This window comes from Rhea pennata, chromosome 4 (assembly GCF_028389875.1).
Source record: "Rhea pennata isolate bPtePen1 chromosome 4, bPtePen1.pri, whole genome shotgun sequence".
Taxonomy (NCBI): domain Eukaryota; kingdom Metazoa; phylum Chordata; class Aves; order Rheiformes; family Rheidae; genus Rhea; species Rhea pennata.
The window spans coordinates 6,667,397-6,952,641 of NC_084666.1; the positions used below are offsets into that span (position 1 = coordinate 6,667,397).

The 285,245-nt window shown below is 43.1% G+C and overlaps 6 protein-coding genes and 1 non-coding gene across 19 annotated transcripts; 4 read left to right on the top strand and 3 right to left on the bottom strand.

The window, feature by feature from the left end:
- Positions 1–11,714: 11,714 nt before the first annotated feature.
- REEP1 (receptor accessory protein 1) lies at positions 11,715–77,324 on the top strand. Of its 6 annotated transcripts, XM_062575163.1 has the most exons (9): positions 11,715–11,830; positions 36,727–36,799; positions 39,078–39,154; positions 40,974–41,094; positions 42,686–42,799; positions 50,184–50,234; positions 56,375–56,543; positions 72,009–72,148; positions 74,832–77,324. In XM_062575163.1, exons 1-9 carry the CDS (start codon positions 11,799–11,801, stop codon positions 74,901–74,903), a joined length of 849 nt encoding a protein of 282 aa, XP_062431147.1. In that variant the 5' UTR covers positions 11,715–11,798; the 3' UTR covers positions 74,904–77,324. The 6 variants fall into 6 exon arrangements, with proteins under 6 accessions (XP_062431147.1, XP_062431145.1, XP_062431149.1 ...); XM_062575161.1 differs by lacking the exons at positions 72,009–72,148; positions 74,832–77,324 and adding an exon at positions 63,658–64,012; XM_062575165.1 differs by lacking the exons at positions 72,009–72,148; positions 74,832–77,324 and adding an exon at positions 62,097–62,676.
- A 2,275-nt stretch (positions 77,325–79,599) lies between these two features.
- MRPL35 (mitochondrial ribosomal protein L35) lies at positions 79,600–81,515 on the bottom strand. 2 transcript variants are annotated; one of them, XM_062575168.1, is made up of 4 exons: positions 81,470–81,515; positions 81,155–81,323; positions 80,214–80,358; positions 79,600–79,968 (listed from the first exon to the last, which is right to left on the bottom strand). In XM_062575168.1, the coding sequence occupies exons 1-4, from the start codon at positions 81,498–81,500 to the stop codon at positions 79,780–79,782; spliced, it is 534 nt and encodes a 177-aa protein (XP_062431152.1). In that variant the 5' UTR covers positions 81,501–81,515; the 3' UTR covers positions 79,600–79,779. The 2 variants fall into 2 exon arrangements, with proteins under 2 accessions (XP_062431152.1, XP_062431151.1); XM_062575167.1 differs by lacking the exon at positions 81,470–81,515 and having other exon boundaries at positions 81,155–81,434.
- Positions 81,516–81,817: 302 nt separating this feature from the next.
- On the top strand, positions 81,818–102,475 carry IMMT (inner membrane mitochondrial protein). 2 transcript variants are annotated; one of them, XM_062575159.1, is made up of 15 exons: positions 81,818–81,960; positions 86,077–86,153; positions 86,562–86,751; positions 88,334–88,454; positions 89,148–89,228; positions 90,319–90,420; positions 92,698–92,834; positions 93,744–93,847; positions 94,227–94,362; positions 94,797–94,926; positions 97,845–97,859; positions 99,341–99,564; positions 100,506–100,637; positions 101,029–101,158; positions 101,523–102,475. In XM_062575159.1, the coding sequence occupies exons 1-15, from the start codon at positions 81,916–81,918 to the stop codon at positions 102,128–102,130; spliced, it is 2,232 nt and encodes a 743-aa protein (XP_062431143.1). In that variant the 5' UTR covers positions 81,818–81,915; the 3' UTR covers positions 102,131–102,475. The 2 variants fall into 2 exon arrangements, with proteins under 2 accessions (XP_062431143.1, XP_062431144.1); XM_062575160.1 differs by lacking the exon at positions 97,845–97,859.
- A 913-nt stretch (positions 102,476–103,388) lies between these two features.
- PTCD3 (pentatricopeptide repeat domain 3) lies at positions 103,389–127,199 on the bottom strand. The gene is made up of 24 exons (XM_062575170.1): positions 127,081–127,199; positions 125,809–125,858; positions 124,306–124,345; positions 122,814–122,859; positions 121,413–121,481; positions 119,959–120,063; positions 119,452–119,575; positions 118,075–118,193; positions 117,267–117,340; positions 116,707–116,794; positions 116,553–116,613; positions 116,178–116,260; positions 115,474–115,618; positions 114,353–114,403; positions 113,380–113,463; positions 111,174–111,202; positions 110,541–110,644; positions 109,189–109,267; positions 109,005–109,095; positions 108,411–108,496; positions 107,486–107,634; positions 106,572–106,613; positions 104,987–105,145; positions 103,389–104,233 (listed from the first exon to the last, which is right to left on the bottom strand). Exons 1-24 carry the CDS (start codon positions 127,182–127,184, stop codon positions 104,164–104,166), a joined length of 2,052 nt encoding a protein of 683 aa, XP_062431154.1. The 5' UTR covers positions 127,185–127,199; the 3' UTR covers positions 103,389–104,163.
- On the bottom strand, positions 116,327–116,469 carry LOC134140506 (small nucleolar RNA SNORD94). The gene has a single exon (XR_009958418.1). It is a non-coding gene; the product is annotated as a small nucleolar RNA SNORD94 (small nucleolar RNA).
- A 116-nt stretch (positions 127,200–127,315) lies between the features above and the next one.
- On the top strand, positions 127,316–165,175 carry POLR1A (RNA polymerase I subunit A). Its single transcript, XM_062575172.1, has 34 exons — positions 127,316–127,467; positions 127,836–128,040; positions 129,557–129,706; positions 129,831–129,938; positions 130,850–130,935; positions 131,040–131,149; positions 132,173–132,259; positions 132,932–133,034; positions 133,479–133,641; positions 135,547–135,720; positions 135,924–136,046; positions 136,876–137,103; positions 141,161–141,415; positions 142,069–142,260; positions 142,972–143,121; positions 143,622–143,805; positions 146,302–146,384; positions 146,493–146,651; positions 147,066–147,164; positions 148,080–148,232; positions 148,422–148,504; positions 149,053–149,218; positions 149,745–149,966; positions 151,451–151,665; positions 152,949–153,116; positions 154,178–154,313; positions 155,325–155,482; positions 155,921–156,035; positions 156,760–156,876; positions 157,716–157,997; positions 159,134–159,334; positions 160,068–160,185; positions 161,409–161,573; positions 164,255–165,175. The coding sequence occupies exons 1-34, from the start codon at positions 127,391–127,393 to the stop codon at positions 164,353–164,355; spliced, it is 5,136 nt and encodes a 1,711-aa protein (XP_062431156.1). The 5' UTR covers positions 127,316–127,390; the 3' UTR covers positions 164,356–165,175.
- Positions 165,176–198,958: 33,783 nt separating this feature from the next.
- Positions 198,959–228,749, top strand: ST3GAL5 (ST3 beta-galactoside alpha-2,3-sialyltransferase 5). 6 transcript variants are annotated; one of them, XM_062575192.1, is made up of 7 exons: positions 198,959–199,049; positions 215,755–215,866; positions 217,599–217,713; positions 220,022–220,365; positions 221,784–221,970; positions 224,569–224,727; positions 226,046–228,749. In XM_062575192.1, the coding sequence occupies exons 2-7, from the start codon at positions 215,757–215,759 to the stop codon at positions 226,307–226,309; spliced, it is 1,179 nt and encodes a 392-aa protein (XP_062431176.1). In that variant the 5' UTR covers positions 198,959–199,049; positions 215,755–215,756; the 3' UTR covers positions 226,310–228,749. The 6 variants fall into 6 exon arrangements, with proteins under 6 accessions (XP_062431176.1, XP_062431178.1, XP_062431177.1 ...); XM_062575194.1 differs by lacking the exon at positions 198,959–199,049 and adding an exon at positions 199,967–200,023; XM_062575193.1 differs by lacking the exon at positions 198,959–199,049 and adding an exon at positions 200,430–200,486.
- Positions 228,750–285,245: the final 56,496 nt, after the last annotated feature.

A 285,245-nucleotide genomic window follows, 5' to 3' on the forward strand; every position in this document is an offset into this window, starting at 1 on the left:
GGAAATCCGTCTGCTCCCCAAAAGATAATGCTGGCCTCTTGGCTATAGTTCTTTTGTCCTGCCACTTGCTAGCTCTCCTTTGAATTGGAGCAATGGGTATTTAGTGGAGAGCATTAGGTGTTTTACACACTAATATAGTGACTCAGATTCTAATAAGAAAATATGTAATCATTCAATGTCAAGAGTCAGATGAGTGGGGTTTTTTTTTTTTTGTTTTTTTTTTGTTTTTTTTTTTAATCTGCATGTGGTACCTTATACAATGTTAGTAACACTAGAGTAATGTAGTAGAGTAGCTTTGGTATCACTAAAAAAAGAAAAGAAGGGAAAAAGGTTAAAATCCTGGATATTGGTGAGTACAAATTTTGGTGATTTTGGTGAATACAGAAGAATTGGGAATATTTTAAAATTGTATGTTGCTAAATGTGACCTGGTTGGTATAGCCCAGAACTGGGAAACAGATCTGGAATCTAACACTAAGAGCGTCATTAGGGATATAATTTAATTCACCTCATTCTCTGTAAGATGGGGATAACTATAATCATTATGAATTGCTTTGTGTTGTGCACCTGAAAGATGATGAGTATTCTAGCTACTAATTAAACATTATTTTAATCCTCAAATTTCCTTTTCCTTTTAAATTTTAGCAAATGTGTATACTCTCAGAAGCTAAGGGGGTAAAAAGCATGACTGTGAAGTGGCTGCTAAGAATTTTTCTCAGAAGATATTTAATATTAAATTGGGATTAAATGAGTCACCTAATACAGAAATAGGGACAATGCAAGAAAAATGTATAAGCAAGAGCAGAGATTTTGAGTAAAATATGTTCAAAGCAAAATCAAAGTAGCTGACAAAATCAAAGAAGCTGTCTTTCAGACTAGCTTCTGTCTTTCCCATACTCTTAATCCAGAGGTACTGGGATTTCTCAGCAGCTTATCTAGGGAGAGTGAGAAGCGATGGTGTTGTTTTAAAAAGTAGGTACAGCTATTAGTTAGAGAATTGTTACTCATGCTCTTTCAGTTTCATCTCTTTTGCCTCTTCCTCATCACCGTCAGCCCAGCACAGGGAAGAATGGACAACCCTAAGCCACTGGGACCACAGTGAGTTCCAAAGCAGAGCCCACAGTGCAGATGGCAATTGATTCTGGAGCTGGCAATTGTAATGTGCTTCACTGTATGTATCAGTACAAAACCCAGGAGTAATTTCCTACTCTTCTGTGTTAAGCTCTCCTATTCAACTACGTGCCGGCTAAACTAAGTGTCTTTTCCCTAAATGCCCCTCTTCGCAATTGTTCTCCTTACCCTAGACTTTGGCAGTAGAGATTTGTGCCTAAAATTAGAACAGTAGTTTTAAAGCAAATTCCTGATTCCAGTGAAATCAGAAATTTTGCCCACTGATTTTTTAAGAGATCATATGTTAAGCCTGTCTTTTGATAAAAGGAGGAATGCAAGATACCTTGTCTCTCATATCTTCTGAAAAGCGTTGGTAGGCACTCACTTCCCAGGATCTAATGCCCTAATAACACAATTATCTGAGTTCTCCAAAAAAGGAAACTACATTTCCGAGTTTCCTTTGCAGAGGAATGTAAGGTTGTGGCATAGATTTCTAGTGCTGCTTCTTGCTTTTACTTCCTATGGAGAAAGCATCACAGAAAAGTAAAATTTACAGCTGTAGTTTTCTATTGAGCACATAAGAGACACCTTCAGTTGCTCCAGGCTGTCCTCTATTCTGCCTCACGCTTGGACAGTTAAAGAGTAAAGGGAAACTTAAAACTTGTATGTCTACCTTGGGGCAACTTGAGAAGAATTTATCTCAGAAACGAGTAGGAAAATATTTTAGGTGATTGAAGATAACTGATAAACCTAAAGGGAATTTTATACATGAAATACTGGAAAAACAGAACTGAATAGATCATTGTAGGACTTTGAATTTTAGAGGGTATGATTATATATTACGTCAGATGTTACTTTTTCTGACATGCACGACTGAGATGATTAGCAGTTACACATCTGGTTGCAGCAGGGGTAGGATATGTCTTACTTTGTTAAAACATATAGGTCACAAGCTGCCATTACAAATAACATATATTTAATGAATTTCACCTACTAGCAGGCAGCTAGTTGTCTAGGCTTACTCTGTAGGGAATGAAGAGAAACACCTCGAGAAGGAGATTGATACTAAAATAAGCATCTGGAGTAAGTGGGGCAAATTGTCCCTTAGAGATGTCTGTTTCTCTCTGTTTGCTGTAGATGCCCGTGATTATTGACTTAAACTCAGCCCTTGAACTCTTAGAGTTAAAGCTGACCTTGATACCAACGTAAGATGGGATGAATTCTGTACTTACACTTTGATCTAGACATTATTGTCCAAATTAAGTGTATCTTGAAACAATTTTTTTCTTAAGTGAAAGCTACTGCAAGTGAATGTTAATATGAAGCACTAATAAACTACTAAGCAACACAGTGTATGTTCAGCTTTCACAGTTTTTCAGTGGTATAAAAGGCCTTATGAATTTTAGGATAATAATCTATAAAGACAGGACACCCAAGCATCTGTTGTGGCCATAAGGATCATCTGAGAAGGAAAAAGAAAGAGAAAGCTTTACTTCTGAAATTCATTGTTTTGTTAGAATACTTTAAACATATCTGTTGTTTGTACATAAAGAATGCAAAATAATCCATTATGAACACAAACTATAAAAGACATCAAATAATTTATAGATGGATTAGAATACTTGCATCTGATTATTCTCTAGCACAGTGTATTAGACATGATACAGCACAAAGGAAAGGATGATCGCTTTTCTGGGTTTACTATCTTAACATATATGTGTGTTCCCCAGATCTACTTTGTAGACTCTTTCAGAATTAACAAAAGTGAATAGTGAAAACAGTAGTTTAACCAGCAATATAAATCTTGCTTTATAAGCAGATTGTTAACGTAATAAACCAGGATGTGCTATAAATTATTATGAATTTATGAGCAGGTCCTATCACCTGGTGGCTTAGGAAATGTTGTGCTGGAGCATGAGGCTAAGAATATTGACGCTGGTTCATTGTGTGGAACTGGCTATATTACTTAACCTCTTTGCACTTAAATTTCCCTCTCTCAGAATAACAAATATTTACCCACCTTTAAAAAGTACCTACTGTTCTTCAGAGAAGTGCTGAATAAATAGAGTAGTATTACCATCAGCAGCAGGTAATCCTGTTAATCTAACATGCACCCTATGGGTGTGTTGAGTATGTTACATACCACTTGTTCATTGTAGCTAGATTAACAAAGGTTATTACAGGGATTAACTCTTAAGTAATGGCTGCAGCTGCCCACCACGCGTATTTCCTACAGTCCTAAAGCAGGGCTTGAAAAATCCTCGTGCACATAGTGAGCAGAAGGAATGTACTTGACTTCTGCAGAACCAGCTTTTTATTCACAAGAGCAATGTGCTTAGCAGTAAGAGGTTTGCAACACAAAATGATGCACAGCTGCCTGATAGCTGCTATTCTGCTGGCACCAAGGAGGACAACTTCAGTGCTGAAGCAGCTTTTGGTCTCCAGCTACCACACCAGTCCTGCAGAGCTATTGTATGGTGAAAAGCTCAGCCTCTGCTGTGCTGTAACATCACCTGCCCACTCCTAAATGCAGCTCCCCAATTCATGTCTAGACTATTGTATAAAATATTAGCTGGAGAAAAGACCCTCCCCAGCATAATGTTACTTCAAAGCTGGCCATGCTTTGAGCAAAGGGTTGAACCAAATGACCTCCAGAGGCTTCTTGCCACCTAAATTATTCCATGATCCTATAAACTTAGGTGTAGTTTTAGCAGCCTGGAACTCAGGAGCAATTGAAAATCCTTCCTTGGATACTGAGGACATATTTGTGTAGCTATCTCACAGTAAGGTCTGTGTTGCTACAGCAACACCTTTATCAGTGCCCAAACTGGTTTCAGGGTAGTTCTGGTAAGACACTGTGAGCTGCTGGCACACTTCTGCTGGAATACAGATCTACTCTCAGAATCCTACTGTCAGCAGTGCAGTTCACTAGCTTTATTATGTCCCTGTCGTTTCAAAGATATTTTGAGAATCTCTGAGCTGTAGTAGACAGTGGCAGTGTTTTTGACAGAGGAGGGCTGGAATAGAGTCTGAAGGAGAAGAGGGTATAGAAAACACTCTATTGCCTACATAAGTTGCAATTAGGAATCTCTTGCTGGAGAGGGAAGAGAGGGAGGGTGAGAGCATATACTTGTAAATGCTTCTCTTAGCAGCTAGAGAGGTTGGAAAGCTCGAGCATGACTGGAGACTGATATAAAAATTGACGTCTAGCACAAAGGCTTCCCCCCCATCTCTCTTTTGTGTTTTTTTTTTTGTTGTTTTTTTTTTGTTTGGTTTGGTTTAGCAGTTAGGTGTTGGCTTTTTTTCTCTTCATTACTGTTACATGGAAGTTTGTTGTATTGAAATAGACTTCTAGGAGTCCAAATTTGCATTTTCAACTGTAGCCTTTTCAAATCATGTGCTAAGCAGTCAGACTGGATCATTATTTGTGTGGGAAAACTGCTGCCTCTTTCTTCAGTCAGACATACATTGTTTAGGGATGTCCGAGACTATTACCACTTCCCAATACCAAAATGTTGGGAGTGCTTTCTATGCTATTCTCATACCATACACTGACCTTTGTGAGTCATAAGTAAATGCTAACCAAGGAACTATTATCTGGTCTTACAAATAGCAACATTAAAGAGAAGTATTATAAGTCTTTAGGAAGGAGTAAAGTCTGTGGAGATGGGGTCCTCTATAAAAAGGCTGTAGAAGGTAACCCTCATCTCAGTGGTTATATTTTTCCTTTTTCTGAAGCCTCTAAATTGTTTGTTTGAATCGTACTTTTGTTCCATTTCAGGTTTGCAACTCAGCCTTTTTAGTCCCTGGGAAGACTAAATTCTTGATCTTGCTCCCATGTGATGAGAGAGAAGCAGGATGATACTGCAAATTTTTCTCCTACCCTGATTGTGGAGAAAAAATACAGTTATGTAACATGTCCGTATAAAGAGACATATTTTCCCTGACATCCTTTTTACTGTTTCTAGAATTAAGTAGAACTAGTTGTTTTTAGTGTGTTGGAATTTCATGCCTATACATGACAAGAGAGTTAGCACCTTTCGTATGACCTATGCTTTGACACTCAGCATTTCTCTTTGCATTTATACCAGAGTACAAACTGAGGAGAAAACAGGTATAAAGCAGTGCATGGTTTACACACCTGGAGAGGAAAAGAAATAAGATGTAAACAAGCAAGGTAGGCACATTGTGGTGTATGAGAAGAGGAAGAAAGCCCTCGTAGAAGTATGGGAAAACCCCTGGAGAGGTGAGATTACTGCTCACCTGGCAGTACTCCTGAATAGCTCCTATGGGAAGGCACATTTGCCAGGTGTGCAAGTGCAGCCAGCCTCCTTCTGCCTCCCCTGGGGCAATTTGCACAAAACTGAAATCTACAGTTGCCATATCCAAATTTCTGCTAGGATTTAAATTGATCCTGGGGTCAAGAGTAGTTCTTTATTAAAATTTGCAGTGAAGTAGCATTTATACAATTATTAAAGCATGTTTTTACAGAGCCACATTGGTTTACTAATTGCTAAGTACAGGATACTGCTAAAGAGAGCGTTCTCGGAGATCTCCCATTGGTTGGTTAAGGGCAGTTCAGCAAGGGATGGTGAGGAACCCCACTTGCTTCTCTTACTACCTTGAATTTTTTTATTACATCATTCCATGAAGACAGCCTGTCTCTAGAAAGTGCTGAGACCAGCCTGTAACTGTCCCTTAGCTTCTGCCTAACATATTTTGGGCTGTCTATAGCCTCCTCCACATTTATTCTTTGTTTTCTTGAAGGAAACCTTGTCTCTTCTGCCCATGAGAGAGGCCCCTTTCACTCATTATTTACAGCTTCTTGTTATCTTTAACATTCTCATCTGCATGGCGCCTCAGTGAGACCTCAAGGCCATACACTGATCATATTTCCCTCAACATCCCTTTTTAAAGCATTTAGTGTTCACACTAGCACTTAATTACCTTTCTCCTTTTCTCACTGCTTTAATGGCAGGAACATAATCAAGTCATCCTCCAGTGTATTTACTGTTTTTATTGTAGTCATATATAAACAGTCACAAAATTCAAATAAAATTGCAGCCTTCCGGTGTAAGAATATAAGAATTGACATACTGGACCAGAACAAACTCTGTCTATCTTAGTATCTCCTCTCTGCCAGTGGCTAATAATGAGGTCTTAGAGAGGCATATATGAGCAAATTTAAAGAATAACTTTCCCTTGGTCTTAAATCAGTATGCATCAGACACGGCAGTTTGCCCAGGAAGTGGTCCTTTTCCCTTCCTTTTCCAGAATGATCAAATGTCCTTTAAAAAAGCAGAACAGGGTAGATCTCGCTGCTGGTTTCCAGTCTTGAGGAATACATTTTATAATAGAAGTTCCTCTTGCAGTTCTCCTTTCAGTAGTGTCCCTTCCTTCACACAGGGAACGTCTCTCTCTATGCTTGCCTTCTCTCTTTACTCCAACAGACATGCAGAGTGTTCACAAAGAAGAAGAGCCGCAAGAGGAAGATTATGAGGATTTGGACATACTGTGGGAAAATCCCAAGCTGACATTCTCCAAGCATCCAACCAAAACAGTAGATGGAGGTGAGAGATACTTGTCACATCTCCAATGCTGCAGGAAACTGAGACATGAAGAATCATTTCAGAAAACGCTAGCAAAAAACCTAGCACCCACTTATCAAGTCCTCTGAGGGAGAACTGCTGTCCATTCCCTTCTGTCTCTTTATCCCTCATGCAATGTTACCAAGTGCCGTTGGTCACAGTCTTCTTCATGCATGTCAGTCATGGCATCATGGCCCCTTTTTTTCTTTCTGGGGAATCAGGCAAGGTATTTAAGGAGCACATCTTGCTCTCTCTGCAAACTTATCAAATATGTGAGTACATTCTTGACTGGCAGGGACTGGCGAATAAAGGCCTCATAAAAACCTAAGGGAGTTGCATGTCACATCCCTAAGAAATTGTAGTGTTATTTTTACCTGCTGTAGAAGGAAGATATGCAGTCTGACCCACATGTACCTTCCAGCAGTCTGTGTTCTTCTCCTTTTATGCTTGTGCTGTAAGCTGTCCACAGCAGGGCGTTTTAGGAGTGACAGAGACACAGATCATTTGGAGACATGGAACAGAACCGATAGTTGTGCATGACTGGTTTGAGGTGAAAGCAGAGTAGTATGTAACCAGAAGAAGAGACCTCATATGAGTGTCAGAAGTACTGTAATAATAGCAGTAATTTATTGATGTCTTTATTAAAATTCAAGGCTGAAAGAGTAAGTTCCAGTCTAAGATAAGATCCCTTTTTCATCAATTTATAAAATTCTGTAATCCAAGTATTTTGTTCATTCTGAAATGATAGAATGGAAAAGATGCAGACCATGAATTTGGCTTATTTCCTTTGGACTTGGAGAGTTTGCGGATGCCTCTCAGTTGTTAATGAGTTAATCCAAGACACATGGATTTATTCCAAGGGAGAGACATCCTGGTAACCCATGCCTTATAGAAGGCAATATGAGAAAGCAAAGAACAAACTTTGCCAAAGATAGTTTTGATGCAAAAGTTGAGGTATTCAGAGTTTGATATTTGGAGGTACTGAGTACAGTTGACTAATGTTTGTGCTGTAGAATTTTGTATTAGAATATTTGGGGTCAAGCTCTCTCGTGTTGCTTACCCAAAGCCAAACAATAAATTCAGATGTTCTGGTTTCCATGCATTTCCCAAGCTGTTGTAATGAGTCATTAAGAATGAGGAGAGGTTCTTAGCAATTCCCAGACCAGACCACACCACACCACTTTTGAGTCAAATAGGCATTTCTTAATCTCTCTTTGCTAATGGCTGTAGCTCTGAAGCAAGTAATTCAATAATAAAACTGGAAATGGCAGCCAAGAAATACTGACTGTCTCCACATGCTTTAACAATACCTCCATAGACTGTTATTAACCTTTTCATATCTGGTCCACATCTGTTTGTGAATCTGCACTTTTAGAAATAAACATTTTTTCATTAGTGCCTTCAGGAGTTACATTCTTCTTGCATTTTTGCTGTAAATGTCTGGAGTTTTTTACCTTTTTTCCCCCTTTTCTTTTTCTTCTTTACCTCTCAAGTAGAAGTTAGGGGGTAAATCCAAGAGACTGTTCTGAGCAGAAAACATTTCTCCTCAAGAGGTTGTGCCTATGTATGTATAATCCTTGATTATACAGCAGAATACCTGTTTATTAATCGTAGCTTGCTTCTACCTTTTCGGTACTGTAACCCTACAATCCAGTGTATGTACCCACAGATGGTGTTACACGTATATTTAATTTATTTATATATTCATTTTGTTACTTTCTATTTTCTTCACATGACCTTCAACACCTAAATATCAACACAGGTTTCCTCCGTGATACTTTTCTCTGTACCTGGTTTCCTAGCTAGGCTTTCTGATCTTCTCAGACTATTCATTTCAGAATGAAATGCCTAGAGACATTTCAGCCTCCAGGACTGTATAACCCTAATCCTGTATAGGCTTGGTGCGTTGGAGGACGTGCCTTCTTGATAAGTATTAGCTCAGTCCCTGCACTGGCCACCTCTTGGCCTTTTCTGGATTTGGTTACCAACATAGTGTGCTGTGTGTGTATATCAGTCATTCTTCTTGCTCTAAGAAGTCTTGAGCTTGGCAGTTGGTGTTCAGCTGTGAGGCTGACCTCCTTCCAGGGCCAAAGAGGAATGAGACTGATTATGATAATACTGTTGGGGATCTGAGTTCTCTGTGGCAGTGAAGGCCACAAGAAAAATAGTTGCTAGGAGAAGGCTACATAGTATTTAGGACAAGGGTGGAGGCTCTCCTTTCCCTAAAAAAGTTGCTTTCCTTTGCTCTTTTATTTAGGAGATAGAGATTAAACCATCCAATGGCGCAATCTGCCTAGGATTTTCTGTGGCCTGACTTTCTTCCATTGCCAAAGCTGTTCCAAAATGTCCCATTAGCATCAAGGGGCATCTCCACTCAGCTGGCTGTGTAAATTAATTCATGTCTGTCCCTACATCTTTAATTCTTCTTGTATCTCTTTCTACTATTTCCTTATAGCCTGAGTCAGACAGTTTAATAAAGAAAAGGCTTTCCTTGAGCAAAGCTTCATCTTGAGGATGCTTGGGATGTCGTATGCACAGCTGATGGTCACAGGGTTATAACGCTGTTGTCCTGAGACAGAACCATGTAGGCAGGAGGCATTGTCACCCTTCCACTAGTGACTGAGGATAGCTGAATTTCTCCCTTCCAACCTTTATTTACTAATTAGCTATATAAAGAAAGCTGCCTGGCTTCCCATTGACAGACTCATTAGTCTTTCAGTCACCAGCTCTACTTTGCTACCCATCTCTATGTGTTTGTTGAGGTCTAAGATTAGTCGACAATCATCAGGGAGTGATAGTGTCAGCTGTGTACCAAAGGGCAACACAGGAGTCTTCACTTACTTCCATGTCCTGCTTACCCTTATCACAGAGAGCTGCCAATCAGAGGAAAATACCTTCAAGCCTTTCTGACTTGCTGCCCAGAAAAGAGAGCTGCAAGGCAGCAGTTGCAGAGGTTGGACAGAGTTGCACAAAAAATTATGGGCTGGAAGATGCTTACAAGAAAAGCTGGAAGGAGCCAAGAGGGCATGAGGGTCAGAGTTACGTTTTGCGCACTGAAATGTTTTTGCTGCAGCTTTAGGTGTTGTCCTCTTTGTCATACCCCTTTATGATCTTGTATCTTCTTGTGTGGGTCCATTTTTTTATGCTTCAAATATACTGCCAGCACTTAGAGGGAAGTAGTGTGTACTGTGCTGGTTACAGGAATATTTGTGCAGAGGTCTGTGCCATATACTTAATAATATCACATCATTGACTGTAATAATGCTGTGGAGTGTTTGTCAATGTACAATCTAAAACCTCCTCACTAAATAATCCTGATACATGACAAACCTTTGATAACAGATTTTAAAATCTGTAGTTTCATTGTTGCCACTCCAAGTGCCTATCTGGCCATAGTATACAAGTAAAGCATCCGCAGGATAATTAACTGGCTTAGAGTTTGGGCTAGGTAGCCTAATGGCTCCTTTGGAGAGAAGGTAGTTCTTCAGGAGAGCAGTGTTGTCTGCAGAAAATGACTAATTTACACTTGGTTTTAGCAACAGATCACCCAATCCTGTCTTTGCAATGCTTGTACAGTAATCAAAATACCTTCACCAGCAGTGCTGCCATTGTAGACCCCTATTATCCTGGAGGCAGGAATGTTTGGTGGTGGCCCTGAATCCCCAGCTGTGGTCCACAGCCTGTCCGTAACCAGAAAATATTGCTGTTTGTAGTGGAAATGCAGCTGGAAACCCAGTGAGTGGGTCATAACTTGTTACAGGTCACAAAGTGAAGTGGAAGTTCCCTCTGGTGGAGGAACAGACCCACTACAGGGGAAGAGCAATGTGCTGATGTAGGTGCATGGTTCTCTTTGAAGATGGTTTTCATGGGTGCTGAAGTTTAACTACGTGTGTATCCTTACCTGCAGCTTCAGCTGAAGGTTATGGGCAATACAGATATTGTGGCAATCTGGTCCAGAGAGCCTACAAAGTAACAGATTGGACACTCGTTGTGTAGGGCTTTGAGCTGAGCTGAAGAAAGGTGCTGAGTAAGGGCTGGATATTGTTCTAAAATGAACATCCCCTCGTGGAAATGGAGAGAGGTGTGAGCAAGGCAGTGGCCTCGGACTGAGGAGGCCTGTGATGAGCTCCAAGCTCTGCTACCTCCCGTTGGAAACGCTCGGTCTCACCGCTGAACTGTTCCTCACAGGCTGCTAATGAAACATGGGGGAATTTCAGTCGCATTCAGCTATGTTGTTCAGAATGATGGGGTCAATTTGCTGCAGGCATGAAGTCCTAGGAAAGAGCGAGGCCTGGAGGCAGAGATCCTGCCATGCAGCGGGGGTTGTTGGACCCTTGGTCCGAGTGCCTGAAACTGGGCTAACTGCTCCGAGGAGCATCCTGAGGAGAAGTGAAGCCTGCAGCTGATTTCTTGGTGGCAAGCTTGAGCTCCAAGGCTCGCCGCAGGACTGTGAAACACCCTGCGAATTCCTGTGGGCGTGGGTGTGCTTCTGGGAGAGGAGAACCCCAAAATGGTGGAAGATGCTTTCTGACAGCCTAATTCCATTTGAAACAAGCCGTGCCAGCACGGTGCGGGTGAAGAAAGGAAACCTCGGGAAGAGCAACCTGCGGGTCAAGCCAGCACCCGCTGTTTGGTGTGCGGGCAAAGGGAAATCAGGCCCAACAGCCGTCTGAGGTCCCCTAATGAAAATTAACGCGGAGGGGAGGGTGCCGGCTGCCACCCGCGGGTGGCGGGTGCTCCTCGCTCCGCGGCGAGCTTCGCCCTGGCCGCGGCAGCTCAGCGCTTGCCGTGGCGGCTCAGTGGGGCGAAGGGCCCCCCGTGCCGAGCCGAGCCGAGCCGAGCCGTGCCGTGCCGGCCGCCCCGCCCGCGCAGCGCGCAGCGCCGAGCCCCGCGGAGGGGCGGCGCGGCGCGGCCGCGGGCGCTGCCCAATCTGCGCGGCGGGCGCCGGCTCCGCGTTGGCTGCCGGCGGCGGCGCCGCCAGTGAGGCTGCGCTGAGGCTGCGGGGCCGGATGGCCGAGCCGCCCGCCCCGCTCACTCGGGCGGCGGCCGGCGGCGGGCGAGGAGCCGCGCAGAGCCCCCCTGCGCGCCGGCACGCAGCGCCATGGTCTCGTGGATCATCTCCCGGCTCGTGGTGTGAGTAGCCGCCGCCGCCCCGCGCGGCCGCGTTCAGCGGGCGCTTGCTGCGGACCGTGCGCGGAAAAAAAAAAAAAAAAAAAAAAAAAAAAAAAAAAACGGCGGCGGGAGTGGGTGGGTGTGTGGGGGGGAAATACACGGACCAAGCGGTATTTTCCAGCGTGGGAAAATTACCGAGGCGGGAGCAAAACGCTCCGGGGCTCCGCGGCGCAAGGTGCCGCCGAGGGGGATCGCGTAAGGCGGCCGCGCGGGCTGCGGGCGGGGAAGGGGAAGGGGCCTCGCGGGTCGGAGCCGGGGCCGGGGGCTCCGGCAGCGGCGCTTTGTTAGCGGGGAGCGGCGCGGCCGGGCGGCGCTCGCGAGGGGGCCGGGGGGGGGGGCGCCCCGCCGGGCCCCCCCCAACCCGCCGCCCCGTATCCTCCGTGGAAAGGAGTACCGAGTGTTGCCTCCTTACTGCCTCTCGGAAGACCTGCCGGGTTCCTTCTGAGCCCGGGAGGCGTGGGGCGCTCGTCCGGGAGCCCTTCCGCGCCCGGGAACGCGCCTCGACATTCACTGGAAACGCTTCCCGGGCAACAGGGCAAACCGGAGCGGCTCGAGCTGTGTATTCACCCGCCCCCCTCATAGGAAGAGATTCGGTGGGGAAAGGGCATTTTTGGCACGGCCGGAGAAATATCTCGGGGGAGTTCAGGCTCGAGGTGGGGCAGCAGGATGGCCGAGCTGTCACTTGGGCTCCCTCCGGGGAACGTGGCCCGTCGGGGTTAGCACGCTGAAGCAGGTGGATCGCTGGCGGCTTTTCTCTGGCCGTTGCGTACAGCTGCTGACTCAGGAGAGCATCTGCCGAGCTCCTGAGCCGCCGAGGCTCTGTAGAGGCCTTGCCACTTTCTTTGTCTGGGAGAAGCGTGCCATGAGGTTGCACTATCAGCGCCGTTCCCGAAAGGCGTTGTCAAGGTCTCCCTTTGCCGTATGAAGCGAAGCCTAGGAAGACTCCGCTTGATCCTAGCTGTCTCTCTGTATCATTAAGACATTGGGTGCCTGTCAGATACGAAACGTTTTGGGGTTTCCAGAGTTGCATTTAGCCCCCCCGAGTTACATGATCTGGCTGCAGCTGTTGCTAGCCATTATTGGGTTTGCACCTCGTTCTGGGAAAGCATGTTAAACATTTAAATGATTTAATATGAACAGTATAACTGCAGATGCCACTGACAACAATGTGGGATGTAGCATGCGTTGTTCAAGGCTGCCTTCCTGGCCTCTCTGCTAGGCTGATGCTCAGTTTTAAAAAGCTGTTACCACGTAACCCACATAATCCTCAAGAACAAAGAGAATCGAAAAAGAAATGACAGTTCAACTTATTTGACTTGACATACACACGGTGCATATACCCAGGTGATTTCGTGCAAGACCCATGGACTGGGTAAAAATTTGATAGGGGCAAGGCATAACAGCGGTTGACATCTGCAGTCAGGTAATTAATGTATAAACCTTCATGTTCTCTTCAGCTTCATCTAAGTAGCATGGTACAATATCAAATTACCTGTGTAGAAGGTTGTACCACTGATTTGTTATACTTCAATAGAAAAATAATAATTTGAATACATAGTTTAAATACTAATTATTTAGTAATCGTAGCAGTAAGTAATAATTTTGCAAGGAAACCAGGTGCAAGCTAAGCTTGATTCCCACTTTCTTTGCACAGCTACTTAGCTTAAATACATATCCATCCTTTAAGATCTAATCTGATTTCCCCATCTCATTATGAATTACCAAGTCACCCATCAGTACAGATAGCCATGCCCTAAATAGAGTGGCCACCTGGTTAGGCTTTTTTTTTTATTATTATTATTTTGTCTTACTAGTTAGTAATGTCATGGTGTGGTTTAAGCGTATTAAGAATCTTGCTTTGTGCTCTTAGCACTTCTGCTGATCTCGGTGGGGGTTATGTCTGATATGACTCAGCTAATAGGGAGGGCTCTAAACCCCAAAGCAGGTCTTTGCTTTGGCTCTCGAGTGCTGTGTCACTTCCAGCGTCCCTGTTGTTTATCTGCGCTCTGTTTTGTTTAGTTAGCAGGTACGTGTTTTGGTGTCTTTTTTTCATTTGGGGCTTAGACATGCATTCACTCAGCACAGGGCTGTGGCACTTTCAAACATCGCTTCGTGTGGTTTTGTTGTAACTACCTGCATCTTTGAGGATTTACTTCCAAAACAGTGCTGAAGGAGAGGAGTCTATGAGCACTTCTCACTCACGTCAGCATGTGCTCAGGCGGCTTAGCAAAAACCCTCTCCTGCATCCCTTCAGCCCGAGCTTGGAGTTTGCACCAACGCTGACCGAGAGTGCTCGCTTGCTCTGGCTGCCCAAGGAACTGCGTGCTGGTAACCTGTAGCCAAGAAATGGCAGAAACCGTAGAACAGCATCTTGCACAGCCGTGGCTGTGTGCTAAGGCGGCAATGTGCAAGACGTTATGGTTGTCGGACCCTGTACTGGGTGCTGTACAAACGCCAAACAAGAAGATAATCCTGTCCCCAGATATCTTATTCTTTTAGAAGCCTAATATTCATCCCGCTGGAGTCCAGGTGGTTTTTTTACTTGCCTCAGTGAGAACAAAATCAAAATGTTCTTTTTCTCATGATAGTGGGCTATAGGTGATTTTGTTACCAAAGGATGTCTAGGATCCCTATAATCAATGGTTGCATCCTGGAGTTTTTTGTTACCTTGTCTCTCAACGGTAACTGGAATGGGATAGCACCCTTATCTGTGGATTAATTGCAACCCCTTATTCATCATCTCTGAGTAGAAAAGACATCCTGGAAAGCCCGCATTTCAGTTTCCTCATCTGTCTTCACAGATGAGGAAGTGTAATGAACTGTGCTGAATTTATCTTCTTTGAGACAGACCAGAAGGGATCAGTGGCATGTCCTAGCATCTATGGTTTATCACTATTAATTTTAAAGGAGATTCTCTTTTGTTTGAAGTGATACCAATAAATGCAACCTATTGTATTATTGTAGAAAACTTTTTTTTTTTTTTTTTTTTTTTTTCCCGTAGAAACATCTAAGTTGTGCTTTGGATCACGCAGAACAGAAACACAGGTTTCCGGTTTTGGAAGTTAGCTTTTTCACATTGCCTGTTGAAAACCTTTCAGTCTGGAACATGTGGCAGAGGAAGGAGGTATCAGTAGAAATCAGGCTAGACCAGATAGGTCATTGATAGTTTTGATGATGCAGTATGACTTGGGCATTTGATTTTGTGTTGTAAGAAGCTTAAAGTACTTTACAAATAATTATAAAATGGTTAAGTATGTTCTTTATGATGAGTAAACGCAGCCTTAGTAGTTTATTTTCTTGTATTTTTTTAAAAAAACAAACTGTCAGTAATAGCCTGATCTTTTATGGTTTGATGTGAAATGAGGTGGCAGCCCCGCATGTGTTCACTGGGAATTTCCAGCCCTATGGAGAAGTAACAGGGATTTTGGAATTTATCGGACACATCCTTTCCTCCAGCTGTCACTGGAACTATGTGAATACGAACAAAACTGAAGAGGAAGCAGAGAATTCATTAAACTGATGATTGAGACTTCCTTCCCTGTCACAGTTTCTCAGCTTTCCCTTTCTGGGTTAGTGTGATGCCATTTTAGCTTGGGTAGGTGAGCTGCGGGTGTAAATCCAAGTGCTACTGAATCAGCCACTGATTTAATCAGCAGACACTGCTTACATCAGTTATGAATTTCCATTACAGAAGAACCTAACAGGACCTTCCTCCACCTGTTTTTCATGCATATGGAAGGCTTGAAGAGATTTATGAATAAAAAACCAGAAGTCTTATGATAGGGATTATATGAGTGTAGAAGATGGTTACTTGTGTCCTCTTTACCGTAGGTGGGCAGAGACAGGGATTGCTGGAGCGGGGGCATCATCTCCGCTGATGTACAGCACATACGTGAAGATCGTTCTGCACAGTCCACATGTCGTTTACTCTTTGTTGGCAGATGATAGGAAAGACTATGGCGTTTGTTACTCTGAACGGGCTTCAACACCAGCGAGGCTGTGTGAAAAGACAGCGATGGGCTTAGCATGGTTTGAGGTCTTGGCTATGGCTACGGGCTGCGTTTTTACACGCTCTGAAGCTGAGAAGTGGGACGGGCAGCCCCCCCACCCCCGCCACGCAATGAGTGTGCAGAATTTACTAAGAAATGTTGTCTGTGGATAACGGCAGGGTGATCCTGCTGACACGATCCTCACTGTTTCGCACTGCTGCTCTCGCTAGCATGAACAGCAAGCGGGTTTTGTGGCTGCCGGCTCGGGCCTGCGCGTGCCACGTGCGACTGTGCTGCGGTGTTTACGGCTTTGCCGAGGGGGCCGAACCTGTTTGGTGACAGTAACTGACAGAGGAGCGTCCAGCGCAGGTGCGACATTTGCTTTGCCCTTCATGCGATACGCGACGGCGCTGATCAGCTGCCTGCTGCTTTGTCAGCCCTGACCCAGATTTTCCTGCCCGAGCACAGATGTGCGGGGAACGCTGGGAAAGACTTTTTTGCATAAGCACGAACACAATATTTGCAGAAGTTGCTGGTCCTGGTTTGGTAAGGGAAAGACATTTTACTAAATTAGAAGCTGTGGAATATAGCTACAGGGCTTTGCCTTTGCAGCTCTCTTAGCACAGGTATTTTACCTTAATGGAGCCCTTTCCATTTCATTGCATTAAAGCACTTCAGGCATTAATTTAGTCTTACATCATCAGAATGATGTTTACTGCCGTTTTACTGGAAAGGACATTTGAAGCACAGAGAGATCAAGTGATGTGTCCAGTATTCCACAGAAAACCCACAGTAACTCACCTTTCCTCCAGGCTTCTTGGTCAATAAAGTAAGGAAAGGGGATCTCGTTAATGCTTGAGCAGGGGGGTTGGACTAGCTGATCTCCAGAGGTCCCTTCCAACCTCAACCATTCTGTGATTCTCTGAATCAGGGGCTGGGCTTTGTATTATTTATTTATGGGGATGGGGAAGATCTGAATTTAAAGGAGGGGAGGGGGGGTAGAAGAAAAATACAGACTTAAATAGATACTACTTGAAACAGTCAAACCACCAAAGGCTTAAACATTCTAAATACAATATATTTTCTCTTCCTCAATGCTGTCATTAGTGTCATAGACAGAAGACAATAGCCAAATTGCCTAATTTAGGCTACTAAGTCAGGCATCACACTACCTAAAATTGGTTGCTTAGTCCCAGCAAGGGGATTTAAATCCAAGTTACTCAACCAGTGGTCCACAGATGGCTGATGGTCCATAAAATACCAGACAGTCTGTGAAAAGATTGCAGATCTGAAACAGAACCCCACATGCATTTGCACTCTTAGGCAGTTGTCTGTTATGTACCAGCTAATTTAGTCATATAAATCATATTAAAATGATTAATGAGTAATGATTTTACATATAAATCATATTAACAGACTCCTGTCTGTTAATATGATTTATATGTATATTTTTTTAAATTCTGAATTTTGTAATTATAGTGACTAAATTACAGTTTTGTAAAATGTTAACATTTCAACACTTTACCAATTCCATGTGACTGACTGACTTATCATCTATCCTTAAGGAACATTACAACCCATATGTTATATATGTTATATAAATGAGTTACAAAATGTTTCAGAAAGGTCAGCTGGTCCAGTAATTAGAAAGGGTTGAGAAATACTACTCCATGCTCTTTCTAACAGCTAATGGAGGGAGGCAGACATCTCCAAGGCGTTTCCATTAAAGGTTCTGTGTTAAACAGAAAGCTGTCTGGTCTAGAGGAAATGTTCAGTACAGGGAGGACTAAGAAGGCATATAATCAAGCCTCCTACTTCTTGAGCAATTGCTTCTAGGTACTAAGCAGTGCATTTGCCTTCCTGCTCTCCTGCTTTTCAGATACCTTGAGGTGGTATCTTGGAAACTTTCGGTCTAATCACAGAGGCAGGTGAGGAGTTGAGTGCCGCAGAAGAATTGGCCAGTTTGGATTGCTATCTGAACAAAGTATGTCAAAATTTCTTCTATGTCTTCATTAGGCAGCTAGGGTCTGAGCCAAGTTTCACTTTATCTGACTCTGCACTTGAGTACAACAACAAGTCAGGGCCACTAACAACTTTGGAGATGGGTCTTGTGAGATCAAATGGCTCAGTTATGAATGGTATCTGTGCAGTCAGGCCCCTTAAAAACAAGACAATTAGATGGCAAAATCTCACTTAAATCACCTGTGTGAGCTTAACACCGCGTTTGAAGAGGAGGGTGTCACATCCTATTTTATCACTCATGTGCTATTTAAATTGTAAACTCTTTGAGGCAGGAACTCTCATTTAGCATTTTTGATCATACAGCACCCAAGACATTCGGGTTTTAGTCCCTAATTGGTTCTCCTAAGTTCTGCAGCAATACAGAAATAAATATATGAATAAATGCAACTCTGCCTTCCAGCATCCAGCTCCAGAATCATTTATGAGACTGATGCTGTGCTCCTGATGTATTACTCATGGTTTCTTTGTGGCACTACTATTGTTAGGGTGTTCACAGCCTATTCTGGCATTTTACATAGATACAGTAAGAAAATGTTCTTGCTCTGAGGAGCTCTTGATTCAAACTGATGAAATACAGGCAAAACAGACAGTGAGCACACTGAAGAGAAGGAACTAGAAGAAGCAACAAAGTGAAACATGGGTTTTGTCTCTCCGTGACTTGTGAGCTCCTGAAGAGAAGGGATAAGATGACAGAGTGTGCCTGCTCATTCTGCAGGCAGGATCAAGGAGGGCACTCCAGATGGGGAGCAGCCTGCCAGGACTAGAAAAATGGATGATATTTTCTCAAGCTCCATATACTTGCAAGCAGATCCCCATACTGGGATACCCTACCTTTTGTGTCTTGTAAGGAAAGGCAGATACATTTTGTAGGACCTATAAGGTGAGGACAACAGATTTTTATTGGATCTGGGGAGTAAAGCAGGAAACTGCAGACTAATCAGAGCTGCCAGGTAGCAGAAGAAAGGCAAAGATGGTACTGAGGAAGAAGAAAAGTTGTAGTATAATAAGTAGAAATGAAGCGCAAGAGTTATGTTTTATGAGGGGCATTTGCTTATACAGAGGTAGAGGGTTAGGTGTAAAGTTGGAGGTTGACTCTTGGGAATGACTAGGAGACAGCTGAGAAAACTGGCTTTGTGCCATGCATGGTAAAGGTTTATTTCTTGAAATGCTGACTACTTCCTTGCCATGTCCCTTACTGTTAATATGACAATTATTAATAATTTAATAATCAGCCAATTCCAAGGAAAGGATCAATCAACCAATTAATAAAATTGTATTCTCTCTTTTCCCCTCCTCTCCAATGGAGACAACAGTAATCTCTTGCTTTGCAAAATGACATATTTTACTGAACAAACAGCAGTAAAGAATCCTCTTTGTGAGGAGCTGGAAAGAATGCCCCTTACATCTGGAATTTTGTACGTTTTTTGGGACAGATCCCAGTGGTGCTAGGGCAACATGAGTAGCCTGTCTTTGAGACTACCGAGCAGTTCAATACTACCAGCCTCAGTAAACGGTTGCAACTCCTGCTCAAGAAGCTCTCTTGTTCTGTTGAGCTCATATTGTTGCTTCATTTCATTTGGCTCAGTTGACTTCATTTATTCTGTTTCTCGGTTCCAGCCTCTAAATAAGTATTTTTTAGAGAAAGAATTGATGGAAATTTCTTGCTTCATGTTTTGAAGGATGGCTTATGAGCAATAACCTATCTCATATGAGAGTGGAGGGGAGGACTTACGCTATAGATATTGTACAGGAATACTAAGAGAGTGGATTCAGCAGAGCTGCAAGCTTTCTGTTTGATGAGGGCAGGTTATTTTTCCCTCTTTCAATTCTGCATCCGTAAAGGGCTCGGTCATAACTTACGTACCACTAAGTTACCAGTTCTAGCTTATGTGTGATGTACTCTGCTGTGGGCATGAGGAGCACTGCCTGGGGTAGAATTGGAGGGGCAAAGCAAATATTAATTTTAGGCTGAAATTTTCCAAGCCAAGTGGTCAAAAGTTCAGAAATGCTCTGGGATGTTTTGTGGAGACTCTCCTCTTCTCTGGCAGAGCTCTTCTGGCTCTGTCAGTCCTCGAGAAGCAGTGAAGGAGAAGTACAAGCCAGGCTTAGGTAGCATTTCATGAAGCAAGAGGACTAGCCTCCTAGGAAGGGCAGGCAGGAAGTGTCCAATCAGGATTAAGAGCACAGCAGTGACAGCAAGAACTTCTCATCATCACAGACTTTCATGACTGCTTTTCTCGGTGTGTTTTCTGGACAACCGCCCAATGCTTGCCACGTGTGTGTGAGGAGAGCAGCTTACCCAGGCTGTCTTATCACTGAGGCTGTGTAACCCAACTTGCAACCTGGGGCAAAAATTCCCATAGGACTTCTCTAGACCGTGCTGCTCCTTGGCCTCCTTTGGTGGAGGAAGAGTTTGTGGCTTGCAAGCTGTATCCCTTTTGTGGAAGGTTCTGCTTCTCCTGCTGCCTCTTCCACCGTGGATTTGGAGGGGATGGCAGGGTGGCGCGTGAAGCCCAGGAGCTGAACTGTGGCGTGTCCATGTCTGAACTGAGACCCACCACTACTACGTGGCCCGTGAGAAGCTATTTATCTGATCATCCTGAATAATGCCATCTGGCTCATAAAATCCATCTTCACAGTTTGTAGTGAGACTGGAAGGGGAAAGATGGCAGCTGGCACTGCTCTTAGGCAAAAAGCATTTGCGTTCAGTGATAGAGTCCATGGGAAAAGATTGAGTGTTTCACTGGGCTTGGATGGCTGGAGAACGCGCACGAGACTGGCAGCTGTAGGAGACTGAACTGATAGTCACTGTTCAGATTCCACCGAACCGCTACTTCGGCACTGAAACCACTGTGCTAGCTGGTGTTTTCGCTGGAAATCACAGCAGAGAGGCCGGGGACGTAAAGGACACAAGGACTGAATGAAACTTTCTGCCTGCCAGCTGATCCATATAGGTCTGGGCTGAAGCACATTGGCAGGGCAGCTTGGGGGCTGCTGGTATTTTCCCTGGCTTAACTGCACCTGTTTTGCAGCTGAACAAAGGATTGCGCTTTCCCCATTTATCTTTTTGACTCTGCTTGTAAGGTTTTCAGTCAAAACAGAAAGATGATGCTATTTAGAAAGAACATTAATAATTAAATCAAGATACACAGGAGAATATACTCAGCAAAACTGGATTTGTTGAATTTAAGTAGATCGTAATAATTTCCATGGCAACATACTCCACTGTCCTACATACAGACTTTTTTTTTTCTTTTTGTAGGATCAAACACCTTAAGAACACCGATGAAATAACAGAATATTATTTTCCTGCCTAAATGTGGTTGGAATTTTATCATACTTGTTTTATTGTGCTAACCCCTTTTTATAGCTGTCATACTGCAACCAAACCAATCCCCTGCTGACTCTAGGAGAGTCATTCAGGGAGAACTGATGATCTTAGTGATTGTTTCTTAGGATATCACCCTGCCTCAGTTATATCCTTATCTGTAGATGTTGACAGTTATAGCTGTCGTATATCTATATCACCGTCTACCTGCGTCTACCTTGTGTAACCTTGAACATGTCAACTAGAGTTTCTGCTTTGCTCTCCGTGCTTGCTGTGTCAGTAGCTTCCCAACTCAGCATTAGATAAACCTGGTTTCCCATGGTCGGAGTTGTAAACACTTGTGAAAAGTGGTCGGCCAAGCAACAGTACGAAGAGGTGGAATTTAACAGAAAAGTTTCTCAGTGTCTTGTAACCTCCTAGCACAAGAAACCTGTTAGATGAGGTAAGAGGAGGTAAGAAGGACAGTTCACCTCTGCTTGCAGCTCTTGTGTTTTGTCAATGGAAGTTCGCTAAGTGATGCACTGCCAGATTTTAACAAGAACTGCCACAAAAATTCCCAGTCCTAGCCTGCGGTAAACCCGAAGGATCAAGGGTGGATTTGCTGCAGACAGAGGGAGTAAAAAGCTGGAAAATTCTGTTTCAAGGCAAACCTCAGTAATTTTCTCATCCCTAAGGCAACAGCAGGTCCTCAACTTGTATGAACTGGTGCAATCCAGCTGAGCTCAATGAGTAATATAAGTCTACCCAAGTCAGACTCCCAAGATCATGTCTGTGGCCCAGAGTGGGGAAAACCTTGTAAAAGATGCCAAATGGATCCTAGAAAACTGAGCATTATAAGATGGAGACTGGCCAGTCTAACACAATGTTCCTTGTGAGCCCCAAGTCAAATTGTGTCTCTGAGGGGTGACTGACTGAGCAGAGAGGGCTCCCAGAGATGTAGTTCCCTGAGGACGGTTATTCTGTCCTTTCTTTCAGTCTAGTGTTGGGAATGTCATGACTAAACTGCCATATGCCTTTGCTTGTACTTCAGCAACCAAAGCCAAGCAAATGGACCAGCCTGTAATCAGGGTATTTCTGAACCTCCTCTCCGTGAATACATAAATATGTAAGTTCTGTGCCAGATCTACATGGTACTGTAATGTGTAAGAGTCTGCTTTCCTTGTGGTTTGTGTATGATTCATAGTTAATCTCATGTAAATCTAATCTTATAAAACATCTCAATTTTTTTTTTGAAGATTTTCTTATAGATCAGATCGTTTTCCTCTCTTTTGCTGTAGTGTGCCCTGAGATTTTGTGCTCAGATGTACTGTACGGCCACCGGAATAGCTCAGCATTCCTTTTCAATTATTATTCTGCTGAGGTTTGCAGATACTTGGCTGTAACTAATCAGATCCCTATTCAAAACTATTGTGTTTTAGGTACATTCTTGAAACAAAGAAACCTCATTCCTGACAGTCAATCCAGGAATAGCTGAAGAAGTCTGTTAAAATCTAGTTTTCAAGGCATCTTTTTTTTTTTTTTACAGCTGAATTTGAAACAATTCACCATTTCACTTCAGAATAGCGATGCTTTGTTTCAGGAGAGAGATACTTGCAACACTCTACTCCTTCCATGTGAATCTCCTTGTTTGGGAAGGAGAATAAACACTCACTGGACTGTGGCATTTTAACAAGCAGTATTGCAATCAGTAAGAAGTGGTGGAAAAAACACGCGAAAAATAGCAGGCAGTGTGGGTGTTCCTGCAAAAAGTACAGGCTGCCTTCTCAAGCAGCTGCTTGCTGCGAAATCTCTGTGATGGACTTGGAAGCATTGGCTCCCTTTCTCCGTGCTTTCCTCTAAAGTGATCTCTGTGAAATCTCCATCTGGCTCCTAAGCCTAAGTTTATATATCACGTTGTGTTTTGAGTAGCTGCAAACTGCAATGTGTATGTGTGTGAGAGAAGGTGAGAAGGGATTAAAAAAAAAAAAAAAAAAAGAGCGAAGTCACTAAGCCAAAAGAAAAAGCAGAGGAAAAACCTTTACGTTTCTAAATTGTGCTATGCACTGCCTTTTTATCCCAGCCCCAAACAGAGAGGTATTCCTCACAGTGCAAGAACGGAGCTGTCACAGGCCGTGGTCTAAACTCGCCGTTGTTTGAGGTTATCCAGAACACAGCAGAATGGCATGGCTAGTCCCTTTTACTCCCTAATGCTTTCAGCTAAAGCTTGAAATTTAGAAAGAGATAAAAAGTCTGGGATAGGTCAAAACTGAATGCAAATGGGAAAATGACATCTTTTTTTTTCCCAAAACAAATACTGATATGTAGGTGGCAATATTGCTATCCAAAAGCATTAAAAGAAAAGGAGTCAAAACTCTTCACTCCCCTCCAAATCATGCAACTAGATTTAAAATTCTGACTTTTATAAATGTATATGCACATATATCTGTACCTCAGGCCCTTTGATATGCACTCCGAGCCTGCAAGATTTTTTGCAGGCTCTTTTTTCAGAAACCATGAAGTTTTGAGACTTTATTTTAAAGTGAGATTTTCCTATAATCATGTCACTCTAGTTTAGGCTTTAAAGAAATCACTTGATGAGATTAAATGACAAATGTGAGAATTAACAGTATTGAGGTACTAAGCTGGCCTCACAGAGTGAGATCATCTAAATGTAATGATGGAGGAGACAAAGGTCAGCACAGAACATAGCTTGGAAGTCAAGCCCTATATTTCTAGCTCTTGCATGGACTCTACCTGGACAGTGACTAAGCTGCTGATTTCCAGTGCTGAAAAGCATCAATATTTCCAGCAAAATCAATGGACACTACAGATACTTATCATCTCTGAAAACTGTTCTTTATGTCAGCATACTCTGACTGGGAATCTTTATCTAAAATGTTTGAACTCCAGGTGATAAAGTGAAGTTCTTAGTATGAAGTGATGTATCATGAGATGCCTCCATAGGTACCTGTCATTGCTGTGTTAAGTCTTTCCTGCAATCTCTGTAACAAATGGTTGTTAAACTTAAAAACTCTGGTGCAAGTTAATAGTAGCAATGCTATGAAAATTGGAGGAAGCTAAAAGAAACCCTTTCCTTTGGCTTATCTTTATGGAAAGACCCAATGTTAACTTACTGCACTGCAGAGACTGAAATCTAGTGTCCTTGGTGTAATAGAACTGTTTAACTGTTGAGAGTCAGGGAGAGACTGAGGTAGAGTAGGATGACACCAGAAATGAAACAAGGGAATCGAATATTGGTAAAGAAATATGAGACTTGGATATGCTCACTAAGACTGAATGATTTGGGAAAGAAAAACAGTCATTTTGTAGAGGCAGCAGAACAGTCATTTGTAGGATTGGTCATGAAGTAGGGAAGTTAAATAGAAATGAAAAGATTCCAAGGTTCAGAAGAGAAGCCTTGAATTTTAAGAAACATCCCAGAGAGCTGAAGAAATGTGTCTAAATTCCAGTATTTCTGTCTTCAAGTATATGATTGTTGTACTACTGAGCAAGGTGCAGAGATGTTTTAGAATCTTGTGCAAACTGCCTGTGTTAAATCTGTCACACGCTCCCATAAAGTGAACCGTAAATCAGAAATCTTCAACCTTCGGTGCGGTTCTGGGCCGTATGCTGGTGTGCTCCAGACCAGAAGCAGTGACTATACTCAGCCCTAGCAAGTCACAGGCACAACAGATGCAACGTTTAGATACTGTCACTGTAACCTGATGAATGTCCAACCAGGGGAAAACCCGGCTGGGCCTTTGAGAAACTAATGTGTAAAATAGGAAGAAAAGTACATATTTCCCAAAGTCTTGCAGAGAGCTAATTGAGGGTGGTAAGACACTTAGAGAGACACTGATATTTCTGTCCCTAGGGTGCACCTCTGTAGTCCTGAAAAGCTTCTTAGAATTAGTAGGTCAGAGAAATTAAATCTCATTGAATACTGGGGTATATGTTTGTCCTGCTGCTAACATAGATGAACCTTTGAAAATGCTGAATATAAATATTCTTAGAATCAATTTCATTTAACTTTTTATTTAACCTGGAAAATACAGTGATTCTTCAACCTTTTAAAGGCTGGATTTGTATATTAGGGTGAAGATTGTCATTTAGGGAAGCCTTTAAGATCAACTTTCTGCTCGAACAAGGCTTCACTGGAGGTTGTTGCCTCTGATGCTTTTGAAAATTATCATATTGTGGCTACTAGCCATGTGTATGAATAATTCACTTTCTCCATGAGATATGCAGCTCTAGCAAAATAAAAGATGTGTCATCATATCTCCAGATACATGCCACGGGCAACAGTGTTTGTCATAGAAGTAAATAAGCTGATAATGACCTTCTCATTGCTAGTCGTTATATATAAGAGTGCACCAGTATTACCATAAAAACGTTACATCTCTCAGTGGTACTGCACAGTGAAATGACACAAAGACTTAGACTGTAACTATGTGGCTGTAGAGGGAAGGCGAAATCTAGCTACTCTTCTAGATTATAAAAACAGCTAAGCAGGATAATCAAAGTAAGAGGTGTCTGTGAATATTCATTTCATCTTCCCCATCTGCTCTTTTTAAGTTTGAAGCTAACTGCAACCTAGATTAACAGCAGAGGTAAGACAATGTGGTACCGTTTTTCAGGTGCTTTCCTTTGCGGGCAAGTTCTTTGTTTTACAGGAAACTCAGTGAAGTTTGTGCTCCTACAACAGGTCATTTGGAACAGAATAAAAGAAACATTTTCCAAGCCTCCCTGCCATGGGGCATCCATTACTGTCGTAGCATGACCCCTGCTTAGCTGCGCAGGGCGAGCTCTGCTTGCAGAGTGCAGAGGTGTGGTGGGGCTGAGCGAGAAAGTTCTCCAAACTCAGCAAGGAAAAATCTCCTAAATGTATTCAGCTGAAGGAACTCTTAATTCAAGGAGTAGGTTCCTGTCTGTTCAGCTCCACTGAAGAAGGGAAGAGTGCAGAGGTGTTCTCCAAATCCACATACCGGATTGGTTTAGTAAGGGAGTTCGCCAGCAGGTTGAGGGAAGCGATTGTTCCCCTCTGTTTGGCAGTGGTGGGACAGTGTCTGGAGTAGTGCGTCCATTGGCAAGCCGGAGTGAGTGCAGCGGAGGGACTCAAGGCGAATGGGGGGCTGGAGCCCACGGCATACCAGGAGAAATGAGGGGGCAGAGTGTGCTCAGTCTGAAGGAGAGAAGACAAAGGGGAAACTTATTCCTGTCTTCAATGATGTGATGGCTTGTTGCAGAGAAGGTAGAGCCAGGCTCTTCTTGGAGGGGCACAGTGAAAAGATGAAAGGTAACAGACAAAAGTTACAGCAAATGAAATTCAATTTAGAAATAAAGGAAAAAAAATCTTCAAAGTGAGGGTAATCAAAGACTGGAACAGGGGCCCAGAGATGGCGAAATCTTCGTTCTTGGAGACTACTCAATCCGACAAGGCTCTGAGAAATCTGATGTAACCTCAAAGATGGTCCTATTTTGGGTTAACGATCTGCAGAAATCTCTTCCAACCTAAATTATTCCGTGGTTCTATCCTAAAGGAAACATTTCTGTTTCTTATATTGCTCTCCCCATGCTTTCACTTGATCACTTTCCAAAATTATAAATTATATCTTTAAATTATATCTGTCACATGAGTTTTGCTCTTTCTCCTCTTCCCTGAAGGGAGAGTGTGTAGGGAAGAAGTATGTTTACAATTATTTGGTTTACAGTGGTTTGGTTTGGTGTTGACTGAGGCCTTGTTTTTTTAAATCTAAGCTGTTCTTTGTTGATATGGGAGAAAATGGGCTAAAGAGGTGCATCACCATAGGGAATCTGTGCTGGTCCTTAGGTGCACCGGCTAGGCCAGCTGGATGTTCGCTAGTAATCACGCAGCGATACACGTACCGTCACCTGCACCAGCTGCTGACACCACAGACTCAGGCCCGTGTGACCCACGGTCCGACTCCAGTTGCTGGCTCGTAGAAGCAGGTGCACACAGAAAAGTGAATCCTCACCCAGGGAATGAGAGCACGGGACAAACTGTACTACCAGGTGCGGGCCATGGCCAGGCAAGCGGCTTGTTTACAGGCGACTGGCCCCTTTTGACTCCTTATCCCTCTGTTTTCCCATGCTTGTTCCCCTCCAAATCATCTTAATGTCTCTCTGCCTTTGGTTCCTAAGCATCTCATAATAAGTCTTGTGCAACCCCCAAATGCTCTTTCCCCTGCGTCCCGTCGTGATCCCATTTTCCCGGAGGAGGTAACCCCTTCAGACTCCCTCCCACTGAGTCGTGGTGAAGGGTGGCATCCCCGGCCCGTGGGGCTGGCGGCTCTCCTGCGGCAGCCCTGGCAGGAGCTGGGACAGGGTAGTATCTGGGTTCCCCCAGCTGCCGTCGTGCCTTTGTGCTCCTCTGCATGCGCTGAAACCAGCTTTTTATCACATAACCTAACCTTGAGGATTATCCATTAAAAGGTCATTTTTCTCTTAATTTGTTGAAATTAGAGCTGAATAATTTTACTGAACTCAGAGGTGTAGCCAGGAGCTCTGACTGACTGTGCATTAGTGATCCATGGCTCCAGAACAGTCTTGTTTCCTTCTGATTTCCTTTCCTTTATGTGCAAGTTAGACTAGAGGCTGCTCTGTATCAGTTTAGCTCCAGCTGGGGATCTGCCCCTCCGTGTTTATCTCTCCTGTACCATGTCTTTCGTTAAGATGCTGTTATTATCTGTCTAAAATGGAGGGATTAAAAAGGATGAATGAAATGAGAAAAGACCCTTGAGGAAGGAACTCTATTAAATTCATAGAAATTCTTGTAAAATGCGTATGAGAAAAAAACTAGGGCTCTGTCTTTTTCAAGCTATGTGGCAGAGTCTCGTTTGTCTTTCTTTCTTTCAATTTTGCAGGTTCTAGTAAAAACAGGTCTCGGCACCTCCCTAAAAGGTTGTTTTAGCACCCCAGAAAAATACCAGTTTATTGCTGTGGGCTGTAAAGTGAAATTGGTTTGCATGGCCAGTGAACTCCCTGCAATGTCACAGATGTTATATATAGCATGTGGCAGTCTGATACCAGTGCACACTAGAGGATTAGGATGGTCTGAGTACTATGAAATTACATGTACAATCATCTTGCCTTGGTTTTCCTGCAGTCCTGCTTTAAAATAGGAGTTACGGGTACTTTTTGTGTCTCCTGTATAATCTCAGGAGAGTCCCAATTCACTCATCAAAGGAAAAAAGAAAGTGACTGAAATGGAAATAATGAGAAATTAATGAAAATGAAATCCGCTTGACCACTGAGACTGATGATTTTATATACATATCTATCTATCTATCTATCTATATATATATATGTATAACACTTTGAAATCCTTCTTTGAAATATGTTACCAAAGTGTTGTTTTCAGTTAACTAGAACTGAGATACCCAGCTCTGGAACATCATACTTGCAGCTGAGACAGGTCCCATGTGCTTTCCATGCGGCTGGTCCCTCCAAATAAATATTTGTCCCTTTAGTTTTTCAAATTAATGTTGTAGTGTCACCAGGGATGTGAGAAGTTAAGGCAGTTACTGTTGAAGGAATTTTGCTGTTTATTGTTCATTTGCCACTTATTACTGTCTGGACATTTTTGTGAATAATAGTATTTTCTTCTTGGGTTGTTTTGCACTGTGCTGACCTGTTCCTACATCAAACTAGTGTAAGGGTCTAGCTAGGGCTTCTGGTTCTCCTCCAAGAATTTATGGAGTTATTTTTGATTCATACAGCATCAGTTAAAATAATGCTAAAATAATACTTATAGCATGATTTTTTTTTAGATGCTAGTAATGCAGAGCTGCTTTCTTGATATGTAATCTACATTGGCTATATGCTTTTTAGCCTAAAAATTAGGTTAGGTTGTATATTTCTTTCTTTCCCTTTTGTATCACAAAACAGTAGGCTAACTCACAATACAGATTTTAAACCATCTGTCGTCTATAGAATATAATGTCAATGCCTTGAAAAAAGCCTTTTTCCACCTTAACATCCCACTCTCCACAGTTAGGAAAACAGCCCTTCCCGTCTAAAACATGCTATTTGGGTTTTCAAAATGCCATTTATTTGGCTTGGAAAAAGACAGAGCTCTCAGGGCAGGAACTATAGAGTCGACATTGGATGGGGAGAACGGGTGGGTGCAGCAGATGCTGAGCGCTGCCTTTCCAGGGTCGTGAAGCTTGGTGTCTCTGATCTGCACCAGTCACATAGGAAAGGATGTTTCCTTCTTAAAAAGACCCTGATTTTATTCCCCTCAGTATCACGCTTTGAATTATTTCTTCTCCCCTAAAAGAGTCTGGATGAAGTGGTGGGTTTTACCAACTTTGGGACTTGGACTGTTTTTATTTTTCTGGGCCTGCTGAGCTGGAAGCACAGAGAGGAGAGTGCAGGGAGGAGTAGCGATGGGACAAATGCCTCCGATGAGGCCCGTGAAACGTTATCTCTCGCTGGCAGCTGCTCAGAGCCTCCCGACGCGTGCCAGGCACAGCGTTCCTATCAGCCTGCAGCTCCCCACCTCACGCAACGGGTCAGCAGCACCACTGCAGCACTACGCGCTCCCCACGCAGACCCTTCCTGCAAAGCATCGCCTTGGCAGCAAACCAGTTCCCCTTGCTCACCAGCAGCCCATCTTCACTGGGCCAAGCAGCTCTACTGAAAGCAATGCAAAGCAGAACAGACCAGTTCACTAAGCCATCTACCTGCAATCAATTCGCTTCCTAAAATAGCTGCAGAGTCTTGAACGGTTTTTTTTTTAGCAGCTGCACTTGTCTTTTCTGTTCCGAAAGACTGTAAAGAAAAATGTGAAGTGTTAACTTGTATGTAAACTGGTGCAATTCTGCCTGAGTTTGAAGATAGCCTGAAACAGTAGCTCTGGAAAGAGTGAGTGAATTACCTGCTTAATCTCAGTTGGGCTTTAGTATGAAGCTCAAGGGTGGCAGTATAAATACCAACACTGTGAGCCACTTCAGTGCTGGTAGTTTTAGTAGAAACAGTCTTCAGGTGCATTCTCTTACAATCCCAATATTTTGAAATGCTCTCTTTATTGCTCTTTCAGTATTTCTGTCTGTAATAAGAAGTGGGAAGTGGGGAAAGGGAAAATCACATTTTCTTTCTTGACATAAGTCATGGTGTGGGATCTCAAAGTGGGCAAATGTCACAGTTGCATGATAAAATTGGTCATGATTGGAGCATCCCTGATTCAACAGTCCCATCTTCTCTGCAGGCAAGGTGTCTCTAACTGTTTTTTCTTACTGCAGGAGAGACTCTCAGCTCCTAGAGTTGGGCTCACATTCTCTGGGTCCTCTGAAATGAGTCAGTGGGCCTGCTGTGGCCCGTGAATGTCTGTGTCAAGTTAAAAGGCAGCAGATGCTCAATCAATGGTCAAAATGTAGAAGACTCGGTGGAGACTGGGAGGGCGTAAAATGACTGCCGTCAAGCACTGGGGGAGCAACTGCCTTCCAGTTAGTAATTTTCTTGGGTAGCTTGGCTTGCGTATTGCAAAGGAAGCTGGGATTTAATCCAGGGGGAGTTAGGCACTGAAAAAGGATGTCACTGCATTGCTCGCAGCCAAAAAAGCAGACTAGTTTCCTTGTGCTCACTACAGTTGGAGGAACTGCTCCCCCCCTGCTTGTCAGGGACCTTGCAAGCACTCCGGGCTAGCCAAGGCCACTTCCTCCACCAGTCTCCCTCACTCACGTCTCTTCACCTGTTCCTGCCTGGCTCTCCTCCAGCCTGTCTGTGAGGAGTGCCCTGGCCATGGGAAAAAAAAAAAAAAAAGTGGCGTCAACCGGAGAGAAGAATGTTCTGCTTTGAGAGGATCGAGACTGCTTAAATTGGAACCATCAAGGACAGGCCTTGCTCCAGCTATTCCTACTGTGAGGACAGTTGGGTGTCCCTTTACTCTGCAGTTTCACTGAAAGGAGTGATTAGGTTTCACCAGCCGTTAGGTTACAGTAGCCAAGTTGAGGTTTGTGATTTGCTTCTGTCATAGCTTGGCCGAGGGGACCTCCATAGTGCAACATAGTGAGAGAAGTCGGGAGTGAATCCACATGGGGAGGGGGATGTGTTTGTGTAAAATGCTGAGTTGTCTCGGGCCTGCTGTTTGTTTCCTCGGTGCTGTGGGTGTGCGTGATGCTTCAGAAGCAGTTGGGAAGACAAGATCTCAGCAGCCCCAGGTCATCAGCCGAGGCGGTGGGAAGCGATGCCTCACAACGCAGAGAGACTTGCTGGGTGAATGAGGGGGCTACGCCTCGGCAGTACCCATGGAGACGATACATGGTTCTTGCCAAGTGACACAGATATATTTGATTCTAGTTTCAAATGTAGTTTGAAGTGGCCCTGATCTGTCTTGGGAGGTATCATGGCCCACCACTTTCCTCAGGGGACTGTTTTTCACTGAGACATAGTGCACCCTTGGCATTCCTGGTGCATATCAGCGTGCCAGTCTGGTGTTGTTGGGTATCTGCATCTCCTGAGGTGAAGGTGGTGGACACAATGTCACCCATAAAGGTGAAGGGCCACATTCCTGGCCGCCTGGGAGCCACTTTGCAGTATCTATTCTGCCGCAAAGTGACCGTGAAGAGTCTGTCTGAACCATCTCCCAGGGGATACCAGCCTGGAGCCTCTGCTCCTCTGCAGCTGGTGTTTCCTTCATCCCAGTCACTTCTTGGGTATCAGGCGTTTGGCCTGTAAAGTGACTCACATTAACCCTTTCCCTGACCTTATGCTCTGCTTATTTTCACATTCACAGCTGTTGGATTTAAACTGGGAACTTTTGGTGCAAAGACAGTGCCGTTTATTTTTAATCTGTGGCACCGTGTGAACATTAATTAGGACTGATAATAAAGAACACAAGCCTATTGGCAGCCTTCTTGGCAGTCCCAGCTAAGAATCCTGGCGTGGTGACAGCTCAGCTGCTGCTCAGTGCATAAGAAGTACATACTAGCCAGTGAACATGCTGAGAAGACCAAAATATTTCAGCAATTCCTAAATGTATCCATCCATGCATTTGAGCAGAAGTTTGTCATCTTGCTGCTGTGTGCCGATGATACGGAAACATGAGTTATTTATGGGGAAAATAAAGGCTGTTCTGTTTGTTTTGTAGTACCGCAGTGCTCTCAGTGGCTGTGCAGCCCAAGCATCCTGGGGCTCTGAGGGTATGGCAGCTAGGTAAGCAAAACTCCAATGGCTTGGGATATGAACACGGTTATAACACTGATTCCCATCCAGAAAATACCTACGTGGTTAAAAATGCTCACGAGAATGGGTGTGCGGGTATTTCTGGAGGTTACTTTTGAGACCTGGCCAGTGCACCTGGGAATCACTGAGAGTCTCTCCATTCATTTCAGTGGCTGCTGTACTGAATGCAAGAGTTAATTTTATGTGTAAATGGACGCAGGACCAGGGCTCTCGGGAGGAAAATAGCATCACCAAAACATCAGAACTCAAGATGTCACATGAAGCCTCCTAATTTCTGGTGCCAGCTCTGATGCTTGTCCCCAGGCTATGAACTGTATCCTGTTAAGGGTATTGCTGCATCCTGGTTGTCCAGGCTCTGTGATGGTCAGATCACTGTACCTGCAGTTCCACTGAAGGAACAGAAAGGACGTAATGTCTGGGGCTAGCTGTGGCTGTATGGGTAAACAGAGACAGAAAGTGGTTTGGTGATGGTGCAGCAGCCCCCTGTAGTATCACAGAGACCACTAAAGAGAAGCCGACAGTGCAGTTGCTTTGATCGTCCTCTGATAATCAGGAAACCCCATAGTACAGGAAGCTTCAACCTTTCCTAGATCATTTAGTGGTTAACTTGAATAATGCAAGCAAAAAACAACGCCCAAATCCAAATAATATAATTATATAATTAAATGCATGTAGTCAGCTCCGTGACATACCTTGAGGCAATGAGTAGCACAGATTAACTCTTTGTGATAGATTTTTTTTCCTTCTTTATGATTTTGCAGTAGGTGTAGCTGCACTGTTTTTTGTGTACTATTTGGATATTTTGGTGCCTCCCAGTTCTAACCTTAATTATTTGTCTTTGCTGTGAAAGAAACAACTGCACTATTTACAGATGCTCTTACGGATCTCTTCCAGTGTCTCTCCACACACTTTAATTACCCTTCTCCTTCCTCCTTTCTGCTTTCTGCTGTGTCCCTCTAGACAAAGAATGACCAGAAGTGCACATAACAGTCCAGACTGGGGAATGCTGCTGAGGAGTGTAATAGGATTATAAGATTTTCAGTATTAATCCTTATCCCATTCTTTAGTCAGACTAACCTTTTGCTTAGACTTTTGCCTCCTGTTGCACAATTAGCTGACTCTTCACTGATTTCTTTACAGCAGCTCTTTTGCCCTTTTTTCAAGGCAGCTACAATTGATGCAGACCTCCAGCGTGGAGCAGGGTAGGAATTGCTAATTGTGGTTATTTGTTTAGTGCTGCGAGTGAACTAGTCCTAACTAACCAATGGACATCACTAGCTCCTTGCCTTTCCCTGTCTGCTGAGGGCCCAGACTGTAGAGACACATCTCTAAAGCTTTGAATGTAGCAACTACTACCTCAAGCTTTGGGAGTCCCTGTTTGTTGACCAAGATGTCTGCTTTTGCTTTTGCATGGATGGTAAAAGAGCTAAGGCTTCCCAGGGCACATAGATCACTCAAAAGGAGATTTGACAGCTGGAAATGGGTGGGATGGGTGTGGAGAGGGGCTTGACACTGTATTTAGCCTGAGGAAATGAGGCTTAAGCAGTCTGTCTTTCCTCTTCTTAAAACTTTTGAATCCACGGAGCAGTTTCAGCCAAACTAGATGGGTCAGAGGAGTCTCAAATACTGAGTTTCTATACTGCCAAGTAAAAGCTGCAGTGTAAACTCCATAGATAGTTCATCAATTTGGCTTTCCAGCTGACAGGCACCAGACAGGCAGCCAATGTGTGTGTCATACAAAAAATCATGGCATGTGTGGTTTCCAGTTCAGTGTCTTGTCCGGGAGGGATACGGCAGCGGTTTGGGTGTAGGATGGAGGACAGCAGGAATCAAAGATAACCTTAATTACACAGGAAACTTAAATGAAGGAAAAGTTAGAGGTATTGCCTTCAGCAGGGAAAAGGAATGGAAGGAAGAGATGCAGAGTTGTTGTGTACTTAGAAGTTGAATCAGCTCTACTCCTTAAGCCTGGTCCAAAGCCCAGTGAAGAAAGTAACCTCAACAGACTTTGGGACGTACCCATGTGCAGGTGTTTGTCTCTATAACTTTGAACATGCTTTCCAGAAATGCATAAATGGCTTTATCTTCATTTTGTAGGGTATACTGAGAGGTTAAGTGACTCTAAACCACTCCACTAAGTTACAGCAGTGTCAAGGCTAGGACCCAACAACCCTTGAACCACTTTTCAATCTGTTAAACCATAATAAATAACATAAATAATTGTCCATTTATGCAGACAACACATTAAAAGGCAAAATCAGCGAAACTCTCCAGCTCCAATCTGGGCAGAGCCCATCACCTTAGTAACTGTCCTTGGCTCTGCACATGCGAATGTATTGTAGGATTTCCTTCCCTCGCAGGAATTCTTTTTAAGTGTTTACTGTCCATCATTAACTCCGTCTTAGTGATCCTGTAAACTTGTTTGCATCTTCAGAATCGAGCTACTTTCTGTTACCAGCATAAACTGAGGAAGTGAGTATCAATCATCCAGTGATTACTTGCAGGAAATAAAAGTATGAGATAGCAGCCTGCCTGGGCTGAGGAGGAAGGACAGAAATGTGGTACTTTTTATAAGCAGAACCAAAAATATTATTCACTTGCCTGGTTGTTTTGCTGAATAGTGTGGAGCTTTCTGTCTTTTGTGAGCATTATCTTCTTTGGATTAAGTCCTGCTGCTATTGAACTCGAGGGGAATATTTGTTATTAGCTTCATAGAGAACAGGATCAAACCGCTGTCTGTGGTTTTTTTTCCTGCCTTAAACAGTGTTGCTGTTTGCTAAGACATTGCAAGGGAGAACAAAGTGTTTGGTTTCCCAGACTCTTCTTTCTGAGCATTTGTGTCTGATCCTTGCATATAGCCCAGCCCCAGTGGGTGAAATGGGTTCAGCGCTGACTGTTTCCAGTAAAGCTTTTTGAAGCCAGTGTGTAGCCTCTGTAAAATACTGAATCTGCTCGCTCAGTAGCTGCTTTTCTGAAATCATTGTGCTTCAGGTTTTGCTAAGCTATGCTACAATAAGCATGATGAATAGAGGGCAAATCGTCTTCGGTCACTGCTTTGAAATCAAGATGTGTGCTGGCTCATTCCATTCTTTTGCAGAACCTTCCTGAGCTAAGAGAAGTACAATAGTGCACCATATCCCAGAATGTAAATTTTTAATGTCTTATGCACATAATGGACTCAACTGCAATTATGAGTCTTATGGCACACAAACACTGTGGGCGGAATAGAAAAGGCAACTGCTGGTCCATGTGGCTCCACAGTTAAGGACTGAAATATTGATCGTTTCCATTCCCAAGAGCAATGGAAACAGCTTTATGAATTTAAAGCAAAAACTCCAATGGAAAGAGGGATATTTGCAAGTCAATAAACCTTCCTCTGCAACATTTTAAGTTCAGGCTTTGCAGCATCATCCTACTGCGTTGAATGAAACTGGCTGAAACCTGTGCACAGCAAAGTGGTTTTGACAAGCCCATACCGATGTCCAAAATAACTGCACTGAACAAGCAGCTAGGCAGCGATGCAGGGAGGTGCTGTTATAAAAAAATTGTCAACTTTTTCTTTTTCTCTGTGGTGCTGTTTTCATCATCTGGATCCTTATTTGTTTTTCTGTATGAAATCTTGAACCTGACAGCATCCTTTGCAGACCTGAAGCTGAAAGGAAGCTGTCTGAAAGAACAGTAGGAGATTTGGGATTTTTAGGGCGAATCCCGTTGCTATGTCTGGGTGGGCAAATTCCTCCCTCAGTGGAAAGCCCAAATGGACTTTACAGAACAGCTCTTCCCTTTGGCAGGTTTAATGTAGGGTAAGGGCTGGCATTCAGACCAAGGGCCAGTATAACCTGGGTGCTGTTTTGCCTTCTAACAGCTTTTCCAGCATTTTGAACAGAGATGGAAGGAATTTCAGATAATGGTTCTCATTTTGCCCTGTCTCTGAAAGCGAAACTCCTGTATTCTTGGTGTCACCGTAGATTATTTTAAAATCAGATTTTTAATTTCCTTTAAAACATGGTGGTCTTATTTTTGTGTGTTATGTGACAGCCATCTAAGGTCAATATTTATTAAATGCGATGTGGCCTTGTAAATCAGATCTATGGAAACCATTCTGAAAGGGAAAGATAGTTTGGACGGCTGCTCTTCATTCGTCTCAGTAGCAACAATTTCTTTGAATTCAGTGATGCAAAAGCAGTCATATACTGTACTTAGTGCACTAAAGCTTAAATCAAATCTTAACATTTTTTACTAATACAAGAGACATGTTTAACAGAAGGGGAAAAAATCTTCGTCTGTGACAGGAAATCAATTTAATCCATTTGTCTTTTTTGTTTCTTTTTCAGGCTGATATTTGGCACTCTTTACCCTGCATATTATTCTTACAAAGCTGTGAAATCAAAGGACATCAAAGAATATGTGAGTAATGAAGTCTGTGTCTGTGCCGCGGGATTTGTTTTCCGAGATTGCTCCTCGCCACATTGTAAAGACACCACCTGTATTCTGGGAAGGCTCATAAACCAGGGCAAGGGAAGTCTGGCCTGAAGGCTTGACTGGTTGACTGCTAGGCAGAAGGCTTAAACTGGGAGACTTGGGTTTCTGCTCCTGGCTCTCCTATGGAATTGATGTGCTCTTTGACAAATGCATGCTATTTCTCTGATAGTGCAAGCCACAGGCAGCCGACTTAAAAGGTGTTTGCTATCCAGAGCTTTGAGTGTTTTTCCTTTGTTTCTGAAAGTGGCATAAATCAAAGCCTCTTCCAGAAGCCCTGAAGCTTTAGCTAAACGTTCAAAAGAAGACTCAGAAGAAGCAACTTGAAGCATATGTGACTGAATCCTGACACACAAGTATCTCTCCGTGTGGAGTGACCTATTTACAGATGGGTCTGGTAACTGGGTGTGCTGTCTTGTCCTTCTGAAAAATCTTTCCTTGGCCCTGAAGGCAGATGTGCCATTAGGGAAAGTGAAAGGTGGGAGAATCAATACTACTTGGACCCCGTTGGGGTCCTGTAGGATTTGCAATGCCCTTCAGAATCTGAGCTCTTTGTTAACTTTGCTGAACCTGGCTCAGCCTCCAGATCCTGTCTCTTCAATCCTCTCAAGATCTCAGGGATAATGAGCCTATTTTCTCCTCTGGGTAACAGCTTAGATGACTATCCCATTAAGTCCTTAGTGCAAACTCAAACTGTGACTCAGAGTGGCTGTTAAGATTTTTCCAGTCTATCATTCCTCTCTTTCAGATTATGGTTTTGGATATTTTAAGAATTGTGTTACCCAACACACCAGATACTTGAGGAAAAATGTCCCTGCAGCGCTTGCACAAGCTGTACTTCTCCGGATTGGTGCATCCCCTCTTGGAAGTGCTGATGCTAATGCTAACATCCCCAAGCAGTGTCTACTGCTGATACTGTATGCTGATTTCATAGTCCCTTTCTGCAAAATTTTCCATTGAAGAGTCTACTTCCTGTTGGAAATTCGATTGCAGAAGAGTAACTTCCATCAAATTTATGGGGTCAGGACCCTAATTTGGGAGTAGCAGATCAAAGACCTTGTCTGTACCTGAAATTGCTTTTCAGTTTGACACATCAATTTTGGAGATCCATCAGCTAGAAGTCTGATTTTAAAAAAATAATAATAATAACATGACACAGTACAAACCTTCATGTAGGTATACCTGTACTAGTCTAAACTTGTATCACTGTAGTTTATATTTATTATGTTTGATAATAGTCAGTTGGATAGGCTGTGTTAGTCACAGTGTTTTAGGCAGTGGAAATCTGTGCTGAAGGGGGGCTCACAGGGACCAGCCAAAGGTTTCTTGGTAACATTTTTCAGGATCAGAGCACAAAAATGCCAATAATGAGATTCTATTCCTTATATTTAGATGCTCAGTGGTTGCCCTTTCAGTAAGGCTCCTTCCAAGCTAGTTGAAACTGGTGAGATAATAGTCAGTGTTTTAGGCTGATCTAAGCCCTTCCACACTAAATTTGGGGTTATGTTTAAAAGTTTTGCTGGCAGTAGTATCTGACAGCTGTGCTGACAGTGAGACTTTAAATGAGTCAGTTATGTAAAAGGTCTGGCAGAAGCTGCCCTGAGAAGACATTTTTTCCAGGCATCAGGCAGTGTAACTGCTGTAACCCAATATAAAAGTCAGGAGAGTGAATATATAGCTGGGTAACAGGTGCTCGGGGAAGAATTGCAGTATTTGTCAGAAGGAGAGACAATACGGGTACTATCTCCACCGCTGTCATCAGGAGAGATGCTGGAGCAAGAGCTGGTGAGATCCAAACATTATATTTTGCCTTAATTGAAGTTTGGCCCACACCCTGATACTAGCCTTTGGTAATATTAAGATGAGCCAAATGAGATTTTTAATGACCTGTTACAGAGTTGTATCCATCAGCTGGCCAGTAAAGGTTCTTACATAGGATCAGCAAGTCAGAATGATATGTCTTTTTGTGAGAGCAATCCTAAGGGACAAATTCTTGCTTCCCAAGAGCTTGTGTGGAAATCTGGTGTGTCTCTTGTACTGAGATGGGAGAAGCACTGGCATTGTATTCAAGTCCTTAGTAACTATAAATATGTAGAGGGGAAAAATGACCCTCTTCTCTGTGAGGGTTACCCTCTGCATTTGTACGTGTAACAGATGTTTTGAGATCCTCTGGAAAAATGTCATAACTACTGCTTTCTTTTGCCAGGTCAAATGGATGATGTACTGGATCATATTTGCACTCTTTACGACAGCAGAGACGTTCACGGATATCTTTCTTTGCTGGTGAGTATCAGATCGGAGACGGTCTTTGGAGTGAGATGGAAAGAAAATGAAAATGTTTTTAAGGAAAAGAGGGGTACAGGGGTGCATTGCATTTTGAACACAGACTGAACAGCTTCAGGTGCATAGAATTATTTTGTCTGGAAGATTCATACTTCCTTTCTTAGTGTTGTCATATGAAAAGGAAGGAAGAAGATGGAACAACTCAGAGATTCTTGAGAAATCATTACAAGAGGCTCTGTCCCCTACCTGTAGGAAATAGGACTCTGTCAGAGGCACAGCTGATAACTGAGTTGGATGCTTCTGGAGATCATCACAGAAAAAAACAGTAGCTTTAGCTACAGGCACAGATCTGGGCTTACCTAATTGTATCCTACAACAAATACACAGAATCTGTGAATCAGGCAGAAAGAGCACTGCAGCACAAGCTTTGTCTCTAGGTTGCTGCATGGGTTGTTGTTGTTCCTGAGATGTTTTCCATGTCCTTTCTTGGGTAAACTGAATTGATGGATTGATGGAAGTGGAAATCTGTGCTGAAGGGGGGCTCACAGGGACCAGCCAAAGGTTTCTTGGTAACATTTTTCAGGATCAGAGCACAAAAATGCCAATAATGAGATTCTATTCCTTATATTTAGATGCTCAGTGGTTGCCCTTTCAGTAAGGCTCCTTCCAAGCTAGTTGAAACTGGTGAGATAATAGGTTTCAGGTTTTGGGTCAGCGGATTTTAACTGTAGTGCCTGTCCCTCACCTGAAGCCTGTCCCTGCACAACACTGAGTACCTGTAGTGACTCCTCGAAACAAAGGGAATCGGGGGTATTGGCACCATGTCAAATCTGGTGCAAAAGGAGATAGTGGGCAGTATTGTCTCTTTATCTAGTTTGCACTCAGACCTACCTCCCCTGTGATCCTCTGGGGCTTTTGTCTGGAGGAAGCATTGTGTGGGTCACTCTGGAGGAATGGCAGAGGGCTTGTCCAGCCTGTGAAGTACTGTGCTGTAGAGATCTTTGGTCAAATAGAAGCCCAAACTAGCAAACCAATGCTCCGAGCAGAGCCGCAGAGGCCCGTTGGGTCAGGTATGGCCTCACAGGCTCGATGGCAGTGCTGCGTTAGCACAGTCCGGCTGGGCTGGTGTGCATCCATCGCAGGGTCTCTGTGCTGCTCGCCCTCATCCCTGCCTTCAAAGGGTACCAGCATTGTGCTTAGGCTTTGTCCTCCAGAAGGGACCTAAATAATCTAATCTCAGGAAGACCCTGACCTGTTGTTAACCTAACCTGTTAGAGTTAGTGCCTTGCTTATTTTGCCGCACTACCTGAAAGCCTCCTTGTGAATTTGCACCTTTATAATGCAGGTTGCTTGGACGACAAAGGGATTTTGCATTTCCATTTCAGTCAGGTTAGTGTTATCGTAAATGCAGAAAGCTAGAGGGATGAAAGGTGCCTAAATAAATTGATGGAATACTCATTCCTGGGTTAGTTTTTGCTGCCTCACGATGACTGAGGCAGAGTATGAAGGCAACATCTGTGCTCTCTGCCTGGAGACTGCTCTGCTTATCACACAGCAGAGTCTCTTCCAGCCCATTAACTAATGGCCCTAATACCTGAGTACAGGGAAGATTTACCCACATGCCTAGATGAGATGTGTACAGAGGTGACTGAATGTGTATTGGTTCTTGGAGTCTCTGGTAAGCAAAACCTGCCCTAAGCTATGAACTAGCTAGTTTCTTCCTGTGTTGAGCATCTCTAATCAAAACAGTGGTGCTTTTGGGATTGGGCATTAACAGCTCCTTTTTTTTTTTTTTTTTTTTTTTTTTCCCCTCTCCTAGGTTTCCATTCTACTATGAACTCAAAATAGCTTTTGTAGCTTGGCTGCTCTCTCCATATACAAAAGGTTCCAGCCTCTTGTACAGAAAATTTGTTCACCCAACACTGTCTTCAAAAGAAAAGGTAATCACGGGTGCCCAAGCCCTCTCTGGGTGAAGCAGATCTGCAGTGTGTTTGCTCCAGTCTCTGTATCACTCATTTTCATTGAAGGACTGGGAGTTGCTGATTCTCTTCCTCTGCCATTTTACCATCTCTTTTTTGTTGGTGTTTTTGTTCTTTGTCTGTGGCAGTTATGTTTATAAATACTGGCATCTGTTCAGCTCACTCATAAGTATCAGCTCATCTCTGTGCACTTGAAAAGTTAGGAGGGAGGAAAGTAAAAATACCTCCTGAGTGGCTTTCCACATAGTTGTTGAAATAGAAGTGCTGTGTTGTGGCTGGTTATGATTAGAGCAAGAATCTCTCATCCAGGGCTTTTAACTTTGTACCCAGCTCTTCATAGTGCGTATTGTGCAGGTATGAGACTAGTCTATCCTGTCTGTGAAAGGGGCTTAGGAAGCGCTTGCGTGGCTGGGTGAGGTATAGCACCTCACGTAAGGCTTGTGAAGCAGGTTGAGGTCCTGGTTTGAGAAATGTCTCGCTGTTAGCTTCAGAGGGAACGTTGCAGCTTGGATCGTTTGCCTGCCTCAGGGACTACAGTGGCTGTGAATGGGACATTGTCAGGCAGATCCATCTGGCTCTTCTGAACGCACGGGCCAAGAACAACTATTAGCCAAGTATCAACATGCAAACTAATACGAAGCAAGTAACTGTTTCCTGCAGTGGCAACTGTGGAAGTGAAAGAGTTCTGTTTAGCCACAGACAGTCAATGAACAGTTGTGTCTCAGTCTTGTCCCAGAAGGACAATGGGGATCAGTCCCCTGTCTCTCGACTTCCTGGGAACTTCTGCTTAGGCTCCTCGCAAACAGTGCTCATGCATTTTGGGGAGGAAAGGAATCACTAAACAGCCAGCAGCTTCTTGCAGCTTCCGGTCACTACTAACCCAGCACATTCAGTAGTTGAACTCTGGAAATCTCTGTCATCCATTATCATCCAGGCCCCTGTGTCTTGGGAGAGAAAGAGTGAGGGCAGGGACTTTCATAACCATTTCATTCTGTGTTGAGCAGCATCTGAGACCAGCACCACAGGACCTACAATGGGCATGTTGAAGCCAGACAGTGCGGTACTATGCAGAGATATCTCAGATACTTCTGAGACCACCGGTTCTGGGCATAGGGCAGTAGAGCTGCAGCTGCACAGAACCATGCTGCATTTTTTTTAATTAGAGAAAAGATCTAATTTGTCTTTAGACCCCATAGATTGCAAATACCTCTTGATACATCTTGGGCCATTCTGCCCAGGTGGATGTGGCTTTAATACTTCCAGGACCTCTTCGTGGTGTTGCACTGCGCAAGTGTATCCCTACTTTGAGGACCCAGTCATCCAGAATAAAGAACTCTCAAAGGCTGCAATGGGAGCTACTGCTCTCCTGAAAACTTCTCCTCTTACAAACACTGGCTATGAACTTCTCTCCGGTCAAAGTGGGAAAATGGAGGGAGATGTCTGTCTCCGTGAGAGATGATCTGACTCTGCCAAAAGAGCGAGGCTGGGAGCGCTCTGAACTTGTCCTTCTTGTGCTTCTTTTTTTGTTTGTTTTTTTTGTCTGCTGTGACAGGAGATTGATGACTGCCTTGTCCAGGCAAAAGATCGGAGCTACGATGCCCTTGTGCACTTCGGGAAGCGGGGGCTGAACGTCGCGGCCACAGCAGCTGTCATGGCAGCTTCCAAGGTAACGATGTGGGTCAGCAGGGTGACATTAGCATCTGGTCTGCATCCATTGCCAACAGCAGCCACACTGTGGAGGGGGAGAGAGAATGGGGGTAAAGATTCTCTCACTACTTACGATCATGCCTCCCAATCTCCCATTCATCAGCCACATAGGTGCCTCTTGGGATGAATACTGTAGAGAAGGCAGTAAGTGTGGTAGCAAGAGAACTCGGTGAGATAGTAAATGCTGGATTAAGCCTAGGGTCTGCCTCAGACCTCTGTTGGAATTTATATATCCTATGAATCCTGCGTATATATCCCATGAAGAAGATGCTGATTAACGTTAGGCAAACACAGTTAACCCCCTGGCTGATGCGTGTTTTTCTGAGGTGAGGGGTTGGCCATCCATACTGCAGCTTGTTACAGCTATGCTGAATTGTTGAGAATTCTAGAAGCTCTGGTGACTTCTGATTTGGGTCCTAACAGAACGCAAATGGGATCTAGAGATGTTCCTGGAGGTTAGAAGTTCAGCTGCAAGGTTAACACATACATACCTAGCATATACTTTACTGGAGGCACATGTATACACAAGTGAGTGGGAAATGGCATTAGTTGCCTTTGAAGAATGACGAGATGTTGGAGGGATGATCTCATCAGAGGAGGTATGTCCTGTATTCTGTTCCTAGCTTAGAGCCAGAACCAGAAAACAGTTGGTATCTCTATTCTTCGTTTGCAAAAAAGCTGCGTAGACTTGATAACTGCACTCTGTGGTCCTTCTCCCAGACAGTGGATTACCATGGTTGAGGTTAGATACGCATAGTGGCCATACTCTTGTGCTTTGGGGGAAAGAACTTGTAGAGAAGATAACACTTTCATGCAAATACACTGTCTTTTGCAAATGCAAAAGAATAGTAGGAACATATGGGCGAGATAGGTGCTGGTATTAGGAAAAGCATATGAATGGGAATTTAAAGAATTGATTACTCTGCCGCACACTTCTGAAATAACCTCAGGCACATCATTTAATCTCTCCTGCCCTTAGCTTCTATAAAAATGAGTTACACAGCCTTAGATAGCCAAATATGTTAAGGCCTATAAAGCATGTTGAATGGAAGATATTATGGAAATGAGGAGTCCCTGGGATGTGCCAGGTGGAATGAAAGACTTGTATGACGTTCTCAAGAGAAGTGAAGAATTTCCTCCCTTTCCCTGCCAAGCATTGTACAGATTGTGGCTCTCAGGCATAGCTGAGGCCTTGGGCAGTTCAAATTCTGCTCTTAAACTGTTACTTTTTCAGTGGGGAGGCTCTGCTAACCCAGGGACTGACAGCTAACCCAAATCTGAAGTGAAACCTGGGACAAATGTGGAGCGAAAGCAAAGCTGTGTATTATATGCCCAGAGACTCAGCATTTGTGTGATACTTTTGCAACACCGAGGCTTTCACTGCTGCTCTGGAAGCGTGAAGAAGTCACACCATGGTCATAAATCAGGCTTTGAGAATGCCCGTTTGCAGCATTCCCTTTTCTCCTAATCCCTTCCTACAGTGCACTGCAGGTTCTCTATGCTAGAGCCATTTATAGGACACAGGGAGAAACTGTGTGTAAATCCTGAAGAAATTCTGATTCTCATTTGGGTGGCTCTGGAATATGAGAAGCCTGCAATGGCCCTGGCCCACAGTGCCCGCTTGTTCATCTGGAGACTGGAATAGGGTCTTTATCAGCTCTTTAGCCTGAATGAACAGCCAGCACCACTGTTTTTCTTCCTACCTTTCTGCTTTTCCAGTGTATTTCTGAAGAATCCCACTCCCTTGAAATGCAGGTGCAGTGATAGCAGGAAGCTGGACAGAAGGGAGGAGTCTTCAGGGTACAAGAAGGATACTGTGGCGCTTGATTTAATGAAGCTCCCCATTCAGTGCTGGAAGAAAGCAATCCATGCTGTGACTTCTGCAGTATTGTTGTATGGTGCATTTGCAGGCCTAACCTTAGAGGCAGCAGTTAAAATAATGCTACTTGTAATGGACCAGATGAGTGTTCCTGCATGCTACTTTAAGGAGGGGAGAATGATCTGTTGATAGTATTAAGAGGGAGTTATTGGATTGATTGATGGATTTTTACAGCAAAGCAAGGACTATTCTTGTCTTTGCTTCAACTCTGAGATTAAATTTATTACTGAAGGGAAAAACAGGACTCCTGACTTCCCTCACTACTTCAGCTTGTGGCAAGTTGCTTGCTTCTCTGTGCCTCAGGGTGCAGATCCAAAAGATAGGGCAAGCTGATATAACAACTCTCTTCCTCCAGAATGGGTACTTCCCATGGGTACGCTATGCACCAGGTCTTTGGACCTCTTCAGATTATCTCTAATCTATCAGAAAACCCAGAAAGAGAAAGAAAGGGAATACTATTTCTGTTAGCAAGTAAAAAAGCTCACAGACGTGTTTCAGGAGTGTCTGAGCCAGCACAAGGGAAGGGACAGAACTGCATGGTGAGTATGAGCAGGGGGAAGCAAAGCGCGATCTCTTCTGGTAGTGAGGAGCCATCAGATTAGATCTGCTGTTCACAAGACCACACCTGTAACAGATTTGCACCCTTCATGGTGTATTAGTCTGGAATGATTGAAGTGCTTTCTGGCCCTCCCCTTCTTTCACTGAATTTACCATCTTTTTAGCAGAGAGAGTTGAATGGCTGAGACTTACAGCCTAATGTGTTGTGGTACAGAAGTGCTGAGTGGGATTACTCCAGCATCCCAGGATGTCAAGTGTGGACATGTACCCATTTAGCTGCCCTTGCTGCGGAGGGAGCCATTTCCAAGAGAAGGGTGATACAGGCAGGTAGGGGTGGTAATAACAGCTTTTGTTGCCCTACTTTTCAACTGCTGTTAAATGTTTGTCAACACCCTTACACGCTCACTTGAGAAAGAGGTATAACAGGACTAGATTATCCCGCATGAGATACATTTAAATGACTAATTATCTGTAAAACACTTTGAGCTGACAGATGCTAAGCAAGACTGCTTTCTGGGGGCAGGAGGAGAGCACTCTTTGTAAGGTTTATTCTGGCTTTCTGAATGGAAAGGTTTAAAAGTGTCTAGCTAGCATATGATAAGCCTTGAGCATAGATGAGAAAGTGAGCCCTGAACAGATTCATTGGGTTATAGCGTTTAACTGGTCAGGTTAAAATTGGAACCTGTAGAAGTGACCATGTATTCAGGAGTATTGAGCACCAGCAGCTGCCATGGAAAACGTGGCTTTCACCAGCAAGAGGAAGTGAGGATCTGTCTTACTTCACTTGGATTAATGGGCGAGGAAAAGGTGCTTTTGCTGTGAAGAACTGGAACCCCAGACTTTGCAAATCAGTAGCTTCTGCTGGCAAATACCCAGTGAGATGCTGGCCTGAAAGTATATTCCTAACAGTCCTGTTTTCAGAAATGAACTTAGATCTGCAGGCTCTTGTACTTGGAGACATGCCTCGACTTGCATAGCCCTGTCCTCTCCCATTTCTCTAAGTTGTTGTAACTGATTTTGTATTCCCACAGTGGTCTGGATCCATCGTAGTCTTTTGCCTTTGGCAATAAGATCTTTGGGTAAAGCCCATGTTTTCGTTCTGTTTATAGATCACTCGGCACAACGAGGCTGGCTCTCAGATTAGAGTTTCTCTGTGACGCTACTTATGTATTTATCACAAGCTAAGTTGCTGCAAACTGAGCTCAGACACAGGTACCTTCGTTATCTCTGATCCCCTGGCCGTTTCCCCTTTCTGTTTTAAATAGCCTGTATTTTTAGCTAGCCAAGTGCAAGCTTCTCTTTCCTGTTCCCTTCCTCTTGCTCCCCTCCCCTGTTGTGTTTTCTTTTGAAGCCACAGTTGTGCTAACACTGGCACAAACCTGTGCCAAATCATTTCACAGGCTGAGGAGCTGTCAGTGTCCCAAGTACCCCGGGCCTGCCCAGCTGGCTCACTTGGGTGTTTTCTCTCTCTCTCAGGAGAGTCTATTTTTGATGATCTCCAAGTGGAGACAGAAAGTCAGACATCTGCTTTTATTACCCCTGCTAGGTACTCAGGATGGGTCTGCCCCAGCAGCCTGCATTCCCCTCCTGGTAGCGTAATCTCATTTGGGGCTCTGTAATCCTGTCCTCAGTACTTGGTCATCCTGTCACACGCTGTGACTTCAAGTGGGTCAGTGCTAAATGGTGAGATTAGATGACCAGGCAGTAAATCCTGCTGTTCTTTGCTTGTTTTCAATTAGTTCCAGCTAGTTCAGCCATCCCTGCTTCTGAGGGGTCCTAAGTGCTGATCACCTTCTTCCAGCTCTCCTCAGAGAAGGAGAGGAGAAGCAGAAAAAGCCTTTGGGCATCTCTCCTTCCCTCTGCTCTAGGAGAAGTGGAGCAGCAGCAAGGGTGTTACAGCCCCAGGTGTGGGGCTCTGATGGGGATGGTGCAAGGCCCAGATCGGGCAGCAGAGCCATCAGACGGCTGATCTGCAGGTCCGGTTGCTGAGTGAACAGCTAGGAGAAGTGTATGGCTGCAGTGAGGAGAAGCACCGGTTGTTGAGAAGCATCGCCAGCCTCCTCCCGACCCACCTGTGTGTGCTTCTTCGCTGGCACCGCACACCAGCGCTTGCTGTTCTGGCTGCCTCATCCTCCGCCACTCCGTCTGTCACCCTGAGCCTCCCGCTGCCTTGCTGTCCCACATCCTCAGCTCTTCTTCTGCCTCCTTCCCTTTCCCAGACACTGTCATTCCCTCCTTCTGTCTCTACAGTGCTCCCATCATTGTTTTTTTGGTCTCCCCAGCTCTTTGGCCTCTCCCCCTCTCTGACCCTCCCCATCAAGTTTCTGGGTTTCCTAGATCCGGTTCACGTGTTTCCTTGTTCATCATCCTAGATAAACTGTTTCTGCCAAATAGCTCAATGCCCTTTTCCCCCAGGAAATGCTTCTCCCATCTATTCAACCACCCCCAAAGTGCCACTTCAACTGTTTGAAGGGAGAGCTGCAGAAAACATCTTGCAGCCAACAGATTGTCAGTACCCAGATGTTTCTGGTATTTTCCTCTGCCTTGCATGGGACAGGGCCTGTTTGCCCAGCAGCTGGTGCTACGGCCCCTTGTGTGCTCCCTTGGTACAGCCCATCTTCAGAAAAGAGGAGCGGGGCACAGAAAGCTGCTGGCAGTGGGCACGGTGCCTTGACAGGAGATGGTGAATGGGGTGGAGGGAGCAGGCACGCCTGACTGGTGTCGATGAAAAGCCCATTTGTGCCTAGTAGGTCTGAGAATCAGTCCAGGAGCCTTTCATGCGTGGGGAGACATGACTCGTGGTGCCGCCAAAGTTGGGAGTCACTCTGGTTATCTGTTAAAAGGGGCAGGCATGCGAATGAGGGCGGGAGGATTTCAGTATGCTCGTCCACCTCCTTAACTCTCAGGAGCGGCAGCATCAGCGGTTCCTGAACTGCTTCAGCTCACAACCACTTCTCTGGTCTAGCGACCTCACTTCCATTTTCACCTCTGGGCTCACATCCCTGTGTCTGGTTGCAGCACCACTGGTTTAGGTTTCCTTGGCCCAATAAATTTCTTGGGATGTCTCACAGTGCATTTGTTCTTTTTTTTACATTAGGACACGGGAAGAGAAATACTGCTGATGATTTAGATTTCATCTTCTGTAGGCAAACAGTGTTTCTTCATTTCTAATATCTGGTTGGTATGACCAGTGCAACTGCCTGAAAGTCAGAGGTTTTTAGCTCCTTAATTTTCCATGAGAATCGAGACCTGTTTACTCTGGGAGTTCGGAGTCCAAGGTCACAGGGGAAATGCTGCCTTTTGTGATGTGTCAATAGAGAAATGTGCTTTTACTTGGATCGGGAAAGAGAGAGGCAGGAACTAGAAAGGATCCTAAAGATCTTAAAGAAATCCTAAGGATCTTAAAGAGACTGAATAAAGCTTCTCTTAATGATGAGATCCCACTGTTTGGGGGCAGATTGTTTCTTTGCCTACCAAATATTTTAGAAGACAGTTCTGTCCATGCTGTCTAGTACCATATGTGTAGTGACCACGCTGTATGTATGCCCTGGTCTGTATGGCCAACAGTTTCGGAAAGCAGGAGTGATTAAGGGTACTCTGTTTGAGAAACCTTTGGACACCTGTTATCTCAGATGGGCTGAGAACCCTCTATATGAAAGTAGCTTACTTTAGGGGATCTCCATTTGGGATCCAAAATTATGATCACTTGGGAGCTATATTATACCAGTAAATAAAAATAAGCATTATTTTCTTGAAATGTATGGTAGTATGCCAGTGATTACAGTGTTTCATGGATTATTGCTCTGTCATGGTACGATTTATCTTTCATTCTGACATCTCCTAGAAACCATTTTTACCAAATCAATGAAAACTTAATGCTGTTTCAGAACTAGCTGCTTTAGTTTTTCCCTTTTGTTGGCTTTCACTGATGTCTCCAAGAAGCAGACAATAGTCAGTGAATGCACAGGCAGAACAAAACAATAAAATTATATGGAGAGTCTGGACTGGGAGAGACAATAACAGACAGTTCCCAGGAGAGGAAATGAACTACACAAACAAAAAGGGTGGATGGAATTGGTTTCCACCATTGCATTAACGTCAGCTGGTTTCCCTTTGAGTTTTTAGTATTGTCTGACATCTCCAAACTGTATAGCTGTTCCAGGCTTGGCACACAGGCCCTAGTCATAAGGGCATTTCTCACAGGATATTTATCTCCACGCAGTTTGATAATGGCAGACACAATTGCCCCCTTCCCTCAGGCCTGTGCTCAGAGCATGAAGTCACTGGTTCGGCTCTCTGCAGGGCCTTCCTGCAGCCAAATGTGATACATTTCTGCGTGCAAACTCCCACTCATTGCCGTGAGCAATTCCCCAATGTTAACCTACTTCTCACAATAGCTCTCAGTCACTGGCATGAAAGTGGCTGTTGAACACTGCCGACTGTCACATGTCCCTCCCCTAATCCTGTGCCTTAATTGGTAGTAAATCCACTCTGTGCTTAGTGATCCTAAATCTGGGTTACAAAAGTGGCCAGACACCAGGAGTTTCTCCAGTGGGAAGCACCAATCAAGTGCAGAGAGTGGAGTGGTAACCCTTTGTGTTTATATTTGCTTAATTCTTTAAACATACTTGCTAGGTAACACCCTATCAGCTGGGGTTATGGTGTGTTTTCTCCATCTCGCTGGGAAAACTGAGGAAGGGAGAAGCTATATTCAATAGTGTAACCTACAGGTGTCCCTACTGCTTCTCCCAGATTCTAGTGTCATCGCTGATATGTATGTGAATCCCTGTACAGCAGTACCCGATGTCATGCTCATATCTCACCTCGGTTATTTATGCTTCAGATAGACTTTCTTCTCAAAACTTCTATGTGTGTTGCCACATTGGCTCTCTTTTTCCCTTGCTAGGTCTCTCAGTTACTTCATTTACACTTGTATTTGGACCAGAAAGAAGGGCAGGTAACCAGCAGAATGCTTTCACTAACCCCAAACTAACATCTACCTCCCCATAAGGCTAGTTTGAGCTGTTTTCAGCTGAGGTTGGTCTGAGGCCAGATGCTGTCTGCTCAGCTTCCAGTGGGTAGATCCCGCTTGCGGAGCTCTGAAGGCATCTCTCTGATCTTATGAGCAAAATGCCTTCCAAGTCCTCTGCTGGCAAGAGGAAAGACTCCAGCAGCCAGGCAGGGAATTTTGTACATGGAAAAAACCAACTAACTCTGGTTGTTGCTACTGTGCTGGCCAAGCTGCTGTGTTTGCTTTTGTTTTCTCACTAATGTATAAAGGGAGGCTCTCCGGTACTGCTGTGATTCCATTAGGATGGATGGGCTTGCAATGGAGCTAGGGAGGCCAGAACTTGGCTCAGAGATGAAGACACAGCTCTGCAAGCATTTACCGGTAGCCTGGCAGCTGGAGTAGTCGAGGAAGTTTTGCTGACCCTGGAGTAATTACTGCTATCCTACGAATATGCACTCCAGCTTGTAGTGCATATGTGCAGGAGAGAGGCTGTAACACGCATGCAGACATGCCCGTTACTGTGGAGGAGAACTGCTAACCAACGTTGCAGCAAAAAGAGAGGAGAACATTAACAGGTTTAGTATTGTGCTAAGTGTGGTAAGCGCAACTTAGTGTTCCCTTGCCTGTCAATTAACGACTGATCCTAAGTTGCAAAAGACCAGAAGGTGCCAACTTGTTTGAACATTCACCATATTAAAAGCTCCTTTTCTATGATGTGTTTTTTTTTTTTTTTTTTTTTTTTTGTTGCTGGTTTGTGTCGCTTCACCATGCTGTGTTACAGTTTCTACAGCTGCAAAAGGGAGTTTCTCTAGGTATCAGAGATTTTTTTGGAGCCTAGATAATGTCTACAAAATTCTTTTGAATTTTCAGACTGAAGGTGTGGTACTATCACTGTTATTTGTATATAGTTAGGCCACATTTAGTTGGACTTTTCATATAAATTGCAGACTGCTTAAATTGTTTGCCTAATTTTACTTATGTAGGACCTATGTAAAGCCACCTGAATATGTGGATTTCTTTTTCCCGTGAGTAATCCACATGGATTTAAATCCAGTTTTCCAGATTCCTGAATCGTTCTTCCTCTATAAAGTTTTAATTCAAATATGAGTATAAGATTAACTATAGAGAAGCAAAGTGATGAAGAAAATTCTAGCAATTTCTGATGAAGGGCTTTTTATAGGGCCTGTCACACTACTGACTTCAGATTTTGAAAAAGATCAAGAGTTCTGATCCTTACAGGCAAATACTGATCGGGTCAGTGTTTGCACCCTAGGCTCACAGAGGTTAATGTTAATTTCTAGAGATGACAGTGTCTGCAACATTTAGCGGAAGGTAGCATGCAGGTTAGCTGACTTTAAAATCTGAATATTTTAAGATATTTAAATATCACAAATATTTAAATATGTAAATATTTAAAATAGCTGACTATTTTGATACTTTTTTTTAACCACAAAAAGGTGGAGAGAGAATTTACCAGCTGTGGGGAACTAAGGTATGCCTAAACTATAGCTGGAGTTATGACTGAAGCAGGTAGAGACATACCTAAATTAGTTTTAGATTAACTAGTATGCCACATGGATGGGAGCTTAAATTGCCAAAAAAAACCTTAGAATCATAGAAAACCTTGTGCAGCTTAAATGTCCATGCTTTGATGGGTGATTGCACCATTGGTAGTGTCATGAATCTAAATTAATTTGATAGCAATTGATAGCACAGTTACTGGGAGATGGTAATACCATGTAATTTGTGATATTAGTCTTTTGTTCCATCTAGTGCACGCGGAGACCCGTCCCAGCCTGGTCCTTCCATGCTCTGTATGGAGAAGAACTGCCCCATCTATGGGCCTAGTGAGGTTGGTGGGTCCTGGGAGAGGAACAGGTCAAGGAAGCTTTTGTGCTGAGATACAGATCTTTATCAGTGGGGTGGGAAGGGCTCTGCTTTCAGCTTGTATGGTGCTTTCACCATGGGGTGAACTTCCCTAGAGGCAGAAACATCAGATTAATTTGAGAGTAGCTACTAGTGAGAAGGAGGACAGAGAGATGTCTGCTCCCACTTGTTGCCACCAAAAGCCGCCCTATCTAGCAAAATACTGTATCAGAGGTGCCATGCATTTCAGGACAGTCTGTCCTAGGCGAGAAGTGGATGAGGTGGGAGTTGAGTCTGGACAGGCAGTCTTGTGCCTAAGGAGAGTAAAGAGAAGACCCAGTGTCCCAGCGTTACTGTATGCTTGTGTCCTTTCCTCGAGGATGGTGTCCCCAAGGGACAGGTCCTGCAGTGCCAGCAAGATCAGCCTGACAGGGCCCCTGGGGATTGAGGGGAATGAGACTGAGGTGCTGTCATCCACAGCCCGACAGGCCTTCTAGTCCCCTACTCAAAAAATTACTCAGTACCACTATGCTATTTTGCTGTTGACACAGTGAAATGCTATTCCCCATGGCCACACTCATGCTGCTACTGCAGCCAAGCTCACTAGGATAAAACTAGCCCAGGTCCATGTGGACATGCTGCAGACAGCTCTGGCCTGCGGTGTAGGCATAAACTTTGAAACTGTCCCAATTCTGTTGTAATTTCTGTCATGTTTCTATTGGGACTCAGGTAGAAATGTTGTGGTGACTAGGAAGGAATTGTGGGCAAAGTGTTATGTTGTGTCCTAGGAAACCTGAAAAGTCAGATCTATTCCTACAAAGATGGAAGATCTTTGTAGAAAGGCAAAAATTTGGAAGATAAGAAAAATGGAAGGAAGGTCAGCAAGCTCCTTCCCACGCTATTTGTCACCACTCAGCTTAAGCCTTTTCTATTCCTGCCCTTTATGAGATTTGAACGAACCATTTCATGGAATGGCAATAACAATAGTATTTTGCTATTATGTATATAATGAGCAACCCTTGCTGTAATAATCTTGGGTTGCAATGTATCGAGGCTTGTTAATGAATTATAGTATTTTTCTTTGTGTTTTTAAAAGTCTTTAATTTTTTTTTCTGGAGAACATCAAAGTTATTTAGCACAGCTGCCATGGTATCAATGTATTTAGGGCATGCACATTATATACTATGTAATGGACAACAGATGACAGACAGATCTTTTTGTTTTAAAGCTCTCTGGGGCATTTGATCCTTATATACCACTATATCACCGGTTGCAATGCAATATTAGCACAACATCTTCATTTTCACTGCAAAAAGTGCACCGGTGTCATCTTTCTTGCCAGGCTCATCTGATGTGTGAATCTTGTTTCTAATCGGTCTCATGTCCACAGTCACAAATGACAAGCTTGGGTGGAGTGGTGCGTCAGACCTGGGTTAGCTGGTTGAGCGGAGGGGCTGGAGGGAGGTTACGGGTTTGGGCACCACTGACGCTTGAGCTGCCGGAGGGAATCCAGCGTTCACATTACAGCAGCTCATCAACTGCTAACCCTCTGGCTTTGCTGATGCAGTCAGTCTGCAGCCCCAGTGTGTTATTTAGTGATCTGGTTGCTCTCAACTGGCTCTCACTAAGGATCTGCCTGTTGTAGTCAGGCTGCAGGGTAGGGATGGCTTGTGTTAGTTTTAAGCTAGCTACTGAGAATAATATTGCAGTGCAGGAATTTGAGGCAAGCTAGAAAACCCCTCCAGAACTATACTGCTCTGGGTGGCTGTGACCCTGTTGAGATCACCCCCAACTAAGCAGCCCTGCGAGCAAATTTCAGTATATCAAATTTAATATATTAGTGACAGTTGCAGTCTGTTACTGCAGAGTAAATGTACCTTAGACTGGCCTAAAAGGAATAGATCGAGCTGCCTGTTAAGAGTAAGAACATGTCCCAAGAGTGACTTAGCCACTGTCAGGAAAGTAGCCAAAATTCAAGCATCAACTCTTGTGGCAGTTTGGAGACTGCAATAGGAGCAAAAAAATCAGCAAAGTAACTCAGTGTTCAAGGAATAAAGCCTCGTACAATTGAAATGCTTTAAAACTAGAACAGGCCAACAGGAAAGAACATAATAAAGTCTGCAGGAAGAGCTTGGTGGGTGTGCGAACACTTCTCTGTAGCAGTCTGCAGAAAAGCTAAATGCAAAATGCTGCCAAACACAGCACAGCACACAGAGAGAGACCTTAAGAAAGCAAAGGTTCAGTTAAAAAAAAAAAAAAAAAGGATAAAAATCCTAGTGCAGCTTCCGGGCTAGCTCCACCATGTGACTCTATTCTAGAAAGAACAGTTCAATTTTGTTTCTCTTAGATGATATTTCTACTGATGGTACTTCGGGGCAGCACTGAAGAAGTCCTCATCATGTGGTATTTGCTTCTTGCTGATGTAGAAAAGTGCTGCAGCCCAGAACGTGCAACCTGGCTGTGCTCCAATTGATGTGCTGTGGAGTTGAGAAGGAAGCTGGAACCTGGAGAGGATTTTTCTTGCATGAAAAGCTTCAGGCTGACAAGTTGAGAGATTACTGACCTAGCAATTTTCTCAAAGATAGAACCTGCAAGCTGTCCCAGTGACCGTAGTTCTAAGCACTTGATGCCTGGTCTGTTTTCCGTCCCTAGAAGTAACAATTTTCAAGGAAATTTTTTTTGGGGGTAGCGGCACTAGTTTTCCACTTATCTGTGTGTGAAATTTCTGAAGTAATGTTGGGAAACTGGTACCTCTAAGTTAGTTAATGCATTGCCACCCCCATCCCATCAATGACAGTACGTTAGGGGATGGGCAGAGTTGGGAGGAATGTGCTAGGATTTGTTCGTAGCTGCTCAGGATGTGTCCACTCTCCAGATCAAGCCAGCACTGGAGCATACTCCTCACTGGCCCATCGCCTGCACCCTGACTTTGGGGACAGGAAACTCAAATCCCTGGGCCAGAAGGGAGCGATGGCCTGTTGTGGTCCAGTCCCAAAGCAGAGCCCTGAGGAACATTTCAGCCGACATTTCCCCTTACGTAGTGCTTTGACAAGAACAAGTCGGAGTGAAGATGGTGTGTGGATTGCTACAATGTGCCTTATTTAGCCATTTTTACATCATTTCCCCACTTTCTATTTTGTATTAAATAAGCAGAGCAAGATTTCTGATTGTTTTTACCTCCTTCTGACTTCACCTCAGCATAAGCAGATTTGCTCCTGTTGAATTTCTTCTAATTTACACTAGCAGAAATAATTTGAAATCAAGCCTTGTCTGTCTATTTCAGTATTTTTTTTCAAGACTATTTGTTATGAAATGTCCTTCAGCAGAAAAAAGAAAAATAATAACATCTAAATACACTTTCCATCAATTATGCTATTTATTTTTGTTATGAATGGCTACTTAATGTAGCTAAATAGAGAAGGATAGATAAATTTTTTATCAATTTCTCTGCAATTTCTAGCATTCTTTTTGTAGGACTGTCATGTAGAATGTGGGTTACAGAACTCAAGAAGATATATAATTATCTTTTTTGATGAGACGTAGTTTTAATGAAAGATACCCCTTTAACAACCCATCGTTTATGAAGAACAATTATATTCCTTTCAGCAGGGACTATGTTTGTTGTTGCTTGGATGAGAGCTAATCTTAAAGAAGAATAGTGTGAAAGTTTGTTTATTTCTTCTTAAGCTGCATGAAAAAGAACCAGCTTATTTCTTTGGTTTTAAGAATAACTTTTTATTACCTTAAAAATTCAAATTTTCTGTGCTCTGGAAATTCTCTGTATGACTGAGAACTGCTGAGTGAATGTCATCATAGATGATTATCTTTAAGAAGGAATTATTTTCATGCAGAACATTTACTTGTGTTTCTGAGGACAAGCACCCGTTTAACACAGGTATCAGTGAAGGAACGTAGCTGTTAGACAGATTCAGTATCCTGCTCCTCCAGAAAGAACCAAGAGCGCTCTGAGCTCAAATGATTGCACGGAAGAATCAGAGATGCTATTCATCAAAAATGTGAATGGTCAGACCTCATTCATAGTACTACTCCAACAGGAAAAGTGAGGAGAGGGAGATTAAGCTGTTAACTCATTTGTATCCTCTGTAGGTTGCTGAACAAATTTTTTCTCTCCCTGTTGTCCTGATGGAGGGAGGAGAAAGCTCAAAACAAACTGTGGAATCTGACTTCTGTGTGTGTCATCTGCTTGCTTGTTTAACCAGGGACAAGGGGCTCTGTCTGAGAGACTAAGGAGCTTTAGCATGCAGGACCTCTCGACGATTCGCGGAGACAGCAGCAGCACTGTTCCTCCTTCAGTCACTGTACGAACAAGTAGCAAACAGAGCCAGCCAAAAACATCCAGAAGTGCATCGGAAGGCACTGGCAGCTCAGGTAAGTGCCAGCGTTATCTTCGGTGTTGTGTTTTCTGGAATATCATGCAGCTGAATGAAGTCACGCAGCTGGCAGGAATATATAGAAACAGATATTGCGGGTAACACGTACTAGAACTTGCAGGATGCAGACACACTGTTGGGTCTCTTGGCGCTTAGGAGAGAGAACAGTATCATTGTTTGATAGTTACTGTTCCTGGCTGGTACCAAAGACTAGACTCAAGCAGTCAAGGGAGACAGCCACAGTCCTTGCAATTTGAGCAGAAAAGCAAGGCCCTGGATTTGGGGCTTCAGTGACTGAGTTTTCAATGAGAGAGGCTGATGGAACTGCAAAAAAAGGGGAGTATGAATGCACAGGAGAGGGCAAGAGTCGTTATTATCATCAAAACCCCCATACCATGATACATGCTATGTCTCTTACGTCATCTAAACATGGAAGAGAGTTCTAATGTGTGCCTGTAGGCCCACTCCTGCTTTTTCTGAATTGTACAGTAGCTGTTATAATGCTTGACAGCTGTATTTTAAGAACTACATCACTGATGAAACCTACTCAGAAAGCAAACTCATATAAAGCACTCCTGGAAGTAGAGACGAGGATCTGACAGCTATTTATGATACGAAGGATGATTGTGTAAGCACTGGTGTGGAAAGCAAGCAAAGGCAATGGTTTGGCTTCAGATTCTGAAAAGACAAAGGGGAAAACAGCTACATGGTTACACAAATTCTTTTAAAGCTTGATTCAAGAAATCTTTGTGGGCCCAGATCCAGAACGTGTAATCTGAGATACCTTTGCAGTTTCTTCTTCGTTTTCCTGAAAGGCTGAGCCAGGAAGGGTGTTCCCAAGCAGGGGGCTCCAGATCGCTTCTGTGGTTCCAGGGCAACACCACAGATCATGGAAATCTGCTACTCCATCGAGAAGCCACAGGAGGTTGCAGGTGTGCTGCACTCACTAGCTTGTGAAACATACTCCAGCAAGCTTGAAATTCAGCAGTTGCAGCTTGTGTATGTTGAGGTCTGTGGAATCAGTTTTTCAGCATCTGTAGATTGCTACCTCATCTAGTTTCCGTTTAGTTTTGGGTTTTTTTAGAGGTGTCTGTCTCTTCCTTCGTAAAGGGTATCTTCAAGCCCTTCACACATTCTGAGAGTTAGAGCTCTTTACTATAATTTATATTTTAACATGCTCTGTTGAATAATTTCTCTCTATAGGTAAACTGAAATAGCTAATACCCAATGGTTGTTATTCTGGTGTTTGTATAAGAACTCTTTTGTATACAATATTAGAATATTATCATTTGAAGTAATCAATCTGAAGGTAAAGAGTTCATACATAGAATAGAAAACCTTCACTCAAAAAAAACTGCGTATCATTTATACCAAAATAACTAATGGCACAAGCCTAATTTAATCATCTTAATTTTGTGCAGAGCAGCCTTTGTTTTGCTCTGAAGGCAGCGAGTTCAGCTCACCTGGCCACAAAACGCTGCCTTAATACACCCAAATTGTTGATTTTGATCTGGTTTCATATCAATACTGTACAAAGATCTCTCAAAATGGATCTCTGAAATACTGAACCATTTCTAAACTTTTTGAACTGAGTCTAGAATGTATTACCAATTTTTGGATCTAGATGATTTGGGGATTTGGTTTTAATATTTCCTTTAATGAAACCTACAGACATCTACAAAGTCTCCTGAGAGCTCTCTCTGTCCCACCTCACTTAGGTATTTCTTTGGCATCTCTAGTGGAGTAGCCTGCTTGTTGTAGGCCCCCTCTCTCACCAGAGCCAGTACAGAGAGGCATCTCCGGAAGGTAATTTCATTCACCGGTGGTCGAGTCATCCTGTATGGAAGATTGATGGCCACAGTTCTGCCGTCACTTTTAATCAGATTAAGTGAAAGAAATTGTCACAGTATCTCCAGTCGCTGTGCTGCTTTGTATGGGCACAAGTGTGTTTATAGCCACTGACCAGAGGGGTGAATTGATCAGAGTAAGGTCATATATATATGGGAACGTGTTCATGGACACTAACTACAGAGCAGCTTACACAGCTCTTTTTCCTGTGTCAGAGCCCTCAGATTACACAAATGTCCATGTCAGCGGTCCCCACTGTGCCACAGAAACATTCGACTTCTGTTTCTGTGGCTGGTTTAGAGATAATGGGACTTTGTCTGACATCAGAGGGAGTCAGCAAAAATACCTGTGACTTTATGTTTGACATGAGCATAACTCAGCTGAAGAGCTCTGCTTTCTTGTAAAGGGTCTTGGAAGCTGCTGGCTGTTAGGAAGCATATCAGCAGTAGCTGGGATACATGAGACAGCTTTAAGAGCGTTTAAGGATGGGGCTGCAGGCAATGTACACTTGGTCTGAGTAGAAATCCTGCTTTATGTAGACTTTTAGGGAAGGTTTAAGGAACAAGTCTTGCATTTGCAAGAGAGGCAGTGTCATGATTAGGAAGCAAGACTGAATGCAGACCCTGCTTTATTGCAAAATACTGGTGTGACCAAGAGCATATTTTTATTCCTCAGTATGTTGGTAAAGCAGAACAAACTGCACTTTCCATGCATAGTTCTTGAAAGCAGTATATGATAGACTAGAATATGCTGGTGTATTTTATGGTCAGTGCCCTGAAAAAATCTCTTACATAGCTTTTCTGTTCAATGATCATAACATGTAAACTATCTGATCAGTGAAAAAGGCCTGTGTGTGTATTGATCCCAGTTTTACAGGAGGGTTTCTCTGTTGATAGTAACAGTGCTCTGTCTTGCCATTACCTCTGAGACACTTCTGGCCAACTAAGATATCCATTTTTATGTTTACCCTTCTTTTAGGCTGTCTGCTCAGAGAGGCTGTTTGAATTGACAGATGATCAGTAACTGCAGCGCTCGTGTCTGTCTGCATTGCCATAGGTAGACTTTTTATCTTCAGCCTTAGCAGATGCTCTACCAGCTCCTCAGCAAGCAATTGCAGATAAAACGCTGGCTGTGCGCAGGAGCCACCATTGCAGATGTTACCGTCCAGTCTGGTCTGGAAACTGCAGCCAGGACAGGAACCTGAAGCATTATTTTGACTGGATGAGTTGAGAAGTGCTGATGTACCTGGGGCTTGTGTGAGGAAGGCGGCATTGCTAGGCCAGTAACGCCTTAGCCAGCCTGACGGACAGGAAAGCCAGGCGCTGCTGTAGTGCTTGCAAGTCTGTTTGCTCCTGGACTGGCATCCATGCGCCTGGGAGCGTGCGCGAGCATCACTCAGCTCTACGGAGCTTGCGGGCTTTGACAAAGGAGTACATAGAGAGATTGCTGAAGGATGTGCTTTTACGGGGTTACTGAAAGCTTTCTTTATTCCTCTCATATGGCTGTCAAAGATGCACAAAAACTGAAGAATTTGTTTTCCATCTAGCACAGGCTCTGTCTCAGTGGGAGACATCATTGCCATATCAAGGAGAGAGCAGTAGCTTTAGGATAACAAGATGTCAGGTGCTAGCCTTAGGCCATGGAACAGGTTAGCTGTGGTCATTCAAGCTGTCCCATTAGTAAAGATCTGTGAATTTAGGAAGAACTTCAGAAAATGGTGTAGCTGTGCTCCTACAGCAGTAAACCTACCTTGGGAAAATCGGGAGTTATTTTCTCGTGCTGTCAAGTACCTTCTCTTACAGCAAAGCCTGCTGGTTTATGGAGAGCTGCCCTGCTGCTCGTGGTCTGAGATTGTGACAGTCCCTAAGCTGGGAGTCAGTGGAAGCTGGGAGGGCATCCTGGGGAAGCCCTGCTGGTGCCTGCCCTGTTATTACTCTGCCTCTGCAATTGCTGCCAGCCGCTGTCAGTGGCAGGTGACAGATCTGACTAGACCTTTGATCTGACCTGGCTCTGCTGTTCTTTATTTCTTCAGTATGCTCAAGAATATTCTCTCTCTATTCAGAAGGCCGTATTTTTTCCTGATGGCTGAGTCAGTTTAAGGGGGACCTGCAGTAAGTTGGATCAGTGAATGATTCAGATTAAAAATACTTTCTCTTTTTTACTGTTTTTGTGAGATTATTTTTAGCTTGGATCAATTTGCTGATCGGCTTTACTGTAGGACCTCAAAAATAACTGTGTTATCAGACCTGTAGAGAGAAGTGGTATGGGAACAAGTGGTCAGGAACTGGAAACTCCTCAAACCAGTCTTGCTACTGAAAGAAAGTTCGATGGAAGCACAGCCTCACTTACAGCAGAGTAGCAAAGACAAGAGATGGTGCTTTAGATCGAAGGAAGTACAGATGGATCCCATTCCCTGAGCAACGAGAACACAGCCAGATCTGGGGTGAAACTTGGTGTTATTCAGATACTGTATCTAAAAGAAACCGCTCTGGAAAGATGGGGGATAGAAAGAGATCTGTTGTCTTCTCTGGCTAGACGGGACTGTTGGAACTCACATTGGTGAGCACCAGGAGTGGTTTGGGTTTTAGTTCTACCTCTCAAGCCTTCCAACACAGTGGAAAAACTCTTCTGACACCGGTGGGCTTTGGCTCTGCCCAAACCTGCCTACAAGACGATGCTGTCCTCAGGCTGCTTTAAACAACTGCTCAGCTTGTGTCCTTTCTGTTGTTGTTACTTTTAAAATGTGACTGATGCTAGTTAGATCGATTTGTGACTCCCTGAGTCCCCTATTCACACAAGCACTGTGTGAAGAGGTTGGCATTTAGATGTAATGACCACATGCAGACTCAGCAAAAGTTTATTTTTGCCTGCTGAAGAGTGTCTTATGAGGCCAAGAAACAGAATATTCAGAGAGCAGCCTTTGAGACAGCGGGAATCACCCCTTCTTTTCCTTCCCCTTCTGCTGCTCGTTCCAGAGCTACCACAACCCCGCACAGCTGTGCTATTGCTTGAGCAATGGTGGAGTCGCTCGAGCAGCTCCAGCTCTCTTGGCTGCCTATAAAAGGGGCCCTCTATATGCCAAGCAGCTCTGCTCGTACGGATAGCTGCGCTGGAGAGCGGACACCCAGTGTCTTCACCATGAGCCCCACAAAAAGGCCCTTGTCCTCCTCTTCCCCACACCCAGAAGCCCCATACAGGCAACCCCGGGGACAGAGCTGCTTTCGCTGTGACTTGCGCGTGGCTGCGGATCCCCCCACCCAGCACGCGACGTGAGGCGGGCATAGGCGCTGCGCGGCCGCAGCGCGGGCACACCTCCCTCGGGCGCGCGCGGCGGAAACCCGATGCTCGCTCTTCCTGCGTGCGGCCGGCCGACCACCTGTCCCCTGTCTGATCTCCCACTTTGCTCTTAGTTCAGCGTTTCTCAATTTAGCTTCCTGGCAACCTCTGTGGTATTTTAGCTTTGATGCATGTCCTGACCTGTGCTTCTCGCACAGGCAGAACTGCCCCGTTCTTCTGGGAGCTGTAAATGCCTGCTGTGCTACTCGTAGTTACAGAGAACTGGAAGCTCCAGAGCAGTATTCCCAAACACTTTTCAGGGCCCTCCTGTTGCTCTGGTGAATGCCCAGTAACAATCTATGTGCAGATGAGTTTGTATTAACAGTGGGCTTTGGCACCTCTTAACCTCACATTATTGCCTTAAAAGCATCCTGGACAGTGCCAGCAGAAACTTGTTCCCTTCTGATGGCTCATGAATGACAGACGTGATTTGAGGAACGAGATGTTGGCCCACCGTGTCTGCCACGAAGCTCAGTGCTGTAGTTGATACAAACGCATGTTATGGTTGCTGCTGTCAGCTAAAACCTCTAGTGTTGGTTGCACGCGGAGACCAGGCTTGCTTCGCGTGGGTCAGTGGGACGTACTTCAGCAGGAAGAGATTTGCACTGCGTCACGGGAGGCCGGTGTCCAGAGCTGACGCTGTCCGGGCAGCAGCGGCACCTGCTGCGAAGGCCCCCGCTGTAGTGAGCGCTGAGTCTGCTTAACCTGACTCCAGGCGGAGATCGTTCTCGGACAGAACGGTTTCGAAGCAGAAATGTGCAGTGTGCTTTCTGTGACACTCCCCTCCTCTGTGCAGGAGAGCATCGAGGCTGATCCTGCGTTTTGTTTTTTGAACTTAGACTCTGAAGGCTTTGCAAAACAGAACAAAGATGAGGGGATATCAGCAGTCAGCGTACGTCTGGAGAGCGGTGTCCCTGCCAGCCAGAAACATTCTGGGAAGATGTATGGGAACAGCTCATACTCATGTGTTGTATGAGCTTGCAGAGAATAAAAATTTAAAAAACGGCGATCAGCAATGGAAATCCCCCTTTGTCCCTCTGTCCTTCACTCCACCTGCTGTTTTGTTTTGTGCTACACTCCTGAAATGGAAAAGTGGAATTGAGCACTTGGGCTGGATTATGGTCTTCTTTTTGTATAGTTTTCTTTGGGTTTGTCACTGTGTCCCATCACCTGGAATATCTGAGCACCTTCTATGTGAGGCAACAGCTAAACCCACAGCAGGCCTCTTGGGCTGGCCAAGACTCCTCGCTTTTATACAGAGGCTGTATAAAAAACATTGCAAGGATCAAACTGGAAATGTTTTTTTAGGCTGTTTTCTGAGACACAAACCATCTGCAAGGTGAAGCTCTTAAGGCCACAAATTTTATGAACACCTGTGAATCACCTGTGTTTGCACTGAAGGGTGCTTGGTTCCTTTCATCTTTCTAGTAATTCCACTAAAATATAATCCCCACAAAACTCCTCAGTATGTTCCTAATTTAAGAAGATCACAGATCTATGAATAATATTCCTTCAGAAGCCATGCAAATGGCTGTGTCAGTGCTCGTAATAAATTCCTCTCTGAATCTACTGAAAAAATCCGGGCCCCAGTATTGCACCGTATGTTTATTCTCATTCAGTTTTTGTGCTTATCCATGTTCCCAGGCCCCCTTAGTTAGAAGTTGTGTCTGTTTAGTGGTCTGAAAATAGAGCTAGGGAGCTGTATGTAATCCCAGCCTTAATACCCTTAGGCACGTAGCCTTGGGTGAGTCGCTTTGCGTTCCTGGCTCTGTAGTCCTTGCTGGTGAATAGAGAGAGTTGTTTCTTTACCACACATAAGGGCCATAAAGTCTGCTTCCTAACTGTTCAGTGGAGGAAGCAATGTTCAGAGTTTTCTAAGACACACTAGTTTGGCACGATGAGATCTTGACGCTCAGCTCCTCTTTCAGCGTGCACGTGTTGTGCAGTATGCCGACTCCTCAGAGGTGAGTGCTGGATTTCCTGTGCAGTGATATCCATGCATCCCTTCGAGCATGGCTGCGTTCCCCAGCCTGGCTTGCTCCTGCCGCTCTTACTCACCGGGTTTCCTAACACAGCAGGAGCAAGCAAGGGGAAGGACGGGCTACGAGTGAGTTTGCAACTGCGTGTGTGTGCTGACAGCAAGTATTGCAGTGCTTTTTGCCATACTGACCTGCGTTACCAAGGCTGGGCAGTATTTCTCCGGAGGAAACCTCAGTCCTTTCTGTTCTAGAGGATGCACCACTGTCATTGCTGCACCAGTTTAATTCCTTTTCCCTGTATACCCAGGACTAGTGTAAATCTAGCACTCAGAACTCGGCAAAAGCAAGCCTCCTTCGGCCCTATTTTGCACCGTCCCCTGCAGTAGGGATTGGCACAAGCTTCTGTATTGCCGATTCTACCACATGGAAGGGGCATTTGTGTTTGGGGTGGGCAGGATAAATGGGAAAACTTGGCAGCAGAACCTGGTAGGTAAATACCAGTATGGACAGACTCTCCCTGCTTTGGTGCATGCGGTTTTGTAAAACGTCCCACTGTCCCTAGCACTGTTCGTGTTTACAGCCTTAGGAGTGCAGTGAAGAGCTTGGCTGCTGATGGTCTTTCCGACGCTGTGCCAATTAACTTGGTTGCCGAGAGCGAGCCCTGTCACTTCTTCTGCGTTTTGTCACAGCGGGAGATGAAAGCGGAGGAAAGCCTCTGATTTGGGCCTGCCAGGAAAAGAGGATGGGATTGCCAAGCAGGTTGGCTAGGGAGAAAGGAGAAAAAATCCTGACCTGCAGCATCTCGCATTGGTAGAAGCAAAAGACTTTCCTAACTCGCTCCTTTACTACTCGTGTTGCGTGCTTTGCGTTTATTTTGCATGCTGCGGCCCCTTTGAGACGCGGCACCGTCGCTGCGCTGGAAACGCGGCCGGCTCCCGTCGCTTCCGGAGGAGCAGGGTCTGCGTTTCCACCGCCTCGCCCCCGACGCACCCTCCAGCGCTGTGCAGCACTAATGCTCACAGCCGGATCCCCGTCTCCTTTTGCAGTGAGAGGTGGCAAACCAGCCCTCACGAGAGGTTTGTCACCCTCCCTTTTGATCCTTTTCTGGATCTTTGGCACTAGCACAAGTTGCAGCGAGTGTGCCACAGGGCAGGAAAGTGAAGACTCTTTAAAGTGGTATCGGTTCAAGCAGTCATTAAACACTTGTGTTCACAGAACATGTTATCAGCACCCTTCTAATCTCAGCCTAAACTTATTTTTTTCAGATTTTAATCCAAAGTGTTATTTATAAAAAGAATCACTTGAGTCCTTAAGTGCTTGATAGTCATAAGTTAATCTTAGGGAAGTCATTTAATGATGCGACAGCAGTAATCAGTCCAATGTGTTTTCAAGTTGGGCCCAAAGCTGGGTTGGTCGGCATTAAATTGCGTATGCTGTCTTTCGGATTGGCTTTTCTTACTGATTGCTTTTTTTCCAACGCAACCAAGTCACTCAGCTCATGTCAATAAGAACTCGGCGAGGCTTTGTCTCACAGTGGGTTCATTCTGCCTCCACGGGCCACCCTTTCTCCGTCTCCAAGGCAATAGATGCTTCAAGGCGCTCTTGGACCCTGCCATTTAACACGTTCCTTTGTAAGCGCAGCTTTGGTAGCTCGGAGAACTGGTCCCTGACTACGTAATGTCAATATATTTTCTCAACTCTGCAAAAAGCAGAGAGAAGAAAGAAGTTCATTTAGCTAGGACTAAGCTGTTCTAAACTATCGTTGCCAGTCTTTCTTTGCTATGAACTTCTGTGTAGCTGGTTTCAGAATGCGAACAAAAATACTCCTTGCCTCATTCCCAAAGAGTTTATAATCTAAGTGGGCAAATAGTCAAGCCTTACCTCCAACTGGAATATTAAAGGCTGTTTTAGAGCCACGATGCAGCCTTTTTGGCAGGCGCAGTTGCCTTAACGCTCTTGCAGGTGAAACTCAATTATTTCTCTTGCTGGCTGACTCATAAAAACCCACACAGCTCTCCTAAGTGCACAGTCTGGTAGGAACAAAAATGTGCTGCCCTTGTTCCCTACGTAATGTCATGAGAGAGGCCCTGGACAAGGAAACATTTTGACCCAAATCATGGTGGCTTCATAAGAACGTGGCCTGCGGGTGTCAAGGAATATGTATCTCTGCAGAGACTGAAGACCAAGCTAAGTGCGCCGTGGGATCACCCCATGCAGGAGAAGGTCTGTTACTGTCCAGCGGCGGTGGACTCCTCTACCGCTGACGTTGTTTGCTTCACAGAAGAGCTTTTTCTGCACTGCCGGCTTGCTCCGCTGGCCTCACTGCGCGCACGTGACAGGGCACCGAAACGGTTCAGGACATTCCTCCCCCGTCGCGCCAGGCAGCTTCACTAAATGCAGGCACGATCCGCTGTGTGCACTGAAATGTGTCATCTTGACAGCTTCTGTGTCAGCTCTCCTTGCTTTTGTTCAGTGGTTCGCCTTTCCGGGCAAGACTCCTTCCAGGGTCTTTACAAAAGTTCTTCACTGATTTTTTTTTCTGTGTTCAAACCCCGTGGAAAATCAGGCTGCAGCATTAAGGAGCAGTAATACAACTACACAAGAACTTTTTTTTCCCCTTCAGGAAGGATGGAATGAAAATCTCCAGCGATAGCTGTTTGTCTTTTGACGGTGCCCAAATAAATGCTTAAATACTGCTCAGTGTTAAACAAGCTTGACAGGCACTTGCATTTAAGAAAAAACAAGCTTTACATTCAGTGGTGTTATCTCCATTAACATCTCTCAGATGCTGTTGTAAAGATGCTCTGTGGCACGAGTGAGAGGGAGGCCCCGCTTTAATCTCGGAAGAGAGTAAATATATCTAGGAGGTATTTAAGAAGCAGTGGTATATCAGGAGAATGTTACGGCGGCAGATATCAGAGGGATACATTTAATACTAAAATGTATATATGAATAAAGTACTACAGTGTACGAAACGTGCAAGGACGTTAGCGATGAGTGGGACTGTTTTGTGAGGGAGCATTGCGGGACTGTGCTCCGTATCGGCGGCTGATGCAGTAACATGCACCTTTAGAGCTACAGCTCAGCGCTCGCCGACTGCCAGCCTGGACAGCACGCTCAGTTTAAAAAAAACTGGTTGACTTTTCATCACAGGGGTGGTTCACAGGTCTCTGAATTAAAACAATTACATGACCTTTGGTTTCACTTTTGTTCTTAGTTAATTTTGCTTTCAGCTCTTGTGCTGGAGATTTGCAGATTTTTTCACCTTTTTTCACCGAAAAGAAAAAGAATCACTTCACTAAAGAAAAGCTGACAACTTCCTGTTGCTCCAGGTATTTTGTTCTGTAAAGCTTCCCCTTTTTAAATGTTGAATCAAAATTTTTCATGGATAATTTGCAACACCAACCCTCTGAATGACAATTCGGGAGTTTCTCTGGGTATTTAAAAACATTTTAATATTTATCTTTATTAATTCAGGGAAGGACAAATTTTCATTTGCATTTTAGCAACAGAAAGTTAAAACACACATTGCTGTTCAGTGAACTGCAGTTCAACCACAGATGTTATGAATAGCAAACATGAAGATTTCTGTTCTCTGAAGCAGTATTCCTTTCTCCTCTATGCCAAAATGTTTTCCCCTAACAGTTTATTCTTTCCTTTTTTCTATGTAAATATTATGGGACTCTGATGTAAGTGTTACAGATTGCATGAGTTTTCATCTGAGATGTTTAGAATAGCACTTAACAACTTAATCATTTATGGGATGTATTTTCATTAACTGATGACTTTGTTGATGATGTGATTAGACGTGTTTGCTTTGGTTGCACGTGACTTCAGCTTTGAAAAGGTGAATCCTGCCTCCCTCTGTTTTGTGGCTACTGGGCAGTGTGTGCTGGTGGAGTTGGCTGCTCCTAACTTCCTGGTTTGGCAGTGAAAACTTTGGGGAAAGTACATGACTCACGTCAGTGGCTTCTGGAAATGATTGCAAATTTGTCTTTGTTGCAGGGAAAAGAAGCTGCTCACCATCGTAGAATAAATATCTGCTCTCTTTAAGGGGCGTGCAAACCTCCTTACCTGAAGGAGAGCTTAGCTTTGCAGTGACTATGTTTTCCATTACAGTAATACAGTACTTAACTCCTTGGCCTGTATAATATGTGACCATGCTCTGTCCCATTGCCCCTGAGGAATTAAACTGAGGTGGCCAAGAAGTATTCACTGGCAAAATAAAGGGGGGGGTCTAGCTCCTCTCAGAAGTATTGGGGTGCCTGGTTCTGGCTGAAAATGCATTCAAGTCCAAATATTTCAGAAGACCTAGGTCAACATTCTTTGCTCATTCGTAATTTGACTGGACCAGGTCCTGACCGTTGTTATACTGGTGTAAATCCAGAGTCACTCTGGATTTGCACAACAGTATAAATCAGAGCCTAATCAGTAACAAACACCTTCTGAGAAAACAGCCTGCTACAAAATCCCATTTGTTATTGTAAAGAGAGTTTCACAAGCGAGACTGCTTAGCCTGTACAGAATCACAGAGATTAAAGATGACAAAGATCTGGCTCTCCGTTTTCTTGTCAGGACTGGGTTGTTCCCTCTGGTGCATTTAGTGGTTTAGATCCAACTCTGCAAAGCACTTCAATGTCTCCTTTCAGCAGGAATACGTGCTGCTTCGAGGCTTCCCACACAACGTGTTGGTTATATTGGTTCCCTCTGAAGGAATTAGGATAGGATCAGAGGAGCTGGAATTAAGGGGTCTCGTTCTAAACAGTTGGAGTCTGTCTTGCCTTAGTGAAGAGAGGAGTCTAATCTGGCTTGGATCCACCCCTGCGTGCAAAGATGCGGGGCTGTAAGTGTAACAGGCGGACACCCCGAAGCACACCCTGCTCTGACCTGCGGAGTGAGAGTATCCGACAGGCAAGAGAGCATCTCGGGTACGTCCCGTGCTTTTACACAGCCACCTCCTGGCTGTGAGGCAGTCCCAGCGGCTGGCAGCTGCTGCTCGGAGCCACGCGCACTGCTAGCTCTGCCACTTCTGCGACGTCTGAGAGCTGCCTGAGGCCCCGAGGCCTCGGATCCTAGAGAGGGCTCCTAGAAACACACAGGAGGCCACTCACAGCCAAGCACGGCCCTCAAGAAGCCTGTGCCAGCCCTATCAGAGTGCTTTGCTCCTCAGCCTGCCTCTTGCCGAGAATCAAATCTTGCTGTCCCAGAACTTAACCATTTACTGTAAGCCTTCATCCCTTTCCCCACTAATTTCTCACGTGTGTGCTTGTTGTTCTGATGAATTCCCTGCTTTACACCTATTTTCTGCGACAGAGGACCCACTCTCCTGATGCAGGAAAGTGTTGAGTTTGATTTTTATCCAGTAAGGCCCTGTTCATAGAGAACCAGCCTCAGAGTTGGCGCTAACTCATCGGCAGTCCTTCTGAGATAGGTTTGCTCCAGTCCCACCACAGTATAACATTGTAGGCTCCACAAATGTAAGACAAAGTCTGGCACCCCAACTCAGTATGAGGATGGGATTGCCCACGATATGGGTGTCCTCTCTGAGTATGCAGGGGAGGGGAGTCTTCCCTTCTCACTGATAGTCTTAAAATAAGGGCCTGTGTGTTCAGGATCTGCTCTGGTCCGTGGTCAGAGATGTAGTGGAAAGGTCTGAGATAGACCTTCTTCTCCCTGTCCCAGTTCAGTAAGGTTGAAGCAAACCTGGTTTCCACTTCGCTGGGTTTTGGTGCCTCATCCGGAATGAGATGAAGTAGGGAATAAAAGGATCTCAGCCTTATTTCCAACGGACATTAAAAACCCTCTGCGACAAGGGTCAAAGCAGTGTGCAGGCGGCTTGGTGACTGATCCCTCCTCTTGGTCCTCAAGGGAGTAACTCCCGGACAGGGATATGATGCTAGCTTGATGGGAATTGTAGAAAAGCCTGGAGCAGGTCATGTCTGTCCTGGAGACATGGATGTCAGGGCCGTCTGGATAGCTTTTCTGCCCAGCAACCCTTCAATGAAGAGAATAAGGAAGAAAGCGACGTACACTGCGAAAGCGTTGGATTCCTGGAAGCGTTGTCAGGGCTGACAGTTCCTTCTGTCCCCTTTTGCAGCGGAGCTGCTGGCTGGGGGATGAAGGGAATGGGGCATATCTGCCTGATCCTATATGTTCTCAGCTTCAGTTGCCTGTATCTCCACAGTCTAATTACTGATCCTGCTGGATGCTCTGTCTAACACTGGTTGTTCAACATCCTCTACTACTACTCCTTTTAAATGTCCCTTTTTTCCCTAGGGAAAGCCCTTGTCTGCTTAGAAGGGCACATGCCTGGGGATGTGCTGTTGGGCTTGTTGAAGCCCCACTGCAGTCCCCTAAAGAGATTACAACCACTTCCGTTGCTGGTTGATGTTCATCCAGTGAAGAAATGTATTTTCCCCTGCTTTCAAACTGGTTCTAATGATGCTGAATTGGGGCTAAAAAATAGTCTGTACCATTATGGAAACCTTGAGTGAGGCAGTTTAAAGGCCCTGACCCATTTTTTACTGATCTGGAAGCAGTCAAACTGGCCAAATTCAAGCCCCTCAACCTGATCACCCAGCAGGGCAGGCCATGGACTCTGCTGGCAGGAGAAGGCCTGGTGTAGTGACCTGGCCCCTACTGCTTGACTGTGCTTGCATTGTATGTGTGCTAGGATTGATCTGTGCATTTTCAAGAGGCCCAGATGTTTATAGCAGGTGAGCTACCCATCCAGCTTGCAGTCCATGCCTGAGGCATCTCTGGGAAAGAGAGCAGCTTGGAGCAGTCATATGAATTGGCATTTAGGGTTGCATTTGGCCTACAGGCTGCAGATTTGGGCATCCTTGGTCTAGGCTGTGTTCAGTGTCTGAACAAACCACATCTAAAGCCAACTTGATTCCATTTTTCTTGGCTCAGAGAGGTCCTCAGGACCAACTCCTCCATCTCAGGACCAAGGCTGAGCTAGGCTGGGCTTTCCCTGGATATCTCACTTCCCAAGTGAAAGGGGAAAGTAAAATGTCCCTGCACTGATTTGCCATGTGGTCTAAAGAATATCTAATATTCTCCCCACAGTCTAGTATTAGCAATGCAGTCTCATATAGAAAACCCACAAATCAGCAATTATCCCTGGCCTCTCTGCAATGTGAGTATCAGCATTTTCAGTAAAACTAGGAAAAAGCCAACTTCCTGCTCTTCCTGAAAACCTGTGGTGGTATATTCCAAACTAGCCATGCAAATGATGACAAAGGCGTAGAAACACAGGGTCAGTGGCCAGAGGATAGTGTGCACTGCTCTCTGGAGTAGCAGCTACATCCCGAGAGCATTCAGCTGTTGACTTCAATTTGGCACTGGAGAGAGCCGCAGTGACCTACCCTTGACTTGCAACATTGCTGTAGGCAAATCACTTCCCCTTTCTCTCTCCGATATCCAATTAAAGGAGCAGTTTGAGAATTCAGCACTTTTGTGCTTTGAAGATCTAAATGGAGTAATGGTTATTAGGCATTTAAGAATATTCTTACTATAGTGTTCAGTCCAGTAGAGACTTATCGTCAGTCTGAGACAGGAAGTATGAAGCACTATTTTTTTATGTGTACTTACAGAACAGTCTTAAGTAGCCCAAAATTGTGCTTAATGCCATCTGAACAGCAAAACTTGCACTCTTTAGATGTTTCAGAAATGAAGATGCCTAATTGTTAATTTAACTAAGGAAACCTCAGCCCTGCTGATAAGAAACTGTCTGCAGAGGTGCAGGAAGCTTCATCTGGTTAACTTCAATGGGTCTTAAATTGGACATTTGGCTTAAATTCACTCAGCTTCAGGTGGGTTCATGCTGCTGTGCTTAGCTCTGCATATTTCCACATCCAAGGCAGCCATCTACCTACTGTCCACAGAGCTTCAGCTCTCATTTGGTGTCTTCTGGAGAACACTCCTTCTGGAAGCCGTAGATGCAGGAACTATGGATGAGATGACTGGCAATTCAGGAGATCTCATTTATCCCTGAGCCAAACATAAAAAAAATCTGCTAAGGGAGTCAGAAGACGGAACATCAGAGGTGGTGAATTTAATCTAAATTTATGTAAAATAATCCAAATAGAGCTTGCAGTAGATTCAAAACTAGGGCCTTTTGATTTCTAACCCCACAACTGCTATTACTAGTGTGTGATGTGTGAACTTTCTATTAATCCCCGGAAGATGCATGGCTTTGCAGTGAGATGGAGTTTGGTGGAATGTGAATCGAACTATTGCTGACCTTCCTCATCCTTTGTCTTCACATTTAGACTGTAAATGGCCATGTTAATTAGATGTGGACAATAAGTATGAAAAGCCACGTGAGGCAAACTGTGAAGCAAAAAGCTTTGTGTTCTCAGACGATGAAGAGAACAATTTATTGGATTGTGCGTCCACGAACAAAAAGCCCAAAAAGAAGGATCAGCCTCTGGAGGTACTTCCGTAGAGTCAAGACTGTCTTCTGTGAGGTTCCTTGAATGTCCAACTGAATTCTTTGGCGTAGAAACCCTGACTCTAAGCAATGTACTTCTAGTCTTCCAGGGGTGGGTCTTGCTATGGGTACGCTTGTTTTTCCACATGAGTGGGTTCTCTGATCAAAGTTGGAATTCCGTGCCTGTGGAGATAATAGTTACAGAGGGTCTCGGAGATGGATTTGAATTGCAAAATTTGGATCTAGCTGAAAACCACATGCTAATGCAGAGGTATTTCAGCAAGAAGATTTGGATACCAACCACTAGGTGGTTTTTCATTTCCATAGAGGGAAATATATTCTCATCCCTGAGGCAGGAAAATTATGGTGAGAACAGCCAGAAGCCACAGCCAGAGAGCTCATAATTCAGAGCCTGGTCCCTCTCACTTCAGTACACACCTAGCCAAACCCCACTGAAATCAGGAGTTTTGCCAGTGACTTCAGTAGGTTTTTGAATCAGGGACGTGTTAGCAAGTGCAGTTTAATTTGCTACAAAGATACAAAAAGAGCTGAAGGAGAGCAGATCTCATATTTTGGCTTTCCAAAAAGAATTTTAGCGTCGTTCTGTTATGGAGGAGATACAACCTCTGTGAGAGGTGCCATAAGTGAAGAATCCTTCCAAATCTGGGTGGTGGTGGAAGTGGAGTCACTGCTGTCAGCCCAAATGTAACTCGCAGACTCAAGAGGGAGATGTCCACCATGGGAAAGCGGGATTGCTCCACCTTCCCCTGGCTCAGTGTGAGAGTGGGGGAATGGTGTGGTTCAGTTAGCAATTCTGTGTTGTTCTAACGGGTTTTTATCTCTGCTACTTGCAACCTCTGAGATCACCAGTGTAAAAGGAGTATTGAAATCCTTACGTGTCCCACAGTTACCCTCCTTATTTATACCCAGCACTGCTTTTGACAGCCTCAGTCCTGCTATAGGGGCAGGGTGTAGATGCCCCAACAGGGTCCCCACCTGGCCAAGGGTTCCTGCTCTGATGGCTGTCACCAAATGCTGGACTGATTTGTTGTTAGCATGAAAAGGTGGCACCTCCGTAGCTACTCTCAGCGCTATCGAGTGGCCTCCCAGAGGAGACAGAGCTATTCGTTCCCAGTGTAGAAGCTAGCATGTAGTTAATGGCTGCTTTGCTGTAAGGGTGGACTGGCTGCCCAAGGAGCAGCCTTCTCCTAAGCCACGGGATGTACCAGTCCAGTGCTCAAGCCGTGTCCCAGGGCTCCTGGTTTGCTGGTGGTAACTCGGAGCCAGCAGTTACGGAGCCTGGTGGTGCAGGATCATTGACTGCCGTGCACAGGAGCTTTCTTCCTCAGCCGTTGGGCCTTTCCGGATGGAGCCACCCACCCTGGCATGTTGCACTCTTTGGTGATTCACAGTGGGGACCCGGGTAAAAATTCAGGCTTGGAAGCTGGCTGGATCCCCGCTCTGCCAACAACTTCTTTTGTTTATGGGCAAGCCAGCTGGAGTCTAAACAAAACTTCACTGTGCTGCAGTTCCTTATTTGTATGAATATTTATGCCTGGCTACTTCACAAGAATGTGGACAAACTGCAGCCTGATCTTGGATTGGAAAGTCCTCTAAAATAGAAATAATTAAGTCTTCATTTATGAATGGCAAGACACTGCCATAGTCTCACAGGTAAATAAGTTTATGCTGTTAATGAAAACAAAGCTTTGGATATTTATGTAAATGAAGCAGAACCGCTTACCAGGTCTTCTGGTGTTATATGATGTGATGACAGGCATCTCCGTTCAGAATTTATGTTGCTCTCTAACGTCCAATAACAACTTTTTTGTGAATCTCACAAGACATAATGCTGTGCCAAAGCTTTTCTGAGAGCTGGTACATGCTGCTGCTAAGGGCTTCTCTGTTTGCTACACTAGCTAATTTCTGTCTCTCACTGTACAGTCTGGGGTTAATCAGAGTAAACCAGTTTCAAGGAGTTGGTCTAGTTTCTTCTCTTGGGCGTTCACTGACTCTCCTTAGATTGGCCTGCAAGTCATGCTGTGAACTGCCTGTCTGCTAGTGTGCAGCAGCTCACGGCAAGGCAAAATTGCAATAGCTTGCTTTATAAAAAATTTCAGATGAGTGTCTGGCCTTTCTGCCTGGTGGGGAAGCTGTGTTGGCCATTTGGCGGGCAATTGCAGGCATCACTGGGTTATGTAAGACTGAGATGATCTTTCAAAAGTGTTCTGCCTTGTGAAAATTCGGGCCCAGGTTGTTCCACCTTAGGGATCCCTTCTGGTTTGTAGTATCCCGATAAGCTGTACCCTCAGAGATGTTGGAGATGCTCTGCACATCCTAGGGAGGCCTGGGAAACACTAGAGCTGGCTTTCTACCACCAGTTTGCTCTCTTGATCCAAGAGCTGCTGTAGATTGCACCAACTTGTCCTGGCTCCTAAGCCCGTTGCACAATTAGCAACCTTTAGCCATGCCTTTTTCCAAGGTGGTGGTGGTGTAACCTGGATAAAGGCCTACACCAATTTTCTTAAAAGGGGTAATCCTCAGCTGGATTTATTAATGATCTTTAGGGCTAAGGATCTGCTTCTCTCTTTCTTCACACCTGAAACAGGATAATTAGCAGAGGCACCATGTGAAGAACAAACTTTTTCCTGCTACGCTAATGAAGTTTTCTCTTCCTTTTCTGCAGGCACCGCCTAGAACCCTTAGACCTCGCTTCAGGAAGAAAAGTACCTCGTCCTCCGCCACTGAAACAATGTGAGTGCAATGAGCCAATAGCACCAAGATCCACAGAATGTCTCTCTTCTGCCTTAAAGAGCTACGTGTTCATAATGTAGAAAACAGCAGTGGGATGGATGTGCTTCGATGTACAGCATTGTAGACATGGCCTTTCTCTCTCCTCTCTCTGTAGCCTTCTGTTAAACGCTTCTACACGCATTTGTCCGCAACGTGGTTAGGGCAATCTGACAGATCCCTGCAGAGTACGAGTCCTTGTTTCATACGCAGAATATACACCCGCTCACGCTACTCCTGTAGGGCTGTACATTTATAATTCTTATTTGTGTCTGCATAGCTCTAGCTCTGTGAATGCACAGTAAAAACAAAACTAATCAATTGCTCACAATGATACATTAACAGTGTATTTACTTATGGCTTTATCATTAATGAAGTGCATTTGCAGAAGCCATGGATTTCTCTTCCCTCTCTTCCTCCTCAAGAATGTGAATGATGATAGAGCAAATGTTGAATTATTTTGACTGTACAAAATGTCCACGATTCATTAGTGAAAGCTGAACTGCAACTCCATTTCTCTTTCTGCAAATCAATCACGTGTTCTGAGAAAATGATTGTGCTAAAAATGTAGAGACAGACCCACTTAGAGAGGATGAGGAAGAGATGCTCAAGAGAAAATTAATGGTTTCAGCAACGTAATGAAGGAGGAGTCTTAATTTTGATCAGTCTGAGCCAAGAGAGTATTGTGTGGAAAATGATGGAGGCTAGAAGAACTAAATCGTATTGCTTGTTGCAAATGTTCTACTGCCAGTTTTAAAGTATGAGTAAGCCAGGCTCGTAATAGCTGCAGCAACAGAAGTTAGAATGATTTTAGTGACTTATTTCCAGGGGAAAAAAAATGCACCTTTCTCCCCAACATGTAACAACTTCAGCTCCAGTGTTCTGCTTTCCTGGTGTGGTGCTGGAGTTTTACTTACACCAGCAGAGCGGGGCATTGAGTCTGAGCTACCTTTTGAGTCCTGCAGTTTTGCCTGTAGCATGGAGTTTGGTTAGAATCACAAGAACCAGATTGAATGGTGTATTTGTATCCATATATAAATGAGAAATATAAAAGAAGAGGAAGACGTTGTAGGATTTGTGTATTTGTGCTTCAAGTTGGTGTCTCTTGTAAGTGTTGAGCATGTGAAATTCACACATAAGTTAACTACGTGACTCTTTGTGTTTGCTCTCAGACCTGTCTCATAGACTAGAAAAACATTTAGCATTACGCAGAAGTGCCATCACTAATGGCTCAATACACGGACGTGATTAGGAATAGCACTGTTGATCTCATGCAGGTGCAGCAGTCCAGGATGCCAGTAGCCGGTTGGAGTGTATCAGGCTCAGAAGTAAATCTGAAGTGGCCTTTAAAAACTTTTCTCTGCCGGATATGCGTCCGTATCCCAGTTTTCCCTTTCTAATGCATCCTCGAGGTTTTCCTCAGAGCTTCCAGGGTATGTGGGGAAGAGAGGAATAAACTATGCGCACACACAAATGTTTATCTGACCTGGCTAGGAAGCGGAGAAAACAAGCAGGTATTTCCTGCGTTTGCCACAGTATTTGGCTCCATTACCTGAGAATTTTATTTCTTTTACTTATGCTAATTCAATCATATTTTGAAATTGATAAGAAGGAAAAAGTTTTCAGAAGGTAAACTGAAAACAAAATCTGTCTAAATAGCAATTGCAAAAAGTCAATCCTTAGAAGATACACAGTAAAAGCTTTGAGGAGCTAACCTTGTGTGTTTTATTTTTAAGCAGCTTTAGAGTTTATTTGATTTCTTTTGGCGTTTATTTGATTTCCTTTGGCGAACATTTAAAGAAAGAAAAAAACTGCTTGCAGTGTTAGCAGAAAATAAAATCCTGTTGCAGGCAAGCTATGTTTCCCTGCTATGCAATAGGCTGCCATAAAATAAAAAAGCTGACAAGTTTGCACTCAATTATGCCAAAAAATTAAAAACATCAAGCTACATAACATCTGACAAATTCTATTCTCAGACACGCTGTATTAACATTGATTCTCACTAAAATTATTAAATGTGCGTCTAATCTGCTGTTTTACTGTAAACTTGACTGTTTAGATTTTCTTAAGTGCTGAGGTGAAATTGTTGACAAGGGAGTTGCCTTATATCTCTCAAAACATTCACTGTATAAATGAGAAAAAAACTTTTCATATCTCTGGCAAAAATATATTAATTTATCAGCTGAGCTGTATATTTGTGTATAGACAGACAGGAAATGTGAATGCCTAAACACTTGCACTTAGTGCTGTAGTGTTCTGTATACAGAATAGTGGTCATTTGCTTTTAATTCCTCATATTCCACACACAGGTTGTTTACAGATGTTGCCCCAACTTTGTCATTTTACTGCTTTGCTATTGCATTTATTCAGAATAAACACCAGCCATGAAGTTTTTGTTCCAGTTTTTCTCTTCAAGTCTCTGCCAAGGAACAAGCCTGATTCAGCAGCGAGTCGTGTTCCTACTCTGCTGCTGACCCCTCGTGGCAAACCAGAGTTTGCCAAGCTCAATCAGACAGAGGATTCACAGGTGGCCGGATCCTTAGACATCGTGTCACAGGACAGCAGCGCTTAGCTTCCTCCCACGTCCGGCTACGGGGGTTAGCTCTGCACCTTGCAGATTGCTCACTCCTCCTTAGCTATACCTAGAATAGCTACAGATCGGGGATTCCCGGGGTTAAGTAAGAAAAGCCTGTTAACAGAGGCCATCGGGCAGCTGGCCTCCGCAGTCATTCCTATAGAGCAGGCACCACCTTCTGACTTCTCAGCAGATGGCCTGGAGCACATAACCCTAAGAGTTATAGGCCAGCCCTGGAAAAGACAACCTTAGATCAGGATAAAGGTGCTCTCACATGAAACGTTCATTATTGCGTGCAAGTAAAATTGAGGCTCTGAAGATAGGGAAACTTCAGCTGAAGATGTTCTGTGGTAAGCAGACCTGTGAGTTACCATAAATTCACCTCGATTATAAACAGAATAACTGTGGAGCAGCTCAGTGCAATCTTCCATACTGCCATTCTCCTCTTGGGGCCAGCATCAGTGCAGTTGCAGTGGCTGCCAACTGCTGAATCAGGGTCATGCCAAATACAGACAAGATTTCATGCCTAATCACTGCAACTTTGATATAATCCCACATCAATCTAAATTGTATAAGTGCAAACCCAGCACAAAAGGAAAAGAAAATCAGGTTATTTGTTCCTAATGAGAGGGGAGAAAGCTGCTTAGAGAGATATAATGCTCCTTAGCCTCATGTAAACAAACTGCTGCCTCTGACTGCTCTCTGAAATACGTGTTCTCCTGTCGTAATGAAATCTATGTACTTGTGACTGAATGCTTGTTATTCACGGTCTCCCTTTTGCTGTTTGTTCTGGGTACCAGTTTTGCATCTAGCACCATATCTGAAGTAGCAGAGAACACTCTGTTGGGATTTGCATTTATACAAACTATTTAAGAATCCTAACTGTGCACTTCATGTGATTTTTTTCCTGTGATCAGTAGAAGAGATCTGTGATGAAATAGTATACTTAATGCCTCACCAGGATGGACATTACAACAGTATTCCAAAGGTTGATGTTTTGCTGGTTTTGTTATACTGCTCGATATACATCTTGAATAAAGTCTTAATCTTTTCTTTTAAAAAATAAAGGAGAAAACATCTTTGTTCTGTTCAATGTATCTGGCAGGCCAGAATAATTACTTTTGCTGCTGTATTATTTTTATTTCAATTCTGGCTAACTGTATATAGATGTATTCAGGAAGTGCTGCATGTCCTTCAGAACTTTTCTCTGTATGATGAACTGGAAAAAATACAGCTACTGAACACTCTGAGTAACCAGTGAATTCATTGAAACACTAGTCTTGTACAGCAAACCATCTCAACAGGTGGCTCTGGAGCCCATAACCAGAAACTATCTGCCTAAAATTATTAGTGAATATTTTGAAGCTGCTGCTAGAGCAACTGCTTTTCACTCACTCGCTGCAGTTATCAACGCTATAGAGAATGCGCCCATGATCTAGCCTTTACCAAAACCAGAAACTAGTCAAATCTCACACTGCAAAAGGACTCTGCATATCTCTGATCCCATGTATGTGTGGAAGGATTTATTACAATATGCAGTGCAAGGTATAATTAGAGTAGGTTAGAAAATATTCAGAATTGACTCCTTGAGGATGTGGAATAGGACCCAAAGAATCTATTCCACCATTCAAAAATAGCTCAAATAATAAACTTTAAGTCCTGTAAAGAAGTTCTGTAATTAAATTTGGCTAACATTAAAGAATTCAGTTAACAAAACTGCACGTAACCATGTAATGCCTGCTTTTCTGTGCTCCCCAGCATAGGAGACATGACAGCAATCTATCCAGTACCCTAACAGGCAGCAGTGCTAAAATGGGACCCTCCTCTCCTTTCCTCCCCTTCCCCAAGGAAACTCCATTCAGGGAGCTACCAACAGGTATGGACATAGCAAAAAAAATCTTGAGGTTATCTAAATAGGTTTCTTTAGAAAATTTTAAGGTTAAGTATGTTTAATTTTTCACTGTCTTTCGGTGATGCTTAAACTGTGTTCAACCACATACTAGCTACACTCAAGAATTCCAGCCAAGAGACTTCACAACATGTAGGTGACCTGACGTCTGCCAAGTAAAATACAAGTTACTGCTCAGAATATTCTTGAACATTCCTTTATTTTGGCCATTGAGACTCATAATTTTGTCCAGATAATATAGGTATATTTATTCCTAAAATAAGCAGGCATTACTGATTTATCTTTGGAAATAGATAAAGGAGACATATTCCATATAACATCACCTGTTTCCTAGAGGTATGCTAAAATGAAACAAGATTTCTACAAACGAAGATTTGTGCGATCATGGTACTTCTGATAGGGATCATCAACGTACCAATTTCTTCTCTTCCAAAAAGAAGTGGTCATTTTATCTAGGAGTTTACATTGCGTTTTGTTGCACAACACCAGCTCTCTCAAGCGCTTTTTCTGGGCAGCTGACTTTTTCCACAATTTTTTCTTGTAACCAGCCTGCCAGAAGAAAATACATGAAAGAATTTTAAGGCAGATTGCTGCATATACAAATATAGTAATACTGACGAGCAAGCCAAAACAAATCATTCTGCTTTCAGGAAGTCAAGAGTCTACGTTTTTTAATTATTTTTTAAACCTCCATACTAGCTACATTCTTCTATCAGAAAGGAGGACAATTAGCTCACTGTCTGTAAAGAACAAACACTTCACAAGAACGTAAAGAACATTGAAAAAAGCCTTACCTTTCGCCTTACCCAAAGGCCATTGTGCAGTCGGAGAAACCTATCGATTACAGCTTTCACGGATTTCCTCTTTCCCTTCCGTAAGCTACAGTATGTGAGAGTCCTCACTGGCTGCTGAAGTATACTTGGAAGTAGAGGTGTGACACTATAGAGAGAAAAAAGGGGGGGGGAATATACAGGGATAAAATATCTTTTTCCTAAAATTAAATTGCTGTATTTTTCTCATAATGAGAAACCAGAAGCAGTTCTGACTTGTCTGAAAAAGCTTAAGAGCAGATCTAACATCACAATACACTAATTATTCAGCAAACAGGCAGTTTGCTGAATTCTAGCTAAAATTAATCCCGAAGTCATTGTTCCATAAACAAAAGTTTATTAAAAAAGTGATTAAGAACTCAAAGACAAACACAGAAGTATTAAATTTTCAGAATGTTAAGATTCTAACAAGCAAGAGTCTCTTGCCAATTATAACAAGCCTAATTGCAAAGCAAAGTGTATGTATGCAAAGCATATTCTGTTTTACATCCTTTCCCAAGCACTATGCTTTAACAGAAGGAGGAGACTTTGGATTAAAATATAGTCCTGTTTGCCACAGCAAAAAGCAGCACAAGAAGTTTTTCAAACAAAGAGGAAACTTGCTTTGCGTCGGTGTCAGAGATAAGATGGAGTCTGGTCAAAATTTGGATTTAATACTAAAGCGCTTTTCCTCGCGACCTTGCCTTGTATTAATAGCTCTCTGCTGGTTTCCTCCTGCTGATTCAGCGCTAGCTCAAGCCGTTTTGACACGGATCGGATCGAAATTAAAACGTCGGCCGAGGGGGCAGCCCACCGGCAGAGCTGCCCCAACCCCACCGGACGCTGCGAAGCGCCACGGGAGAGAGCGAGCGCAGCGCGGCCGCCGCCGCCCACCTCCTCGGCTCCGCCCCGCGCCCACGCCGTACCTGCCGAGCAGGGAGCGGGCCCCGCCGCCGCGCGGCACCAGACTCTTCACAGAGGCCGCTGCCGGCGCCCGCGCTCCTCCGACGCGCGGCGCGGAGAGGCCCGACGCGCAGCGGGCGCGGCCGAGCGCCAGCGCCAGCGCGGCCCCGGCCCGCAGCGGCCGCAGCAGCCCTGCGGAGAGGAGAGCATGAGGGGAAGCGGCGGCGGCGGCCCCGCCCCGCGCTGCCATTTCCAGAGCCCGGCGCCCCCCGCCAACATGGCGGCTCCGCTCCGCTCCCCTCAGCGGCGCGCGCAGCCCCCGCCCAACCGCCACCCACCCGCCAGGGCGCCCCGCGCCACCGCCGCCATGGGCCCGCGCCTCCCGGCTACGGCGGCCGCCGAAGGACACGGGGCGGGGCAGAGCCCGGCAGCTGCGTAGAGCCACTGCGCCTGCGCCAACGATGACTGCGGATACGAGCGCACTGAGCCGCGCAGCGAGCTCTGCCGGGGCGGGGCCCTGAGCTACCGGAGCGAGGGCACCCCGGCACCGCCCCGCGCATGCGCCACCGCGGCGGGCTCCGCGCCAGCGCTCATTTGCATACTGCCCCTTCCTGGCGCTCTGATTGGGCGCGCGGCTCTGCCGCACCCTCCCCGCCTGGCGGTTGCCGCGCACGCGCACCGGGCGCTGCCCGCGAGCGGGGGGCGGAGCCTAAAGCGGCGCTGGGAGTTACCGCGCACGGCGCCTTCCCGCAACCTCCCCCCGGCCGCGACCGGCGCCGAGGCGATGCTGCGTGCGTGTCACCGAGCGGGGGTCACAGTGGCCGCGCAGGTGAGCGAGGCGGGAGGAAGGGAGCCGCGCAGCCGCGGCGGAGCGCCGTGACTCATCCTCGCCGTCGCCTGACCTCCGCCCGCGGCCGGCGAGGCCGCACTGCCCGCCTCGCGGCGCCGCGGGGAGCGGGCTGGGCCGCTCCGCTCCGCGGACGGGAGGAAATCGAGGCCGTGTGGGGGAAAGGAGACGGCGCGGGGGGGGGGTAATATGAGGCACAGCGCGTCCTCTAATAGCGGCTCACCCCTCTCTGAATGACTCCGTGAGCGCGGGGCGCGATTGGCTGCTCCGCCGCTGAGCGACGGCGGTGAACGCCAATGAGGCCCCTCTGCGGGCGGGCGCTGCTCGTTGGTTGGTCGAATGTACTGCAAGGCCCGGGGTGTACCGCGCCGGCCCGGACTGTGGGCAGGGCCGCCCGCAAGGCATGCCGGTCCTTGTAGTCTCCTAGTGGCGGCTTTGCGGGTGTCCGCGGGGCATGCCGGGATTTCCCGCCGGGAACTGCGGGGGGGGGGGAGGCGTACTGGACCTGCGCGGCGCGGTGCACGCTGGGAGCTGTAGGCCGCGCTGGGGGGGTCCTGTTAGTGACAGGCCTTAATAAGGGACAAATCGCTGCAATTTTTTAAAGAACAGAATTAAGCTTTTAATTATATGGTGTATGATGACTGACACTGGGGCAATCTGCTTCTGTGTTGTGACGTTAAGATAATCCTTTGCAGGTCAAAAATCCAGTCATCGGCAGAGCTGAAACCGGTTGGGACTGTGAGGCGGCAGGTCCTCGAGGGCGTCCTCGAGCAGAGCGTAGCTGTCTGCGCCGCTACTAAAGCTACTGCCCTTCGCTAGAGAGAGCAGAGCAGCATGAGGGTCTGGCTATAGGGAATCCTCATGGTAGAGAGCTAGTGGTAGAGACTGGTTTAGGTTTTAACCTTCCTTCTTATCAGTGAGCTCTGTGAGTGGGAGAATCAGCAATTTTGTTAATGAGTAAGTTAAACTTGTGTGTCCAGGTGGGTTTTGAGCATCTCTGAGGAAGTGGGTCTTCGTTGTGACAATTTCATAGAGGTTTTCAAGTACATGTGCAGTGCTGCGGAGAAACTCTTCTTGCCTCATTTGGAATACTTAGAGTTTTCTTTGAAAATAAACACAAGCTTCTTTTAGAAGGTATGATATTGGTGGCAGAACTCTTGAATGATGGCAAAAAGACTTTTAGTTCTGTAGTCTGATATCCTTGTTATGCATAACCTCTATCAAAGCCAAGGCCAGTTTCCTCTAAAGTTTCTGTTCTGCTCTTTCTGTTTAAATACACAATACAGCGTTGCAGGAAACTACATGTTTTACAGGCTTCGTTCTATGTGGACACTTGAGCTTTGTCATTAGAAGACTGAGGTTTTATCCAGGGCTGAATGAGTGCAGAGGATGGTGTATCCTCTGCCCTGTGTCTGACTGCTCAAAGTTATACACAAAGTATGAACCTGTGAGACAGGTGTTTGGTTTGTTTTTCAAATGTTTGGCTGTGCTGTGCTCTATCTGTCCTGAGGGCTTTGCTGGAGCCAGCTCATATGAATAACCTCAAATGCCGGATTCACTGGAGTTTTATTATATCAACTGGAGTGCAAGTATGGTGTGCCTTGCAAAAGGATTCTTACAGTAATGTAATAGCAGATAATGAATGTAAAACAATAAGCATTTAAGATGTTGGATGAAACAAATAGCACATAGAAGCATTGGAGTAGGAGGTAGAAGTGGTGACAACTGCTCTCCCGTGTCCTTGCCCCCAGGGATCTGCACTGTCAGCTTGATTCCTTATCAAAAGGAATTGTTGTTCCGCAGAACAGCAAGCAGTTTATTGCTGTCTCTTTACAAGAAGTAGCAACATATAGGTGATATAATTCTTTCAAATCCTTGGGGACTTTGTCAGTTTTTAGATCTCTAACATTTATTTCTGGTAAACTCCTGGTAATTATGCAAAACAGAGATTAGAAAGTTCTTGTAATTCTCCAAATCAAGATTATGCGGTGAATATAAGTAAGATGGTGAAAGTGGCCAAAAGAGAGCAATGTTACTTTAGAAACTTGCCTGTGACTTTTGGAGGCAATAGCGTATTTAGTTGTGAAGGAGAGGATCAGACATGGGCTTCTGTTTATAAAACATCAGTGCTTAAAGATTTTAGTTTGTCATTGCGTGGTCGGCAGTGGGATTTTTTACGTGTTGCATCTTCAAAAAAAAAAAAAAAAACCAAAAAAAAACCAGTTGAGCCTTGCTTAGATTTTAGATTATTGCTCTCACTTGATAGGAGTGTGGGAGTCTGACAGTGTAGACTGAATGCCTGCATTTCTCTTGCTCTCTTGCTCTCATCTCAAAGCAACTATGAATAAATGTGGCAACTTATTTTTATTTGAAAAAAAAAAAAAAAAGAAAAAAGGAAATTCCTCATGACGGACAAGCCCCAGTGCTGAACAAAGAGAATCAAGTTTTCTCCTGCGTCCTGCTTGATTCCTAAATGCTGCCTGTAGGAAAAGATGTGTTTACTAAAGGTGGGAGGGCAAAATGGGTAGTGTTATTTGCCATCATGAGGTATGAGTTGTTATCATATAGGTGTGAAAAATAATGAACTGGAGCACATATTAATATTACACTTAATACTCTCCTGAAAGCCTAGTGAGGACAGCTTATTTTATTATATAAAGGCTTATTTTCAGGGAAGCGTTGGTCACAGTAAAGTTCCGGAAGGGACTGAAATTTCAGTCTGAAGAGATTAACGTAAAATAACTTTTCCCCCCCTCATTTTAGCATTTTTCATACAGCTCAACTGAATAAAATATTTTGCTTGTTCTGTATTTAGGGGTGTAATAAGGACTTATGAGAGTCAGAAACACGTGCAAGAGTGGATTGCATTATTTAAGAGGCTTTTATTAATAAAGTTCAATTTAACAGGAGCAGTAAATCCTCAGTGCATGCTTCTGGGAGAATCAAGTCTAATAAACTTATTCTGTAGTGTTTTTCATTATAAGTTTGTGTTTCCTTGCTGCCCATCGTAAACCAGAAAATGAAAACATTGAGCACGGTTAAGGCTTGTAAAGTTTTCCGGCATGAGAAGTGCATGCTTCCCCTTGCTGCACGCATGCTCCTGTTACTTATTAAATGGTTTTGGCTGATGTTCTGGAAAGAATAAGAATTCAGGGTTGCTGACCTTCCTCTCTGTGCTGTTGGATGATAGGAGCTAAACCACAAGACTTGTGTGTTTTGTTTATATCCAGATGTAAAAGGAAATAGAGGAACTTCTCTTATTTGATTGTTTTAGTCCAACTATCTTCTTTTCTTTTTTTAAGAAAAATTGCCTAGTTACCTAGAAGACCTCAGCTAGGGGAGAAGCTCCTTTTCATGCTGATGTCCCATGAGACCTGTATTCCTCTTCCAGCAGTTCCTGTTTAAAAAAACTGAAGGAGATGGAGTTGTTTTCCTAACTGTTTGTATTAACGTAGTTTAACAAGTCTTTCTGGTCGACGTTCATTTTCAGCTGAGATATAAAGAAGATAAAAATCTTGAGTGATGTGCTCTTTATTAACTAGAGTCTACTGCAATACTACTCTTTCGTATAGCAATTTCATTTATGTTATGATTTGATCTCCCTCTTGAAAGCAGTTGCGTTATTATTTCTTTCCCAGAGAAAGTTTGGAGTTGCAAGGTGGGCATCCCAAGCTCAAGAAGAAAAACTTTTATCTCTTCAGAAATGAAAATAGTTTAAAACAAGTGTTATCACCTTCTGTGCTGGTCATGGCTGGGCTGCTCTAGTTCATGAATCTTGATTAATGCAGTGGTGCTATCCAAGCTGGAGGTATGAAGCATAAGTAGGCAAAATAAATGAAGAAATAAGTTGGGCTGTTTTGTTTGTTTGCTTGCTTGTTTTTCAAAATGAACAACCTTTAGCTTGCAAGCTGCTTTTGTAAAGATTCTCTGTCTCAGGAAAACAGAGTCTAACATTGCTGCTTTAGTACCAGCTGCCACTTTTCCTCAGAATATGTGCAAGATGTGATGATAAAACAAGCCAATCTGTTGCTTTTGTTGGAGTGAAGTGACATTTAGATGTGTTCACCGCTTGATTCTTGCCTTCTCCATCCCTTGCAGAATTGCCGGTGTGGGAGAGCTTCACTCCGTCCATTACGGCAGTGCCGTGGATATGCTACCGCACCAGGAGAATCTGGGTACGTAATAGGTGTTGGAGGGTGGAGTTGACTCGAGTCATATTTTCCAAGAGTGAATTTGCTTCTGCGCTTTACAGGAAGCAAATTGGTGGTGGTGGTTGTTTAGTAACTTTCATTCTCGTGGCTTTTGTATGTCGATTGCTTGATTCAGTCAGATTTAAGTGAAGCTTATCAAGGTGATGGTTATTTAGAAGGAAGACTCTCAAGAGTGAGGTTGTGGGTTGTTGTCTTGCTTTGTATGGTGCTAGGGATGCTGTGGGGCTCGGAGTGATTTAAGGCGGGTTTATTTGTTGGCAAACTTTTGGAACAAAGTATAGGCTTAAAGGTTTAAAATCTATTTGATGATTGCTTGTCATATTACTGATATGATTTGCATAAACAGCTTTTGCTCCTTTCTCCCCCATCCAGTTTTTCTGTAGGTAAAATTATTGGTGCAAGTGTCTTGTTTGTGGGTGGAGGAATAGGTGGAACTATCTTGTACGCCAGCTATGATGCTCGTTTCCGGGAAAATGTAGAGAAGGCTGTTCCCTACTCCGATAAACTCTTTGAGATGGCACTTGGGCCTGCGCCATATAGCCTAACGGTGCCAAAGAAATCGGTAAGTGTTTTGCCTTCACCTCCACTCCATTTTCTTCCTCTTATAGAGAGAATAGCTGCTCTTAATTTTCAAATTCCAGTTATGTTTAGCATGTACTAAGTTTAGAATTACTAACTGAGCACTATCATGAATTAGAGTTGTAGATTTTTGCTCTTCTTCAAAAAGGTACTAAACTACATAGTAGAGTCGTCAGTGTCAGTAGATTTTGTGATCCCACAGAAAGGGGAAGTCTCCATCTGTGAACCTGACTCTGCATTCAAACCAAGACTAGAAATTGAATCTAAAAATTTCTCCTTCATCTAAGAGAAAATACTTTCTGGTAAAACAAGAAAGCTGAAAAGCTACTCTGCCCATGCCTGTTCTGAGCTTTCAGAAGCTGTTTGACCCACAAGAAGATCAAAATATTTTTAATTTGAGTTTAAGAAAGCTGTCCTAAATGGAATGGGAAAGTACGGCTTATTGATTAACCCAAACTGTGTCTCATCTGGGTTTAGCTATAGTTCCCTTGTGATCATCCAAGTTCTTATTGCCTCTCAGGCACTGAGTACACCCAAATTGTGACAAACACAGGGATCAGACAATAAAATTGTCATCTGCCCAGTTATGGCTCTAGCTTAAATGTTTTTGTTCTTGCCTTTGGGCTTTGTATGCTGGATAGGAAGAGATGAGTATCGTAAAACCTTGCAATACTTTACACTTGAGCAAGACTTCATGTGCCTGCACACCAACATCTGAGCCTTTCAAAGGGAAATCAGTGAGGCCGTGCAAACTGGATTCTTCTATGTCTGTCAAATCCATTCCATGCCTGTAGGATCTTCGGTTCGAAGATATTCAGATAAAATATTTGTGTGTATTTTTTTTAAAAAAAACACATCTTTAATTATGCAGTCATTTATCTTTAAAACAATTCTATTCTTTTTCCACACTACAATTTGAAAAATCTTTATCTAGAAACCCAAGAGGTTGGGCTGAGGGGTGGCTCATAACTGTCAGTGAGCAAAAAATCACATTTGAGGGAACATTGGCACAGTTAGCTGAAAAACTGAAGTTGGATTGGGAAGAGTGATGGCATAACATGTTTTGAGGATAACTCTTGAGGGGTATGAAGGGAATGTGTAGACTGAATTAATTTAAGATATTTTTTAATGGTCTAAATAAGGTTCAATGGGATAGTTAAAAGATAATTTCTGGGGCTGTTTCAGACCTTCATGTGCAGGTGATCTTTATAGTTAGTCTCTGCATTATCTATTTTCTGTAGTGTTTCAAAACACTGAGAAGTGTTTGTAATGTTTGGGGCATGAAATGATTTGCTTTTTCTGCATGCCTTAATAAACTTTCGTTTGTACTGAACATTGCTACTGCTGTACGTTCTGTTCTGGAGAGGTGAAGACTACACGGATTCTCTCAATTAAAAACAAGGGCAAGAAAATATGTGGCCTTGTTACTGTTTGCATATGTACATTGAAGTTTAGATTTATGGAGAGTCATCTGGACACACAAATGTTCTTTTCCATTGTAATGGACTCAGTGAGACACAGGCTGTTTAGAAAGCTGATAATATTTCTTATTTTTGATCTTCAAGATACAGCAAGGCCCACTGAAGATCTCATCTGTAGCAGAAGTAATGAAAGAATCTAAACAGCCCGTTACTAAATCCCAGAAGAGCAAAACAGAAGCTGCTGCTGCTTCAGAAGAAAAGGAAGGTAACTTTACTGAATGTCCTGTAGAGTGAAGCAAAATAGCTAATGTTACCCTATATCATAACTTTATAGTAAATTAAAGTAGTCTTATGGAGTGGTTGAAGATGAATATAATTTCTTAGAAATAATGTTACTTTCTATTCTAGTCATAAGAAAATTTGCCTAAAACGGCTCTTGCTTTATTCTTGGATTAGTTTTTAGGAAGCTTATTTATCTTCTAGAACACTTTGGAATCAAATATAAACAACAGCTGTCCTTCATGTTTTACATACAAGACTCAGCAGGAAGAGCATTGGGGTGCTGGGCTCTGAGGGTATTTGTCTCCTTTTAAACAAGTGCAAGACGCTTACTCAGGGATAATTGCAAACTACTTTTTAGCCAGATCAAATAGAATTAGTTTAGAGATGAGCAGCTATCATCCTTTTCCCTTTGTTTGTCATATCCAGTGAAGTTCTGTATGTGGAAGTGCTGTATGTGGTTGCTGTCTTTGATCTTCACTTTATTAAAAAGGTGTTTGTTCCATAGAGGGGAATGCAATTCTCTTTTCCCAGAAATAATAATGAGTATCCAAATAGTTAAAAAAAAAAAAAAAAAAAAAAAAAGAGAGAGAGAGAGCGAGAAAGCCTGTACATCTCTGTATTTACCTTATAGCATGTATGTACTAACTGATTTTTGTCCTGTAACTGTGCTCGACAGCAGGCACAACTGCAGCTCAGGTCATCTCTGCAACGGGTGAAGCCGTGTCAGTGCCAGCTCCTGGAATGCAGACTGAAGGAGGTAAAAAAAAAAAATCATATGCACAAACACCATGAAGCAAAACAAACTTGTTACCTTGAGTGCAGAAATTCTTGTGCTGTCCCGTTTTAAAGATGCGACCCTCTGTGGCTTTTGCAGAATGAGGAACTTTGATGATCTGTTAATGAGACTTTTCACATACTAAGATCGATACCTAGGACAAGTGTAGCTGTGAGCTTGAGAAGAAAGCCTGCCTTTTTTCTTGTACTGACAGGAAAACTGTACAGTGCGCTCTGCCTCTGCTCTTTGTGGCTTTCCTAATTCAGGAAAGCACGTGTGTCCAGAGCTGTGTGAAGAAACTGAACTTAGTATTGAACACTGTATAAGAAACACTCATTTCTCTATGGTAGTCTCTTTCAGATAAGATTATTTTAATTTCTTTATGTATCATCAGGTTTTATAAAAGATATACTAACCGTGAGTAAATTCATTCTTCAGAGTTGGCATCAGCATTAAAAGGTTTCATGGCGTTTTCTGTTGCAGCATGAGTCTGGGAGCTGAGACATCTGGCCTCCTCAGTTTGTCTGTACATTTGCTGTTGATCTTCAGAGAATCACTTAGCTCAGTGCTCACTCTCTGTTTTGGAGAGCAGAAGTGTCCTCTGTAGCCTCAGGCTGGGGAATAGAATATAATCTTGATTCACCTTTTCCCCGATCTTTCTTTACTTTGGCTGAATGCTCCAAGCATGCCAAAGGAGCACTGAAAAAAACATGAGCGAATAGTCACTTAAAGACTAAACTTGGACCCATGAGGTTTTTTTGACTTCTTGTTTTATCTTTCACTTTTCAGTTCTGTATATTTTTGGAACTAGAGAGCATAAAGTTTACAGGTGCTTGTGAGGTACCCACACAACTATCTTTAATTTTGAAAAGCTTTGAAACTAGCCTTTGATGTTATAGGTATAAAAAATCTTGAGGTAGTTCCAGGATGGCTTTGTGCAGCAGTTAGATTTACAGAACAACACTAACTATGAAAATTGATTTTTGAATAGAAAGTTACTTCCCTACAAGTAGTACATTTACTATTTCAGAGCATCCACTCACACAGTTCAACTCTTCTTCTTCTTGAATAGATAAAGAACATGAAGATTCTCATGCAGTAAAAGAGCGGTCACCAGAGGAAGTTGCAGCCCGGCTTGCCCAGCAGGACAAAGAGGAACAAGAGAAGATATCAGGTAAGTCTGTACCATTAAATGACTGCTGCCTTAGTTTTTCTGTGTGTTATGTGCATAAACAACAAAACAATTTGCTGGACTGTATTAGCTTTAAGAGTCTAAATTACTTACATAGCCCAGTTTTAGCTGTATTGTTTTGGCAGAATGAGCTGTGCTCAAGCTTTGTAGTGGCCCTCCATTGCTCTTCCCCCAGTTTGTCAAGATCTTTCTTACACTGGGGTCTAAAAATGAGACACAGTATTGCGGGTGCGGTCTCAGTGCCAGTTAGGAGGGAGTAATTCTTCCCTTGACCCGTTGGATACGCTGTTGTTGGTGCAGCCCAGTTCACAGTTAGGCTTCATTGCTGTTGATTCATGTTGTTTGCCATCCCCTAGGATGCCCACGTCCTGCTTTATAGAGCTGCTACCTAGATTTTTTTGGTGATAACTCAGCAGCACTGTGTCAAGACACTGAAGAGTTACTTACAGGTTCTGCATTGGACGCTGTGACCAATCCTTGCTCGGATTTTAAGATGAACAGATCTGTTAATCCAAATGCTCTTGGAGCAGCCATGCTACTAAGAGGTTGGCTGCTGTTTCCCATGTCCTGCAGCTTTTGTCCTTCTTGTGCATCTTGCTCAAAACAATGAATTTTGTTTTTCTTCTACTTTGCTTATTAGTTTTTATATACTTCTAGGCTTCTGTTTGGTTTTGGTGTTGGTGCAGCAAGGTTCTTTAGTCAGGAGTTTTGGGTTGTTTCCTGGTTGGCTTCAGGGGCAGCCAGAGAAATAGGGAAGTGTTTTTGGTAGATAGTGTTTTGCTGTCTAGTATATCTGGGCAAGTCTGTGGCCAGCTACCCTGAAATTTCTCTTCTGAAGCCAAACCCAGCCCAGGCTTCAGGTTGTCTGGTAATGCTAGAGTACTTGTGTGTTCTCCTTAGCTAGCCTTGATGGGGATGGGGGGGAGACCAGCTTCTTGAAGTGAAGGGATGTTGAAGAACTAATTGTGAATTGGGAGAGATGTGAGTACAGCTGGCTGCAATGGCTCTGCAGACCTGCAGCAAGGGAAGGAGTCTCTGGTGGAGAGGTAGAGTAGAGGCATTAACTGCATTGGTACACAACAGCTATTTTAGAAAAAATATTGTAATGTTCCTTACTGTATTTAAAGTAAGTGAAAATATATAGCTGACTATGTAGTTAGAGCAAGCTTTAAAGGGAGTTTAATCATATTGAGGTATGGATGTACTTTAGCCTGTCTTGAGAGCTATAACCTTTTCATTTTGTTGATCTCATTGTGTTTGGAAAGAAGTGATCTTGGAAAAGATGCTGGTAGCGAGCTGGGTCTCATCTGACCTGCCCACACCCTGGGCAGGTGAACTTGGTCTTGGCAAACATGTCAGACTTCCCTGGGTGCTTTGGGCCTCAGCTGAAGCCCATGCCTGGGCGTGCTGTTGCGTGAGTGACAGGAAGGGTATACGAGCCTGGCTTCACAGGCTCAGAGCCACATCTAGCTCCCTGCAGACATTCTTGTTGTGGTCTGCTGCTGCTTGTTACTGTTCAGGACTTTGTCTGGTTTAGAAGAGCCCTGGCAAAGGCTTAATAGAAACAAGAACTGTGGCATTAGCTGTTTGCTTCTTGCAAAGACTTTGTTACAAGTGAAGAAGTTAGGGTATTACGCTGAAAAAAAACCCAAAGGAATATTTACTGGGAAGGTGGATTTACTTGTCCCACTATTTGGAAATAAATGTCTGGCTGCAGTAGCTGATAATTCTGATTAACTGTTATGCTTTAGATCCTTCTTAATTAATAGGTCATTCGTGCTTACATACCAACAGGAATAGATAGTTGCTTCCACTGCTTTCTCAGCTGCGAAGAAAAACTTTTTCCTTGTGGAAGGTGGGAATATACCTTTAACTTTCTCTTGTTAACCATTTTAACAAGCGAAGATGGAAAATAGCTATTGTATTAAATGCATCTCCCTGCGAAAGTATGATACAGCAATTCCATTGAATGTCTTTATTGACTGAATAGTTATTAAATAATTATAATTTATTTACAGAGTGAACTGTTGTAAGTGCAGGCTCATGGCTTCTTACTCATTTGCTAAAAAAAGGATCGTATTCTGATGACCTTTCCTCTTCTGTAGGCTGCAGCATAGTTCCCAAACTGACCAGGTCTTTTGTGTCATGGAAAATAATGTAAGGAGGCAGTTGCAGAAATGTGGAGGATGTAATATGTCACTTTACTAATTGTAAGACTCTTTTCTTTTCCTTATAGTTTAATTCAGTGTATTTTTCCAGCCCTTGCAGCAACTTTAGAAGGAGCCCTAAGCAATACAGCCCGTATAACCCTCCAGGCAATTACTGCACAAGAGTCTGCTGTGCAAGCTGTGAATGCCCATGCACAAATACTAAAGGAGGCAATGGACAATTCTGAGGTAAATTGGACAAATTATCCTGTGTTCAGCGAACTTTTTCATCTTACAGTTAAAGTTGGAAGGTTTTCTTGCAGCATCCCTTTATCACAGTTTTAACTCATTATTCTTTCCACTTGTGCAGTTTAATAGTAAAGTGTTTATGCTTTTGACTTTTTTTTGTTTTTCCAAAGCTCCTTTACTTCCATTTAGCAAGTAGATTAATTCAAGTTATATATTGATAGTCTTGACAGTTAATGCTTTGTTGTATTTTTATTTCCAACCCCGTTTTTATCTAACTATAGGTAGGGTGCCATACTATGTACCCCGGTAACTGTTAAACCATTCCCTTTGCCAAAGTCTTCCTGGTGGATTGTTCTTCCCTTAGTCTGGAATACATTTGCTGTGTCTGGAGATGACTGAGGGCTTGTGGTTCTGGTGCCCCAACATCTGGGTTTGTGTAGAACCGCTGCTTTTTAGGTCTGGAGCAGGTGATACAATCTAGTGGTTAATTAAACGAACGGGGCATATGCACAAACTATATGAGCACTCAAAATCTAATCTTGTAGTTAGTAAAACTAACTAGTAAAGAAGAAAAGATCTTAATGAGAGTTTTTGTTTTTTAGCCTTAAAATTGTTTTTAATTTCAGTACATGTATAGGTTTCCCCAAATACCATATGCAGGAGCTTGAGAATCGCTTTGTGCAAAAATGACTGTTGCTTAAGTGGAACAAAATGGAAGAATCAAACAGAATATAATATTGAGAGGAAAAAAACATTTTTAAAAATTCCAGCTGTGTTGGTGTTAAAATAAGTGAATGTTGCTCAGTTTTCAAACAGAATTATTTTAGGAACTTCTGAATCTCTCCTTTTTTGATAACTTTTTTTAGTGGTTGTCATTACTGTAATTAGAAATTTCTGGGGTTTTTTTAGACTGCTGGGGAGAAAAAATCAACTCAGTGGCGCACTCTGGAGGAAGCATTGAGGGACCGTAGAAGAGCAGTGGATGAAGCTGCTGATGCCCTTCTGAAAGCCAAGTATGTTGCTTGTCTTTAGGGCTTATCAAGGGGTAAGGTAACATCACCCATGTGACTGCTGGCGTAAATCGATGAGTTTCTAGAAGGTACATAGGGTCACCTATTTACATATCAAACTGATCTATTTAGGCTAAATCAAAAAAGGTAAGTCACATGTCTTAATTTATAGTTTGTACTTCTTTGGTATCTGTGCTCATAGTCTTTAGTGTACCAAAGAGTCTGAAACAATCTTATTCCTCTTTTTCTTCTACCATAGAGCTAGTAGATGGGAAACATCAGCAGAGCTGTCCGGTGAAATGCAGGAAATAAGAAGTAAACTTTTGCCTGGGGTTGTGTTGTAAGGCGTGTATGAGTTGTAACTGGCAGCTTCTCCTTTCAGAGAAGAGTTAGAGAAGATGAAAGGTGTCATTGAGAATGCCAAGAAGTCTCAGATCGCAGGAGCAAAATCTCACATACTTGCTGCAGAAGAAAATCTTCATCACATGATAGTCGACTTGGACAACGTAGTGAAAAAGGTAAGTATTAGCCTGCTAGCCCACTATTAGTTTAGCCTCACAGTTTAGTGAGAGGAGTTAGCTGTCACAGGGCTAACTTGCTACACTTATACGATAGCTGTAAGCTGGTCCAGAAGCAAAAATTATTCTGTAGCAGAGGAAGAGAGCTAGGTATCTTTGAAGGTATAGACTAAATTTATGATACTCCTTGGGTCTTGTCCAAGCTATAGAGTGATTTTCTAGTTAGTGCACATGACAGAGAATGGACTTGTGATAGTTCCAGCAAATAATTACGATGTACGAGAGACTTAATATCACGGAGCGTCCTTCTCCAGGTGCTTTACGTGGGGCTGGAGGATAACCACCACTCACCTGGCTCCTGCTCTTGAATTATTTGTTTCTGGCTTCAATATTTGCCTTGAAAAATAAACATAATCTTATTTTGTTTGTTGCAGGTTCAGGCAGCACAATCTGAGGCTAAGATAGTAGCTCAATATCACGAGCTTGTGGCTACAGCTAGAGAAGAATTTCAGCGAGAACTTGATAGTATCACTCCAGATGTGCAGCCTGGCTGGAAGGGGCTAAGTAAGTCTCTGATTGCAGCTTTTTTTTGGAAGTCTGTTACATGCTAGTCATTTTGTTTGCCAGTATTTCTACGATTATGACCACTCGATCAAATGTCCAGCTTCCTGTTTTCTATGTTGTTTGATTGGTTAGAAGTTAAAATTAATTCACAATTAAAACAAGCAGTCCAAAGCAGGTATTACAGAGTACCTTAACTTTATAAACTACCTGCACTATTTGAAATTTCACAAAATGCAGCTCTTGTTTAAAAAGCTACATGATCTTTATCTTACATCTGTTCCCTCCCCTGGTAGTCCAGGAATAGAGCCCAGGAAGTCCATGTCTTCCAGAGGAGAGCAAGGCAGATTGAATTTCAGCCAGGGATGTTCTCAGTAAAGTGCAGTTACTCAGAGTTAGCATCTGTCTTGTTTCTATTAACATGAATTTACGATGGCAGTAGAATAGCTATAGAACAGCTATAACTGAGTCCCTGCTTCCACAATAAATGAATTTGGCTCTATGACTTCTAATATTGTAGCATACTGTACTGCATGACACAAAGTGCTGATTTGGTATAAATTCTGATTCAGAGTTGTGCACCACCACTGTTGGTGGCATGTGTGGTGGGGTTTTCTGTTGTTATTGGGGTTTTTTTGGTAATCAATGCATTATGTTTTAGCAAGTTTTTGTTACTGTGGAAGGAAAAACAATACCTAAACGCATTATAAAGGCAGCATAAAAATCTGTCACATGCTTTACCCGATTTGAGAAACAGTCTTGTGATCACTCCAGATTTGGGTCAAATTTGTACTACTCAGTGATCAAGTAGTTCTGTGATAATCTGCATGGTTATGGAGTAATAAGGAGCTCCCTGATTTTCTCTAGGTCATCACTGAAATGATAGGTAAACTAGAACAGAGATAACTTACTGTTCTTTTTGAATAGTGAGCAGCTACTGCAACAGCTTATTAGTGACTGTCAGATTAAATACATGCCGAATGTTCTCTCCCTATAAAATTACAGTTCTAGATGCATTTTGTGATGCGAGAAGCTTATGCTTAGTCTTTTGCCTTACTCAGGTGGTGTTACGTGCATACGTAAGTGTTGCTTCTCATATGTATAGTTAGCACTAAGCTGTTACTGGGAACCAGGAACTTTTTTCTTTGTGTTTAAGAACAAGAAACAACCACCAGAAATTCATCTCACCTGCTCAGTTTCCTCCTTTTCCCTTCTGTACCCTACCTATTGTAGCGTATGTTATTTCTACATTAAATTGACACAATAACTTATATTGAACTACAGCCCATGTTGCCCCAAAGCAGTAAATGGATGTCTTCTGTTTTTTCTGCTAATAGTGCTACAGTTCTTTGCCTGAAATCTGGACATCTTATGGGCTAGCATTTGTTTGAGGTGCTTGGACTTTCCAACCTGTCCTCTTTTCTGCTTTCTAATAATAGAAAAAAGTGAAATGGAAGTCAAAAGTTATGCTAGATTCTCTCCTTTTCTTATTAGAGGAATAAAAATGTGTTACCTTGAGCTGTCAGAAATATTCTTATACCGCAATGCTGCAGAAGGCAAGCAGGGAAGAAATCAGACTCACGATCAGGTTGTGATGGCTTAACAAGTCAGCTCATCCACAGCGATCGTCTCTGCACACGCTTTGCCCACAGGAGATGTGACTTGGATTAATGACTCTCATTTTAAAGACAAGCAAAGCTGCAGCAGGTTGAGTGTGTGCATATACCATTACTGTGGATAAGCTGTTGCAAGAACTTGATTGTGGTACTTCCATGGAACAGTTACTGCCTGCTTTAACACAAAACAAGAAACATGCTTAAAACAATCCACATAATCCCAAGCAGTTTTGTTACATAAAATATACTAAGTGATCTAAGTTCTAATTTTTTTTTAAAGTCTCAGTGTTTTAAGGAAGTTACTATAACTTCATTTCTGAATCACAGCAGATGTATTTTTAGATGCAGCACCTGCTGTTGTTAGTACTGCATAACGCAGCTTTCCCAAAGTACGAAGTGAAGTATTGAAACATGTTCTTAATGCTACGTTATACTTTAAAAACAGACTTTAGTCTGCAGATCACTTTTGTAGCTAAAGAAAGGTACCAGATCTCTGAAATGGTGGATTTTTTTGTAAAATTTTCAAACAAATGGAGGAAAAACATTTTTAAATTAATGAACTATTTGCAGGGCTTGCTGTGCTGCCTTAAATATGCAGTCTCTTGAGGTAGTAGAGTTTTGTAGAAAAAAATAGAATTATAACAACAGAACAGTCAGGGCTTTTTTCCTTTTCTTTACCTAAGAACATGAAAACAGCTCTAGACTTTTCTTACCTGGGCTCTGGTCTAAAGGGACTGCTTTTTGGTGATGTGGAAGAGAGGGAATCTCCTGGTAGCTCCTGTGCATTCCTTTTCAGACTGGGGTGATCCCCTTAAGTATAGGGGACTGACTGGTTAGGGTCAGTGACTCCCTGCTTGTAGTCTGCTGCATGGGAGTTTTGTTCCTTCAGGTATTTAGTTACACCATCACCGAGGGCTTCTGATTTAGGAGAACCTGGAAATGTCAGATTAAAAACTGCAGTATCATGTTGCACTTTTCTACTGCAAACTTGTATTCCTTGCTTTGGCTGAACTGTTGCAGTTTATCTGCGCTGCTCCTTTGCTAGGACTGTTAAACATCGATCTATGGGTTTCTACAGGTGATTTTAGTGGTTATGGGATGTTTTGGGCTACATCTTGCGTGTGATGTACAGAGACTTTTATATTCACCATAATGTTCTTTCTAAGTCCCTAAAGACCTGGACTCATGTTTAAGTTACTCTGAATAGGAAGCTATTGGTAGCTGGTTTCCATATTAGCTCTGCATGACCAACTTGCTGCTGTGAATGTGCATTAACTCTTCCAACCTCTCCTCTTTCTGTTGCAGAGATAACTGATTTAGGTGAGTTGCTGTACCTTTGTCCCGTCTTGTCAATGTCATCTCTCTCCTTTGTCCTTTTTTTATGTTTGTGGTGTTGTACATTGCTTTAAACTACGTGTAGTATCAACAAAGTGGTGAAGTGCTGCATTCCTAAAGCCTTTCAGACCGAGGTATGCTTTGGGATCCTCTCCACTCGCTTTGCACGGGTAGCTTAAACCACAAACTTTGTCTAACAGCACTTCTAGGTGAGTGGGATTGCTGGCTTGTAAAAGCCAAGTTTGTTTCTCTGTGTGTTTAAGCCTGTCCGTGTGTGCTGATGAGATTCAAAGGGGAATGAGAAACTTAGATCTAATCCAGCTATGTGATAGCTTTGTTTGCAAAGCCAAGGAGGGCCACTCTGAAGGGTCCCCAAAAAGGATTCATTTAATTTGAAGTTGGTTTGATTCTCTGAACGTGATTTTACCTTATTCTTTGAAAGTCATTTAATCTTACCGATTTTCAAAGCATTGATAGGCTGTTTTTTCACTGCACTGCAGTTTTAAATTAGGTTTGATTCTGAGGTTCTTTTCCCTTCCCTTTCAATCAAAAAGCCTAAGTTCGACAGCTGAGCTGCTTAGGGCGCTGCTGGTCACTGGCACCGTCCCGCAGAGCCCTCCCGCCCCGGCCCCTTCTGCAGCACTCACCAGCAGAGTGCCTGGAGGGCTCTTGGATTTCGCTTGCTTTGGCCCCTGCAGGAGTAGTTCTTTTTTTCCTGAGTAATCCCAGGTTTGCCACACGGAGCAAGGTAATTTAGCTGGCAGACTTGGCAGTCGGGATGAAAGTCTGAGCTGCAGCATTTTACAGAGCGTGTTCCAGTCTCAGGTCACCGAATTAGTGGGTGTTGCAGGCAGAGCTTGTATCCTCCTCTCCCAGGGAAAAAAGGTAGCAAACTTGTTAGCAGATGCAAATGTAGTTGTGGCTGCTACAGCTGTCTGAGGAGCTAAACCTGAAAGGTACAAATCTGGATAAGAAATCTGATCGTAAACAGTTGGTCTGGAGAAGTGTTCAACGGATAATGTTGTTTTGGCTTTCTTTCACAATCACTTTGGTGTTCTCTGGGTCAAATTTCTTTAAGCTGTGCCTCTCGGTACCCAGCTAGATAAGTCAGCACAGTTTTACACATCCTGGTGGAAAATACACAGTAGTGTAAAGAGCAAGGAAATGGGCAGTGTTGTCAAGAGTCTGTTCCCGTTGAGATGTAACATGGATACGGGAGCACGAGTAATGGGTGTGAATCATGACAAAGGAGTAATTTCTCTGCTAATGACAGGAAGTGCTTGCCTGCAGGTGTGGTTCAGAAAGAACCTGGCAGGGCATGAGTACGGCTCTAAGGGGGGCTTCGCTTCACGGGCTCTGAATCTCTTTCCGTAAAAGAAGGGAGCTGCGCAGCCGGGGGTGGAAGGCGAGCGGCACTGTGGCGCGGTCTCCCTCCAGACCTTCCTGACGCCCCGTGTTTCCTTTAGCTGGCCAGTTATCCACGGACGACCTGAACTCTCTCATTGCGCACGCCCATCGTCGCATCGACCAGTTAAACAAGGAGCTGGCCGAGCAGCGGGTGAGAGAGCAGCAGCACATCGAGTCGGCCCTGGAGAAGCAAAAAGTAGAAGATAAAAAGGCACTTGAGGCAGCTGTGGCCAAAGCACTAGAGCATCACAAAAGCGAGATTGAAATTGAACAGGAAAAAAAGGTAAACTGGAGTAACTCACCCGTCTGAGTATCAAAAAGAGTGTGGTAGAACTAGAAAAAGTGCACGTAAGAGCAAGTGGGATGTTGCGAGTTATGGACGTGGGCCCCCTGCTAGGCTAAGCTTGGAAAAAAGATGTTGAGCAGGACTGATGATTTTATCCATCAAAATATTGATCTGACCCAGTGCGGCTGCCTTCGGGGCTGTAGCCCTTCCATCCTGCCTCCTTGCAGGAGGTGTCTGCGCATTTGTCCACTGCGTGCTGTGCTTTGGTGTTTGGGATTTGAATTCTTTCAGAAAGACTGTGAAAACTGCTTACAACTTGAATGCAGCTTTGGCTATTGAGGATGTACAACTTCAGCACATAGAAATCTAGGCCCCTGGATTTTTTTTTTTTTTTTTTTTTTTTTTTACCTTTTGAGATACTGTACTGTAAGCAGCCACTTGTGCTAAAAGCTACTGCTATTTCCACATACATATTTCAGAAAAAGAGACAAAACATTGGCCATTAGTCAGAAAATTTGCATTGATTTGAGTGAAACTAAGGATTTTACCTGCAAGCTATTAGTTCCGAATACTGCAGTGACTGATGTTAATTTAGAGCTCTTTTTTGTCCAAATCTGAACCGTTTTCACTGCATTTAAGGGAGTTTTAAAGCAGTTTGTCAGGTCAGTGTATTTTTAATATAATACTTTGATACCCCCCACTAAGCATGTAGTGAGTATAACTACCTATTACTGGCATTGTGGACTATGGAGCTATTCTTTCAATGAAGAAAAGCCTCAGCTTAAGAGGGACTTCCACAGCTTTTTAAGGTGAAACAGAAATCCCATTGACAGAGCCTATAAAATGCACCCTAAGTAACCACTGAGGGATAACAGCATAATCCTGGTTGTTGGTAAACCATTGAGAAACTGCTGTAACAGCTGCTGCTTTGGGTACAGATTGAAGAAGTCCGAGAGGTGATGGAAAGTGAAATGAGGACCCAGCTCCGGCGGCAGGCTGCTGCCCACACGGATCATCTGAGAGATGTTCTTAAGATCCAGGAACAGGAACTGAAAGTGGAATTTGAGCAGGTAAGGGAGTAAAGGGCCCAAATGAATTAGGTGGTGGTTCTGTTGAATGCCTCTGGGCCCCTTGCAAAACAGGTATCTCACAGGACAAGGGTCCTGAACCATCTTCCAGAACACTGGCGTGTAGGCAGGGACCGAAGCCTGCTCGTCTGGAAGAGATGAAGAGTATATATAGTGCTTGAACATCTGAGTTTTATGGCTTCTCCTAAAAGCTTTTGCTGTAGGTGAAGATTTCTTGGTAACTGTAAAAGCAGTAATTGTTAAATTCACCCCGACAGGGCTTCTTATGGGTACACCGTATGTAATGCATGCATTGTCCCAGACAGAAATATCTAATTTATGAAGATTGTTAATACAGTTAAATAGGTATCACTGTTCCATCTCTCTGTTCCAGAACTTATCAGAAAAACTCAGTGAACAAGAAATGCAATTCAGACGCCTTACTCAGGAGCAACTTGACAACTTCACGTTGGATATAAACACTGCCTATGCCAGACTGAAAGGAATCGAGCAAGCGGTTGAGAGTGAGCACTGAAACCTTATTGGACTGGGGCCAAGATCCCCCAAGGCCGGTTACCAAACTGGGGCGCCTAAACGCAGGATGAGGGGTGCAGCCAGGGGCTGCAGCCTCGCTGCTGTGCTGAGCGCCTAACACATCTCAGCTGCAGCAGCCCAGAGCTGTCTAGCTCTTCTTACGTGCGGGGAGCATCCGATACCGGACTGCGGATCAGACTTCCTTTGACCACAGATGTTAAGGGTGCTGCTCTTGAAAATGAACTCTCTGGGGCGGGGAGAGGGTGGCTTTTGCTGCTTATGTTCAAACAGTTAAGTGGTTAGTACTTTGCGTATGCTCCCAGCTAACTGTCCCCTTCTCGGCATATTTCCCAGGTCACGCTGTTGCAGAGGAGGAAGCCAGAAAGGCCCACCAGCTGTGGCTTTCAGTCGAAGCACTAAAATACTGCATGAAAACAGCCTCTGGGGATAGTCCCACCGAACCACTGGAGAGCGCGGTGAAGGCCATCAAAGCCAGTTGTTCTGACAACGCATTTACAGAAGCCTTAACAGCAGCTCTCCCTCAGGAGTCCCTGACACGGGGCGTGTACAGTGAGGAGGCCCTCAGAGCACGTTTCTATGCAGTTCAAAAACTGGCAAAAAGAGTGGCTATGATTGACGAAACGAGGAACAGCTTGTACCAATACTTCCTGTCGTACCTGCAGTCTCTTCTTGTGTTTCACCCTCAGCAGCTGAAGCCACCTGCTGAGCTCAGCCCTGATGATCTAGATACATTTAAGTTACTGTCTTACGCTTCCTATTGCATTGAACGCGGAGATCTGGAGCTGGCAGCTAAGTTTGTCAACCAGTTAAAAGGCGAATCTAGGAGAGTGGCACACGACTGGCTGACTGAGGCTCGAACGACCCTAGAAACAAAACAAATTGTGGATATCCTGACGGCATACGCCAGTGCCGTGGGGTTAGGAACAACTCAAGTGCAGTGAGCTAGGAGTATAGTTTTGGAGGCAGTTCATAATTGGTTGTGCTGGGAAGAAATTCAACAATCTCCAAGGGTTGCAAACTAAGCAGCTGGCAGGGGCTGGAAGCCTCAAATCAAAGCGCGGGTACGGTCTTGTTTCCTTGCACGGTATTTAACTTCACCACCTGCTGCATTTGTATTGGTTTTGAGTTATCATGACAACCAACTTCAGGAAGCTTCTCCACAATTTGTGTAACAATTTTGTTGCCCCGTCTTACCAAGAGGGCTTATGATCCAACCAAAATGATGTTTGTAACCTACCAGTAATGATTTGCCACTTTGTCAGCTGAATAAAACAAAATTTCAACCACTTTCTCCTGATGTTCAGTTTCCTCTTTAAAATCAACTATGGATGACAGCTGATAGTATTACAACAGTAACTTTCTCAGTGATCTGAGGAAGACCAAACTTAGCTCTCTACTCACCCTATTATTTCAAGGAGCAAGAATTCATTAATTTGTATGACTACTCTAAAACAGCCATGTATAAACACAGCTAGAAGTGGGCATAATTTAAAGTAATAGCAAAGCATGAGTTTAGCTGGGTTTAACAAAAACTAAAGTACCCCCTTCAGCAGTTGTGTCCTGGCCTGTCTTCTGGTGTTAAGCATGTAGCAATATTCCAGTTTTAAACTGTTGGTACAGCAAAGCAAGGAGCTTAAGTTAATCTGTGGGAAAAAGTCCTCGCTTGTTCATTTTCTAACCCTTAACCAGGGGTAAACTAACATCTGCTGCAAAAGGCACACTTTTTTTTTTCCCAGTAAATAAGTGCCTTCAAAGCAGCTTACTTTTAAGTCAGTCCTTAGTGTAATGTGAGGATCACTTTAGTTTTAGCCTTTAAGTTGTAGTTTGTTCAACCTGCAGCAGCTGCTGTTTCCCAAGCTCCTTACACCACTGCTTCCCACAGTAGTGAGCTCTGCTGTGCTGCAGCATTAGGCACATGAACCTGTTCCCCCCTCCCCCAACACACACACACACACACACACACACACACACACACACACACACACACACAAATGGGAGGGGCAGAGAGGGAGCAGTAAACGCCCTCCACTGGAACGTGGTCTAATCCACACGTGAAGGAACACAACGGTTCTGGCACTTCTAGCTGAACTACCTCAGAAAACCTTCAAGAGTCTCTGACAAGCTCAGAGCAGGGGCAGACCGCTGCTTTAAGGGCTAGTTAACTACAAAGCAGAAAAAGGAGCAGGGCAGGCAGCTGTGTTCCTTCAGTCCCCTCAGTGTATTTATTGGCACACTCTGCATGAACTTTATGTATCCTCTCACAGACCAGCAGCAAGACTTTCTATAATCAATAGTTTTAGCTAAGAAATTAACTGTATTTTAATGTCAGACCTTAGGAGATACAGTTTCCAGCTGTACAGAGGCTAATGAAATTAAACTCTACAGGCCAAAGCCTGTTCCAAAACTCCCAGAAGGTGGTGGCGTTCTGGGTCAACCAAGGAAGAACACCACAGGTGATTAATACTACGTTACTTGCAGAGTTCTATGTACAGAGTAAGCAAGTTTATACTTGAGCAGTTCATGAAAGCTTGACAGCAGGGAAGGAATTCAATCCAGAGCAGGTTTAAGCCACAGGAATTGTGATCATGCCCAAGCTGTCAAGCACTTGCAGCCTCTGGAAAGCAGCACTCTGCACAGGAGCTCCCCAGGCCTTCTGCCAGCTGTTCAACAGGCCTCAGCTGCTCAGCAGCAGCTAGTTCTTGCAGGCAGTGATTCAGAAGACCCTGCGCTGGCATGTCCCACCCTTGTGTTGGAAGTTTGTGAGGACATGACCCAATACAGCTCCCAGCTTGCTCTGATGAGGATGTCGTACTCTTGCCAAATAGTTCCCACATCGTAATGGCATGAAGTGCACAGGTAGGAAACAGAGCGGCAGCATCTCTCCAAAGCAATCCACTGCGCTTCACAAAGCGGCACCCTGGAGTCAGAGCAGTAGCTGCTCCCAATTTTTCCAACGGGAAGGCAGGAGGGACAGCTAATCACGGTCACTATCGCTGTCGCTATCACTGCTGTCGCTGTCTGACTGGATACTCTCCAGTGCCTTCCTGTAGACGAAAAACAATAAAGATCAGGGACCTGTTGCAACCTTTTGCTTGAAACAAGTTATCCAAAACACAGGGCAGACCTCCCGAAAGAGAATGTCAGGACTGCCTGACGCCTACCGTTCTTGAAGGACAAGTTCTCCCAGCATTTGATGGAGTATGTCCATCTCCTCTCCAAAAACCAGACTACTGCAGTTGCCCAGAAATTGGTGGGCCAATTGTCAAGACTACTGGAACTTCTCCCCTGGACCAGACAAGTGGCTCCCAAACTGTGGTCCCTCAAGGCTGTGGCCCACAGTGGCCCACGGTCTGCAGTTTGACTGCATCAGCTCAGCAACAGACTAGGCCAATGTACTGACGGTTCACCCCGATCCTCAGAACCTGCAAACCATCCTATACCACTTCCCTGCTCTTCCTAGCACAAAATACACACTATCTTTCTTTGAATCAGCCAAACGCAAGGAGCAAAACATTCAGAGAAAGAAAAGCGGTGTCAAATCTGAGTGCTGGATATAACTAATACCAAAATGGAAGGTTACCTTCCCTCCCAGTGTGGGATCAAACACGGAGGGGGTTTTTGCAAGTGAACTGAACCAGAGTGATTATCAACACAGAGGTGCAGCATTTTACAGATGTGCATCATATGGAAAGCCACTTTCATTCCTGGCAGAAAAGCCTTAGCAAAGGAACTATCATCCAGCACCCTGCCTGTCTGCAACACCCCCTCAAACAGTACCATTAAGTACTCCAACTTACTTCTGCATTTCAGAGAGTTCAAATTCCTCCTCTGTTCTGCTTTTAAGCTTCAGAGCTGAAGGAAGACCAAAGGAGGCGGCCAGCTTTACCAGCTTAATTGCCTCATCTGGGCAGTTGGTTTGTTTGGCACAGTTCAAGAACTCATCCATCACTTGGTCACTGCAAGAGAAAAGCAAGCATCACTGTTCCCACCCAAGCAGGCCGGCCATTAGCTTCCAGCAGGTGCTTCTGAGAGGGAAAGGTAGTGACAGATTTTCAGATCACTCAGAATCAGCCCAGTTCTGCTCATACCAGAGCTGCTGGGAATTCTACCTCAGCCTTCGCTACACACAGACGTGGGAACTCGACTCTAACCAAACGCAATACCTCTGCTCCCTCGCACAGAGACAGAGCACTGCTCAGAGTAAGGAGCTTACCTTTGCACCAGCCTAAATAACCTTCCCTTCTGTGCAGTGCCCACATGAGGCCCTGCCCTTCTTTTATGGGTCTGGGAGAAGTAAAAGGACAACATGAGGGCAGTGCCTTTAAATCCAAGCAGGCATGTCGCTGCCAGAGGCTGCTGCGCTGTCTGGGCACTGGGAGGTGACAGCTGGCTCTGCTCTGCCAGCTCCATTTCATGTCAACGTGCTGTGACAGCTGCAGGAGATGCCGGTCTTGCCCTCAGGGAGGGAAACCAGCGTTTGCCGCAAGAAGCATGTCAGAGAACGGGAAAGCAGGGGACTTTTCAACCAGAAGAGCCTTCTGATGAGGTATCCTCATCACTCCTTCTCCCTCACATCCGTACCCCATGGCAGCCACAGACCATCAGCTACGCTGAGATTTCAGAAAGAGGATTCTCCTCCTTTCTCTGTTCTTCAAATTGAGATGGGGCTCTGACATGGCTTGGCAGCGTCAACATTTCCTTGGGCCACACTAACAGAAGTCTGCCAACACGGCCAAGCACAAGGTACCATTAAGGAGCTGCCTTCAGTACCATACATCTACAGCCACATAGAACTAATGCGCCTTGGTAACACCCATCTCTGACACCACATTCAGCTACATAAGCACCAAACAGTTTGTTTTTAGATATGTTCCTCTTGCATAGAAATTGTTTTCTACTTTAAATATGGTTTTTCCCCTCCCTGGAAAAATCTGGAGACCAGGTAATTCTTGTAGTCTGAGAAGGTGGCATGCACAGTTTAGGATTTAACTTGATAAACCCATCTTCAGAAATCCAGGTATCTCTAAAGCACCTACGCTTAGTTAATAGCATATTATTATTTTTTTTTTTGAGCACAAGGGGTAAACACATATGCCCAAGGGTGCCGTTTAGACTGATATCTGTTACAGAGTTAATCAGTGGCATGTTTTGTCCATGTTCCAGAGTTTCTTTCAATGGCATCCCAAGGATCAACCACTTAAGCCATCCTTTGCATCTTCTTCATGTCTGGGACACAAAGATCTCAGAATATTAGTATCTATCAGTTGATAAACACCCTCTGCTCACAGGGACAAACACATACATATGTGCACTCAGGACATAACAGTAAGATAAGGACAACTTATTGCTTACTCAGTATGTGAAGTCAGTGAATGTACTCACGTGGGGATCCTATTGATCTGCTGGAAATGCTCCATCATGTTCCTGTTCAATAGGGAAAAAAAAAGAAAGAAAAAAAAAAAGCAAGAATTAAATCTCTTGGATAAACCCTTGCTGGAACACCTGCAAACTCTATTTAATGAGGCGATCTTCCCACAGATTTGGAACAGATCCCTTGCTACCCATATTCTCCCAGATGCAGTGTACATCTGTTAAGACATTGTGCTAAGCTAGTCAGTAGTTTCTATTACAGCAAAATTAAAAGGTGCAGTTGGTGACAACTTTAATTTGAAATCTCTCATATTTTTAGGGAGGTACTTGCCACTTCTTTGTTCCAAATGAATCATCATAAAGAGGTTATCTGTATTTAATGGAAAATGTCTCACAACCTAGAATTGAGGGCTGGGTATTTCAATTAGTATTCTGAATTGAAAGCATGTAGGACAAAAAAGTCTAGCTTCTAAATTCTACAGAGTTCTAAAAAAATTTTTCTTTATAGCATTAATTAATATTAACTAATCAAAGTTTAATTAAACTCTAATTAAACTCTTAAGGAGTTTCAATTTTTGAGAACTGAAGTTCCAAAAATTAGAAATTAGGAAGTTCTAGGAAATCAGCTGCACTTAAAGTGATCATCCAGCCCCGCTTTGTCCAAAGCAGGTTTGGCTGATGCTCTAAGCCAGTTGCTACATTTACTTCTAAACCATTTTATACAACAGGCAGCTGTAACTTGAGCTGAGAATGAACAGCAAAATTAAGAACCCCTTCCTATTACATTCCCAGCAGGATTTATTCCCTGCTCCTGCACTCTCTGCACTAGCATCCCAAACAAATCACTCATTAGCTTCAAATTTTCGTGATTAAGACTTGAATTACAGTGTTAGCAAGATAAGAGCTCATGAAAGCCACAGGCATACCAAGCATCCTGGGTTCTCCCCGCCCTGGAGAACAACATGACGACATGGCCCAGGGCACTGCCTGTCCACTCTAACAGGGCCTGGTCCCTTCCAGATTGCTCAAGGGCAGCTTTAATATCTTCAGCACATTTGGCAAATGCCAGCTGAGTCTGTAAAAGATTACGCTATTAATGCCAAAACTTCTAGAATCAAAGTACCCTTTTCAATGAAATTCCTCCAACATCCTCCTACTGACACTACAGGCCTGGTAAGTGCCGCCGGCAGGATCTGCACCGGTTAGTTTGCGTATGTGTTTATCATCGGCCAAACCAAGAAGGAATACTACCAGCGATACCTTTGCCGCAGGCTCCTCTTAAGCCTTTGGAATAGGTAAACTTATGCCTTTGCATGATTTAAATTTGTGAACTAACAGTGGTTACTCCTGTTTTTTTTTTTCCTGCAGAAAAGTCTCCCTCCTCTGGCAGGAGGACTGTCCCTGCTAGGCAAGCTTCCAGACAGCTTTGGTGGGAACGCTGCAGTCAGAGACCTCTGCAAGGTCAAGGACAAGCCTTTAACTCTTCTCAGTTTGTCAGTTACTGCAATGACATTTGTGGCAAAATCCCTGAATTTTGCACTCTGCATTCCCAAGGATGTGCTAAACTCTGGCTGAACAGCCCTTGTGGCTTGGCTGGATTCCTTCTCAAACTCCTGGTTTGTAAGGAATTCTCTTCTTGTGTTAATTTGAGGTTTCTCTATCAATTGAAGACGATAAAGAGCAGACCTGCACGGGCTCATGTAAACTTGTGTATCTGTACTGGCATATGCACACCAATTGGAAGAACACCGGAAAAGTAACCAGGGACAACACCACAGCACCTAAACACGGTGTGTATGCCATACTCAGAAATGCAGAATGCTCTACTCTCTTCTCACTGGGCCTCCTTACCTCTTCAGGGTGCTGCTCCCTGCTCATCAAAGACAAAAGCTCCTCCAGCAGATCTTGTTTCCTATTAAATCCCAACTGTTTGATATCTGCTTAGAGAAAGACAGCAGTGAGCAGGATACTTTCTGCATGCTGAAGCCTTTAGCTACATACTTGTCTTCCCTCCTGAAGGTGCCAAAAGTAGGCAATGAATTTTAGTGAATTAAGCCTGGGCTGCTGATGAAGGTACTAATCCAGTAGTACCTTACTCTCTGGTAAGCACTCACGTTTTCCAAGAGGTAAGTATCAAATATGACATGGCTGTGATCTGACAGTCTGTACTTCCAGCAAAAATGTCAATTCTGCCTTTCTCTAGTACAACAGCTCCACCACTGCACTACAGAATAACGTCCCTCACGCCAAAACATCTTATCACAGTGACTCCAAGGTGGTAATGGGAAGCTTCCAGTGGCAGGTTCACATTTTGAAGACTGAAGCATAGTTATCTATGTTGTCCCAAATCCAACAACAACCGTTGTTTCCACCTCCCTCCCACTTCACATTCACCGTCACTTCTATCAAGCAAATTGCCTAGGTAGCCACATGGCTATCACTGACCTTCCCACACTGAAGGGATCATTTCCAAGTGGTTGGCTGCATCCAGTGCTTGAAGGAGGTCAAACATATTTCTAGAACTTGGATAGAAGATCTGATGAAGGAAGACAGTGACTTTAGTCTACTATAAACGTACCACTTCTCCGTACTAGAGCTTTAAAGCATGCTTACACTAAGACACACTTACCGAAGGGGTCATTTCTTTGTACCATTTCAAGACTACATCGATTTGTTCCATCATACACAGCAGTGAAAAAAATTTTGACCTACAGAGGACAAAAAGTACTAATTACTAGATACAATTGGATCACCTGAACCATACAGGAACACCAGCAAATCAGTGTTCTGATCAGGTTAGTACTGCAGGTCAGGGAAACCCCACTGTAAAACTGCAGTATCTAATAGAATCAAAAAAGCAGCAGTATTTTTGATGAAAAAAAACTTACTGCTAACACTAGGCAACTGGCAGGACTGAGTCAGAAGTAGGCCACAGCCTTCTACAGTTTCTACAAAACACAATCTCTCTGCCTGACACTGGGCCTGAGGTATCTGAACTCCTCTCAAACTCAACTGAAGGTTAAGTAAGAATTGAAGTGAACTGAATTAACCCAGTTACTTGCCCAAGTTCACAACACAAGCTTAGGATCTTAAGCCAATAAATGGAATAGGAAAAACAACTTTTATATATATATATATATATATATATATATATATATATATATATATAAAAGAAATTAATTTGCCTTATTTACTTGTGAGATGAAGTCAGATCATATGAATCACCCCACCTCAAACTGCGTATTATTTTGATGATACTATTTTCCCATGAATTTATCAGAGCACCTTTAGTTCCACTGCTCTAATAAGCTTTTCTTCAAATCAGATCAGTACCAGTCCAAGCACTTAATTATGCTCTGTGACTGCAGTATTTACTAACATTGGTAAAGATGCTTCAGACGGCTTGATTGCCTTGTCACACGGTGGAATTACTTGGAGTTCGGTGCCTAAATACATCTGCTGTCCTGCAAGCACCATGCAGACAGCCAGGTTCGGCCTGTATTCTACTTCAGGATGAAAGTTTAGAAGGCAAGACTAAATGGACAAAAGAGTTGTGGAAAATACCACGGACTGGATGAGGATTAAGCTAGACTGAGGCAACGAAAGGGCTAGGTTACAGACTTCTGTTCCTTCCTTGCTCTCTTGGCAGCAGGAGAACACTTTCCTACAATGCAAGAGGAACCTCTGAAGAGGCATAACTTTAAATGCTCAGTTCGATGGTAATCTACGATTTGTTTTACACACTCAGCCTTCTCAGATTTATGAACTTCACCTAATTCCACACACTCCAAGACACCTCATTTCAGTTTGGGAAAGGCCATGACTGTTCTTGAGAAGGACTATGTCATCTAATTTCTAAATTGCACATACAGCAGCTAGCTGATGTTCAACAAAGCACCCACTGCACAATGTTCAACTCCTAGTTTGTATTCAAATGGACAACAATACACAGATGCTGAATGTAAGCTGCACTGCACTTACCAATAGGCATTTAGTCGATCCATGTCTAAGAATTTCCAGTTGTCTCCCTTCTCCATTATCTTATTTAACCTATAGGCGAGCTTGATATCCTTAAGATCGTAGCACTGGAATAAACCAGTCAGATTTTAAAGCCACCAAATTTAACACAAAATCATCCTTCTTAGATACGGTTTCACAAACACGTGAAGCTGAAAGCAAACAGTTTTAACCACAGCGTGCAATTCAGTGCAACGACTGATTAGGCATTTTCTTTAGTTGAGACATAAATGTGTGATTGTCCCAATGGGCAAAATTAAAAGCTGCCCTTTAACCTCAACAGACAGCCTTGGCAACAGAGAGTATCAGACAATTGCATGTGACTGGCAAGTAGACGACAGGGCAAAAAAGATGGGGACTTGTGCAGCTGTCTGAGATGCACAAATTGCAGACACACAGGTTAGCAGTTTAACAGGAATCAAGGAAAGGACAGCAGACTAAGGGAGAGAAGTTACAGGAGGTGACCAAGATCAGTGAAATAGGAAAAGAAACAGAGCTGAACTTTCTATGACAGGTTGAAAAATTCACAGGCAATTCCAAAATAGATGGAGGACTCAAAGGAATAATTCATTCTGATTGCAGGCAACGGGTACTTACCACTTGCATAGCAGTGGCAAAAAAGTTGGCTGAAAGGGAAACAGTGCAGTCTGTTAGTTTTCAGCTTTAAATGAGACATATAGCAGATCATTAACCCATCCTGCTAGGGGACAGACAAGACACATTCAGTTAGAAAGCAGACTGGTAGCTAAGCTGACAATGTAGCAGGGATCTTGATTCTATATTTAGAGACTTTGGCATGGTATGAGTTTTGCTAGCGAGTGTTCTGGAGGCAATTAATATTGCTGTGCTTTTGGAAACAGATTTAAACACATGATGTGTTTGAGTTTAGGCTGTTTTACAAAAGCTATATCCACTTGTTTGACTCAAGAGAGCGTATCTTTTTAAATCACTAGGTTAAAAAGGGCAGCCACCTTGCTCCTTTTCTCCATTAACTCTAGGAAAAGAAAATACAAGCAACAAAGACAGGTATCTGTCTTCAGACAGACAGACAGACTCTTCAGTACATCCCAGAGCTGTCCAAGAATGTACAATTGCCCCCTGAAACAGACGCCTCCTTCCCATTTCATGAGGCTTTTCCTCTGGTCTCTGTAACTGGCATTTCAAAATAGCAAGGGGACTGATGCTCCCTGATGAGGCAACTGGCAAAGCAAGCCACAGGGGAGCAGGATGCACATAAAAAAAACCTATCTGCTCTAGAGCTCATTTTATTTGTGCTGCAAGAATTTTGGAGGATTTTAAAAATATTTTTAAATGAAACACTAGATGCTATCAGAGACTGAAGCAATGACTCTCTGTGGGTAGCAAATTGGAGGAAATGCCTGTAAGGCAATTTACTTTAAATCTCTACGCCCAATACACATACACCTTGAAAGACTTAATTCTTTAACCTAAAAAGACATTACTGTATTATTCTAGTGTTTAGTGTGTACCTCAGCTACAGCTTACAGAATCCTCTGAGGCAAGGAAAGGCCCTGCAGAGAACAGAGGTTTCTGAAGGCAAGAGTCAGATCACATCCAGCTAACGACAACACACTAAGGAAAAATAAGCCTCATTTTTTTTTCAAAGCGTTAAGCTGAATTCAGCAACATCAAAGTCATCAAAGAGCATGAGAAGGATCCCACTTTGGGGGAGAGCAGAGAATGTGTACATATACATCTTGTTTAGACAAAATTGCTCAGATCTGGTCTTATGTGAGCAATCTCTCTCTCTCTCTCTCTTGCATTGTGTGGAAAACTTCATTTAGTTTCCATGATTTAGGCAAGGTCTGTATCCATGTGCCCATCATCACTGCCTTTGCTGAACAGTGATATTTCTGTAAAGAACTTGAAGGAGCAGAAGATGTATCGTCATTGTCTGCATTTCTGGCAGTAGTTTAGAGCAAGAAACAGTACTAACAAGCAGAGCAAAATAGAAGCAAACAAAAGAGGTGTACAGCAGTCTAACTACTTTCAGGGTCCTTCTGAAGGACAACAAAAATAAGGATAATCTAATGTGCTACTTACACATAACATCTCTTACTCTACACTTGTCCTTTAAATGGCCAAACAGCAAATTAACTCTTCACTTGTTTCCTGAAACATGTACTGTAACAGCTTGTTCATCCTATCATACACAAATCTATCAGCAGCTAGAGTGCCTTCAGGCACTCTGTTAACAAACAACACGTTGCACACAGCACAGCTGTGGACCCTCTTTGCCAGACTTGCCTTCTGACTGAAGCTGCAGCAACTTCTATATGTAAAAAAGGCTTAGGTATGTCCTAGGGCAAAGAGTCTACGTACACAAGGGAGCAAGAGCCAATGAGATATGTGAGATACTCAGAATCTACCCTTTCTATAGATCCAAGATCGATTTTTGGAATGCTTTCCATAAAGTTTCATTTCATGTAATTTTCTGAAAAGGATTAGCAGTATGATGCACCTTAATGTCCTAGCCGTTTCTATCTCTTCATCAGAAATGTATCATTTCACTGAAGCTGCTAGCAGATGCTTTTCCTTGAAATAGTCTCATGAACACCCTCATGTTTTTTACTGCACGTAACACTTATCCACGTTGCAACCACTCATACTTCCCACACAGAAGCTCACGTGCCTATGCATAGCACACCTTCCAGGCACTGGCTCTTTGTCTCCAGAATTATCAGAAGGTGCCAATATAAGCAAGCTGCAGGCTGGTAGAACCACTTGAAATTTCCTAAGTAACTTTTTCATCTATGCTTAAAAACAAGGAGGTTGTCAGTACCGTCATCTGGGTCCTGGGGAGTGAAACTCCTCTTTTCAACTTCTTCTAGTACCTCAGTAATGATGGTTGATGGGCGAAGCTCAACTGTGGGACAAACAGACAAGCGACATCACATCTCAGTTGTACTATGTGCTTCGTTCAGTAAAGAACCCCAGCTTGCAAATATACTACAAAAACTGGAGCAAGCGCTGCAAACGGGTGTCAAGACTCTCCTCTCTCTGTCCCTACTTGTAGTGCTCAAATCCAGCTGCCATTTTATTAGCACTAAAAGCTGCCCTACTATTGCCAGATTTTTACACCATGACAGGACGGATTCAGAAATACTCGAGCACATTCCAGCTAGGAACCCAACAGGCCAGGACACTTGTCTATTAGGAGGTGGCACTGGAAAAAGCAGTAAGATTTATAAAAAGCAAAATGAGACTCCAGAGCAACTCCTTCACATGTGTTATAGCACAAGGACCACAGTTACGGCTACAGTGTCTATTTTGCTCCTATGCTCAAGTATTTCTGGCTAATGGACTCGTAACATTTGGGCTCCCACCTTTCCTCACAACTGTATTTCAAGACGGCTCCAAATCACAGAACAGTTCCCCAAGAAGCAGAATCTCTACACAGTTTCTTTCCTGTGAGTGGGACAGGCTATGAAATCACAAGTGTAACAGTCAGACTTGTGCAGCATTTGCTCTTCAGTTTTATCAATCTGAGGCCACAAATGGAAAGGAAACAGGCTTTCTTTCCAGTCCTCAAAGCACATGGGCTTTCCCTATAACAGGTTAAGATCTTCTGCAGTTTTTTCTTCACTCAAGTAGAATCAGTCAGCACAGATTGGGACTGCACACCTAAGCTTTCTTTTAAGTCATGTATCAACTGCTTTCTGTATCAACACATGTATCAACTCATAACCTTTAGGAAATACTTAAAACAGAAGTCAGATAGGATACATTCACAGACAGCTTCATATTGTACATACCAGCTCTATAAAATATATAGAGAAGATGCTCATACGTTGCAAGGCTAGGCTCTGAAAAGTAAAAACACTGAAGTTACTTTGACATACTTGGCTGAACTTTAAGCCTGATCTCTTCATGCTTCACCTCTTCCAGTTACACAAGTGCATAATTTATTCTACCAGCTCTCTCAGCTTCCACCCAATTGCAGGACTAGACCTCACACACACATTATGACTGGGAGAGATGACTCCTGAGGGTGGACCATTAGCTGGGATATCATATTGCTATGAGGCAAGCAGCCAGGCTCCTGCACTGTAATTAACAGCATAAGTATTTCATAACTAGTTTTCCACTCTACTCATGAACAGACCTCTAGTATATCAGCAAGCATTTTACTAGGACAAAGCATTCTCTACAACACATAAAATCAATTGTGCATGTATTCCCTATCTTTGCAAACAGACAGTTGTTATCATCAAAATCATCATTTAAAGCAACATTTTTTTTTCTGTACAGATGTAGATGTATAACCCTGAACTCAATTCAGTAGCTTGTGAACTAAATCTCCCTGATTTACAGGAAGCTAGCTGACTCAGCTCCTGCTGCAATTTTATATTCACATTATTCGCTATTTCTGCTACAGCAACACAGAAGAACCCAGCTGAGAAAAGAGAGGCTAGGACCTATGCCCCCACTGTATACACACACTTGCCCTTGAATAGCCAGATGTAATTAGAGGTAACAACATAACAATATGCAAACTCATAACTTAAGACTAAAGAGCCTTAATACCACAGATTTCAAGGTGGTATCCATAAAACTTAGGAGCGTTTTTAGCGTCAAAATGCTTCATTATTTAAGTGGTTAAATGCATCCACTGTATTATAATTAGTAATAAACACTGAATGAAGATTCTGAAGACTGATTCAATTTGAAATTCAGTGGCACCTAGCTAAGTTATTACAGCTTTCATCCTTCCGTTCTCTCACAACAGGAGGCAAATAGTAAAGCCAAGAACACAGAGACAAATGCTTATATTTCTTCCCTAGAACTAGGAGTCACTGTGTTTGTTGCTGAACTCTCTTAAATTAGCTATTCTGGAATTGGCACCGGAATATAACAGCCATTCTGTTTCTCTTACCTATATCAAGTGCATTCATTTCCTTTATTACCGATAAAGACGCACTTCTGCCGATGCCACCACATCTTCTCAGAGTCTTCAGTACAGCATTAAAAGTTAGTACATTTGGTTGCACTTCCTGTTGAACCATGTGATTCAGGAAGTCCTTAAATAAAGAAAAATATCCCAAACCCTTAGTACTTCGCATGTTTCAAACCACAGCATTTCCCCAATCTCATGCTTCTCTTCCCCTATAAGTAAATGACTGTGCCTCAATCGATCATTTACTAAAGGCAGTACTATCTCATCTTTAATTAAGCTTGCCAAGAAATGGGACTACACAATTAAATCACTTCAGCAGATACTGAAGATTCGTATCTAGCGTATCAGGAAGATTTTTAAATTAATCAATTTTCTTCCCTGATGTTATCTCATTAGAACTGAAAACTCTAATGCTGTCCCCAAAATTCCACTTCCATCACATCTTTAGTTACAATTCAGAGAAGAATTTTTATCTAAAAACATTTTCTTCATCTCCCCACCTAATTTCCCAGTCACGTTCTGACTGGGCAGTTCTTGGATCAGCTGTGTTCTTTAAAAGGCACATTATTTTGCATGGGCACAGGTCTGATTTTGCAATTGTTTAAACTAATACCTTCTAGGAAGCTCTTGTTTTTAGCATTAGTCTTGTAATAGCTGCAAACTTCCACCGTCCACCTCCTTACCTTGACTAATTCCCATCTTTCTGCGAACTTCTCCTTCAGATATGGGACTGCCCTAATCAGTGCATTGAAAGTATGCACATCAGCTGGAAAATGTAAGATAAGCCATTTTAGTTGATAACTATATTCCGCAGAAAACAGTCTATTTTAACATGGCTCAGTTTCTGGCGAGGTTCTCATGCAAACATGTTTCCAGTGAGCCAGCCACATGCCAGCTGCACTGAAATAAGCAGTTTGCATTCAGCTCCCATGATCTAGCTGAGGTCCGTACCCCTGCGCCAATCATCATTGCCATGAAATGAATACATATGTACCCCACTTCTGCTAAGTAGCTTCTGCTACTTAGAAGACCACAAATCAAACCCAAGAGACAATTACCCTTATGCCTGTCATTCAGCAAGTCTGTGTACATGTCATATGCTTTCGCAGGAGCCCCATGCTGGAAAAAATAAATGAATAAGAACACTGACAAATCTCTACGTAAGATTTCACAAGTTGAAAAAGGCCTCCCAACCTTGAAGGATAATTTTACCTTCACCATCCCACGGATCATTGTGCAGTAGGAGTGTGCATTCTTTTCTGGCATTATCTTAAATATCCTTTCAGCATTGTTGTTCTCCCTAGAATCAAGAAACAGTATGCATGTCAAAATAATCAGTAAAATAAACCTTTAGGAAAAGAATTCAACATACAGAACAAAGTAATGGGCTATACTCCTATGGGCTGACCTGACATTCAAATATATTAATTACTCCTGACATACTGAGTGATTCTGTAATCATTTACTGGATTTCCATCACCACTTTAAAAGATTAGCAAATACAGTTTTTTTAACAAGTAGTATGTGTAAGTATGTCAGTTTATTTTGCAAATTCAATAGAAAGAAAAAAATGTTTTTTGAGTAGCATGGAATACTTCCAAGAAGTAAGAAAAGTAAGCTTGTTATCTATGAAGTTTGTTATAGAGGGATCTGCATCTCCTCTAGAAAGTTTTTCATTTGTAGGTTGCCAAAAAGTCATTAAATCTGTTTTATAGTAACAATGCATGGGCACAGCCCACTGAATATAGGAATATCAGAAACATTTTCTATACCTCCATCTAAAGCCAGATGAATTCAAAGATTTTTGGAACTGCCTCCTGGGACTTCTCTGCTCTGAAGTATTCTCCTGAAAAGATTTTTGCGGAAATGAGCTTCTCAGAACTCAAAGTTACGATTCAACAGTAAATGATGTGATTTGCCAATAATACAGAAGTTCAGCAGCAATTTACATGCTACCAAATGCAGTTTTGTATGAGTTATGTTAAAATGATTTCTATTACAATGTTCAGGAAGCAAAAATTAGGTAAGAAAACTGCTTAAATATACACTTTACTAAACATACTAACAAGACGAATTATACATGCTAGATTTTTTGTAGAATAAGTGGAAATCATTGGGTTATATCACATGATCTAAAAAACTATCCCATAGTAAATTGATGAGGGGGAAGGAGGTATTGTGTAAGATACCTACTGCTCTGCTTGATCAACTTTTATTTCATGGTCACACAGGAAACCCTCCACCCTCATTAAACTCAGTTATTAGGGTTCAGGCAGGACAAAAATAAACTAGCTGAACTACACCAGCAGTACTAGAAGTCCTCTTTGCAGGTGAACAACAAAAATATGTTACCAGTGGGAAACAGCTACCTAAACACAGTTCAGCAGAACTGGCAGGGTTCCAGTTGGGAACCAGTTCCAGTTAGAGAAACTATGTTTGCTAGCAGATCAGACACAGGACTCTCCTAATTGTAATTAACGTCCCTTCAAGATATAACATCTGACCCCTCTCACCCTATCTTCCAGGTAGCCACAGCACTGCACTACTGAGGACAGAAATAACAGAATAGGTTTTTCATACCTCTGGTTCTTCCAAATCTCCTTTTTGTTCTTGCTGTTCTTCCTGAGCACATTCTCCATCTCCACAGAAGCATAACAAATCTAGAAGGCTGTTTGTGGTCTCCAAAGATACAGGGCTACCTATAAGAAAATGAGAATGCACAACAGTTGCAGAAAGTAAAGAATATGTTACTAATTCCACAGCATGCCTTCACACTTTCGGACACCAAATTATGCCACTTTGCTCTCTTCTGACACAAAGGTTTCTCTAACAAATCTATAAAACTGCATGTGAAATCAACACTTTCAGAAACCCAGTCACATTAGAAGGCATTTTTAACACTGAACTAGGCTACCCATTTTCCACTGATGCCACCTAGACAACTGGAAAGTGTGCAGTTTTGCTGATCAAGGGTAGAGGTGAGTGGCAGCTGGCAGCCAAGAGTGACAAATAACCAAAGCCTAAGTCAACAACTAAAATTTCAAGTGCTTTTCATAACTACTCACAGAATACAACCTGTTGTAAAGACTACCGGGTGATTCACTTTCCCATGAAATGTATTTAAACCCCAAAAGTAAAGAGAATGATTTGATGGAATCTTCTTGCTTCCATCTGCACGGGGATGTGAGAAGGTCTCAGCTTCCCAGTGATCCTCCTCCTTCAGAGGCTCTGACAGTTAAGTTTTCTATTGCTTCCTCCTCATTCACTCATGACCGAGATAAGATGCAGATTAAGGAGGAAATCATTTACTCGTTTACTGAGGGCAGGTTCACAGAAGGGGCACTAGCTGGTATGCTATGCCGTTCCTTTACAGCAGCAGCGCTCAGCATAGATGTAGCTTACACCAGCCAATATGTTACTGCCTGAGGACCTTCGCTGGCAGGATATTCACTCAATCATACTGCATCCACTCTTGGCAGCTCTTGCTTTGCCCTATCACAAATTCTTCCACTGTGAAGGAAAAAACATCAACACTATATCACTCACTGCTTGATCAGCAAAACTCTTTGTTTTCCGTTTTACCAAAGTGACATGACAGCCCAGCAACGGACAGGGAGTGCCTACTAATTCTGGAGAGCCACTTTACCAGAATAGAGGCAGCACTAAAGCCAGCAACATAATTGTGAAATTGCCTCTGTACAAGGCCTTGGTCTCCATTTATGCTATGGATGTAGTTACACCGAGCAGAGAGGAATTCCACTGCTCAGCATGTGTTAAACTAGGTGTCCTCACAGACAAATTCAAGCACACAAGCTGAGTGTTAGCCCATGCACTAGTCCCCTTTACAGTTCCAATTCAAAGTCACTAACTCACATTAGGCTATACCAGCTAACAAATCTGGTTTTTGGTTCAATAAAAGTGGAGCTGCAGCTCAAAATCTCAAAGCTGAGCACATACCTGCTTGTAGGAGCTGATCGAAGAGGTCCACAGAAGCTTTCACTCTTCTGAGGTGGATGCGCTCTTTCAGAGCTTCCTCACTCACTCCTTCAATTTGAGGCGTAAGATTCTCAGGCATCAAACACTGAAAGCAAAGAGCACAAGTTAAGCAGATGTTCGAGACTTCTCGAAGCTGTAACACTAGCCAAATGTGTTTACTCTTCACCCAGTAATACGCTACTTGGATGATGTCCTGACCTCTTAGCCTAACAGCAGTAGTCACTTCGGTGATAAAGGAACACACATCCTGATCTCCTGTTTTCATAAAGAGCCTGAGATGATAAAATCCTAAGCCAAAATGTTCACTACAGAAACACCATAAAAACATATCACTTCTTTCATAACTGTCTGCAAAACAGTTAACGAAATTATCCTTTTACATTAGTTTGGGGCCCAGTCTTACAAATCATCTAATTACCCGCCAAAGCACAGAAAATGAAAAGATGAAAATGAAAAGCAGAATCTTACTGGTATGTTAGGCTCTGCAGCAGTCTTGTCAAAATACTGAGGAAACTCCTTTATAATGTATTTGGCAGCTCTTCTCCCAGATTCCTTTGATAATGAAAATAGACGCTGCACAGGAAAGAGAGAAAACAACAGTTTGATGAAGAAATTCTCAATTAAAGTTGAATGAGGCTGAGAATGAGGAAAAGGCTTCTGTAAGAATGAACATTCTGAGATCAAATTTAACTCATTCTTCCTCTTCGGCCTTTAGGAAGAATATAGGGACAAGACAATATTCCAGATAAACATTCAAGTATTTATGCCAATTTCTTTAAACAAGAATGCAATTTACTTCTCTGTTACAGAATTGAACCCCTTGAATTTAGTCTCGGACATGCATCTGAGATGTTGCACTACTACTGCAAGCTCAAAAGCTTTTCTCTTCAGAGGTGCAGCATTAGAAATTTTCTCTTCCTGTCCGTCACTTCTAAAGAGTATCATCAGCATCACCCAATTCTCATTCCCTCCTTTTCCTCAAGTTCTTAGGTCAGACCCTCTTCCACAATTTCTTTTAAAACTCCTCATATTTGACAACTCTGTTCAGATTTTTCAGTAGCTTCATTCATCTCCAGTCTGCAAAAGAACTGCTGAAGTTCTCCTCTCTCTTAACCACGTCACTGATCTGCCATAATACATCTCAGTTCCTAGTCTTTTCTTGCTACGCTCTAATTAATGTCACCCACAATACTTCTTTCTTGCTCTCCTTTTCAGTTCTGCTTTCTCCTGCCTCAGCTTCGTGATCTTTAACCTTAGACAAAGAGAATATCAGGACAAAATTTCTTTCTTTTTCTCTTTTTATTCTCATCTAAATACTACTAAATTACCAAACAGCTGTCCTGTGATAACATTAAAATTCCTGCACCCTGTTCACACCAGGTAGCTAACAACATGTAGTCTACGTAGCAACGTACATGTAAGTAGCGACCTTGTGCATTCCAGTTCACAAACTTGAGTCAAATTTAGTAAGTTGCATGCAAATTTAGTAAGTTGCATGCATAAAATCTCAACACTTGCACTATAATACCTTCACATTCTGTATCCAAGGTATATAAATAATAGCCTTAGTATGTTGAAAGCCCCACTTAAAGAATTACTGTTGGATTTCTTTAACGGACTATGAATGCAGAGAAGCAGAATAACCAAAGAGGTAAGCCACTAACACACAAGAACATTAACAGAGCTGCGGCAGTAGGCAGATCCCTAGAGGGGCAGGAAAAACAGGATAATTTTGTATATTTTTTTTGTATCCAGAAAATCTTTACAATCATTGTGAGTTAAGAATCACACAGATAAAAGAATTTCTGAATAGATATTTAATTTTACTCTGTAATTAAAACAAAACAACAATAGGCTAGAGTTTCCACAACGTGGGGCGGGGTGGGGGAGAAGCTATCAAAGATTTGAAAGAAAATACTTACAGAATTGGCTGTATTTCTGGGAATAAGGAAAGGATCATCCTGGAACATATAATGAGCAGCAGTAGGATCCTGCAGAAAGGAGAATCCAGGATTCAAAGGCTAAAGTTGTGTATAAAGGCATGCTGTACACCTGTCTCAGTGCCCCATGCAATTTAAGGCACAATGAACAGTTCCATCAGAACCACAAGCTGATGTCTTTTTAAAGAGCAAAACACTTTTTCAAAAGCTGTTAGTCTCTTTGGAAATAGCTTTAAGAGCATCTTCTTTAAACACACATACACAGGCAGGCTAACCTAATGATTGCAAAAGGGTCCTTACTATAATATGACCAGCAATGTGTGCCCTGCAAAGCAAACAGGGCTCCCACCCACCATAGCCTTGGGGGAGCGGAGGGAACTTGTGCAATCGGTTTCAATTTCCAGAATCCCAGACAGACATTTCTGCACATTGATCTGCAATGCTGTAAATCAGAAAGCTAGTGACAGTTCAACTCTCAAGGGGTTTAAATGCCATACTAATTAAAAAGGTCAAGTTCTGTTTCTCTGTACTTAAGAGTCATTTTACATCACAGCAGAGGGAAGGAGAAACTTTCAGATCAAAATAACATCCTGAGTTTGCTCTGCTCTGTGTAGAACAGCATGAATCCCATCTTTCTTACTTATGCTGCATATTCAGACCTTCTTCCACCATCCTTTAACAGTTATTAGCCCCAATATAGAGATGTTTCTGATTGTCATTATAAAGATCTGAAGTGGTGTTTTTTAGTTAAAGATAAGGACGATCACAGTATTAAAAATAAGGATGAGCCACTGTGTTTTGAGGACTTAAGACGCTGGTAACTGACAATTATACAGATTTTTGATTACTCTGAGGTTCCAAGGCCAGTGGAAACTAGCATTCTTTGAAAGCTAAAATTATGTTAATTGAGACAAAGATTTTTTTTTCCATTACTCTCAGAAGTCACAAAAGACAAATTCAAACTATAAGCATGGCACAGACTTATCACCAATCAGCAGTCCGGTATTAAAGAATGGCACCATCATATTTACAGCTGATGGCCTGACAAGAATAGAGCCTGTCTGCTCCTTCAAGGCATGCGTTCTAGACTGAGATTGGGCAAAAGCAGTCTGGACTGGGAAATTGAACTGGTAAAGGAATTTACTTTTGTTTTCAGCAAAACCCCTAGCAATGTATTACATTTTTCACTAGTAGTTACAGCTTTTGTTTAGCATTAGAACGAGGCAAAGAGTACTAAGCAAAAATGAAAACCCTGTACAATGTGTGATTAAAATCCAATTTTTCCTTCACGGTCAAGGCAGAAATCAGATTCTTTCAAGTGATAGTCCAAGGCATGAGATGGAAAATTCAATCTATTTCCATGATCTTAACAGAACTGCTTACCCTGTTCACAGTAGAAGCCAATGCTTGAAGAACCGCTAGCTTATCCCTAAAAATAAAGGAGCTTTGATTAGCGTTGGGTTGCACACTTTGAACCTCGTGTGTTACATTTCCTGGAGACCAAATAAGGGATTGACTAAGACTTTGAGGAAAACCCAGAAAATGTGCATGCTTCTTGTTACCACAACTGCCTCTGTTATACAGCAACAAAGGAAGAATAAAGAGCATGGAAAGGAAAGAATTCTCTCAGAGTCCCTAAAGATTATCCTATCTCTTATTAACAGAGGTAGTAAGTCTCTCTTCAAGTCTTAAATGAAAGCTAGATTTTGACAGACTCCTGTGCCTGCACATCCTTAAGACTTTGGTTGTGTTTCAGGCAAACAGCAAACAGGCCTCTGAAAGTCTTGAGAACACAGTCATTTACCCAAGAGAAAAAAAAAAAGACAAAGAATATATGACACCTTGTGTAGTCAAAACGTGTGAACAAAATAGCAGGCTACTACGTTACCAGGAATTTTGTTAATAACAAAAACAGAACCGTGGTCAGATCCTACTAAACGCTGAGGTAAAATGAGCATAAATTTAAGTTATTAGTATAGCCTGAGAAGAATCAAGACAACTGAATCACCTCATATGGATGGAATATATTTGGAAACTGAACACATGAAGGTAAACAAAACACAGTATTTTAGGAGGTAGTTATTTAACATTTCTCCTCAAGTTAACATTCACTATATATTAGTGTCCTGTTCCGGCAGACAGCAAATGAGTAAAAACAAGAATAATGAAAGAGAAAACGCTTAGGCTTCAGGCTGAAGGTCATCTTATTTTGGGTTTACGTAAAGATACCATTTTGCTACAGATTTAGTTTTTCCGTAAAACCATTTTTATGAATTTTATCCTAAGCTTTTTAGAACATCAGGACAATCCTAACAAAATCACTTTTGTTTAACTGCGTTATTTCTAGGAAGGCTTTTATTCAACAGACTGTCAATGGTCAAGTTGATTTTGCTGAACAAAACATATCTAGAGGTAGACAGGCAAACAAACTCATTTTAACAGATTTCTAGTAATTGCAATGTTTCATGAAGAAACAGAATTATGCTTAAAACTGCAGTGTCTAAACTATTTTTAAAATAAAGGTCAGGAGTGAAGTGTGCAGACACTGCACAGAAAGGAAGAGTTAAAGAGTAGTCCTGGAACTCCCATTAAAAGGAAAACCATGAATGGGACACTAGATCCATAATTATAACAACTTGCATTTTCTTTCTCAATTCTGCAATACACTTTCAAGTGAAATACTATTTACAAACAAGATAAACATGACAGTACATCTGTTTGCTCTTACAGAAAACTTGCTTGCAGCAGGTAGTAATGCAGGACTGGTTTTGGTACATCCCCATTCCAGTCTTATGCATAAATAGATTACATTTAGCTTTCTGACAATGAATTTTTTCCAGGTCAAGATATTTTCTAATAATAAACAAATGCTTACCAGGTCTTCCTTCGTGGAATAACAATTTCTTCTCGAGTAACTGTAAGAAACAGTATTAAAACCATCATTAGAAACCAATGAATATCTAAAGAAAATGTTATCTCAACTTCATGAAAATCCCTCAATTAAGATAATCCAGCTAAAAGTATTTATTAAGCATAGATTTTAAAATCAAAGTCTGATGTAGGCCACAATTTATTGCAATGTTAATTGGGGGGAAAAAAAAGGCTAATAGGAAAAAGACAGTCCTGTGTCCAGACAGGGTCAGAGTCTGTGGCAAATAATCCTTTCTACATCAAAGAAACTATACTCATTTACCTACCCAAGTTCCTTCAGTTTCCCTTACTGTCAGATCTTCCAGCTTGAGCCCAAATCTTTTGCACTTCCTCCCTTTCCTACTCTCAGTTCCTTAGTTCAAAGTTTGTCACCTCTGTCTTTTTTTTTTCCAATTCAGCTTGCCTGAATACTTCTGCAATACACTCTGAACTTCCTGTTTCTACACTGAGACACCAATAGTTAATTTATTTCAGCCACAAACACCTGTCTTCTCAGCTTTATATCAAAAAAAAAAAAAAAGACACTGCAAAGAAGCAGCTAGAAGTTGTCAGCAGAGCCAGTCAGTAAATCCATTCACAGAGGACAGTGATAACTAAAATAAAGACATGAGGTAGGGGAAACCCTACAAGTCTACAGCATGCACACCACAGAGTACAGACCACTTAAAAGGAACAGATGGTACTTTTCCTTTCACCTCTGTATTGGTGCTTCCATGAGCTGTTACTTACTGGCAGTAACTTGTTTCCGTTTGCAGCACTGCTCCAAATATCCCAGTTTATTCTTCTACAAAACTTACAACAGAATTACAGAATGGGATATGGAGCAGAAACAACAGAATGAAAGAAAGAATCACGTGTTAAGGTGGGAAACTCTTTGCTACCAGAAGTTGTGGCTATCAAAAGTTTTTACAGCTTCAAAGAACAACTGGAAAACTCAAAACAACTTCATTCAAGGCTACTAAATGCATAAACACACCTCTAGCTCAGTAAGTATTTTGGCTATCAGCTGCTGGGGCTAAAAGAGCATCGCATATACCCAATTTTTACACTTTGACAGACATCCGCTTCTCACTGCTATGGGTGACAGAATACTAGGTTAGGCGAATTTTTAGTCTGATTTGGTACAGTAATTCTTATAAAACAGATGTTACAGGTTTAGTGAGGTGAGACTAGATGAGACAGAGATGAAGTCTTAATTTGCTGGAGGATATCCTCACAAGAAAGGCAGTATGGCAGAAACCTGGTTAGAGGGAACAAGAATAGAATCACATCTTCTCATACAGCTAAGTAAAGAACTGATGGTGAGGGTAACCAAGTTACACTAGGAAATCTCTGCACAAAAAGCAGGGAAAAATGGCATTTTATTTCCTCTTTATCTCATCATAGGCTATGCTGTGTGGAGATACAAAAATTAACACATAAGAAACTAGGAATTAAAATATCATACCTTCTGAGTTTTCCACCGTCTTCTCTAAAGCTGTAGTACTAGAAGAGTACCTACAAACCAATCAGAGTTTTGAATTTACAACCGTAACATTAACTCAAAACCTTAACAGGGAAAGGTTACGGAACTACTACACTGTGACCAGCTCCGGAGTATTATTATTATAAACTCCTATTTGATGTTTCTCTTAAAAGAGAGACAAAAGATTATAGGAAAAAAAATCATACTACATAACGAAAAGCGTTATAGATTTTGGGAGTATCATAGTTTTCAAAAAATATTGTATCTGAGAAAGAAAGTCCTGAATATAGATCAGAAAAACGATCAATTTTACTTTTTAGAGGCAGAGTGAAGTTTAAGGCAGTTGAAAGCAGCTGCTTTTCTTAAAAGATTTTAGACAGGTGTAGTGTTCAAACAAAGACTCTGAGTTGGGAGTAGTGAAACTAGACACATTTTTGTCTGGCTTTCTGCAGGGCTGGGAAAACACGCTGGCATGAGCACTGCCATAAGAGGCACACTGGCTTAAACTTGCTTCTGCTGCATGCAGCAAGGCGGCAGCTTTGCGCTCAGTTCAGATTCCCAGGACACATCTCCAAGCCTCTCTTGCAACTGGGCGACTTTTACCACTTTTAAAATACGTTAAAGCTTATATTAAAATATAGTTTTACTCACGGAGTAATCTAACACGTCACCATAGCCAGGGATAAAACCACATGTAGCATAAAGTCTGCTACAGCCCTAGTGTTAGCATAGGCTTCAATGCTGATCTCGACCCTATGGGAGAAGCAGCTAATGCATATTCACAGCTGTAAGGTTTAAAGTTATGCGATGTTTATTACTCTTCCTGTATTTCGCACCTATTTATCTTTTAATTTATGATTTTGCTACCTCAGGTGGGAGTGATGTTTTGCCTATAAGCAGCATCCGGAGCAGCAGGATGCTTTCTCTCAAGGCATACCGCTCCCCCAACGTCCTTTCCTGAGATTCAGCGCTGAAAGCCGCCAAACGCCTCAAGAGCAGATTTCATCCACCTCCCCCCGCCCCCGAGCGGCCCCTCCGCCCTTCCCGCCCTGCAGCGGCCGCGCACGCGGGCAGCCGCCGGGACCCCACTGCGCCTGCGCAGCGCACGCCGCCGCCCCCACCGCGCCTGCGCGGCCTGTCACGCCTCAATTCCCCCCCCCCCCCCCCCCCACCTCCCCCAACTGCTTCCTCTACTGCGCCGCCGCCGCCGCCGCCGGGCCCGCGCTAGCAGGGCTCGGGAGCGGCCAGCCTTACCGGTTCTGCTCCCGCTTCCCGGCGCTGCCTGCCCGCAGGCACCACCGCCCGCTCAGCAACCTCATCTGCTGCCACGAGCTGCCGCCCAGCCGCCGCGCCGCCATCTCGGCGCTCGCGCCCTGCCCTGCCCCGCCGGAACGGGGGCGGCGCCACTGCGCCTGCGGGGGGGAGGCGCGGGGCCGCCCCTCCGCCGCGGTGGTATCGCCCGGCCCCGCCCCGCCGCCGCCGCCGCCGGGACCCGCGTGGCGCCGCTGCCTGTGGCGCAGCAGCCTCAGCGAAGCGTTGGCCCGCGAGGACTCGCCCGTTCGCCATGAGGCCGCCGAAGGTGGTGCCGTGGCGGCGGCTGGTTAGGGTCTCCTTCGGGATGTACACGGCCGACGAGATCAGGTGAGGCTCCAGGCGGGCAGACGGTGACTCGCTCCCTTCCCTGTGTAGCACAGGACTGGCGGGAACTACATGTCCCGGCATGCCGCGCGCGAGGACGCCGGCTGGCTTCGGCGGGCCGTCGGCGCGCGGCATGCTGGGACGTGTAGTCCGGCTGCGGCGTGGCCTCTACCAGACCCTGACTTTTTTTGGGGGGGGGGGGGGGACACAACTGTCCCCCCCCTACAACTGTCAGGATTGCAGGGGGCAGGCTGCAGGAGGGGTCCTTTTCGGGGGTGGGGAGAAAGGGGTAAACGCTAGCTGTAATATTCAAGTTATATCACGGGACTGCTGCCACTGATTGCTGTTTTTTTCTTTTTTTCTAATGACAGGAAACTCAGTGTAAAAACCATAACAAATCCTCAGTATTTGGATAGTGTGGGGAATCCAGCTGTTAATGGACTCTATGACTTGGCTTTGGGACCTCCAGACTCCAAAGAAGTGTGTGCAACTTGCATGCAGAACTTTAGCAACTGCCCGGGTCATTTTGGCCACATAGAACTACCTCTTACTGTCTATAACCCTCTATTTTTTGATGTAAGTATGCGTATTTTTTGCCTTGCTAATAAAATGGGTGATGGTGCTCAAGCTATCTTGTAGTATTTGCAAATATTAAGGATGCAGAGATCTGTCTTTTCTCTTAGTTTAAGTGTAGCTCCACTAAAATACCTGGTAAGTGAATGTACTAGAAAAAACTTATTGTGCCATGAAATTTTGATTAAAAATAGACCCCTTGGATCTTTTTCAAAACACATACTTTGATGAAACTGTAATTTTATTCACTATTAACAAGGAGGGGGAAAATGTTGATCACTGAACTGTATGATCAACTGCAGGCTCTTGTGGTTTGATTAAATGAATGGCACAGTAAAAACTATTAGTTAGTTCCTTTAAACTACTCCTTTAAACTACTCCTATGAGCTTACATGAGCACCTGCAGCACAAGCCTTTACCCTAGGGTCTCTTAGTGCTTCCTGGACGTTCAGGCCTTGTTTAAGCTTGGAATGTCAGTTTATATATTCCTCTCAAGCTCTTATTCCAGAAAAACTGTCTCAGGAAACTGGATCAGTATTGGTAAGACTCAAGACCCTACCCAGCAGTATGCTGAGTGACATACAGCATGTGCTAAGAAATAGAAGTACAGTGTTGTAAGTTTGACAATGGTAGAGAGTTGAAAAATGTTAAGATATATAGAGAAAATCAATCTGTTTTCATTTAAAAAGTGTCTTGCAAGAAGACTTTTGGCACCTGGAAATAAGACAAACACATGTGCTTTTCATAGCTTTACTGTTGTCATACTTAACATGGGATACTAGGAACATGGTGTAAAGCAGACTTGGTGTACATCCTTCAGGACAGATTTTATAAGCCTGTTTTGAAAACTAAATATGAGACTCTGCATTGCACAGCTTTTCTCTTTGGTGCTTCAAGTAGGTGTTTTTCCAAGGCTCATCTTTTAAATACAGAAGAATTTCTCACACTAAGGAGAGGATTTACATTGTTTTAGTCCTCTGAAAGTGAGATATATAATCCACCTCTAGCTCTTTTTGGAATCTGAGAAGTGGGGCTATTTCCAGAGGACAATTCATCCAGCCTGTAACAGGTGCCTGAGCTGTCCTCTTGAGGTAACCATCTCTCCATTTACGATAGTAGGCTCCTACCTAGGCTACTAATTCAGCCTAAATATCTCACATTCAGATGGTGGTACTGGTGTTTCAAGTCACTGGTGGAGATCTGGTTACCACAGTAGAAAGCTATATTTGCAGTGCTATTTGAGAGCAGCCTTCATCCCTGAAGGGACCTGTACGGGGTGACACATGATGGCTAATTGATATGTAGACAATCTGCAGATAGTTTGACAAATATGCTTTGTGCATGAGGTTGATTTTTTTTTTATTGCCACCCAATTCCATATGATTAAATTTAGTAATTAGTCTAATATCTAATTTATAATAGCATTTTCTGTAAGTTCAAACAAATTTATCTACTTGCATACTGTGCAAACAGACAAATCTATAACAATAACTTATTTTTTTCTTCCTCTCCTTTACAGAAATTATACCTTCTAATTCGAGGTTCTTGTTTAAATTGTCACATGCTGACATGTACTCGAGCTGTGGTTCATTTACTGCTAAGTCAGCTGAAGGTTCTGGAGAGAGGGTTGCTTCATGCAGTCCATGATCTTGAAGTCATTCTGAATAGGGCAAGTACTCTGCCTTCCTTTATTCTTTTTTGGGTTGATAGCTCTGTAATGTTAGAACAATCCCAACTATCTCTGTTTCTTTTATCCTCTCTGTATTCTTTCCTTTTTCCCCCCCCTTTTTTAGTTTCTAGAGCAAAATGCAGATGCAACAGGTCTAGAAATTGAAGAAGAGTTAAATCACCATGTTCATGAAATACTACAAAATCATCAACTGGCAGATCAATGTTCAAATGTAAGTAGAATCAGTGCTCTTCCTAGGATCTTGGATTGTATGTTCTTTTAAAACAGACCAATAGATCTCTTTTTTCCTGCACACTACTGTGTAGACTCCAGAACCCCAAATTTCTTATATTTAAGAAGACTTTTCGGGTCAAATGTCTGAAGTTAAGCTTGAAAAGATTTTCTTCCCTGGGCCATAACAAGTTAGAATAGCTATTTGGTTTCTAGAAATTACACTTTACTTTCTGTTAAGGCAAATACTTTGATGATGGAAATACAAAATATAAAAATAATTTCATGTTCTCTTGATACTCTATCTGCCAACGATGATAATTCTGTACAGCTAGTTTGAACTGCAAAACGTCTTTTCAAGAACTCATGGATCCAGCAGGTTTACAGAGTTACTTAGAGTAAAAAATTCTAAACAATTAATTGATTGTAATTGAATTCTTATTTCCATTTAAATGCAGCTTAATGTACATTGCTAGTTAAAGGAAAATACTAGGAAATAAAATATTTAATGGTCTGACATCTTAAAGCAGATTTTCTTATAAGCTAAATTTAATTCCTTAGTTACTTGTTTCAAAACTAACCTGAAGCACTTTAGAAATGGTGTGCTGATAACCAGTCAAATGTGAAGACTGACTTCTGGACTCTTAAGTCATCATTAGAGAAAAGCTCTAAAATTTAATACTAACTTGAAAAATAAAGACTACTTATGGAATGAATTAAAAAAGGCGGGGGGGTGGAGAGTTGAGCGTTAAGAGAGAAGGAATTCTTGGGTTTCCAAAAAGCATAGGAGAAGGATAGAAGAACACTAAAGATCAATGCTTTAATGAGGGCATTAATACTAACAATCTTCATGTTGATCATTAATGATCATTTTACTTCTGTTATTTTTAAATGTCTTTGGTTTTTTGTCAGGTAAAAAATGTGTGTGAATGTAGGAATAAGTTGATAGCACAGTTCTGGAAAGCACATATGTCTTCAAAGAAATGCCCCAACTGCAAGTAAGTTTCACTACATGATGAACTAAATGGATGAGATAAAGTTAATTACAATGACCTTTGCAAGATTTGTGTGACTGTTGTCCAACTTCCCTTTTTTCTTTAAGATCTAGGAGATCACTAGTGCGAAAAGAGCACAACAGCAACCTGACAGTAACCTATCCTTCCACAGTATATCAGAAGTCAGGAGAAGAAGGCATCCTAGAAGAGCCAGCAGGTAAAATATTTGTCTTCTCTACTGCATTTTCACTTTTTTTCCTGTATTTAAGGTGCAGGAACTTCTGTCAGTGAATACGCTCTTGCAACTCGCGTATAAATATTGGACAAAGGACCACGTGCTCCATCAGTAGGAGAGAATCCAGTTCCATAGAATTCCACTATTCTCTGCAAACCTTCTGTGCTTGGTAGCTCTGAGTGTCTCTGTGTACATCAAGAGAAGTAGTACAAAAGCTTAATTTGTTGACAATCGTGCAGTTTATAGAACACTGCATTTTTGAGGTAGCAGACCTTCAAGATTTTTCAGATGCTGGAGACTATTAAAAAAAAAAAGAAAAAAAGAAAAAGGAGGGAAGTGCCAACCTCATTTAAAAAGCAAAGTAATTAATCTCACCTCTGACAGCAGAATTTCCTCTTAAAGAGGAAAAGATGGAAAAGAAAGTTGACAGCGCTTCCTAGACCTAATTATCCTAGTGTATGAATCTCTTGAAACTTCCTTTTTTTCCTCTGTTGTTTTTTTGATATTTACATGACTGGATAGAATTAAAATAGATTTGTGTATTAGATAGTAAATTCTTAGAAAAGACTTAGAAATAGAGCTTACTGTGTTTACTAGTCTGTGGTTTAAGTACCGGGTTAAATCTTTGAGTTATTCCTGGAGGAGCACAATGTCAGTGGTCTGTGTTTCGGTTGTTGAACGTTATTACTTGAAGAAGGTTACAGTTTCTGTATTAAGCAAAGCATATGCTTCAGATGTTAAAAGTTGTTCTGTTTCAGTCCTTTGTATTGGATACCAAATATCATGTATATTTTGGCTTACTTTTTCATACTCCAGAGTCTCTCTTTTTAGTTAATAGTCTTTCCCCAAAGCAAACATCTTAATGATATTTTTAATGTAGATGTCAGCCTGTGTAATTATTACATATTTTCTTCTCTTCTTGTCTTGCTAGAAGCACTTACTAGAAGCTAAGAAACTCCTTTAAAATAACATCTCGTGGGCTTTTTACTTTTTTTCTTTTTTCAGTTATTGACGAAAGCCAGTTAGGGAAGAGAGGGTATCTAACACCGATGACTGCCAAAGAGTACATCCTGTCTCTGTGGAAGAATGAAGGTAAGTAACTCTTAGAGCAATGTCACCTCATGTTCTTTGTATCATTTAGTGGACAGTCTGCAAATGTTTGTTCTTGTATGGACTTCTTTACAAATCTTTACCTTAAAGGTTCCTAGCTGCAAAATAGATTTAGTAGCTGGTGAATATAGCGAGCTGGATTTAGTGAATTAATTTGTTGATCAGCTCTTCTCAAATTGTGGCTTCCCACAAAGCTTGTTTGTTGTTTACAGAGAATTTGATGATCGTATGGTGCTATGCCTACTGTTCCCAACAGCTACGTTGGTTAAAGACTGTGATAATGCATTTAGCAATCTTTTATTTTGAGTTCCCTGTATACTGAACAGATCTGCAGTTGCCAGGAAAAATCTAAGGGCTTCATATATCAGCATAGTCAGTAGCTATGAACTATTCCTTGCTGCTTTAGTTTTTTCCTTTTGCTATACTCTGTATTTCTGGTCAGAATTATTTCTAAAAAGGCATGCGTGCAACCAAAAAGAACAGTGGCAATCTTTTCCAAGGTATTTATGCCTATATGTTTTTATTTTAACCAAACTTTCTAGTATTTAACCCAGAAAATGCCTTTGGCTTAATTCACCAAATGCATTTGTGGGTTTTCATTCCCATAGAAAAGCAGTCTTAATGAGTTTGTCTTTGCTCTTTGAAACCTTTCAGGTTTCCTTTTGCGTTACCTCTTCCCTGGGATGGATGTTCATGGGAGTGCAGGATTCAGTCCAGATATGTTTTTTTTAGATCTTCTTGTGGTTCCACCTTCAAGGTAACTAAATTTCCTGACAAGCTTTGTAGAAATCATGGGTTTTAGCCCATACTCTTTGCAGAAGTCAGGGATGTAAACTTGTACAGTACAGACTGGTTTGCCAAAGTATCAATGAAGTGTTAAAAATCATAATAGTAATGGATGATAAATTTCAGTATGACTTCAAAGGAACTTGACAAAAGACTTGAAATACTTATTTTGGAATTTTTTTCCTACTAGTATTTAAAATTATTACAGTATATCATAATTGTATAATACCAGTAAAATTTGTTGTTAAGAAATCATTCCTTTTTTATGATTTTCCCTGTGTAATATTTGAAGTTTTAAATATACACTATTTCATAGAATTTTCTCATAATTAGAATGTTTGAGGATTTTATTGTTTTTTTCGGGGAGGGGGAAGGAGTGACTTTAAACTTCTAAAATGATTTTGATCTGCTATAGGTATCGTCCCATAAATCGTCTCGGAGATCGGATGTTCACAAATGGACAGACTGTGAACTTGCAGGCTGTCATGAAAGATGCCCAGATGATACGTAAGCTCTTGGTTTTCATGGCAAAAGAACAATGCCAGCCAATAAAAATCACAGAAGATGAAATTCAAACAGTAAGAGTTGCTGGCCATGTTATTCTTTCCTTTTTGGATATGTGGGTAAAGTTCCAAGTGGGTTCCTGTTAAAACTGATCTGGTAAAGGTTTCTGCCTGGGCTGTTGGAATATATGCAGATACAGGTGTTCTCCGTAGCTTTTTGCTTGTACTACTTTTCACTCGTGGTGCAAAGGCAAAAACCTTTTACATGTGGTTCTTAAGTTGCATTATTTTTGGGAGGATTGATTACTGCATATGAGAACTAATAGGCTTCTGCTTTTGAAAAATGAAATTGTACAGCAGAAGCAGTTGTGATAATACTTTTCCAGCATTTTGCTTGTGCAAAGTGGTAAGGGGAAAAAAAGGCCACTCTATCTTCTAAGCCTAGTAGAGGCAATTGTGATGGTTATTATTACTGGCCCTTAATTTCTAGATGGAACCAATTAATTCACAAATAACAATAACTATTAGCAATGCTTGGTTACTACTGACCAGTTCACATGGGCAATGTAGTGGTTAATAATAATATATATCATCACCAATCTTATGAGCTGTGTGACTTCTTACTGTTTTCTCATATCTGTATTGCAAAGACATGCAAGAAGGAAGCTAGGAAAACTAATGAATTTAGCCTGTGAATTGAGGTTATGGCCTACAGAGGGAACTGACAATATCATAAGGAACTCTAAATCCGTTCCTGTTAATTCTTGTAAGTGATGAGTGCACTTTTGAAAGCATGATTGAGATGCATGTTGTGAACATTAAACATCCATGTGGGCAGTTTTATCTCTTGCCCTTGAAATCCCCTCATTAAGAACTGTAAAGGAAACTAAGTAGACCGGTTTCTGTCAGGATATTCTCAGCTTTGCATGTTAACTCTTTTTCCCCTCTTAAGCTTGGAATGACAGTTACACCTCGCTTTGACGTGTCATCCAAGTTCCAAGTATTTTGTTTCATTGCCATGAGGTCTAATATTTTTCTAATAGCCCTTAGAGACTCTAATCAGGTCTGTCTTCAAGGTGCTACACACACATGGAGAAAACCTTGTATTTCTGCCAAGCAGGTTCACTCCCATGTCCTACAGGGAACAAACCTTTGTATCTAACTTGAAGGAAAAACTTTGTAACGCAGGTTAGAAATTAACACTGAGCTTAAGGAGCAAAGGTAAATCACCATCCTAGTGAATCCCTTTTCTCATATGTGTTCATGAATTGTGTCACTGAGGGTTGTTTTTTTTTTTTTTTTTTTTTTTTTTTTTTTTTTTTTTTTTTTTTTAATCCTGGAGTTTCAGCCAAGTTTGATTGCATCCTTAAGAGTAAAATATTTCATAAACATTTTAAGTTCTTTTAGTTACTCTGAATTTACCCACTAGGTGGAGATATGCTGTTAGGATGTTTGGCTTGGCAGAACATTAGTGCGTTTTGGAAATGCCTAGGATACAGACTTTTAGAACTATGAAATCAAAGTGATATATGCAATACAGGCTCTTGGATTTATGTTATTTTTTTTATCTAAAAACAGGACTTTTCAGTAGCACAGTAATTCTTAGCATGGAGTCACTAACCAGCAAAAAGATAATTTGGAAAGAATACTGTGACTTACCAAGCAATCATCTGTTAAAAATCCCGTTGGAATATGTAGCTATTGTCTTTGGAGATCTCCAGTCCAAGTGGGTTTCTAAAGCTTGACAGCTGACTAGTCTGAAGGATTTAAGGATTTGGTTAATAATTTAAAAATTATAGTTATATTGTTAATGCTTTTTTTTTTATTTTTTTTTTTTTATTTTTTTTTTTTTTTGGATACAGTGTCTTTAATGAGATGCAAAATATTGACCTGTGTTTCTTTTGGTGTTTAATATTTAAAATTCCAGCCAGGTGAATGAAGGGTCTTATAAGTCCAATTTTTCATTTCCTTTTTCTGTAGGAGACAGGTGAGTCTAATGAACCTCTGGACCGTTCTGTCTTAGCAATGATTCCAGGACAGTCTATTGCAGATAAGCTGTACAATGCTTGGATTCGTCTTCAGACCCATGTCAACATTGTGTTTGATAGTGACATGGACAAGCTAATGACAGAGAAATACCCCGGTATACGTCAGGTAAGAACCTTAGATTCACTGAGCTTTGTATATGACAGACAGTTATAATGAGAAGTATAGATGGACTGAAAAATAAGTGGAATGTTTATGCTTAGTATGCAGGCATTTTCATGATATGCATCACTAATATCTTGAGTCTGATGCTTCATACTTGTAATCTGTGTTTCACATTATAATCATTGACTTAACTTCTGTTTTCAAAGCTATTAGAGAAAAAGGAAGGTCTGTTCCGCAAGCATATGATGGGAAAACGTGTGGATTATGCTGCTCGATCAGTCATTTGCCCTGATATGTACATTGGTACAAATGAGATTGGCATTCCCATGGTAAGAAGAAATAAAGGATTATTGTTCTTTGGTACCGCTAGGGAATGAAATAGTGTAGCATTTTTAGCTACAGAGGAAGCAGTTTAAAACTTTAAATTTACAGTCTCATCCTAATTCTTACTTTTCCAATGTTTATGTAGCTCTGCATTAACACTGTGTTAATAAAGGAGTTTTGAAGAGCAGGAAATGCTGTTATACTAACCTTTGTATTTGCTTATATAGAATTCCATTATACTAAGCACCACATCTAGGAAAGAGGCTGGAACAAAATAAAAGAAAAAGCTGCACTTGCTTCCTGAGACTATGAATTAATACAAACTTAATATAGGTAGATCCTGTTTCTCTCTTAGTCTTTGTACAATGTATCTTGTAACAGCTATGACAGCCTTTAAAAAAAGTTCATCTCTAATTTTGCTACTTTCCAGAGGTCACAGCAAACCTGAACTTGAACTTTTCTCAGTCTGTCATCTGAGAACAGTGGACATCATGAATATGCTTTTTTTCCCCCTGTATCTTTGTCAATTTTTTGCAGATTCTAAAATCATGCTGTTAATTGAGTTTTCATCTTTAACTGCAGTTGAAAACCGTGTTTAAAAAAAAAAAAAAAAAAAACAGCTTCTATTCTTATAGTAGAGGATTTTAGAACACAGATGGGTTTATTAAGCATGACAACTCGTTGATGAGGCTGCATCTAAAAAAGAGCTTCACATAATTTCTGTTGAAGTTGTATAATTTAACAACTAGCACTGTTTTCTCAGTGACTCAGTACCATTTTAAAGCAATATTGAAAAACTAATTACTTCTTTCCTCTTTTTCCCCTCTTATCTAGGTGTTTGCTACCAAACTGACTTACCCTCAGCCAGTCACTCCCTGGAATGTCAAAGAACTGAGACAGGCTGTCATAAATGGCCCAAAGGTTCACCCTGGCGCCTCCATGGTCATTAATGAAGATGGGTCTCGTACAGTGTTGAGTGCCAGTAGCCTGACCCAGAGGGAAGCCATAGCTAAGCAGCTCCTTACTCCTTCTTCAGGAGCCCCGCAATCAGGACTGAAGATTGTGAGTATTACAAAGACTTGGCATGTCAGGGCTCTTCTATGTTTAAAAAACAAGTTGTCCTTACTAGTGATTCCAATGTACCTGCTCATGAAGGCTCCCGTGACAGGATTATCTTGTCTTTTAGTGGATAGTTGAGAAAAGCCTGGGGGGAGTATAAGAATTGTAGAATAGTTGAGATTGGAAAGGACCTCTGGAGGTCATTTAGTCAAGCCCCTCTGCTCAAGCAGGGTCACCTAGTGCACGTTTCCAAGGATTGTGTCCAGATGGCTTTTGAACACCTCCAAGGATAGAGGCTCCAAACTATTTTGGCAGCCTGTTCTAGTGCTCTGTTACCCTGGCAGTAAAGAAGTTTTTTTTTCTTGTGTTCAGATGGAACTTCTTGTGTTTCAGTTAGTGCCTGCTGCCTCTTGTCCAGTTGCTGGGCACCACTGAAAAGAGTCTTGCCACATCCTCTTTACAACCCTCACTTTGGATTCTTATACGCATTAATAAGATCCCATCTCAGCCTCCTCTTCTCCAGGCTGAACGTTCCCAGCCCTCGCAGCCTTTCCTCACAGGGGAGATGCTGTAGTCTCTTAATAGTTCTCCACTGGACTCTCTGCAGTAGCTCCATCTCTCTCTTGTATTGAGGAGCCAAGAACTGGACATAGTACTCCAGATGTGGCCACACCAGGGCTGAGTAGAGGGGGAGGATTGCCTCCCTCAACCTGCTGGCAACATTCTTCGTAATGCAACCCAGGAGACCTTTGGCCCTTCTTGGCTACAAGGGCACACTGATGGCTTATGGTCAATTTATCTACCAGGACTCCCAGGTCCTTTTCTGCAGAGCTTCTTTCCAGCAGGTCAGCCCCCAGCTTGTACTGGTGTATGGGGTGCGCTATCCTCCCCTAGGTGCAGGACCTGCACTATCCTTTGTTGAACTTTATGAGGTTCCTCTCTGCCCAGCTCTCTAGGGTGTCCAGGTCTTTCTGAATGGCAGCACAACCTTCTGGGGCATCAGTCACTCCTCCCAATTTTGTAACGTCAGCAAACTTGCTGAGGGTGCACTCTGTCCCTTCATCCAGGTTACTGATGTGTAAGTTGAACAAGCTTGGACCCAGTACTGACTCCTGGGGGAACACCACTAGCTACAGGCCTCCAACTAGGCTTTGTACCACATGCTTGTTACTTTTTAGAATTCTAATATCACTTTTGATGTTGGATCACTTTCTGAATTTTACTATTGTCTTAATCGCCAGTGTGTGGCATACACCTTGCCAAGATGCTGAGTAGTCTTTCTCTTCTTACCTGACTGCTCTTGTGAAGTCTTAGCAGCAATAGTTTGCAAGATAAACTGTTGCTTTAATCTTATATCTTATCTGAGAGGGGATCTTATCAGTTATTATCTGAAGAAAGGATGTCAAGAGGATGAAGCCGGACTCTTTTCAGTTGTCCCATGTGACAGAACAAGAGGCAATGGGCAGAAATTGTAGCACAGGAAGTTCTGTCTGAATGTGAGGGGGAATTTCTTCTCTGTGAGAGTGATGGAGCACTGGCACAGGTTGCCCAGAGAGGTTGTGGAGTCTCCTTCTCTGGAGACATTCAAAACCCACCTGGACGCGATGCTGTTTGACATGCTCTAGGTGACCCTGCTTGAGCAGGAGGTTGGACTAAATGATCTCCAGAGGTGCCTTCCAACCTCAGCCATTCTGTGATTCTGTGTCCCTTGCCCTGCAGCTTTTGCTAGCCAATTCTGTTTTTGAAACACTAAGTATCTTCTGTATTTGGAACAGTTGTTTTGTGGTAGCTCTGAAGGCTGAAATTCAGTACATTTGTAGAATAGTTGGAACAGAAGCGGCTGATGTGACTTGTCTTCCAGCAGTGAGTATCCCTGAGCAGGTATGGAGTTTAGTCCTCCATTCTGGGTCAGCAGTGCTGGTCGTGGCACAGAGCAGGGGATGAATGGTTTGTGCTTCTTGGCCTAGAATGGCCTAGGTATGGCCTAGGATCAGTCTTCCCTTCACCATCTCATGTATACTGCAAAATAAAGAACAGCCACACTGATACACACCTATTTATACTGGCATTAACATCTGTGAAACGTATAATGTTTATAGCAGTTGTTTCTTTGGAGATGCTTGAGGACTTGAGTTCTCTCTGCTGCAATTTAATCAACCTGTGAAATTTCTTAATGTCTTTCTACCTTGAAAGAGTTGATAATTTGCTATCTGCAAAGGCTGTTTAGCTGCTAGGGCAGAAAGTTTTGCAGAAATGATAAACAGCCTTCTCACAATATCTGTTATGTGTAACTGTGTCTCTTAATAGATACCTGGTATAAATTTAATATTTAACTGAGTATTTTTTTGTAGTGTCAGTTCTCTCAGAACCTGTCACAGATATAACATTTATATTGCTCTTGCAAGTTCTGTATTGCCTCTCTGTTTCGGATGGGCACAAAGCAGTAATACGTCTTATCTGAAGAGGACTATTTTCAGACAAGAAGAGCCCATGAATTCCTGGCTTCCAGCCCAGGTTGTTGTTCAATAAACATGACGGTTGAGCTGTCACCCCTGAGAGCGATCTCCTCAGGGTTCATCAGTGCAAACAGTGTATGCAGACCTCTGACAGATGTTTATACCCAAGACAGAACATAAAGAAAGCTGCTTTTAGCACAGTGCAAAACAAGAAAACAAGTGCAGGAACAGAGAATATATTAGCCAACACAGTGTTTCAAGGAGAGGGCTTCAGCTCCCAGGTACTGCTTAAGTGAAACTGTACAGATCAAGTGGCATTTTCCTTGGCATCTTAATTTGTTCTGTTTTGGACAGGATTTGAAATTTTGGCTTCTGTTGTGTGCAGAAAAGCACCTGTGAATTGGAGTGCTAAAGCTAAGATCTTTTCAGTAAGAACAGAGTAGTATGATTTGAAAATGGATAACTGTGGCTACCTGATGAGGGAATTGCATGTAGGATTGTGAGATTTTGATGATGATCAGCATATAGAAATTTACAATAAATTGCAGAAGTTTGTCAGTTCTGGCTTGATTTAAGTACCTATGGGAAGATCCTTAAATAGAACGATGAACCACTGGGCAGGTTAGTATGCACTTCTCTCTCTCCTTTCCTGAATTTCTATGATGAGACATTCTCTTACAGCATATGTCTTGGGGATTTTGGGGACTGAGGGTAATCCTTCAGGGATACATACAAAAGCTTATGCTGTGGTAAATGGTAAATACTCAGTGAAGGAGAATAGCTTTTTGGAGGGCCACCAAATGTCAGGGCTCAGGCATTTAAGTTTTTGCTACAGTTCTGAACTTGATGGACATTTCCAAAAAAAAAAGTGTCAGGTGAGGACAATCTAAAGCATGACATAGTTAAGCTCTGTTTGCTCTTAACTCCTGGAAATACCAGCATGACTACTGAAATCTGCATATATTCAAGTAAATACTAAGTATTTAGATTGTATGTAGTTTATCATCCAGGAACTGATGATCACTTAGATGAATATGTTATAGCATATGTGCTACTGACAGAGAAATTGAAATGAGACTGTTTTGAGGGACTGACTTAGAGAGGAGACTGTATTGTGTAATCTTGATCAAGTCTTGTATTCAAATTTGGAATTAGAACTTGGAGGTCCCTGGCCTCCAGCTAGTAGTACCTTATTCTAGGATGTCTGTGGTTATGATGATGGGTATTACCAAGTCAACTCTAAGGGCTTCAGATAAACAGCCAGTATTCTCATCTACAAATGGCAGGATTTCCTTTCTTTTTCGGTCTTTGATCTCTGCATTGCCATGGGAGAGGAGAGATTATTAGGATGCGGCTTGTATGCTGTTAGCTTGGTTTGAGCTCTATGGTTTGTGGGTGTTAATGGTGCATTTGCTGTCTTAGTGTGGTTTGGTGAAGAGCAGAGAGGTTCTGGAGGCAAGAAGACTCGCTTCTCTTGCAAAGTGCTGTGCACAAAATAATATTAGACGGGAAATGTTTTGGATGTGTGTGTATCTGAAGATTGGTTCTTTTTCAGAAGCATGGAGGAAAATGCCTAATAGGCAACAACTAACCTTCTTTTGCAGGTTTGTCGTCATATTAAAAATGGAGATGTCCTTTTACTGAACCGCCAGCCTACCCTTCATAGACCCTCCATCCAAGCTCACCGGGCCAGAATTCTGCCTGGAGAGAAAGTGCTGAGGCTTCACTATGCTAACTGCAAGGCTTACAACGCAGACTTTGACGGTGATGAAATGAATGCTCATTTTCCACAAAGCGAATTAGGCAGAGCAGAGGCGTACACCTTAGCCTTTACTGATGAACAGTATCTGGTTCCAAAGGTAAATAAAACTGTTGGATAAATTACTTACTTCATGAAATCATACTCTTTGAAGATTTTTTGTTTCATCTAATAATAATTTTTTCTTTTCCTTGGTGTAATGGTAACTTCTTAATGTGAGTGGGGAAGCCTGTGCCTTGTTGCCTTTTGTAAGCTGAGTGCACACTCAAATAAGGCACATCAGAAGGAGACCAGAAGGAAATGTGAAAATTTATTTCTGAACCTGTCCTTCCCCCCCCCCCCCCCCCCAGTGGTCATGAATTATTTACAGGTCATAGTGGTTTTCCTCTTCTCTTTAACACCTTGTAGTACCTGGCTGCTGGGTGAAGTACTGAAGTACTTAGCCATATCAATATATTCCTGGTTCTTTTTCTATCTCCCACTTGTTACCAGGCTTGCTCATTCCCTTCACAGATTTTTTTTTTTCCTTTTTCTTTTTTTGACAGAGATGGCTGGAGAAGGGTCATCACATCCAACCAGTCTTATTCCTTTAGTGTCAATATTCAGAAGAGATTTAGCAGAGCCGTACCACTGTACTACGATAAAGAATTATTCACAAATGTCTTTCTGCTTTTATCCAGCTAGGCTAATTTTGGGTGCTGTGCTAGCACATGACTTTTTGCCTTCCAGCCCTTTACCTTCTTCTCTCCTTAGGATGGTAAGCCACTTCCTGGTTTGATCCAAGATCACATGATTTCTGGTGTCAGCATGACAATCCGGGGCTGCTTTTTCACACGGGAGCAATACATGGAGCTTGTTTACCGAGGACTAACAGACAAAAAGGGAAGAATTAAGACCTTTCCACCTGCCATTATGAAGCCACAGCGATTATGGACGGGAAAGCAGGTAGTTTAAAATTTATTAAGTTGTTAGGAATGTTGGTGATTCCAAAGTGAGCGGAACTAGTATTCAAACAGGTGCTGCTGAGCTGCTGAAAAGCAGAATCTCGTCATCTAAGCAACACTGTATTGAACTTGATATTTGTTCTTATTAGAGTTATGCGAGTCTTGTTTCCTTTAAAATAACAGTATTAGAATGGTACTTGTACTTGTTGCTCTTAACAGTGCTGCAGTTTACAGGCATGTGATCAGAGGAATAATTTGCTGATCACATTAGAGCTCCTTGCTGAGAATGGGAGGGTGGAACCAGTTAAAGCTAATCACTACTTTTAAATCTGTGATCTTAAAAGCAGATAAATACTGTGGTATTTAACAGTTTGGTTGAAATCATCATTATGTTGATAGAATATCTGAGGAACCCAAGTGGATGCTGTATTTCCTGCTGTTTGGGAGAGCTGTATATTTGGTGCCATGATCACGTTTTGACACATTTTGGTGTTCCTGAATAACTGTGTGTCAGCTCGTTGATCTTTTAAAGGCTGGAGTAGCAAGAGGATATTCCTGTCTTGTAGACTACAGATCTGAGCTTCCAAAGCTTTGTTATCAGTGCAAAAACTATGCATAAGATGTTGCTTTTCTTTTCTATGCAAAGGTCTTTATAGTGAGACAAGAATATGGAAAATGGATTGCTCCTGCCACTTTTTCTGCTTCTTTATAGGTTGTTTCTACATTGCTAATAAACATTATTCCAGAAAACCACATTCCACTGAATTTGACTGGGAAAGCTAAGATTAGTGGAAAAGCTTGGATAAAAGGACCTGCAAAAAGATATCTAGAAACTAATCTTGATTCAATGTGTGAATCTCAGGTATGCTGGTGCAGTAAGTGACTCTGGAAACTGCGCGGGGTTATATATTAATACAAATCTAATGTAACAGTAGAGGAATGGGAAGGGCCGCATGGTGATGACAAAGTCAAAAATAAATATTGAGAAACCATCACTACCCCCTGGTGGTAACTAAAGGATAAGCCTGGGAGTCAGGAAGAACTCTTTTCTGATCCTGACTCTGATACAGATTCCATCTGTGTTTTTATTAGGTTGTTTGTCTTCATAGTCTTGTTTTACAGATGGAAAAAATATAGACGTGATTAGAAGTTTTCTTCTTTGATGAGAAACCTTTTTTTTTTTCCTCTTCACCCTCTTGAATTATATGTAATTTAAATTATTTAAATGAAGATACTGTTCACCTATGTCCTTTTAAACTTATTTTCATGTGGATTACACAAAGAAGTTTGCATTTTGAATGTGGTCTGGAACACGCTGGGATCAAAATCTGTTTGCTTGATTAACTGTATTTTCATTTTCAGGTTATTATTAGAAGCGGGGAGTTACTTTGTGGTGTCTTGGACAAAGCTCACTTTGGCAGCTCTGCCTATGGCCTGGTCCACTGTTGCTATGAAATCTATGGGGGTGAAACTAGTGGGAAAGTGCTAACATGTCTAGGACGCCTCTTTACTGCTTATCTGCAGCTCTACAGGGGATTTACAATGGGTAAGTAACACAAGGACTAATTCACCAGTGCTGTAGTGTAGCACTTCCTGAGGTATAAAACAGGCATTGTTGGTCATAGTACGTGCCACGAATTCTCTAAATAAATTTTCACTAGACTTTGTGTCCCTCAGTGGGATAGCTGTTTGCCAAACATATATATGTATTTTTTTTTCATTCATTGCATAGCTGACCTCGTAAACATAAAGAAAAGGGGTAATCTTGAGTATGTTCATCACTGAGTTATCTCTCTCTCCTGTCCTTCCCTATCAAAGTGTACACACATGAATGTTTGGGGTTTTTTTTTCTACTCCTCTGAAAAGAATCATTGCATAGAAACCGTGACAAGTGATAAAGTTTGATGGAAGGACTTTGAGGGGTTATTAGTCAAGTCTTGTATGTCTCATTCTATTGTTAATCTTTTGGTAAATTGACTTTCATTACAGCTTTGCAAAGTCATGCAAGAATGCTTTGTCAAACAGTAAAAATTTGACTCTCACTATACCCTTTTTTACAATAGTTAAAATATTTCAAATGGCTGTGGAGAGTTTTACAAGATACTTTTATGCTAATAAAATATTTATAGTATGTATCACCAGTAAGGTTTAAGTCAGCTTTTGTCTGAAATCACAATATGATCACTAAGGATAATGCAAACGTGATTAGCTGGTAGACAGCAGTAGCAAGGAACGAACAGACTGCTGAGAACCAAGGGAAAATAGAAGTGAGGAAGGTGATTGACTGTAAGACACAAAATAAATCTTGAGAGGTGGTGCAAGAACTGGTTAGGCAAAAGTAATGAACATTACTAGCGACCGCAAGATGGTTAAAACATCGGGAAGAGAAAAGTGGGACTGGAGCAGGAGTCTGGGATTGGATGAAGATGAGAAGATTCAGGATTGATCAAAATGAGACTGTGGGATGAAGTGAAGAAGGGTCGAGAAAAGGAGACTAGGTAGAAGAGTCAAAAAGTTGTAATGGGAGCAGCAGAGCAGGGCCTGGACAGAAAGCGAAGTAGAGGGAGATGGCAACACTCTTGGCCTCTGCACTCTTCACTAGTGAGTTTCACATGTGTTTAAATGTCCTACTTGTACGCCTAGAGCTTCTGTATGCTTAGAGTCTTAGACAAATTTAGGCCAGAGGGGATGTCACCATCTTGGTGACTTTTGCTGGACTCCCTGCAGAATGGTGTGGGTATTCTGTGTTTGGGAGGGGGGGGGTTGTGTTTTGGGGAGCTTGGGGGAATTTTTTTGATAATGGGCAGCTCAAACAGGACACAGTATCTAGATGCAGTGTCACATCAGTGTCTGTGATTCTATGAATCTAAGTGTTGACTGCATTTGTGTTAATACAGCCCAGGATGTGCTTGGCTTTAGCTCCAAAGGCACACTGCTGACTCATGTTCACATTACCAGGGGTCTTTATTCTGCAAAGCTGCAGTTCAGTAAAAGTCACCAAGATGGTTAAGGGGCTGGAGCACACAGAGGACAAGAAGAGACTGAAAGAGCTGGGTTTGTTCAGCCTTAAGAGAAGTATTGGCCCCTATCCTGTACTGCTAAATATTTTTTTTCATCCCAGATTCAGGACATTGCCTTTGCCTTTGAACTCTTTGTGTTCAGCAATGATCTCTGAGGGATGCCACGAGTAATCCTTACCAGCTGGACTTGGTCTAGCTGATCACATGCCTTTAATGTGGTCATCCAGTCAATTTTCAACACTCCACTTACCCAGTCCATATAGCCTCAGTTTGGCTGCTGGGATACTGTGGGAGGCCATGCTGAGGAACTTTAATTGACACCTGTTTCATGACTTTAAAAACAATGTAGGTATCTGCAAGATAGCACTTGAATGAGAAACCATTGGCTTCATTTTTACAAGTCCTACTCATAGAAATACTTTACATTATTACTAGAGGTACACTGGGGTACAGCCCTGCAGGATGTTGAAAGATCTGGTTAGCCTACAGCAAGGTAGGAATCCTACCTTTGATATGTTCTAAATCACTGTTGTCATGGTCCTGTCATCACAAGGGTCTGCATTTTGAGGTTACCTTTTAAAAAATCTAGTAAATGACTAATTGATGCTCTAAAACTCACCTAAAAGGAACTTTAAAGTAGAAGAAAGAGGAAACCAAAGAGTTTGTGGCTGGTCTATAACATACTTGTACATGTGCAAGTTCACTGATTAGGGTTTTGTAAGTATTGCTGATGTTAAGGCTTCTTAACTTAGGGAGTTGATTTTACACTCTTATTACTTAGCTTAGTTTATTCTGCATATTTTGTTGACAGTCTAGGCCTTCTCCCTCAAAAGACTCCCAGAGCTTTTAATTTTTTTCTTGTCAAACTAGAGTTAACCTGATCTTGGCAATTACTACATTTAGTGATTGTCTTTCCTTTCTGGCTCCTTGCTCTCAAACTTCCTTGGCAACAAAAGTGGTATCCTTTCTTTATTCTTTTTGGAGTTTAGGTCATGATAGGATCTCCCTCTTGTCTTTGACAGGGATTGAAGATATGTTGGTTAAACCTGAAGCAGACCACAAAAGACAAAAAATTATTGAAAAGTCAACTCATTGTGGTATTGATGTAAGTCTGTCTTGCAGAAAAGGTTTTATCCCCGTAATTTAAAAACTTGCAAATCCTGCTTTGTGTAATCGTGTCTACTTGGCACCTAAAATATCTTTTTACTTTCAGGCTGTTAGAGCTGCTCTTAATTTGCCAGAAACAGCATCATGTGATGAGGTCCAAGGGAAATGGCAGGATGCCCATCTCTGCAAAGACCAGAGAGATTTTAACATGGTTGATCTGAAATTCAAGGAGGAAGTAAACAGTTACAACAATGAAGTTAACAAGGTTGGCATTGAGGCATCTGTATATACTAATCTTGTTTGGAGACTTTCTTATTAGGTTAATTTAATGTTGATGAGGGGTGCCTGACTGTTCTGAAGGCTGAAGCTTTCCATCCGTTCCCAGCATGAGGCTTCACTTACTGAGTTGCCAGTGTACCTTAACCTTGGCCTCCCTGAATGAGAAGATGACTCAGTGTTCAAGGCACTCTTTAGTGTTCAAGGCACTCTAATTTTTAGGTTGTCATCTGAGCCTATCATAAATTTATTGTTTCCAATTCTGTTGTTGTTCTTTAGTTATAAATAGAAATGCTTGTGATAAGTCTTGGTTTTACTTTTTCAGTTTTCAACAGGAATTGCTGTTCATTGATTTATTAGTCATGGTTTATTAATTATGATTCCCCTCACCCCAAACCTTTAGGTTTGTATGCCTCTTGGTCTCCATAGGAGCTTTCCAGAGAACAATTTGCAGTTGATGGTACAGTCAGGAGCCAAAGGATCTACTGTAAATACAATGCAGGTAATATGACAGTTATAATACTTGGCAGCTGTGTGTGTTGAGTTGATTTGTTATAGAATGCAAATTGTTTTGAAGCTCTTTGGGGAAATGCGTGAGTATCTAATAGCAAAGCAAGATTTTTAATTTGGGCTGTGGGAATGGCAGTGCCTTTGATGTGGAAAATTTTTAGAATGTAATAAAGATCTCAGCAAGTGATGGAGGAAAGTCAGTGTTTACTATAACCTTCTATTTTTGCATCTGTTCTTAGTACATAAAGATTTATAGAAATAGAAGACCTTCTTGTTAGTAGAAGGAATATGCCAAAGTTTATAAAAATAATCCTGTTGCAGAAGAAAGAGCTTTTGTGGGCATTGTTGGAGGCTGATGCTTCTGTTCCCTTCTTCCACCATTAAATAAGGGACAATTAAAACCTATGTTGCTTCTGGTGGAAAAGGAAGGGATGCTCGTTTGTTTTGCCTTCTACAACATGGATACCAAGCAACAGACCCTATATATAAAATGCTCTCTAAAGTTCTGTGCATATATTCTCACTCTGGGAAGAAGGTGAGAGAGAATGACCAAAGCTCAAGAGATCTGTATTCTTTTTTTCAGTGCACTGCTAAGAGGTAGTGAGGGCAAGGTAGGGACTTCAGCATTTGCATTATTTTAGTGTTGTATCTTTTTGTGTTAAAATAAACATACAGAATGAGAACGGAAGTGTTGAGGGATGGGTTAAGTGACTGGAATAACTTAAAAAAATCAGATGCGATTTACATGCTTCTATTGCCCATCAGTAGCAAGCATTTCTTCAATTAATATTTAGGGGTTTTTAACATTTTTCATAGAAAAATTGTTGCACTTAATATGAGCAAACAGTTACGTGGAAAAGTGATGGTTTCCTTTTTCTTTGCCTGTATACTTCCTGTCCACGTACAGATTTCTTGTTTGCTGGGCCAAATTGAGCTGGAAGGTCGAAGGCCTCCACTGATGGCATCTGGCAAATCACTACCATGTTTCCAGCCATATGATTTTTCACCTAGCTCAGGAGGATTTGTAACTGGCAGGTTTCTCACTGGGATCAAACCTTCTGTAAGTTTAATACTGCTTTTGCTCATACTGAAATTTAATTAGATCTTAGTACTACAATATAGGGTTTATAATTATAGATAAATCAGCTGTGTTTACCCTATTTTTAATGTAATCTTTGAAAAGAGCATAAATTACTGATCTCAGTTTACTTCCCAGCAGAAAGGCTAATGAGATTATGCTTGTATTTAGGAATTCTTCTTTCACTGCATGGCTGGCAGGGAAGGTCTTGTGGATACAGCTGTCAAAACCAGCAGGTCTGGATACCTTCAAAGGTAAGAGGCTTATTCTAGAGTTTGGTACTTTAAAAGGTACTTTTTCTAAAATTCTGCAAACTGTAATACGCACACGTATTCCTTAGATTAACTTCACAGTGTACTTGCTTTCTTTAAAAAAAAAAATAGTGTTTGCTTTCTCAAGTGTTTATTCTAAGACTGACTTCCTAGAGGACTGGATCAAGGTGACCTTTATCATTTTTAACTTCTCTCTGGCTCACAGCTTCTTTTGGTGACTTGTTTTTATTGGTACAAGTAAATATACATACATTTCAAGCAACTCTAGCTTTTCTAGGCCATACTGTGTGGCTCTCATCTTTATTTGGGTAACACCTCTGACATACAGAAGAAGGTGGAATTTTTCATTGTTTTGCAAGGTGGTGGACAGTTCTTAAGGAAAAATACCTCCTTCTTTCAGATAGCCACTTAAGAGAGAGAGAGCAGGGATAAAATGACATATACTGTTTTCAATAATATCTTATGTTAGAGTTGTATCATCCTTGTTACTTTGTGGCCTGTTAATAACATTTTTTCCCCTCTTGCGGCAGGTGTATCATAAAACATTTGGAAGGGCTGGTGGTTCAGTATGATCTGACTGTACGTGACAGTGATGGCAGTGTGGTGCAGTTTTTATATGGAGAAGATGGGCTTGATATCCCTAAAACTCAGTTCTTACAACCTGAGCAGTTTCCTTTCATTGCAGAAAACTATGAGGTAAAACACCTAAATCTTAAGCATTTATGTGGGATGAAGGGAAAGACTTTATGCACTTAAATACGTATGACATATCTGTTAATGGTCTGGTGGCATAGTTGTTTGCTCTGACAATTCTACATTTTTATTTGCCAGGGTGTTCAAAGTATGGACGTGTATTTTAAGTCTGTGGAATGATTAAACAGTCTGATATTCAGTAGAGCACCACGTATTCTCCCTATTCTTTCTCCTGTTCTAACTTCTGCGGTTGGATTCATATCCATATAGATGATTTTACCATTCTGCCTCTCAAGTTTGATAATTTCCTTTTACCTGAAGTATTGCTTCAATGACTAATTATTAAAAAGTGATGCTAGTCACATAAAGATAAAAGAGCTTTAGCCTCGACTGGGTTGAAAACCAATTTTGAAAATTCTGTTGAAGCCGCAGAAACCTTTAGTGGCAGCAGATGTCCTTTTCAGTGTGCTTTGCCTTTTTAGTAATAGTGAGTGTAGAGAGAATGATCATAAACAGATTTTTTACCTAGGTAATCCAAAAAACAAACCATCTGGATGAAGCTTTAGCAAAGATGGAGTCTCACCAAGCTAACCAGCAGTTCAAAGCCATCAAAAAGTGGCGAGCCAGGCACCAAAGCTCTGTGCAAAGAGAAGGAGGTTTTCTGATGTATTCCCAGAAGAAAATGGCAAGTGTAAAAGCACAGATTCCTGGAGGAGAGAGCAGAAATGGAAGAGATCCTGCTACTTTACAGGTAAAGCAAAAGCAGTTGAACTGACCTAGCCTGTTTTAAAAAACACAGAATTAAATAATTTAATTTTTTTTCATGCTGAAGTGTTTCAAGGACTATTTAAGTTATTCTTTCAAAAGCTGTATGTCAGCTCTGTGGATAATTAAGAAAGTATTGTTTCTTAAAGTCCGTGAGCTCTAGTGACAGGGCAAAGATCACAAACTCTGAGGTGAAACTGGTTTTACAAAACATCCTGTGGGTTCATTAGGGTATACACAGACTAGATCTCTTCAGGTGGAGAGACATCCACCAGTGAGATGAGAACCTGTTGAAATGAAAAAGTCGGAGGCCTGAGCCAGCTTTGTCTAGTGTTTCAAGAAGTACATTTATTTAAACCTCTTGTACATCAGCACACTAATCTATATGTTTTGGCTGCAATTGAGGAACAAATGTGCAGGCACAGAATGCAGACAGGTAGAGCTGCGCAGCCTGGCTTTCACAAGAGGGAATTTGCCCTATTAGAATGTGAACAGTTTGCATGAAACTCCAAGTTGAAGGTGTTGACAGATTTAACTCTGGTAGCTTGTCTGCAAATACTGTTCCTTGTTACTGATCAGATTTATACAGCTATGCTGAATTTGTGTGACTAGAGGCAAAGAGGACTTTGGATAACCTTGGGAACAATTTGGCCACATAATTCTTGCCTTCATTCATTCATGCATTCGTTCTCTCTTCCTCTCTCTTGATAGATAGGTAGATATAGCTGTATCGCTATCTCAATATATTATATAGCTCAATCTCTATCGCAATATATTATATAGCTCAGTGGACAGCCTTCCTTGTCACAAGCCAAATTCATGGCTCATAACAGCAAAGTTTGTGTAAAGATGCATTGAAATCATTTTCTGAATTGATTTTTTTCAATTTCAGTTTTCAATTTTTCAATTTCAATTTTTCAATTTTCATTTCAATGTTGTATTTGAAATGTTACTTGAAAGATTAACAAAATGAAGAAGAGAAATAAGACCAATTAGCATGCAGAAGGTGCAGACTAAACTGAAGATTTCTACTGGATTATTGGACTTGAATATGAACTTTTGTAAATAAGAAAAGCTCCTTTCTCATGCCAGTCTTAGACAAGTGAGGTGCTAGCCAGCTAGAAATAACCATGTAAGTGTGTTAAGAGATGTCACTCCCAATCTAAAATAATTCTTAGAAGACTATATTTCACTGGTGTCTAAAGTGATTACTGTGGATAGATACTCTATTTCAAGCTTGTAAGATACCTTGAAATCTTGTGGGATCAAAAGTGCTACATATAAGTAACAGAAAACGGAGAAAGCTATATTTGTAACCCTTTTTGCTATGTGCTACATATGCATTTAAGCATTGAGCAAGTGGTGGTCTTTTCCTCCTTCTCTGCTGCTTAATTACTGGTGGAAATAGTGTTTATTTTGTTTCAGTTTCGTGGGTAAACTAACCTGCTTAAAAATCTTCTTATTTTTCAGTTATTGAAGATGTGGCATGATTTAGATGAGAAGAAACGACGAAAATATCAAAAGAAGACAAATAAGTGTCCTGACCCAAGCCTTGCTGTCTGGCGTCCAGATGCTTATTTTGCATCTGTTTCAGAAACATTTGAAAGTGGAGTTGACGATTACATCAACAAATGGGAATCTGAGAACAGAAGATGTTATGTGCGACCAGCGTTTTCTTCTGATAGGTACTAATGTCTGTGTTTTACTTCTTCGCACTGAAGGGAAAAAAACCTTTATTCTTTGGATTGAGATTGCTAAAGATGAAAAGTCTGTATCAAATCTTGAGTTTGTAATCTTCTTGAAACAAAATAGTAGGTTTCAGAATGGTTCATGAAAGCCAAATGTGCCTGGCACACAATGGAGAGGCAGTGCTTATCTGTTCCCTCCAAACCAGAATTTTCCATGCTAGTAAGGGCTTTGACAAATGGCTTGTGGAATAACAGCAATGGATTGCCATTCACAGAATCACAGAACAGTTGAGGTTGGAAGGGACCTCCAGAGATCCAGTCCAGCTCCCCTGCTCAAGCAGAATCATCTACAGAGCACTTTGCCCGGAACTGTCCAGATGGCTTTTTAATATCTACAAGGATAGAGATCTCCAGAACCTCGCTGGGCAACCTAGTCCAGTGCTCTGTCACCCTCACATTTTTTTCCTTACATTCAGACAGAACTTCTTGTGTTTCAGTTTGTGCCTGTTGCCTCTTGTCCTGTCTCTGGGCACCACTGTAAAGAGTCTGGCCCCATCCTCTTTTCACCTTCCATTCAGATACGTATACACATTGATAAGATCTCCTCTCAGCCTTCTGTTCTCCAGGCTGAACATTCCCAGCTCTCTCAGCCTTTCCATCTATGAGAGATGCTCCAGTTCCTTAATCATTTTAGTAGCCCTTCACTGGACTCTCTCCAGTAGCTGCATCTTTCTCTTGTACTGGGGAGCCCAGAATTGGACATGGTACTCCAGATGTGGCCTCCTAATGTAATCCAGGATACCATTGGCCTTCTTGGCCAGAAGGGCACGTTGCTGGCTCGTGGTTAACTTCTTGTCTGCAAGGACTCCCAGGTTCTTCTCTGCAGAGCTGGAGTTTTGTAGTGTATTCCCCTACATATAAAATAATATTTTACAATAACACAGTTAAATGTTAAAATGTACTCTTGCCACACCTTGGAATTAGGAAGCAGTTAACATGAGCAAGTGAGAGTAAATAGATTCTCTTTTAACAGTCTAGGAATTAGCAGCAAATGGAGTATGGTTTGTCTAACATCCCAGTTCTGTGTTAACAAAATATATTTGTCAGATCTGATTGAGTTAAACAGTGCTGTAGTTTGTAAAGTGTTTGCATCCAAAGACTACCAAGAGAAATTGGCTGAAAGATGTAACTTTGTTAAACTGAAGGAATGTTTCAGTATATACCCAGTCTTTTATTTTGTACTACATTGAGTTAAACCTCTGCTTGTTTTCTGTCTTCAGATTAAAGGATTTATTGTACTTAAAGTGGCAACGATCCCTATGTGACCCAGGAGAAGCTGTGGGTCTCCTTGCAGCTCAGAGTATTGGAGAACCTTCCACACAGATGACTTTGAACACTTTCCATTTTGCTGGCAGAGGTGAAATGAATGTCACATTGGGTATTCCAAGGTGAGAAACTTGTGTTCTCAATGATCTCTTTAACATTTTTGGTGCTTACATAATACCACTTAATCTTACTGGCTGTTGCACATTTAATCTTAAGGGCAAATGATGCTTCAATTCAATCACAGATTGTACGTATTCAGATATACTTAATATTCTACAATTTTTCGGTTGTTTTGATTTATTTTCTAGACAGAAAATAACCTGTGAAGGCCACTTATTCTTACCTGGTGCATAGAAAATTGCTTATACTGTACTGAATAAAAAGCAAAACCAAATAAGCCTAAAGAAATGAAGCTGCTTTGTAGGTTTGCTATCTGCCTGTCCTTTCTTCCTCCTAGTAACCTTTAAACCTTAGTTAATTGTAGTGAAGTTTGCCAAAAAAATGGAGCCTGAAAGACAATAGTCTTGCAGGTTTAGGGTTGTCATCACCTGGGCAGAAAGAGGCCTCTTTTACACCAGCCAGGTTCTCCCTGGCTTTCTGTTTGGTGACAATGACTTTGCTATTTGGCATGCTTGTTTAGAATCATAGAATAACAGAATCAGTAAGGTTGGAAGGGACCTCTGGAGATCATCTAGTCCAACCTCCCCGCTCAGCAGGGTCACCTAGAGCATGGTAGACAGGGTTGCGTCCAGGCAGGCCTTGAAGATCTCCAGAGAAGGAGACTCCACAACCTCTCTGCGCAACCTGGTCCAGTGCTCTGTCGCTCTCACAGGGAAGAAATTCCCCCTCACAGTCAGGCGGAACTTCCTGTGCTTCAGCTTCTGCCCATTGCCTCTTCTCCTGTTGCATGTTTACCAGCCAGTCATTAGTTCGTTCTGAGTAACGAGAGCAGTAGGGCTACTGTTACGCTCCAGATGCCTGATGAACCCGAAAAGTCAAAAAGTGTAGTGCAGTGGTAACCACTGCTCTTGATGCATATGGCTTTGCTGCACCTGGCAATTGCTGCATGCTACCTTATTAAATGAGCATGCTGCTGTATACTGCCCTATTAAATGAGCTAGATGTTTATTTGATTGCATAATGCTTTTATTACTTAACCTGAAGGATCATTCTTCATTTAAAGGTTGCGGGAGATATTGATGGTAGCCAGTGCAAATATTAAAACACCGATGATGAGTGTTCCTGTGTTCAATACCAAGAAAGCTCACAAGAAGGTGAAACAGCTTAAGAAACAGCTGACCAGAGTGTGCTTGGCTGAGGTGAGCCTGCTGCTGTGTATCGTTTGAGAGTCTGCGAAACAAAATATTTCTTATTTAAGCTCATCAGTTAGTCTGGCTTTTTAGTGATTTCCATTTTTGAAGGCACACCTATGGATGCAAAATTCAAGAGTTGAAAAGGTCCTTTCTTTCCACCTCCTGCCTACTGAACGTGTGAAATCTGCTAGGAGGGGTAGAGCACTAAAAGGAATTGCAGGAACTGACCATGAGGCTTAGATTCAAATTAATATGTACAGCAGTGTCACAGGTTACAAGTTCTCTATGGAACATAACACACAGTTCAGGTGTAGTAATAGGGTAATGGAACAGAAGATTTCTGTTTGCTGGCACAGTTCTCTTTGTCTTTACCTCAAGCTCATTTTTGTCAGCCTTAGACAAAACCCCTCCAATTCTTTAAAGGAAAAGATAATCTGGAAGTGACTAGCATTGTGGAGAGCTGTTTTGTTTAACATTTTGTGTGCCACCCACTCTGTGGTTGTGCTCAATAGAAACAAAACCTGTAGCACATTGGAGACAGGGGCACTGAAATCTGATTTATTCTGTGCTCCCTCTCTTCCTATGACCGCAGCGTTTCCTGTGGTCTGCTGCATGTACTACCTCCTTCTGTCTTATTCCTCCTTCAGATTAGAAAGCAGAAGGGTAGAGTTAAGTCTCAGCTTGGTGCTGAAATCCTGTCATGTTCGATGAGCAAGAGAGAAGGGTCAAGATGGAATTGTTAACCTGCTAGGAAGTGTGGCCTTTGAGGGAGGGGGGGTAGGAGGTGGAGCTGTTCTCCCAGCAATGTCTAAATTAATTGTTGAGAAGAGCTTAAGCCAAAAAGAGTGCTGCATTAAGATATAACCTTCTTCTCCAGGAGCTGAACCAAAGCCAGCAGAAAAATTTGCCAGCTAGCCTTGTGTAATTCCACTCCTGTATGGAAAGCGCTGGGAGCTGCAAGAAGTAAATGGAATCCCTTCATCAAAGGGGTTGTGTTCTTACTTGTTGCTTTTGTAGGTCTTGCAGAAAGTTGAGATAGAGGAGTCTCTGCGTGTGAAGAGCAAGCAGAACAAACACCGCCTCTACAAAATCAAATTCCACTTCTTGCCCCATGAGTATTACCGAGAGGAGAAGTGTGTGAAGCCCAGGGACATCTTATACTTCATGGAAACAAGGTCAGTTCACTTTCAGATGCTTTCATGTTTGCTCAGCAGCAGCCTCCTAAGCACAAGTTTGCAAAAGCATCTGCACAGTGTCTTCCTGTGCTCTTGAATAAAACTCTAGCTCTGTAGGTTGGCCACAATGCAGAGTTGCATTGGGATAGATCTACTTGGAGAGTATAAGCAACATCATACTCCTTATCCTTGGATGCTTAGTATTTATTACAAATGTATTTTAAGACAGATGACAGCAACACTTTTATTCTTGAAGGAGTGGGGAGGGGACATGGAAAAAGTTACTGCCTTAGCCTAGAGATACTTTTATATCCACCAAATAATATGTCCTCTTATAAGCTGACTGGCTTCTTAAACAAAATATATTCATTTTCTGAGAGCTTGAAATTTTCTGCAGTACTGCTGAGCGTAGACATTTTGGGTTGCATTTTCTTTCAGATTCTTTAAAGTCTTGCTGGAAGCAATTAAAAGGAAGAATGCAAAGCTGACATCTTTTACTGAAGTCAGTGCCAGGAAAGCAACTCGGAAGGATTTAGATGGTGACCAAGATCAGGTACAGAAAAACATGACTTGAAAAATGCCTTACTTCCTTTACATTCTTTTGAGAACCAGAAATCAGACGATCTTATCAAGTTGTGATGTGAACTGTGACCTTTAGAAATAAAGATACTCCTTTTTTCCATATTTGGCAGATTTACATGTTGATGTAAACAACTATTTCTATTTCTGAAGTTCTTCACAGATACTAATTTCCTTCCTAAGTATTTTCTTTATATATCAACTGTCTTTGCATTCTCATAAAATACACAACACAAGGTGTTGCGTATAAAATCCTAGTTTACTTCAGGACTGTATTCTAAAAATGCCTATTTGCTTTTAACTTCAGTGATATAAAAGTTTGTTACCTTCCATTTGCTCCCAGAACAAGGTCCTATTGCAGCAGCCATTGCCAAAACCTTTGGAGAAGCTCCTTTTTTTCACTGAAAGGCTTCTGTATGTTTCTTCTGTCACCTCTTTCCCTATAAAGGCTGCCAAATAGCCAGAAAGGTAGCTTGCTTATCTTGTTGAATTTCCTGTTGTTTACTGTTGAACTCAAACTGGTGATAGCTTTATTATTTCTTTAAAATAGCATTTTTACATAAATTAATTTGTCCTTACAGATGGAACAGTGTTGGACAGGGTATTGAAAAATCCGAAAGCTTGGATAGTATCTTTTGACGCAGTTGAAGCTTCCCAGCATAGTCGGAGTGATGATCTCACTTATTGTGGTTTTCTAGGTATTGAATAGTTGTGAAGCTCCAGAAGATGAAGAAGAGAAGATTGTTGATGCAGAAGCTGATGAAGGGGATGGTGATGCTACAGAAGCAAAGCGGAAGAAGAGACAAGAAGAGGAGGTAATGATTTCGTAGGTGCTCAGCACTGCATTTTATTTTCCACTTTCCACTGCAGTGATTTGAGCTGGAAAGGAAAGACTTACATCAAAACAAAATGCCAAAATATATTCTAAAGGGACAGGGAAATCTCTGCTTTGTGTTGTTCGGATTTGAATGGGGGAGAAATGTATAGCAGGAGATATGGGCTGAGACATCGCAGTGATGACGTGCTTGAGCCTGGACTCTGCCTATAGTCCTGTAAGAGGAATACAAAGCCATGCAAGTTGGAGATGGAAGAGATTCTTTGGACTTTTTTGAAGCCATGTTCTTCAGCAGTTGGACAGACATCTAGCAGTCAAATTGTCTGTGTTGCAGTTCACCTTAATTTTGCCTCTTGCTGATTTCATGCTATTAGTTGTATTTAAAACTTTACTATGGTTTGCTCACCGTAGCTGTTCATTTTGTTTCATGTTCACTACTTTGTAATTATTGTTTAAAGATGGGTTGCTGTAATTTTAGCAGGAGGGCGAAGTAATTGGAAATCTTCTGAGAAACCCCCATCAGCAGAGTTGAATTATGGAAAGAGCATTTTGTCAGGGGAAAAAAATAAATTCTGCTGCAGTCACAAAAACCTTTATCATCCCTGACTGTATTGAGAAGTAATGGCAAGATTATAAAAAATAGAAAGTGAACAGAATTTCTTTTATCTTTGCTTTTATAACAGAATTGTGTTTTCATTGAGTTATAGGTGAGATACTCCTTGATATCCTTGAAAGATGAGTTGTAAAGCAGCAAATGGTGTGCTTTGTACCTGTGTATGTTCTGGTTCAAATAATAAGTATAATATTGTTTCTCCATAGGTTGATTATGAGAGTGAAGAAGAGAATGGGGATGAACATGCTGGTGAGAATCCAGAAGAGGAAGAGGCTGAATCAGAGAAAGAAGGAAAGACTCAAGGTGCTGAAGGAGATCAGAATGGAGCAGATGGTGATGATTCTCAACATCTTTCCTTTATGTCTCAGACCAAAAAGGAGAGGAATCGATTAGTTAAATCAGCGGAGTTGCGAATAAATGCTGTTCTGAGCAGCCACCCATCAGTACAGGATTACACATTTGATACAGAAAATGAACTTTGGTGTGAGGTAAGATGGTAATGCCTGTGAACGACTGTGTATGCTTGCAAAATGATTGCGTAGAGCTCATAAGAAATAGATCTCTTCAGTGTAGTTCTACTGCTTTGTCTCAACACTCCTATATTAATGTGGAAAAACGGCAGTGCAGGCCTCAAAGCAAACGTACTAGTTGACATAATTTTTAGTAGTCCCTGACTTCCCAGACCCCTGCTGAAACTTTTTTTGACAACTGACAAGTTCATGGGGTTTTAACTTTTAAATATATGATGCATCACTGTGTAGCTGCTTGACAAAGAAAAATGACAATGAGACTGTTGCAAGAGGCTGTTTGTGATTATGTCCTGAAGGTGATGGGCAGAAGTAGAGCCTGCTTTATATGGGAAAGCACATCTATTCATAGAGGAATTTAGAATAAAGCTGGAGTATTTCATTTTATTCTGGAACGAATGTGATAGTGTCAGCTGAAAAATCTAACAGGAATGTGAATTTCATAGATCCAGAAACATTTCATTCTCCCCTTCTTAACAATCCTTTTTACTTAAGAAATAAAGCTTGTTTCAGATCTGACTGGATAATTCTATCTCACTCTCCTCCTCGCACTTCCACTCTCACATCCGTTGTCTCAAAAGCCCCCTATCAACAACCTTTGACCTCAACCTCTGCCATCTACCTCCTCAGTTTTTCAGTTTAGATCAGGCTGAAAAATCTTAGGCCTTTACTTTGACCTGAGCTAATACTGCTTTGTAACAGTGAGAAGATGCAGCAAGATCAAACAAGCTGCAGTTGTTGAGAAGCTTGCATGGTCCTTCTGCAGGATAGAAGGAAAAAAGACTGAAGATCTGAAAGGAAAAAAAAAAAAAAAAAAAAAAAAAAAAAAAAAAAAAACAGAAAAGAAAACAAGTCAGGTCCAAGGATCTTGAGTACAGTATGCATGAATAGTCCTGGGATGCAGTGTTCACATTAGCATGTTTGGCTGTTATTCTAGTCAGACTTGCATGTGCCCAAGCACATAAACACTAGTATAATCCCAGGTGTCTACTTCTTGCCTCAGAATTAGGCTCGTTGTTGAGCCGAATGTTCAGGCTTCCTTATAGAATAACATTGCACTGTTTTTTGTTGTTTTGTGGTTTTCTTTTTCCTTTTAGGTGTCTCTCACGCTTCCTTTGATGAAGGTTTACTTTGACCTCACCTCTTTGTTGGTGTCTCTTGCACGAAACACAGTCATTCATGAGATAAAGGGGATCACGCGATGCCTGTTGAATGAAAATACCAATAAGAAAGGAGAGAAGGAACTAGTTTTACATACTGAAGGGATAAACCTGGCAGAGCTGTTCAGATACTCTGATGTATGTCATCTATTTATAAACTTGAACTTGAATGATCTTTTTGTGTTCTAGGGAGGGATAATGGATAACAGGTACCATTTAAATTTAGCAGAGGTGATGTGTATCCTTTTCAGCTCTTAAAGTCTCTTCTGCCTTCCCCCAGGATATGTTCAGAGCTCAGCTGAGTCTTTTCTCAAGGGTAGACAGCAAATGAGTTTTTGTGCGGCAGCCCAGTATCTAATGACAAATAATTCCACACCACGCTTGTAACTGTCTCTGTAAATGTTTCTTGAGGGAGTTCTTCCATCTAAATGAATTGCAGCAGTTGGAGATGAATAGGTTGTTTTTTTGTTTTTTTTTTTTTGGTTTTTTTTTGGTTTTTTTTTTTTTGTGCTACATCTTCTCTACTGCTTTTACTGAAAATTCTGGATGTCTGAGACTGGGCATGGCATTACATTTCATTGCTTGGAGACTTTTACATGCTCTCCTTCTTGAGGATTTTTTTTTTTCAGATCATATTTTTCTGTGCTGAATTTTGATTTTTCATTCCAAAATTCTTCCTCATGTTTAAAATCCTGTAGTCACTAGCTTAAACGTAAATCCACAGTTATTTTTGAGCTGCTGTCTAGTCGTTCTGCAATTGTTGGTGTAGTTTAAGCTAATGAAAGGTGTAGAAAAGCTATCTTAGCTTACTTAGTTATTTGGAAAAATGAAGTAACTGCTGTTCTAAGTTGCATCTGTTTTTTGCTTTCAGATTTTGGACCTGAACAGACTTTATTCCAATGATATTCATGCCATGGCTAAGAATTATGGTGTTGAGTCTGCCCTGAGGGTCATTATAAAGGAAATAAAAGATGTATTTGCTGTATATGGTAGGATTTTTTTTCTATTTTAAAAGATTATAATTTTTTAGGTATTGTCATTAAGATGGGAAAAACACAGAAACCTTTCTGTGCTCAGAAAGTTATGTCTCTGCAGGATCTTTTCATTTGTGTGTGTATTCTTAGGTTACAGTTGTTCATAATTTTCATCATTACAATGTCTTCTGTGAAGACTTCATTAGTTAATTTCTAGGTTCCATTTAATCAGTACAAAATTTGCTAGACAAAGCTGAATTTATTTCTCTCTTCACAGATCTTTTTTATTCTGGTACATTAATTTGCGAGCCGGAAGGTCCAGCTCTTAACATTCGAAGAATCTAACTATATAAGACTTGCATAGTGGCCATGAGAACAGGATTAATCTTGTCTAATGATAGGAATCTAGGCTGCCTTTATATCTTTCCTAAAATAGCTGTACTGCATTGTCTGAGATTCTTTATTTTAGAGCATCCAGACAACTAGTTTAGGTAAGATGCCTTAGGCTGCTAAGGTTGCATTGTTGAATTAGTCTTAGATGATCTAAATCTTGCTATGAATTAAACTATTGAAAAGGGGGAAGATGAATGCAGTGAGAATTTTAGCAACCAGATACATCAAACACGTTTACCCAAAGTGATCTGACCTTCAAATTGTTCAGGACTGCTGGGTAAACACTGACAGAGCTCGTAATGATTCCCCATCACACAAACTCCATGAATGTTACTTGAAAATACGTGCTAGTTCTAGTTAGCCTAAAGAGAGTTTTCTGTGGGTGCATAACATCATACACAGAAAATATCAGAACCTTTGTGATTCCAGTGTGGAGCAAGCATGGTTTACCAGGCGAGGAGACAGAGCTCTGTCCTGCGACAAGTACACGGATGTGTGATTCCATCCTGCGTAAACAATGATGGTGCAGATTTTATTAGCAGTGTGTCCTGGCCTAGATAAGTAATGTATTAATGTTATGTATAATGAAACGTTTGCCTTGTTACAGCATTGTTGACATTATAGTTTCCCTGGAGAGATGTCATTTTATATTATGGTGAAGTCTGCCCATCTTGGTTATCTGAGGGGAGCAGTTATGCCAGCTACACAAACAGAAGTGCAGCTGTCAGAGGAACATTAATAGAGATGTTCTCCATGTTCATTAGGGTTTGGTTTTAAAACCAAACAAAACCCCTCAAACCTTAGCCCTTATAAGCTCTGATGTTCACTCTTTACCATTTTCTTAGGCATTGTGGTAGACCCTCGGCACCTTTCGCTAGTGGCAGATTACATGTGTTTTGAAGGAGTTTATAAACCACTGAATCGTTTTGGAATTCAATCCAACTCTTCCCCTCTGCAACAGATGACATTTGAAACCAGCTATAAATTCTTGAAGGAAGCAACAATGATGGGTAAATGGTTTAGTTTGAATTATATTGCTGCAGCATTTCGCATACACTTTGTTTTCATCATAACTTTCCACTAGTTTGAGTAATACAGAATTGCATTAGAAAAAATGCCAGAGGCTAAAATTTTAATTAAGCCCTTGCCTATGAGAATGTCCCAGATGTTTTTAATAAAAGTCTGTCAGCTTAAATGAAGTCAGCTCCCACATGTAATTTGTGTGGGGTCTGTGATTCTTTTTTTTTAAGAATTAGATAGTGTTTTTTATAACAAACGTTAAAATTGTTAATATTTGCTATAACAAAGCCTTATAAAGAACTATTAAATCTATCTTTTCTGTCTCTATCTGCACCATTGAAAATGTTGTCTCTGCTTTGTTTTCATGTCTCTATTGTATCTTGTACCTCTTCATCTCTTCTGCTCTAAGCTTGCACTTTGGGATTTGTTCTGAGAACAGTCTTTCTGGTCGTTACTTCGGTTGTATTTTTCTTCTGCTTTTTAGCATTTTACTGCCTTTGCTTTCTTTCCTCAAACACAGAGTCAGATTCGTTTGTTTGACAGTAGGTTTCTGGTGCCATTTGAGATGCCCAGGAGTATCCTTCCTGGCCTCCAGCAGCTGCTGCTCTGGAAAGGGTACAGATCTCTTAGGTTTTAAACCATATCTACCAGCCCCACCTGGCTGCATGGATCTTTCGGAGTATTTGAACCGTCACTAGACGTATACTTAGGAGTCCCAGCCAAAAAGCTAATGCATCTTTTAGGTCTGTCATTAGATGATACGCTTGATGTCACGCTTTGATACTAATTACATCTCCATTTTGCCAAAATGCTTTGTTTCTGCCACTTGCCAGTTGGATGCTCCTTTTTGGATGCTCCTGTGCTGCCTTTGCTGCCTAATACAAATGGGAAAAGCTCTCAATGAGATCTTTTCAGCTGAACTGTCTTAAACTGCCTTGCACAGATATCAGGCAGAGTGACTTTTGTCATTGAATTCCTTTCTCTTAATGCTGTTTTACTCCTTTTCCGAGTGGGTAATTTGCATTTTAATGAGTAGCATTAGTTACAGTTGGCTTACAGTTCATCTGAAAAAATGGAAAAGTATAAATTAGGGGTGACACTGAATAGAAGAGGATGTATCTTGCCAGTTACTGCCTCTGGATTTATTTTATCAGTCAGTATGTGATCATACTGACTTAGAAATAAGATTTTTTTGCCAAGTGAATTTTATTTATGGCTAATATTACAAATAAAGATATGAAGTTCAGTACTAATAGAAGGGCACGGGTAGTTGGTGGGAAAGCTATAGTGATTATGAGTGGAAGGATTTCTTGATTTCTTCAAGATGGAAATCAAAGTCATAAAGTGTATTGCAGCAGTCTGGATCTAATTCGCTCCAATGCAGCTGATAACTTGACTGTACGTTTAAAGAGAGACTGCAGAGATGCCCTCTTATGGCCCTGGTCAGTAAGAAGGAAAAAAAAGAAGTGTTCGGACTACTGAGCATAGCTAAAGTAGCAGGAAATGCCATCAGTAGCAGGTGTGACCCAGCAGATCGCTGACCAGGAGGATTTAGTGAGCAGACAGCACGTCTGCATCAGAAATGAAATCCCTTTGGCAGTCTGCTCGAAGAGCGACTCTTTGTTACTATCGCATGAGCAAACAGCACAGTTGTGACCATTTTGTGTAGCGATCTAACAAAGAGGCTTTTTTATTTTTTGTCCTTCTACTGACACGCATTTAGGAGCAGCTATTTACTTGTACAGCTGTAGCTGAGGTCAGAGCAGCAAGCACATGCCGCGCGCTGTGCTGTGGTGCATCTTCCCCCCCATCCTCTGTAAGACAAAGTTCAGTGCATTTTTCTCAATAGAATAAAGATGACCTAAACTTACCAAAAGTTTTAACTTTCATTTCCAATCTTCCAACATGCCGTAATGACAAAATTCTAGCTCGGTGGTATTCGGGATGAATGAAAAGCAGCCCAAATGCTTGTAAAAACAGTGAAAGCAAAATATTCCAAGCCAGACATGTCATCTGGAGAGCTTCCAAATTTCTGTGACACTATTTTGCTACAGCGAGTAACCACAAAATCAAAGGAATTCATGGAATGTCTCTCCAGTGCAAAGTCCTCTTCCTATCCAGCCAGAAGGATTTAAAATCCACATCAAAAGGGTTCACTGTAACAAAGAAAAAAAGCTCCACAGGAAGAAGGCTGCAATGAAAAGGGAATCTTTTTCATTCTGCCTTGCTGATGTGTGTGAGGCGGGGGAAGAAAGGTTTTTTTTTATTTTTATTTTTTTTTTAGTTTCTCTGATCAGCAATATCAATCAGCAAGGCCAAATATGTATTCTCTCAGAATTCAGAATACACTGTCTTTCCGTGCTTGCTGGAGAGAATTTGGGAATGTGTGGCCTGATCCTTTGCTTGTCCCCAAAGATTAAGGAGAGATAATAGCTGGTATGGGAGGGACAGGAAAAGTATTGGACTTTTGCTTCCAGAAATACAAATTCAATCTGAGCAGTAGGGGGCAGTACCTTTCCAAATCCAGGGGGCTGAGCCACGTAAGTTCTTGTATGTAAAACAAAATCAACTTTTAGCGCTGACCTGTGAGTATCCTTTGGGTACCATCCTAATACCTTTTTTTTTTCTTTTTTCTTTTTTTTTCTTTTTTTCTTTTTAATTTCTGTTATAGGTGCCTATGATGAACTGAGATCTCCTTCTGCATGTCTAGTGGTTGGAAAAGTTGTTAAAGGAGGAACTGGTTTGTTTGACCTCAAGCAACCTCTTACATAATGCTTTGACTGTAACTTAAGGATTTGGATTAAAATGCTCATCATAAGACATACGTGCCCTGCAGCTCCTCCTGCAACATAATTGCATATGCTGTCTCCGGTCATCTTTGCCATGCCAGTATTTTTGTTTCCCTGGATACTGATGATCCTAATCTGTTTAATGAAGATGTTTGCACCTAGGAGCTATTCTTTGGCCCAAGGAAATATTTATTTCCTGTTCATTAATGTAAAAATGAGATTATTGTTTTACATAGAAAATAATGAAACTGAGGAGATCCTTTGGGTCTCACCTAGCCTATGCAACACCCTTGTTAAGCAGAACAAGCCAAAGTAGACTCTCTTTGTACAGTTTGATTTTTGTTGGGTGGAATCCCATCTGGATGGTAGTGCCAGTTGCCATTTAATTACTAGTACGTTTGTTTCATGACAAATTTCCAGTATTTGAAATAGCTCTCAGACTTGCAGATGTATTGAAGTGTCTGTGCTTGGGGCATATCCTCCTCTTTTGCTGTATTTACTTATACTGCCATGGGTTTTTTTAAGCCTTAGAGGATGCGTTTTCTTACACTGCTTATCCCATTTAAGAATAATGTGTCTGTGACACAGTTAGTAGATTTTATTATTAACTCTGATTTCAGATATTTGGTTTTCATGAGTTCTGTAGGCCTCTTTCAGTTTCTGCCCTGACAACTTCTTTGTATGAAACAGGTTTCTACATAAAGAGAAACCTCACATTTGATAAAGATTTATTCTTTAAAGGGAACTGCTGTAACAATGCATAGAAGACTGTAAGAATGATTAAAAAAAAAGATTTTAAACTCTTTTTGTTTATATGGTCTGTATCAAAGAAGATACTGAATAGAGGACATCATGAACAATTTATGAATGCCCTATTATGTGGCCATAATACAGAGGGAATTTTGTCACACAGTCAATAGCCATCACCTTGACTGTGAAAGCTGTTAAAAATGGCATAGCCAAAAGCTATGCACTTTGGGATACTTATAGAAATAGTTAGCCACTCCTTGGAAATCAGGCAGACTTTTTTGCTGTTAAATTTGTTTTTGATCAGAATGAAACGCACAAGGTGCACACAAATTGTTGAAATTCTTCAGAGTTTGCTCACTACCGTATAGGTACATTTCTGGAGTGATTTCAACCCTTGACTCTTCTCTGTGGTACCTCTACGTTAGTGGAGAAGTGCCAGAACTCACTTAGGAGTCCTGGCTTGGCTATTTTCAGTGGAGCTGTGCTAAAGGAGGTCAGACACTGGGAGATGTTGACATGGGATTATGGAGGAGCCTCTGTGGAGTGTCTTTACAGACTCCGGTCTGCCTCAGCCCCTTCAAATTATGTTTCAGATGCACTCCAAATAGAGTTGAAGCTCGACAAATGTATTAGCTCTGTTTGTCATTTTCGTTCTGTGAATTTCTTTCTAAAAGATTTCCTGCTGTATTTATCTGATCTTAACACCTGCTACATGTTTCTCAAACATTTAATTCTGTAAACAGCCAGGAAAGGGTTAGTTGGATACAGTTTTGCAAATGGCTAGATCAGGAAGGAACAAATGTGGTAACAAAAGATTTAATTGCAGGCTACCCTCTATGCTATTACAGTCCATTCTGCTGAGAAGAACCCTTAAGAATCATTCAGTGTGTTGTGGATTGCACCTATTTCACATCTTTGTAGAGATATGGTGGCATTTCTTCAGACTCTAAAGAGTTTGACATAAAGAACTGGTTCATCCATGTGTTCGTATTCTAAGTGAAGCTGAAGAGGTGTCTTTGAGGGTGTCATGGTAAGAAGCTGTCCTAGTTACAGAGGAGTCATGAATTGGTAGTCTGATCCTTCTTTATCAGTACAAGTAATGTGTGTTGGAAGTGTCTGCGTGTGAGGTTACTCTGTGCTGCAACTGAAAAGACAGAATAACCAGAGCAACTTGAAGATGTCTCTTTCTAGGTACCAGCTTGCTTCTCTGAAGATCACAAGATTAGTGCTCCCTACAGTAATCTGTCAGCTTTGCTTGCTGCTTTCAATGGTGAGAAATACTGCTGTGCATTGGTGGGGCAGCAGCCAGCCAACAGGCTTTTTTAGCAGGGGAAGCTAAATGAGAACAGCTCCCTAAAGGGCCTGCAAGTATTACGTAGTCTCGTTCAGAGAAAACAGACTTAATGTGATATTGTCTATTATCTTCGGCTGATACCACATCAGTTGTGCTTTTAAGCCAAAGAGCTGTTTCTTGCTCCCTGCAGAATCATCTGTGCAGGAAATGATGAATTCAGTAGGCAGCTAAAAAAGTCAGTCATGCTACCAGGTTATCTCATGCTTTAAATAGAGCCTTTTGGAAACTCTGCTCCGACTGCGCCAGGATGAGCCAACCTCCCTTCTCAGTTTTGACTTGTCTGTTTTCTTAAAGCTTAAGCATATGTCACTATCAGAAAAGCTATTCTGATTTGTAATTTAACAGCTGACAGTGTATCTATAAGATAGGGAGAACAGATCTTTTCACTGTATTGGTAATGATGAGTCAGCTTATATTTTTGCACAATGGTTGGAAAGTGAGCTATATTCAAACTTAATTGTAGTTAAAGGCTTATTTCCTGACAGTAGACTTTAAAAATCATAAAACAAGGAATACAAATGGGTACAAATAGGAATTAGTGCTGCTTTCATTTTGAAAGTTAAGCAAAATACTAGAACCCAGGAAGCTGAAAAGATTCCTTTGCCAGCTCATTGATTCCCGTCTTGTTATGCTTGTACAGGTCAGTAACGAGCAGTAGTGACAAGAGGCCTCCTGCTACTTCTGCTAAGGAGTTTGACAAGTGCAGGGCTTGTGACACCTCTGAGACACTTCATGCAAAGTCAGATGATGGTGACCAGACTGGCAGGCCACAGGCAGGTCAAGCCAAAGTAAAGCCTTTCTCTTCAAGGGGATTGGGTCGAGTGGGGGAATTTGTGAGCATCAGTCGCGAAAGCTGATGTTCAACACGCCTTTTGAAAGCGTCAGTGCTGAATGCAGAGTTTAGGGTAAATGTGAAGCTTGGCCAGAATCTGGCACCCTCCTTCAGCATGTGGGTGACCCCTGCGCTGTACATGAGGATGAGATCTGTGTCCACAAGCTTGCTCAATGGTGACCCACTAATGTAGCTGGAAAGGAGTCCTGGAAATTGTTGTACATCTTCAATGCTTGCTCTTCCTTGCAGCTTGTGTAGCGCAGTGAACAGCCTGGACACTTGCTTGCCCTGAAGATCCAGAGTTGTGTTTTGTAGGTAAGTGTAACGTTTGAGGGGTGAAGTGGGGGGGAAACCACCAAGTGCCACGAGGCTGGTGTTTAGAGCAGTCGCTCAGGATGTGGGAGCCCTGCTTTCAGCTCTCTGCGGTGCCCCGAGGGAGCTGAAACTCACTTCTTCCAAGTGCCTGAACAGCGTGCAACAGGGAGGCTTCGCTTTTCCCGAAACTGCTCGGTGCTGCTGGAAGTGATTTACGGTTCCTAGTAAGAGAGGGATGAGTTCAGAGTTCCCTGCTCCCTGGGGAAGGTAGGAAAAGCCAAGCCATGCAGTCATGCTCCCCTGGGCTTTCTTGGCAGAGCAGTGAAGCCTTTTTTCTAGCATTTGAACAGCCTCAATCACAAGTGTAGTGAGAAATCCTGCCTCAAAACAGGATTATTACTTTCTTGTTAAGGGGCTTTAAGGCACTTCACTGTCTCATGGAAGACGGGCATTAGAAGTCCCTTAGGGAAAAGAGACTTCCTGATCCCTGTGTTACAGGTTAGCACTGCAAGCCCTAGCTGAGTTAGCCACCTAGCCCCTGCCTCCTTGCCTTTCTAGATCATTTTTGGTTTGCTCTGTAGTGCAGTACCAGCCTTACCTGGGAAGGAAGGAGCCCTTGGGGGCAGCAGATAGAGAGATGCATTGTAAAGAGCTGTGCAGTGCAGATATGACTGATAAATGTCTGTTTACATCCCTGTCAGATTTTGAGGCCTCAAGACAGGAGAGTCCATGCTGAGTGGAGCTTTCAGCCTCTCTGTATGGTCTTTCTCCCCATCTCGCAGCCTGGAGCTTGTGCCCAACTGCATTCTTTGGCAGGAGAGGTTTTCTTCCTGCCAGCAAGTTGTTTGGGAGCTCTGGGTCTGGCATGAGGCAGCCTGTGGGCACTGATGGCAGGTGAGAACTTGGCAAGGGAAAAGGAGTTGCTGCACTGCAGCACCTGTTCTGCGTGAGGTCCAAGCTGTGTTTCATGAGTGGGCTTTGTGAGGATGCTCCCTATGGGAGGTGGGTGCTGGGAGAGGAACGTGGGAGCCCAAATCCTAGGGAGATGCTGGGCTGGGGCAGCTTTTGGAGAAAGCAAACCTAAGAGCTTAGGCTGCTGCAGGGGCAAGTGGTAGAGAAGTAGTGGTTTTCAAGTACGCAACGCTGAGCAGAGACTTCCTGTGAAGGTGGAGGGTGTCTGTATCGTTAGCACGTTCTCTAAAGAGATCTGCATCACTGCACGTGGCAGCTGAGCTGAGCAGGGCTGTCAGCCAGAGGAAGCTCCAAAGTCTGCTCCTGTTACAGTGGATGTCACAGAGCCAGGATTAAGCAAGCTGTTCGTTAATGATGTTTTTACAGTTTTCTGGCTTAGATCCCTCGAAAGGGTTTTGACTACCCAGTTGCCCCCCCCCCCCCCCCAAAAGTTAAGGTCTCGTCGCTGAGCCCGTGAGGATGTGTAGCTGTGCTTGTTTGCCTTGGTGCAGCTTTCTCTGCCAGCTCTGGGACTATAAATGGTGCTCCCCTGCCCCCCACCGCAGAGCTGCCTTGGACTTGGTTCTGGGGCTGCAACTTGTGCTCTAGTAACACTGCTGCAGCTGTTTGCGTTTTGGAGCCTTGCCTAGCACTACAGAGAGAATAATGAGTGATCAAGAAGTAACAGTGGAACATTAATGCAAACTGCAATAAATAAATAGCTGCATTATTAATGGGACTTTAAAACCGAAAGGGCAAGCAGAGCAAATCATATGCTCGCGGTACAACAGCTCGGTAGAAAAATCCCAGAGCAGTGCCTTCGAAAAATCAGCACTCTGTAAAACACTTCAATATAGAGTTCTTCTGCTTTTCAGTATACTGTATGTCCTCGGCATGGTAGCCTGAATTTTTTCAGCAAGGTGCAGAATTTTAGAGAAGTGGTTTAGCCCTGACAGCCTCGTGAATGTAAATAATCCTGTAAAACAGAGCAGCGCCCTTGGCCTGCCACAGGAATCGAGGGCAAGTTGGATCTTCCTTAATTTTGGATAAAGCTACAGAACCAAATCTTTACGAGAACAGAAAGACAGCTGAGTCTGAATTCCTGCCCTTGCCAAGCTCAGGGCTGGCGGGGGCTTGGGGTTGGACCCAGACTCTCTGCTTGCCCAGTAGCTTTATGCTGCACCTAGTGCCAAGTGAGGCTCAATACTCCCAAGCCAAGTGAATGCCCTATTCATGCCCTCTCTGCACAAATTTAAACAACAAGGGCAAATCCCAGGGAGGCCAGGTTAGATCGAAGTAAGCTGGCTTTTGCAACCTAACGCACCCTGTGGCATGCACCTAGCAACTTCCATGTGCAGCAAAAATACGTGGTGATAAAGACAAACTGTGTTTTGCTTGAATTAGTCCTGGGGCCTCTTCCTCTTCTAGCCTGGCTCCCTGGGTTACGGCAGTGTTGTTACATAGCAGCTCCGGAGAAGTACCAGAAGCAGGAAAGAAGATTTTTGTGTCTTAGTGGAAAAGCTATGCAATGTCTCGGGCATCTGACTACAGCTGGCTGTGCTGCAAATCCAGAGCTGCACGTGCAGCAGTAATAACCAAAAATCTCCTGTTGTAAAATTATCTTCCCAGTTCTTTGCTCACTAAAGAGCAGAAGGATCCAGCAGGGCTTTAGGAATAAGAAATATTTCAAACTTTTTTTTTTTTTTAGAGGAAATAACTTCATGCCATTCCTCTGTGTGTGTCGGGGCTCCCAAAGGAAATGCCACAGCTCTTCCTGCTTCGCAGGCGGTGACAAAATACGATGGCTTAAGCTTACAACGGGTGAGCCAGTCCTTGAAAAAGCTGATCTTCATTCTTCTGCGATGTGCCTCATGCCCAATGTGCACGCTCTGTTTCCATATGGAATAAACCCAACCTGGAGCCAAGCTGCTGGCACTTATTTTTCTAAGGGCTCCAGCTTTTGCCTGTGCTTTTTCTGATCGCCGCTGGCAGCTAAATAGGCCAGCAGCAGTTTGCGGAGGCGGGCAACCTCACCTGTGCTGAATTGCTGCTCTCCCACTTGTAGCTGCTTGCAGGGGCCCAGCTACAGCTGCCCCTACACGGTTGCTGGAGCCTTTTGTAGCCATGGCTCTAATGCCTTTTCCCTGGCTGCCCACGTGAGCTGACAGCTCTTAGCAATTGCTTTTTCTGGTGCATCTTGCCCCAGGCCAGGTTTTCAGAAGATGGTGGGCTGCTGGAGCACATCTGTTCTCCTCCTCAGGCGCTTGCTCTGCCAGGAGGCCGCCGCTTGGGTCGATTCCCGGAGCCCTGGCGTCAGACGCCTGCCGTCGCGGATGCGTTCGGCGAGGCCTGTGGCAAAGCTGAGAGCTGTGGGAGGAGACCCGAGGCCACAGCTCCCTACGGCAGGAGAAGGCTGCGTTCAGCTCCGTCGTGCTGGGGGCTGCCTTCCCCGCTGGCCGGAGGACTTGCAGCGTTGCAACGAGTCTCTGCCGGTTCGCGCTGGGGACAAGCCCTGGGGCAGCAGCTTGGACAGCGAACGGCCGCCTGCGGCCGCTGAGGGTGAAGCTTGGCCGGGGTTCACCCGTAAGAGCTACGACCACGGCACCGTGACCCCACCAGCCCCTTGCAGCTGATGGGCTGGAACGTGCCGTCTCCGGCTGGTCCGAGCCCCGGGCCAGCAGAAGCCAGGAGGCTACGGGCATGCGCAAGGTGGGACACCCAGGACTGTGTTTTATGCAGCTGACAGGGTGTTTTAAAGGGCTTTTCTGACCATAAATTTAAGCCGGCATTTGCGAGTTTTTTCCACCCAGTCGTACAAAACCGCAGAAGATAACCCAGACAAGTTTTTGAGAGCAGAAACCCTTTATCTTTAAAGGAAATATTTAAAATGTATTGAATTTTTTGACACAAAATAGATCGTTTTCCTCCCAGGAAAAAATGCATACAAGTATCAAGTTGTTCCAGGAGAAAAATGTTATTAAGCCAAGCTTTTCTCCACCAGGATGACATGAATGTGTGATTTGGGCTTCTGAATACTACCTCTGCTGTGCAAGAAGAACTGATCCTTTCAAGTAAGATTTTATGCATGAGAAAGCTGAAACTTTGGAAAGAGGACTGGAGAAGTTCTGAAAAGCCTGTTTGACTTGGGTTTTTTACCTTGCCATCTGACTCACCAAAAGAAAAAAAAAACAAATAACCAACTGCAACCAACAAAAATCCCCAGACAAAACCCAGCATGTTATATGTCAAATCATATTAGCTTTCCTAGCGTAACAAAACCAGACATTTTCTGTACTGTCAACCAAAAGACTTAATGTGGGCTCTGCTTAAGGAAGTTGGTTATTTAAAAAAAAAAAAAACAGATTTTTTCGGAAATGGTTTTAGAAGAGGTTTATGTAAGAATAAAACTATTTTCAACTTTTACAGTTCTCTAACTTTTTTAATTATTTTCTAAATCTGGCGTAAATTAGCAATGAAGTCTTGTGGATCTGAGAAGAGAGTTTATTCACTGCCTTGAAAATAATACTGAAAAATGCAAAGATTTCCTTTTCCCAAAGGAACACTTTTGATAGATTTAGCTCCTAAGATGTAAGACACTTTGAAAAACAAATCTTGCATTTCCGAGACTCTTTGTCCCTCTTGGAAAATGGATATGAAGCATCTTTGTCATGATTGACTAGAAATCCAGCTGACAAGTGTGCGCAGGATGAAGGGAAAGTGGTGTAAATTGGTTAAACACCTAATCACAAACTTAGAAATAAGGTTACAAAAAAAAAAAAAGAAAAAAATATGGAAACATACTTATAAATTATACTCAACGCTGAGCCGATTCCCTTGATGTGTCCATGTCTCTTGCCTGAGATTGCTGAGATCCTGGAGCGGCAGGGACTGCTGTTCACGTGCTCTTTCTCTGGCGTGAACTCTCCCTCTGCCTGTGAGCTTTATTGATGCACATTTTCCATGTCTTTTCTCTTTTTCAAAGAAAATGCGGAATTCAAGATTTTTTGCCTGGGAGAGGCTTCCTTCACTATTTAGAGTATGTCTTCAGAACCTGTCCTCTTAGCTTATATTATGTTGTTACTAGCTGCTGGCCTGCTGGGATGCAAACGGAGTATTCGGGCTCGTATCACACTTGCTGCTCCCTTAGCAAGTCGGAGGCTTGTTTAGGTGTCTGCTTTCTTTCACCGGGAGTCGGAAGCAACGTCTGAGTTGGTGCAGCCCACATGGGACATCCATCAGCGCCACAATATCTCACTGTTTTCCCCGCAAGACCTCACACGGCTTAAAAATAGAGCCGTCAGACAATCCTACCACCCAATTCCCTTCTCTGCTCGCACTCAGAATACTATTTATGTGTCACTCTCAAGTATTTACAGCCTACCCGTGAGCATACAGGATGGTTACCCGGTGGCTTGGCAGAGGAGGCACTGTGGGAGCAGGCAGCAGGGCAGCAGCTGAAGACCAGCAGGTTCTGCTCAGGTGGGATTTCATCCCAGCACGGCAACGTGATGCAGAGCACCCCTGGCCACAGCGGCTCTGCAAGGGAGACAGGTAGCATCCATCAGAGTGAACGTGTGAACATCCTCATTGCAAGCGTGGCGTGTGAGCACGTCACCCCGGCCTGCCTGCACAGGCAGCAGAGGCACTTGGAGGCAAACGCTCCATTGCACTGGAAACAGCAACATGCAATAGGACAAGGCTTCAGACCTTAAAAAAGCTTGCTTTTCCCAGTGGCTAGCGAGCTGTGTAGCTGCTGTGAGACATCTAAAGTTCGTGGATGGAAATCCCACCCTGGAAACCTCCCAATGGACCTCTGCAATTCTGCCTAAGGCTGAGGCAGCCTATAGAGCCTCAGCTGTCTGTACTTCTCCGGTGACGTGGGCTCAGTTCCTTTGCTCTTGGTGCTCTTGAAACTGGTTTGATTTTAGATGGGCGTCTGTGTTGAACAGGGTATTTGCACTGGCTGTTTGGGACAGCAGGCTGAGAAATCCCAGAGAAATTCCCTGAACTAAGCAGTACCGACAGGAAAAAGAGAAGGAGAAGGGACAGCTAAAGTCCTGTCATTCCCAATGAAGCCAAGTTTGTGTTTTTTAATACCTTTAGTGCAGAGTGAAGCTGTGACACTGCTAAGCTTCTTGCACAGTGTCAGAAAAATACCTTTGCAAATGGCTTTTATGTGCGTTGCTGAAGAAAACGACTCCTTAACTACCCATCTGTGCAGTGACACAAATATATGCCAGCCAGCTTACCCAGGTGCAGGGCCCTAAAATGGGACAAAATGTGGCATCCAGCTGTGCTGCGTGAATATGAGATGAAGCAACGGCGGGCGAGCGACCCTGCTTTTAGCTGTTTTGGGCATTCCTGTGCACCTCCTCTGCGGTGCCTTAAGTAGGTCGGGTCAGTACGGAGCATCTCACCCTGTGTCCACTCTGGTTTTGTCACTGGTTGATTCAATGCGATGAAACCCAGATAACTGCAGGTTGCCCAGACGGTTGGAGGTTTCCACAAAGTGAAAGAGCAAAGCTGTGCGGTTAGAGCAAATGTGCCTAACGCTCGCCGGAGCTGGGCTTCGTTCCCAGACCCAGACATCACATGATCTCAGACAAATCACATCACTTTGCACGGCATTTTTTGGTCTGTACTTGCTTTAGCGCCCTGCAAACCACAGTCATCCTTTCTTTTGCTCAACTTGGCAAGAGGAATATCATGGTTGAGAGCGTGGTGGAGGACTCGGGCATATCTGTGGCAATACCTGTATTAGGATCCTGCAAACCACAGTCGTCATCCGCTCTGCTTGACACAAAAAATACTGCGCTTGGGAAGCCAACAGTCCATCTGAACACAGTTTCCAGCTGCCAGATAATTCATGCCCCTTTCCGGAGAGAAAGGTGTGATGATGCACTGAAGAGGTTTAACTCAATTCCCTGACATCAATTACACTTAGTCTCATTAGTGTTTTACAGGCAATTACTCCTTACAAGAAACCTTTCAACAGACAAAATACCCAGGAAGCAAGCAAGCCCCCGAGGGAAAGGATTGGAGCACTATTTCTAGGTTTCATCACTCACCAGCTTGGATTTCTAGCAGACCCAGCAGCCCTGTGTGGATCCGCAGCTAGATCTTTCAAGGCTGGGATTAGCTCTGTGTTGCAAGATGCTGACTTAGCTGTTTATATGACTTGCCTATTTTTTCCCTAATTTATTATTATGACTTCCCTATTTTTTCTCTGTTTTAGCTGACGACTCTGGTACAGTGCAGAAACCAGAACCACATCTCCCCCGCTGCAGAGAAGAAACAAAACCTCCATGACCGGAGGGGTTTATTTTGGGGTTGTTCACAGGATTTGGGCGTGGATGAGGGACCAGCTGAAGCTTCCCCATGAGTCTGCACTGATGCAGACTGTAAGCCTGTGGACCAGGGCGGCTCCAGGAAAGAGCAGCTGAGCCAAGGTTTCCCAGCGTTAGGCGGGAATTTCCTGAGATTGGTCCAAGATGCTCTGCTAGATCAGTGCCAGGATATTATTTCCTCTCCCCGCTGGTCCATAGGTCATGTTCTCCCGCACCCCAGGGCCCCAGTTACCCCTATAACTACTCTTTCACAGAACTTTGGTTTCTGCTGTCACCTTTGGCTTAGCAGTCTCTTTTTCTTTTTTTTTTTTTCTTTCTTTTTTTTTTTCTCCATCTCTCCTCCTGCTCCTTAACTTCTCCAGTCATGTCCCTGTCTGTTTCCAAGTTTTACACAGCCCAGCGTAGCAGGGTAAAGGTGCTGGCTTCTTCCAAAGACATGTTTGAACGCAGCAGGGAAGTGCTTTTGCTCTTGTGCATTTCCTAGCTGGCTGTTTTCAACTTACAACATACTAAAAGCTGTGGGGAGGAGGTGGTGTCAGCCTGAAGAAGAGGCCTGCTAAGTTCAAAAGTTCTTCCCAAAACTGGACAAGGAAAAGCACTGAGTATTACTTTAATTTACAGGCTAGGAAGGTATATTTTTGCTCCATATATTTTTGCTCTGCCTGTTTTGGAGCCAGGTTGAAAGCACCTCTAGCAGGTTGCTCATCTGGCCAGATCTGGCAAGTCAGACTTGATTTTTGTAGTAACATCGCTATAAGCTAGCTTTGAAGATGAAGGTTCAGTGGAAAATGAACATGACTTGTAATGCATGGGCCATTATGTTTGCATGTTTATGCAAGTCTGAATGACAAAAGAACTGAATTTTTCTCTATCTATCTTAAGAGCTCTAGGGTCTGTGTTTGATTTTCCAGCTGTGATAGTTTGCCTCTTTTAAAAAGCCACAGTGCTGATAACTATCATGGGTTTGTGGCACGTGGTAACAGGTATTTCGTTCAAGAGATTTTCTTTCTTGAAAATTATTTGCTTTTGTTTTTGAAAGAGGAAGTTTCTCACTGTTATGGACTTCAACATATGAACTCTGATCATCAAGGGCACAAAACAAATTAAACTCCAAATGTGTTGCTTTTAAGAAATCTGACAGTATGGGGTAGCCTCAGATATTATCCCAGATGTCCGGGATGACTAATACCAAAAATAAGGCAATGACAGCAGTGCCATTAATACTAAAAATAATAAATCTTGTTTATTTGGTGGTAAAGAGCTTAGAAGATGGAAGAAGATAGACATGCTGAGGTTCCACCCTCCTGTGCTGGCGCAGCCCGGAGATGTGACCTCTGCGGTGCTCTGAGGACAGGGAGGAGGAGATCGAGGTCCCCCCTCCTCTTCCACCTTCACCTGTGCTTGTTAGGGCAGGCCTGGGTGGGAGGACAAAATGCCAGATCCTGAGGAGAAATTTTACTGTCTGTGGAGAATCAATACATGGCATTTTCTTTGGAAATACCAGGAGGGAACAGTGGTTAAAAGGCTGGGATGTCCTGAAACCCCTACATCCCTCAGCCTTGGTATCTCAGTGCCTTAGGCCATTTTTGGTCTGCATCCCCTTCCTCCACAGCCTCCATCCCTCAGGGCCTTACTAACATCCCTAAGCCTTCCTTGAGGTGCTTGGCTCCTTTCTTTGGGCTGCTGGTTGGGAGCGTCACTGGGCATGGTGCCCAGCTCAGCCATGTATGCTGGTGCACCAGACACATCGATTTTGCTCCTGCCGTTCTTCATGACTCAGAAATCTCATATCTCCGAGTCATCGGCACCTTTGACAGAGCTGGCTGCCATCAGCTCATGGACCTAGAAGATACCAGGGCTGGGGAGTGTGCCTGAAGGACTCACAGATGGTGGGTTTGAAGACAAACTGGGGAAGATGTAGGGCAGGTCAGGGAATTACTCACCTAATTGCCTTTAGAAATTACCCTCCTAGGCTGGAGGTGCTGTGAATTAGTCTCCCCTGATCCTGACACAAGCACTTACATTAATCTTCTAGCCTAAATCATCTGAGCTACTGAGCAATAGTTGGGTTTTAATAAATAAATATACAGACTGTTTGAGGTACGCAGGGGAGAATCAGCTGCTGGCAGGGTTTCGTCCCACAAAGCCCCCCGCGGTAGAGGGCAGCGGGAGCTGCTGAGACATGCCAGGCTCACGACCTGGCGCTACGAACAGGAGAGGAACAAAAGGCAAAAGGCAATTTGGAGAGCGGCTTTTGCTCTTCCCCTCTGTGGGTGCACGGGAACACGACGGCAGGGCCCTGGCTGCATTCGTGCGCCCGCGGGGCTGGGGCCACCGAGGGACTTCCTCCTGGCGCTGGAGCCTGTCTCGGAGACCAGCACTGCTCAGCAGTTTTCAATAAAATCTCATACTTCCCCACGCAGGTCATGAAACGGGACTTAAACTAATGCTCCATGATCAGAGTAAATAAAAGCTCACAACAAATTAAAGACGAGCAGGTACAATTCGGAGGCTGTTGCTGGTTCCTAGAAGCCATCGTTAGTTGCATGTAGCTCTGATTTTGTTTTCCTTTTCTAACCCAAACTGTTCATTTGTGCTCCTCTTCTGCCCATACTGTGATCCCGTATTTTTCTCTGGCATCTGTCTAGGAGGGACCAGGAGCCACCAGCCTGTCTCTGGTGATGGTCTGTGGTCAGCTTCTGCAGGGTGCCAAACTAACCTAAATTTGGGCTGAATGCATGTTGCTGTGACTCACCACTCTGGCTCAAATCATTTTTTTTCCCCTCTGGCTATTAACTATTAGAAGAAAGATCCCCCCACACACACTGCTTTCCAATGGATCCTTCCTTATGATTATTGCTACTTTTCTCTAAAAAAAAAATTTGTTTTTGATTCACAGCGCAAGTTGCTTTTTGCTAGTGGAAGCGCAACAGGCTGTATTTAAACTGTTCAAATTTGCATGGAAATAACATATTTTTTTTCCTTCCTCTTCCGTAAGGGAAGTGGTGATGTAGCACTTCAGCTTCTCACAAAAGATTCAGACACAGATAACATTGGTGTCGTCACAAATCGGAATACAAGTGCTGGACCACGTTTAACCTAATGAATTAGTGTCCCGTCCCCTCCGCCCCGGACCAGTGATGAAATTAATTGCAGCTATTTCTCTGCAGAACCAGAAAAACTCTTCATGGAAATAACCTACCTGAAATTCGCCCGAGCATCTGCAAGTTCAGTGACTCTGTGTGTGCAGTGAGGCGGACAGTTTTATTTGTGGTGCTTTTGCAAAGCTGTGAATGACCCGCTCTGCCCCGCTCGAAGACACGTCCCCGTGGCAGCGCACGTGACAACCAGGCAGAGCAAAGCCCCCCTCTGCGAAACCAGCACCGTTAGCTCCTCTGGCTCTTCCAAAAATGGTGAAAAACCCAGAGCGTGGAGTTGGAAAAGACGCCTTGCGCTGATGGAAAGCGAAGAGAAATGAAGTGAGATTTATGAAGAGATTTTAACGCTGCAGCCAGGAAGTTTGACTTGGGGCAGACAAAACACTGGTCCAACCGCTGAGAGAAGAGAGAGATAAAAATCACAACAAAGTACTTTTCCCCAAACATTTATTTGGCTGAGAAGCCAAAAGCACCACAGTTCAGGGTCGAGCAAATTAATAATTGACTGTTAGGAAAGTGTCCTTCTCCAGTGGATCTGGTTATGTGCTTGCAGTAAAGAAACGTGTGCCTATAAAATCAGCCAAAGTGTGACCTGGGGAATTCTAGCTTCCCACGTAAATTTAGCTTTGAAGTAAAATGCTTGTTTCAGACAGAAGCGTGAAAACCAGAGGCTCCCGTGAGTTGCAGCTGTGGAGGGTGCAGGTGAATCAGAGCCAGGCTGGCTGCCAGCGGGACCGTTTCAGAAGGGACGGTCGTGCCCAGGGCAGCAGCACGTGCCGGCAGGAGCAGACCCCAGCCGGGCGGGTTTGCTGGGGGAAGCACCTCCCTTCCCCTGCAGCCTCCCGGCCTCCTGCTCATTCATCATCCGGCCCAGGCGCCGGAGGGACGGATTCACACTCCTTTCCCTCCCTTGCTTTTTAAATATCCAGGGAACATGAGCGTGTCTCGGAGCAGCCGACTTCCCTGCCGCACTGCCGTGGTCCTCCTTGGGACCGTCACTGCTCCTCCTTTGGAGGATGCTCTCGGGAAAGAGCTTTAACTGCAGAAAAGGAAACATTTCCAGCACATCATTAAACTCTGGAGGTCCTTGCCAAGAGATGTGGCAGCCGTGAGAATTACACATGCATTCAAGAAGAGGTGAGACCAGTTCGCAGAGGACAGTCATTGAGCACGCTGGACTATTTTTACCCTCTGCTTTAGGATGTTCTTAAGTTACTAGTTGCCGGGATCTGTGAAGGTATAACAGAGAAGGGATCGCCCTGTACTTGTCTTTTTTTAAAGCTCTGAGCATTTGCCACTGTTGGAGACCGATACTGGGCTAGAGAGATTTTGCTTCTGGCCAGTGTGGCTGCTTTTGTGCAATCTCGGGCTCAAACTCCAGTGCGTGATCCTGCTGCCTGTTCCTCCTCGACTCGGTGGTACTGAGATATCAGGCCAGCTTTCCGCTTTCGTAGTGGTTTACAGCTATGTGATGCTGCACAGCTGACTTTATAGCACAGGGCAATACTGACTTGGCCACTACATGACGGTAGGATTTCCAGTTTATAATATTGTTTATCATCTGCGCTGCAGTTGTGTCAAGGAAGCCACGTCTGTTATACGACACTGTCCAGATCAAAAACAAAAGAGCCCTGGCCTCAGGAGAGTGGCACAGTTTTATTCAGATGTACACATGTGCATTACATGCACTGTGCCACGCTAAAAAACATTAAAATAGGTTAAGCTGCCCGATGCACTACAAAAAAAAAAAAAAAAAAAAAAAAAAAAGAAGACCAAAGAGGGACTTGTCCACATTTCAAAAGCTGAAATTTTTGTTACTGACTGCAGCTGCGATATGGCGAGCACGCAGGAAACTCCCCCGAGGAAATCCGTTCCAGAGAAAACTGGTCTGGGACGAAAGCAGGAGGGAGGGCACTCTCCTGCCTTCGTGCTGCGGGACAGGGGGCAGGGGAAGAGCCTGAGGATTTTAATGTCCGGCAGCCCAGGTGCGGATGAAGGCTATTTTGGTATTTGTGCAGTACTTCGTCTGATACCGTCAGCAGCGTTGCAATGCAAGGAAACATATTTTGCTCAATATCTACTGCGATTTTTGTTCCCAGATTGCTCCAGGCACGTCAAGCTCTGGGATTTTCAGCAGAAAGGCTCTGTGCTATGGCCAGATGTTGAACTGCTTGCTCTCACCTCTGAGCCCGGGACCTGAGCGCCGGGCATCTGCCCCTCTTAGGAGTCCTCGTGGGGAGCAGTGAGGTCAACTCGGCTTTGTGAGCTTTCCCCGCGATGCCTGCCATGCTCTTGCCTTTCTCTGTGGTTCAGCACAGCTCCTATTTTCTGACTTCCTACCCTCCACCCTCCTCGCCTGAATGCCGGGCTGGAGGCATGCAAGCGCCCACGCTGGGAGTCGGTTGTGCTGGGCGTCATTTGTGCGCAGAGTTACAGCCCCGGCATTCGGCTGCTGATGCTCTCGTAAATAGCTACCGCTCCCAACACGAAACTGATAAACCAAACACAACCTGGCTTTAATTTAAGGCAGCGTGGTGGGAAGGGCAGTTCTCAAATTCTGCTGATTTCAGCCCCAGCATACATGCATGCTGCAGCAGAGCGGGACTTACCAAAACCATAAACTGAGGCCAGAGAAACCTTCTGACTTCTGGCCGTTATGATGAATTGATGACTCAATGAATTATTTTGCTTTTTAACTGTATCGAGCTTCTGATCTGCGTTAGCTAAACCAGTCAGTACAAGTTTTCTAAAATGATTTTAAATTGATGTAATTAAAGCAGTAAGAACCCCTAATGGAGATGCACTCAACTCGTTTTAACCCTTGCTTAAATCAATTACACTAAATTGAGTAATTTATAGGCAGAAGCCAAATCAATTTAAGAAAGAGTTAACACAGTTTAAGTACCCATGTAGTGCAGGTGTGCATCACTTTAGACTAATAGAACTCTAACTAGTGCATGTTTTAATGTAGCCGGACCACAGGCAATGTCACCTTGTAATACTTGTTTAATAGATTCATAAATTCAAGCTATTAAGGACGGAAGATGCAGTGACTGCCAGGCTTTCACTAACCATTGTATCTCATTTTGTTCCAGCTACACTGCACCCACTACTTTATGTTCCAGTAAGCTGGTCAAGCTGAGCTCCCCTTCCATAGGAACTCAAGGGTTTCCTACCATCGCTTTCCCCAAAGTTCGTGATTTCATGCACTCCCGTCCCGTGTGGACATACATGCAGCCTCTGGTCAAGTGATCCAGTGTCAATGCCCCAGTATGAGGCTGTGATGGCATGTGGTAGATGTGTGACCAGTCATGTGGTGGAGGAGAAGCCATGGAGCCCTGGGGAAAGAGGGCAGAAGCAAGCCACAGGCCGGATGAGGTTTTTCGGTGGGACATATCTGGAATGTGGATTGTTCACGTTTGGAGAAAAGCAGGAGGTTCTTTTTGCTAAAGGAGTTGAGTACATTTTCTGAGAGATATCTCTTAGTTTTGAAAGATCCAGCTGAAGAAGAGGTGACAGCATGGTGGGAATGCCCAGAAAGGTTGTGGAGTCTCCATCCTTGGAGATATTCAAAAGCCATCTGGATACAGTCCTGGGTAACATGCTGTAGGTGACCCTACTTGAGCAGAAGGGCTTGGACCAGATGAGCTCCAGAGGTCCGTTCCAACTTCAACCATTTCATAATTCTGTGAAATTTTAGTTGTGTCACTTAGTACCCCCCAAAAAGGCAGCTTCTATCAGTCATTTTCTGCTGCTTCCTTTTTACAAGCTGAATTCTCTTCTAACTAGTGCATACAGGCACTGCTCCCAGTTCCTTCCAGTCCTTCCTCCAGCTAAGCATTGTCTCTCTCTTCTAGAGAGCAGGAAGAAAAATGTAAACCAAACAGAGAATGAGAACTGGTGAAGCTTTGAGAAAAGCGACAGGCAAGGATTTGTTAGGAGTCCAAGTACATAGAGATAAAGCTTCAGGGGATCCCGGTCAAGAAAAAGAAGCAGGCTGCAAGTGAGGAGGAGAAAGAAGCTGTCACTGGAGCATTCAGAACTAACCTGCCCCAGCAGTGCACCTGAGCCTTAACTGAGATCTGAGGTGCCAAATTGGATGAAACAAATGATAATGAGGAATCTTATCAACAGAAATGTATCATCTGTTGCATGTGTCAGTAAAAAAGCACCTGGACAGCTGAATGCAGTAAACACAAGCCTGCAGCCAGTGCCCGTGGTGATGAACCGGTGGCGTATCAGGCAGAGCAACAAGATCCAGTGAGCTGCAGCGAGAAACAGGCCAAGTGTGGAGCCAACTAGCTAGGCGCAGAGGGAACATTCATTCATGCCAATGGGATAGAAACTAAACTCAAAGAAGATTTGGGAAAGAGGGCATTGGGAGGGAAAGGGAAGGAAAAGGAATCTGGGATGGCTGCTGTCAGCAGCTCCTTCTGCTGCACCATCGGAGAGATAGAGGTGCCTCCAGCCTGCTCCCACATCAGAGCAGTGTCTTGATACAGAGGGAACAGGTTCTAGCAAAGCATTCTTGATCATTTGAGAACAAAATGAACTCTGGTGAACACAGAGATGAGAGAGAGACATTCCCTATTGCTGTGACAGTCACAGTAAAGCACCTTTGGGAACGCGTATTTACGGGAGCTGGGATAGTGTATCTCTACAAGAAGAGCTGCTCAGTGCACTGGGTGTACAGCCAAAGCACAGAAGGAGAAAGTAAACACTTTCTGTGTGACCTGTGTTTGGCGTCTGTTATACAGCAGGACAAATAAAGCAGGATGAAGGCTGACAGAACGCACATCCAGAGAGCTACTGAAGCACAGGCCAAGCTCGCATGGTGGTCTGCAAGTACCAGGAATCGGTTGCACTGTGCAGGCTGGGAAGCAGAATGATTAACTCAGAAGACACAAATGTGGCAGCAAAAACAGTGGGTTACTGCCAAACTACGATGAGGGAGTCGATAACAGCAGGAAGGTGAGCTTTCTTGTCTCAGTGGTATACTGAACTCTCTCTGTGTCTTCTTCCATTGCTGCTGGAGGCTTAAAAAGTGGCGTAACGTAAGCAAAAAATTAAACAACAGAGAATCAATGTGCCTTACCTGGCAGATTGGACCTTGGCAGGTCTAAACAAAGCGGACTCTTTTCTTGTTAATAAAGAAAGTAAGAATAATTCTTGAAAGAAAATTTTTGAGGGAAAGCAAGTCAAAGGGCCAAAACTGAAGTGTTATTTTCATAGCAGCAGGGGTAAGTGTGGAGGGACAAAAAAGAGCAAAATGTATTTCACAAGGAGGCCTACAATTCCTAGGGATGTTAGGTCTCCTGTTCACAGTAATGCACACCCATACCAAGGTCTCAGCTGCTCCGGGGCATTTTTGCCTTTGTGAACACGAGAGGGAAGTGTAGGGATAATAACCATTATGGTAGAAGAATGCTTTGCCCTCAAAATCCGAAATAAAGGTGGATCTTACAGGCCAGACACAGAGCATCAGATAAGAACGATCAGCAATGAAATGATCATGTGCATTGGTCGGCAAAATCCAAAGGGACAAGGGAAGGAGGAGCTCCTGTCAAGATGACCCCACAGCTAAGTCTTGTGGTTGCAGATGTTTTTCGCAGATGCTTTTTGCCAAATGTTTTTGAATGAGACTGCCAGAGAAATAAGCCACAAGTTCTACCACAATCTGCTAGAGAATGGCTGAAGAAATGTAACCTAAAAAAGCATGTGAAAACACCATTTTTAGTGCATTATTGATTGTAAATGTGCTTAAAATGGATAGGGTTTTTTTAGGTGACCTTTGCTGAAAAGCTGTAGCAGACTCGCTACAAAATAAATCACAGTCATTTGTGGTTAAAATGAAGTTGTTGCTCTTAAAGTGCTAAAACAGGACATGTTTTAACAACAGCCCTCTCCACACAGTCCCTCCCGCTGTACATAGGTGGTTTACGAGGCTGAGAACAACTAGCAAAAATCGACCTGCTACAGCTGTCCAGAGCAAGAATGGAAAACACAACCCTGACTGTGCAGATGCCGGACATCAGTTAGCTGGACAGACAGCACCTCAGAACAGAGTAGGACCAAGACAGTTTGGGTCCCGGCGCTGACACTGGGCCAGGCATCTCACTTCTGGTTTGCTTTTGGACCCACATCAGCTGCATTACTCCAGCAAAAGCAGACAGGGGAAGGCTTGGTTATAGAAGCAATTACAGCAAGACACAGAAATTTCATCACACATGTCCTGGTTCCTCTTTCCAATATCTCTAAACAAACATGAAACTTCTGGGCCCAAATCTCATCATTACACCTCCATCTGCACACATGAGAAATGTCAAATCATGTCATTTCCAAATATAGCAAGGACAAAGGCTGCTTACGTTGTAATTAGATTGCATCTTCCATGAACTTTTCAAAAGTTGTCCTTCTGTATTAAAAGCCCATTTTCTCACTAGTGATAAATAAAGAAGTCTGGGGAAGTAAATCAAGTTCTTTCATCTTTCCACTAAGTAAATAATAGCAATACACTGTTAAGAGAAAGTCGAAGACATCATTTTCCAGGATAATTATCCACCTTACTCTTCATAACTTTTATCAGAGGCAATAAAACACTTACCCTCCCCAACAATCGGAGGGATATAAATGTGAATCAAATAACTAGAGAAAACAATTGCATTACTAGCAAAGTTTATAACCCCTATCAAACATGATTTAAATAACCACATTTTATGGCTTTTATATGTGGTCTGCAAACAAGATACTCCCTACTGAATTAGATTAATTTTTATACTTCTGCCCACTGCTGCTGCTGGAGAAAAGCTGCGACTAGGTGGCTCACTTATGTCTGAGCCAGCTGAAACACCGCAGGTTTGTCTCCAGTTCTGAAAATCCCTATTACTATCCATCAGGGGCCATAACGCCTAATTAAATGAGCTATTAGTTTTCTTTTCCTCTCTAGTTTTTTAATACTGTTCAACCTTGCTTAAGGCAAGGTCTGCTGTATCTGCTTGCCTGACACGATTTATCTGAAATGTGAGCCTGGTTTCCATTGAGATTCACCTGACCCAACCTCAGAGATGCTGATATTTGAGCCAAACGCTCTGGGCTTCCTTTTGTGTCAGTGGAGAGAAACAGGCATCTTTAAGGTAGGCCTTGCCCTCTTTTTCACAATGATGTCTACAGCAGAGTGAGGAGAACGTCGTGCTGGCCATAAGAAGGAGCCCTATAATCATCCCTGATGCCATCAGACGGCTCCTGCCATCAGTGAGGACATTCCCAATGGACCTGTGAGGGCTTTTCATTATAGACTCTGACAGAAACATTTGTCATAATCTGGTGGAAGATACTCTAACAAGCTTACTGGGGGAGTTGTCCTACTAAATACTTCAGCCAAAACAGAAAAGTTGTAGAACCCACCACCACCACTTTTTTACTACCAAACCTTAAGTGTGCACCTGCCCACAGCAGTGAATTTCTCTATTGCTTTTTGTTTGCGCTCCAACAGAAACTACTGATAATATGCAAATGCTGCGCATCTTCTGAATAGTTTGTCCTAGGGCTTGTCCTAGAGCATTGCTTGACCTCTAATGTTGTTCAACTGATCAGTCTTAAAGCAGTAAGTAGATATAGTGAAGTAAGAGCATTTCCATTTGAGAAGGCAAATAAACTGTAATGATATTCACATCTTTATGCTAAAATATCTGTGGCTTTTCCTGGAAGGATGCCTCTGTGAGAAAAAATAGAAAAGTTTGCACCCTTAATTAAAGCAAATATACTGCTTATTAAGGATTATAACAACCCAGGTCAGGCTGACAACCCCAGAGTTTTACCAATGGAGCTTACCAACTGTTGCCTTGCTTTCAGCTTTGCAAAAATATCCTTTACTTCTGGGAAGTGAATTGAAACCACTTTCCCAGGAAGAAACTCAGTGTTACTCTGCTTTTATCACGCTTGTGTCATGCTGCAGTCATGCCTTTAACAGTGCAACTCCTTCTGCAGCTGCAAGACAACAGCACTTCGTCTCTACACCAAGAGAGGTTGCTCTTGGTGAATTTTTTCACTGCATCAGGCGTAAGAGGGGGAGGTATTTATAAAACCTAACTTTATCTGGGGTTAATTGCTCTGAAGGAGAGTAGAGAGAGAAAGGTCTGTAAAGGGCAAGCTAAAGGCCTCCCTTCGTGCCCTGCTAGCACCCTCAGTGCACAGATGCACATCCAGTTAAAGTTTCAGCTAAAAATAAAACAGCTCGGGGTAACCTCAGGCTACTTCCTGGAGAAGGAAAGAAGTCCGGGCTGTGCTCCTCTTGCAAGGGAAAGAGTAATGTGGCCCCAGATGTGGAATTCCCAGAGGAAAGGAGAATGCTGTCCAACAGACCGGCTAATGGGAACATACAGGATGTGACAGGGAAACAGCAATGCCCTTTGGGAATGGCCTAAGCCATGCGTAGGCTGCAGCAGATGACCCCGTGCTCGCTCCGGCTTTTCCTGAGCCAGAAGTACTTTCCACCCAGCAGCCCACAGAGCACAGCCCTGCTGCTGGGTGTTTGACACAGCCTCAGCATGATGACCGTTTTTAAATTGTTTTTTCACTGCCACCTGCTCACCCCCTTAGTCACCTCTACCTTCACCACTTACACAAGATATGTGAAGGTCCATGTGATAGAGCCTCCAAACAGTAACCATACGTTTGTGGGGTGAGGAGGACAGGAGACATTGATCACTGCAGAAACCCCATTTCCATATTCATCAGGTACATGATATATGTGCCTGTGATTCATATTTGGCCTGATGTTTTCTGCAGTTTTACCTAAGGTGCAGGTGTAATCGTTGGGTTTGGGGTTTTACAATCTATAAAATAAAGCAACTGGCAGATTAAATCTTGCTTGTTTTGTTTTTTTCTTTTTTTCTCTAGACAAGAAGTAGTGAGCGCAACAAAAGTGCCAAGTCTCAGTAGATCCTGGAAGGGAAGAGGGGGTGGCAGTAGCACAAGGAAGAGAGGTCTTCTACATTTGCTTGTAGCACTAGGTGAAACTGGAATGTGAGAAACTGCCAGACATACTGAATTTATACTCCTAAGAGTCTGCTACTGGCAGCGGTTCATTTATGTGTAAGGTGTTCTTGAGGACAGAAGTTCATATGCATGTTCTCCCACACAGAGATCTGCTCTATGGAAAGTTTTTGAGAGTTTGTTCGCTTTGCTGCTCGCTCCTGAGAGATGGTGGCTAAAGCCTGAGGGTTCCTGGGTGCTCAGAGTGTGCCTTAGTAAGCTAAAAATATAGCTACAGCTCTATGACCAGGACAAGATGAAATGTTGCAGTTCTGGCATTCACCTTTAAGAGCTATGTGGAATAAGAAACCCTTTAAAGAATTTCTGGGAAGGATGCTACATTTTAGATCACAATTAGAGATATATTTTATTATTTTTGTAATATTTGTTGGCAAACAAGTTATCATTCACCTTGCTCGAGTACTATTCTGATTTTTAAACCGTGCACAGTAACACATGTGGCATCCATGAACCAGTAACTTAGGGGACATTAGTTCTGCAGGAACATGGCTGAATACTTAGGATGAACTGATGTACTCCTGGAGCATCCATTACTTATAGTGCCATAGGCATTTTCAAGAGCTTGGGAGGGCCAGTTGAAGATCTGATACCAATACAGAAAGATCTCTTGCAGCCCCTGCCAAGAGGATGTGGAAGATGACTTGCAGCTCAGACAAATTTTTTTATATTATTTACAATTGTTCAGCGAGTAAGGGTTTGCTGAGGACACATGTAATATGCAGAATCTTCTGGACCCAGTCAAGCTGAATATGTCTAAACAGAGAGATTAAGGAAGAGAAATGAACTCTGGAAAGTGAAATTAAGGGCATCCATTGTGCATGACTTTTGTACTCATTTCCCTTGTTGTAATATTTACACAGATCTACAGTGAAATAGTGGTAGGAAGCACATTTTTTTTCACGAGCTCTTGAGTCCACCTATCTGATTTAGCAGTGACTTCGGCCTGTTTTGAAAGAATACTTGATCCTGACAAAAAGGGAAAAGAAATAACAAAAGAGATGCCTTGGACCTGTTCAGAAGGTGCTGTGGTGAAGGGGTCACATGTTGGGGTGTCTGACTACATGCTGGCAGGCAGAGATACAGAGACCTCGTGCTTAGTGGGTCCCAAGGCCAAAGATCAGGTTGTCCTGCTGGACTTGATTTACAGGCAGAAGAGCACAGACATGGAGTGGGAGGGTTGCTGGGGCAAATTTATGAGAAAAAAAAAATCATTTTAGGAGAGGGAGATCAATTGTGAGATTTTCATGCCCAGGATGTGAGACTTGTCAGAACTGCATAATGCAATATGGATAATGTTTTCCTCCAAGGGTTTGCATTTTTCCCCCTTCTGGCACCAGCAGGCAGTATCATAGCTCCACAGCATGAAAAAGGGACTATTTGACTACTTCAGCCCTGGCCTTTTCTTTTGCACAGACTCCATCTTGCCCATTTCTTTTCAGGGATTTTAATTTTTTGTCTTTCTCTGTTTCCTATTATGGCACAATAAAACTGTGTGTTGTGGACAGCCTGATTTTTTAATTTGCTATACAGTTCAGAGAAGTAAAACGAAACTCTTAAATCATAGATCCTCAGCAGATTCTGAAAAATGTATATAAACTCATGACACAGCCATACACTATTTATTTGCAAAGTAACACAAAGCAGGCCACTGTCTGGCTATTGCACACTGTCAAAATATGATTTTCATGCTTTCTTCATCTGTGAAAAGCCTTCATGGGTTCTGGTAATTGCTCTTGCGTTTTTCAGGCAACTCTAAATCATTTCTTTCCTCCTCCTCATTGCTCCTCTGGACTCATAAAAACTGTAGAAAATAGAACACACTGCAAAAAATGTGTGGCCACGTTTGGTTGGTTACTCAGGGTCAAGGATCACCATTCAATGTTTCTCATAAACTAACATTCCCTTCCTTCCAGAGCAAAGTTTTCAACTTGAGCCTCAAGGCAGCTGAGCTGTGCCCTACAGCTGGAAATGCGGCTCAGCAGCTGTAGTCTTCCTGCCCTGTTAGGATGACAAAGCTGACTTAAAACTTTGCTTTAGGTTAAACCACTGCTGGGAATGCACACAAGAAAGCGAGCAGCAGCTTAGGTGTCTGCTCCATTTCCCAAATACCACTGCCCAAAGAGAATCCCTTTCAGGACTAGAACAGTCTAATAAGCTAGTAAGTGGTTTACCCTTACACGAAATCTTTACATCTTCTACCTAAATCTTTACATCATCAACCTAACTCACAGTTTCTGCCTAGTAGCTCTATTCCTATTACAGTTCTCTGTTTTATCCACTTACTCTCTCTGCTGCAGCTGAGCCTCACTTATAATGGGTTGTCATTCCGCTGCTCACCCTAAGCATGTTTTTTACCCATAGCTCTCTAGTTTGTCCTGAATTTAAGGCTAGATAACACAGAAGGAAGCTTACTGATGCCCTTGGAGGCCGAAGAAGGGGAGAGACAGGAGAGTTCTGCCAGTCACAGCCCTGCTAGCCCCTGCCTTTTCACTGTGTTTCATTCTTCGTGTATCTGGTTTACCTCAGGCAAAGCTGCTGTGAAGATTACAACACTTTCTTGTGACTGTTTTCTCAACAACATGGGGCTTTTTTATTACTTCGTAGTAGGCTAAATTTGTGTAGACTTTAGTTCTGCTTTGATAAGTTGGAATCCAGAACTGACAGTGTTTTGTTTATGAAAGCGTGTGTATAAAAGAACATCACGCTTGCCATGACTTAGCGGTAACATACTAATATTTCTCTTTTAAACGTATGTGCAAGGTAGCTTACCCATCAGTGAATGAGGGCTAAGTGACAGGACTTGACCCACACCAGTCTGTGGGACCCAACAAGGCTACTCTGTCATCTTTGAAAGGTCATGGAGATCAGTGGAGGACCCCAAGAATCGGAAAAAGGCAAACGCCAAACTCATTCTCAGAAAAGGGCAAAAGATGAACCTGGGGAAAAACAGTCTGCACAATCTCACTTTAGTTCCTGGTAAAATCATGGAGGCTGTCCTCCTGGAACTCCTTTCAGAGCACAAGAAGGAACAGGTGACTGGGAAGAGTCAGTGTAGATCTATCAACGGCAAATCATGCCTGACCAACCTGATTTCCTTCTATGATAAAATAAGTAGATTTGTGGATGAGGGGAGAGTAGTGGATTTCATAAGAGAGATGCTCCAGTCCTCTAAACATCTTCGTAGCACTACTCTCCAGTAGTTCCATGTCTTTCTTGTACTGGGGAGCCCAGAACTGGACACAGTACTCCAGATGTCGCCTCACCAGTGATCAGCAGAAGGGGAGGATCACCTCCCTCCACCTGCTGATGACACTCTTTCTAATGCACCTCAGGAGACCATCGGCAGGAATTTGCACTTTCCTTTGTTGAACTTCGTGAGATTCCCCTCTGCCCACTGGCCCCAGCCAAAAAGGGCACGCTGATAGCTCATCGTGAACTTGTCCACCAAAACTCCCAGGTCCTTCTCCACAGAGCTGCTCTCCAGCAGGTCAACCCCCAGCTTGTACTGGTGCCTAGGGTTATTTTTCCCTTGGTGCAGGACTCTGCACTTGCCCTTGTTGAACCTCAGGAGGTTCCTTTCCGCCCAACTCTCCAGCCTGTCCAGGTCTCTCTGAATGGCAGCACAGCCCTCAGGTGTGTCAGCCACTCCTCCCAGCTTGGTATCATTGGCAAACTTGCTGAGGAGGCACTCCGTCCCCTCATCCAGGTCATTGAGGAAGAAGTTGAACAGGATGGGAGCCAGTACTGAGCCCTGGGGAATGCCACTAGCTACAGGCCTCCAACTGGACTCCACACTACTGATGACAAGCCTCTGAGCTCTGCCATTCAGTCAGTTGTCAATCCACCTGACTGTCCACTCACATAACCTGCACTTTCTGAGCTTACCTATGAGGATGTTATGGGAGATAGTGTGGAAAGCCTTGCTGAAGTCAAGGCAGCCAACATCCACTGCTCTCTCCTAATCTACTTAGCTGCTCATTCCATCATAGGAGGCTATTAAATTGATTAAGCATGATTTCCCCTTGGTAAATCCATGCTGACTACTCCTGACCACCCTCTGTTCCTCAACATGCTTAGAGATGACATCCAGGATGACCTGTTTCATCACCTTTCCAGGAATGGAGATGAGGCTGACTGGCTTTTAAGTTTGTAGCATCAGATTCTAATTTGCAGAGGACACCAAACTGGGTGGACCAGTCATACTTGAGCGTTGAGCTGCCTTCAGAAGGACCTACACAAATTGGAGGAATGGACTGGCAGAAACCTTAAGAAAGTCAATAAGCACAACTGCAAAATCCTGCACCTGGGCAGGAAGAACCCCTGGCAATGATACAAGCTGGGGACTGACTGGTTGGGAAACAGTTGTGCTGGAAAGGATCTGGGGTCTTGTTAGACAGTAAGCTGTGCATGAGCTAGCAGCATGCTCTGGTAGCAATGATGGCCAGAAAGCACCCTGAGCTGTGTTCCCAGGATCACAGCCAGTAAGGGGAGGGATCACACCCCTCTAGTTCAGCAGAGGGTTATTGAGATGGTTTGGGCTGCAGCACATGTCCCATGAAGAGAGGCTGAGGGAACTGGGCTTGTTCAGCCTGGACATGGGATGGCTTTGGGGAGGATCAGATAGCAGCCTCTAGTACCTACAGGGACATCACCAAGAAGACGGAGCCAGGCTCTTCACAATGGTGCATGGTGGGAGGACAAGAGACACCAGGCATTAGTTGAAGTAACAGAGATTCAGGCTGGATATAAGGAAAAAGTTCTTAATTGTGACGACAATCAAGCAGTGGAGTGGGTTGACCAGGGAGCTAATGCATCCTTAGAGGTTTTCAAGGGGCAAAAGAATCAAGCCCTCAGCAACCTGGTCTGATCTCATAGCTGACCCTGCTTTGAGCAGGAGATGGGACTAGAGACTTCCTGAGGTCCCTTCAGTCTGACTTTTCCTAGATCCGAATATAACTCATTTAAATACATGCACACGGTAGCTTATCTATAAAATAGGATAAGCTTATCTATAAAATAGATAAGCTACCATGTGCATGTATTTAAATGAGATCACGAGGTGATCTGAAAGTTTGCTTAACTGATAAAAGAATGGGATAGAAGTAGTGTGGACCTCAATGTGTTGTGTTTCCTGGGAAACAACTCTTTATAGAATCATAGAATCACAGAATGAGTAAGGTTGGAAGGGACCTCTGGGGATCATCTAGTCCAACCTCCCCGCTCAGCAGGGTCACCTAGAGCATGGTAGACAGGGTTGCATCCAGGCGGGCCTTGAAGATCTCCAGAGAAGGAGACTCCACCACCTCTCTGGGCAACCTGGTCCAGGGCTCCGTCACTCTCACAGGGAAGAAATTCCCCCTCACAGTCAGGCGGAACTTCCTGTGCTTCAATTTCTGCCCATTGCCTCTTGTCCTGTCACACGGGACAACTGAAAAGAGTTTGTCCCTGTCCCCTCGACACCCTCCCTTCAGGTACTTTTACACATTGATGAGATCCCCCCTCAGTCTTCCCTTACCCAGGCTGAAGAGGCCCAGCTCTCGCAGCCGTTCCTCATGGGGCAGATGCTCCAGCCCTCTGATCATCTTTGTAGCCCTACGCTGGACTCTGTCCAGTAGCTCCATGTCTGTCTTGTAGTGGGGAGCCCAGAACTGGACACAGTACTTGAGATGAGGCCTCCCCAGGGCTGAGGAGAGGGGCAGGATGACTTCCCTTGACCTGCTGGCAACAGTCTTCCCGACACAGCCCAAGATACCATTGGCTTTCTTGGCCACAAGGGCACATTGCTGGCTCGTTGTCGACTTGTCATCCACCAGCCCTCCCAGGTCCTTCTCTGCAGAGCTGCTCTCCAGCATGCCAGCCCCCAGCTTGTACTGGTGCCTAGTATTATTTTTCCCTAGGTGCAGGACTCTGCACTTGCCCTTGCTGAACCTCAACAGCTGTTGTTATACAGCTCCTCCTCAGAAAAATGCTAAAGGTTAGAGCAGATATGATAAGTAAACATGCTTATCAAAAACAGGGATATAATTTAAGCCAGCAGGAGACAAATGTTTACATTTCACTATGAAGAAATCTATTAATCTATGTAAACAAAATTCAGGAAGAAGGAACAATAGTCTCAGTGATTTTTATCAGGTTTTAAAAATAATTACTAAAGGAGATGCATAGGAATTAGTAATGTTATAGAGTCAATAAGAAAAGGTAGTATTTGCATAGGTTCAAAAGAAAGTTCGCTACAGAATTTACAGACTAGCTTCTTTAGCTTGCTGTTTTGGTTTTAGTTTATATTTTAATGTGCCATCCTGTTGGAAGTTTCTATGAAAGTCTGAAGAAGGAGAGAAAAAAGGGGAGAAAGAAGCTAGAAAAGTCTTTCTTCTGGCTCAAGACGATGTGATTTAATTTAATATTCCCTAGAGTGATAGTTCACAGATGGCCGCAAGGCCAAGGTATGCCCTATGGCTATCTGAGAAAGAGTTGGTTGAAAACTTTCTGAACAGCTGTTTGCGGCAACCAGACTGGATGTTTTTCTCCTCTCAGACAGCTTTCCTTCACGTATTCTTCCAAATTTTCTTAGGCATCTATAATCTCATAAAATGATCTAAGGTTACACTTGCCGTCTATTATGCCATTTTTGTGGCATTATGTGTTTGCTTAATTGAGCATTTAGGAGCACCTTAATAAAATTTTTTTTTCTGTAAATGCATTATTAATATATACATTACTATCTCTGCTGTTTAGGTTTTGTACAATTATTAACAGACTGCTTTAAGCTGATATGAACTGCATGAAAATACTTTCTTCTAGGAAACAGAGAAATACAAAAGTTTATAAATAGCTTGTATCTAGTCTATCACCATTTCAAATGACATATTTGTATTAATCCTTCCTTATCACATTAGTCCTATGACTGTCTGCATGAGTTGAGGTGGGAAGTATGAATATTTCTGTTGTAACTATTTCTTTTCAAAACGCAGTGCCACAATAGGTGTTTGAAAAACAGCAGACTGCTGTGTATCCACCCATTTTGACCACTGACTGCCCAGCAATACGATGTTTTTTTTTTCTTCCTCTAGAACAACACATTACATAAAACACTGCCCTTTCCATACGGGCCTTATTTAAAATTGTACTAACCACTTGAATGCCCCCAAAAGTGAAGAAGGCAAGCATCTACAGGCATTAATCTCTTTTTAATGCTTCTGGGAAGATATTTTTTCAAAACAGTGGACAGTGCCAGAAATGTATTCACATCTAAAAACAATACTAAGGTACCAGAAACAGTGAAGGAAAACAAGACAAAGACAGAAAGGAGGTGTCAAAACCCTACAGGATTATTTAATGACCTAAAAGGGTTCATGGAGATTTCAACAGCTGGGTGATCTGGGACTGGGAAGTAATACTATTAGGTTGACTATGCTAAAATAATCGTAAGAATGTAAAAAAACCCATGAACAGATGAGGTCAAAACTCCATCTAGCCTGACAGTAGCTAATAGTATATAAGTAGGAGTGTAAGAGCAGGGCAAACACGTTCTCTCCCGAATACCTTCCCTGCTCAGGCAACTTGCAAATCGCCAACTGGCTGAGCTAAAGTGAGAGTCTTTGATGATTTTTCAGTTGCTTTTTGAACCCATGCAAAGTTTTGGTATCCACAATATCCTGAAGCAAAGACTTTTTGTAGCTTAACTATAGCTTGCAGGAAGAATTATCCCCTTCAGTTTGTTTGATCCTTCCATGTTCTCCTTTCATTTGACCTATCTCTGTTCTTGTGTCTGCTAAATCAGTGAACAATCTTGAATTCTAGTAGCTTATTTGGACTGCTGAAGATTTTATTGACTGCCATTGTATTTCCCTTTCAATTATCTCTTTTATAAGCCGAAGAGGCCCAATCTAGTTAGCCATGCCCTATCTGCCAGCCCTCTGTTATCTCTCATCAGTCTATAAATTTTTGAACCTTTTCCAGTTCCACTATATTATTTCTGAAATGGAGATACTAGAACTGCACAGGAAATTCAAGATTTAGGTGCATCACAGATTTGTATACAGTTGCATAATTATGCTTTCTGTTTTTGTCTCTATTTCTAATCAGTTATTTGTCCATGTAAGACCATTTTCATAACCCATAGCAGTTTATCTTCATTAGTTTCTTTGGTGAGGACTCTTGTTGAATGCTTTTGGAAATCAGTAATAACAGAATTTTCCTTGTCCATATACTTGCTGACTTCTTCAGGGAAGGCTGATAGACTTGTGAGACACTACTTTTCTTTACAAAAATCATACTGTCTTCCCTTAATGTATCATTTTCTCCACATGACCACTACTTCTCTTCCGTTCTTTACATTGCTTCTACTTGTCTAGTATGGATGTTGGCTTCCTGGTCTACAGGAAGACAGTTTCCATCCTGTGTCTGAAACCCTTTTAAAAAACTGGTGTCACATGAGCAACTTTCCAGTCCCCTTGTGCTGAGATAGTTTTAAGTGAGAAGCTATAGACAGCAGTCAGTACATGAGCTACTTCATCCTTGAGCTGCTTGAAGACTCTTGGTTGAACACCATCTGGTCTTAGCAGGTTGCTACTGTTCGTTTTGTTAACATGTTCTCTCATCTTTTGCTCTCATATTTTAAATTGAGACAAGACTTCCTCATCATTCCCCTTAGTGTTCCACTACCGGAATTTACCCAGCTCTTCCATGCCATTCACAAATGCAGAAATTCATTTAGTTTTTCTTCTATGGCTGTATTTTCTCCAAATGTTCCTTCTGCATCTTAACAACCTACTTGCCTGACAGACAGTCAAACTCTGGCAGGCTTCCTGCTCCTGATGTGTTCACAGGATTTATTACTAGTTTTTATATCTTTGGCAAGTTGTTCCTTAACCTCCTTTTCTGGCTGACATTATGCTTTTTTTAATGGGAGTATTTAACCCATTAGAGTTTATAGTCCTTTCGTATTTTTCTAATTTGGATACAACATTTGCTTGTTGAAGGATGCCTTCTTCATCTACAAATCTCTCTTACCATGCTTTTTACACACACATCCTTCCTTTTAGAAATTCTCAGGTCTTTATTGATAGACGGTATGCATTTGCTCTGCCTCCAGAACAGTGTCTTTAAATAGTGTCCATGCCACCTATAAATATTTAACTCTTTCAGATTTCCTCTGGCATCCTCTTAATTAAACATTTGTCTTGTTTTATATTACTCCTCTGTGCTATATGGTTGTTGAATCCAAGGATATTATGGGTACTGTTACAGAGTGGTTCTGTCAATAATACGATGACCCTGCTTAGGGCCAAGCCAAGGATTGCTCTTCCTTTTTTGGTCTACTTTCAAGTTGTTGGAGTCTCCCACTACTGTGTTTCCTGCCCTGCAGACTCTCTGATCTTCCTCCTGCTGGAACTGCTAGTACCCTTGTTTTAGCTGACTAGTAGTGCAGTCCTAGTACTGTATTTTTTCTATTTATTTCTGGAATTTCAGTTCCCTGAGACTTTATCTTACTTGTTGACACTGTTAACTGGTAATTGAAAGATACTCTAAGCTTTCTTTGGCATATAGCACCACTCATCCACTAGTGTCGCTCGTTCTGTCTTTGTATTTTGTACCTGGCACAACATCTCAACAATAAAACAGGTAACAAATTTGATTATTCATTTTTCCTATTAGCTTTTAAATACCAATGCTAATGATATCTTCCCACGGAGATTAATAATGTCTTGAGCTCCTGTTTCAGGTTGCAGGAAGACTGACAGGCCATGGACTTACATGCTGTTTATGACAAGGGGTCTACATATACGTAAGGATTTGTGGAATGCGAGAGTGTCTGTGTTATTAAGTTATCAGTACAAGGACCTCTTCAGTGCAAAGGGGAACAACAAGCAAAGGAAGAAGCAATAAACATGGCACCCAGAGATAGAAACCCCGGCGGGCAAGCGATAAGGAAGACAATGACAAGGAGCTAATCCCTCAGTCGCTTCGGCAGGCATGAGCAGCCCCTGAATTTGTAAACGATAAGGAGGAAACCAAAGGAGTATGATGATTTTTTTTACACCAGGAGGGGCCTGCAGGACTGTGTAAAACTTCTAAGGAACAAAGAGGGGAAGTGAGAGGAAGGATATAAAAAGAGCTGGTTGCATGTAAGCAATACTGGTTAGTATACTTGTCTGACCGAGCCCTGCACCTGAACCCCTCGCTCAAGTCTATCTTCATATTAAATCCTTTCTTAACTATCTTGCTATATAACCTCCCACTCTGTTTTGCATGTGAGCAGTCAGGTCTAGCTGCCAGCAACTGAAAAGACATGAGCAGGCGGATTTGGGGTCAGTGACTGGAATCAGACCCTTTGCGATAGTGGCCCCCATGTCTGTGGGGCAGCACCGGCAGGTCTTGGCACTGGCAGCAGGTGGGACCACAGGGTTACGGGACTGTGCCAGGAAAGCCAGCAGCGGGGGCTAACTCCCATTAATTCAGTGTAGGGTAAGTGCCTAGATGCATTTAAAATCCCTTTTTATGCCTAACATGTTTGGTCACCTAAATATCTCTGAGAATCACTTAGTCTATCACCACAGATTTCAGAGATGATAGGAACTACCCTATTATAACGTGCAATGAGAGTCTGTCCAGCTCTCTCTCCATCTATTCTTCAAGTCAATGCCTAGTGGTTTGAATCCATACCTCAGCCTGTTCCCAAACTCAAATATATATGCTGTCATGATACATTGCACCACCACTTCAAAGCTTCTGTTTGCAGCAGCAAATGCGAGAGTAGCTGAAAACTGTCTGGAATCACTTCATAGCATGTTTTTACTCCAGTGGAAGTGAACATGTTCTGATACGCTTTCTGCTGGTTTTCTCTCTCTCTTTTTTTTTTTTTTTTTTTCCCAGAGATGAGTTTTTCTCTTAAAATGATATTTTCTTCTCCAATTTATTAAGGATTTATTTCCGATCCATTGAGAAACTGTTTCTTTGCAACACCCTTGCATTTTCATGAAAAATGAAGACTATAATGCTTCTTTGTTTCAGTTGCTTTTTCGGTTGCTTGCAAAGTGTGGTTGTTTTGCTGTCACAGCCTGATGTAGCAAACCCTGGGACATAATGGTGCAGGCATGGTTGTAAAGTCAAGGTCTTCATTTGCATCTTCTAGCTTGCATCTGTAAGCACAAAGCAATGAATGGTTGCTTGCAATTATGGAGGGCCAGAAGTAAAAGCTAGTCCTAAATGGTCTTTTTGTCCTCTGTTTCAATTACATTAAGCCAACAAACGAAGAATGGAGAAGGAACTATTCTTTCTGACATTTATACATTTTCCTTTGAACTGTACAGAAAGTGAAAAGGTCAAGGATCTAGGAAGCCCTGACTATAAATGAAAAATATTAAACTAAACAGCCAACAGGACGCAGAAGGGATACATTATCCATTGAAGAGACTAAGGAACATAGTCTAGCAAGAACAGTAACGAAAAGAAACAACGTATGGATAAAAAGTACATCTGCGTTTACACTAAGTTCGAAATTCAAAGGAGTCTAAACCGTTCTGCTTCAGGATATGATCTGATCAACAACTTGGAGCAAGGGCACATATGTATGTGTCAGAAAACTGTGGACATTTTCAGATCTTCTCATGAAGCAGTCACTCTCATAGTAAAACTATGCAGACTTCCACCAAATCCCTTTCAGTTTTGCATGACATGGCACCACCAGTTTTTTTCAGGCACCCATTGAAACATCAGATGACAACATTTCCCCTGCTTCCAGGCTGTTGCTGGTCTCCACCCAGCCTCACTGATGTGGTTTCTCCCTGGATGTTTTTCCAATAACCCAGCAAGAATGTGAGTTACCTCCTGGCTTTCACCAGGTTAGAAATATGCAGACCTGCTTTGGATGCAAGATTCAGTGTCTATGAGCCTTTTGTGGAGTACGTCAAAAAGGTTAGGTCTCATCTATACCTTTAAACATGTCTGTGGTTTTACTTTGTCCTAAGGCAAGCATGTTCTCAGCTTTTCTGACATGGTTCCTGCAGGGTATTCTGCACTGTAATAGCGGTGCCCATAAATTAGTTGCTGCCGATGTCTGAATTCTTGCTCTTGTTTTAGATCAGTCAGCTAGGCTGGGGTAAACTTTTAGAAAAAATAGAGATAGGCAATGCATAAAAATAAAAGCTTAGCTAGCACAATGTGTGGCGACTTAACGTTTTCCTGCTTAATCAGCTTTCTCCCACAGCCGGCACGCTGCCTTTCTACCTCTGCTCCTGTGTTTTTGTTTCAGTTCATTCTTCTTACGGTTTGAGTTGTTCATTACCCATGCTCCTGCTGGAATTTAGATTGGGCCAGTTTTCACTCTCTGCAGTCGTTTCCACCAGTCTGTTGTGCCACCAGATCAGAGAAGCACTTTACTGGTGCTGTTAAAAAAAGGGGGGGAAGAAACAAAGGAAAAAAAGAAACAAAACCTCCTAAGTCATAGCTGGAGATCAGAAAATCTTCAGCAAGATAAAGCAAAATACAAGCAATTAAAATTTTGCGATTTTGAGACAGATGTGTGTGTGTGTCTCTGTGTGTGTGTGGGGGGGGATCCCAACTTTTTTTTTAAAAAGATGGGACCTAAAGTACTGCGCAGGAAGCGGGAAACCGGGAGGCGAGGACTGCAGGGAAAGGCGGGCCTGTGTGTGAGTGTCCTCTGGTGGCCAGCGGGACGGGGCTGGGAAGGGAGCCTTTCCTCGCCACGGGAAATGCCGGCACCGAGAGAAACTTGATAGGAAAAACAAGCAAACAAACAAAAAAAACCAAAAAAGTCTGTGGAAGAAAAAAAAGGAAGAAAAAAAAAAGAGGGGGGAGAAAAAAACGTTTTTATGGGAAAAATAAGTCTGGAAATGTTTGTTTGAGGGGCGAAGAGGACGAGCGGCGAGGTGGGTCCGCGGCACCTGAGGCGCGGAGCGGCCGTCGCGGCCGTTGCGCGGGCGAGGCGGGGCCGCTGCCCTCAGGGCCGGGGCGCCGCGGCCGCCTCAGCGCTTCGCGGCCGGCAGCGGGGTTGCGCCGGGCTCCCCGGGGCGTCCGGCGGCAGCGCGGGGGCCCGTCACGGCCACGGCCACGGCCGGGGCGCGCCGCGGCCTCGCCTCAGCGCGCAGGCCCCGCGCCGCGCCGCGGCCACCTCGCCGCGCTCGCGCTCCCGCCGCGGAGCGGAGCCGCGCGCGCGCGCGCCGCCATTGGCTGCGCGCCGCCACGTGCCGCGCCGCCGCCGCCGCCCCGCGCCGGCTCCCGCGGAGCCGTTACCTGCGGCGGCGCCGCGCCGCCCGCCCGCCCCGATGCGGAGGCGCCGGCCCCAGCCCCGGCCCCAGCCCCAGCCCCGGCCCCGGCCCCGGCCCGGCGCAGGTAGGCGGCGCGGGGGAGGCCCGCTGCGGCGGTGGGCGTGCGGAGGCGGCTTTTGTTTTCGGAGAAAAAGGGATTCTTTTTTCTTTTTTTTGGGGGGGGGGGGGCGGGGGAGAGGGGCCGTGTGGCGGCGCCGCCCGCGCGTGGGGAGCCGCCGGGCCGCGGGGCGGCCGGTCCGGGCCGCGGGGCCCGCCGAGCCGGGGGTCGCGCTGCGGCCCTGGCGCAGCACAGGTGCGGGCAGGCCCCGCGGGCCGCCGCCGCCCCCGCGCCGGGGGCTGCCGGGGCGCCGAGGCGCCCCCGCGGCGCGGCTTCCCCCGGCCGCCGCTCCGGGCTTGGAGCCTCAAGCGCCCCGCGCAAGGGGCGTCTCGGGGAGTCGGCGCTTGCTCGGGTGTTTCGGCGGGGGGTGGGGGGGGAGAAGCCTCTGCGCTGCGGCCTCTGCGCTGGGAGGCCCCCGGCGGTCGGCGAGAGGGGGCTGGCGCGGCTCTCGGGGAGGCAGCTCCGGCTCGGGCCTCTCCGGGCGGCAGGAATGTCGTCGGTGCTGCTCCGAGCGCTTCTCCCGGAGCGAAATCCCCCGGGCTTGCCCGAGCCTTGCGACAGGTTTCCTCTCCTCTCCTTCTCCTTCTCCTTCTCCTTTTATTTATTATTTTTTTGGGGGGGGGGGGGGGAGGGAGTGGAAGATGCTGTTTTTCCTACTGTGGAGCGATATAGATGAAAACCAGAAGTGACCTCTGCGGTTGCTGCCAAAAAAATTGTTATCGTCTTCGGAGCTATTTAAGAAAAAGAGTTTCTGTGTTGTTTTTCCCTTTTTTTTTTTTTTTTTTCCTGTTTTGGTAGATAAGATCAAAATATAAGGGGGATAGAAGGGAAATGTTTATTTTACAGCTCTCTTTAGTGATGGGAATGGATGAGAATTACTCATAAGATTACTGGAGGTAAACAACTTTAGTGTGGTAAATGGGTGGTTTTCTTTCAATCCTGAGACTAAGGATAAATAAAAAAACGTATTGCGTATTATTTTAAAGAAAACTTGCAAAGAAAAGCACTTTTATGCTTCTGAAGTACATATATGTTTTACAACCTGTCCTCTGGTGGAACTATTCAAATGCGGTGTCCAGTTTGGATGTGGGGTTTGGCTTTCCTGCAGACTGCGTGTTGTTTCAGCTATGTTTTGCTGCAGCAAGATCATTAGCTCCCTTTTACCCTTTTGTCACTGGAGAACCTAGAGCTGTCTTCCCACACGTCTCCAGTCGGAGAGCAGGACAAGGGGCAGCAAATGCTGAGGTTTCATTTAAAGATCAAAACGGACCCTGAAGAGTTAGCACGTTCAAGCTGTTTCCTGAGGTGGCCACTTCCTCTGGGCTGCTGAATGGTCCAAGCGGGGCTGAGGAAGAACGAGCTGTTCCTCTTTTTGCATTATGTAGCTGGTGACTTTCTGAAACTTCTTGTAATTTAGCATCCTTTCTTCTGCAGAGTTTGGTTAAATTAGCTAAAGCATTGAAAGGCAGTTAAGAGGTGAGAAGTGGGACGACATATGGTGGAATAGCAGAGGCTTCCTTTTGGTGAGGGAAAACAGGCTAAAAAGTCATTTACTCTGTCTTTTATGTAGATGCATGTAAGACAAACGAATGTGAAAAGAGTTATTATGAGTTGAGATATATGGAGGAAGAGTTATTGTGCTAAAATAAAAGATGCTGGAAAATTTATGTAAGTCTTCAGTTTTGATAAAGGCCAAGTTATTGAGCAAAACTTGGCCAACGCTTCAAATCTGCCATGGAGTTTCAAACTTCAGGTTTCAAATTATAAGCAAATCTGAACAAAACTTACTAAAATGCATCAAATTAAAGCATCTGCAGTGGATGCATCTAACACTAACAAAACTGCAGAACAGTAATTCAGACAGGACTTTGGATCATAGAGCAGTCTGTTGTTGCGGCAAGGCAACTCTCTCTCTCTCATAAGATCATTCATAAATTATTAAGAACTTTCTTAAAACTTATGCAGGCTGTTATTTTCCATTACTCCTATGGGAAGGCTGTTCCTTTGCTGCTTAGGAATCATTTGCTCATAGTCAGCATGCATTTGTGGCCAGTTTTTCTGTGTGCCAACATTGTCCTTTAGTTTGAATTGTTTGCTTTCCTCTTTGGTGTTTTATGCTTGGTGGGTCTAAAGACAATCTTTCAACCTGTTTTGCCAAGCTAAACAAGTCGAGCGCACTAGTCTCCTTGAGAGCAGCTCTCCATTCACCCATCCTGCTAGCTCTCTCTGCAGCCTGTTAAGTCTTGAAGTCTTTCTCAATTTCGGAAGTTAAGTACTAAAATTGGTTCCAGCAATGTTCTTCCCTGTATTACTAGTTTCTTTTAAGCCTTTTCTTTATGGGAGAGTTTTGGCATTGTATCTATTGGTTGTAGAGGCTCAAGTGTGATTTTTGCCATAATCTCTTGAAGTGTTAGATGATACTGTGGTAAAGATGCTGCTGCACCATTAACATTGGTCCATAATTACCAGTTGTTCGGTGCTATTCTGCTGCATAATTCAGGTATGAAACACCTTGGCTGTGTAAGTCTGTTGACTTGTTTCCTTAGCACAGTAAAGATTAATGCTGGTCCCTGTCTTTTCTGGCCCTTTCTTTAAGGAGTGATTTATTCTTCAAACTTCCCATGTAATGGGAAAGATCAAATTTGCTCAAGCTTCTTTTGTAGGGGCTTGGAGACATCTTCCCGTGTGCATCCACTGCTGTAGATGAGCGTACTCAGTTAGTGGTGGATGATGTGTTGATACACTGTGCTCTCTTCTTCCCCCTCTTGGCTCCTGTGGCTGTACCTTCTCTTCATCAAAACGTTGGAGTAGAGCAGGGCTTCCTCTTGGGTGGGGTCTATAGATGCTGGGAGAGGGATGTGCTGGAGAAAGGAGCATGTGAGATGAGACTAGGAGGGGCTTCCAAGTGCTGCCTAGTTTTACACTCCGGTATGTTCTTCTGTAATGCTTGCCTGCTTCAGCAGATAATCAGAGGAGTGGCTGACCTCAGGCTCTGAACATCCTGAGTGGGCAGGCCGTTGTTTCTTTTACAAATAACATATACAAGGGAAAACTGGAATTTGCTGTGAAACTGTGTCGGAAAAGCTTCCGCTGCAAGAAGGAAATCTATCTTTTAATACCATACTGCTCACAAGAGAAGCGCTTTGACTTGCCTGTTCCTACATGGCTAGAATGTTGACATTTTGTGGCTTATTTGGGAATCAGAAAATTTCCAAATACAGTTAGTTTTCTTGTGCTGCAAAGCATGAGTTGCCCTGTTAACTGTTGAAGAGTATCTTGTTGACTTTTCTTGTATTCATTATGGTTTGTTCCTCCTGTTAGAGTACCTGAAAGAGGTTTCGCAGTGTTAAAAAGCTTGACTAGAATGAGAGAAATCAGGAGGGTGATCCCAATTTTAAACGTTGAACTTCATTCAGAGCTCCCCTAACACGCAACAAAGAACAGGCAGTTCTTTGCCTGTAACATTATTTTAGAAGGAGCCATTAAAAACCAAGAAACTTCCTGAGAATGCTGCTGAATGGAAGTAATGACACTATACTCTGAGCATCTCTAATGATGTTGATAATTCAACCAGATCTGAGCTGGAACAAATTTGTGTGTGTTTTGGATCTGAATGTCCTGAGGCTAATAGCAAGCTGTCACCTAGCTGTATGTATCCTTCCTAGAGGAAAAAAAATGGTGAGACACTAATTTAAGGTTATTAATGATTTCAAGAGTCAGTTGGTGGCTGATCTTGCAAAGAGGATATAGGAATCGGGCATTAGACAATTGGAATAAAATTCAAGCAATATATTGTAAGGCAATGAAAGAAAATGATGATGCCTCTAAGCAATTATTGCTTTTAACTGATATTCATTACTTCAGGCCACGATAACTTTCACCTATGATCCAGTCAGTGCCTTTGAGAATGTCTGCTAACTCCTCTAAACTTCTCAATTACTACTTGTTCCAGTTTTTACCAATTCTGTGTGCACATGTAAGGATTCTCTGAGGAGGCAAGGCTTGACCAAATGAATTGCATTGGTTTGTTCAGACTACTCTTTTTTTTTTTTTTTTTTTAACTTTTTATTATCTGATTAAAAAACTTTACCAGTAAAAGTTGATTTGGTAAGGTATGTTGTACAGTAATGTAATCAAATTCCTGTTGTAGGTACTTATAACAATGTTACAGACTAAAGTTGTTTCTGCCATCAAGGATATATTATTTCTATTGGCTTTATTATGATAGCTGAAATAGTTGACTCTCCTGTTCATCAAAGCAGGCATGTCTGTCAAATGCTAATACTCCCTTTTTTTCATTCATTAATAATAGGTACCTAGCAGGTGATGTTCCAGGAATGTTTATCAAATGTCTAAACACAAAAGTACCAACTTTACTGTTGAGTTTTTAGAATTGCAGCAAAAGTAATAATTGATAGAAGTCTGTAATTCTTAACTTCAGTTCCAAATTTTTTACTCCAGTGAGAAGCTGTCAGTAGTCTAGGAGCTGTTGCAGATTAGAGACTAACTTTTCATCTTTTTGTATTTCTGCTAGGAAGTTGTAGGATGATGATCAATAAATTATTTGAAGGTAAATATCCAGCAGTTAGCATGTTGCTACAGGTTATAATCCAGTAGTCTATAATGCCTTGGCAGGTCCCTGATAAATCTTTCTAAAATTTTAATAATGATATCTCTGGAATTTTTCTAATGTTTTTGGTTTTAAGGGATTATTGAGATGTGCCATTGAAGAAGAGTTCTTTCAGAGGTTTCCAAATCAGAAACAGTTCCTTTGATTAGCTTGCCTGTTTCTCTTCTCTTCCCACTTTCTCTTGAGTATTTTATTACTATGGGCAAATGGGGCAGCTCAAGTAAAGGGCTTTTTACTTTCATTGTACAGATCTAAAATCCAATTTCAGCATCTGGCCAGCTTTTCAGATGGCTTTCCTGGGCTGTAAAACTTATGTTTTAACATTTAGCTTAAAAGTCTGGATTCACTTCCGCAAATGTCATTGGAAAGGAAAGCTGTTCTTTACTGTGTTGCAGTTTCTTGAGAACCTCTTGCTGGAGAATGTTCATATGTTTTTTCAGGGTGATTGGATTTTTAGTAACAGATGCTTGTAAGTCAGGAGAGATTATATTTCCAAATACTTTCTGTGTTTAACAAAGACTATGTGTTTTGGATGAATAAAAATACCTGTACTCTAGTGCAGTTTTATGGTAGCAGTTTGACTGTACGACACTTGCAACTGCTGCGTCCTCCTTGTATAATGGATCACACAAGTATCTGTTCTTAGCTTCAACTTTTTTTGATATTTTCTTTGTTCTCCCTGAATTTTGTTGATCATGCATTTTTTAATATGACAGAGATGATTTGCATAATTTCTTTCATGATAGCTTTTCTTTCCAATCAAGAGATGATGAAGTTAGCAAGTGTGGGAAGGATCTGAAAGTATCATGGAGTGATTTAGAAGATGTGGGAGGAAGAGAGTATTTGGAATAAACAGCAGGGTTTAAGTAGTGGGGGGGGTACAGGGGTGAACTGTGTAGGGAGGAGGCCGTGAAGAGCCCTGGGCCACTCCAAGCTGGCTCCTGCTGACCCCAACACCTGTGTATATAACCTATTACACCTGAAACTTCAACTGGTCGGAAGACCCTGTGGTGTCCCTGCTCAGGCATACCTGAGAAGGGCTGTTTTGCTCCTGAGGCAGAGGTAGGCAGGTTTTGAGGATGTGGGAGGGAACTCTTGAGAGTTTTGGGGAGGATAAGGACGGAGGTCATAGGACACAAGTCCGTGCAAAACCTATGGAAAAACTCTGGTCTGAGACCAGCTTCCAGGTGTCTTCTGGTAGAATAATGCCCTTTAGTACCTGATAGATTTTTCAAGGGTAACCATCTTACAGCCTGGAATTTCAAGTGGTGTTTTATATCTATATGTTTTCTGAAGATCTGGAATTTTTCAAATAAAAATTGAGCAAGAAACTCAAGTTAGACATACACAATGTCACAGCTAAATTTTGGGTGTTTCACTGAAATTTGTGATTGTTTTCAGGTCAAATATCCTTTAGTTTCCAAACTTAGAGCGAATATACCTGCCAGCTTTTTAACGTCCTCCTTGTAATTAGACATAATATTTCTGTTTAGCAAGAAGCTTTTGCAGTAGTGGAAAGCACAGTTATCCATTTAAGGACATGGGGAGTCAGGAGCTGAGTGAGGCAGAACTTTAAACAGAAAATTTCATTTTAACATGCAAAAAACCCTTTCAGTCTAGTGATGAGAGAGGGAGAGAGTGCTTTTGATGGTTGGGTAATTATAGGCAGGCACTCTACAAGTGTTCAAGGTCTAGCTATCCTTAATCAAAGCTGCTTTTTTTTTTCTTTTTTTTTTTTCCTTTTTTTCCTTAAGATAAGGGATTAATTGCAATTGTATAACTAGTACTTTTGCTAAAATCTCAGTGTAGTTCTTTCATGATAGCTTTTCTTTCCAATTACAATTTCCAAGTTTTTCAAATTTTAAGAATAATAGTAGGGTATTTAATTATGCAAATTTTTCTGTGATAGAATAACACTTAAAGGACCTATTAATTCCTCCTGAAAAGTATGGCGTACAATTCTGCTGGAAAGTTACAGCTTGATGACATACCTTTATTAATTGCTATTACTTGTAAAGCATAGAAAATAATTAAGTATTAATATTCCTTACTTCTGCACTGCTCTTACTCCATCTGTCTTTGATTCTGTTACTTCCAGATATTTTTGAATAATTTTAGAGCTTTTGTTATGCGTGCAAATAAATTTTATAGAAAGTAGTACATGTTTGCTTAGGTGAATAGTATTCTTTTTTTTCTGGCTTGGTTTTCATGGGAAAAAGTAATGAAGTGCTTTTGAATCCTTCTAAAGCTTTGAATCACTAGCTTAAAGTGGTCATTTATTTTTTCACAAATTACCTCTTGTATTCCTGATGAGCACTTTAATCCATTATAAGTGTACCACCAATATCAATTATGCTCTCTGAATCCGAGTTTTTAAATGAATCTCTTCACTTTATCTCCTGTTCTTTCTTAAAGTTTGTATTTTCTACGTGTCTCTTTCAGCTGAGAAGCTCTGCTTAGCAGATAGCTCTTAAACAGAGGAGAGGTTAAAGAAAATGTTTAAAACAAATCAAACAACTCTAGGTAACTGTTTTTGCTAGTTTTTTTCTGTATTAGTCAACATCATCTTTAATCTGTATGAGTTTCAGTAGTGCAAAAGCAAACAAAATTCATCCTAAACAACCTATTGTTCATGTTGTGGCTTAACTTAACATTTTATTCGAATCTTGCTCTTCATTAAGGCTTTTGAGATTGATAATACCTCTTCTCTTTAATGATTAATGAGGATAGATTAAATGTATAATATTTTTTCATAAACGCAATTCTTGTGAGTAATTAGAAGTTAGTGTTGTAGCAGTTGCATAAATTTTTATCCTCTGTTTTCTCTGAAATGTGTCCCAGCAAACAATCTGTGATCAGCTTAAGTTTTCTATAAACATAACTCTTCCTTGAGTAAAGTTTTGTATTGGTAAGCAAACAAAAAAAAAGAAACAAACAGGAAATTCATGCTGATTTCATCACTGATAGTGTGCACAACATCTAGATTAAGAACTTGCTGAAATTTCTTTTAAGAAAAAAAAAAGTGTTTTTATACAAGTCTGACACTGTCTCCTATAACAACCTCATAGGTAAGCTCAGGAACTGTGGGTTAGATGAGTGGACAGTGAGGTGAATTGAGAACTGGCCGAAAGGCAGAGCTCGGAGGGTTGTGCTCAGTGGTGCAGAGTCTAGTTGGAGGCCTGTGGCTAGTGGTGTCCCCCAGGGCTCAGTACTGGGTCCAGTCTTGTTCAGCTTTTTCATCAGTGGCCTGGGTGAGGGGACGGAGTGCCTCCTCAGCAAGTTTGCTGATGATACCAGACTGGGAGGAGTGGCTGATACCCCAGAAGGCCATGCTGCCATTCAGAGAGCCCTGGACAGGCTGGAGAAATCGGTGGAGAGGAACCTCATGAAGTTCAACAGTGGTAAGTGCAGGGTCCTGTACCTAGGGAGGAATAACCACAGCACCAGTAGAGGTTGGGGGTTGACCTGCTGGAGAGCAGCTCTGTGGAGAAGGACCTGGGAGTGCTGGTGGACATCAAGTTCACCATGAGCTATCAGCGTGCCCTTTTTGGCTGGGGCCAGTGGGCAGAGGGGAATCTCATGAAGTTCAACAAAGGAAAGTGCAAATGCAAAGTCCTGCCGATGGTATCCTGAGGTGCATTAGAAAGAGTGTCATCAGCAGGTGGAGGGAGGTGATCCTTCCCTTCTGCTGATCCCTGGTGAGGCGACATCTGGAGTACTGTGTCGTATTCTGAACTCCCCAGTACAAGAGAGACATGGAACTACTGAAGTGAGGCCAGTGTAGGGCTATTAAGATGATAAAGGGACCCTTCATCTTAGGGGAGATGAGGAAGAGCATCTCCCCTATGAGAAAAGGCTGCGAGGGCTGGGCCTGTTCAGCCTAGAGGAGAGAAGACTGAGAGGGGATCTTATCCATGTCTACAGATACCTTAAGGGAGGGTGTCAAGGGGATAGGGTCGCACTCTCATCAGTGGTGCCCAGTGACAGCACAAGAGGCAGCAGGCACAGGCTGAAACAGGCAGTGCCACCTGAGTATGAGGAGGAATCTCTTTACTGTGAGGGTGATGGAGCACTGGAACAGGTTGTCCAGAGGGGGTTGTGGAGTCTCCTTCTCTGGAGCTATTCAAAATCTGCCTGGATGTGATGCTGTGCAATGTGCTGCTGTAGGTGACCTTGCTTGAGCAGGGGGTTGGACCAGATGATCTCCAGAGATCCCTTCTAACCTCAACCATTCTGTGGAGTATAGACATTGCTTGAAACCAAGAAGCTTTCATTCTGTCATTTACCACTGTTGAAAGTACATTTCTTAAGTAATTTATATGCCTCTGATTTAGAGGAGAGGGCATGAGATGAACAGGGGGGTTTAGGTGTTTTGTTCACTAGTTTTACCATCTGTTTTACTGCCTGTTCAAGGCCTGTTACTCTTGACTAGTATTTTCTTTATATAGATTTGGCTTTCAATTTTCCATTAGGTGGACTTTATAATGCAAGCTTTCTGATCATTTTACAGGAACTTCAAAGACTGTATTGTGCAGCAACACTTTTAGGTGGACTGTCTTGCTGATGAGCTGTGAAAACTGGCTATTTCTACTACTTCTGGCAGTTCTGGGACAGAGAAAGTAGATTTTTGTTTCCAAGTCCTACGAGCTTCAGAAACAGTCTGAGACTGTGTTGTGCTAGATGCTATGCAACTATAGAACAAAAGATGCTTCTTGTCGTACTGGATCCCATGCAGTTACTTTGGAATAGCAGCTGACCCTATGAAATGCTGAGCTCTGCTGTGGTGGCTGTTAACAGGACTCTTGGTAGTGGGGAGGTGGGAGCATCCTTAGATTGGTAGGATGAGAGAGGTAAGTGGAAACATAAAGTTGAGGTGCCACTGTGTGGGAGAAGCCTTGGGCTACAGTTCTGGGGCTTAAGGAGCAGATGGAGAGGATGTAGATGGGTCTCGTTCTGCGCTTCTTGTTGCAGACTTGTCCAGACCTGTGTTGGTGGTTCATGACACTGTGGGTAGCATCAAGATAAAAGGGGCTGGGAGTCCCTGATCTCACAGTATTTTGTCTCTGGGTAAATCCAGGCCCTCTATATAAGTAAACACAACTTTTCAGGATGTGTCAGTGGTCGTATACTTTTTGACATATGTGGCACTTTTTTTAAAAAAAAAGCATTTCCACGCAGAAAGTCATCCAGAAGTCTTAAATTAATTCTGAAATATTCCAAGTGTGGAAATCTTGTTCACTTAAGAATAACAGTGAGACAAAAGGAAATTATGGTGCAAGAGTGATACCACAAAAAAGCTTTGAAGTGCATCCCTGCTGACTGATGATCTAGCTTTCACAGAAGCTTTATGCAAATTACTTAAGTTCAGTAGATGAAAAGGAAATCTAAGTCTCTCGAGTCCTCAGTAATCACACCACAATAAGTAGCTTTGGAAATGTCAATGCAAAATATGATTATAATACAGTATTACTGTTGAGACATTATATATTTGCAAAATGAGACATTTGCATTTATGGCTCCCGAAACAACTACAGCACTGGCCCTTTCTGAAAGGGCATAGTGTTGTTTGGCAGTGGTGTTTGTATACAAACAACAATTTAAATACATGTGCTATACATGTCCTCAGTAGTTGGTTTCTCTGCTGTCATGATTCTCTCTAAAACTCAAGTTGCTTTTTTAAGCAACAAGTTGCTCAGGAAAAGTGTTGGAAAGGTGCATTATCAGGTGCTTGCAGCGCTCTGCCTTGTTCTTTTGAGCACTCTGTCTTATGCCATTCCAGCCAGTGGGAGTTGTCCGTTGAATTAGATGAGAAGGCAGGATCAGGATCAAACCCTGAGTAATTAAAAAGAAGAAAAAAAAAAAGCTCTGCTGTACAGAATTTCTTTTCAGCTTGGTGAACAAAGAATCATCTGAAGCGGAAGCGTTGTCCCAAATCCGGGTTCTGTTACCTGCTCTGCAGGCAATCAGTAGACACACAGGGTCGAGATACTTGTTTCATTTCTGCGCAGAGATCAGGGCTAGGTGGTAGATCCACAAAGCTAGCACACCTTCTCCCCCTCATTCTATATTTATACACGCTTTTCAGAGAGTACTTTATACAAATTTTTCTACTGGCTGCAGTCCCATTACATCAGGTATTTGCTCTGCGTTTGCACTTTAACATTCCTGTTAATTAGCATAGGAAGCGGAGAAGAGACGGTAACATCATCACCATGTCATTTCCATCTCATTATTCATTTGGGGGTGTGTAGTTTAGTATGTTCATTAAGACTTATTAACCTGAGGTCACTGCTGGGTTATTCTGCTGTTTTTGTCTTGCCTACCTCTCATGTTCTTAAAAGTGCTGTTGTTTTATCAAGGTTATTTGGCCGGAGCTGGTTATCCCTTGCAGTACTGTTTTTCTCTCTCTCGTCCTTGAGTCTTGTTAACTATTTGTAGAGTTTTTCTCATAGCATTGCTCCAGCAGAAGAGTGAGAACTGACAAAAGTTAACCTGAAGTGGATTGTTGCAAATGAAAAGAAAACTGATAATATATATCATACAAACATGTTAAACAATGACGTTGAACATAGTGAATAGTAAGAATTTAACTAGGGAAGGATATGCTGAGATGCTTAATTAAATGCTCTGTTTCCCTTTTTAATAACTTGCCAGCTTTCTCCTTGCACATCCAAGATGTGTGGATCAATCTTTTGGGATTGAATCTGGAATTTATTTTGCTCAGAAGCTGGGAAGACTTACTGAGAGTACTCTTTTATTGTTATCTTGGTTTTCTCATTAATCCTCTTTTGTCTTCATTGTTCAGTTCCTTCTCTGTCTTACAGATCTCTGCATCCTTCCCTTTTCTCTATTTTGAAAGATTTCGTAAAAAAATCCGTTTTAGAATATCTCTGTATAGAATTCTGTGATAGGAAATTGTCAGCCTTGGGAATTTTAAAAAGCTTGCTATTTGCAGACTGCTATTTTGTGACTATTAAACTGCACAGAGGGGATTGGCTGTGTTATCCTGTGCTGCAGAATGATTCCTAGAGCACCTTAGTCCCATTGGGCAATACTAGAATTTACATGCACTGGACAGCTTTTGAGTTACAAGAGAACCTAGGCCGTAGAAAAGAAAACACGACTTGCAAAGAAGTAAAATCTTAATGGAGTTAAACCCTTAATTGTATCTTTTTCATTCAAGCCATAAAATATTACAGATTTGAGTCAAAATTATGGATAATGTCTGCTTAATCTGGAGCATATCCCTTTGTGAATTTTACCATTACAAGGGCCAGAACTCACCATGTCCTGTGGTATGTAATTGCCATGGTTTCTTAACAGCTGTTTACTTGGTGATATCATGGGTTCCCTCTCGTGAACCATGTAACACTTGCTGTATAGCTTTTTCTTTGGTCTGTATCTGTCTTTCAGTCTTGAAATGCATCCTTTGATACCTAGGCTGATGCTGATTCTTTCATGCAGAATTCTTCCTGATCTAGGTTCCTATAGACAATGAGCATGTTATATCTCTTTATTTACCCAAGAAATAATAACTACCAGCATTGTTCCTGTGTGAAAACTGCTGAAGCTAGTTTTTACTTTGCTTGATTTTTTTTCATCTTTTTTTTAAGAGAAGGTCACATTTATACTTCTCCCAAGCCCTTTATGCAGAGATGCTGTATAACTAGTAAATAAAATTATTTTATTGTATGCTGCATCTTAGGCATATGTGACATCTAGTGATTAGGTTTATGCAGTAAAGCTGTCCATACAGCTGTCCATACAGGGAATGATCTCCTGCCCTTTTGTCAAGAAGTGCTGAGAGCTTCTTGTTTGTGCTGGCCTGAGCTAGTTTCCTCCACAGTGATCCAGTTGTTTCTGTTTTTTTGCAGTATTTGGAGCAGCTCTGAAGTTTGTACATGTTCTGCAGGACTTAGTGCTCTCTTCCATAGCTCTCTTGCATGCACAGCATGTGACCAGCTGCACAGGGCAGGATCCATAGTTGGGTCTGCTCCATGTCCATGCTGGCAACCTCTGTTGGCCACTTACGATCTCCATGTGATACCCAATACATGTTTATTTAAAGGCAGTGGGCATCAGTGATGATGAGGGATACCTCCTGGTCTTGTCTGGCAAAGTATGCCAGGAAGGATGTGTGTCCTATCCTGGAGTATACTGTGATTGTGTGAGTCCCTCTGGCGTAGTGCTGGAAGTCTGAAGGTGGAGCAGTTCAGCTGGTTACTCCATCCTGGGTATTGGGTATAGTCCTTGCAGCAGATTTTCCTAATGCACTCTGTGCTTTGAAAGCCTGTGTGGACTCGATTAGTTTGCTGCAATTCTTAGTTGGGAGCAAGATGGATATGAAGTGTGGGTGAATAGGATGGGTGAATGCCCAGTTTCGCTACTTGGTGCTGTTTTTATTCAGTGGTATAGATGCAGCTGGTAAAGACATGATACTGCTCTGGGAAGATGATGAGCTTGAAAGGCTTAATGTGCTGGACAGGATCACTATGTCCTGTCTGACTGATACCTGCTCTTTTGTATCCTGGCAGGTTGTTCAGGAACTTGGAGCTGGATTTGGTTTCTAGCTTAACCACTATCATTCTGGGTGGCAGTGGAGTGTCGCTTACCCCTTAGGTTTCAGTTTACCCTGTCTTAAGACAAGCTTAATGATATTGACCTCTGTAGAGCACTCTCAGAGCTACTGCTTAGAAGGCACTGTTTAAAGGTAAGGTATTACAAGAGAGGATGTGACAGCCCAGAGAATCTGTGCAGTTAACACAGGTGGATGGTTTCAAGTTCTTATGTAACTGGGTTACTGTGGTATTACTGTGTTGGAGGTAAATACTAAAGCTTTCTACTTGCAAAAACGATTAGCCTTGCTCTGTTTTGTGAGAGATGATGTTGCTGATGATTCCAGAAAGCGTTACTTAACTATCACCTGTTCTTCAGGGGACTTTAGATGCTGGTATTAATCTTGATCTCTCCTTGTTCTGTCTTGTATCATAACAATTTTTGGTGTTTGACCTTTTATGCATCTCAGATTTGTTACTGGTAAGTGACGTGTTGACAGTATGAAGAGAGTCAGACTTGGCGGCATCTTCTGAATTCAGGTATTTCTAAAATTTCAATGGACTGGATTTGATGACTGGAAGGGACTCTTCTACCTCATCAGCTCTACATTCTTGTGGTTAAGAACATCAACTGGTTGTTACTTCAAATAGACAGTACTGTGAAGTGCCAATACGGGTTAGTTTGAATGGAAAATATCCCTGTATTAAGTGAAATGAGATGAGGTAAGGGAGAGAGAATGGGGAAAATAATCATTAGCTAAAAGCCTTCTTGTAGCCCTGTTTCTTTAAAATTCCTTGAGATGGAGTTTTCGGCAAGAGAGTGGAAGAATAGGAAAGTGCCTGTGCAGTGGAGAGAAGTTATTTAAGTGAGAAGAGAAGATCAAAGGGAATGAGAAGGGCTGAAATCAGAATAACAGAATCAGTGAGGTTGGAAGGGACCTCTGGAGATCGTGTAGTCCAACCTCCCTGCTCAGCAGGGTCACCTAGAGCATGGCAGACAGGGTTGCATCCAGGTGGGCCTTGAAAATCTCCAGAGAAAGAGACTCCACAACCTCTCTGGGCAGCCTGGTCCAGTGCTCCGTCACTCTCATAGTGTGGAAATCCTCCATTATGGAGTATCACACTATCTGTGCTGTTCCGTGGTTGTCTGATCTAAGAGTAATTTGCTTTAGGAGGTTAGTAAGGCCGGAAAAATCCTTGCCTGTATTCTTTCTCCTTTCAGTGCAAAGAAGGAAAGCTCGTGTAGGTAGGCTTTGCATAGCATTTCCTTGTTGGTTCAAATCTTACAGTAGTTAGGTAGCAGCCCATGAAAAGTTGATGTGGCAGGCTGCATATTTCTTTCCAAAATCAGAATTGAAGCATACTGATAGAAACTCATGGGAGCTGAGAAACAGTCTCCTGGCAAAGCAGTGAGATTATTGCTCGGTAGGTGATGATCAGGAATTTGCCTGTACGCGAGGCAGGGCTCTGCACTCCTGCTGGGCTCAGCATCCATGGGCATCGTGCTGCCATGCACAGAAAGGGCAGTTTGCCTTTATGCTGTTTTTGGTTCCTGTTTCATCCCTGAAAGTTGCTCACTGTGTTCTGGGGCTCCTGAGGAGGTCAGCAATAGCTTCAGACCTATGATGAGCAGCAGGTGTGTTTGACATCAGGGACTTCAAGGAGTTGATCTCCCTGCTTGGTGACATGGGCTCCAGTTTCAGAGTGGTGCTTGCAGGCTGTGCGTGCTGGGCCTGTGCTTGAAGACTGCGAGGTACCATGATGCTTGGACTTTTCCGTTCAGGGACCTTACATGTGCTAAGGATACTGTGGGTGGATTCTTTTATTCACTCGGAAACATTTACGTGTTTTTAGCATAATTTCCTAGCAGTGCAGTTGAAATGAGTTATGTCCTTAATCATGAGGAAGTCAGGAGTGATTCATTGTTTTTGTTAGGAAAACCAGGAAGTAAAATCTCTGGGGAACAGAGTAAGTTAAATTGTTGAATGCCTTTTGAGTGATTTCTGTTCAGAAAAGGTTGTGATAAGACTTTTTTTTTTTCTTTCTACAGCAATGCTGAGTGACAATAACAGTGTGAAGTTAAAAAGTGATTGTTCACCTCCTGTGCAATGGTATAAGACAGCTGCACACGAAGATGAAAAGACCAGGCTGGTTTTTAAAAGGTACTCCCAAGTAAGTGTCATTGTCATGGTAATTCAAAGAGCAGTTGCTCTCTCCCTAGTCTGGGCAGTAAAAGAAGAGGATGGAGAAAACAAGAGGTGGGATTTCTACAGCAACTGAATGGAAGGTTAGGCACCTAGTTTCATTGAGGCAGCTAAAATTTTGAGGAGCCAGTATTCCCCAGCTAATGTGAGATTCCAGTACTTTGCTCACAAGTACTCCAGATCAGTAGAGATGCCAAGGAATCAATGGTCTGATGACTGATGAACATAAAGGGCGATGGAAGTTTATTGGTTATTTTTTGGAAGAGGAAGGGGAGTGTGTCACCTCACAGTTCATTCCTTTATGAAGACTTTTTCTTCCAGGATGTTACATCATAAAATGTTTGTTACCCTAAACTACATGCAACAGAGTATGCAAGTGTACATCCAAATCACATTTAAAACCAGTATCTCACTACTACGATACTTCTCTGTGATTTGAATTTTTAGATTTTAAAGCTAAAAAAGCTAAAAGCTATAAAAACACAAAGAAAAACAAACAAAAAACCCCCCCAAACTTCAAACTGGTGGATTCACTGGTATTTTGAGCACCTGTATCATGCAGTCTTGGCTTAGTCTAGAGATAATTTGTTAAACCTCTGTGGAGTAAAAGCAGCTTCATTCATCTGTGTTTCCCTTATTTCTGCTAGGTCAGCTGATTTTTTCAGGAGTACTGAAACTTAGAGATTGTCTGTATGATAATGTGATTTAGTGTGTGCATCATGCATTTGAGAAGTTGAAGAATATGGTCGAGATTGGCCACAAGAGCTTTTTAAAAATCTCTAAAATTGTATCAAGTTCACCCGAGTGAATTTCAAGAAGTACCAAACACTTGGTAGCTTGTGTATTTTTAAGACATTGAAATACATATCCAGTCCTTAGAAAATCATAGGAAATACTTAAAAATCCAATATGAAAAGCAATAATAAAGCTCAAACTATGTATGCTGAGTGCAGTCACAACTCTGACCACATAGACATGTAATATTTGCAAAGCAGTTTAGACAGGAAATAAGCCAACTGAATATTTGGAGATGAATAGCGAGATTCCTTTGTAATGAGAAATAAGCAGATCACAAGTGTGGGTAACTTACATTATTCAATTTTAAAGGATTATTTTTTCTTCCAAGTGTTTTGAGAATATAAGTAAATAAATTAGACTTCTTGATATAAACTTGAGCATCTATATCTGCATTCTGGCCTCCAAGTGAGCTAAAAGCTTTGCATGAGCCAAAATCTTACAAGCTGAGATTCTGTCCTTTTTGTTATTGTTGCTTTTACTTGAATGAAAGTCTGTATTTCAGAATAGAATTGCCCTTTGAAACTGGTAAAAACAGTCATTTTTTGGTTTCTTTGTAAGGAGAGCTGTTGACACATAAGAGCCATATTTAAAGTGTATGATGCAGGTATAGAATTGTATAAAATCAAAGTGTCAGTTTATGGCAGTTTCCATAGCAAAGCATCTCTTTAGGTTAGCAGATTCCTGCAGGTATCTCTTGAAGAGTTCTGAAAAGTTTGCAGCACACTGTGCTATAGGCTTTATTGGTTTGAACTGAATGCACATATGTCTTTGAAGTTCTTGAATTGTTTTAAATTTGTTTAAAAATACCTCATTTAGCAGCAGGTTAACTGCTGGAAATACAGGGTTTCTTTTTCCGCTGTCCAATTCCTTACACCCGCCTATTTGTTTCTAGACTTTTTGTACTGTTTGTGGTTGGAGGGTGCTTCCTTTATATCCTCAAACTACATTTTGGCCCTGAAGAATGTGACAGAACAAAAATGCCGTATGTGGACCTCGATCGTGTAAAGGTTTGGTGTTTTTTACTTGATTAAATTTTTTAATGCACAATACAAGAGTTATAAGGATCTGTAAGGAAGGAGTCGAATGATGAAATAATCCTGTGAAGGCAAATATATTATGCTTCATTTTGTCCTGTAGAACCTCTGTGTGGGGTTCTTGTGGAAGGGTGATGGTGAGAAGTGCACAGAGATGAAAACAAGATGGCAACATGGCTGTTAAGAATAACATTTGAAATGAACATGTCATTATGGCTTTTTTAATGTGAGAGACAACGCAAAGTTGAGAGACTTGCAAAGTCCAGCCAGGGCTGCTGTTCCCTCAGCACAGGACCTCCCTGGCGGGGTGTTCCAGTGCAAGTGGAGGGGTTACCTGGTTGCTACTGTGTGAATGCTACAAGGAAGAGAAAACTGAAGATGTGGTCACAAAGACCAGCTTTACCTGTACTTTTAACTGGCACCACGTTTTAAGGAGTGATCTTGGCATACTCCTGCCTCGTCATTTTCCCACTGTGTCAATGCAAATGTTCTTGTGATCAGAAAATCAATGCAAATGAAAAGACAGACATGTTGTGGGGGGAGATGATCCCATTCCCAACCCCAAACTTTATTTTACTCCAAACCAGTTTCCCAGACTGATCTATCTTACCTTGTTTGGAAGCATGGGGTAAATGTTGTGTAGGCAGGTGTAGCTCAGTGGGTGTGGTGGTGTGGTGGTGGTGTCGTGTGGTGGTGGTGTCGTGTGGTGGTGTCGTGTTGTTGTTGTGTTGTTTTCTTTAAAAAAAAATTTTTTAATAGCAGATACTTGCTTCAACTATATTTTTTGCATATGGTTTTTAAATTTGTGCAAGAGAAGGCTGTAAGACTTTCTTTATTTTTTGCTGCCATTTCTCTGTCTTTTCCTACTTACCTGTTTGCTCTTTCTCATGCTTGACTTTGAGTTTCTGTCCTTGAACGTCTCAATACCAAGACACATCTTTTGAGAGGAAGCCTTGATTTATGACGGTCCCATCTCAGCTTCACTGCATGTGCATCCTCTCCCCACCCATCTCCTTTAGTGCATTTTTTTTTTCCATTCTGAGCCTCTTTGCCTCCCTTTTCCTTCTCATTTGACTTACTGCTTTTGTAAGTAACTTGCTGTCAAAATGCATCATAAAGCTGTTCAGTCACGCTTAGCCCAGGGAAAAAGCGTGGTGTTCATAAACCCAGGCTTCCAGAGGCCTTTGTCATAGTGGCAGAGGCAGTTCTGTAGAAGTTGTCTTAAAAAAAAAAAAAAAAAAAAAAAACCCTCACTGCAGTATCCCTCCAAAGCCACGTTTCACACACCCAGTTGTACACTCCCCTTCCCTTAACAGGACAGGAAGAGAACTGAGTGAGCACAAGATTTGAGTTTTTACTCTATCAGCCTTTTGCTCTCTAATGTTTCTTAATTAAAGTGGAGGAAAGATGAGCAGAATCACACTGAGGGGAAAGAACATGCAAGCAGATTTTTTGTGAGTGATAAAGTAGTACCTCGCTATTTATTTTCTTCCTTACTTCAGGTACCAACTTGCCACTACAGATTTGTAAAAAACACACATGAACAGCTTTTTCTAAGGAGATGGATCAATGTGTAATTTGCATGAATAGATTCAGCTGTAACATGATACAGTACGGTAGTCTTTTATTTTGGTGACTTATATTTGAAAGAGGACTTGAAACACCCCCCCCCCCCCCAATTCTTCTTAATGTTGTGTTTACTCATTAAAAATACTGCTTTAGGAGTACTTTTAGAAAAAGTAAACAACTCCAGCATGCCATTTCACACAACTTTTTTCCCAGCTGACACATCTGGTGAAAGCCACTGCAGTCAGAATTCAGGTTGCACATTTGAACAGAGATCTAGAATTCCTCTTGCTGTCTTCCTGCTAAATTAGATAGGTGACAGTAATTCAGGTAACAGTAATTCAGATTTTTCATTTGTTTTTATAAGTAGCAGTACAAAATTTCTCAAACTGCTGATGAGGCAGGTCTTTCCTATAAAAAGGATATCAATTTACTTATCTTTCTCATTAACTAAATCTGTTATCTAGAAAATTTCCTGCCCAGACTTAAATGACTAGATGGAGAGGCATTCAGTTGCAGATTTTCACTCTGCACTGGCAAGTATGTTGTTATAGGAGAATGCTTTAAAACATTCTGGGTTTCTTGGTTTAAGCCTTCTTTTTAAAAGCCTGTGTTTGCTAAAGTGGTAGAGGTCACCTGGTGGGTTGCTTTGGGAGAGCTATTTCTGTTACCGAAACTAGCTTTCCTCACTGAAATCTTGTGTGTTTTGTTTTAGAGAGCACAACAATATGCCAGCGCTGTGCTGCAGGGACAGTGCCGACCTTCTTATGCAAAGAAGGAAATGGGAAAGTTATTTGCAGAGAAATACAGCATGGACATATCTCCTTTTGTAAGAAAAAATGTAAATGAAGATGAAGCTTTATTTAAATATGAACCTCCCTTTGGATTTCACAAGTTCTTTGATAAGCTTCAAAATCTCCTTGAACTCTTACCTGAGCATGATTTGCCAGAAGATTTGAAGTCAAAACACTGTAAACGCTGTGTTGTTATTGGCAGTGGCGGAATCCTTCATGGCTCAGAGCTGGGTCACTTATTGAATCAGTTTGATATTGTTATAAGGTACATATTTTCCTTTTTACTTAAGGATTCAAACTACTTCAGTTTTGCTTTGTGAGCAGGCGTGTTTTATAAGGGGAAAGCATCTCCAACTTATGCAACTTGCAAGAGGTTCTTTTTTTAAAAGTTCTTGTGTGAAATTTACTTGTGACTTGATAGGATTCAAGATCTGAGAAGCAAAATAATGCATTGTCACATTCAGAAGGCAAGAATTCAGTGTAATTTATTTGTAGGCTTCAGACGTCAGTTATCAGAAAACGTGGGCAGAAATTATTTAGAATCCAATGAAATCAGTCAAAAATACATTCCTTTTCTTATCCATTCATATGTTTAAGCTTTCGGAGGTAGGCTTTGACTCATTTCTGCCTTCTTTCCCTTGGTTATCTGAGAAGTTTATTTGAAGTTTTTTTTTCCTTCTTCTTATAAAAGCTATTTCAAGCACAATAAAAATGAATGATAGTTTCGGCCTGCGGTTTGCTTACACACTTTTATAGCATGCTGATGTTTGCTTATATTTACAGGAATAGTGCATGGTTCTGTGATTATGTATGTTGTCTGATGTTTGTATTGCACAAATGCATACCTGCATTCCTGCTTTCTGAATGGAACAGTTAGAACTCTTGTTCTTTGTATTTTGAATCCTGTGAACTAACAGATAAATCTAATAAAGGTATTCTGACAAATAGTGTAAACCAAAACTGGCTCCTCTTCAAAAGCAAGGAGCTGATACAGTGAGTGAATACCTCTTATACAAAGGTACACAAATCTCTTTGCATTGAGAGGGGCAGAGAACTTGCACTGACTGCTGAAATTGTGGGTGGCAGAGAACATGAAGGTCACTGTTTCTATTGAAATAAAAAAGGTTGTAGGGCTTTCACTGTTAGTGCTGCAGAACTGATGAGCTGGTTGATGCTGTTCTTGTAAAGCCCAGTGCTAGCATCTGAAGTTCTGCTGGGCTGAATTGGTACAAGATCACATGAGGCATTACATTGCCCTGTGTGTTAGTGAAGGGGTAAGTTGAATATCTTATGTGTAAACACATTCTCATTCTGCAGGAAACTGTGTTTTTCTTTTTTTTTTTTTTTTTTTCCCCCTTTTCAGCCTCTCTGAATTGGTACAAGGCAAAGTGAAATTCTGCAATGCTGTTTTAAGCACTTTTCTATTCGAGCTCTTCCTTTCGAAGTTGTGCACTTAGGACACTTAATCCAGAAATAGAATTGGCTGCCTCTCAAAGATAAGGGGTAGATGAGTGTGTGAGGCAAGGAACATGAAGATACTGAGAAAACACTGTTCTCCACTCTGATTAAAAAGCTGTAGGCCAAATAGAAGTTCTTTGCTTAGTATCTTGACATTTTAATTAAACTGCATCCCTGTGCAGTATACAGTTTTTGTCTTTAAACTTTTTTTTTTTTTTTTTTTAGGTTAAATGATGCACCAGTTCAAGGATACACAGATCATGTTGGTAATAAAACTACTATAAGGATGACTTATCCAGAAGGAGCTCCACTTTCTGAACATGAGTATCATCCTGCTAGCTTGTTTGTGGCTGTTTTGTTTAAAAGTGTTGATTTCAACTGGCTTCAAGCAATGGTAAAAAATGAAACTTTGGTATGTAAAGGGGTAGTAAAACATACTTGTAGCTTTTATTTTTTTTGTTTTCTAATACTTAAGAAATTGATTGACCATTACTTCCTGGTTTGTACTGAGTATCTTTTTTGTATTTTTTTTTTTTCCTTTTTTTAATCATGTCCTAGTTTCAGTTAGTATGAGTGTTCAGGAAGAACCATGTGCTGCTGATAATTTTTTATGCAGATCTTGGTGTTTTACAGGCATTAAATTATGTGACATGTTGAATGTTTAATAAAGTGGAATTCATTTCACGTTAAGATTAAGCGGCTTGTTCAAGTCTGCAGAGCTAGAAATAGAACTGAGATTTCCAGAGGTCAGACCACTTTCTTTTTTTTTTTTTTTTAACTGCTGCAGTCTGTGCTGCTAAAATGGTGTATATGCAGTTAATGTATAACTGAAGCATCACAATTGTTATTCACAGTGTCTATAGCTCTAAAATTAAGAAGTTATTCCTTTCTCATTAAATAATTAAAGAAATGTCTTCCTCCATAGAGAGATTCTTGGGGAATTGATAGGATTTCTTGTTTCCAAAAATCTCTTTAAATTTGTGGGTATTGACTTCTTTCAGTTCGCTGGCATTTGACTTCACCAAGTTGAAAACCGCTAGCTAGGCTATTCTAACCACAGACTGGAGGAAAAAACAAAACAAAACAAAAACCTGCTCTAAACTTTCATTTGAGATAGATTTATAAGAAAGCCTGTCAGATTTCTTAACAATACATAATATTTTAGGTACTTCAGATCCCCCCCCCCCCGCTTAATTCTGTGATTTTTATGATGTTAAATCACATGGAAGATCTGTTTAATATTGACCATGACCATCTCTTGCTGTAATTCAGAGAGTGTGTATGCTAGAAGATTATCTTGTTCTGAATAATCTGAGCATGTTTTGGAAAGAGGAGACTTTCTTGAATGTGTAAAAGTACAAATTGAAGAACTGATCACTCGCTAAGTTTTACAAAGGACAAGGCAATAATGTTGGTCCATGACCTTACCTGCAGGTATATGGTAATTTCACTTACTAGCAACTTTCTGACTTGGGTTGAATCCCTGACTTTAAAGAATGACTAGCAGAAACACAGCTTTTTTGTATTAGAAGGTTTGGGTTTTGAGGATTGAAAAAATGATTACTTTTGGCATCTACATCCTCTATCATTTAGTTACAAGCCTGATGTAATTTATGGAGAAAGTACTTTTGCTTGTTTTCTTTTTCTTAAGAGCAGAGTTAGAGTAATGTATATAAATATTCCGTAAGTATGGAATCAGAGAGGAGAAAACAGAATTGCAATTACATTTCCTATCTGTCTATCCTAAAATCCAGTGTTTTGGCTTCTGGTACTGGTCATCTTGCCTTTCCCTGCTAGGGCTGTCATTGGCTTGGGATTCTGTTCTTTTCCCAAGCTCTTTCTCTCTTCTTGTACATATACTGTAGATGATTAAACAAAATTCTTGCATTTACACTGAAATGAAGCGTAAGGATGTGTGATTCTGCAGCTACTTACATCAGCTCAAGACCAGGCTGCTGTGCTTCCGTCCTGTTCCTATCAGCACCTGTCCATTCACACCTCCTTGCTTGCTCTGGTGTTTTTGCCTTTGTAGAAGGTCAGTTTTCGGAACTGGTTGAGCTGAAAACAAACGTTGAAATACTAGGCTTGCAGATGGATCACCTTGCTGTGCAAGCAGTAGTACTTTAGTGAACTGTTTCATGGGAGTGAATGGGAAGAAGGGACCACAGTAACCTAGATATAATCGGTATAAGCTGCTGCAGAGTTGCACTTTATATAGCTCTATGTTGCAGGTATCTCAAATCATCATTTGGTTAATATTAAACATTATAGAGAAAGATGCATTAAGTCAGCCTGATCTAGTACTAGTTTTTCCGTTAGCATGTATCTTACTGACTGAAAGTGGCAGGAGGTGGGAAATCTAGCTTACTGAATCTTGTGTAAATCCTTCATCTGAAGTGTTTGTTTTTTCACTAATAGAGACTGTCAAACAGCAACTGTTCACTTCAAGGCCTGACAAAATTGTTTTAAATTCAGCACTTCCGAGTGCCCTGGTTAATATTTGTGGAAAACTGAGGTTCCGTTTCCCATTTTCTTAGATACTGTTGCTTGCTCAGTTAAAATCATAGAATCGATAAGGTTGGAAGGGACCTCTGGAGATCACCTAGTCCAACCCTCAAACGAGTGACCGATAAGGGATTGAACCCACGACCTTGACATTATTAGCATGACGCTCTAACCAACTGAGCTAATGCTAGGGAAAATCTGAAGGAGGGATGCATAGGTTGGCTGATTAAAAACAAAGTGCACTCAAATATTCAGAGTAAACAAACTTCCTCTTTCCACCCCACGCTCGTTCTGCAGTTCCGAATAATTTAGACTTCTTCCTCTTGAATCAGTCACTTGAGTTGTATGCTGATAGTCCTGAGCTGTCTTAGCTGTAAACTGTTTCCTGATTTTTCTCATAAACTTAGGTGAATTCTGATAATGTTTGTCATGTCCCCTGTATGCTTTGTAGTGTCAAAGTTGCCCTTTGGAAAGGGAAATTGAACTATTTTTTTCTTTTTCTTAGCCTCTGTGGGTGCGGCTCTTCTTTTGGAAGGAGGTTGCTGAGAAAATTCCTTTTACATCAAAACAGTTTCGGATTCTGAATCCAATCATCATTAAAGAGACAGCTTTGGACATTTTACAGTTCCCTGAACCTCGATCCAAGTTCTGGGGTTGGGATAAGGTAAGGCATTCTCTTCTAGGAGAAAGAGGTTGTATGAAAATAGAAGGAAAAAAAAAGAAACTAAAAATGTTTTGTCTACTTCTTTCAATACAGTTCCCCTGTGCAGTTTCTGAGCTGGTATGAAGTAATATGGAAACTAACTCTCTCAAGACTGTTTTATTTTCTTCATTTATTTAAAATGAAAGTATGAGTTCAGCTGATGTAAAGTGGTCTGTTTTACAAAACATTCAGATGCAATAAAACATAAATCATTTTGGTACAATGCATTCACTCGCATGGCATTGTGACTGCTGCTAAATACTGAAAATACAATTAGATTCAGTAGTGCATTTGCCACTTATGAGCAGCTATGTTAAGTCAAACCAGAGATCAGCTGTTGACAGGTATCTCCAACTGTAGTGAGCACAGAGGGAGGGTGGGAACAGGGCAAGTGTAAAACAACCTTTCCTCTAGCAGGGCTTCCAGCTGTTGGAATTGCCATGCATACCAGTGTGCTTAATAGCAGTTGAGGGGTACGCTCTCCTTCTGCATCCTTAGCTTCAGCGATAGCATAAAGTGATGAGTCACCTAGTTTAGCTAAACACTGCAGGAAAAAGGTTTTTTTGTTAACTTTTTAGTTATGTATCTGAGAAATTGGGTGTCAGTAGTTCTCTGGAACTGTGAGATATACTGAACAACCATTGCTTCTTCAACTTTTTTTGTGTAAGAGCATTTCATGTTAGTGTTACTGCACAAATGTTTTGAAGGCTCTTCTCACCTTGCAATAGTTATTTATTAAAAATATAATATATCCAACTATATATGTTTTAGTTGTATCTTAGCATATGTACCTTCTTCAAGGTTTTTTTCAGTGAAAGGTATCTGAAGGATATTGTTAGAAAGCCTCTTGCTCAAGACTGAAGCAAGCATAGATCAAAAATGTCAATTTTAATAGCATGCAAGCAGTTATTGGAGTTCAGATTAAAATTTACTTAGTTAAATTATATAGAAGCAGGAGATGTTGCTTTCATTTCACAGGGAAGAATGTAGAGCTGAAAGCTGAAGTTCTTGTTAAAGGCAGATATTCAAATTGTACTAATACTTGGCTCTGAAATTTTAATAGTTCAGTTTTAAATGATTGTTTTGAATGCATTGCTTCCTGTAAAAATGGTCCCCTTGCCTTAACAGGATATGCTTTAACTTTTATTCTGTGTTGCAGTGAGGAGAGGGAATAAATTAAATGTTGTAAAATAGTATAAAACTGGCAAAGGAGAATGTATTTGAATTAAGCAAGCTTTTTTTTTTTTTTTTTTTTTTTTTTTTTTTTTCCTCCTTTTAGAATGTACCCACTATTGGGGTCACAGCAGTTGTTCTGGCCACACATTTGTGTGATGAAGTGAGCTTAGCAGGATTTGGATATGACCTCGATCAGCCCAGCACACCTTTGCACTATTACAACAACCTCTGCATGGCTGCCATGAACGGACAAACTATGCACAATGTGACAAGCGAAACAAAATTCCTGCAAAAACTGATTAAAGAAAATGTTGTCAAAGACCTCACCGGTGGGATACATTGTGAATTTTGCATCAAAGACAGCTAGTGATTGAAGTGCAACATGCTTTGGATTTATTAACTTTTCAGAGGTTCGGCTGGAACAACCATTTTACTGTCTTCGGTGTTTTGTTAAAGTGTGTATAAAATGGACTTGGAATCTCTGGCTTTTTTCTTTCTTTTTTTTTTTAAGTCAGGTTTAATTTGTTGAACTTTTAAATTTATTTAGATGTTGCATTTTACTTTGCACATTTTTGTGGGTATCTATGTAAATACAACTTTGAATTGAAAGAGATCCATTTAAATATATAATGTTTTAAGTTGTCTGAAAAAAGCAGAGTTTTTGTTTTCAGATGTATATGGTGCGCACAATGCTAGCCTGAGTTTTTCTAGTAACATAAGAGAATATTTTTTCCATTGAACTACTACCTTTGTGGATCCAGTTCTTGGTGTATGACTCCTTTTCATGCATGACATGAAAAGAAAGGCATACGCTTCTCAAGTTTTTCATTTGTTGCAATTGACTATTGTGTTTTTCCTTCAGATATTTATATTCTTTTGTTATTGTGTTAATATTTGGGGGAGGGGAAGTGGAGGAGGAATGTGGGAGTGGAGGTGAAGGAGAAGAAACTATTATGACAACAATTGAATAGTAAGTACTTTAGCATTCATACTTGACCTTAAAATCATTGATGAGTTAATGCATTGGGTTTAGAATGCTGCTTTATCATGAGGCCTATTTGGGCCCCAAGATGTTTTATAAGAGGATTTAACTCGTAGGAGGTTTTTATCTGAACTAGATCTCTTAACGTTTTCATTCCTTCAGACACAGATACATGTTTCTAACTGGTTGTTTTGCAGCAGAGTTCAACCACCCCTATTAAAGAAATGTCATTAATACAAAATCTTTTTTTTTCTTTTTTTACAGTGACTTGAGAATTAGTTTTAGGAACCTGTGTTTTTTCGAGAGTTACATAAAATACCATTTTATATAAATCTTCCATACAGCAATAATAGAATCTGTGATTAAGACGAAATTTCCATTAGTTTGCTGTCCTTTAGTAAGTAATTACAGATATTGTAACCTTAGTTTACATTGATGATAACCCTTATGAATTCTAGTGTTGACTGTTTAATTGGAGTTAGAGACAGAATTATTTTGTTTTCCTGGATCAACTTACAAGTTGACAACTGCGTGAGACATAAGTTAAGAAAATCACTTTGAGAAAGTAATATGATACAGTAGCAAGCTACATGACTGTTGAAAGCAGCATTTTTTTAATTTTTATACTGTATGTATATGTTCTTGTGACCGAAAATCAGTGCATTGCAAAGAAACTGGACTGTGCAGACCTGTGACCAGGTTTAGATGTTTGTTTTCATTTTGTTACTAGTAGAGTAGTAGATGTGACTGTTTGCACTGAGCAGTGTTGTTACTCAATCTATAGTATGTGAAAAATGGATTCTTTGGGAATGAAAGCTTGTTAGCAAATTGATCAAAAGTTGGCATAGAAACATATTGGCATAGCCAGGGGACTCACCAGTTGGTGAACCTTCCCACTTTTTTGTTGTCTAAGACATGCATAGCATGGAGTTAAATGCTGCAGAAAAAGTATGTGGGAAGGCAAGATTATGGGCAGGCTTGTTTTTTTGTTTCCATGGAGAGAAGACCTAGTGAATGATAACGTAAAAATGCAGGAGCAAACGGAAAGATTCTGGCCATTATAGTGAAAGACATTAAAATTACGTCAGATCATAAAGCGTAATTCTGAAGAAAGCTGTGGACCTCATCTTTCATAAGTCCTGTGTCCCCACACTTCCTTGAAAGCCAGTTATGAATGTAAGCAAATATGAAAATCAGATTCTTGTCTCTGGCACTGTTTGTGTTTATAGCAATAATATTAATCTAAGTTCTTTTCCTTGAAACACATTAATTTTTGCATTAGCAATAAATTTCTAGTCCATGTTTTTGTGCAAGTACATTAATTATTTAATTTAAAAATATTTCATGTGTGAAGAGTTTTATACAGATAGTCTTTTAGTTTAATATATTAAAACATGCTAATTATTTTCTCCTAGTATGTAAACTGGAAGCAAAGTACCTTAATTTCATTTGATATTGGTGAAGATTCAAAAGTGTTGGAAGAGTTCAGAATGTGTGTGTTGGGAGGAAATCTTAAATACACCCGAAGTATGTGTATCAGAGCATCTGATCTCTCACCAGAACTTTTTACTTTACTCTGACTTAAAAATAGTTGATTGATGTAAATGCCAGTAGCTTTTTTGGAGGTGTATTTATTGTCAAACTCTCAAGTCCTGTTGATAGGAGGTTAGATTGTTTTCCCAGCAGTTTTACGGCTTGTGATAAAACGTTCTCCATAGTAGTATATAATGCTTAGAATACTCCTGCACAGACTCGACCATCTGTAAAATGGCATCAACGTTCAGGTTGCAAAAAGCAATAAACTGATGAAACCACTTTCTACTTACATATTTGTCTCTGTTTGCAATTTGTTCTGCCTCCTTTGTTAAGGAAGTTGTATATTTCATTGGTCCAGTTGAACAGTTTTGATGAAATCCCAGACAGTTGGGAAGAGGAAGGTTAAGGGCTGATGATGGCTCTTGCTCCTTTCATTTACGCCTGTTGTACGTTTCAACGGAGCTAGATTTGAATCTCGCAGGTACTTGGAAGGGAGAATCTATCTCAACACTGACCATACAGTAGGTTTCCAAGTTCTTAAGGCTAATGTAGATGAGAATGTTTCAAACTGGGTTTTAGCACTGGCTGTTCAGTGGTGAGTCTCCTTAAGGAGGGAGAGAAGACCCCAGCTTCTGGTCCATGCTTCAATCTTGCTGCAGGTGAGCAAACGAAAAAAGCTCTGTGTGTGTGCATGTGTTGTTGTGTCCCAGATTCTGTGCTTTGCAAAAACCTGCACCATCCCATAGATATGCCCTGATTGTGGAAGTTTTTAAACAAACACCAAGAATTTGTTGTGATAAAGCAATTATGCTGCACATTAGAATTCCTCTCTGTATAGGAGGCTTCACAGGTACATGTTTGTCTGACTTGTACTGGTGCTGATTTTATTTATTTATTTATTTATTATTTCTTTCATGGTTGAAATTGTTTTTTCCTCGTGGTCTTCAATTTTTCTTTCTTTTTTTTAAAACATATCTTTGTCTCTCCTCTCTGTTGAATTTAAAATAATTTTAAATACTTGCATTCATTGCCAGTTGTCTTTCAGGTGATATACATGAAATCCTCTGTTAGGCCTGAACACTTCTGACCCTTTTTTGGGGGGGAGGGGGGCGGGGAGGCGGAAGATTTATATTATATGTTTTTCCTTTTAATCCCTTCAGATTTGGAGGATTATTTAGAGAACGGCAAAAGAGATGAACAGCTTGCTTGCTTTGGCTAGGTCCAGTTTATTCAAACAAGTATTGGGACCTTTGAATTGCCAAGCGTGAATTTACGGAGTTATCTTTCAAGATGTACATTGGAGTTCTGCACCCAGCCAGTTTATCTTCATCTGGAGACAAAGGGATATTGCCTTGGAAGAGTGCCATGGTAAGGTTACATACAATTCATTGGTTAAGATATCACAACCGTGTGCCTACGTTTCAGAGACATCTTGAATAGCTTGACCGCAGAGTGGGAACGTACCACAAAGCATGGTTGTGGTGCCTGGTCGGTGACCAGTTGACATTGCGCTAGAGACTGAACAGACATTGCCCTCTGCGAGTCTGGTAAGAAACTGAGCAGCAGCAGTTCAGCCGCCTCTTCGTGGGGAGCCTGCTGTTGGTGTCAACTCTAGTACTGCAGTTAGGACTCCAGAATGAGATGGGAGGGGAGCAGAGAAGGCAATTGCATAGCACAAGTGTGCTTGCTTGTGCCTGTTGCCAAGGGCAAATGAAGGAAGAGCTCATTCATTGCTTCTTTTAGGACTCCAGCACGAATGCGGTGCTGTGACTGACTTCCTGCAACCTGCCAGCAGCAAGGATTTATGCAAATACTTGAGTTTTACCGTTAATCCACCTGATCTTGACCTCTGAAACCCTTTGTTTTCTGCTACTTGTCTCTCTTAATTCCAATTGCACTTAAAATGATGGTGTGTCACATACCTCTTTTATTACTAAATAAATCCAGGATATACACACTGACAGAACTAACATGCATTGTTGTGATGAAAGCTCTTTGTTTCCTTGGAAGGAACAACCTGTCTTTGTTTAAAATGAAAAGCCCAGCAAAATCCTGGCTGTTGGAGTTGAGATAGCATCATATTCTGCATTTTGTTGGACTTGATAACTTTAATAAAGGCAAATGACAAAAAGTTAGGTGCTGTTGAAGTCAAATCACTGCCTGAATTAATACATGGCCAGATCCAAATGTGAATTAATGGACAGAGGTATGTGAAGGGACATCTAAGCCTCCCACTTTGCTCAGCAGGCCCATAACTCAGGAAATGTGCAAGTTTCTGAAGCATGATGGACCTTAACCTGAAAGTACCCAGGGTAATGTTTGTAGACAAGTGTAGTAACGTCTCAGCAACAACAGGTTTCATAGAATGGTAAGGTTGGAAGGGACCTCTGGAGATCATCTAGTCCACCCTCAGCATAGCCCATATGGGGATTGAACCCGCAACCTTGGCATTAGTGGCACCACACTCTAACCAACTGAGCTAAAGCTGCCCCCTTGAGCAGTCTGGCATCAGCCTTGCCCTGTGTCTCCTCGGTTACTGGAAGGTAGGCTCTTCTCTCCTTGAGTCACTCAGGAGCTTGATCAGACCACACCGAAAACAACCCATATATCTAATTTATAGAAATTCAGTGGTAGACAGAAAATGCTTTTCTTAGTAGTGTTAGGCCTCAGCCCCCTCTCAGCTGCCAGCAGGGAGTCCTGTGTTCTTCGGCTCCCTGCCGTCTGTCTTCATTTTCCTTAAAGCAATCCAACAACAGCGGCTGAAGCACTTGCCCACATGAGCCCTGCAGTGCTGTGAATCACAAACTTAGGTTTGAATACTTATCCACATTTCAGCCTGTCTCCAGCAGGAGGGTGGATGTGTCGCAAGGGAAGCGATGCCTGCCTTCAAGCAGGATGGCGGATCTTGTGGTGAGAGTGTTGTGTGTATTATACGTCAAGCTCGAGCTTGTGTTGCAGGTAAGTGACTCTCAAGATTGCAGTATTATCAGTGACAAGCTTCATTCCCACCATGACCTTTTTCAACTTCCGTGGTTTGTGCTAATACGCAAGGCTGGGACAGCGACTGAGGCTTCAATTGCTCTAGATGCCTGCCTTTCCAGCTGATTTATAATTACCTTCCTATCCAAACACTTAAGAATCATCCCTTTAGTTTAACCAAAAAAAAAAAAAAAAAAAAAAAAATCCTAATCAAGTTTCTCATTTATGGCAGTTGCTTTTTCCAACCTGCAGCTTGCAATTAGAGCAGCTAATCAAGCTTAGAAAGGAAAGCAGAATTAAATATCTATCATTTACCTCTCTCCAGTGTCAGCTGCCCAGTTTTTCATTTTTGCTGCCTGCCTATCTTGTGCTCAGGCCAAAACCAACTTGTTCCCAAACTCCGACGTATGCTTTTTGTGAGAACAAAGCATTTCTGTTTGGTGCAGCCGCTCCTATGCCCTTCTGATGGCTCCCCTCTCCAGCAGCAGTGAATTGTAGGTTTTGAAGGAGGCATTCCCAGGTGCACCAGCTTTGTACACAGGTGTGGTTTGACAGCAGTCTGAGAAGTTTGTGCTGCTCATCAGAAGGGGCTGCTAAGGGTCAACAAGAAAAAAAAATGCTGTGGAGCATAATGAGCAAGTTGCAGAAAGACAAGCTTTTTTTTTTTTTTTTTTTTTTTTCCTTTGATGTCTTGAAATTAGAAATGCAAGAAAGCACTGCAGTGGTAAGTGTTATGTGCAGTGTTAGCAGTCTTTGATTTCCTGTTCCTGTATAGCTAAAGAATTTATTCTGTAGCTCAATTTATTCTGTATCTGTATTCGATACCCAGCTTGGGCCCATTATATATAAGCCAGTCCTGTGACATTGGTGGAGAGAGGGGAGGAGGGAGCAGTAGCAAGGGTCCTTGCAAGTCTGTGCCTTTTTCCAGTCTGTTTCTGTCTGAATCTCGGCTTAGACAAACACCAAGCTTTTTTTTTTTTTTTTTTTTTTTTTTTTTTTTTTTTTTTTTTGTACGAACTGGAAATATTTCTACTGCCTCCATCTGCCCTGCATAATATGGCTGTGAGAAGGTTGGAGATGGGCAAGGATGAACTCTAAAAGGCCTGAAGGCCAAAACTTTAAAGGTGGGCTTAGAGGATGAGAGGAGAAGACTTTCTTATCTACGAGTTTAAAGCAGGAAATACAAATATCTCATTTAAGCATCTAAGTGCAGTGTTAGCAATGCCCCTTAGTAAAGCAACAGATCTTAGGATTTTCTAGCAGTGTGTGTCATGGGTCCTTCGTGCTGTTGCAACATAAATGATCGTGAAACCTCCCAGCAGAAGTTTTTGGATGGCTTTCCCTTACAGAAAAGGAGAGCGGGTACTTGTGAAAAGCAGCTGGTGTAACTGCCAATAGTTGGCATAGATGCCAACTGGTGCTGAAAAGAACAGTTTCTGGGTCCAGAGCAGGACTAGGACCCCTCTGTGCTGCGCTGTCCAGGGAAGAAGTTTGCAGGTTACAGTATTTGTTAATCAAACGTGGTTTTGTTATGCAAAATGTTCAAGGAGCAATAAGGATTGGTTTGTCTTAACAGCTGAGTTTCATGATTACTGTGAGTAATTTTGGTTTTGTGGCTGAGCGAGGAGGTCTGGCGTAGTTTTTAAGAAACTTCTTTCCTCCTTAAAGAGACAGTTGATTATGATACAGTATGGCTTACCTCAAAAACTATGTCTTGTTTTATCCTGCTTGATTTGTAAGCCTTTTTTTTTCCCACTCCAAATGAACTGCCCCTTGTCCCATATTACCAGCCAGCGTAATCCATGCTGACTTTTCCCTGGATCTGGCTGCTGCTCAACAATGGATTACTAAATTACAGTCTGTTTGCAACTCTGTGTTGTTAATTTGACCCTTTTGTGCTGCCCATGTAAGTGTCTATAGGATTTCACTGGAATTGTCTACAGGAAAGTCCTGAGCACTTTTTCCGTAATGGCTTACACTTGGTCTGGATCTGAAATTTCTCCTAGTTTTAAATTTGTGGGTGTTGGAGGAGATGTATGTATCCCTGACAGGAGAATTGATAAACACAGGTGGGTCTGTGGAGTTTTATGCAATTGTGTCAAGGCAAATCCAGTCAAGTGGTCTGTAAAAGCAGCGTGGCGGTGAGCTCTTGGTGAAGTCCATAAGTGAAGACTGCTTTTCTTGTAACTGAGCCTCGCTCAGAGTGAAGAAATTCCTGCATTTGCAGAAGAGAATGCAAACGAGAAGCAGATGTGTAGCCCCATCTAGTGTTCTGGTGTGAATATTGCTACTAACCTATGATGAGGACAGGCTCAGGGCTAGTTCCTCCTAGATCTGAAAAACGTTTCTGAAGATCTGGCTGAAAAAAATCGTTAACCACTAGCACAGTACATCTGTGCTGGCCACTAGAAGTTAAGCCTGAGTTGAAGGCCGTAAGTGTGAACTGCTTTTCTTGCTCAGTATGTGAAATAGGGACTCTCTCTATGCTGAGCGCTAAATACAGTTAGCTGTTGGCACAACCGCTATTCAGCAATCAAGTGTTAAAAGTGATGCAACTGCAGCTGGCAGCTATCGCTATGCCTAGGCCTTGTAGGCTCCAAGAGGAATCAAAGTGGTTTTCTATCTGATAACATTTTCTTAGCTTTCAAATTCAATTTCCTTCACCTTCATATGCATGAATGTAGCTCACATGAGCAACTCTGAGATTATAGGCTAGGGACCAAACTTGGATTTAAAATATACTTTATTATCAAATTGGGAGCAAAAAAAGGTTAAGGCCTTCTCAAAACTCCATTGTTAAACTCACTCCCCCTTTTGTACAATAGCAGTGACCCCATATGGCAACTTAAACTTCCTAGATGTTTTTATTAATAATGAAATTTATTTCTAATAATGTTTCTGTATCACCTTGCCTTAGATTCAAAGCCTGCACCAGCTGTCTGAGAATTGGGCCAAGACAGAGTTCCGAAAACTTAAAAGATCATGGGTGCCCGACTTGATACCCACTTGTCCCTTGGTTATGACAAATCATCCTAAATTGGGCAACCAAAAAGCTGAGAACGTAGGCTAGGTGGCAGATGCATCTTAGTGGTTTTAGATGAAGGCAGTATAAAGTGACAGTCAAGACAGGCAGTAATGGGGTTTCTTTCTGTGTTGTAGTAGCTTTGTATGTCATTTCTGGAGCTCAAGTGGAGATGAGTCCACTTCTCTAAAGAAATGTCTTTAGGGGTGATGGCAGTCTGCGGGATGCATGTTTTTAGAGCACGTGAGGCGGAGACTTGAGGGCATGTGGCTGTATCGCAGCCTTTTAAAACTGTTTCACAGACCACTACCTTTCTGGAGATATTTATGATTTTTAATAGTGTGTCAGTGTCCTAAATATTAGTATCTAGTGCCCACTGGAGATGCTGGTTATCCTGTCTAGCCCCCAGATGCTGTTCTTTAAGGATACAGGTCTTTTCTGTGCCCTATGTCTGTATCTGTTAACCCATACAGATACCCTGAGGCATCTCAAATGGGAAGTGCACGCCTGTGGCAATTAAATCCTTCCTTGTAGCATGTCGATAAAGGTATTGATGATTCTAGGAGTATTTTAGATGTGGTTTGAAAAAGATGTCGCACTTACTGAATTCCTAGTGGAAATCTGTGAGAGTGTCCGGAGACCTAGACAAGCTCAGATCGGAGACCTAGACGAGCTCTTTTGTTTGAGAAATAACGCAGTCTTGCATATAAGATGGTTTAGGATATTTTCATGTGTGACAAATAGGAGATTTGGCTTTTTATTAGGCAGGGTGGTTTCTATAGCTGTATCCAGAGTCTGGAAGCAGAGGGTTACAGAAGCTGTGGCCCAGGTAAAACTGATGAGTTTGTTGCTGTGCTTGAGGTGAAACTTCAGGCATGGGTCTTGTTCTTGGAGACAAGTAACAGCCAACTTGAAACAGTCAAGAACAAGCTGTATCAAACCAGTGTCCTTCTGTTGGAGGCCACAGAGGTTTCAGAGATGGTAAGATATGCCCTTAGAAAGGTTTTTGCTAGTGTTTCACAGAATGTTATCTTAAGCAGCTCAGGGAAACCTGATTTAGATGAAACTTCTCTAATGTGAGTGCACAACTGGTTTGAAAGGGTGTGCTTAGAGCAATTTTTGATGTTTTCTTTCTATTTGCCAGAGAACCAAGAGGATTCCTTGAACAGGGCTCTGACTTTTGTCTATTCAGTCTTTTGTGTTAATGATTTAGTGACAGAATAAGCAGTATGATTCTCAAAAGTGTGGATAATGCCAAGCTGAAGTAGCTTAAGTTTAGAATTCAAAATCTCTTAAAAGTGCTGAAGTGATCTTAAACTGAATGTCATTTGAGAATAGCAAGTGGGCTGTCACCTGCATGATGATAAGGTGAGGGTGATGAGTGATAGAGGGGAGAAAAACCTGGGGGTGTTACTGGATCACAAACTAAAATGAGGCAGCTGGAGTGCTGAACAGAGGGCTCGAAAAACTCTTCATGCTCCATCTGGTGTTCATGAAGGCTTAGCTAAACCACAGGCCTTGTGGATCAGAATGAGAAGGATCCAAGGGAAAGAATCAGGAGGATGGTGACCAGAATGATGGTTAGCGAATGTTACTTGTAACATTTTGTCAATAAATGCCTCTTTATGTCCTTTGAGGCTAAAACCAGGAATTACTGAGCCTAATTTTATAATAGTGTAGGTTATGTTTAGGCTTGTAGGTAGATTAGATTAGACACTATAAGCACTTTTGGGGCTAGGTAAGAGCTGGATTTAAACAAGGAAGGTATAGACCTGCAAGGAATGGAGGACGGGTTAGACAGATGTCTGTCAGGAACGATGTTGGATTTACGATCTGACTAAGGGTGGACTAGCTTCGTTCCGATTCCAGCCTGAAGGACTCTGTAGCCTTTTGCCTGGATCTGTAGTACTCTGCACTGGGGAATTGATGAGGAATCGCTGGAGAGAGAAGGAAAGGTGGGAGGATTTACCTCCTCTTTTTCCATCTCTAGGAAGGGCAGAAGTTCAGGATGGGATTTGCTGGAGATAGCTTGCCCCCATCTCCATGAGAACAGGGTAGGGAGAAGATGTAGATCCCATGGAATATCGCAGTCTTTTCTGTGTCCTTTGGAACCATGTTGGCACTTTGACCTGTCCCCAGAACATGCTGCCAGAGTTACTATGTAAAGATGCAGCAATGACTGTTCTGAGCTCAGGGCTGCTAATGAACTGCCAGACTGTGACAGTGGGGCAGGGGGGCAGTAGAAGTTATTAATGCCTCTACTTTGTTTATATTGGAAAAGATTTGACTCGAGAGCTGTTAAGTGTCTCTACGTTTAGGTTCCTGCCACCTGCCCTGTCCCTTCAGTTGTCCTTTCTGACCTATGTATCTCTTACTGTGCGGTAGCTCATGTAGGAAATTAGTATAACAAAACCTGATGCAAGACTTTGTGAAAGGAGAAGGTGATATTTATTTTATACAAAATCGATTTCAGTCTTACTCTCACTTCAGCACACTCACAAGCACAAAGATATGTGTCCAAACAGTCTGTCCTAGTTGGCCTGTGTTAAATGCAAAGGGCAAAGGATGCTAACTGTCAAGTCTTCATCATATTGCTTGAGTTCATGTCTGGTAACCATGAACTGATTTATGGACAGGTCTTGTATATCATTTAGGAGTCAAGCAGTTACTATGATGTGGTCCTTTTGCTTCAGATTCTTGCTTACTTCATCCTCCATGAATCTTAAACATTTCGCTTTGTTGCTTCCTTTGGATGTTTTTTGAGCTATAGCCTCTCATCATCTTCCTCTTATCCCAACCAGAACGGCACATTCAATGTGGTGCAATAGTGTTGCAGTTCTCCTGCTATCGGAGTGCAGGTCTGCTAGCACATCACCTATGTTTTGATTTGGTTAGAGTGCAAACAACACACTTCTTAGTGTTTCATTGCTGCCAGTTTTCTTTTTGGATATTGATACAGGCCATTTATTTAATCCTTTCTCCATTGCTTCTTCAGGTGCTTTTATACACATTTAGACTCACACTTGATCTAGACCAATTTGAATACTCTTATTGATCTCTCCAAGTTTAGCTTTTTGGGGGGATAGGAGTACCATCTTTGAGTATGTTTGTACAACTCCTAGCACATAGGACTATGATTCCAGTCAGGACTTCCCAGTAGCCTTTAATAAGGAGTTTGCTGTAAGCTATGCTTTTGTATTGGTAGAATCTGAAAGTCTTTTGTTAAAAATGTATATATGGTAATATGAGGGCACTACTTAAAATGCTTGTGTGTGCACAGTGGCATGCACAGACAAATAGATGGGACTGCATTTTATATGGGCTGGAAGGAGGAGAGCTGTGGTCTTCTTTCCCTCTCCCCAGTCAGTCTGCATGCAGTGCATGTATAGACACAGACAAAAAACTGAGCAGAGCATCTTGCCTTTAATGGTGGTGGCCTTCAGCTCCAGAGAATACAGTGCCAATCTTCGATGTACTACCTTTAGAGAAAAGTTGTCTGTCTTTACTCTCCCTGTAGAGGTGTTTAGGTTTGTTCCTCTTCCCACTCTGCTGCTGGTTGCAGGGAGCACAGTTAGAAACCACCTAACGATCTGGAGTATTTGCATTTTTCCCCCTGATTTAGTAGTGTTTAAGTACATTTGGGCAAAGGGAAGTTCTTCTGTTCTCTCAGCCCACTCCTGCATCCTAGGACCTGGAAGGGGAACAGTGTGGAGCTTGAATGCACACTAGCAGTCCAAAAAACACCATGATCCTTACCAGATACTTTGAATCTCTGAGGGTCTGGCACAGAACTTTGGAGATAAGAGTCAGGGTCTCTACCACGTTCTGCCCTGGTCCTGTTTCACCCAGCTTGTGAAGAAGAAACTCGTGACCTTGATGGTCCAGATCTGGTGGTGTTTTACAGGACTTGTGAGGATACCACATGGTTCCCCCTGTAAGCTCGTGTTTCTCCCCTGCTCTGTGCACCTTAATGTTAAGTACTTAGTCACAGAGCAGGAGAGACGCAGTGGCATGGAGCTGCCTCTGTGCAATCTTGCAGGGCCTTTCTTGGAACACGGGACCCTTCTCCTCCCATTTGAGATCAGAGAGCACTCTGAACTCAGGAATGAGCTTTCCTTTGAATGCAGTGTAATTGGCTCTTGGCTCAGTGGCTGCATCTACAAGCCTTGCAGAGATGCACTCAAAGGTGGTCTCAGCGTAGCAGGACTTCTTGCATCCTTTGACTGACAAGCTTGAAGCTCTAGCTACAGCTGGAGGCAGAACCATGGATCTGTTCTCCTGGGATTCTCAGAGCATTGTGGTTTTATGTCATCTGAAGGAACGTCCCCTATACTTTATTCCCTTCCGGCACATGAAATGGAAGAAGGTGTTTCACACACAGATTTTATTATGCATCTTAATTCCACTGGGTATGGAAGAATCTCATCTGTGGCAACTGTGGAAGCACACTTGTAGGTTTACTGATGCTTTCTGCCAAGCTTGAATAGCATGATATGTACTATAATCTAGAAATCTTCCTCCTTGTTGTTTTATAAGGTTTTGTTGAGGGGATCAACAAGTGTTTCTTGTTGAAGGCTGTTGATCACAGCCTCTGAAAGCTGTGATCAGTGGGACTACTTGATAAAGTTTCAGCTGCCGCTGGGAATCTCTGTGGTGAGTGTATGGTGCTACTTCAGTCAAATTCGTGGAAGCATCTTCAGAGTTTCCTGGACTCCTTGTTTAGCTCTTCTGTGCTCATTAAGGACTAGAACCAGTTGGCTCTTGCTAATTTAAAGCAATGGAGACTTGCAGCTCCCGTTCTGATCCCCTTCTGCTCCCTCTCCTCCCTCCCCAAGCATTCTCCCTCCTCTTGGTGTGTCTATGGGCTTGTCTGGAGCAATATGTTATCGACTTCCACGCGGTCCTCTGTAACTGGAGTAGCCTCCCATGGAGGAGTGTCTGCTGGCATCAGATGAAGCAGCTGTATGCTTGGATGTCTGAAATGCCAGCACTGAGATTGGGGTCAGCAGACTTTTGGGATTCTCAGAAATGCACTCTGTTCAAATCTGTCCTGGGCTTATTAAAACAGCTCTGGAAAGAGCTTGATGTGTGGAGGGCAGGCACAGCCGAGGCTTTGTTGTTCTGAGACCTTGCACTGCAGTGACCTGTGTTGGCTATTGTTGACCTTGCCTCCTCCTGTTCTTTCTCCATCCACTGCTAGGCTGCAGAAAACATGTTTCTTCTGTTTAATTTTAGGTCAGTGGCCTTGCTTGTTTTCAGAAACAGTCTTTAACCTATGTCATCTGGAGGAATCTCACTCCTTTTACTTTGCAAACATTTTGGGGGTATTTGCAATGCTGATGAAAGTACCAGCTACCCAACGGCCTTATGGAAGTGCTTGGTTGGCATTAGGGAGTTGGAGCAGGGCTGCCTAGACTCCCATAGCTGTCCAGCAGTTAATATATTCTTGGCACTGGCAATCATCTTTTGCTATTGTAATAGTGTCATGATTTACATGGTCCTGTTCCCCATCTGTATGTGCTACTTTTCTAGTTGGGTTTTTTACAGAATAATGGTCAAGTCTCTTACTTGTAACTTTCCTTTGGAAGATTTTTAGGGGCTTTGGGACATCTCTAGCTTCATAGGCACTTTTGTACTCAGGAGCTGTGATGGTTACCTCTGTATCTTTTGCAGGGTGCTGTGCTTGGCCTGACTGAGCCTGGGGAACATCCTACAACTAGGGTAGAGGCAAGAGGTTTATCTTGGGGGAACTTTCCTTTCTCCAGTCTCAGAGGAGAAGGTGAACATTGCAAGGTTGGACTTGAAGAATGTTTGAGGTATCTTAGAAATTAGTCTACTGGTGATTCATGGGAGGAGGAGACTGCTCAGTTCGTTTGCAAAATGCTGACACCCTTTGCCATGGCTTTTGGAGGATGATTGCTCTGTCAGCCCTGCAAACATTTGCCTTTCCAAGCCACTCAGCCTTGAAGTGGCATCTGCTTCACTGGTCTTGAAAGCAGAGCAGAGGCTATTAGAGCTAGTGCTGACATGAGGATTCTAGTCAAATAAATTCCCGAGCTGTTCATCCTGTCTGAGCTTAGAGCACTTTCCTTTTGCTTCTACTCTTTGTAAACTTGACTGATAGTATCAGATTTGGTACTACAAATCTCTACATTTCTCTAAATCCCTGAGTTGTTATAGTTAGACCTTAAGATCTTTGTCTTTAGGGAGCTATGATGACGATACATTTTTGGCAAAAGGAGCACAGAGAGGGGAGTACCTGTACCCATTTTCCAGGGAGTTGGACTAATGCATGGGACTCTGTCCAGCCTGACTCAGTCTTCTGTAACCCTCTGGAGAGAGTTGGAGGATAACAAAATGCTGAAATGTCCAAAATCATGGCTGGCCAGGATGCATGAATCAACACAGACCAGGTAGTCTAGAGAAGTCTATTCAAAGGGTTAGTGATTCCCCTGTTCCCTTTGCATCATTCTGGGGAAAGAACAAGAAGTAACAGACTCAAACAGCATCCTGAGAGATTTAGGTTCAGCACAAGAAGATTTTTCTAATACATGATTAGAGAAGCGCTAGCATAGATTGTACAGGGCGGCTGTGAGATCTTCCAATATTGGAAAGTTCTGAGACTGAACTGAGCAAGCTCCTGTCAGGACTAGTTCAGCTGTGGGGCAGGGATGGATTTGGATGCCGCTGTGGAGAAGAGAGTGTTCTTTCCAGCCTCTCTTTCTGCCCTTTTGGCTCAGCGTGTGACATTAGACACTGATGCTAGGGTTGCAGTTACTCAGCTTTCCTCCTACAGCGTTTTTAACTAGTCGCAGAACACACTGTGAAAAAGCAAAGCGTAACCATAAAACTGGGTTCTCCTTTGTAGCTACACTTGATGTGAGGGGAGGAGGGAATTGCGAGCCCTTGGTTCAAGAGCTGTGTGTTGAACTCTACTCAGCCAAATTAGAGCATCTCTAGGACTGCTCTAAAACTTGCAATCCTATCCTGCAAAACGTGCCTTATTAGTTTGTAAAGGCTGTAGTTGGAGGTGCATTTTCAAGAGCACCAGGGCTTTGACCTCTCTCTCTTTTTGGCTAGGGAGCTGGAGTGTAATTTCAGGAGAGGAAATCTGGGGACAACATGAGATTCCACATTGTGCAAACTCAACAGAAGTAGAGGAGCTCAAAAACTGGAGTTGGGATTTATGCTGCAGACATGGAAACCTGCTCTCTTCACTTCCCTATATTTTCTCTCTCTTTCTGTAAAAATAATGTGCGAAACCTGGAGAAGCCAGCTGGAGCTAAGGGATGATGGACCCTGACACTGTAAAATATTTCCCTGCTAAATCCTGCCTGTAGCCTGCTCAAAAGGGATTTACTCTATGGCTCATTGCCCTCTCAGATGGCATTTTGCTTCAGCTGCTCCTTGCACCTGCGGCGGTGGTGGCAAGTGGAGGAGCTAATACTGTGAAGCCTGCAACACAGTTGTGGGGAGCAGCACTGCTTGTCATCACAGTAGGGTGTAAACTTGCCCATCGATAGATGTGGCAGAAGTATCTGCAATAGATAATGGTCCTGAAGAATGACTCTTGTGTTTGAAGTACCTCTGCTTTTCTCTTCCAAGGTTTTCCCCCACTCCAAATTTTCTGGTCACTGCATTATTTCCATGTTTATTTTGAGGGAGTAGAAGAGAGGAAAAGCTTAATTGGTTAAAACACTGGACTGGAAAACCAAGGCTTTTTCCCTAGCAGCTTGTCTCTGAGCCTCAACCCTGTCCTTGGCTGTAAAGGGATTGCATGCATACTACTTCTGGTTTTGTTTTGCAGTACTCTCGTGTATGGGACCCTATCATGTCCAGTGACTGGAGTGTCTTCTTTGCTTGAACTATTTTGCATTCTCTTTGCAGGTAGGCTAAGGGCAAGTAGTGCCTGGACATTATGTCTGATTACTGCGAAGAGAAATGAGAGTTTCTGCGGGGATCTGCTAGGTGAACTGAATATGTCTGCCCCTGTTCCCATTAGCAGGGATCTTTACAGCGCTTGTCTCATGTTTGTTTTTGAAATATGAGCTTTTCCTTCGCTAATCTTCCAAGCTTTTTGTGACTTATTATGGGGAACTAGCCTGTTCCTTGATCTAGCACATGTATCTGTCAAGTCTCTTCTCCTGTACTCTGGACTGCTTTGCTTGCTGCTGGTGAAGGTTGTGGTGGATTATGGCAATGCTGAAGACATCTTTTGGGCCTTTGCTCCAACTGACATTATTTTGAGTTCTCACCTTTATTAACCCCAAGTTGATTCCTGAGCCTCTGTGGACCAGACAGGGATAAAGTCTCCAGATTAATGCAGATACTTAACTCCATGTGAAAAGTTCAATTCTGGATTCCTACCCCTCTCCTCAATCTCCCCAATTAGGGATTCCAAGATCAGCAATTTACTGTCATTTCTCTTGTTCACAAAAGTTGCTATAAAACGATCACACTTGATAGTATAGAAACCTCCTGATATACCCATGAAGAGATCCTAATGTTCAACCCAGCTGCTGGCAATCATCAGCATGTAGAGCTCCAAATAAAATACATTCCTGTAAGACTTTTGATCCTCTGACAAAGATGTTTCCCAGTGTAATGCTGCAATGAAAAGTATAAGCCAAGAACATAACATTTCTTAACTAGCAATCCTAGGAATACTGCTGCAAAATGCAGGAGCAAAATAAATACACCTGGAATGGTTTCATTTTGGTTCTGACTTTTCATCTTCTCGTGTGACTACAATAGCTATTTAGACAAGAATTAATGGTTGCTGAGTTCATTATCTCATTAATGGGCTGCATCAAAGGAAGAAATAGGAACATCATAGGAAGTGTAACGTGCCATCTGTTGGGACTTTCAGCCTTGCCATGAATAGAAGAGGAAACCCCCAGCCAGAGGTATCTCCGAAAGGCAGCAACCATCCCTTCTAGTACCAACTCCTCTTGAAAGAGAGAGAGGATGTGCAGGTGTTATGTTACATGGAAATAGGTCGAGAGGGAGGCAACCAGGTGTTAGTGCCTATCATCCACAAGGATGTCACCCTGCAGCTGGTTCCTGGAGGCAGCCTGGAGGGCAAGGGGGAATGGTGAGCTGCCCCTGAATGCCTTCGAAGAGCACTTGAGGAAATTTTGGTTGTGGCCTGACTTCAATATGAAAGCAGTTTATTTTTTACTGATTTACCTTCAAGCAGGCATACCAATGGTGAGCAATCAAGAGGGGATGCAACTTTTCAGTGTGTTACCTTAACTGTCTAGCCTGCACCTAGCTTGCACTTTTTTCTTTACAAGTGATTGCTATTCTTAATAATTCAACTTTTTGGTCATATACTTCTTCCCCCTCCTTTCCCTCTTTTTCAATATGTTTCTTGAAGGAACGAAGTTTATGCAGTGTGACCTCTGCCCGTGTGCATGCTCAGTGTGCATGGTTCCCCATGCAGCTCCTGAACCCCCTGGCCAATCTTAAATGTGTTTTACAAATGAGGAGTTGTCAAAAGTATTACAAGTCCATAAACAATGTGAAAGTATGTGGCTTGGGTAGGGATGAGGAAAAAAAGGTAGGGAAACCTCAGTCACATCCCCTCTCTTCTGACTGGCTAGCCCTGGCTGAAATATGGTTTGGGAATCAAAGGTTGCTTAATTCTGCTGCTCGCAGATCTAAACTCTTCACCCCCGACACACACCTTGGTACAAATTTTAGTAGTGACTTTTATATCAAAATGAGGTAGCCTTCTTGTTCTACACAGAGAGATCCATAGCACACAGAGTAGGTCCAGTGACTTCTGCAAAATTCACCTGAAAGTGGATCTTAGTTTCCAGCTCTGGAGATCTTTTATAGTTATGGGATATTTAACCTGTTACCTTTTCTTAGCCTGCCATTAAGGTTGGCAATTAATCCTCAGTTTTGTAACATGGAAATGTGTGTGCGAAGGAGTGGCTAGACACTGCTAAACCATTTCATATACTAACAACATTGGGTTGCAGGGAACACAAGAAATAGAGAGAAAACTTGCTTTTTAAGCTACCAGTGCAGATTTCACTTGTGAGCTCTGGGCATACTGGATGTTTGCTGTCAGAACAGCAGGTTTTTTTTTGTTGATGTTGTTTGTTTTTGTTTTTTTTAAGAGTCCCTGTCCTGCAGCTATTTGTCACCTGAGATGATGGCTTCCCCAGCAGACCTTGAGGGATGTGTTGCATTATTGCTGCTCATCTGCTTCAGTGCACAACTGGCTTGCTTAGCTGCTGCTGGAGGACAGGCAAGCCAAGCTAAACGGACTGCCTGTGCTAGATCGGGTGAGGACTGCGCATGCGGTCTGCTTGTTGGTTCAGTTCTGGAGTCTAACATCTGGCAGAGTTGAAGGACAGTTTTAAGCTACTGGAGCTATTTCAGCATTGATTGAGCAAGCTTTGGAGATGAGTGCCTTTTGGTACCTTATGAGTGTGTTGCATGATGAAACCTCAGTGGAATACCCAGGGGAAGTTTAACAACCTGTGAAATACAGGATGTCAGGCATAATAGTTTAATATCCTTTCTGGCCTTGAGCTGTTCAAATTTGAGTCCTTGGTGCTAAGGGAAGTTAGTTCAGTATGTCTTATGCCTCGAGTTTAAAGGGCCACTTGAGCTACTGCTTCTGGAAGAGCTTTGTTTAAGGGATGCAGAGCATGATTCATGGCATTCTTCATTTTGCTTGAAAAGATTATACTTGAAATTACTACAGGGAATCTCTGCAGGTAAGAGAGACCTGGCAGATTTTATAGCTTCCTTTCTAGCAGTGAGCAAGCAACCTTGTGTTGGCATCAGGGAATTTAACCTGGCCTAATTAGATTATAATGAGCTGGAAGGTGTGGAAGGAGTCTTCTCACCATCTGTTGTCTCTGATGCTGCATTTGCTTTGTAGCAGAAGCCATCGGTTGCTTGTCTGTGCTCTCACTGCTGTGATTATATAGCTTGTGCTGCTGGTCTTTCAAAGCATTTTGAAAACAACACGAAAAAGGCAGTCCTGCTTACAGCCACGGTCTCCTTGAAGTGCCTCGCTTGCAGTTGGCTCCATTTTTCTTCCAGCAGACAAAGCTTAAGGGATATAAATCAAAAGCGACAAGGAAAGTGTTTGAAGCAGGCTACTTTAGAGAGCACATTGGGGAAAACCTCATAAAGTCCTTACTAGCAGCCAGGAGATTCTAAGTTTGGCTGAAAGACTGTGTCCCATAAAAGTTGCTGGGAGAGCTCTGGTGCTTTTCTTCCTCTCTGAGAGGAAACCTTTTTTCTGTGTCTCATTTGCTGCTTCTGCTGGTGCCAGATTTCACTGTGTAAATGAATTTCTTTTCCTTCACACCCTCAGATATATTTTCCATTAATTGCCACCCAACTCCATGGCCATTAGATCCTGGATCTTAAAGCTGAAATGGCCTCCTTCCATATGAAAGGGGGGGGGATGAGAAGCTACAATGCTGTGGGTTTCTCTTCTTTATCAAGGATGGTGTTTCCCAGATTCTCTGTTTAGAGAATTGCAGAAGCTTAGGAAAAATCCAGGATGAGGACCTAGCCTTACCACCAAGGGTTTCCTTTCTAAGATGAGCCAATAGTTGCTGCACTATCCAAAGTAAGGATCTCCCACTGTTTTATGTGATGGTATTGCATTTTTTATGTTGCACACCTCATTCAGTGGGCATCTGAACACAGTTTTCTCATAGAAAAGTGTGATGGTTCTTTGGAACTTCTTACTACAGGATGTTTCTAAAGCCAGACACTTAACCAAATTCAAAAGGAGGTCAGATATTTACATGGACAGCAACACTAGTCCAGACCTGTGAGGGATTATTCTAACAGATTTTAGAATGAATCTGAAACCTCCTGCTTTCAGGCCCTAAAACATTTCCGAATGCTTAGAGATTAGGAGGAGACCTCATGGGAGATAATTCCCTCATATCTGCCTCCTCGTAGTCGTCTTCCCATTGCTGTATGCTGGAGTAGACAGGTCTGATCCAGACCTTAATCCAGACTGGGTTAAGAAAGGGATGGAGAAGTCCAAAACCCTCCCAGAGAGTACTGCAAGGAGCAGACTAAGGTGTCTGCTTGGGGCTCAGGGTTCTCCACCCCTCAAGGTGAGGAAGAGAAAAGTACTTCTGATGTCCACCGTGTTATTTTGGCCCTGTATCAATAGCTGTGCCTGAAAGGGATGGAGCTGTGCAGACAACACTGATGAATAATGTGAGGAGTAAAATCCACAGCTGCCTGTGTCCTGTGGTGGTTGCCTCGCCCTGGGGAAAGGGGGAGGCTCCAGTTACTAAACACCAAGCTGGCATGCAGTTAAATGCTACTGAGCCTCTAATTCTCAAGCCAGCAAAGCCCTGGGTTGCAGTGAATCTATCTATCTAGCAATCACAGAACTAGAGATTGCTGTAATGGAAGTGTTTAGAAGACTGGCACATCAGGCCACTTTTAAACTGTAAAACTAAGCTTTAATAAATTCATTCATTAGCAGCATACTTCTTCCTAATGGGCAATTCTTACGCGATGTTAATCATCACTGCACACACAAAACTCAGCCTTTAGTAATCACTTTCAAAATTAGCGCTGAGATACGGTGTTAGCGGCTGCTGATTGCTGCTGGCTTTGGTGGTTCTTAGTCACCAAGGTCAAGGTGGTCAGGCTTGAGAGCTTGTGAGGAGCAAATGTGGAACCAAAGTGGGCTTATCCTCTTCTTCTCTGATTTTCTTCATGTATGCCTGATGTTTTTATGGTATTGCTGCACCCCACCCCTGAAGGGGCTACACCATCTTTGCCTTTTTGGTGATCCCATCCCTCACATCATGTAAAATTGTGTCTAGCTGTGCCATCACAGTGTTACAAAACGCTTGCATGCTGTTGCTAGTTGCTCTATTTTAGCATGCGTAAACTGGGGTTCAAGGCAAGTTAATATGAATTTACCCTATCTATGCATTTATAATTCATAGGTGTCACAGGCTTCTATATTGGCCACGGCTGCCCTTAGGCGTGGATGCGCCGGCATTGTAGCATCCCAATCTACTGGTCAGGTTTGGATTTTGTCTTTTCTGCGTAGAGTCTAAAGCTCCTGTAGGAAAATTTCCATGAAAAGAGTGCCTGATTTGCACCCTTCCACAATTCACGACTGTCTCCGTTCTCAGCCAAGAACTCGTGGTGATGGGATGCCCTAGACCCGCGCGGCTGCATCGGACGCACAGGATGATGATGATGATGATCTGCCCGGCAGAGGGCAGTGACACACAGACGTACACGCGTGCATGCACGCGCACAGCGCGCTCCAAATGCTGTTTTGCTACTCTTTAGGGCCTTTTAGCTGGGCATCACAAGCCAGTTAAGCTGTAGCATAAGTTGCATATTTAAATGCTTTGCTGGATCAGGCCAGGCTGCTCAGAAGCTGGCAGGATCAAGGCTTGGTTTCTCATTTCCTCAGCTGATGAGCAGTTTGCCTGCAGCTCCATCCCATAAAATCTGAGCTCTATGTGGGTCTTTAGTAAGGTGGGGGTAGGTTAAAGAAGTCTGTGCAGGATTCACAAGTCTTAGGGAGCACTTGTCTTTGACATAATTTATTTTGAGTGAATGTTTCTGCGGAAGTGAAAAAAAATATAAACAAAACAAACAATAAACCACCCTAGATGAAATCCAAAAGGCTTGTTCTGACCATAGATTTTTTTTTACATGGACGAGTACACCAAGATCTGCTTGCAGACAGAGAGCTCAGGAGGTGATGCCAGCAGAAAACTGCGGGCCTAAAATGTGCATAAATGTGCATTCTTTTTTATTTTACTAGACATTCCCTCTTCCCTCTCATTTCCTTGCTGGTCACAGATTCTGTCACTCAAAGCTTCAGACTCAGAAATGAAGGCACTTAACCAAAACCTGGATGTACTCAAGAGGAAAGAGACCCACTGCTCAGTGAAATTTGAAGGAGGAGGTTCCAAATAAAACATTCACTATTAGCCTATTAAAAATCCAGGAGGGTCTTTCTATAAAGTGACTGTCTCCCAGTTTGCCGTGAATATTGTGGTGTCCTTCTTATATGGAGACTATTGCTTGTAGCTTTCGAGACCTCACAAGAACAGGCCTGTTTAGCATTTAGATGGGAGACCTCCAAGAGCTCTGGGTTGTTGAGAAAACAAGTATTGGAGGTTCAATAAGTGGCATTTTCCTCTCTTGAGTCAGTGTTGAACAAGTGCCCATTCCAGCAACACAAGCTGTCGTTCTTTAGTGCTGTCATTCTGGCACCCAGAAACGCTAAAGACTTAAAGCCTGTCTTGTTGACATCTGATGCCCTGAAACATGCTGTGAGCCCTGAAGAGGAGCAGCACAGAGCCAGGATGTGGTCCTGTCACTCATGACAATGCCCAAAGGGACTGATGTGACCCTTGTGTTTGAGTTTAGAGCAAAAATTATTATTTTAAATGTAGCAACAGGTCAGGTTAGAAAATACTTGAGGAAGGAAGGCACTTTTGAAGGAGCGATTCAGATCTGTGTCTCTTTCTTCCTCAATAGCACCACGCTGACAGCAGCTGCTCCTAGCCAGTTGTTGCAAGGGTTGCTGGATAGCCTGCCTTTTCTCAAAGCACCAGCTGCTCTTGCATATCGCTTGCTCTCTTCTGAAAGGGAGATGTCTGTCCAGTCCATGTTTTATCCAGACCTCTCCTTGTGGGCTATATTATTGCTAATCTATGCCCTGACGATTCAGAGCAGAAGATGGAGAAGTCTGCAATCAGGAAAAACTGCAGCTGGAGAGTTTCTTCACTTGAGCAAGCTCTATGTCTGAGTGGAACAGGTTCCATGAAGAAAAAAACCTCATCTTGGTGAGGCAACAGAAAGCACTTTATTTGACAGAATTTCACTGTCTTGAATTTTTCCAATGACACCTGGAAAATCACCAGAAGCTGCAGATAAATTCCAAACTGGTTGTGCAGTAGAAGAATATGGAGCAGGAGAAAGTTTCCATATCAGAGCAAAGAGCCTGTGCAATGGGGATAATTTTCATTTTTCTGTGGATCATGTGCCATTTTAAAGGACTACAGGTGCAAGAGGTCCACGTGATGGCTCTGAGCAGGATCTCCTACAGGCAGGAGAGAACTCATAAGCCAGGAGTGGAGCTGGATGAAGCTCAGTTTCAGCTTTCTCAGTTGCTGAATAAAGCAGCAGAGGGTGATGCCTGCGCTTTCCTACAAGGCTAGAGGCAGCTGGCCTGCGAGTCCTGATCCTCGTCACTCAGTGACTCCAGGTGGTGCAGGGGCTTAAGCGGCTGGGAAGAGAAATTACACACAGAAGCATGTTAGCCTACAGAGGCTTCCCATCCGTGGGGAGTTAACCAGCGACTGCCAGTGATTCTGCGGGGGTTTTGTTAAAGTCCATTTCCATAGTCTATTTTTTTTCCACCTTAGGAAGAAACAAGGGACAGGATAATAGATTTTCCCTGGTTTCATCCCAGAGTGCTGTGAGTGGAGAGAGGTGCAGAGGCAGTAATGATGCCTGAGGACGCTTGGTGGAGGTTTTTCAGGGTCCTAGAAATTCTGTGTGGGCACCTTGAGCTGGATTTTTGTGTTTTAAAAGAGAGCATAATCTGTTGGACCTGGCTTTGGGGGATGCTGACAACACCTGGCAGAAGGGTTATGCTCCAATCAGAATGATTATATATGTTTAATTTGGAGCTGGAGAAGAACTGTGGTGAGTCCTGGGTCAGTGACAATGAAGTCTGGACTCCAGATGTGCGAAGACTGGCAGTGCAAGATGGGAAGGCTCTTTAGAGAAGAACATGTTGGAAGGCAGGGGGAGTGCACAGTGGGATAAGAGATCTCAAATTAAATCTTCAGCCAGAAAGGGAGGAATCCAGCAGCAGTTTTATCAGGCTGGGCTACTGCAGGAATTGCTTCAGCTGCAGGCCAGAGCTGTTGCTGAGAAATTGGCTCCCGCAGCAGGCTTATCTGATGGGTCAAGGGACGCGCTTCTGGATTTTGCAAAAGCAGCGCATCTGGACGCAGGGTGGCGAGGCACTGAGCCGGCTGGCTGTTACTTCGTGAGCTTTTGATGGTGCCCAGGGCTGAGCGTTGAGTTTGACCGGAGGTCGTACACGTCAGGAAGCAGTATTGCAGAGACAGGAGGGATGTGTTGCTGCCAAAAAGCCGCAGAGCATCTGTCAGTTTTGAAAGCTTAGCTGTCCCTATTGCTGTGCCCTGACGAACAAATGGGAAGGAGGTTCTGCAGCAAACGAGTGGGAGAGGCTCTTTACGCATAAAATGTCACGCTTGCGCGTCCGTTAGTCACATAGTCAGCTCATCAGATGTGATTTGCAGATGGCTGCAGGTCGGTGGAGCAGCAGGCAGCATTTTTTGCCGCAAGGTCGCCTCTCTGTGCATGGCCCCATCAATCGCTGTTGCAAGCTGCAGCCACTTGACAGGTGTTCAGTGTCTTCCGTGACCCGAGTTGTCAAGACCTCTGCGCTTGGTGCTAATGAGGGATAGATTTCCAGAGCAAAACCTAAGCATTTAGCAGCACTAGGTCTATCTATGTGGTGTGAGAAATACCTGGGACCAAAACGTGTTTTGAAACTTTTGTGAGGAGAGTGGCTATGGATAGTGACATTTTTAATGTGCCTCTCACTCTGCTTATGCTATTCTTTAGCTTATTTCATGGCAAGAACCATGCTTATTTTTAGATCTGGTATTTAAACATTTTCTTGTAAAGAAAAGCCTCAAAACAGAAGGAAAACCCAGTGCTATAGAGACAGGGAGAGCCTACAAATAAGCAGTGAGGCAACTTGCTAGCATGGTCCCTACAAATGTCGGGTATCTCCAGGAGTATGCAGCACTGGAGTGAATTTTAGGGATCTGAGTTTTCATTTGAGCACTGAAAATGCCTGTTATGTCTCTCTTAGGTGCTAAATATCTGGTGAATGCAGGTCATCAAAGGACATGTGCCTTTGAAAAGCCGAAGAGGGAGAGTCTAGCCCTGTATTCAGGGCAGGTTTTGGAGGGACCGTGATGAGGATGAGGACAGCTGAAATACTCTGAGCACTCTGTCTTCTGTGCCTTCAGTAAGGCAAAAAGACAGGTGGGGAAATAAATACACATTTGTATTACTGAGTGTGCAGTCCTTAGCTGGCTTGGAGGGGGCTGCTCCATTCCCCAAAGTTGAGAGCCATCTTGTTGGCTTGCAAGCTAACATCTATCCACAACTTGCTCGTTTCTGGGTGTTTTCAATCAAGCTGCTGGTAGAGAGCTCTCAGAATCAAGAATTCACCCCCTCTACAACAGTAATTTTTGATTATTGCTACTAATTTCAGCAGAGAGGCCCTGCAGCCAGTTGGCTTTAAAGATTCTCTGCTTCTCTCAGGTCTAGAGGGGTTTTCTGCAGGCCTGTGTTGGCAAACATCAGGATGAACATGTTACAGGCATGTGTGTGTAGGAGCACGTCCTGCTGTATTCACTTTGGTGATATACTAAAGGTTTTGGCCTAGGTTCACCTAAATAACTCACATGCCTAACTTCAGCTGCAGCTGGCCTGAGTTCCCTCTAAAGTCAATGGAGAGAGGGACAAGTTGCACTAGACCTTGAACCACCTTCTGGAGAGGTCTGCCTGTCTTCCTAGGCTATAAAGAAGCCCCAGAGCGGGGAGGCTCTGTCTAGGCATCCTGTTAAAATGCCTAAAGCTGAATGGGATGACTCCAGGCCCTTAATGCACTCTGTCGAGATTTGAAATTTTCCCCTTTAACTCAGAAAGCACTGGGTTCATGTTTCTGTTCCAAGGTTGTCTCATTCATACTGCTCATTCCTGCAGTCCTTGGTGTGGCCCAGAATCCCATTGCACAAGGTGTTGCACAAACACAGCCTGTTGTCATCCCACTCCCCGGGATGATCCAAGTGCGCCCGTGAACCTCATAAAAGTTCGGTTTGTTGTTATAAACTGCTGACCTTAGTGATGATAAATCCTGAGCGAAGCTCCAGTTCCAGGCACTCAGACTTGGACCCGAGGGGTGAACCCCACATCAGTCCCAGCTATTATGTCCATCTCCCTCCTCCTGCGCCTTGGTCCCAGGCCATAGTTGAGAGCGGAGGATCTATTAAACGCAGGTGTACTTTTTCAAGAGGCCTCCTAATGAAAAACATGCGTCTGACATATGCAATGCTGTACAACTGGAGAACTCAGACCCTGCACTGAAGACGTTATGCGTGATGATGTACGATCTTGCCTCTGCTCTGTGAACACCTCATTTGATTTGAAGCTCTCTTAACTCACCGGGGAGCTCCCAGGATAGCCTCTGGAGCAGGTTTCCAAGAGTGGGTAAGATGGGGCCCTTCCAGTTAGCAGGTGTGAGGCAAAGAGCCAGATGAAAACTCTGAGCATAGCAGGGAATGGGGCAAGCCCTTACAAGGGAATGTACAGTATGTTGGGCACACACATACAGTGTCTATCAGCAAGTACAGTAGCAGCCCAGAATAGTTTGGCTGGGTAGCACTGTATGAGAGAATAGTCCTGAAATAGGCTGATAGTCTTGATGTTATTTTTGTTGTGCTGGAAACTGTGGCTCTGACATCCTCCGTCGCTGCGGGCTCTCAGGTGGCTGCACTAGGGTGGGTTCCTCCCTTGGTCTCAACATGGAAAGTGAGGCAGCCTCCTTTCTGCAGGTGTTTCCCTTTCCGAGAGAAACGGTGAAGGGTTTCTAAGAACAAAAACAAGCTTGCAGCACTCTTCAAGGGAACAGTATGAAGCCTCTAGCCTACAACGCTGAAAGATCAGAGCCCAAAGAGAAGGCACAGAGGAATCCCACCTCCCTTCTGCACCGTATTGGCGTGTGGATTGCGGTGACAACTCAATTGCTGCAACACCCACTGTATAACTTCTGTCAGAGCCACCTTCTTGAAATTATTCTGAGGTTGTGAATTATTTTCCAAAGTGATTGTCTCCATCGGGAACTGAATTTTCTGAACAACGGGCAACCAAATTCCTGGTTCAGTCAAAGGCTGTCCCTAGAGCAACCCTAGAGTTGTAGCCCCAATCACTTGAATCTATTGAGTTCACAAAGTCTATGGAGTTTGCAAAGTCTATAGAAACATTCTGACCTCAGTGACCACTTGATAGCCAAAATCTGTGATTTTCATGTCCCAGCATCAGACAAACTTTACCAGGAAGAATTTGGACGTTCAAAAACAAGTTTTGCAGGAAAAAAAAAGGTGTTAAGACTAAAATCTCCTTTAGGTATGTTGGGAGGAAAGCTATGCCAAACTTCATATATGAAGCAAACTGTAACCTATCAGGTCCTCAAAATGAGAGTCACTCTTACAAGACGATGATAACTGCCAGGTTGCATGTTTCTGTGTTTTGAATAGAGATGAAATGGCAAAAGTTACTGTTACTAGGTCTCTGGGTGAATGTTTCTTTCATTGTATGTAAAAGATAAGCAAAGTGAGGAAATAGAGATTGAAATTCAGAGACTTGCAAGTCTTCAAATAGCTCCGAAGATTTATGCTTAAAGATATGGCAGAAACAACTACAGAAACAACTACAGGTCCCTGCAGAGGAGCTCCACTTTGGCAGTGAAGTGATCATAAAGAGAAGAAATGTCTCTGGGGATAGGAGTCTGCTGAGCTGCAGTGTGTGTTCCTCCAAAGCTCCTTTGCTTGCAGGTAAGACATGAAGGCATCGCCTGCTTTTCTCCTACATGAAGCAGTTACTCAGACAGAGCTGGAGTTCCTCATCTCCTGTGGCAGGATATGGAGGGAGAGGTCTTGCTAAGGCACTTAGGAGATGCTCCAGTGCCAGAATATTTAAGCATCTCATGTTCTTGTGATTCCCTTGTGAGGAAAGGGAGGCTGCTGTCCTTGTAACAGGGAACTGAAAAATAAGTGTGCTAGATGAATATGGAGAGAGAAAAGGCTTGCAGGGAATTCATAGGTCTCAGAAATGCCATATCTACAACTTCCCCGTCTTTTGCTCTTGGCATAGAGTTTCTTGGCTCATTTATTCTTGTCACTACTGTTAGCTGCTATGAATGATATGGGACACAAGAAGGAAAAATTGTCTTGAGCTCACCCTGCTTCTCAAAAAAAGTTGAGAAGCCAAAATGTTCCTACCTTTGCACCCAGCATCCAGGTTTCTCTTACAACTTCTCATCCTCTTGCAAAGGATAAAACCCCTCCCATGGCTCTTCCAGTGAACTTTCTGCCTGGAAACCCTGAAATTGTCACTTCGTTTTGAGCTTGAGGGGCCGGCTCTGGACTGTGTCAGGCAGCATGTCCTGAGATTTGAGGTCTTGAGAAGTGAGGGATAAAAAAAAAAGAAAAAGAAGAAGAAGAAATAAAACGCCATTTTTGTTTCATTTCCCAAAGGCCTCCTTAACACCATTTCATTTCAAAACAAAAATGTGTGAGAGCTGTGTGCTGGAATGGGAAGATGGTCTCTCTTCACAAGTGTGAGGTTAACTCCTGAACTTGTGTTAGTCTCACTCAGAGGACATGGTGAGCAGGGAAATTTCTCGGGCCATGCAGAGTGGTGAGGACTTTCAAATGTCTCCTGCCTTCATCTCCCTTGGGATGAGTGCGAACATGTTTTTGAAGTCTGCAAACCAAGTGCATGTGAGGTTAAATGTTTCTGGAGTAGATATTAAGCTTGTAATGCACAGGCTGTTGCACAGTTGATTATTACAGAGCTGCAAGAATGCATGTCTCTCTGTTGTTAAACAATTAAATTCAACTTTCTTCTCCTAGATGCCCTTGTAGATGTGGTGAAGCTTTTTGTGATCTTTTCAGCATCAGAAAGGTTGCGTGAAATGGCTCCTCTTCTGATGCTCCCCTATCCAGCATCTCTTAAATCTAATATAATTGCTCACATTTTCAGTCTCTGATGGCCAGAAAGATCCTAAAAGCACTTGAAGATGGTGGGCCTGAAGAGGAGCATGTGGAATTTATATAACATGATTCTGGACCTGTGAAAACAGCCATTGATTTTTATAGAACCAAATCATACAATGAGTGCTATGCTTGGTGACTGTTTTTGGGAACAAACTTAAATGTGTAGAGGGATTGAGAGCAAAATAAGAATTATAAATTTAGTAACAGACCTTTCACCTGCCCATCTGCCCTGAATTGGCTTTATAGATGGATTTTTTTAAAAATAATCGAATTAAAACATCCCCGGTGAACTTTCTCTATTAAATATATACTATATGGGGAACATATGATATGGGCTGTACCAGGAAGATTTTACTGGACTTAATTGGGATAACTGGCATAATATTGCCTGAGTAAAATACATGTGAAGGATGATGTAGCCCTGAAGTGTTTTCAGAATGAATCTGAGTTACAGTGCCTGTGTTATCTAAGGTATATTCAGGTTATGGTATACAGAGTATGCCATTTTGTGTATCTAGAATTGCCCTCCAACAGTTATTGTTATTTAGTCTTATGTCAATAGTGAGGGCTGATGGGCAATGTTCAGAGGTCCCTCAGGAAAGACAGCCTCTCCCTTTTCAGCTGCTATAATCCTCTATTTTACGCATGAAAAAGGCAGCAAACAGTAGATATTCTCTTTACCCACTCTTGGCTTTGCTGTGCATCAGGGTGAGAAGCCCAGCAACCTCCCTGGAGAGCACCACAGCAAATGGGACATGTAAGGTGAACTCAGCTGTGCAGGCCGGACTAGAGCCCCTGAAGTTGTAAATCTGTCTAAAGCACCAGGATGTCTGTGTGACCATCCTGCTGGGAAGAGGTACCAGACCATGGAGAGTGGGAGTGATACTTCAGAGGGCTGCACCTTTACCCATACCATGTGCATGCTGGAGGTAAACATGGGGCTGCGGGTCCATAGCTGCACCGCCGTGTGCTGCAAGCTCTGCTATGGCTTTCCTTTCAGTTGAACTCAAAGGGAAGGAGCTCTCGTTTTGCTCCACTCTAGGGCATTGCCAAAAGGTGCAGAGATCTTTCATGGAAAACAAGCAAAAGGGAAGGGAAAAAAAGGGAGAACGTGTTGGGGAATGAAAGACTCTCCAAAAGTGAATGCTCAGCCAGAAATGGGGCTTAGAGTTTGCACGGATGCTATTGCAGAAGTGTTGTCCCACTTTATTTGAGCATTTCTAGTTGGCCCTTTCTCTTCCCAGCAGACACTGCCGGGAAATGAGAACAAAACATACTTCAGGGGACAAAACCAAAGCGCCATAGTGGAACCAGCTGGAGACAGGAGCAGAGTGGGCCAGAGAGGGATGGCTGCCCCTCCGCCTTAGTCTAGGGAGTGCCAGGGAGCCTGAAGTGGTGGTTGCAGCTGCTGACCAAGGATGCACATGATATTAGTGGTTCTTGACTGAAGAAAGGTAAGTCTGACTTTTTTTATTTTATTTTTGTTTTTTCCACCTGGTCTTGTGGCGTGTGTCAGGCCTTTTCCTTACCTTTCCGTAGGATGAGGAGGCTAGTCCTACGCCTTTATCCTCAGGGCAGTGAAATCCAATTTTACCTGCCCTTTGAGAAGCCCTGGGCTAGCTCTGTGCGGCAGAGACCATGGTTGCTTGTCAGTGTGTCTCATAACAGCGTCCTGGTGGGCAGTAGCACAAAACAGGTAACAAAAACGGCCAAACTCATGAAAAAATCATAATGTTAATAAGCTAATCATAATTAGCTTAATCATACGTTACCAAACATGGATGCTTTGATGGCCAGTCATGCAGTTTAGGCTAAATCTAATCCTTGTATTTGTATAGGTCTGTAACATACTGGCATATGCATACCCATAAGAACACGGGATATGGGACTAGAAGAGATTACCTGGATGTGAGTAGTGTTTCTGTGTGTTTCAGGCAGCAGTGTCATATAGCTGCCCCACATCTACCCCACATCCCTATTAACTCCGCCAGATCCATCTGTAAGGCACTTTGTTTCCTGTAGCCCTTTTTGGAAGGCTGTTCCAGGCGAGAAATTCTCAGAGAGTTTGCCTTCTCTTTCTAATTTCTAGCCTAAATTTATTCCTGGCCTTTTCATACCCATTTGTTCTTCTGCCAACATTGTCTTTTAGCTTCAATAGTTCTACTGCCTCCCTGGTGCTTGCCCCTGACTTATTTATACACAGCAACCACGTCCCCTCTCAGCTTTCATTCTATGGCCTAAACAAGCTTTTTTAGAAGATGATTACCTCAGAAGCAGAGATGTGTAGACACATTTCAGTTGGTTTTACAATAGCAGCTGGCACCCATACCTTTCCCAGGGTGTCTATGGCAGAGCAGGCTGCACAGTTGCGATGAAGAGCCACTGGGAAACCTGCACAGCCAAAGTCGCTGGCACATCCTTGGTGGCAATGCAGGAGCACGATGACACTTAAGAGATCTGGTCAAAGACCTTCTGAGTGACGTCTAAGTCATATTGCCATTGAGCTAAATCCAAAAGGAAGCCAAAAAATTGCATACCATTCAGAAAGGGCTGTGCTGATTGTTCAGGAACCATGCACACCTCTCTGATGAAAGACTCCAAAGTCAATCCTTTCACTTTTGCCCTAAGAAATTTAAGAGGTGATGCAAGCATGGTCTGCAGGAGTCTGGACTGTGAGATTTCTGCTTGGAGATGCCTCTTTTCACAGCAACAGTCACCCAGCTGGAGAGGTGGTGCACTCTATCTCTAGCTGGCTTTTAGAAGACTGTGGAGGCCTGTCCCTGTCTTTCCAGCAGTTCTGGAGCTTCTGTGAAAAGAGGCACTAAGTGCAGGAGTGAGAGGTTGCTGGCCACCTTTGACTTCTTCTGGCCTGCACCCAGCTCTGCAGACTGGATGTCAAGGGATGTAGAGTGTAATTTGCCACTGATGTGTTACATGACCCTATCTCAGCTCTTCCAACTCTCTTTACTTTCTCTTCATCATTTGTTTAGCCTGCAACCCCTCCGGGGCCTGGGCTGCCTCGGCGCACAGCCCGCAGCGCCGTGGGGGACCCGGCTCTTGGGAATTCCAGGAGCTTCTCTGGCAGCGCTGGTAATCGCTTCCCGGGTTGTTTATTGTTCCCTGTGCGTCTCCGATCCAGCTGCTAACAGCGCAGGATTTACGAGGGTTGACAGTATTCCATGGGAGGGGAGTATAGTGCATTTTAATTTGTATTTATGTGGTTCTCCTACACTACCTTTGCTTAGGGCTTTGGTGAGATCTGTCATCACTCAGCAGAAAGAAAGGAAACAATGAGTCCTTGCCTGAAAATGGTTTTTCTTTTGCAGAAACTTTTGATGAAAACAAGAGTCTTTCATGTCTCTCAAAACAGAACTGAAATGTTACAGATGAAAATGGCAGCTCTATTTTGCCCTTCCTATCCATCTTCATTTCTGTCACCTGGCTACCCAGTGTATGGCCCTGTTCTTTTCCGGTGCAAGCTGTACGCATCGTTTCTGTTGTGGTGCATTAGTGAAGGTGCAGTCTAGCTGGGCCACCAAAGTAGAAACCCCATGAGAAAACTACAGCTCCCATAAAGCACTGCAACATATATTTCTGGTGTAATGCCTTTGCACGTGGTCAAAATATTTCAGTGATAAAAATGGCATTTTCTGGAGAAGGGTGGAAAGATGATCCACCCTAGTTATGTGTATGAAGCACCTTGCTGTCAGGTTCTCAGAGGCGGAGTGTGGGATACCAACACTTCTGACAGCCACATATTAGCCTGAGCCTGCTCCCTTCACTAGTAAGGCAATAACTGTACATCCGTTATTTCGGGAGATATCGGAGAGTTAACCTGAGGTGCACACATGACTCTGAGAAACATTACAGCGAAGACCAGCTATAGAAGGAGCTACTTGCACCCAGTGCAGAGTTTTTACTACATTCTAGGTACTTGGAGAAGATTATTCTCCTTCCCATCCCTCTCTCTCACCTCTTCCATTGATAGCATCCTAGTATTGCTGCCTGTTTCTGGACCGAATGGGAAGTCTTCTGTTCTGCCCCTAAGACACCGAACAGGCTAACAAACTTTTCTCAATCTGAATAAGTCTGTGAGACTCCCGTTTTTCGCCCGTTTAGCACTGGGACAAGCTCCAGAAACTGTTCAGCAAGATGAGAGAGAGCAGAGACAGATGGAGACGTCGGCAGAGAGGAGCCAAACCCCAGTGGCTTGGACGCTCCTGTGGGATAAGAGAGACTAGCTCTCCTGCTCCGGTGTGATGATGTGAACCTGAGATGGTCGATCTGCAGCACTTTAAGCCGATCTGCGTCAGTGCTGATGTGTCCCCTGTCTCCTGCATCCCTCAGCCTCACATTCCCTCTTGTCTGCCCTTCTCCTGAACAGGTTTAGGGACTTTAAGGAGCTGACTGAAAGAAGGTGATCCTGTTTTCCCGATGGGGCTCAGCAAAGTCAGATGTTTGTCACAGGGATGTTTGTCAGCCGTTGTGCCTCCCGCTCCTGCTGTCCGAGAGCTGTGCAGCCGCTTGCCTGGGTCTTCTGGGGAAGGTGAGGACTTTCTCTGGCCTTCTTCCTGTGAACGCAAGAATGTGTTATTGTCAGTTTATATTAAAAAAAAGTCATTTTCCAGCCGTTTTTCCCCCAGAAATACCCTACTGTGAAGCAGCCTTCTAAAGGTCCCCCTGCATTTTGGTCTGATGCCTTGCCGTGCTGGGCTTGGAGATGAAGGTGGTTTCACCTTCCCGTATGCTGGAAGCACCCAACACAGGTAGAGGAAAGCTGGGAGAAGCTGCAGCCAGTGCCGCCGGCTCGGGAAGCGCTGACCGCTGCGTCGACGGTCGAGCGGCGCGGGAATTTTCAGGCAGGCAGAAAGCAATTTGCCAAATTGCCATGCTTACTTTCTCCTGACGTGTGTGATCGAGAGGGAATAACCCGGGGGAAAAAGAAAGAAAGAAAAAAAAAGGCATACTGAGGTCATAGCCTTGCTTGCAAGAAGGGCTGGAAAAGCTCCTCTGTGTCTCCATTTGAGGGAAGCGCTTGGTCTTTCCGATTTCAGGGCTGTCGGTGCTCGCTCTGATTTTTAACGTGTGCAAGTATGTGCTAGAGGGAGTTGACCATCGCATTTTTGTCAGCTCCCTCCTCAAAGGCAGAACTTGACATTCTGCTTCTCTTTTTCTCTTATTTGTCTCCCCCCACCCCGTCCACATGACAGTCATAAAAATATAATGGAAACAATATGGGAACAGCGCTGGTTAAAGCAGCTTCCTTCTGGATGAGACCGGCGTGCAGGAGGCTGCGAGATCCCTTTGGAAAGTCCCCTGGGATGGGTTTTGGAAAGCCCGGCTGCGCTCCCCTGCTGCCCCCGGGGCATCTGCGGTGCCCTCGCGTAGGGGAGGTCTCTGCAGCGGGAGCAAGGCGCTGGCTGTGGAATAGGAACAGAGTAGGAAACCCCAGGAGGAGCTTGATATGGTGGATTTTTTCTTACAGAAAGCCTCTTTGGGGCAAGGCTGTGCAGCCGTCAGAGGGTGCTAAAAGCGTCTTTAATCCTCTGCTTCCTCCCTCCCTCACGCACACGCACACAGAGCAAAATTGCTGCCCTCCAGGGCTTGGTCTTCCCTGCCAGGCAGGATCTGCGCTGGGCGCGTTTCGACTGCAGTGTCCGACGGGGGAAGGACGATACGCCCAGGCTGCCGATTGCAGAATCCCGTTTAATTGTTCGCAGCACACGCCGCTGAAAAAAAAAAAGAAAAAAAGAAAAAAATTGGCTGGGTTTTCTCAGGAGAAACGCATCTGAACTGACTCACCTTCATAAAGCTTGGCTCACATGCTAATTAGATGGCTTGGCTTAAGCAGGCTGAACCCCTATTGCACTACCAGCTCACAGGATCCAATATTATTTAAAGATCCTAGGTTTCCTTATATAAGAGTTCAATTGTTTCTTCCAAAACGAAAAAAAGGTCCCCAAAAGAAAAGAAAAAGAAAAAAACCTAACCCGCCCTTTAAACAGAATATAAATTTATACATCATTGCGTTCTTAATTTTCATGGAATTTCTCTCCCCCTCACAGACAGAAGTTGTATATACAGGATTTTAGTATTTCCTCTCCGGCTCCAGCCCCAATTTGAAGGACTGTAAAAGTTTGAACCGGTTCCAATAGCGCGCGGTTTGCATGGGCTCTGCTCCGCTGCAGAGTCAAAACAGCCCACACAGTAACAGACGGGCAGTAAATCTTGGGAGAAGTGTTTCCTTTCTTCACACACAGGCGCACACACACACACACACATGCACGCAGAGGACTGAAATTCAATTATACTTTTAAAATAATACCAAAATGTCAAGGCAGAATATAAAAAACAAAACAAAAAAAAAAAAAACCCAACCCCGCGCGGCGTTCCTCCTAGCTGGGAGCCCTCCGTGTTTTGAAGTGGTATCAGGTTTCGCCCTGCTCGGAGCTGACGGTACCATGTTTAGTGCGTTACGCGGTTGGGCTCGTTTGCAAACATTAACTCGTTATTAGTGGATAATCATAGGAGTTAATTGCCGTAGGAGGCAGCCGCAGAGGTCCCGCGCAGCGCGTTTTGCCGGCGCCGTGTGCTTTTCCGCACGTCTTAGGAGGAACGGGACGTAAAACTGCAGCTCATCAAATTAGCCTCAATAAATAACGAGAGTCCGGCATGCTTTACCAGTATACAAAATCTTTCTTTCTCCTCTGCTTTTTCTCTCCCGTGTGTACTCTAAACAGAGGAAGGGAGTAGCAGGCCGTGTGCCAAATCTGCCCGTTTTTTCTTTTTATCTAGGGCTCCTTCCCTCGCGCTTTTGCCTGATCGCACCGCGGTGCCTGCGGCAGAGAGGCTGCGCCGGCAGCGATGTGCGAAGCGCTCGGCAAGCCCGGCCGCGGCAACGCTGCACGCGCCCCGGCCGGCCCCGTGCTTTCCCAGCGACGGGAATGCAAGCCGGGCAGCGTGCGCCCGAGCTGTCCGGCGCGGACGCGTCTTTCTGAACCAAGGAGCCCACGCGGTAATTTCGGGGCCGAGCGCGGCGTTGGCGTTCGACGCCGCTGTGCTGCGTGCTGCTAGGCTCGCGGTGAACCTGAGCCGGCAGGAGGACCGGGCGTAAAACCTGGCATTTACCTGGCAAAGGAAGGCCGTGAAAACGATAGAGGTGAGACAGAGAGAGAAATGTGGGAGTGGAGGAGAGAGATCGATCTGGGGAAGGGAAAACTAGTGAGGGCAGGAACAGGAGGGCAGCAGCAAGGAAAGGAAAAAAAAAGAGACAAGGAACCCAGAAAACCAGCTGGTTGAAACTTTTTCCACTTTACATGGTTTTGAGTTGGTTTAGCACGTGCCCCGGAGTTTTGGAAAGTGTCTTTGTTCAGTTGATCCGTCTCTGAGCGTGTGGAGAATCGGGGCTGAGGGTTGAGCTCTTCAGTTGGCTTGGAAGAGGCACTGTCTTGAGCTGACCTCAAGCACCGAGCATCCCGTGTTAGACGTGATGCTGTACATAGGCTGTGGACCCCCCCCCCCAGGCCGGTCCTACGGTGGGGCTGTGAGATGTTGCAGAAAGGCTGACAGTGAGTGGGAGGTTTCGTCCTCCTGGAAGATGTTGCAATGGCAGCTGTGATCTCCTGCCCAGCTGGGACCTTCTAGACCTTGGGAGGGGGCTGTGGCACAAAGGCCAGCATTGCTGCTGGGGTGATGATTTTCCATGTAGTCCAATTCTTGTTATGGAGGCTAAAATACCCCTCTGAGGAGAGTGACAGTTGTCCCTAACCACACAGAGGACAGTCCCTGGGCTCCAGCATGGAGCCTTCTTGGTGGTGTGCCCCTGCGAGACCAAGAGTTTTGGCCTCAGGAGATGAGCTGGCCGTGGGTGCTCCTAGCATTCGGTTTTCTCTAGCAAACTGGGGCCTGTTACAAGCCAATAAACAAACAACCCATGAAAACCCTGCACTGCTCTGCGTCCTGTCCCCTGGGCAACCACAGAGCACTCCCACAGTGCCAAAGCAGAAGCCAGCTCTCCAGCAGGACCTGTGCCAGCCCAGTGCTCCCTCTGGGCCCCTGGCCTGGTGCTCATTTAGAGCTGGTGCTCTCCCCAGTGCCTCCAGTACCAACCGTAAATGGGCAGCGTGGGAGGGAGCTGTAATTCCTGCATTTGACATGACGAAGGACTGTTCTTTCTCCCCCTTCTGGTCCTTTCAGTCAACTCTTCTGTTCTGTCCTCCTCCTCTTGTTCGCTTTGCACTAGTAGTCTGCAGTTCCTTCCTTCCTTCTTTGCCTTCATCTCACCCCTTCTCACTCCTCTAATGGCATTCCCTGTCCTGCCGTGGTCACTTTTTCTCCTTCCACTTGTTGCAGGATATTGCGCTGCTCCTCTTCCATCATGGTGCATTTCTCTCTTCCTTCTCTTTTCCTGCCTTTCCATAGCAGGTGTCGACCATCTCTCATCCTTCAACATTCACCCACCTTAAGCAGATGTGGCACGTAGTCCACTGACTGCTTCTCAGTGGGTACACAGCCCTTCCTCACTGCTTCTCAGTGCTGTCCCATAGCATCACCCTTTTTCCTTCTACCATGGCTGGAAGCATGAACTTTTAGCCTTAAAGTTGCCTAAGGATTGAGAGCTAGGCATAGAAAGCAGCACCTCCACCCTGCAAGGGAGATTTGACTTTTGCTTCAACTCACCTATGTAAATGTATGTTATCCACAATTTCAAAGCCTGGTCCCTAATTCCAATGCCTTTCCTAACTGTGTTTGAGTTTGGAGTTGTAACTGAGCGCTGCTCAAGCCTGAGTGCCTGTTAATTCGAATAGAGCTGGCTGGAGGGATTGTGCGAGTAACGGAAATATTAATGACATTAAGTCCATGCCCCTGACGTGGGATTTCAGTTGGGTTAATGTACGTGCTCCCAAGTAGGTTGTTGCAGGAGACTTATGCTAGTCTGTCCCAACTCGCAATGCCCATGGTTTTTAATCTGTAGCCAGCTCAAAGCCCAGGGATCTTTCCAAGTATTTCCAAGTATTCTGGATTAGTTTTGTACCACCTTTGGTCTCTCCCTCTCCTTCTCCCTCTCCTCCCTCTCCTCCTTATTTTCCTTCTTCTCCGCAGCTTCTTTGCTTTTCAGCATGCATGGTGTATTTCCCAGTATGAGACTGGGTGTATATGGAGGGGAGGGGAAGTCATAGGGGAAAACTACACAAATCTTTAGGAAAACAGACTTCACTGTGTTTGTCACTCTATTATTTTAGTGTATTTTAAAATATACCCATTGGGGGAAGTTGTTTTGATTTTTAGTGTCCTATTTTGAACAGCCCTTTGAAAGTGCTGGAGAAAGACTCCAAAAGGTGTTTCTTTCAGACATACAGTCCTATGATATGACTTCCCTTCAAGACCAGATTACCTTGCATGATATTATTAATATATTGCTACAGTCAGGTGAAATCACACATGACAGTATAAAGCAGCCTGTATTTAATAACTCCTGTCTTGGGTGGTTTGGTGCAATGTCTTCTCTAAACCCGTGGAACATTGGCACTGGTACGCAGGAGAGAAGAGGCCTCACCAACCACCCTGAACTTCTACTGATATGTTCAGTGTGCTGTCAGTAGCTTACCCAAGAATTTAGATCCCAAGGGCCATAATCACTGGAAAAGCACAGATCTGATATTTTTTCCAGATATTCCAGAATTCACATATTTAGGAGTGAAAATGCTTTCACAGCTGACAGCTCAGTGTAGACTGGTTTGCATGCACCCAGCAGCTCTAACAGTCCCGTTAGGTATTTAATTGTCCAAGCCATTTTGGGTCACCAAACAGGCAGGTTATTTTAGTCACTGTGCATTAAACTTTGTGGAGCCTATAAACTGGTGGTTTGTTGTTGTGCAAAGCAGGTGTGGGATGTGGCAGGGAGGCAGGATTTGGTAGCACTTCATCAGAGTGCTTGGAAATAAGGGTACTAGAGCTGTTACAGCTCCATTTCCAGCCAGGCTTCAAGACAGCCAGGAACTGAAGTGGTGGGAAAAATCAGTCTCTGCACTCATGAGGCAATTTTAGTTTTTGTTTCCTCTTAAGAATAATTCCCATGAGACATTGTACTGGCCCAGAAGCTCTCATCTACCACATGGACAATACAACCGTGGAGGGCTTTGTTATTCAAGGTTCATTTAAAAATGCTCAGAGGGCTGAAAGACCCTTTTGGATCTGGGTGATTTTGTGACAGCCAGAGCTGTGAATCCTGTTTCCGTCTTCACTAATGACATGCTTTAGGACTTTGCAGAGGTGACTAGTGGCCTGGTTTTAAGCTGTCCAGGAGAAGGCTGAAGCTCCCAGCTCCTCCTGGCTTTGGTGAAGATGGCAGATGTTTGGCATTTTTCAGAAAGCAGGCCACAAACATCTCTGGGCTGCAGACCCTCCATGTGTAAATACAGGGTGTTGCAAAATTGGCTTCATTTATGTGCGTGGTGCAATTCACAGGGGAGGACGGATTAGCTTAATCTTGCCAGTTCTTAGTGGGGGGTTTTGTTCCAAGTAGGTGGCAGTGCTCATCAAGCCAGCCAACGAGCCAGACACTGGGGAATCTGCCCTGGCCAGAGTCTCCTATTCTCTCTGCCCTCCTTGGTCAGGAGTTGATCAGAAGTGGCAGACAAAACCGCGGGACAGGCAGAGCAGAGTGGCAGCAAGGCTCCCAGGGCAAGTCGCTTCTCAGAGGGACAATGTTGGGTGGTCGCAGGGGGACTTACCTTCTAGAGGGAGTCTTTTCCCTGTCAGACCCCCTTAAGTGACCTACCCTAGCTGAAGTGCAGCGTTGTGGCCCCTCGTTTCACCTCGTGCTCCTCACACGCAGGTCAGGCTGACTGGCCGTGCCTGGTGTGCAGGGTCCCAGGAGAGAGGCTGCATCTGGGGTTAAAATAAATGAGATGGAGGCCTGGCTGCTGGTGCAGTGGTCTTACTGCTGCAGACCTGGTCCTAAGCTGCCATCTGAGGGAGCAGGATGACTCTTAGTGCTAGGAACATGGGCTTCTTGTCACTAGGGGGAATTTGTCACAGTTTTATACAGAGATCTCTTAGCCTCCAAATAAGCAAAGCACCAAAGGTGGCATCTCATACCCACTGAAAGCTAGTGGTTTGGAGAGAGGCCATTTATCTGGAAAAGAAACTGAACTGTGAGGAGCAGATTTTTGTTTGTTTGTTTGTGTGCCTTAGTTACCAAACCAAACATTTGTAAAAAATTTAGGTTTTGCTCCAGCTAAGCTTAAAATTTTTAGCTTTCTTTCAATAACCCAACAAATTAAAAAACATTCTTGTGTCAAGCCAAATGTTCTTTTGGTTTAAAGTAAAACATTTCATTTTCAGGCCTTTGTACAAAAAGCATAAAACAAATGGCTATGCAGATGTGGTACTTGCCTTATATCTAAAGGCCCATCTCTCTGGGCATTTTTCCATGGTGAAGGAAACTTAGATTCAATTTTCTCCTCTATTGGTTGAGGTTTGGCTTCAAAATCCCACCTCTGTGGTTATCAGTCTCTCCACAAAGCTGTAAGGTATTCAACAGATGATCTTTTAATCTGCTTCTTAGAACTTTACACACTGAAAAACCCTAAAACTCTATTGGGTCAAAGAAGGAGAGACCATGTAGCCTGTAGGTGAAGAAGTAAGGCACTTGGGTTTCCCAATATTTGTGTTTATGTATGTATGCAAAGTAGAATAGTGTCACTACGAGTCAATGAAAAACACCTGCTAGAGAAGATCTTGTAACAGGGTTACTCCACTGGACATTACAGTCTGGATCTAGTCTGTGAGTAAATTTTGTCCAGAGCTCAATGGGTTCTCCAACACGTAATGTCTCCTACATTTCTGCAGGTGGTTTTGTATTTCCTGCAGGTCGCCTTTGCTCAGGAGGCAGCTTTAGCCTGGTGCTAGATTCCCCAGTCCTGGAGGTGAGGGACAACACACTGCTCCTGCAGAGCTGACCTCGATATACCAAGCTGCTGGGCATTGGTAACGATTAATTATGTAGCTCTGTCTCGTAGCCTGCTGATTTGGGGCAGGAAGATGGGAGACGCGAATTCAGATCGCCCCAGGCAGAGAAGGAAATTGAACCAGAGTCTCTCATAGTCTAAGTGAATGTACTAACCACAAAGCTATTAGATAAAAGAAAGGAGTGTTGATGTGTGTGAGGGAGAAACAATCATAACTGCATTTTTCGGTAAATTTACTCTCCACGGAAAATAAATAGTTTGGCCTTCTCTACTAAGAAGTTACAGTCTCCTATTCAAATCTTTGGGTTCTCTGTTCACAGAATGACCTTTAATTGTTTTAAAGACTCTGCAAATCTCTGTTTCAGGGTCAGTGGTAGCCAGAATGGAATGACTCCTTACGTAAAGCTGAGAGACATGAATAGTTCAAGGCAGCTGCAGGGATTAATGCTTTGCAGGGCCGCTCTTTGTCTTAGGCCATGGAAAGGACTGGTATTTGGCACTCTGTTTTGTTGCATATTTTATGGTCTGGAAGAGGTCTTAACATCTTTTATAATGCAGTCATTCCACAATGGCTCTCATCAGCAGAGCTGAGAGCTCATCGGTAGGGCTGAATGAAAACACGCGCTATTTTTCTCTTTGTATGGGTGTGCGAGAAGAGACACTCTTGGCCAAGGAATTCTTTCCAGGTGGAGATGTAAGACTTGATTCTAGGATATGAAGTCCTAAAAGTCATGAGGTTGGGGGTAGAACTGTGAGTTTTGGCAACATGACACATGTTTTTGGTTTGGTTTCTGCTTTTAGAATGGGAACATGCCGATGCAGTGAGCCGTTGGCACAGGGCACTGGGGTCTGAGACCATGACCAATGCGCTGTGATGCCTGCCACAGGGATGCAAAGACTATCCTCAGTAGACATGAGGTCAAGATATTCAGCAACAGGATCTCTCACTCGTGATAAAGGAGATGATCTTGAGCTTTGCAGGATGTTTTGATCTCTGGGCCCAACTGCTAGAAAAGGTGTCTATTGTATGTGCTAAGCCAGTGTGCTGACTGCTGCGTTTTATGCAAGCGGATGAAATCCCTGTCCTGTGTCCTACCCGCAGAAGCCTGCTACTGAACCAACAATTATTGCATATTCCTTTCATGCTGCTTCTTTCTTGCAGTTTTTCTTTCTAGCATCCACTTGCCTTCCCCTTGTTCTTTTGGAATAGCATTTCTCTCTTCCGTCTCATCCTTTACTTCCTGAAAGTGTGTACCGTTTCTGGCCACTCTTCTTCTTGGAGGAGTTGCCTCCTCCTTATAGGCTATAGGAAATCTGTAGGGATGTGGTCCCAGCTGCATTTTGAAACTTGTGTCAAGGGAAAATGTGCATTCTGTGAGATTATCTGCTGTGATATCTGTTGAAAGGAACTAGAGATGCCATGAGCTGTGCTCAGCTCACCCAAACCCCATCTGACAGGAAAAGGAATTCCTGTGTAATAAAAGTTAAATAATTACCTATGAAGAAACATTTCATTGTCGAGGGGTTTTGCAAAGGCTTTAGTGGACAGAAGGTCAAATTTGGAGAACATAAGATCAAGCCTCAGGAGAAACAACTTTGTTTTTCTTTAAATTATTGTTTAGCTTTTTTCACAGACATTGTTGAACCCTAGATTCTGGGGCAAGGCACGCACTCACTGGATGGTACAGTGAGAGGGAATGGGGCCCTCAAAGCTAGTTCATATGGAAATTGAGGGGATGCCTCTCTCCTGACTCCCACCATTAAGCTAAGTGGTTGCAAAGGCAATGAGAGAAAAACATCACTGGGGAAGGTGATATGTCTTTCACTCGCTCCTGCAGATCAAAGCTGCTACCCCAGGTTCTGCTTTGCTTTCAGTGAAGCTGATCTTGACCACCCCTCTATTTAATGGTTGCATTTTTAGGAAAGTTTGAAAATCCTAAAAACTGTGGGAACTGTGAGTAAAGGGAACATTGCTCTGTTTTCTCCTCCTCTTCTACCACTTATTGCTCTCTGATGTTTCCACTGTGTTCCTCAGGCCTTTCTTTTCAGCCTCTTCCATCAAGTAACCATTTTTGTCATCAGTTTATGTTTTAGAGAAGGGTGAGAGTGATCCAGGTGCTGAGGAAGAGAACAACTCTGTCTTCCAGTACCTTAAAGCACAAAGCTCAATTGTTCACCTTGTCCCATCTGACCCCACTGACCAGAAAGAGCACCAGCTGGGCAACTGCCAGACCTGCTCATCTCTGAATGCGAAGATCCTGAGAAGATGGAGTGTGAAGGAGTCACAGCTGGACTTGGAGAAGTATGTGACCCTCACCCCTTTTTCTGTTCTGATCCTGCCTGGACAAACTGCAGGTTGAGGGACAATAGAAGTAAGTGGTTTTTTTGTTTGGTTGGTTGTTTTTTTTTTGGGTTAAGGAGACAAATGAAAAATGAGAGAAAGGCAGGCAGAGAAAGAGTTATTCTGAGTGTGAGGTTTTGGGATTTCTGTAGCTAGAACAAGGGGAGTTGGGTGGAGGATGAGGTAGAGCTGTGCAGAAGACCCTGCTTTGGTCCTAGCCATCCACTCCTCTACAAAAACATGTGAGCTCAGGACTGCTGGGGTTAGATCACAGTGAAGTTTACTAGGAGAGCTAATGGGGGTTTCTTAGTGATGAGTAAAATGCGAAAAGAAAGTAGGCACTCTCAAAAGATTCAGAATGAGAAGAGATTCCTGGTAGTGTGGAACCGCTGACTTGGGAGACCTAGGCTCTGTTCCAAGGTGAGCCGTAGGGCGTGTGTTGACAATTGCAAATCAGAAAGGTTTCAGCTCATGTTTTACCTTGCAATTGTAACTGGCTAAAAGCATGGACACTATCAGCTCAAATGCTAAATGCTTCGCTGTGGTCATTTGTGAATGCCTATACAGCTTCACAGACTTCTAGTGTGGTCCTGACCATATCAATTCTGCCCAGGGGCTCAGGGGAGCTGGAAGTCTGTGTGAGATAAAAGAGTGGAACCCTTTGACTGGATCTGATACTATGAGGAGCTGTCTGATGGGAGCTTGCTCTATCAGCTTGTGTTATGGCATGAAATATATTAGGTCACCATCTGGTAAATAATTGCTATTTTTCCACAAAAGAGATCTAACTAGGAGATAAACCACAATGCAGGAAGGTATCAGGACTACCTTCTATTCCAAACCCAGCATTGCTGGAACTGAAGCTGAGCACTAGCAGAATTTTTTCTTCTTTCCACATTGCAGCTTCTCAGGTTTTTGTTCAGGTCCATCCCCAACCAAAAGCAATGGTTAATACCAGGCAGACTGAGATCAGAGTGGGCTGAGAGGAAAAATGATGATGGGAAGTGAGGCCTCCATACATTCCCTCCCTCAGACTATCTCTTTGCTTAACGCTTTGTGTGCTGGCCATCACAAGGGGTATACAGAGAGGTTCACCCACAAGTCCTTCCAGGCTCAAGCAAGGCGCCTTCTTGACATCAAAAGATGTTACCTTCTCTTCTTTATTTCTGCTAAAGGCCAGTGCTGGAGCACTAGGAGCATAGACCAGCAAGCAAAGTTTCCCTGTATCTGCCTGTGAGAGAAGAGCAGTGGTTGTGCGGTCAGCAGTACAACAGCTGCTGTTGAGACGAGGGTAGGATCAGCAGAAGCCCAAATCTGAGCTTCCAGGCAACATCCAGCTGACAAGTATAATTCCCAAATACTCAGAATCATGATTGTGATCTCTGCTTATTTTATGCAGTAGTTTTATAGGCCCTTGAAACAATAAGTTTCACTGCTCTGTCACTCCAGAGAGAGTTTATTTCAGTTTGATCAAGAGGCCTGGGAGGGGCCTTGGACTGAAATATAGCCTGGGGAACAACGATTGCCTATCTGCTTATCTCCTTTAGCTACACTCTCCAAAGAATTTCTTTTTGTCGCTGTGTATCCTACTTACTATTATCTCTTCCCATTTGTCCTTGATTTTATCAGCTGAGAATGTGCCTGTGTGTTGTCTACAGAGGATTTTTGAACAAGTGCCTTTTGGCCAGTTGGTGCTGTTGGCATTTTGGTGCAGACTGGTGAGAAGATGGGAGAAAGACCTGGATTCAGAGCTCCAAAAAATGAAACCCCTTCATTTTTCCTCCCCCCTTGATTATCTCACTGGTTTATTTGCCTGTAACAATGACAGATGATGCCACCAGCTGATGCTATCATGTTTGGCAGAGTCAGTGTGGTTTTGAACTCTGCAATTAAAACTCCATGTGGGGTGGATTTATAGAAATCTTTCACAAACTCTTGGGGAAAAAATGTCTTTGACAGATATAAGCTAAGTAGGAATTTGAAAGGTTCTTAACAGCAACAATAAGTAGTTCTCTTATATCCTATCTACTTATTCTTAGCTACTAATGCCTGGTAATGTTATTCACTGTCGTGATCGTAGGATGCCTGTGTTTTGTTCTCGTTGTCTTTTTGTCCATTTTACTGCCCAAATAATTCTGTTGCTATTACACCAGTGTAAATTGGGAGCACTGTCACTGAAATTAACTGCACAGGATTCAGAGAGGCTTGAAACGCCTCGCGCAGGCAGCTGAGCGCGGGCAGGGACTTGTGGAAGTGGAACTCTCACCTTTCACTTAAAATCTGCTTCTAGTCTTCATTGGTGTTAGGAGCGACTCTGAACTTGGGAGACTCAGAGCAGGAAGGCAAATTAAAGAACTCCAAGTATATTTTTCACCTCTCGTTATTGTTACATGGGAGATGGCTGGGAAAGTGTCATGTGGTTCACGAGCATTCAGGTTTGATACTTCTGAATGCCAGGGCTTTGCAAGGAAGCGACCTCCTGCCAGGTATGCCACATTCGCTAAAGTCAGGGAGAGTTTTGTGTGCCCAAGCACCTGCTGCTTTGGATGCTCTGGGTGTAAGGTGGACCCAAAGCTACTCCCATCCCAAATTCTGAAGCGTTTTACAGCCAGTGGAGAGGAACACGCACCTCTGACTCCCCTGAACTGTTTTAGATACGGCACTAAGAGGGAGGCACGAACCTCACGTAGAATGCCCCTTGTGGACCAATTCCAGAGTAAAGTCTGGATTAATCTGCCTTTGGTTATAGCAAGAGTGATCATACTTCTTGACCTTGCATACCCAAGTCCTCATGTCCTGGAGAGCCGCTGCGCACCTCCCATGTTCTCCAAGAGAGGCTCCTAGAGAAGCTCCTTGCGAGGTTTGACGAGGAGGGGAGACGGTTTCCACGTGGCACTGTGAGATGAGAGAAAGAAGACTATTAAGATGCATTCTTGCCTACCTGGGCACAGAAAAGTGAGGGGTTATTGTGTTTTGATCCACTTTGCTAGGAAGTAGGTCTAATAAAAGCAGGGGTTTGATCGCCTGTGCCCTGCTGGTGCGTGGCATGCTGCACACCCAGGAGGAGAAGTCAGTAATGATGCACCATGGTCTCTAGATGAAAGGTAGGCAGGCCTAATGGTCCTGTTGCTTCCTCTGCCAGGAGGTCTAACCTCACAAATTACATGGTAGGCCTTCAAAGGCCCTATTTTAACTCTGACCTGTGCAAAGAAATGCACCATCCCAGCCCTCCCCTTCTGCAGTGCTGGTAGTAATTCATTCGGCACATCTGCTAATGCTCCTGTGTCTCTCCACTGCCCATGGCTTTTGTTTAAATGTTAATTCTGTGTATGCTACCTTTTATCTATAAATGAAGATGGATTACTGTGTCAGGCTGAATTTAAATTCATTTTGCTGTTAAAAATTTGTAATTATATTGAAAGGTTGTATGAAGTCCAAGTCCTCTCTGGGCCACTGTGTTTAATTAGCTGCTACAGATATTGTGCATTCAATCAGATCTTTCTCATTGCATTAAATTAAGTTATTAAACATCTGAGGTAGTAGCAATGCTTGATCCCTGGAAGGTCACACACTTCGTTACTCATCTGGGCCAAATGCTGTGGGTTGGGCAATTTAAGTGCAAATGGCTTTGCAGGTTGAAGAGCCCTCTGAGAAGGCATTTGCTAGTGGTTGCCAAATTTGCACGGACGCTGAGGATAGAAGTAGAGCTGGGCTGAAGGCGGGACCTTCAGGAAAGCAGAGTTCCCTGTGCAGCAGATTAAGTGAAGTCTATCCCTGATCACAGGCTCCTCCAAGCACACTGTGTTCATTAGGGACCTGCTGAAGAGTCCTATCTGGCTGGTTAAAGGAAGGGAGAGGATTTCTCCAAATAAATTTAGGTAGGAGCGAAAAGGTAGCTTGGGGTGATGATATGAAATTGGGACTGGGTAGGAAACTACTACGTGTAAATGGAAAGAGATAACTTAGTGCTATCATTCTGGAAAATGTTGGCTCTCATCTTTATCCTTCTTTCCTTGTCTCTCACACCCTCCTTCATGGCAGGCGGTCTAGGTACATCCTTGCCCAGTCCTGGCAGTCGCCGTGCGCTGGATGACTCATGCAGCCTCCTCCCATCCTGCGCTCCTCGCAGCCAGATCTCCGCCACGCAGTGCCTGCGCAGCACAGGGACGCTCTGAGACGCTTGCATGCCAGAAACGACCAAGGGTGGAGTTTCCCTAACGACACAAGTCAGCTGGGCCTGGCAGGGGGGATAAAAAGCAGCAGTACCTCCCAGAAGGACCCTTGGTCCCGGAGGCTCTCCCCTCTCCACTGGCCTGCGTTTGTCCTGTTGCATGACCAGATGCAGCGCTGATCTGTGGGAGGGAGCAGAAGGGCCACGTACGCTCTTCCATATGGATCCAATCGCTCTCCCTCACATGCCAGCAGTCCAGTTCGTCTCTCCTCTTTTTCACTCTTTGCTTCCTCTTGAGCTGCTACTGCTGACAGGCAGCACACAGGTGGGAGAGCGAGATTTCATGTTTAATCAAAAGCCATCGATGACCGTCGACGAGGAAGGCATCTCTTGAAGGCACACTGCATCTGGTGGGTCGGCAACCAGGCAGAAGAAAGGGTCTGAGCTGCGGGCAAGGCTCTCCCTGGTGTGTTTGGAGACCCTAGCTGTGATGCAGCTGAGGCTCCCTGAGAAGCACTTGGTGCGACTGCCTTCATTAGGGAAACTGAGGCAGGAACTACACGACCCATTGAAGGTCGCAGAAGGCAGGAGGCTTTGCTTTTAAGCACACAAACCCAAAGCTTTTCTATCACTCAGGTTCCACTTCAGTGCGTTAGTGGGGATATAGTTTTAAAGACAGCTCTGAGCTCTTCTCTGCAGGGAGAGAGGCTGCAGCACGTGGACCGCGTTTCAGGGCTTCTGCGACGTCGCAGAACGCCCGTCCTCCCTCCGTAGCAGCTTTCGTCTGCTGCCTCCAGGCTGTTAAGAGGGGAAGGCAGTAGTGAATATTCAGTTCCCCAAGGAAGCTGCAGTAAGCCAGATTGGAGCCTTGCTTCTGCGGGCTGCCCAGGAATCAATATTGCAGTGTGCTTCCCTGCAGGAATGTGGCTTGTTTTTTTCTTAATTGATCCTTCTTTTGGAAAGGTAGAGAGGCAGAGATGTTGTTTCTCTCTCCCCTGGACGTGTGCTATCTCCCCAGAGCCGCAGCCTGCAGCTGATTTTCTCTGTCAAATGATTTTGGCTTAGCTGCCGTGATAATTACACAGCTGGGCAGTGGGAAATCCCGTCCAGTAGCTGACGCCTGGCTAATCGCTGCTGGTTGTGTTCGGAGACTTGAGGACCTTGCTGTAATAACACCGCCACTTAATTAGCCTTTTCCTGAATAACAGCTTCAGAAAGGAAAGGAATTGCAGCTTCCTAGAGCCTCTTAACTATGTGAGTACAAGATGGGCAAAACTAGCCCTGATAAAAGACCACAAAGGGAGCTTAGCCAGCTGGACATCGAGCTTTGGCCCTGCCTCGGTTTCCCCTTCTTGTGTTTCCCACTCTGGTGCCGAGATGATACAAATAGCTCCCGCCCCTGGGGCAGGGTTTATTATAACTACATGGCAGTTCCCGTGTCGGGCTACCTCCATACAAGTATTTCCTGATCTCCGTCGTTTCTTCGGCCCCTCGCAGGGTTCAGCGTTTCCTTCCCCGGAGCTGCGGGCTGTCTGGCGTTTCACCAGGCCTCTCCACTCGTGAGCCTTTCATCGCGAGCAGACCCAGCTGGCCTTCCAGACCAACCGTTCAGCTTAAGGGCCCGTACAACCATCCTGTGCGGGTATTTAATTTTGTTCCTAGTCTTGTATTAATGGCAGAGTGTCTTTTCAGGATCTGGAGGGTTCAGCTGCATGACTTACCATGGAGCCGAATCACAGTAGTTGATTGTGCCTGTGCTTTCAGCCCATTGCAGTCAGGAAACCTTTCGCAAAGATTTAAACTACTGTATTTTGCCTCCTGCTTGCCTTGGGCTTAGGACACAGCACTGTTACTGCAGCTCAGTTGCTGGGCAGCATCTCAGTATGTTACGGGGAATCATAACAGAAATATTCAGCAGTTTGGTGGCTTAAGTAAACTTGGCCCAAAATCAAACTAAAAATAAAGTGAGGGCCATTATTTTCTTAAAAAAAATAAATTAAAAAAAAGGAGGCAAACCCCCCAAGCCCCACTGGGCTGGGTGGGAGGAGGCCAGCAGACCCTGTGTGCAGGGATGCGGCTCTCCCGTGGAGGAGTGCTTTGGGAAGGGAGCTGGGAGTTTTGCTGTGAGTGTCCTCTGATGGGAGATGCCAAGGTCTCACCCTTCCCCTCCACCTCCACCTAAGGTCCCTGACTCTCAGCACCCAAATGCTTCCTGAAAGGGCTGCCAGCCCTTGCCCCCACCGACCCAGTTCCTCCTCACCCATCTGTCCTAGATTCCTTCCCTTCTCCAACTTGTCCCAAATCCATTCCTTCCTGTTAGTTTTCTATCCAGCTGATCCCTCCAAACATCCTGCCCAAAGTCTCTTACCTCCGAGGCTGTGATTTCCACATTTCTGCTGTTTGGCAACCCCATTTCTGCTTGAATTTGAAACTCTTCTTCCCTCCCCCTCCTGGCACGTGCTCCCACTCACCACTGACATGGGTGGTTGCCCTTCCTTTGTTGGCTTTTCTTCTCCTGGCCTCCTCATAGAAGTTCTGGCTCTGGAAGGTGTTTAAATACTTAGATCAATGCCCCTACCAAAGAAAATATCCAGATAGAACCCCGGGAGCAAGAAAAGGGGATATTTCCAGGAAAAAAGCAACCGTAAGATGGCTCTACTTTGTTATAAGGACTCCAAGATCTCTTAGTTTTAACTGGGCAATGAATGGCCTCTTCAATTGCCATTTTAATGTGACATTGGTTGGAAGAGTGAAATTCAAAACCTGGTCCAAATTCACATTCACCTAGAATATTAGTAAGTTGAGATTTGTTATTATAGTGTGGATCTGCCTCGTAAAAGTGCAGTCTAAATTCTGGCATTCGACTCCAATTCAAATATCTCTCGTAGTCATGAGTCTCCGGTTTCACCACTGAGTCAGGTAGCATGGATAAAAGCGATTCTTGGGGTGAAAACATCTTCCCAGTTCTGAGATGGGTCATTGCCGGGATCTGTGTTCATCTCCATTTCTGATTTCAGTGCTGGGGGTGAAAAAGTATTAAAATTCTTGATTTTCATTTTAGTCGGAAGCTCATTTTGTGTTTTGTTCAGAAGTGCCTAATACTAAATTTTTCTTAAATGCCTACTTTTCCAACACCAAACCTTGACTAGCTGCACTCTGTATCAGCCCTGCAGTTTGAGGAGCTGATGGTGGACTCAGGGCCAGCAGCTGTAATGGATCTGTGGGCAAATGGTGTTTGAGTGCTTTGGAAGACAAGTACCAGCACCCTTATCTCCCAGTGCCGTGGGCCCAAATACACTCCATGTGGTCCAAATACAAGTTTTATTGAATCTAGACTCCAGATACTTATTTTTTTTTGCTGTGCTTCTTAACTTCTATGCAGGTACTTGATATTTCACAGAAACAGCTCGAACTGTTCCCACCTCAGTGTTATTTGTCCCTAGGACGGACCACACAGCTGCATTGCTTGGCCATACAGTGGTCAAGCCCAGAGCATAGTCACAGCCTTGGCATCCCATATGAGAGAAGTGAGCTGGGGAGAGGAGGTAAAAGTGAGGGTGTGAGAGTCCCCTTCAAGGGATTTGCTTATAGAGCTGGATGAAATTGTTCATTCAAAACACTCTTTCTGCTGAAAATGACTTTTTTTTAATCAAAAATTTTCTGTGGGGAATGTCCAATTTCAACAACAATTTGGGGGTTTTCATTGAGAAGGTAAAAGCTTGAAAAATGTGCATTTTTTTGGCAACTGAAGGCTAATAAGTTTGGCGAAAACCCAAAACAAAACCAAAACCAAAACCCCAAATTGTTTTGATTTTTGGCCAAAAAGTTTCCAGCTTTTGATTGCCAGAAACCAAATATTTTTCAATTTTTACTTTTTCAATGAAAGCCCCCTAACTTTTGAAGAGAAATGTTAAGATAAGCTTTTGTTTCCCCTACCTTTTTTTCATAGGAACAGTAATAATTTCTTGCATTGCCCTTTTCCTCAATGGTTGGCTGCACATGCGACTGTGTGATTGTGCTGGGCCTTTTATGGGATCCTTTGTGTAATGACCTGAGCTGCAGTATTTTTTCCTTTTGGCTCAGTTTCTCCAGACCTGGCTGCCTGCCCATCACTGGCTGTCCCATGGGTAGGTTTGAGCATCTCCTGCAAAATGCTTTGGGCTTTCAGCTTCCAGAGACATCGATAGTGTTTGAGGGTGGTAAACACTTTGTGGGAGTAGCTGACCATCATGCAAGATCTAGCCCTCAGTAAAACTACCTTCTGCTGGCTGGGAAGCCTGGACTATGCAACTCCTCTTGGCTTCTTAATTGTAATTTTCCAGCCTTGCTTCCCACCCACCATGCCTGGGATTACACCTGTCTTAATTTGCGTGTTCTGCATTGCTGTGTTCCAGCTTGGACATGCTCCCTTAAAAACAATTACTTCATGTGGTGGGTCCAGTTAACACTCCTTCGCAACTCTCTAGATGTCTCTGACCCTGCAGATGCTAAGTGTTAGCAGTTGTGCTCCCGTTCTGTAACTGTCATTACTTTGGTGTAGACAAGACCTGTTTGCACCTTGAAAGCTTTACAGTCTTTTCGGGGATCAGTTATGAAGGGTTTGGTTGTGGGTGGCTGCTTCCTTTTTTCCCCTCAAAGATGCTGAGTGGCTACATCTGCCAATTAGAAGCTCAACTAACTTTTTGTCCTCTACCACCCCACTGAAGTCATCAGCAAACATAAAGCCAAGTCCTTGCAGATTTTCTTCTCCATTTCAGACGTGAAGGTGATCAGCTGCTGGTTGAGTGTTGCAGAGATCTTTGGAGAACAGTAAGTGTTCGACTGGGAGATGAACTAAATGCAGACCATTTGTTTTCTTGGCATTATACTCATTCTCATCGGAGCTGTGTTTGCTTTAGAAATCTGACTAGCTGGCATGCCTGGGATGCTGGCTAATGCAGATTAATTCTGACTCTCTTTAGGCTTCATGGAAACATCGCAGAGGGGTTTTCATCACAAAGAGAATGAAAGAAGCTAGCAAGGTATCTTAACCCGAACCATGTCACTGCTGCCTTTCAATCATGAAGGAAGACAGATGAGATTAACCTCAGAAACCCCTTGGCTTCCTTGTTGAGGCTGTTAGCCGCAGTGCCAAGTGAGAGAGGAATGCAGGAAGAGGGTCATTTTTATGTGGACGTGTTCGGGACTGGACTTAGACCACCAAGCCCTTTTCACATTGGCCGCTGAGCAACCAACAGAGGGTGTTGACTTTTGACCACTACTGTTTTTGTTAACAGGGAAAATAAAACCATATGTTGCCTAAGTAGATGCACAAAACTTTTCTCCAAATCCCTACAGACAAACTGTCAGCAGCAAAAGTATTTACTTTGGTAATGCAGCTGGGCTTAATCGCAGCCCCATTGTGTTTGTGCATGCCTTTTCACCACCGAGCTCAATAACATGCTGTTTGCGAAGAGGGTGAATGAATGCATGCAGTATGATTTCTGTTATTAGGCCTCTCGGTTACAGGCTGAAACAAAAGGCTGGAGCTGACAATGGTAGCACCACATAGGCACTGTTCATGCTTTGAGTTAGGCTAAATGGAAATCTTAGTCATCAGTCGCATCATCTAGCCATCAGCTTGAGGTAGGCCAGCAGGACTTGGCCTGGTGGCACAGATCCTCAGCTGGCTTAAATCAGCATAAAGCCAGTGTAGTCCAAGGAGCCACAGCTGATGATTCTGGCGCCTACTGTCTATTTGTGAGTTTAGTGGTTGCTGAATACTCAATTCACCAGGCTGCAGCAGCGAGCGATGGATATGCTCGTGGGCTGCTCTGCGTGCTGCAGTGATGGTAGACTCAGGCCAAGGGCAGAGTGAGCAGCTGGGGCTGCTGCAGGAGCAAGCCCGAAACTGAGGATCAGAGTCCTGGGTGACAACATGTCCATGTGCTGCTCCTTCTCTCTCTCCTGTTGATCCCGAGCGTTGTGGTGTGCACAACATATCAGCATGGCATTTCCAACACAAGGAGAGGCCATCAGAACAGCTTTTCACATGAGCTGAACTGCTTTTACATCTCCAGCTGTGCTAAAAAAAGGACTCTCCATTTTAACCATGCTGAGATATTGCAGCACTGCAGAAACATTTGTAATATATTTGCTGTGCTTCTGTTTATCACACAAGGCAGCAGCTCACATCTGGACACGTTCTCTGTGGTGAGCACGTCGTAGAGTACCTAATCTGAGTTCAGAGCAGTGGCGAGTTCCTTACTACCATCGCCCTCACCAGATCATCGTCATCCTCCCATACATGGCCGTAAAAGGTGTCTGTGGGGTTTCCAGAACCACCCCCCACAAATTACAAGTCTGCTTGCACCTGAATTTAATGGTTGCCATCACTGATTTTTTGAAGCCATCTATGATTGATATCAGTCTGAATGTAGTGTGATAGAAAAACATCCAAATTAAACAAACTACTTGGTGCACTAGTTTGGTATGATCCCAGTCCAGAGCAGGAATACTCCCTTGCTTCAGACTTAGCTAAAATAACAGACTCCTTTCCTTGGTTCCTTAGTTTCCTTGGGGTCAGCCACATTTCAGCATTTCTGACATTCCCTTCCTTGGGCAGGAGACAAAGAAGGAAGATGTCTGAACCGGCCCATGAATGATGGTAGGATGAGGGAAAAGGCAGGAGCTCATATAGCTCTGGACACCGAGGAAGATCTGAGGCCTGCTTGGGTGCAGAAACAAATACAGTATTTCTGAAGAGGTGCTGTAAGTTACAGATATCTGACTGAGGAAAGAAAATGGGTGAAAGTTAGATGGAAAGAATTGAAAGGTTTGGAGTGCACGGAGGTTTTGTGAGTAAGGCATAGAGCTGAAAAGATGTGGTGTTGGAAGTTATGTGTAATTTGAGGGAAGAAGGAGGGAACGTGGGATAGGGTGCCTGTGGTTAGCGTTTGTGTGATACTTCTGAGATGTGACTGCTCCTAAGAGAACAGTTTTGTTATCTAATCCGGCTGATTCTTGTCTCACCAAGAGCCCGATTCCATCTTCAGCATTAATAATCCTCAAACTCAGATTTACTTTGAATGCGAACTCTTGACTCTCCTGTGCCTGGAAGGGCAAGTCAGAGGCAGACATCCTGGTTGCCTGATGTGAGCGTGGACACCTGCAAACGCAGCCAGCCCAGCAGCCAGAGGTTCATGCTGAGTTCTGCTACCATGTTGGGGGCAGTGTGTGGGGTGGTGGATCTACATCACCTTTCTGATTTGCTCTCCCAGAGGCAGTGAGCCACCAGTGAGGCCAGCGTGTCCCAGTCCCTGCAGGAATACACTAGTGACACTGTATGACACACACCCTCCGTAAAAAGTTACCAAAGAGCTGCTTTACAGAGCAAAAAGCTCTGGCTACTTTAATCTCAGTTCTGGAAGTGGGAAAAAGATATGTCCTCACTGTGAACAGAAGAGCTGCAATATCTCAGCATGGTTAAAATGGAGAGTCCTTTTTTTAGCACAGCTGGAGATGTAAAAGCAGTTCAGCTCATGTGAAAAGCTGTTCTGATGGCCTCTCCTTGTGCTGGAAATGCCATGCTGATATGTTGAAAATACTGTGTTGATATGAATTCTCAGCAAACAGAGCTATGTCATGGGCTTGAAGAACCGTGACTGTGGTCTGGCTCAGTGAAAATTAACCCATTCTCAGATGCTGTAAATCAGTGAAGAAAGGCGTTTTTGGCCACTTGATGGGCCAAATTTCTCCTTGTAAAGCAGAGAACTTCTTGCTTCCAAGGTAGCGGCTCATAGGGAACCCACATCTTCCCAGCCAAGACAAGGGCATGCCATCCAGTTGTTACACAGATGTGAGACTTCCATGAGCGTGGAGTTTTTTGCCATACTGGGTTACAGCAGGTTGCAGCCTCACTGCGTGAGAGAGAAGCCTGTCCTGTGCCGGTGAGGTTATACTCCAGAAGACGGACACTCTGAAGCGAGTGCTGTGAGGGTTGTGACCCTCTGTAGGAAGAATATTTAATTTGAACACAGTGGGGCAATGTTAAAAATCACTCATTGAAATATCCTGATATTCCTGATATTTTTTCTAGTTTTAACAAAGTACTGGAAAGCGGCAAAATGACTTGGAAAAAAAATTCTGCTTTCAATGGAGAACACAATCCTTTTGACATTTTTACACAAAATATTTTCTCTCTCTCTTTTTTTTTTAATTTAGGATGGAGACTGTTATTGTCTGAGATCTGAAGTTTTCGTTCAAAATTTCCTACGGGGTAGGAGACTGGGAACTAGTCCAAGTAATTATTCCTACACAGAAGTTGTACCACTCAGCATTGCCCTAATGATGCTCCCTCTAGTTGTCCGGGATACAATCCCATATTCAAGTTTCTCTGCAAGCAAAGCTGTGGTAAGAGATTTCCAATGTTCCTCAGCACCAAACATGTTCCTGCTCTTGATCTGCAGCATGCTGTCCTCAGTTGGGCCAAAATTAATTGTTTGTGGGTCATGCTGCAAATGGGATCTATGTAGTTCAATCTGGGTAATTTTGGACTTCCCCTGCCCCAAGTGTTGTCTTCTTTAAACTTGGACGATTTCATTGAGCTGATTTACAGATGGTTGCATAGGTCCAAAGGAGGACATTCAGGGTTCTCTTTAGCTGGCTTTGGCTCAGGGAAAAGGTCACATGGAAGATGTTAAAGGAGCATTTGCTAGTGAACACCATGTGTTATTGAAGCGATCATTTCTTTGGGCTCGGTCTCTAGCAGAACAAGGCCTCCTTCGCTGACCTCAGCACTGTGTCCTTGTGTGCCAGCTACCTTCAGATAATGAAGGTCTAAGCAGCCCGTTACAGGGTATGTGTTTTGTGGTGTGCAGTATTGCTCAGGAAAGAACATAAACACAAGCACTCCCTGAACAGTCATGTGTTAGCTAATGCCATTTTAAAGGCTTCCTGTGTCTTTGCTTGGCCTTGGTGCCCAGAAAAGACTGCTGCAGAAGTTGAACTGCAGGAAAATTATAACTAAGTTAAAATGTCCATGGCCTCCTCAAGCCAGCAAGGATGCTATTTAAGGGAATATATTATTCTCTGCTGTATCTTTGGGACTGCACTGGGAGCTTTCATTAGAGCAGCTGGCAGAGGGAGAGACAGTGCCGCAGAGAGCTCACACAGCTTTCCGCAGCGCCGCAGCTTGAAGGAGCCTTTGAATGTGCATCTTGCAAAATGTTTTCTTGGGAATGTCAAAATACACATCAGTCAAATCAAGGGGGTCTGGAGTGTGTTACGTGCACACTGGTGTCTCTGAAAGCAGAGACAAACTACTTTTTTCTACCTCACCTTGGTGGTTCTGAAAGAAGGGCAGATCCTTCAGCTTTCTTCTCTTCCAGAAGTATGAGGTCCCGCATGATTGCCAGACAAGGGACAGGGAGGGTGCTCAGTTAGGCAAGACACAGGGCACACATGAGCAGGGGGAGTCATGAGTCACAGCACGTGGCTGCCATTTTCCATGAGGGAAGTCCATGATGGACTCTGTCCTGCCCCAGAAAATGTGGTCCATGGATTAGAGATCAGCTTAACCTGCAGTGTCTAGCTTGTGAAATCAAGGAGCAGGAGACCAATCCTTATGCAGACTTACAAATGTGAGAGGCACAGTTTTGACCTGAAACATAAGTGAAGTGGGACCCAAAGTCGTGTGTCTCTTGCTCAGCTTGTAGGACTTGATGGCTGTTGGAGTGGGCTCAGGAACATCCAAGCTGAAAATTTCCCTCAGGATAATAAATCCCAAAGATGCCACAGCACCTTGGTAACACAGGAACAGACAGAGACGGAAGCTGCTTTTAGTAGACTTGCTGGACATGTCTCTACGGCTCATTGAGAAGGCACTTTCTTCCAAGGGCAGATTGGCTTTCTGTGTTGTCAGAAAGTGTCGAAGTGTGGCCTTGGGCACGGTCAGAGGATGTCCTTCAGAGCATGCAGGATCCTCCGCTCTCAGCTAGGCTTGGTGACTTACTGCACTGGTCAAGGACTGCCGGTGGTGCCAGGTTGATTGCTCCAGTGTCACCAAGGCTGTTCCACTTAGAGAGCAGGTTCCTCCCACGTTGCTCACTACAGGGAGCACAGGAATAGCAGTGCCATGAGTAAGCCTCACTTGCAGCCTTGCATGTTTGCAGGATGAGGCCATGGAGGGAATTAGCACACTCCCGACCCTTTGCAGAGCCGGCAAGGTGCGTGCAGTGTGGAGCTGGGCAAATGCACACCTGAGAGCTTTTAATTTCATACTTCCTGAGCAAGCACAATTTTCTCCGTGCAAGCTGCAAGACCTTTGAGAGTTTCTCTATTAAAATTAACGTTCCTTTAAAAGCAGTCAAGGCTAAAAGTGAGGGTGATACTGGACTGGGGCAGATTCATATGTGAGCTGGGGCAAGGAGCACCATTCTGGTTTGCACTTATGGGGTTGGAAACATGCCCACAATACGATGTAGTCCTGGCCCATGCATCTGAGACAGCACGTATGACTCATCGTTTAAAAACACAAACATAGTGCAACCGTATTAGTTTGCTGAGGTTGAATTGTGGCCCTTTCTTTCTAAGTGCAGCTGGTAACGGGTGAGGGGCAAGGCGAAGGTGCGTTGCGTTAGGGATTCCCAAGCACGGTCGATGAGGGCTAGTGTACCCAAATGACAGGTCCTCATTTGGGTCTTCATTGCAGTCTTGTGCCGTGTTAACGCAGCAATGTCAGAGCTGATATGCTCCCCAAATGACTAATTAGTCCTGGAGGATGCTGATATGGCTATGTCATTTCCTGGTCTGATGCCACCTCTCTGCACCGTGCTCCAGGTTTCTCTGTGCCTGGACTCGCACAGACGGGGTGTAGGCGCCTGCTTGTTCCCCTCTATGTGTGTTATGAAATACAAAGAAAGAAAGATTTTACTGAAGGTAGCAAAGCTGTTGGTTTTCCTTCATCTAAATGTAAATTTTTTCCATTTCCTTTCCTCTAACTCACTCCCAGCTCTATAGCTCTAATACTACCCCACATTGTAAATGAGTCCTTACCTCGTTTCTAATCCTGTAGACCCATTTTTCCCCATCTAGTAGATAGTACATGGAAAACTTTGGGTTCACGGTCAAGCTCCCTCCACGGATGTGAGTACAGTCCAAGCAAACAAATTCTGAGTGCAAGCATTCATACATGAAGAACTTCACACTCAGAAACATGACCACACTAAATTGCTACCAGAGTTTTAAAGGCAGCTTTAGAAAATATTGGCCCTGCATCTTGTATTTCTGGAGCAAATGGCTTGATTCATTAGGGAAACATCAGCTAACTGCACATATACAACTGCATCCTGGGGATCCAGGGATAAGAGAGGGGCTGTGATCAAGACAGCTCTGTGCTTGTTCATAAACACATCCTGGGCTCATTAACTACCAAAGGAAAAGGAAAAC

What these genes read in the sequence shown, in the direction of transcription:
- REEP1 (XM_062575161.1), top strand. Translation starts at nt 11,799, where the DNA reads ATGGTCTCGTGGATCATCTCCCGGCTCGTGGT. An exon ending in CACTGTCTTCAAAAGAAAAG is followed by an intron (nt 41,095 to 42,685) that starts GTAATCACGGGT and finishes CTGCTGTGACAG; the next exon opens with GAGATTGATGACTGCCTTGT. An exon ending in GGAAGGCACTGGCAGCTCAG is followed by an intron (nt 56,544 to 63,657) that starts GTAAGTGCCAGC and finishes CTCCTCTTTCAG; the next exon opens with CGTGCACGTGTTGTGCAGTA.
- MRPL35 (XM_062575167.1), bottom strand. Translation starts at nt 81,381, where the DNA reads ATGGCAGCGCGGGGCGGGGCCGCCGCCGCCGCTTCCCCTCATGCTCTC. An exon ending in GCCCGCTCCCTGCTCGGCAG is followed by an intron (nt 80,359 to 81,154) that starts GTACGGCGTGGG and finishes TTCTCTCTATAG; the next exon opens with TGTCACACCTCTACTTCCAA. An exon ending in GCCTTTGGGTAAGGCGAAAG is followed by an intron (nt 79,969 to 80,213) that starts GTAAGGCTTTTT and finishes TTCTTCTGGCAG; the next exon opens with GCTGGTTACAAGAAAAAATT.
- IMMT (XM_062575159.1), top strand. Translation starts at nt 81,916, where the DNA reads ATGCTGCGTGCGTGTCACCGAGCGGGGGTCACAGTGGCCGCGCAG. An exon ending in GGGTCACAGTGGCCGCGCAG is followed by an intron (nt 81,961 to 86,076) that starts GTGAGCGAGGCG and finishes CATCCCTTGCAG; the next exon opens with AATTGCCGGTGTGGGAGAGC. An exon ending in TGGAATGCAGACTGAAGGAG is followed by an intron (nt 89,229 to 90,318) that starts GTAAAAAAAAAA and finishes CTTCTTGAATAG; the next exon opens with ATAAAGAACATGAAGATTCT.
- PTCD3 (XM_062575170.1), bottom strand. Translation starts at nt 127,184, where the DNA reads ATGGCGGCGCGGCGGCTGGGCGGCAGCTCGTGGCAGCAGATGAGGTTG. An exon ending in GATCGACTAAATGCCTATTG is followed by an intron (nt 109,268 to 110,540) that starts GTAAGTGCAGTG and finishes TGTCCTCTGTAG; the next exon opens with GTCAAAATTTTTTTCACTGC. An exon ending in CAGATCAATAGGATCCCCAC is followed by an intron (nt 105,146 to 106,571) that starts GTGAGTACATTC and finishes TTTCTCTTGCAG; the next exon opens with TGACCAAGTGATGGATGAGT.
- POLR1A (XM_062575172.1), top strand. Translation starts at nt 127,391, where the DNA reads ATGAGGCCGCCGAAGGTGGTGCCGTGGCGGCGGCTGGTTAGGGTCTCC. An exon ending in AAGAAATGCCCCAACTGCAA is followed by an intron (nt 130,936 to 131,039) that starts GTAAGTTTCACT and finishes TTTTTCTTTAAG; the next exon opens with ATCTAGGAGATCACTAGTGC. An exon ending in GAGATCCTGCTACTTTACAG is followed by an intron (nt 149,967 to 151,450) that starts GTAAAGCAAAAG and finishes CTTATTTTTCAG; the next exon opens with TTATTGAAGATGTGGCATGA.
- ST3GAL5 (XM_062575192.1), top strand. Translation starts at nt 215,757, where the DNA reads ATGCTGAGTGACAATAACAGTGTGAAGTTAAAAAGTGATTGTTCACCT. An exon ending in TGGTAAAAAATGAAACTTTG is followed by an intron (nt 221,971 to 224,568) that starts GTATGTAAAGGG and finishes TCTTTTTCTTAG; the next exon opens with CCTCTGTGGGTGCGGCTCTT. An exon ending in AGTTCTGGGGTTGGGATAAG is followed by an intron (nt 224,728 to 226,045) that starts GTAAGGCATTCT and finishes TCCTCCTTTTAG; the next exon opens with AATGTACCCACTATTGGGGT.